Source organism: Nelumbo nucifera, chromosome 4 (assembly GCF_055504915.1).
Source record: "Nelumbo nucifera cultivar China Antique chromosome 4, China Antique-T2T, whole genome shotgun sequence".
In the NCBI taxonomy this organism is placed as follows: domain Eukaryota; kingdom Viridiplantae; phylum Streptophyta; class Magnoliopsida; order Proteales; family Nelumbonaceae; genus Nelumbo; species Nelumbo nucifera.
In genome coordinates this window covers 16274980-16563337 of record NC_142652.1, presented here as the reverse complement: position 1 = coordinate 16563337, position 288358 = coordinate 16274980, and the positions used below count along the sequence as shown (strand labels likewise).

The following is a 288358-nucleotide window of genomic DNA, read 5'->3' as shown; positions in this document are numbered from 1 at the left end:
TCAGTTTCCTCCAAGGAATCGGGCTCCTCCTCCTCCGCTGCGTTCGTCGTCTCCGAAGTTAGGCCCTTCATCGTGATACCATCAAGGCTAAGGCCAGAAAACTTCTTCCAAACCAGGTACCGGCAGAGCTTGAACCCCGAGCGATAGGAGTTTGTGTTGTACTTGACCTGAAGGTCGTGGAACTTTGGGGACTCTTTAAAGCGGTTCACCGCCTTGACCCTTTCTTCCCCCACGGCAGCGTCGAAGGTCCGAGCTCGTTCGTGGAGGGTGGCCTCCAGACTTCGAAGGCGCTCCCTGTCCTCGACCGTCCTTAAGGACTCCTCCCGGTAATGAGTGTTATCCTCGATCAGCCAGGAGATCCACTCTTCCTGGTCTTGAACAAGTAGCCCCTAGGCCTCGCTCCCCTTCTTGGCCTGGAGGACCACACCCCGGACCCGGTCCAGCTCACGATTGAGCCTTCGTACTTCCTTTGGGCATGGGCGTCCCTGGAATGAATGACCGTCTGACAGGCCATGGCATGGAGGGCGGAGTTCAACTGCCAATAGAAAGTCGAGGTAAGTAAAAGAAAAAAAAGAGGGGGAAGGAGAAGAGAAGAAAAAGCCACCATGCAGTGAGTCGTAGCCAGCCAGCCCCAGGAGCCTCCTAGGGTGCATCCCTGACCATTCCGTGATCTCCTCGTTGAAGATCGGATCCCGGATCCTCCGCGGGGCCAAGACATAGTTGGTGATGCTCTCATTTCGCCCCTTAGTGGGGAATGCTGGTATGGCGGAGGGGTCAATTGGCTCGGATGGTGGGTACGACCCTGGAGGAGGGACCCCTTCTTCACCGCCTTCCACGGCTACTCCCTCAGGGGACGTGGGTGGGACCTCCGGCGGTGGAATGAAGGACAGGTCCGCGGCCTCGAACTTGGCGGCCCTGAAAGAAAACGCTTCGTCTTGGCGAAACCTCTTCGGCCTACGCTTGCCCCTTTGAGAGTTTGACAGGAGGCAACGCGCATCCACATCCGACATTATAGCTGCAAAAAACAAAGAGGTGTTATCCCAGCTCGCAAAAACCAAGAAAGGGAGGAAAAACCTAAAGGTAACCTACCGGGGCTCAGGCCGGCCTGCACGAGCATGTCCTCGGCCAAATAGTCCATGCAGACGAAGCTGATCTCTGCCCAGGACTGTAGCATTTCCTGCATCCTCAGATCCAAGCTAACGCTCAGATCCTAAATGGCAGCCTGCCAGTGGGTCGGAAAGGGCCACCCCTCGGGATTACGAACTACAAAATAGCCCCGCTTCCGGGCTGGGATCTTATTGGGCAACTCGAGAACCTTGAAGCCGGGATGGGGGGAAAAATAATAAGAGCGCCTATTTGCAGGAGCTCCAAGGGAAGCATTCTTGATTGACAGGATAGAGGCGAAGGTATCAAGAGAAGAGGAAGACAATACTCATAAAACGAAGAAATGGTCCCCACCAAGTTCCGAATAGAATTCGGGTGCAACTGGTCTATGGTGACATTAAAATGAGTGAGTACCTCTACTATCAAAGGGTGCAAGGGAAGGCGAAGACCAGCTGCGAGCTGCTCCTCGAAGATCACGATTTCGTCATGATCGTTCTCCCAAGGATAATCGCCGGTCGGAAGGCTATAGGTAAGCTCCCTTGGGTGGTTGTATTGGAAGACTAGGGCCCAGAGTCTCTCCATCGACATGGAAGAAGGGCCAAAACTGTCCTTCTCCCGACTTCGGGAGGTGGGATCCAAGTTACTAGAGGCTTCCCGAGCCTTCGGAGACCACCCCTTAGGGAGTCCCTGAGCTCGAGGGGGCTTCGCCTTGACTACCCGCCCGGGAAGGGACACCATCGTACGGATACCCAAACATAGTTGGATAAGGCAGAAAAGACTCACCGAAGAAGACAAGTTGAAAAGAGCGACGCGAACGGGGAGAACTCAAGCAAGCAAGGCGGAGGTGTGATCTCAGAGCCAAAAGCAAGGCTGGTTGGTATAAAAAAAAAGGCATGGGGCCCTCCTATTTATAGCCACTGTGCCCGAAAAACAACGGCCCCAATTAAAGCAATCCAACGGTTCACAGTAAAACCTGCGGCACGTCCTCCGAGACCAAAGGCAGTTTAACGCGTTTTTTGGCGTCCCAAGATCTATAAATCGCGTGACGTCCGTGCATGCACCTCACAATGTCTAACAAGGTAGTTTGAATTATGGGTCAAATCCACCTGTCACTTCATGAACTCCCCACGCTAGGGCAAGACTCCTAGCTCGAGGAGTGAGGGGGCAATTGATGAAGGGTGATTTGGCCCGACCCCCTAACTAGGTGACACGTGTACGTGACTCAACATATATGACAGCTCGGCATAGGCGGACCAGCACGTGGACATGAGTCGACGCTGGTGACAGCTTAGCAAGTATCAGCTCGCCACAGAGCGAGCTCGAGTACACCGATGTCCCGAGCTTCACTCCGATTTAAGTTCATCCCAGTTCGCGAACTAGAACAACAAGTTTGCTCCAGGCCCAAGCAAGTGGGCCACCTCGAAGACAACTCACCTCAAGGCAGAATCACCTCGGCATGCCACCAGTAGTTCGTCACAAAGTAGCTCACTACAAAGTAGCTCGTTACGGGGCGGCTTGGCGTTCTACGGGAATTTTCTCATCTGACAAAGCCGTACCTGCCAGACTGCTCCCGCGTCCCTCGTCTGATGGCGTTGTGCCTGCCATTTCAAAAGGTTGCGCCCCTGTCTCCCACCTAGTGGCGGCGTGCCTGCAGGTTATCTCCCAGCTGGCGGGACCGTACCACGCAACTGTCACTGTAGCCCGCATGCTCTCGGCCCTGACAATAACGGCCAACCACTCCGAGGTATGACCTGATAGCGGATCGCCACAGCAGGGATTCGGGACCAACCCCACCGAACCTGTCAAACGCCAGTATATAAGCACTCCGACCCCTCAGAGACAACGGTATCGCATATTCACCACTCTCTAGCTCTCATACTCATTCTCTTTCTCAGCTCACTACCGAGTTCTAACTTAAGCATCGGAGAGTCCACGCCGGGTGTTCAACCCCGGGTCCCTTCGTCCTTCTTGCAGATATCTCTTGCCCGTCGCCAGCTAGAAGCCTCATCACTTCCCACTAGGAGTGGCTGGATTGCGCATCATCTATTGGCGTCGTCTATGGGAAACGTTTCAAAAGGCTTCTCTACCAATCTTTCACCAGTATCAATGGCGTCTTCTAGCAATGTCGGGCTTAATAACGGAACAAACACCTCTGGGGAGCACCTCCAAACATCAATTGGCATCGTCACCTTGTCTGCTCCCAAGTGGCCGAAGACTCAGAGGCTGAAGTGGAGCTCCCTAGCGTAGCACAGCCCATATGCTCCCTACAGGAACTGACCTGGCTACCAGCAACGACAGGAACTGAACCGACTACTCCCGAGCTGAAGATGATTTGCTCATCTTTGTAGGCGGTGGGAGCTGAGGAACCTGCAAGAACTGAATCAGAGAGCCCGTGGGTGTATACCCGGCGAGGTAACTCCGATGGCTAAGTCAGCACTTAGTAGTGAGCTGATAATGATATTAGAGAATGAGAGAGCTAGAGAGCAGGGGTTACCATCTCATTTTCTCGCCTCCCCTTTGCCCCTAGGGGGTGAGGTCTTTATATACTGAAGTCCTCATGGGTTTGGTGGAGCAGTTCCTGGATTCTCGCTGTGATAGGACCTGCTTTCGTGTTAGGTGGGCATAAAGCCACCAACCGGTAAGGTTGCCGTGTTACAAGTCACAATCCCATAAAACGCGGGGTACGTGGTGAGCTCCTCGGGGTTGTCATGCGGTGGTCAGTCTGACTAGGAGGCGAGCTGCCTGGTGGCAAGCTGCTTGGTGATGAGTTGCCTAGTGGTGAACTGCCTATGCAGTGCCGAGTTGTCTAAGTTGCCAGGCTACATGATGGTGAGCTGTCTGTGGCGAGTTGCCTGTAAGTGCCAGGTGTCATAATGTCATTGGAGGGCCAAATCCGCCCTCATCACTAGGGTTCAGTTCTTGAGAGGGATTAGAAAGAATAGTGAGAGTGAGAGAGAATGAGAATGAGGGAGAATGAAAACTCCCCCCATGTTAGGTTCGGATTTGGGTCTTATGGCCTCTTTTTCTTTGATTTTTTTTAGTTTTCTTTGGTTTTTCTTGGTTCAAAAAAGTGGGAAGGGTCCTAGTTTGGTTTGGGGGGTGGTTTAGTTCCATTAGAACTGAACTGGGTTTAGTTTAGGGTTTGGTTAAACTTGGACCAAATTTGGGGAGTTTGGTTAGGGTTTAAGTGTGAGAGGTTAGGGTTTTGGGCTTGGTTTTCAAAAGAGATGGAAGGCTAGGATGGTTTGATCCTAATCTAAGGAATGATGGTTTCCTAGATTCTCTTTATTAATCTCTTGCCTTTTGACCGAATTTAAGGCAAGGAGACAACTTCCCTTGATTTTCTCCTCGTCTCCTTCCCTTACAGTTCGTTTGGTTTGCGCGACTGAGATGGGAAAATAGGAATATTCTTCCACGTTTGTTTTGAGCGAACTGCTAGGATGTGATGAGAATTGGGTTCTCATTTTTTAGGATGTGGGGTCTCACCAAATAGGTGCGACCCCACTGCGAAAATAAAGAAGTGCAAAAATTTTATTGAAGGGAGGCAACCATCTTCTTCTCAGTCGCTGTCCAACCATCTCCTCACCGACGCGATCTTCGGTGATCTTTCTCGGAGGTAAGCTCATATTTGGGTTCCTCTCATGATTTTCAATTCACTTATGTACCATTTTTACCTATTTTCATGAATGAGCTCCCCACGAGATTTCCCTTCATCTTCTTTTCAGCCGCCGTCCAACCATCTTCTAACCGGCGCCATCTCCGTCCAAATTTATCATCTGGTATCTACACATTTCTAGATCTGTTGTTTTTTCTAGGTCTGTTGTAGATTTGTTCTCAAATACATTCGTGCTCTTCTCAATATGTATTTTGTTTCAGAGTTGTCGTTAGATATGGTAATGCTCGAACTAATCATATTTGTATTTTTTTTCATTTTTTGTTATGTTTCAGGTTACCTTAGGCAACCCAAGGGGTTTCTGTTAGATCTGTCGTGTTTTATAGATCTGTGTTTTTTGTTTTCATTTTTTGTTTCATGCTTTGTATTTATCAGCAGATTCTTGAATCAAGCTTTACATACAAATGGGTCAAGCCCAACTAAAGAACGACAAATGGGTCAAGCTTTGTTGTTAATTTTTTTTAATACTCAAGCTTAGTACATTTCATTGTGGTTAATTTTTTTGATAATAAAGAAAATTTACACTCAAGTTTGTGGTAGAGCAGTAGAAGGGTTAATATAATATGTTAAGATATAAAGCCACTAATTTTTTTCCTATTCAAACCATGGATAAGTGGGGGAATTTGAAATACAAAAATTTGTAAACAAATATAAGGCCATTAATAAGGTTTGATTTTGAGAGATGAATTAAAAAAAAAAAAGGAAAACAAATACAAGTTTAGGAGAACCACATAATGGGCAAATAAGCAAGAGAAAACATGAAGAACATTGAATAAGAAAAGTAATAGAGAAGAAAATATAAACCAAAAAATAGAGTATATCTATGCAGTTGGAGAAATATAAAGCACCAGGCAAAAGAGGATAAGACCATGCCTTCTGCATTACTTTCATTGCCAACTCAACTTCCCATTCTTGTGACCATCTTCGAGGGGGTCTTTTCTTTAGTTCTCTCTCCCATGTCCAACCCCAAGCATCAACAATGGTATACATGTCCTATACATCAAAGATCTTTCTTTCACGCATCACCTTTAGTGCTTCATGAATATCATCGGGAAACCAGTCATCATCATCATCATCATCCTGCATACATATAAAACAAACACTAGCTTTTGTGAACAAAAAGGTGAGCTCAGGTTTTGAAAAAAGCCTGAACAAGAATAGCATGCTTCAAATCAACCTATATATTATAGAGTTTAGATTTGACAAAACAATGATTAGAAACAATCAGTTTAGTTTCTGTGAAACATCAGATCAGTGACTTGGGATAGAATTTCTAGTTGCAATGGAACTTCAATTAGGTTCAGCACTTAGCCATTATTTAGTTGCACTACTCATTACTGAATTGACTAAACATATTTAGGAGGTACTACAGTGTATGTTATTTGCTGATGGCGTAGTATTAATTGAAGAATCTAAAGAAGGATTAAGTGCAAAATAAGATAAATGGACAAATTCCTTAAAAACAACAGGTTTTAAAATAAGTAGGACTAGAACAAGATATATGCAATGTTGATCTAATACTGTTAGATTGGAAATCAATGTATTTTCATGGACACCACAAAGCATTGAGGACCCAAGGAGAATCTCCAAATCCATTTACACAAGAAAGCAGTGTTCTTATCTTTCACCTTTCCTATATCAAGCCCCCCTCCATGTATTTTCTAAACATAGGCTAACTATCACATTAAAATGTATACCTACATCTACTAGTGCTTTTTTTTTAAGAAAAATAAAAAGTAAAACTTTATTAGAGAGAAAGGAAAAGGAAATTACAACAGGGTGATAAGGAATAACCCAACAATAGCAGACCCAAAAGCATCAGACCCGCCCTAACAAAATCTCTAAAAACAAGGAAAAAACCTACATCTACTAGTGCTCTAGTTGATATATTTTTTCTTTCTTTTTTTTTTTGAGAAAAAAGGTGAAGTAATATATTAGACAAAAAGCAATAACCAAATCTGCACAACAAGGAGTTGTTCAATGCTCAACCAGATCACTAAAGCTAGACCTGCTCTCCAAATTACCTTGCCAACTCTGAAGAACTGCTAGCACATTTTATGGGGAAAAAATGAGCTTCAAACAGCCCCAAAAACCTTGTCCAGAGGAGACGATCAACTCTGCAATGGATTAGTAAATGTTCTAAGCCCTCAGATGCTTCCCCACACATAATGCACTTGCTAGGAAACATAGGCATCCTTCTTCTGGCCAAAACCTCAGCTGTCAAACATTTACCCGACACTGCCACCCATAAACAAAATGCAGCTTTTGGAGGGGCTGCAGATTTCCATAGACCAACTTCTGGGAAATCCACCACCTCCACCTTCGTGAGTTTGTTATAGAAGGACCTTACGGTGAAAAATCCTTCTTTATCCCACTTCCAAATTCTCCTCTCTCTGTCTATGGAGCTAGGAGTTATACCAGATAGCTGCTGCATCAACTCCATCCACTGCCCAACCTCCCAATCATTTAAATTCCTTCTGAACATTGGACACCAAATTACAGTATCTCCTACCCAAGCAAAAGCCTCTGCAACCATGCAGTCTTTGTTTTGAGCAATCTCATAAAGATTGGGAAAGCTCTGATAAAGATGTTGATCCCCACACCAAATATCAGTCCATAATTTGATTATTGTGCCACCTCCCACCTTGTATCTGATTCCTTTTCTGAATTCCTCCAACACTTTTTGAATTGCTCTCCATACAACACACCCATAAGACATTCTAGTCTCCGCTGGCTCCCAAGATGACACATCTGCTCCATGCTTAGCTAGAATAATCATTCTCCGTAATGCATCAGGCTGTTCATTCCACATCCACTTGGCAAGATAGGCTAAATTAAGCTTTCTCCAGCTTCCTTACTCCCAATCCCCCCCCCCCACTTTTGTTGGGCTACACACTTTGTTCCACTTTACCAGGTGCAGCTTATATTTCTGCTTCCTATCCTTCCCACAAAAAAGGCCTTTTTCTGTGAAACATCATATCAAAATGTAATCTATCTCTTGTTACCCCTTTTTGGCCAAGGCATCTACCAAACAGTTTGTTGATCTTGTTATCCATTGTATTATCTTGTATATTTTTCTTTTTTCTCTAGTTTTGATTCTTTGATATACTTCTCCCCCAAGTCAGAACTAGCTAAAATAACAGATTTGATAGTGCTTCTTGGTATAAAATTAATGGCAATATTTTTTCAAGATGAATTACTCATTCCAGCAATATAAGTATTCATTCTTTTGCAATATGATAAGTTTCACCTTAAAGTTGAAAAAAAAAAATTAAAGAACTAAGTCCACAATAGAGAAAAAAAAAAACAATAAAGGGGAGTGACCATAAGCACGCAATAAAAAAAGATCTTCATGCCAAAGAATCAAGAAAATAGTTTTGTTTTCTTTTGTTCTATTCTGAAAGAAAGACAATAAAGAAGAAAAAAGAATATGTGAGAAGAGAAGAAAGTGAAGAACCAATGCAATGTTTAGAGAGAGAGAGAGAGAGAGAAGAATGGGTGATCAGCCCTTTTCATTCTAATTTATACTTCATCAAATAAGAGAGGAAAATTACATAAATACTCCTGGACGTCCAGCACATAAAATAGTCATAAATAGCGTATTTTAACAATGTAAAGAACAACATAAATCCCAATTAAATAAATGTCAATAAAAATAAAGAAAATTTACCATACCCAAGGATCCATGATAGGCAAAGAAACACCATTTTTTATCTTTATAAACAACTGTCCATCATAGACCTCCTGCAAAAATGAACTGAAGAGCTTTATAAACAACTGTCCATCATAGGCAAAGAAACCCAAGTGTCTCCCTCACAAATAACCTAAATCAAAATGAACTGCAGGTATCTATAAAGATATCAATTTTTGGGATGATAACTATATTTATTTTAAATATTTATTTGGCTTAGAATTTTCATTATCATGTGTATTCGTCTGCTAATAAAAAGAAATCATCCTTTTCTGATCCCTCCCTTGATTTAAATTGATTTGAGGAATCCAATTTTAACATTTTTTCACACATATTTTGCTTTGACGGATGGACAAAGAACTTCTGATTGTAGTGATCAGTGCTGCAACCACTGCAACTGCATTGACATTGACCATTCTACAAGAATGGATGGACTACGTGGATAGGGAGCCATCTGTCAATCGGGACTTAGAAAGGCAAGATTTATTGGATCGACTATATAGGGGAAACCAATTTATTGTTATAATCAGTTGAAAATGAGAAGTGGGTTAAAATTTGATGGTATTTGAGTTAAAATTTGGTTTCTAGGGTTTTGGCATGTTCTAAAAATATTGGTGATGTCTGATTGGGCATTTGGAGTATGAGAAGTGGGTTAGAAAGGGGATCGAAGAAAATTGGGTGCTTACAAGTGGCCATTCATTCAAACGAGAAAATGTCATTCAATCAAGAACGAGAATGGAATTCCAATTCTACCCAACTAAACAGGTGGAATTAGAATGGCCCATTTTGATTCCAACTCCAAACCCCTATTCTTGTGAACCAAATGGGACCTGAGTTTTATTAGTAGGAACCTAATGGTGTTACTCAGTTCATTATTGTTGGGTTTTGGATTGATTGTCCTATAGATGGCAAATTGCTATATTCTCCTTTATAAGCCCTTATTTTGGTTGTAATGTTTTAGCTAGTGTTTGGAGTTGACGACATCAATGCCATGTTTGAAATCTATTTTTTTAGACTACCTTTGCTATTTGGTCATCTGTTTTTTTTTTTTTTTTGAAAGGTTTTCCCAAATCATACCTTAGAAATTGGAAAAGGTGTGGGAAAACATCATTTTTTTGTTTTGCATTTTTTCATTTTCTATATGCCTATGTGGCATTGAAAATGCCTATGTATGTCACAACACCCAACAATGGCCCTAAGAGGAGAGAGAGAGAGAATGTCATACCAATGCATAACTATTTTCTCATAAAAACATATCTTAGGAAATGACATTGGTTCCAAACATGCCCAGTTTACTATTGTGATGATTAATGGTATTTTCATTCTTTTTTTTTCACCAAAAAAGATTCATCTTTTTTCACCAATCCTAAACATGTATTAATCAAAACAGTACTTTTCAATGGAAGTTTGACTAATCTTTCACCATTTATACCCTCAAATAAATGGTGGATTTGTGATTCAAAGAACAATTGAAACCATATGAGAATGCTTATAAAGACAATATTCTTGCCATACTCTTTTTTTTTCTATCCATTGAGTAATAATATTTTTTCTATTTTTAAGTCAAAATCTAAACTTCATTGATAATTCTAAAATCACAAGAAACAAACTTAACAAAGCACACCAAAAAACAATTATAAAAGACAACAATAACATTAAACTTAGAAAGCAGACAATAATCCACTCAAAGCAGCAACCAATACTAGGTAAGTTGAGCACTAGAGCATTATCAAGCAAGGCATCTTCAAGTGTCGTCAAATAGTAAAATAAATGCCACAATAATGTATAGTGAGAGTGTATCAACCAATACGCCAGTAGAGGCGTATCAAGCAGTATTGGTACCTTCTTCTTTTTTTTTTTCAAATCTGGTTCATGGGGGCTGGTTTAAGGTTCGTCCACCCATTGAACTGGTCAAAATCCCAATACACCCTTTATAGTGCTCCCGATATGATACGTATTGATACTTTGAACTTTGCTATCACTCTCTTGGGAACTGAATTTTTTAGGGAGTCCACATATATTTGAAAAAAAATGAACATGATTATCTTAATCAATGGGAACCAAAATCCTATTGACCGACTCTCCCCCTCTTAAAATATAGAAAAAAATAATATATGTATTCTTTTTCATATTTATATTTTTTTCCAACAACATAATAAATCAACATCATACCATTTTGGGCTGTTTTTAATTTCATCATATATACTATTATAGTAAATTGGATTTGATCCTCACAAGACTATGCTCACACTTTTGGTAGAGTCATTGCAACCTAGCATTAGGAATATTTCTTTATGAAAAAAGGCATAGAAGTATGGAGATGTTCCCAATGGACACCTTTAAAAGAAGCATTGAAGTCCATCTCCTATTCCAATGCTCTTTATATGATACTAGTATTCGTGTATGTGCTTTGCATGATAGTATATAATATGTTTATTTTTTTTGCAATTTGTATATTTCTATATCTATACAAATATTATTCTTTAACACATTTATTATGGTTCATTAATAAAATTAATAATTTTTATAAATTACATTCATCATAATTTTATTTGAAATCTTGTTAACTTTGCAATAATTAACTTTTATATGATAAATCCAACTCTAGCTCCTTCAATAGCTAAAAACCTTATAATGAACAACTATAAAAAATATCACTTACTCTTGTAGATATATTGCCATCCAATGATGTGGGCTTTAAGGTAAAGGAAATGAAAAATTAACCCCCCATATGGTGGGAATAAAGAAGAGAAAACCATTTGATACCTTAATAATCATAACTAAACCAATGAAAATAAGTTAAAAATATTTAAAAAAACAATAAAGTAGTTTAAAGAATAAATTGTTCATCATTTGCAAGTTAGAAATCTCTTCATGGTGGTTAATGTGGCCTGACATTGGCTATTGAGAACATAAGATGTATTTTCAGTTTTTTATTTTTTAATTTAAATAAATAAATGGGTAAATGGCTAAAACCTCCTATGGAATTTTTTATCATTGATGAACCCCCTAAAGTTTGGTAAGTGCAATCACTTCCCATGAACTTTTTGACATAGTTGCAAGTAGACACTCTGGTAGAATCTTCTAACGAAAAACACAAAAATGTCCAAAATACCCATGTAGTTATGTTTGACAAAAACGTTTATTTTTCAAATTTTTCTTCGTAACAATTACTGCCTCAATCCCTTCTGATCTCTTTTTTCATAATTGATGTATTTTCCAAATTTTCCCTTCATATCAATTGCTCAAAGATGAACTTGCAACTTAAACTATATTTTTTGTTGTTCATAAAATTTATGTTGTTTTTTTATGTCTAAACAACCACATTAATAATAATTACATGGGTATTTTGGACATTTTCATGCCCCCTTGTTAGAGGATTTTACAAAGGGGTCTATTTGCAATTGTGTCAAGAAGTTTAGGAGAGGTGATTGTAATTATCAAACTTCATATAGGGTTTGGACAATGGCCAAAAACTTCATGGGAAGTTTGAGCAATTACCATGGTTTGTTTTCCAATTATTGAACAAAAAGATGGATTTTTTTTTGTATATTTTCCCTAACAAGCATTAAATGGGGATATTAAATAACATTTTTGCCATTGACTTGTTTTAAAATTATGAACAAAAAGAATAGAGTTTTGTGTATTTTTACTTTTTTAGTAATAAGCATTAAATTAAGAAGAAGAGTCATTTCATAATAATCATTAAATGAGAAAACAAAATTACATATTTATAATTGCTCCTTCTTTTGTTCAAATCTTATACATGGGGCATTTTAGTCTAACGAAAATTTCATAAGCCAACCACTTTTATTCGTACTTTTTAGATGTGGTTGTCTCAACCACATATTTGCTGTTTTCAAAGAGCCTAACTAAGCATATCAATATTGGGTGAGGTGGTCTCTATTTCCCTCATATTAGCAAAATAAAATGATATTAATGGTTATGCAAGCAACATCCATTGGTTTGTACAAAAAAAAAAAAAGAAAGGGAAATTGTCTAAAACTCACAATGAGTTTTCAGCATTTCTCTTAAATTCACCCAAACTTTTCAAAATGTCTAAAATTCACCATATCTTTAACGTTAAACAGACTAATGGACGTTAATATATTACCATTTTAACCTTCATAGAAAAATATAAAATATATACAAAATAAATGAATGGATGTTAATATATTACCATTTTAATATTTAGACATGAAGAAAGGAAAAAGTTCAAAAAATATTTTCAAATATAAAATACATAAAAACATAGAAATTACAAAAAGCATAAAAAATGCAAAATAAAACCAAGAAAATAAAAAACTGAAAAAGACTATTTTTCCTCTAACTCACCATTAAAGGGTAATGTGGTCATGAAAATTGTTATTTATACTGACATGGACACCTCTATTAAGAAACATTAAGGATGCACTAATGGAAGGTGAGTTTCAAAAAATAAAAACTTACTGACATGATGAATTTTAGACATTTTAAGAAGTTGTGGTAAATTTAAGAAAAATGTTGAAAACTCATAGCGAGTTTTGGACAATTTTCCCCAAAAAAAACCAGCAACCATTGCTTTTATTATTCGGTGTGGAATCTCGTAACGAATTTCGTTGTATTAGGTTGCGAATAATATAATCCAATTTAATGACAAAAATCAGAGTGGCGCAGCGGAAGCGTGGTGGGCCCATAACCCACAGGTCCCAGGATCGAAACCTGGCTCTGATAAAATTCAGATGCTGCTTCCGTAAATGCGTTTTTTTTCCTTTTTTTTCACTTTATTTTTTGATTTCTATATTTAGTACCCGCGTAATTTTAACGCGCGAAAATGGCATTTTAGCAATTTAGCTGTAACATCGCGAGTTCGCAACACTGCCAACACAACCCAGAGTGTTCTCCCAGACTCATAGTCTCCCACTACGTGTTACCCTGGACTAATTACTAACCTATTAGGGTTTCAGTTCTTCCCTGAAAAGTTGTCGCCCGTTTGGGTTTTCTGGGTTCCCGCCTACACAGAGCATTGCAAACGGCTACGGACCACGCATTGCCCGTAAGTTAAAACACTGATTAATAATCTTTTGTTTTTCGAAGAAAGATGTTTTGCTATTGTATTAACTTCCAAAGCAACAATTCCTCGTTTCTTTTTTCTGTTTTGTTAATTTTTTGGGAATACATTTGCAGCATTTTTTTTTTACTTATAATTGGTTTATTATCAATGTTGGAAATTTTCGTATACTAGAAAACATCTCCTGTTTTACTGTAATCTTTTTGACCAGGTTTCCAGGGAAAACAGGAGGTGGTAGCATGCGTGGAGACGACTGTGTTGAGCGCTTTCTGTTTGGCGGTGCGATATCCAGCTTTTTCTCTCTTAGGTTCCAGGTCAATTGTTTTTTCACATACATTTATTTATTTCCGAGTCAAATCCTATCTGGATTTGAACGGAGGCAATGAAATGGTGATTTTTTATTTAATTTTTGATTTGTAGGATGTGAGCAACATCCGAGAAGTTCCCGATCACCAGGTTGGTTTTTGCTTAATATTTGTATTTTGATAATCAGATAATTTTGTATTTAAATGGAACTTTCTATAAAGATGCCGTCGTTTTCTGGGTGGCCTCTAATGTCTTTATTTTCTGAATGTCTGCTTGTTTTTCTTGGTTAAAGGAGGTTTTTGTGGATCCTGCTCGTGACGAGAGCCTCATCTTTGAGCTATTAGAGCTGAAGCACAATGTTGAAGATAATGCAAGTTCTTCCTGGTTTCTTCAAGACCTTGCAGTAGAACAAGATGCTGAAGGAAGCGTGGTACGCCTTATACTCAGTCTCGACTTTCTGATATTTTTCTGCATTTAAGGGTGTTTGATTGTCCCTCCCTCAATATTATCTTTCTCTTGGAAGATTTGTGAGTATATTGCCATCACTTGACCAAACCCCTGGTATAGTCAATAGTTACGTGTGCGTGTGTGCAATGAATAAAACCACAGAGGTGATACTCATCCAAAAATGTATAGAGCTTTGACTCCTCTGCATCACCACATTAAAATTAGCAGGTTTTAAGTTCCAAACTCTGGAATTTCAGTATTGTTTCTAGGTTTTGAGGTGTTCTTGTATTAAAATCTAGTAATCTACATTGGATAAAGTATGCATGAAGCTATGTAAAAACAAGAGGAATAGAGAAGATGTAGGAAAATAAACAAGTCTAGAGGAAGTATGAAAGTAGAGAGATGCAGTTAATGTAAAAGAAGAAAATTAGCTTAATTTTGAACTTTTCTTAGAATTTTGTCTAAGATCTTCAAATCATTGATAAAATTATGGAAAACCTCTATGTAGGACCTTGATGGACATTATTGTCTCATGCATTGTTTACAGACTTGGACCTTTAGTGGCATAGGGCATCGTTGGATGGGTGAAGAGTAAATGATGCAAAATGAAAAACAAGACTGTAGACATGAAAGAAATCATCTTTTTGTTCAGTCAGAAGTTGGGATCTCTAATTTATATGGATTATTTTGCACATGCCTGGGTTACTAGTCCGGTTTTTAAAGCATTGGCTTATACTTGTTTTTTTTCTAGATAATTCACTTTGTCTTTTGCACTTATTGTGTGTCTTTCATGAATAAAAAAAACCACATCGTACCAGTATCTGTCATTAGTGAAACATCAAGATTTATCAAGTAAACCACATCATCCAACCTGAGGAACATTGAGATTTATTCCTCATTATCATGAAGGATTATGCCATGTACTTTAAAATATTAGGTGTCTGTGAGCTTATTAAACATGCATGGTTGCTTAGTTGATTTGTCAGTATCTCAGGTTGGAACCACATTTTTTCTTTCAGTGCTGACCGCTGAACCAGCAAAAAAGGTGTAACGGATTTTGCCCTTCCTCAGTTTCTCCTGAGCTGAATTTGTTAAATATAACAAACAAGTTTCTGTTGAAAAGTAGCGTGTGTCTTCAGCTGCTGTTATTTTCTGTGTTCTTACCATCACTTAGTTTTGCTACATCTGTTTTTTTTTGAACAAAATAACTGTATTAATATATGGAGAGAGTTGAGAGACAGGATACAACCAAAAAAAGCCCTCCCATGAACTTTACACATGCAGAATACTGTCACTATACAAATTTTCCATGTACACCTGCCTTATCCAACCCATTAGCCAACATATTGCGCTCCCTGGGAATCCAAAGTTACCCTAGAATGTGCAGAATGCACAGTGTCCCTTGCTTCATTCAAAAATTGAACCAGCCTCCAGGAACTGCTGTCCTTCCCTAACCAATTGATGGTGTTTGCTGTGTCACCTTTGATGGAAATGGCCAACAAACCTAGCTGCTTTGAGATGCAAAGGCCTGTAAGAGCAGCTAAGACTTCTACTTTTGTTGAGTTAGTGACACCGATTAGCCTGCTAAAGGCTAGGGGTGTCAATGGTATCTGAAAATCCGATTTCAAATTTGAGATTCGATGTAATTGAATCGAATTCGGATGATTCGAATAGTAAAAACGGTCAAATTCAAATATTCATTTCCTACCGATTAATTAATCGAATCGAATTCGAATGTAAGTTGATTCGATTCAATAAATAATCGACTTTGATTATATTATAAATATAATATTATATAATATATTTTTAACATTACCCCCTTTTAATGCTTTATGACATTTAATTACATATCTCTTACAAAATACAAAAACACTTGATTATCATTTGAGTGACAAGACCACTTAGTTCTACTTTTCCATTTACCAATAGCGGTGAGTGGGTAATCCCTCACTATTGTTCATCTCATCTCCCCCATCTTTGCTACTCCATCTCATTTGCCCCGGTTCTCCCCCATTCCCCTCTGTCTCTCTATGATATGAAGGTGGTGGTCGTTCAAATGAGACATCCGGACTTTAGTAGCTGGGAGGCATTGTTGCAGAAAAATCAGCCGAAGGTTTGGGGTTTTCAAGTTCTCTGTTGCATCTTCCCAATGTTCTTCTCCTTTGTTTCTCTTTTGATGAACAACCCCTCTTTCTATCTCTCTTGCTCTCCCTTTATTCTCCCCCTGTTCTTTCTCTCTCTTGCTCTCACTCTGTTCTCTTTATTCATGTTACCGGTGGTAAAGGGATTTGTTATTATGACTAGAGACTTAGTTGCTTGCTTTAGATTTTCTAGGTGTTGTGTTTTTTTTTTTCATTTGTTGTTCTTCGTTTTGCTTTAGTTTTTTTTAGGTGTTTTGTTTTCTTTCTTTTTTCGTTTGTTGTTCTTCGTTTGCCCGAGTCATTCGTTTATGGTGAACAAAGGCTCATTTTTACTCTTCAAGACTTGGGGTTTTTATGTCGATTCGAATAATTAGTCGAATTCGAATAATTAGTCGAATTCGAATATTCAATTAACTAGTCAAATTCAAATTCAGTTGGTAACTTTTTACATCCGCCGTATATTTAATCAAATTCGAATCATCACTTTTACAATTGAATTCGAATTCGAACGTAGTCTGATTCAATTTGAATCCGCTCCGTTTGCAGGGCTACTAAAGGCCCAAAGAATGCTGTTGTCTCTCCTTAAGATCACCCAACCAATGCCTGCCTTGCCAGGATTGCCCAAGAAGTTGCCATCAAAGGTGAGTTTCAGTTTCTTCCACTCTATTAGAGTTCAATTTATGCAGGCGAGGAAGAGGAGAGCTGTGGAGAATCTCCTCAAGGTTCCTCTGGAGGTCGTTCAAGGAGAAACCCTGAAAAGCCTTTGAATTGAGAGCCCAAGAATTACAGAGATGATTCTTATAAAAAAAAAGAATTACAGAGATGATAGATGTGCGCTTCCACCTCTTCAAAAGATCTGCTTTTATTGTCCAAAATTCTTCTGTTTCTCTCTTCCTTCACACCCAACAAAACAACATGATTGATTAAACTCCCACAAATTCTCCCTCTCCTGCCCACTCCATGAGCATGCCACTGCTTCTTCCTTTGCATCAAATCACACATGTTTATATTCCCTAACACACACAAAAATAAAAAAAGGAAAAAACTCTTGGAGGGACAATGGGGTTCCACACCTTTTTTAGCAGGAAACTTGGGATCTTGTGAATCTGAAACAAGGGCCTTAAAGAAGGAATTAGAAGAGAAATTACCAGATGGACAAACAGTCCAAATTCTTTTGTCAAAGGCTTGAGGTGTGCTACATCTTTTGTACCCATGATTAGAAACAAGTTGCTTTAAAATAATTATGATTAATTGAACATATCATTATCATCATTATCCAAGCCTTGTCCCAAGTCCCAACTATATGGGATTGACAGCATTTAAGTAGAACATATGCAATGTAAAATTTAATAACAATAGGAGTGAAAAACAGGGTACAATTAAGATTAGAAACCAAGATACATTTCAATGTGACCTTCTCTATTACATTGGTTCGATGATCCATATCAAGAGAGAAATTGTGGAGGATGTTGCTCATAGAATTAGAGTGGGATGGGTAGAATGGGCAATCTGGGAATCCTATGCAATATGAGGATACTGCTTGGGCTAAAAGGAGAACTTTATAAAATGGTTATAAGGCCAAAAATGTTGTATAGAATAATATTGGGCAGTCAAGAAGCAAAATGTCCAAAAAATGTGAATGTTGAGATGGATGGGTGAGAAAGCTAGAATAAAGAAATTCAAATGGCTGACAAGGAATATGTCTGTAACAGTACAGTGGGTTGAGAGATCACCTAATGTATTTTCTGATGTCTTGGCAAAACAAGGGACAAACAGGGAAACATTGTTCTGGGCGCAACTGTAATTTGTGTTTTTTTAACAGTCATGCACTTTTTGTGTTTTCTGTATGGTGAGGCATCACCTTGTGCCTCTCCAAGGGGATTTTCATGTAACCGATCTTTGAATTAATGGAATATGATTCTTTACTTATAAACAAAAGCTAGAAATAATATGATAAGAAATGGACATATTCCTATTTATCAAAAAAAAAAAGGAAATGAACATATTCCTAGAAACCTAGGAGTAGCCTCAATCAGCAATAAAATGCGGGATATTAGACTAACATGGTTCAGTCACATATGAAGAAGACTTAGGGTCAGGCCAAAAAGGACATGGGTTGAAGTAGTAAGAATGATTTGAATAAATTCAACAATGGATATGGGACTAAACAAAGTAGAATGGCAGAACAGATCCATAATGATTTGCAAACTTTGACATGCAGTATTTATTTTGCAGTGAATATTTTTTTAGAGATCATATAATGCAAACTAACAACATAACATGTGTACATAAAACATGTGTAATAGCTTGAGGTATAACATGTATGTCTTTCAGTTAAAACTCATGTTTTTTATAATTTCTATCAGGTGATTGACCAGTCAGGAGTTGTTGAAGTAGAAAGCTTGCGTTACAGAAACATGCCTGCAATAGTTACAACTGCAGTTGGTCAAATGGTAAATCTTTTGTTTAATTTGAAGCCACACTAATTTCATGTGTAAGCTTTACTATTTGCTTGTTTGACTTATCATTTTTGTTCTTTCGATCAATACTTATCATTTTTATTCTTCTTGTGCTTTCCCCTGGATGAATTGATTTAGTATGTTCAGGAGAAGTACCATGGTTTATGCGGTTTACTGATATAATATAGTATTAATTGATGAAACTAGAGAGGATGAATCCTGTTCCATACAACATTGTTGGCTTTATAGTTGTTTGTGAGACTAGAACTAGGAAGTACCAAAGGGAGTCCTAGATACTTCATTGACCATTGTGAGGCTGAACATCCAAAGACTACCGCATTATCTCTCCATCTACCCCATCAAATTTATTCCTGCAATGCATCTGTTCTTCAAATTGACTTTCAAATTTGAAATTCTTTCAAGCAAGTCTATTAATACCCTAAGGGATAAAAGGGAAATTTCACAAAATGGCTGTAAGGCCGGCAATATTGTATCGAATAGTGTGAACATGTCCAACGAAAATGATTGTAGTAGAAATGTGAATGTTTAGATGGATGAGTGGGGAAGCTAAGAAGGATATGATCAGAAATGAATATATTGATAGGAACCTCGGAGCAGACCCAATAGGTGATGAAGACAATCTATATGGCACTGGTGAGAAGTGATCTGCCACAAGTTGATGGGTTGAGAAGAGCTAGGGGCAGGCCTAAAAGGGCACGGGTAGTAGTGAGAAATGATTTAAAGGCCCATAATTTAACATTGGAAGTCTTCAAATTCGTGGAGAGAATCAATCTCTTCCCAAAATCTTGCTCTGTCCCGAGGGGAGTTGGGCCCATACACTCCTGTCAGAATCCGGTTGAAGCCATTTGATACATTTGTAAACAAGACAGAGATGGAGAACTCTCCAGCATCTATTTCTGTTCCTGAAACCACCTCTTTTCTCCATGGGTTGATGATTTCTCCTGCTGTCCCAATGGCCGGCAAGGTTGCCCATCTCTTCCCTCTTAATCCCCATACAGCTTTTATTAATTTCCTATCCACCAAATCCTTTTTAGTTTCCTGTAGGATGACGGTATCTGGATTTTCCCTCTTTAAGGGTTTCTTTCACTAAGCTTCTTTTCATTCCTTCTCCCAAGCCCCTTAAGTTCCACCTTAGAATCTTCATGGCAGATAATTGATAGTATTTTAGTGGCCAATGATGTGTTGAAGACAGAAGACAAAAAGACAAGTCTGGAGTGGTTATAAAACTCGATTTGGAGAAAGCATATGACAAAGTTGACCGGGACTGTGTGCTCAATATGTTGGAGTTAAGAGGTTTTGGAAGAAGATGGGTGTGTTGGATAAAAGGGTGACTCAATTCTACTCAGTTCTCAATGCTGATAAATGGAGAACCAAAAGGTTATTTTCAGGCAAGTCGGGGTCTTTGGCAAGGCTTCTCCCTTTCCCCCTTTCTGTTTACTCTGGTTGTAGACATTCTCAGTCACTTCATTGAGAAAGCAAAAAGCCTAAACCTATTGAAAAGATTTAAAGTTGGAAGAGACTCAATTCACTTGTCCCATTTGATTTTTGCTGATGTCATTGTTTTTTTTGGAGGCTGATCTGGATTCTATCATTAACTTGAAAAAGGTCCTTGTGTGTTTCGAGAAAGTTACATTCTCCAAGTAAATTTTTCCAAGAGCAACATTGTGGGGATAAACATAAGTGTAAGTTTGGTAAACAGCTTCAAGGTGATCCTAGGTTGTAAAGTGGAGACTTTTCTGATCTCATACTTGGGGTTGCCTCTCGGAGGGAATCCAAGAAGCCAAAGCTTCTGAGAACCAGTAGTGGAAAAGTGTGAAAAAAGACTGGCAACTTGGAAGAAAGGCCATCTTTCAAAAGGAGGAAGGCTTCCCTGGCTAACCTACCTTAGTACCTAATTACTATCTCTCAGTGTTCCAAATCCCGGCCAAGATCAGAAATAAAATTGAAAAGCTGCAGCGTGACTTCTTGTGGGATGGGGGTGGAGAGAAAAAAAAACTACTTAGTCAGTTGGGACTTAGTCTGTAGACCAAAGGAAGCTGGAGGACTTGGAATAGGAAGGATAAGGAAAAAGATGTAGCACTTCTAGAGAAGTGGCTGTGGTGGTTTCCTCTAGAACCAAACGCCCTTTGGACCTCGGTCATAATCAGCAAATGCGGAAAGAATGTCAACGGTTGGGACAGCAAGGTCACCTTGAATCTAACAAAAGCCTCTAACCCTTGGAAAGGTATTTTTTCCATTTATGATATCTTTATTTCCTTTATTAGATATAAAGTAGGGGATGGGGCCAAAATCAAATTCTGGACTGACCTTTGGTGGGGAGAAAACACTCTAGCCAACAGATTTCCTCATCTTTTCAATCTCTCCCAAAACAGAGAAGCTACTTTAGCCTCCTGTATTTCAGACTCAACCCCTGCTTCAAACTGGAACCTAAACCTAAGAAGACACTTGAGGGATGTGGAGAATGAGGATCTTGCCGAACTCCTACATGCCTTAAGAGAGGTCTATGTTTCCCCTTCAAACCAAGACCAACGAATCTGGAAGCTCCATCCAGCTGGTAAATTCACAACTAATTCCTTTTCCAGAGCCTTGGTATTGGGTGACACAAACTATGGGTCCCTTATATAGAAGAGTTTGGATTGTTCACGTACCCTCTAGAATCTCTTTTTTTTGTGTGGGAGGCTTGCTTGGGGAAAATAAACACCTGTGATCTTTTACAGAAAAAGCTCAATGGAAGGCTGTACATTTCTCCCCATGTCTGTATCCTTTGTCTCAGTAATGGTGAGTCGGCAGACCATCTCCTCTTACATTGCTTAGTGACGAGGAAGATATGGCTTTACTTAACCTAGTAGGGTACAGTTGGGTTTTCCTGGAACACAGAAGATTTCTTAAGACAATGGCAAGGAAGTGGACTAGGCAAACGAGGAAGAATATACTGGCATACGGTAGCTCAAGCAGTAATGTGGGGTATTTGGGAAGAACGAAACAATCGCATTTTCGATAATAAAGCTAGATCACTTGGAGACTTAATCTCTCATATAATATACTTGTGCAATCAATGGGTGCAGAATTCGGACAGCTTCAAAGGAATGTCCATGAATATGCTTCAGCAGAATGTAGTGGAAGTATTGTTCTCCTCTCCCAGTCCTTCAAGAGGGAAAAACATCCCCCATCAAAGAGAGGAGAAGGAAGTGACTTTATATTTTGATGGAAGTGCTACAGGAAACCCAGGAATAGCAGGAATTGGTGGAGTATTTAAGAGGAGGGATGGCCATCCTTTATGGGTATTTAGTGGACCAATTGGAGTTGCAGATTCCACAACGGCATACATTTTAGCTGCTTTAATGAGGCTCTGTATCACGAGAGACCTAGGCTTCACTGATCTAACAATCAAAGGAGACTCCAGCAACATGATAAAGTGGTTAGGGGAGAAGGAAGGAGGTCCATGGAGACTGGCCCACTATTTAAATGAGGCTAGAGATCTGTTAAATTCCTTATCTGTAAACCTTTTTGGATTCCTAGGGAATTAAACTCTGTAGCTGATAGTTTGGCTAAAACTGGTACACAGGAATTTTTTGTACAGTGATAGAAATATGCCTTTATAACCTGTGTGTAGCCTGATTGTGCATCCTCTCATGTGCTCTCTGTTTTCTCAATCAAGTTAACCTTTTTTCTCAAAAAAAAAAAAAAACAAAACTGGTACGTGGACTGAGTGAGGGTAACATGAATTTGTTGAGAAGCTTGTTGTGTATACTATTTTCTTTCCTTAATAAAGTTCTGATGAAATTACCAAATAAAAAAGAATACAACACACACACGCACAAAAAGAATATTGCACCTCCCAAAGGAACTTTAAAATCAATCTGCAAAAACATTAGCTGATCCTCACTTAGAAGAGGCAGGGTCTTCAAAGATTGGGCCCAGCCTCTGGCCTCTCTGATGAAGTCCAGATGATCTTGAGGCTATGGTTGAGTTTCCTTTCATTATCTAATTAAGAAGAGAAATAAACTCTTGGGAATTCTACAATCATGAAGGAGTGCATTCTTGGAATATAAATATGATGATGGTAGTTGTAGGAAGAAATAATTATAATTAATGGGTTTTGGTTTTTTATTTGTTGAGCCTCTTTTTCTATTTAATAAGTTTTTGTTTTTTTTTCAACAGAGTTCTGATTTCTTTTTTTTTTTCGAGTCTATAAGTGGTGTCCAGGTTATGGGAACTATTCTTTCATAGGTGCAGGGAATCACAGTTGGAAGCACTTTTCCTATCAAATACATTTGGGGGGGGGGTTAAAAGTGTTCTGTTTGGGGAATTATTCACTTGTGAATGATGTTGTACTGTGATTTTGATTGGAAAAATGTTTTGAGGAATTCCTTGCAATTTATGTGGAATTTTCCAAAATGTGATAAAAAACCGATTCCTCACTGGAAAATGATTTAAATGGGGCAAAAAGAAATTGATAGAAAACAGTCATGGATCTTGGCAGCATAGGAAATCCTTGAAAGAGATGAGAAGCCTGTCTAGAGAATTGAGGATTTCCTTCATTTGGACTCAGAGATCATCTAACAGCATGGCTGATGCACTAGCAAGACAGGTAGTGATCACTGATCAGAAATCAAATGTATTGGGGGGGGGGGGGTCATCAACCAAGACATGTAATTGTAAGGGGTAGAAGTGAGGGGGTGTCAGGTTAGGTAGCCAGTGCTAGCATAAATTTCAGTGGGGGTGCATGAGACACTTTTTTCCTTATACAAATTATTTTTTTTTATAACAATATAAAATTGAAAAGTTGTAATCTCACTGTCTAAGAAAGAGGGATAAACACATAAAAAAAAAAAGAAAGAGGGATAAACATTGCAGAAAGCTTTGTGCTAGTTGTACAGAAAATTTGAAAAAAAAAGAAATATTATATTATTTTGGATAAAGAAAAAGGGAAAACAAGAATACCTACAAGAAAAGGGAAAATCAAGGTAGTAATTAAAAACAACATAAGCTGTGTAGTCTTTAATTAAGAAATGCAAGAACAAAATAAATCTAATTAGACACCATTGGGAATTTCTCTACTTTTAGTCAAGGATTATGATATGCCCTGTATCTGTGCATCCAGATACACATGGATACACCAATGCACACATGTTTTAAAAGCTTTAAAACTTTGGGATGATAGATTCCATCCCTCTAATACTTATAAAAAAAGAAAAAAATGGAGTATTGGTAATATTGATACACACTGATACCCAACTTTGGGTATTGGGCTATCGATATTTGATTCTTGCTTTTAGTTTACTGTAAAAAATGAAATTTGGCAATTTGTATCACTTGCCACCTAGGAACTTGCTTCCTGTATTATAGGAATTTAATTAAATAGATTTAGTTCCCAAGCTAGGCCTTTATTTCTGTACTCTACGGGTGCAGAAGCATCTAGGTCATCAGACAATTCCAGGGGTTCATCTAACTATCTAAGAACTCTGTGCAGTTTACTGGTCAACTGAGACCTCTCAGAGGGTACATGAGCTTCCATAATCCACTTCCATTGAAAGATGACCATTGAAGTGCCAACGAAACAAACAGATTTTATAGAAAACATACCATTGTGAAAAGTACAACTCCAAGGCTGAAAAAAAGGGAACAAGTCTCCCAAATTGCACAGACTGTATTCATAAGCAATGGGTGTTCTGTGGCCTAAAACAGAGGCATTTCTAATAACTGACACATGCCCTTTCTTGTAATGTCTGTATTTTTTGCCATCATATTTCACTATCTGCATGCAATCATGCTTATATATTAACAATACACTGATTGTTAACTTTTCTTATTGCTTGTGTATAGGCCATTTCTAAAGGACGTCAAGGAAGAGAGGCACAAAACATTGTGAGGGTAAGTTCATTTCAAGTCTTGACACATGTGCTAGCAACCAGTTACAAGTTGATAGGTTGAATTGTGGATTGGGGTCTGCAGGTTTATTTGGCAAATTTGCGTCTTAAGGAAGTCAACACTGATGTGCTAATCACTGCATATGAGCCAATCTTAATAAAGTAAGTATCAACCATACTAGTTTGGTAACTTAAACTTGTGCAACCCATCCACTTGAGTTGTACGATGCTCCTTTATAGCCTTTGTCATTCCCACAAAAACCTGTGGTGATGTTGGAACTACGTTGGCCATTCAAGTGAGCCTGGATCTCCTGCAAGCAAAAACTCTATGCACATATCATCCAGTTGTATATTGGGAACTATGTTGTGCAACCCATGCTTGCAGAGTGTGTTCAGAGTTTTCGCTTGCAAAGAATCCCATCACCATTCAAGTCAATCTGGGTTCTAAAAGGTATGCCTAGGTTCATCAGTGAGTCTCATTTTGTCGAGTGCACCTGGCCTGGGCCCAAGTGTGTTTTCATATGGCTGGTTGTTATGTTTTAATAAATTAATCTTGAATTTAATGCTGAATCTGTAAAGTAGGTTGTACTTATGATGTTTAGAGTTTAAACAATTTAGTCCATGTAGGACTTGAACACACAAGGTTACAACTTTCATGTTAATATCACAATTCTCAAACCAATTTGAGCTAATAGGGTTTTGGAAATGTTTTATTTCTTTCAGAATTTAGATTTGCGTATTCTTTTTTTTTTGTATGTTGAGTTTTTCTTTTGCTTTTTTATTTTATTTTATTTTAAGTTGCACCTTACTTCTTTCGGAAATGCACCTTGACTTGCACTTCAGGCCATAGGAACCCCCTTGCACTTTAGTGACACTCCTCACTTTTAAATCTGCACTTGGTAGTTTATTGATAACTAGTTGAGTGGCATGTGCATTCTTACATGCAAGAAGAGAGATGGACAAGTAGAATGGGGGGAGAGGAAAACAAATGGACTAAAATTTTTGGATTGCCATTGTATTGACGTGAGGCCAGTGCAAAACTAGTAGGGGTGTATTGGTTTTAAACTGCACAATGGTATAACAACTTTTCTTTAAGAAGGACAGAGTGGATATAGCGGTGATCAACTGATGGCTTACAAATACGTGTCCACCTCAGCATGCCAAAAGAAAATGGATTTTGGGAACTCTTTCTATTTTATGATACCTGGATACCTGTTAAAGGGGCAATGGGATCTCCTGTATGCGGAGACTGTGCACACACTCTGCAAGAACAGGCATCCCAGCCACACATTGGACACATCTCCCCAAGAATTTAATGTACATGCACTGGAGATATTCCCAATGTATGATTGGATGCCATATGCACACTTGCAGGAGATCCGGGCTCATTACTCATTAGTGGGTGCTACATTATTTTGGATGCTTCAACTTTTAGTGTAAAATTTGTATCTGACACCATGTCCAGCCAAGAGTCCTTGCATATCCAGGTAACATTAGCTCCTATTCAGCCTTTATTTTGACATTCTTTTTTTCAGTAAACAAACTCAGTTCTTAAGGGTTTTTGCCTGAAAACTAGTTAAAAAACTATTCGATATTAGCAAAACTGTTTTACAGCTCTGGGAAAAAAGATTAGAGTTGGCTTTCACAACTTTTTATGAAGTCTTTATTTTGTTTTTCTTTTCAGGGAATTCAAACCACTTCTTGAATGCCAGTTTTACCTAAAAAGTTGTTCCAAAAACAAATTTAGGTTTGATAGTAGCAAAGCAGTTTTCACATCCCTGGGAAGAAATATTGGGAAAAACACTATCTTTTTTTTTTTAAAGTTGGATGTAGCAGATTTTGAATGGTGGGTATTTGGTCATGTTTTCTCCTGTGCGTTTAATTAGGGTTGGCTAATGGCTAAGCTAATGCAGACTAAAGTTTAATGGTAATTAAACCTTAAATCTGTAAGCATTCCTTTGTTTTTCATTTTCAGCCCTTTGAGTGAAAGTGCTAGGACAGTGGGAGCTGGTTTAGCTGTCTCTGCCGCACAATCTGGATGTATGCTAATGGCTGATGTCTTCAAACTTGCTGTCTCAAGCTTCAAGGTCGATGACTGGAACCTTTTTGGTGCGGGGACTTAAGCGTGCCTTTAAAGGTATTCACCCAGGAAAAAATAATGCTTATCTTTATGCTTGGTGCTTTCTTGTCTGAAATGTAAATGACAATGCCAAGTTGAATGTGCACTGGATCATTCTGTATTATAAATCGACTTCTTGGATGTCCTTAACCTCTGTTATGTTATTGCTTGTTTGCGTGTAATCAAATGTCACATCGGCGTACACCTATCGCATAGCTGCTCTCGTGCAATCTCTAAATAATGGTTTTGAGTTTTTTCCCATGATTTCAACTACCAGTCCAGTTTATTCACCTTGACATGCTTGATCACAGAAGAATGAGGAGGTTGGGAATTATTCATGCTAGATGTTGGGAGTTGGGTAACAGTTTACCTTGAAATGAAAAAATATTATTGGTTACCATGATGTAACTTCACATGTTCTTTTCTATATCTCAATATCATATAGTGTTTCTGATTTGTTTTTGTTCGGCAATTATTAAAATAACTCTTCTTTCCTGTTACTGTTGTTACAATTAAAAGTTTCCAAGAGGTCCTCTACAATTATAGCAAGCTGTGTGACATTTTCCAACACTGGATCCCACAAACTCTGGCACTTGAACTGTTCTGACATAAGCGGCCAAATGGCTTCATATTATTGATTCAAGAAAAAACTTGGCATATTCTCCAGAGGATAACCTCAGCATATGGATGTGTGCTGAACGTTTAGCAGGTTATGTCTTTAACGAAGATCGAATTTATTATATAGGTTGGTAATTCCTTGATGGGCCAACTCCAACCGTCCTGCAAGTTACATGATCCCAGCCCTAAGATCAGCTTGAATACATAAAAAAAGGTAGGAATTCAGAAAGAAAGATAGGTTCATTCATTTGATGGTTAAGATTACCTGATCGCTGGAATTTATACTGGTCCCATCAAATATTTCGTAATTGGATTTTGGTTTCATGGGTGTATCATATGCTTGATGCAAAATACAGTTGATCTGTCTCTATTGGAGAAAATATCTCCACTCATTGCTATTTATGATGTTTAATTTTTACCCAGAAAGCAGGGCACTTTTTTAGGGGGGAGGGCATTCTGCATTGGTGTACAAGGAAGATAAGGTTGGAGAAGTGTGATCAGAATTCTTTTTTTTTTTTGTTTTTTAATTGAAAACACCCAATTCCGCGTACATATTAAGAGTGACATCATTTTCAAACCAAATCTTAGCCCCAAAAAGTACACGATAAAGGTGGAGATTTTATGGCTTTCATCCGGGTGCACCCCGTGTATCTTTTGCTTATAAAAGTCATAAAGTACTTCTCGCACTTAGCCGAAAGGACTATTTATTTCAGCAAAAATATGATTAGGCAGAACGTACTTATGCTGATCGAGAGAGAGAGAGAGAGAGATAGAGGAACTTGAGCTTTTATATTAAGACAAAAGTTGTTTCGTGTATGGGTACTGTATGGTTGAGCTTTCGATCATGTTGCATTATTGTATATAACAATACCAATATAATAGCTCATAGAAGCTTCTCTTGATGGTTGATAGTTTGATACCCTTAATCGAGGTGGTGCTTACTGCCTAGAAAGCAGCCAATCACTGAATAAGCTTCGAGTGCCGCAGGAATTTCAACATCCAGCCGTCGTAGGAAACTAGGAATGTTGCTGGCTTTTGCAAGATATTCTAATGAAGCATGTTACACAAAACATGCAAAACAACACCTTCAATAAAAAACTCCAATAAATAAACCTAAGATTGCATGTTTTTTTAATGAAATATCCTGCCACTGGACTATATTCTTCTTGTTGATGCTTTAGGTTCTATTTTTTTTTAGGATTGTGTAATTATCTTTCATTGTATCAAATAAAAAACAAATCCTGCCACTGGGGAATTTCGTATCTGCTAGCTATGTTTTGAGTTCTAATCGCCTTTTTAAACAAAATTTCGAAATATTGTCAGTGACAACCCATTATTTTTCTGTTCTTTGTACTTGGAATGCACCAGAGCTTTAGATGCAGGACCTCTTCTGTGGCGAGTAGTCCAGCTTTCTTTTTATTTGTGTATTATATACGGTTCAGCTTGCTCAAAATGAAGCATTCGAGGCCAGGTTCCTCTCTTTTACCTCGATGCATTTTTACTACGTAGTTTAACCGCTTTGGTTTCTCAAATGTATTTTGTGGAAAGCTGAGGTGGCATCTCACGTGTTTTGAGTGTTTACCACTTCATGGTCGTGATACCACACTTGAAAAAAATTCCGGTTTACAATTGCTTTTAACGGTTGATGATGAATCCTCACCTCCCTTGATGATGAAAAAATTCTGGTTCTTTATATCCACCGTGGGAAAGTGATTGTACCTACAATTTAATAGGAGATAAAGTTCTTCTCTCTATGATACTTGGCAAGTTTCAACCTCACTGTCTAACACGTGGCATTCCTGACCCCCTTTCTTTTACAATTTTTCTTTCATTCTCAAAACGAAATAATTGTAGTTTGTGGAGTAAAAATACATGAAAAGAGCAGGACGCAGACCTGTTATGTACAGAATCTCACAAATAGCCCAGCGAGATAGTGTTTGTCAGAGAGCTGTTTGGATTGGCCATGTCATCCCTCCACAAAGCTGAAAAAGGAGTTTTGGGGATTCCAAGGTCTTTTCTAGATGAACCTTTCACAAATGGTTTTCGTTGGATTACACCTATTACATACAACTTTGACATGATCGATTGAATTCGTTCTTTATATATGATTTGACACGAGTTCATTACATTGTGCTGAACTATTTTAATTAATGTATTCATAAGAAAAAAAGGGTAAAGTACACACTGTGTTAGTGGCACTTAGTCCCCTGAATTTTAATTTGTAGCAAAGACTAACCCTGAATTTTTATATGCTACAGATAAAATGTCCATTTGAAGTTCAATGGCTGAGCAAATAAAATATCGAAATAGAAAAAGTAGTTATGTTAAAGTACGGCGTCTCTTGTTGTATTTTTAGTTTTTTTTTTTTTTTTTGCAAGTTTTAGTGTTTCTTCTTTTGTATTTTCTCTTTTCTTTGTTGCATTTTCTATAGTTTTCTATTTTTCTGTTTTTGTTTTTATTTCCCCCTTTTCTTCATCTTTTGTTGTACTTTCTGTATTATCTATAATTTCCTACTTTTCCTTTTTTTAGCTGTACTTTATCTTTTTCTACTAAGAATTGTACTTCATCATTTTTCTTTTCGCAAAATGGTATGATAAAATAACACAAATAGTTAATTAAACTTGAACGTTATAATCACATGAGCAGTTTTTCTGGCGGAATGTTAAAGGCCGATGAGGGCAAAGTGCTGGAATATTAATGTTGAGAATGGGTATTTGTTGCAAATAAGTTGTAAGTTCAAGGGGTTAAGTGTCACTATCCTAAATACAAGGTGGCAGACTGTATTTAATCCCATTTTTCATTAATGGACCATACTTCCAGTTGCTGGCAACTCTATCCTTGGATTTCAAATCTTATCCTTTGTCGTTATTCCTCAGAGATCTTGGGAGATATCATACACCTTTCACATTCACTAGTGGTTTCAACTTTCAAAATGGTGTTAACTGTTACGTTAGCCTCTTTTCTCAGAAGAAAAAAAAACCTGTTACGTTAGGCTCAGGAACAACTATTTTATTGGTCTACGTCTACAATCAGCGTGTCATCGCTTTAGAGACGTTCTGGTTAGGTCATACTCCAGTGAAGCAAGCTAATTATCTGCCTCGAAAATACAATCTACGACTTGATTGATTGACAAGTTAAGGTTGAGTTGAGTTTGGCATGACTCGTGTGTTCTCGCTTCAGTTCTCACTCACATCTGCGTTCTGCTCCGCGTTGCGTGGAACTCCAACATGGATATCGCTGTTCCGCGTTGTAGATCGGATCAATTCACACCCATGGTGTCGTTTTGCAACTATAGTGTGAATATATATTTTTATTTTATATATGTCATATATATTTTATAGGAGATCTATACAATCGATTATAAATGTTTAATTTTTGCAATTTATATGATAAATAAATTAAAAAAGACATCAGTATGTAGATAATAATTATATTTTTAAATAATTAAAAATAGTATTTAAATATAAAAAATATTTTAAATATAATTTTATTGCTAAAAATATTAAAAAAATTAATATTTAAATAATAAAAAAGGAGTTGAGAAGGAGAATCCTCGGACTTGTGCTAGAATTAACATTAATAATTATTATTTTATTGATAAAATATTAAAAATAAAAAATTTAAAAATTATTAAAAGATTAAATAAAATAAGAGTAATTTGACCAATGCAACACATATGAGTTATACTGAAATCTTCCCACAAACTATCCACACCATACCGTGAACCATCCACGAAATACTATGAACGATAAATTAGGGTGTGGCCTGTCCCCGTCCACACATAACAGAACACCATATCTTACCGTGGACAGAACCAAAATGGTCCCATCCACGATATTTACACACTACCAAACGCCACCTACAATAAGCTAATTGAATGAGGTGTTAAAATCCTACAACTAGGCTGATTTTTGGTCTTCTAAACCTTCTGAATGGATTCCAAATTAGACAACCTTTGGGTTGATAAGAATATGAACAAGAGTCCATTTGAAAGCTGTTTTTATTTAAATCATGATGGTACCAATGTCTACCTAATTATTTTAAGGGATACTGCAATCCACCTCATAAATCTGAATTGCAACCCCCTCCTTGTCTACTAATAGCTCCCCTATAAACTGCATTTTCCATAGGCAAGATTCAGTTCACCACTAGAAATATTATCTCCACCCTAGGGGTGGACTGAACTATAAAAACCCCTTCTTTTAAAGGTTAGAATCATGTATACCTCTTTCTTCGGAAACTTGTTTGATTAGTGTTGTGAAGTCATGAACTTAGTGCAGGTTGACTTAGCAAATGAGTGATTAACTTGGGCCCAGGCTATATATTTTCCATGTGACACTGGGTCTGATTCTTAATTTCTGATGACTATGGCATCGACAACCTCATTTGTGTGATACAAATGAAGAGGGCATTTCCCATGACTATGTATTGTTTTTTTAGGCTATGCCCTAACTACTCCTCCAAGGTAGACTACAAATGAAGGCCATATCATTTCATTAATCAAGGCCTTGAAATTCGCCGAAATCAGAGGAATTTGGGATTGATTTCGAAATTTTTCAAATTTTCCATTTCTTTAGAAATGCTTGTCATGTACATACCACGTTGTCCTTACCCGTAATATGATAGACCAACAGATTTGCATAAAAATTTGAAAAAAGAAGAAAAAAAAAGACAACCTTTTATTCCATTTGAAATGAAAATTCCAACTTGGAAATTGGGGTGCTCCCATTTCGGTTAATCGAATCATGGGTAATATTCTGAAACCGAACCTTTTTTGTATTTCTTCAAATCGAATTGGTTTAATCGTTTGACTGGTTTTGGTTTAATTGAAATCAAACTGGTTCTGAAACCGTTTAATCGTTTGATTAGTTTTGCTTTTTGACCAGTTTGATTCTTCTATTTTTTATATTTATAATTTATATTACAATATATATATATATATAATATTATAAATATAATAAATAATATAATATATTATATATTATAAATATAATATACGCATGATGTTTCTCTCTCTCTCCTGAAAATGAAAGTAGTCCTTTGATTTTTTAGAAATACAGAATTGAAACGGACCAGTTGATTCCATAAACCACATTTTTGAATTTGGTTCTATTTTTAGGTTTTTCGGTTTTTTATGAACATCGCCAACTGAAATTGTTCTTAAAATTTGGATATTTTTTTCTAAGAAAATTCCAAAAATTTTAGCTAAGCATAATATATCTCTATTGTTGTTGTTTTCTTTTGGGTGTTTAAAGAGTGAACGAAATAAATATACAACTTAACTATTAATAGAGATATGAATAGTAGTAGTAACACGGGTCAACTGGTTGTCGAGTACTCTGTAAACATCTCATAAAGTCGTTGGATCAAATGAACAGTCAATAGTGTCCACTATTTGAAATTTAGCAATGGTTAAGGGACCACTGTCCTTGGTATGTGCTATGTTTTCCACATTTTATAATTATTTCCGATCAAGAGCTCTGTTCCTTGATGACTTGATGTTGACTCCTATTTAAATCTTTGGTAGGCAATTCACATCAAATAATTGCCAATTCTAGATAGGAATAAGCAAGCACATTTCAATAGAAAATTCCAGATTTCAATCCGTAATTCCGTATTAATCTTAGTTTCATATCTTCCTCAGTTAAGCTCAGGTCGGCTCCGTAATTTCAGAAAAAGAGAGGTGCAAATGCAGAGAGGACAAGTCCCCAATGGAAATCTTGTTAAAATGTTAATTAGAGGGTAGTGTGAGGGGTTTCTGGCGGCCAGCTTATATGAGTCCGGAATAGCTAGCGGCAGGCAGAGTCTGGAGTGATGTGACCCAACTGCCAGTTTTTAAGTCGTATTCCGTCAGCCCTAGGCCGCATAGTGTTTCATAGCTGGGTCGATGACGTAAGCCCTAGAGAGTGTGGAGTTGGTTGGTTGCTCTCCCAGGCAAGAAGATTCCAACTGTCGAGTTTGACGTGGCGTTGTCAGCCCACCCACCATCTTCGCCAGAGGGAGTCGAGAAGGACATTCCCTTGGCGAGCTGGACCGTGGGTCCCATCCCCTAACTGCTTCTCTGACCCCGAATTTAATGGAACCCAATCCCCACCGGCTTTTATTTCGGTTCAGCTCGGCTCGCCCCTCCCCAGACCCAAGATGCGAGCCTAATTGACGAAAATGCCCTTAGTGAGGGTACTGTTTGGTTATGTTATTTCATTTCCCCTCTTGAATGGATAATTATAATTCCATTATAACCAAGTGTAGCCATACACGTGGCAGACATGAAGGAAGAGGAGAATCCTCAAGTTATGAGATCTACCTACCAGATCCGGTAGGGATGCAGCTAGTCTATAGGTCAACAACTAGGTACCTACTGACCGAGAGAGAAAAAGAGAAAGAGAAAGAGAAAGAGAGAGAATCAAAAGACGTGGTGGAATGTGTAATGAGCTTTTACATAATCCCTTCATCATCATATTCTGGCAGCATAAAAGTTTGAAGTAGATCAGATCATCAGACGGCTACTTTGGATTTTGGGTAGTGAAAGGAATTGGGTTTTCGGCACGTGTACTTTTATCATACCTCTTATAGACCACATTAAGAATATGCAAGAGTGTACTTTTATATTTAATAGATGCTTACTCAGTTGTTCTCTGGTTCTCTCTCTCTCTCCTTAATCTTTATTATTGCTTTGCTGATTCGCTCTTTATCTTTGCCAAGAAAAGACTTAGGCCTTAACTTGTGTAGTTTCTGTTCGAATGTGAATCTCAGCTTTCAATCCTTTCATCTCTCTCTGCCCATGTTCCCTATGACCCCCACATAACACATTACTTTAAACGCTTTATCTTTTATATAATTGTTGTCAAGTCTAGTGACCACATATCCTAAAACTTATCAAGTTGGAGATAGAATAGAAACCCACCTGGCCCCTAGTTAATTTAACGTCGGCAAAATCTTTATCTCTTTGGGATTAACAAACATTATTTTGTACTTTGTCTTTTTCACTTTGATCATTTGTTTCCTAGCCTAGCAAAGTAAGAAAAAAAGTACAGTTACCATTTTACTCTATTTGGCAAATATTGACAGAATTAGACCATTTGGGTTGATTCAAAGAAGCTACAGTAAATGAGTTGGTTGTTAAAGTTTGTAATATCCAGATATCTTTTTTTTTTTTGGGGGGGGGGGGGAGGAGATTGAAGAATTAGGGGGGATGAGTGGGTGTTAATTAGAGGTAGGGCAAGAGATTGTAGTTGAATTACAACCAACATTCCGACAAATTCTGGAATGGGTTAGAGAGAAATCGGTAAGGTAAGCCATCTCAGTCACAGGAAGGCCATTGTTTCAGAATGAGCAGCACGGGCTAATCCATGGGTCCCCTAATAATCCATGGTAGGTGGTTCTCAATGTTGTGGCGTGGGGCAGTGCAGCAAGTAGGGCGACGAATTCGTCGGTAGTACCATTATACAATGATGTTGAAATGCAGCCTAAGACACGAAGTGTGGCATGTGTATCTGCTGCCTCATTTTTCATTAGATTCCATCTAATCTAACCAGAAAAAAATGCATGTACAATTATGTGTGTCGTTCATCCATTAGGCCTGCAGCCTGCTGCTGCTTGTTCTCATTTACAATAATTGTATCTTTCCTATTAGAGTTATGATCGAATTTGATTATGTCGTTGGCTCATTGGACGGTGCTCCGGAACCCAGCTATACCTACCAAAGCAAAGACGGATGAGAGAGAGTTATATCTATACATATATATAGAGAGAGAGAGAGAGGAAAGAGAAAGATACCATTGTGTAAATGCGACAGGTTCGGACAATTACCCTACTATCAGATGGGTGATGAGAAGTACAGATTGATGGCGATGCTAACAAGTTACAAGACTGAGAGGATCATGTGATCAACTTAATGGCACATCATGGACTTAATTGAACCCCAAAAGAGAGAGAGAGAGAGAGAAAGAAGTGAAATGGGCCCCCATTATGATGATCTCGCTAAAGAGCTTAAGTGTTTGTTAGCGACTGTTTACGATATCTAATAATAGTGATTTGGTATTTTGGTTTGTCACAAACTCACACCATCGGTTAGGTAAGTTAGTTATTGAATTGTTTGTAACGGGTGCTCTCTTATTAGAAAGACAAACTCTTGCTGGTTTTACAATGTGATTTGTATTCACCCAAAAGGGGAAAGAAAGGGAAAAAAAAGGAAAATGTTAACAACTTGTGTCTGTGTGGGGAGCCAAGCTCTTAGCAGTCTAAACTCAACTCTCTGATCTGATATTCCGATGGGTTGAGGGATTTGCGAGGACTTGGGGCAGGCATCTCTTCTGTGTTCTGTCCAAGTCCAAGGAGGGGAGACCAAAATAGGTTAAAACGCTGAGCCCTAACCATACTCTAACCTTGGGTCATGGGCGTTTTTATTAATCCCAACCAGGGTTAAGAACAAAGGCAAAGGCCAAAGGCAAAAGGCAATGATTACTTGAATGAGATGGGACCCACTTGATTATCTTTTCTTTTCGGTCTCTCGTTTTTTGACTTGGGATCGGGTCCCACCTCGGCCACCACTGTCTTTATGGATTGAATGATAAAGAGCACCGCACGTGGAGTCTGAGCCAAGGGACTGTCCAACCACAATAAAAGGAAGCAAGATTTAGAAAGGAGAGAAAAAATATTATAAAGACTTTAAAAATACAAAATAATTCTAAATACTAATAATAATAAAGGGGGAAAATAAAGGTTATGGTAAAGCAAAAAAATTTCCCCAAAAATATTGCTTTTTCATGCCCCCCATATAATTTCCACTCATTATATTTGTTGCTTAAAGCTCGCCCTCCTCCCTCTCTCTCTCTCTCTCTCTCTCTCTCTCTCTCTCTCTCTCTCGAGTATAGACCCAGTAGCTAGTCGAGCCCCTCAACTCAAACGAATATGAAAGCTATTGCAGGCTAACGGTAGAGAGACCGTCATCAGCCCATCATCCCCTTTCTCACCACTCTCTCACCACTGACAGACTGTGAAAGAAAGAGAGAGAGAGAGAGAGAGACGCTAAGCTGAGACCCACACACCCAGAAGATATTAAATTAAAGTGGGAACCGTCCATTCTACAGGTGATGTATTATTCTTATTATTTGTATTAGCAAGGGTTGTTAAAATCTTTATGCGATCAATCAAATGGAAGGAGATAACGGGATCCGTAGGCCAAACTTTCCATTGCAATTGCTAGAGAAGAAGGAAGAAGAGGATGTGTGTTCAAGCTCGGGCTACCCATCTCTAGCTATATCTGCCGAGACAAGCACCATCCGATCCAATTCCAGTCTACAAACCATCGAGCCAGCAGCAGCGAAGAAGGCCCCTCCGAAGAGGACTTCCACTAAAGACCGACACACCAAGGTTGATGGTCGGGGACGTCGCATCCGTATGCCAGCGACCTGTGCCGCTAGGGTGTTTCAGCTCACTAGAGAACTAGGCCACAAGTCCGACGGCGAAACCATCGAGTGGTTGCTCCAGCAGGCGGAGCCGGCGGTGATTGCCGCCACCGGTACCGGCACAATTCCTGCCAATTTCACGTCCCTCAACATTTCACTCCGTAGCACGGGGTCTAGTATGTCGGCCCCATCTCAGCTTAGGACCACGTACTTCAATCCAAACTTGGTCTCTACACCACAGTTAAGGATGAGAAGCGAGTGGGAACGCAGCATCATGGACGAGTCTCAACAACGTCGAATTCTATTCCCTGGCGTTGGGTTGTCATCGGAGACTTCCTCCTCCACCTCTGCACTTCTAAATTTTCACCCTAACAATGTAAACCCCATGCTACATGCTAAGCAGGAGCTGCGTGATCCATGCCTAGACATGTCGGACACCGACACTGGCATTGGCAGCAGAAAGCGTCGACCGGAGCAGGATCCGAGTCCTTCGTCGCAACAGCATCAAATGGGGAGTTACTTGTTGCAATCAAGCGCGGGTCAAATTCCGGCGAGCCATGGTCAGATTCCGGCGACCTTTTGGATGGTTACTAACCCTAACAACCAAGTGACGAGTGGTGATTCCATTTGGACATTCCCTTCGGTTAGTAACACTAGCATGTATAGAGGGTCCATGTCCAGCGGATTACATTTCATGAATTTCCCTACTCCCATGGCTCTCTTGCCAAGCCAACAGTTAGGCCCTTCAGGCATCGGTGGTAGCGGAGGCTCGTCCGAGGGACACTTGGGCATGCTTGCCGCCCTTAATGCTTATCGGCCGTTGACAGGCACCGGCGCATCAGACTCTCAGGCGAGTGGGTCCCATCAGCATCACGAGGGGAGTGAACGACATGACACACCTGGTCATCACCATTCGTAGATCGATCATTCATACATGTATGGCTTGATTTTTTTTTTTTTTTTTCTGAAATCCTTTAAAATATATAATTTGCACTTGAAACACGCTCCGTTTGATTTCTCCAAATTTGACGAGTTTATTATTCCTTCTTTTCCCTTTAATTAATGTGTGCTTTGAGTAGTAAGTAGAGAGGATTATAGGGCATGAGAAGACAGAATTTAACATGGGGTATTTGGCTGGTTTTTGCTACAAGTCTCTTGGGGTGTTATCCAGCAATTTCTTATCATTATTGGCTGTTATTCTATTTCTTTAAGGCTACTTGCAGTATTTGCTTTTGGTTCGAGTAAAACATTAACATGCATGCAATGCTCAAGGATCACTGTGACTTGCATCTAGGGTTTTTCATGAATTTAACCCACACAGAACATAAGAGGTAGAAGTACATCACCTCTCTCTCTCTCCTCCTTTGGTTGTGGTGGTGGTGCGGGGGGGGGGGGGGGGGGGTGAAACATTCAGTTCATGAAATTCAACTAGAGGTTGAAACAGAAAGATACAACAGTATTACTGCACTGTAGTATACAGGTACTGCTTTCGTATTTGATTCTCAATATCTCTTCCATGCATCTCACGTTACTGCAACTGTGATTTAGGACCATCAGAGCAGTGGGTCCATCCATTTACTACAGGGTGGTGGGAGCCACATCTTATCAGTTCCAGGTGGTGCTCAGGTGGTGAGCCCCAGTTGCTGGTTATTGTCTAAACCAGTGTACAATGTCACTGACTAACAAGAGGATCATTCCTCCCCTTTTTATAGAGGGTGATTGCTGGCACAATTGATTGGTGCTGGGTGTTCTTGACCCCACACATGGCCCACTAACTGATCAATCAGGACCATTCTTTAGAGGGAACCCCTCTTGGACGGGGACACTACGCATAAAATATGCTAATACACATATCTTTCACAGTTCTAACACTATCATATCAGTTTTGTATTTAACTTCTTCTCTTATATAGTTCATTGAAAAGAGGTGGAAACTGAAGTCTTAATGGGGCTTTTTGTTGCAATCTAAGCGTTTCTTGGTTGAAGTGATAGAAACTACAAGTGTATATCTCCTTCCTTCAGAGGATACAACATTATATTATCTGAAAAAGAAGGTTAATTATATATAACTCTATATATAATGGTACACTGTCCCGAATAGAGTTGTTGCAAACGAATTCTTTTATTATTACTGTTATGGATTGTAGCTAACTAGAAGGAATGAAGGATTATGTACTGCTTTTTTTTTTTTTTTCCTGGAGGGTATTAGAATTGTATAGCTGATCGAGCATAGTAAATAGACTTTGTATTAGTGATGAGTATAATGTTTAATAACTTTGGTTCATGTTATTATTGTTTGATTACATTAATTTCCTTTGAACTAGTTTCAGTTTTAGAGATTGACAGTATTAACATACGTTAAATAATTTCTTTATAGCTTGGCTATTATGTGTGTGGTTGTAGCATTATAGGAATAATTATTAATTGAACATAAAAACCACCACTTATAATCTCATGCTTATCAATCTGCTTAATTATTTGAGTTTAATTAGCTACATATGCAATTAGATTTTTTGGGTAGACAGTCAAGAAACATTACTAGAAACAAATCTAGAAAGAAAATGCATAATAGTCATGCTGGGTCCATCAACTTCTGTTAATTTTGGGTCAGGGGGGAACATTTATGTTGGGTCCATCGACTGGTCGATAGAAATCAATGAGCATGTGCATCTCATATTAAAGAACCTTGCTATTATATATAGGCATAATAATGCTACAGAATTCCATCATTTCCCTCTAGTTTTCTTCTCATATTGTCTATTTTTTTTTTTGCTTCATTTCACAAACAAAATTTCTGAAATAGATTTGAACTTGGTTGATTTTAGTGGTTTAATTGGTCTGCCCAAATAGTGGGCCGAGCTTTTAATGCCATAATTATCATGTTTCTGGTGCTTTTATTTACTTGTTGCTAGTTTTAGAATGTCAACACAATTCTTCTTTTGGTGACAATGGTATCTTGCAGGTCAAGAAAAAAGGCAAGCTTTTAAATGTTAATTAAACTATTGGTAAATCAAGATTAGCTTACAAACCTAATGGAGTTTGTATATCAGAACATGAAAATTTTAATTTGATTTTATTTATACCTAATTAATATGAATTAAATTATGTGCTGCTTTACACAAACCTCCTTTACAAAAAACAAAAAGAAACTTCAATACATTTTCTTGTGTATCGTGTAATAATCTTGCTCTTTAGTAATGAGTTGTAATGATCATAAAATAAAGTAATAGATTATAAATTGGGTTTAATAGCTCGGTGGTTTAAGTTGTTTAATATTGTAACTTTCTTGAAAAAGTTGTGCTGTATTTAGACTTAATGACTGCAAATTACAATGCTTCTTACTTTAGCCTCCATTTTGAAAATAATAAGGAAAAATCACAAGCCAATAGCTATTTTCTGTACGTTGTGTAATCATTGTCCTTTAAAAACATTAATACATCGATATTAGCTGTAATGATACTAAATAAAAGTCATAGACTTATAAATTGGACTTGAGATATTGGTGGGTTAAGCTTGATTCAGTTGTTTAATCTTCTGGATTTTAGCTAAACCCTATAAAATATTGCCAGGTTGGGTATTTCTTGATACATATACCAACCCTAATGCAAACTTATTAAAGAAACCAAGCATTTCAATAATTTCTTCATTACCAGTACTCTTTCCAGTAAGACCACAACTTTGTATTCCCAATTATTTTATTATGGGAGTGATCTAATAGCTACAGTATAAACTTAGAATCTCCAGAGGTCATGAACTCGAAGACTTGTGGAATTCCACCTGTTGTATTTGAACAACGTTGATGTGTTGAGTAATGAAGACTTTAATTTCCCTATATTATGCGTATTGAGGGATCCATGGTTCCAATGCAGAAGCTGAATTTTCTCCCTGCTAGATTGTAGATTATTCTTATTTATCTCTCTGATAATTGAAAGTAAATTCCAACTCCTCTCTTCATTCCAATACAAAGTATTATAACAATTGGATTTATCCACAAATTTACTACTGCTACTACATGAAATTAAAGAGAGTCTCTTTCTCTCTCTCTCTCTCTCTCTCTCTCTTATACACACATATACACTTACACGCATACACATATACACACACAGAAAATGGGTCATCGCCTAATTCTATATCATTCATTTTTTTTTTCTATTTCTTTACCTTACTCTTGTAAAAATGTATTTCAATTGCAGGTGATCAGTTTCTTGTAGTAACAAACAGTATCTATAAAGCAATTGAAAATAATTAACATCCAGTTGTATATCTTATAATTTACCAATGACAATACAACACTCTCTTTATACATACAGTCATTAATTAAACAGCCGGGTTGAGTGAATGTGGATACATGTCTATCAAGTAAGCAGTTTGCTATCTTTCTTTCAAAAGAAAGTACCTTACTCCAGTGAAATGCACAAGAATAAAAAGTTGGGTATAACTTGAAACATCGAAACGAAATACATCTTTTGGATCGCAGTTGCTGAGTGATTTATTTGTGGAATGATAGCTGAGGTGGTAGACAGACATGGGGCCATATGTTTTACTAATCCACCATCTTTCCATGTCGTGACTTTCAGCTAGAATTATACCTTCTGCTACATGGCAAAAGGAGTCTCTTTTCTTCACTCTTTCTAGTGGAAAAATTCAAGAAACTGAAGGGGTATTATTCAAAGTTCCAAAAGCCGTGTGGGTATGTTGCTTACACGACAGATAGAAATTCAAATGATCACTCATTGGATAGATGACTGAAGGCATGAATCTATATATCATTAATACTATTTCAACGCCCAACTGGAAATGGGAGAAAAGAAGGAAAGAGAAATGAAGCAGCAAGTATGGAAGACTACGTAACAGAGTACCTTTTTTTTTTTTTTTACCTTAGTGGACCAAAAATCTCCATGACACCTCAACCCATTACCCACCGACCCTCATTCTGTAGTTTACAGAGTCATCAACATCGTAGATGGGGCATAGCTTGCAGGCTTGCAGCTCGGGACCATTTAAGCAACTCGTCTAGCTATAATGCCATAGATCGCTTTAATTTCTACTAGCTAGCTAGCTCTTTACTTTGTTCTTTTTTTTTTTTCTTTCCTTTACTACTTCTCCGAGTATCTGTCTGTATATTCGACTAACACACCCCAGGTCTTACTTTTGCTAGGGACCATCCAGAAGAAGGAACCCCTAGGGAATGGTCTATGGGTGAGGTGGGGTGGCCCATGCTTATGGCTTAGGCTAGGTTTGGTTGTAAAATAAAGAGAGGCGCTTTTGTATGTCAATACACTCTTTAAATATACCTAGGGGCTGAGGGGTAGCATTTGTATATATCAAACTAATTTTCAACGGTGTATTTATTAACTATATATATTTACCTCTAAAGGTGGAAGCTGAAGAACTTAGGTTCTTGAGGTTGTATGTATAATTTAACGAAAGAAATTCTTGTTGGCCATGGACTCGGGTTATGATAGATCTGCATGTTGCAATGCTGTTTGAATTTATCTCGATCGGTTAATTCAGGGTGATGAAACTTTGTTGGAAATAATGAAGATATTGGACATGATGTTTGTTTATGTTGGGGAGCTTCAGGAAATTCTACTGATGATTTAGTCTTTTTGATAATAGAGACTATAATGCGAGAGAGTTTAAACTTAGGAATTTAATGAACCATTGAAATAAATGTTGCTTTCCTTAAGGTTATGTTTGGTTCGAAGGAAAGTGCATTGAAAGGTGAGGAAACCTTTACAAACCTTGTATGAATTTCTCTGTCTTTCCCTACCTATTCCTTCAAACTAAACATAACCTAAAAGAATCTTAGACAATGTAGCCAATGCCTGATGCTGTGGTGTAGTGGTTATCACGTTAGTCTTACACACTAAAGGTCCCCAGTTCGATCCTGGGCAGCATCATTATGCACATTTTTATGCATATATGTATGCATAATATTCTTTTGCAATATATATATATATTCTTTTGCATGTGCCACTTACTAATGTGATTTAAAGGCACCACCGGCTCTAATATTATACTTAAGGGATAATGGTGCTTTTATCGTTATCATCATTATTGTCATTGTCTTATTATAATTTTTGTGATCATCATCGTCATTGTTTTAATTCTTATTCTTATTATTATATATTTGTTTTTTATATATAAAGATGTACTAGATATAGATATATTTCCATAATTTGGGCATGATATTCTTTTTAAAATTATACAATTTGCAAGTAATGGGCAATTTTAAAACATCAATTTATGCTTTCCATACTTTTCAATTGTTGGGGCTTAAGCTATTGAGAGATTTAATTGGATGTTAGATTAGCATACCCATTCAATAAAGAACCCAATAACATTTATGGTGGCTATGAAAATTGAAAAATGCCCACTTCCCCACCTCCCTTCAATGTATATAAGTTTTAATTCTCCAAGTTAGGTGTTTATTAGAAGCTAACTCTCAAGCAACTGGCTACTCTTCTAAAAGTTCTAAATCCCTTTGGTTAATTACTCCAAGAATAGGTATCCCTTTCGTCCCCCCTATCCCTTCTTCTGATGTATATAAATTTTTTTTTGACACTTGTTCTTTAAAATACTTCCAATTACTCTTGTAAAAGATTAAAAACCATTTTTAACAGTTGTTAAAATATTTACAAGTGTTCATTCAACGTGTTTACTGTATTGTGCTTATTAGATCCAGTCCCATCACTTTCTGCCAGCACCAGAACTGTCGCTATACCAAAGTCCTTTTTCTCTCTCTCTGATCATATTTTGGAGCATTATTTAGGAGAGTGGCAGATGTGGGATCCAGAAGATGGGCACAATTTTGCAGATATATGGTGTTTGATGGACTTGTAATAGGGCCCATCCAACTGACCAAAATGCAGCCTGCAGGTGCATTGTACTCAAGTGGCATGGCAACCACTCTGGTTTCTTTTGTTTAACTTACAGCTCCAGAATTCATCTTTCGTCCCTTTCGAATGTGGTAATTGAATTGGAAAAACTGAAGAGAAGAAAACAAAATCCTGAAAAAGTGGGCTGATGATGTGCCGAAGCGCAGGTGTCGTCGTTTGTTACAGTAATCATCGTACCTGGTTACATGTATGTATGATCTCATATAATATATACTTAGACGCATTCGAGATTTGAATTGGAATGTGGGATTTCTTGGCCATTGGGGATTGTAGTTCGAGACCTAAAATCTGGATAACGCAAGATTCCAATCTAATTGTCAGTGAAAAATGCGAAGAGCAGTGGGTGGTCCAAATCTATCAGATGTATCTAAAGTCTAAACTGGAGATTGTCTGGCTGTGGTTAATGACTAATGAGAGAGACAGACTCCATTACTGCTCTATCAAATATTATTTTAGAGCCAAGGAGATCGAATGACTTTGATTTGACAGTAGTGTTGTTGGATGAAGACGTGGTACGTGGGTTGTGGGTTCGTATGTTTACAGAAAATGTCTTACCATGCAAGCAGGTTTACAGAGAAGTGAATAGACGTAACCTCACGGAGACGGAGTATTGAGTTTGGCAAATCCCTAACATTTGGAAGAGTGAAGGGGATGTTACGCGTTACGCCGATTAACTTTTGCAGATCGGATCTGCTCCTCACTCCTTACATCGACCTCAAAGGCGCATCCCACCGTCATCGGGAACATTTTTCATATTTATATGTTATTATTTAGGGGAAAAATTTTTAATAAACTGTACGTAAGATATGGCTGTAAGGTCAGTGTGAGATGTGTTATGCGAGGAATAAATTTCAGTTCTAACGTAATTTTGGGCCATTAAGGTCTTATTTGGTAACTCTTATTCATAAGAGTGTTTCTATTGTTTTAGTTAAGGCTGGTCATAAATAAATTCAAATCGATTAAACTGATCAATTTGGCCTGATCCAACTTGATTTAGCCGGTTTTTTTTCACCACCATTCGGTTTTGGGTTGTAAAGATGGGTAAACAGGTAATTCGGTTCGGTTTCAGTAACCAAACCGAATCGAACCGAACCGAGTTATCTATAAATATATTCTCACTGAAATATTATATATAATATGTATATTTTTGAAATATATATTTCAGTTTTAAATGTATTTCTAATAAATATATTCTCACTGAAATATCATATATAATATGTATATTTCAGTTTTAAATATATTTCCAGAAAATATATTATGAAATATTATATATAATATGCATATTTTCGATATATATATATATATATATATATATATATATATATATATATTTCGGAAATATATATATTTAAACCAAAACCGACCTGAACCAACCAAGTCGGGTAGGTTGAAAATTGGTTTAGTTCGATTGAAAAAAACTAGTAAACCGATCCAACCCAACCCAACCCGTGAACAGCCCTATTTCCAACATTCTCGCAGAGCAGAACACGTTTGATAGAAATAAATGAAAGAAACAAGCTATTCTTGTATGAGAACAGCATCCAAAGAACTCGTTTTTTGGGAGTGACAAATCGACACTCTCAAAGAACACACGGTTCTCATAATGTTGATGCATATTAACGAACACATGAGTGACATTCCCACATGAAAGAAGTGTTATATTTGGTATTTCACACGGAATGATTAAAACAAGCTCTAAAACAACAATTTTTCATTCATTCGACACTACCTCATTGCTGCTGCACAACCTAGAGAAGGGCCTTGGCTCCTGTTACGTCAACAACCGGTCAGTGAGCGAAGGGAACAAATCTCCGATGACATTTTTTCTGGCCAGATGGTAGGTTGTATTCCTTCTTGTCGTACTTGGTTTTATACTTGTCGTTGCTCTGTTTTATATTCGTCGTTGTTCTGCCCAGATTCACCCAAACTTACATCTCCGACAACAATTCAAACACTATTTTTGTTTCTGTATAATAAAAATCTGTTCTCAAAAATCAATTTACCAAATGCCTCTGTCATTCTAAATGAACAAGAAATACCTCTGTCATTCTAAATGAACAAGAAATAAAGTTCTTGTTCTAGCACAGAAATTTTTAAAAAATTAATAACAAATGAAAACATTGCCAAACTAGCCACGTCCATTATAACCACTATATCTTTACCAAACGGGCTTCTAGTTTTCTTATTATTTTCTGTGGTACGGCTTCTCGCACTGCGAGCTCTGCATATTCCTGTTAATAGCAACAGTTGGTTGGCACCATTCATTCGTAAGCTTTTGTAAAGTGGAAGAACATAAGACAGTGGCCTCGGCCAAAATCCATGAAGCCCATTGGATTCATTTCTGAACAGCTGACGATATTACAGAGGTAAAAGATATCTTCTGAATTTAAATTTCTATCTCATCGTATACTTTATTGGAATCATTTTCTTGGAAAGACTAGGTATTTTGTTACGCTAGTACGTTATAGCCCTATAGCCTCTAGGACAACTCTTGGGAGGGTGCTACAACCCACCCATTTAACTTGCCCATCCATTTAATATGATTGATTTTGTTTTTAATAATAGAACATTGTCAATTCATTAGTGTAAAATGATTCATTGTTCTAAGATTATTTCTAACATTTTACGAATATCTTAAATTAATAAACAAGAAGTAGATTAATGACTTATTTGTTTAAACCGTGATGCTAAACGATCCGAATGACTGGTTTAACCATTCGGATCAATGGTTTTGGAATTTGGACCAAAGTCAATGGATTTTTATGTAGTTCTGATTTTACGATAAAACAGGCACGTCTTTTACTCCAGGACCAGGTGAAGGGTTGAATGGTCCGGCCGCTGGATCAACGATGGGTCACAAACAGTCAAGCATTGTATTACACATTCAGACTAACCACCAAGTAGTGAGGCCCTAAATTGTCCATGTTTACTCTAGTACAAATGAGATTCCAAATTAATTTGCCATCTAAACAACGAATTAGGATTTGTTCCTCACGTATGCTTTCAGCTGTGCATTGAGAATCTCGCCTACTTGATTTTATCATCATTAATGGGAGGATGTTCCCAATGTAGGACTGCTATATATGTGATGCCAGGATGGTTGAGACAGTGGGTTCAGTTTAGAAGTACAAATACAAATTAAGGTGCAAAAACTTGTATTTTGTATTATTTTATTTTATATATTTGTATCATAAATATTTGTATTTGTATTCCTTTTGAATGGACTTTTCCAAGGCTCTGTTTGGAAAAATATAAATACAAAAAATGTATAATATAAATGCATACAAACTAATAGGAGTGAGCAAACGAAATCGAACCGAATAAATTAAACTTTTGGAAACCGAACTAAGAAAAGTGGCAACCAAAACGAAATCAGATTTAGGTTAAACCAAACAAATCGAACCGAAAATTGTTTCGGTTAATTTGGTTTTTTCGATTAAAACCGAAGTGAGATAAAGGTTGAATCTTTAACCAAAAATTATTTCATTCTTTACTCAGTACTTATAGAAAATTGCAGGGAATGAGGGAAGAAGAAAAAGAAAAAAAATAAACAATAAATACCTGAGATTTCACTTGCTGGTTGCCGTCGTCCACTTGTTGTCGCTTGTCAATGCTCGAGTTTGAGACTTGAGAAAGTCAAAAACAATACAGAGGACAGAGGTCAGAGGTCAAAGGGAATGGTCGAATGAGAGAAGAAGAAAAAGAATGGTCGAAGACTCGAAGTCGAATGAGATACTTCAGTTCAGTCGCCGCTGACTTTCTGCTCACCGTCACCGGAGTTTGAGTTCAGTTGTTGCTTCAGAAAGAGGGAAGACGGTCAGACTCAGACGGTCGCCTACCTGGCTACCTCCCCTCGACACTCGACAGTCGTTAATCGATATGGTTTTGGGTTTTGGAATTTTGGCGTGCCTAAAAGATTTATTAGTATAATTACTAATATAACCTTATAATTTTGGTTAACTGAATCTCAAATTATCATACCCAAAATCGAAAACCGAATATTAAATAACCGAAATTTAAAACTGAAACCGAATCATATACCCGATTAAACTGAATCGAATGTATCGAAACTTCGGTTTAAGCCGAATTATGTTCATCCCTACAAAATAATATAAAAAACAAGGTTTTGCATTCTACATATTTCTATTTATACTCCTTTCAAACTATGCCGAATACAAATGTATGGGGTGCTTTTTAATTGTAATGCAATTTTATGTACACTGTACTTTTATTTGCATTAGTTATTGTGCTTTAGGTCTTATATTTTATTTCATTTTTATTGCAACCAATCAAAGTAAGGTAAGATTTGCATCGGTGCAAATTATAGCAAGTCCATGCCCTTTTACATGCAATCCAATAATGACCTTGAAGTTTCTGAGAATTACAGGAAGATAAGACATAAATGCACTCCAATAAAGTTGAAAAGATGTATCAAAGTAAAAAATGAAAACAAAGCACAATACAAATATCATAGTTATCTTCAGTCTTCTCATAGATCAACCATAAATTGAATTAGGCGTAAAACAACAAAAAAATACTATATGTTTAAAGTTTAAACATGTGATAGGATATATCATCAGCATCATCCATGCCTTGTACCTGTTGATGGTAAAAAAAAACAAAAATTGATGTTTAATTTTTTTAGGAGAGGCAGAAAATGGAAAATGTTATATATCATCATCTATCATCATTCATGTCTCATCCCAGTTTAAGGGCATCATTTGATTTGATGACTTTGATAAATTAAACCAGCACCATTCATGGTAAGCCCAAGTTTGGATGTACTGGTGCTACTAAAGTTGCCACTTGCCTCCGTGGGCCTAGATTGAATTTGGATTAAGAAGGTCTTATGAAGCTAGGAGTAGGGGTGTAAACGGATTGAATTCGAATTTGATTAAATATTTGGATATTCAATTCGAATTCGATTAATTAATTATTTTAGATAATTAATAAATATATAAAATAAATATTTTATTGATATAAATATATAAATTATTTATATAATTTAATTATTATATATAAGTTATATAAAATATTTTATATATTATATATATGAATTAAATAACTGGTCAAATTTGGATATTTATCGAATCGAATTATGTCATATCTGAATTCAAATATGATTAACTATTTGGTATGAATAGGATATCCGAATTCGATCAATTAGATATTTGCGTTGTTTGAATTCAATTCGATTATATCAAATATCGAGTATTGAATTCGAAATTGGATTTTCGAATACCGTTTACGCCCCTAGCTAGGAGTTAACCTAACGGGCGTTGTGGTAGGATATGGTTAATTGGTCAAGTTTTAATCGTTTGGACCTGAAAATAGGCTTCAACATGTCTACAAATCAATCCCTAGAATCTAGGTCGGATTTATTGTTGGAAAAGCATCGATGTGGGGGAAATAGGCTATGGCAGCTTGAGGGATGGCAACAGAATGGGTTTGGGGAGTGTTTTGTAAATTCTATAATCTATTCATCTCCTTAAATCTTCTAACCCATACTTGTCCCAAAACTCATATGGGGTTGGATTTTGAGAGTTCAAACCCTCCTCGCACATGAAAATGTAAAACCCTCCCTGACCCTAGCCTCCCCGGCCGCATTCAAGGGTAGGGGCTAATTGGGTTTAAAACCCGCATCTAATTTCCTATTATTTCTTGTCATATATAAGCAATAAATAAGTAAAATAACACAAATAAACAACAAAATTTCCAATTATTTGATTAAGACATGTAGAAAACACATAAATTATCAGTTACCTTTCACATAAATTCTAAATATTATTAAATTCAACATCGAGTTGGGGAGGTTTGGGTTTAACCTAATATCGTACTCTATTCGTGCCCTTACGGGTTGTAGAATCCCAAAACCCATCCTCGCCCCAAAACCCGTCCTTCAATCAAGGAAAAAAACTTGCCTTGTCGGGGAGGGTAGGGGCAGGTATCCACCGGGTAGGGTAGAAATTGCCATTCCTATGAGAACTCAATAACTTGCCACGTGTTGCATTTCAGAGAATTGAAACCCATAGTGAGAATTGGATTGGCTCTGCACAAAGCATGCTCCACATGTGCCCCACCCTACATTCTAACTAAGGTTGTTCATCAAACTGATGAAATTGACCAAACCAACCAACCCGATCCAATTTGACTCGAGTTTGTCAGTTTTCTAGTATTTTCAGTTGACTTCAATTTAGCAATTTCTCATCGGTTTATCTATTTGTAAACTGACCAAAGCTGAACCGACTTGATCATAGATATATTAATATTTATATTTTAAATATAATTTTTAATGTAGAAAAGTGGGAAAATTCCCATATTTACTAGTTTAAAATATTTTATTAATTTATTTTTTTTAATAATATCATTATAATTTTATAAATTTAAATTAATATTTTTTTTAAGTTTAAATCTTTTAAACCAATTGATTAAATTGAAAACTAACCCAAATCAATAAATCCAAGTTGGCCAGTTTTCATTAATGGTTAGTCAATTTTGGGTGACCAACACCCCAACTTGACTTGGTCAGGTCAATTGGCCATACAACCTGCAAGTAAACCAAATTGACCTATGAACACCCCTAATCTCAACTATGCATTGGGAACATCTCCTCAACACATGCTGAGATGTGTTGTGTGGCACATATGGGACACTGTGGGGAGCCAATGCAAATCTCTACAATATATTGTTCTCACTTGAGCTGGGATCTCCTCCCAACAAATAACCATTTTAACACATCCCAACATGATAGGTGTCAGTACATCTGTGCAGAAGACTAGGATCCATCATGTATGAAATGTGTGAACACAAATCATGTTAGAATATGTTGTAACAGTTTTTTCTATTGGAGGAGATCCGGAAAATGTTTGGTTATGATGTTGATTCCTCCAGTGAAATGATTTTTGAGATCATTGATTTTTTAGAAATCAGAGAAATTGTTTGTTTGGTACCATTGCTGCCGTGTCAACCGATTTCTAGAAATCAGTTATGAATTAGTTTGGTAGTGATTATCAACAGTGATTTTTTGTGCTTATGGTAACTATCTCTCCTATCGATGCACATGCCACAACATTAAAAAAAACGGTATCACCCTGAAAAGAGGAAGCATTGAATTTGATGATTTCTTATTTCAGCCCAATTTTAGTAGGTGTTTGGCATCAATGCTGGGAACATCGTATCATTTTCTGAGAAAAACGGTGCTTGACATTTGGAGTTGTAAGCACCATTTTGTTTGGAACCAGTGTTGCCACAGGCATTTTTTTAGAAAACAACACTAGTTTTGCTTGGTATCAATGTTGGTAGCAATGTTTTCAACACTGATTTATATTATCCAATGTCTAAGGTGATGCTACATTGATGCCATGTCATTGCATCGTTGGCAGCAACGCACCGTTTTTCCAAAAAACATTGAATTTGGTGTCGCTCCAAACCATACTTTTCATGATTTCCAAGACGTGGTCTAGAGCAACGATTTTTCTAAAAAAATAGTACCGAACAAGAAAGTATTATTTAAAATACCGTTTTCTCTAATATAACATAATTTTCTCAGAAAATGGCATTGATACCAAATATCACCTTTTTCTGACCGATTTTAAATGACTGATTTATGAGAAATTGGCATAGATCCCAAACATCACCCTCTTCTCACCTAGTTAGTCAATACTTTTAGACAGTGTTCTCAATGTACCATAATTTGTAACTCATAAAATTCCAACGCATCATAACTCAAAAAAAAAAAAAAAAATCGTAACATTTCGTCCACTAATAAGAAAAGGTCCAATGCTGGGGGCGCATGGAGTGGACTATTAGGCAAATTTGAAATTTCAATGGAGAACTCAAATCTCTATAAAGGAACACGTGGAAAATTGAATCTTTTGCTTGATTGGTCTTCTCTTTTGGGTTATTCGTGCAAGTGAAAGAATGCTGGGGCTGGTGTAGACGAGAGACGAGAATCCTTTTGGACTGAAAATGCTGCACACTCTAAAAATAGGGAACCAAGTCGTACATTAGGAGCATCTCATGATTTTTTTTTCTTTTTTTTGCTTTAAGGATGAATTTAAATTTTTTGCTTTAAAGACATCTGGGCTCGTTTGAAACTATGGAGTTCGGATGAACTCTCTACAGAGTGCGTCCGACATGCACGTCTGAGGGTATATCGATAATATTTATTACACTTGTCATGGAAAGATATTCCCAATGCACTGAATGTGTGTGCGCGCTATGTGAGAAGTCGATCTGAACTCGAAACTATGTGGCCCACTAGGGAATATCTGCGACAAAAGTATCATCAAAATCATGCCATTGCCACGGGTGGTAGCCGCCGCCGGTGGGTGCACTCGGGGGAGGGGGCGGTTTCAGGTTTTGATTAGTCAAAGTTCTGGGCAAAGAATTTGTCCCATCCTCAACCTCCACGTGTCATGGATTTATTGGGTATAATATTGCGCTTTTTTACCCACCAATGAAGTGAAGATGGCATTTAACAGGCAACTTCCCCGAGACTGTTCATAAAAAAACCCAATCTGACCAAACCGACCGACCTGGATCGATCCAACCTGAATCGGCCGGGTTTTCTTTAGTATCGGTTGGTTTCGGGTTGTAAAAAATCATAAACCGATGGTTTGGGTTGATTTCCGTTTTCATATGTGAAAACCGAAACCGACCCGACCCGAACCGATTTAGTAGTTAGTAGTTAGTTTCTAGTTAGTATTTACAACCTACTTAGTTCCTACTTAACTAAATTGTCTCTATCCTAGTTAACAACCTAATTTAATTTCTAGTATTCTAGTTAGGAATGATATTAATGGCAAGTATTGTAAAACAACTAGACAATGAATTTTTTTGAAAAAGTTTAAAGAAAAGAATCAAATGATCATACTTTTTATGGTCTTTTACACCAAATAGGCAACCAATTACAATTAGAATTAGATGTCATTTTTTACTTAGATTAGAAGGTTTCTTGAAATATACAAATTTTAGTATTCTTTCTTTAATATAGTTTGACTTTCTATTTTCTTGATAACTTCTATTCTAACTTGATCCACTCCCTACCAATTTCAGTTTTCTTTCTTTAATAGAATTAGGTGTCATTTTTTACATCAAATTTCAGTATTCTTTCTCCAATCTACCAATTTATTACCATGGTTGAACTTAGAGTAGAAATCGACCCAAACCGACCCAACCCGAATCAAATCGACCAGGTCGGTTTTGCTTAACACATGGTTGGTTTCAATTCTAATTTTAGGTAACCCGACCAGATCGGGTCGATTGAAAAAATCTCAGTAAACCGACCCAACCCGACCCATGAACAGCCCTATCTTGAAGCATGAGTATGGAAACTTGGCAAAGGCGATTAGAATTTATTGGATCCATGCAAGAACGAAAGCTATGATTTGTTTTCTCTCCGATCCTGGTGTTCCGAATGGCCATTCTTCCTCATCCAAAAATTATCAATTTACTGATTCGGGTACTCTCTAGATTCTGCTCTCCAGAGTTAAAGTTCCGAATGCTTTCTCTTGAGATTGTGCTCACAAATTATTCCTGCATTTTTAACAGATTCCCCTGTTTTGAATTCCGATCGAAGGTCGAAATTGTACGATAAAATGGCACAGGATTTGGACGAGCAGGGCGCAGGTTTCCTTCAAGGCGGGGAAACTTCTCAGTCATTTTTTCTTACAAGGATGGGACCCTCAATCCAATACAAGGTGATAAAAAGAATAAGTATAGTACACAAATTTGTTGGCCTTCCATTGTTTATCTGCTCCCCCCCCTCAATAGCTTAGTAGTTTATGGTGTTCTTGTTATGATAATTTATGTCAATATTGTGAATTTTTTATTGCTTTGCTTGACACTCAAGCAATATGCTATTTCACTTCTTCTTCTTTGATAGGTACCATTTCACTTTTTTTACTAAAGCACACGTATACATTTTGCTAATATTACATTCTCTTATGGTTAGGTTTTTTAGTTGATCACAACCATATGATGCAAGGATAAATAATCCATTCTTAATTTACATGCATACATTTAGGTATTAGTTCAAGGGATGAAAGATCCATCATATAGATGGCCGAATCCTACAGGAAGGTAGGGTGAAATTTCAAAAATTTCTCTTTCTTCCATGTGAGAATCATATTCCCTATTTTAGAAAACTGCATTTTCAAGGATCAATTTTGAACTAAAACCAGACCAGATTTGAAACTAAAAGGGAGTGGAGGGTTATACCTGATACGAAGTAATAGTAACCTCTAATAAAGGTGTTCACGCCCAAGGATGAATCCAAAGACTACTTCCACCGAAGATGACACGGTGCAGGATGAAGCAGAATCAACAAGATGGCTCTTCAGCAAGAATCTGATGGAGGGCGAGTGAGCACAACTTCAGATCACATTTTCTGGAAAAAGATGATATCAAGAACCCTTTCTTGATGGCTCCTAGAGTGGAGATCGAACTGGTTATGGCGACAATAATATGAGAGAGCAAGAGCAGAAGATAGAGGCAGTCCAACTGTATGCTATCTTCTCTCTTGAATCAGTAGACTGAAGGATGAACTGGAGGTTCACCCTGCTCCTCTATTTATAGCCTGAAAGAGAGGTTCTCCTAATCCCATTAGGAGATTCCTAATCCAAATCTTGTATTTGGATCTGGACTCTCTTTAAGAGATAAGGATAATCCCTTATCTTATCTACAGATAAAGATCAGCCCTCCATCTCTATTTGGATCTGGACTCTCTGAGTGGATAGGGACAATCCCTTATCCTATCTGCTGATCTAAATCCCAGAACCGCCACTCTTTAATTAATCTCATTAAGCCAGTTCGAATTGGGCTTTAGGCCCATTAAGTCTATGTGCTCACTTATCCTTCAAACTACTGCCCAGTTGGATATCCTTGTATTGCATGGGACCCAAACATTGATCTAAACATCAGCCACATGGGTTCAACCTAGCCTTTGTTATAAGGCCTGGCCGAATTCATTGTAAGAGACAGCGAACCCCTGAGCCCATCACCATGGGCTCTTAATGGGCCCAACATTTACACTAAATGGTCCTTGGGTCAAACCACCTTATAAAAACCCAAGGACTGTGGTCAGATGCAAGATTAGCCCATCAGGGATTACCCTCAATGGTCTTACACTTAACCTCTCAGCCCATAATGATCAAACACTGCCCGACAGGAGAGGACCTATCCCTCGGCTGCAAGGTACAGTGCTGCACTCTCTACTCACATGGATCTCGGGAATTAAAACCTTTTGCAAACATTTTGAAACCATAATATATATGTATATCTCTATATAAATATATTTTGCAAAACAAATTTCAACGGTTGAAATCGACTGTCGGCAGTTTTGGTTTCCATCAGAGAGAGTGCATCCCCGACCATTCACTTTGTCCGACAAAGGGGCTGATCCTGTCACTATGATCACCCACTAAGATGAATTCTCGGACTGTCCCAACATACCCAGGTTTTGACCCCCTCTAAGGATCTCACTGATTGGCATATCAAAGACAGCCCAATTCAACACCTAGTGAAGTATCATAATTGAGTCTAAGGGTCAGGTGTAACATTCCAATTTTGCCCATCTATCTCTAAGGTCCAGGGCAATACTGGAATTCTAGTCTGGTTCAGGGTTTCAAGAAAACCCACACTTCATGTACCTCAAGTCTCACCCTGGCAGCTGAGACAAGCCACCCCAACCAACTTGGTGGCACATCAGTGTTAGCCTTTGTAGAATAAATCTCCCTAGATCTATCCAATGGCCGTGAAGTTTCTAAATTAACACGAGTCTCATAAGTGTCCAGTTTAAGGGTATTACACAAAAATACACCATAATAACATGAATCAAATATGTACTTTATTCATTTACATTAAATGTCATAATGTACATCATTCTGATTGGAGCTAAGGGCATACACTGGTTAGGTTTTTTCAGTTGATCACAACCATATGATGCAAGGATAAATAATCCATTCTTAATTTACATGCATACATTTAGGTATTAGTGCACCATTTTTCACGTCCCACCAAACTCAACCATTCGTACTCTTGAGAGACATGAATAGAAAATTCAGTGTAATTACCTATATAGTCATAAGCACAAACATACACATGTATGTGTGTTAAGGATATTGGGAGTCAAGAGTCCATCTCTATAGGTTCTTCCGATGAGAACTCTCCCCGTATAATCCTTTACAAGAAAGAAATCACGATGGAATTCAAGGTAAATATCATTGTCTTTGATAAATTTGTTCATAGAAAGTAGATTAAGTGGAGTTGAGAGCAAATGTATGATTATTATGTGTCAATGATGAAGATCCGAAATGTAAAATTTACAAACATAGTCCATTACCAACAGTAACCTGATCCAAACCCATGTACTTGGACCGATTTTGCAGATTGTCTACATCTGGAGTTAGATGATGAGTGGCGCCTGAATTTGGATACCACGTGGGATCAACCTCATTCCCAACACTTGTGTGATACGCAACACTGTCTGAAGGAGTCTGTTGTTCTCCCTGATATGATGTCATAGCGCCTCCTGTAGATAAGAGCACCATGGCTTGGTTTGTTGTAAACCTGGTAGAAGATTTGGGAAAAATTTCCTTTCCCACGGCCACCACCTTTATTTTTGCTGCCATTATGCTGGTTAGGATAACCTCCACGGTTGCGGCCACCGCTGTGACCTCTACCATTGCCGGGAGCAGAACCACCCCCTCAGTTTGTATTTTTGGAGTTCCAATTATTTTTATTTTTACCATGTGCGACAAAATTTGCAGAAGGGGGGTTATCAGCGGTGGGCTGATTGTGTTGTTCCAACCATGCCTCATGATTTAAGAGACGTCTCAGTATATCATTAATAGTAAGAAAATCAAAATCAGTCTTATTGGTGATCACAGTGACTATGGACTCATACTTGGTCCCCGGTGTAGAAAGAATGCAGAGAATAAGATTTTCTTTGCCTACCAGTTCAGAAATAGTTGCTAAGCTGTCGACAATTACCTTAGCTCTCTTGACATACTCGATTATCGATTCTAACCCTTTCTTGATGCTTTGCAGCTGTCGCTTTAGATGAAGAGCTCTCGACCTTGAGATGGCGGAGTAGGTTGTAGATAGGGCCTTCCAGACTTCAGCTGATGTGGTCAAAATGACCACTTCTATGACCACACTCTCAGTGAGAGAAGAAATGATCCACCCAAGAATAATTTGACCCAGCTGCACCCAGTCATCATATTTTAGGTTCATCACTCTCTGTCCATCAGAACCATCCATGTGAGTTGGAGGAGCTTGCATGGTTGATGAGATCTCAATCATGAACCAGTCCACTGACACCCCTACACTAGAGCTGGATTGTTTACTTATAGTTTTGTACCAGATCATGGAGAAGGAGCCTATTTATGCAACCACAACTCTCAAAGTGGTTCAAGCTATGCAAGATATCAAATTTGCTGCTTTCTATAGTTTCAATTGTATCCATTAGAGACCTAATCCACATCCACATCTTGATTTCGAAGAATACTATCCCCCATAAGTTCAAATAAAACCAAATGAAACCACCTTCCGCCTAACACTTTCATATGTTTAGAAGAGCTAATTGAACAACCTTCTACAACCTCATTATCTCATTAACAGAGGCATAAAAAAGAGGAAGGAACCAAATGAGTAAAGCACTACAAATTTATAATGGATCGTTTGTTTATTTATTTATTTTGTCTTTAATGGATAAAATTCTCTAATTACATTTTATGTCTAAGATGGTAAATTTGATGAATAACTTTAATTAAAAATATTTATTTATTACTTTGGGTCCAGTGATATTTTGGTCCCCAAACATTAAAATGTGATAATTCAGTATCTGAACTTTCACATGTCAGTCCAGTACCTACTGTTAACCAGATGTTAATCAATCTTTAAGTGGCATTTAAAAAGACACAAATGCCCTTCAAGTGTCATCTAATTTTCTTGATCAACCATCCGAACATTGACAAAAATTTAACAATCCCAAATTCTTACTTCTTCTATTCTAGAGAATTGGGGTGACCAGAATGGCCACTAAGACGTGACCCCAACTTTCTTGAATAAAAGAGGCAAAGATTTGGGACTGTTAATTTTTTATTAACATTTGGATGGTTGATAAAGAAAATTAGATGACACTTGAAGGACATTTGTGTCTTTTTCAAATGCCATTTAACGGTTGATTAATAGCTAGTTAACTGCAGGTACTAGATTGACACGATTTAAAAGTTCGCATACTGAATTGTCGCGTTTGAACATTAGATTATCAAAAGTCAGGTTTTATATTATTATTTGCATAAATAATTATAACTATCAGTATAATCTGGTCTATTGGGTCAGACCCGATTATTTATTAGGAGGTTTTGGGTGTATGATTTTTGTCCTAATTTATATTTATTTGCAACCAGTACCCAACCCAGACCTGACCCATTGACAACCCTATATCTTTGTTAATTTAGTTCAAAATGTAAAACTATTCAACCAAATTATGTCCTTAAATAAAATTATTTTCTTTACCTTTCGAAATATATATTTTGGAATTGGCAAAATTGTTCTTATTTATAATTTAATAAATATAATTTTCCTATCTCAAAAATCCCATTATCATGAGAAAATTTGCTCTTTAGGGGGCATTCTCTTGCCCATTGATTTTACTTCTTGTTATAATGATATGACTTGATGGAAAATAAATCATTTGACTCATAAGAAAAAGAATTTGGCCACATTACACCATCATGTATGATAACACCACCAGGGGCACATTACTTGAGTGATTTAATTTGATATGCGTATATTTAAAATGATTTAATTTGACATGGACAGACAACTAGTTATTTAATTTGATATGGCCACACCACATTTGTATATATGCAACCATCAAGAAGACCATTATTATTGGGTAAAAGACTTAAACCTCCCTTCGTATTTGTTTTAAATAACAAAACCTCTCATCTCTTTTCAAAATGGACTTAAGCCTCTCCTACGTGGCGATGTTTTCAAACAAAAACCTCTCCTCCATTAGTCATACGTTAACATTAATTTGTATCATGTGACATCATGTGTAAATGTGTAAGTAAAACATTAAAAATCCAATTTTCCCTCCTTATACCTTAGTTTGTGTATTTTAACTTTTTTCAAAAAAGACCATCCCTTAGACAAGATTCAGATTTTGGTCATCGAAATCCAATTCACTGTTGCATCCCATATCTCATCAATACCTAGAACCCAAGTTACAACTTTGAGAAGTTTGACTTCTCATCACCTAAAAGTCTCTTGGTGAGCATGCTATGAAGAAATCTACTAGTTTATTTGTTCGCCAAAACACTCCATCCACACTGTCATTAGCAATTATCCACACTCCAAATCTAGTTTACATACTACTCTTTTTTCACCTTCTCTTAATATCATCCACACTGTCATTAGTAATTAAAATTTGATCAATAATTTATCTATTCCCTACAAAAACACTTTGTTCACTAAATTAATGGGAATAAACTCTCTTGAAGGACATGCATTACACGTATTTGAAACCAAGGCAATAAAAGTGGATTTCAACCCTAAATTTCTCACCCCTCTCAAAGAATTCATTAAACACCTTTTGGATATCTTGCCTAAGTATTTCCTAATAGTCCTGATAAAATGCCTTTGTAAATCCATACGGACTTAGTGCTTCAGATTCATCTATAGAGATGATTGTTTTCTTTATTTCCTCCAATTCAAACCTCCTTTCAAGGCAATGCTTAAGATTCTTAGATAATTTTGGCCACTCAAAACCTTCCAACCAAACTCTTTCATTCAGGGGTCTCTTGTAGATTGAAGTGCTCCATAAATAACCAACAATTTCATTCTATTAGGTGAGTTTCATGAATCAACCTCCAACTTAGCTATAAAGTTATTCCTTCTCCTACATTAGCCATGGCATGAAATAATTGTAATATTAGAATCCATTTATGTTATGTCTCTCATTAATAACCCCTTTATAATTGTTTATCTATTAATTGCTACATTTAAGTAAATGACCAAACACACCACCATAATTTTTTTATTATTAATGGATTCCCATTAATTAATACTAGAATTTATATAAATAATAAATGATAATAATAATAATATATTGATTTTCTAAAAATGAATACATATTTTCGTTCTTGCATAAATTATCATCAGTTACCCATTGTATCCTTTCATCTCACACTTTATATATAATATGGTTTTATCTATATCCATACATATCCAAACTTATCACAAAAAAAACTCTTAAAATTATCCTTTTAATACAGCTTTGTCTTTGATGCGCAAAACCTTCTACAAGTAACAACTGTATGAATGGGCAAGAAGAATTCACATCTGCAACCCACAAAGCACAGTTCGACTTTGGTCAAGGCAGCACCCATTCGAAACAACCTTTACAGCCATGCATTGGGAATATCTCCGTGCTTATGTACTTTATTTCATGGGGAGATATTCCCCATGCAAGGTTACAAGAGGCTGTTTGCATGGTGTGAGCATGGGCTTGCCTTGACCAAAGCCGATCTCCAGAGCATGGCCCAAAAACGTCCCACAACACATTCTAACCATGTATTGGGAACATCTCCTAATGACAAGTAGGGGAGATGTTCCCAATGCATGCTGAGATGTTCATGTGGGGCAATTTTGGGGCATGCTTTGTGGGGCACAAATGTTAACTTACATAAGATTTGTGATTGTGGATGTGTCACATCACCTTAGAACAATAATTGAAGCTTGAATGTGGAAGGTAAAAAGGATCACTATCATATGCTTTTTCGGGTTTTCCTTGTAAGTTGTAACTCCACTAACTGTATGGGGTGAGCTCAAATCTAGTGAACTTGTCGATTCACAAGAAGAATGGACCCTCCAATAGGAGGCATGCATGTTGACTCCTTCAGACTAACCTCAAAATAGCGGGTTTTTGCCGTTAACTTCAATCCATCCGGTTGAACCAAACACTAAAAGACAGAAAAAATGGAAAACCTCATTATGGATGATTTAGATGCGATCTGCTCCTCATTTTGGAGGATTTAGATGTTCCCAATGTACAACCAAGACATGTCGTGAGATCGGGTCTCATTTCAACTCTCCCCCCCCCCCCTTTCTCTCATATTCGAGCCAAACCATGACGAGTGAGAAGACCATTGGTGATTTCCCTTTGCAATAGACGTTTAATGCCGTAGAATCAATCAGTAGAAAAAAAATCAACAAGTGGTAAGCACCTTTTTTTCTTATTCTTATTCTTCTCCTTCTTCACCTTCTCCTCCTCTCCTTCTTCCCTGGACAATGACTTATTATTACTATTTTTTTTTGGATTTTGAATGCTTTTGAAGCTCGCGGTACCCTGATTGAACTCAACCTATCAAAAGAAGTTCCAAGAATAGACTAGGGATGCAAATGGATATATTCATGGTATGTTCAAATCCAATCCAACATTGTTCATGTCAGATTAGATCCAATCTGAAGACCCAATTGGATTTTATTGGACTCGATTTGAATCTGAATCCTATCGATAAGTCGAATCTTCGGATCTAATATGATCCGACTTGTTTTCTTTAAAAATTAATAAATTATTAAAATAAAAATAAAAAAATATGTATATATATACTAATTTAAATAAATTAAAAATAAAAAAATACAATTATTTTTAATTATTTTCATCATATATACATATTTTTATATAAAAAATAAATAAATAACACATATATGTATATTTATAAATATATAATATATACCGGATCGGATAGGGGATGATCCTAATCTGATCCACTTTCTGGTTGGATCATATTATCCGATCTGAATATCCGAATAGGGGTGAATCGAATTCGACCAAATAAGATCAAATCAGATCATGATCCGATCCATTTGCACCCCTAGTTATCCTACTGCACCATGCAGTCGAATGGCTTAGAAATTTTCCCCTTGAAAATCAGTAAAGATGTCTAAAATCTAATCTAGTTTGGTCCACATGAAGTTATAACAAATAGTTGGGTGTAGATTCTTGAAAATTGGTCAAAAATAGCTAAAATAATATCTAGAGCATGGGTGTAGGTTCTTACAATATGATTGCAAATACAAGGAATGCAAATTTATCTATGATTCATGGTTATGCTCACAGTACTAACAGTTTAGCTAAATACACCATTCATTCTTTATGGATCCAAATTTCTTAATAGTTTTAAACTTGGAAAAGAAATATATCACCTAGATAGACATGTGAAGTTAGATGGCTAAGGAACAAAAAACTACTATATTAATAACTTGCTAGATATTTGATGATTATCAAATTCCTATGGATGCGTGAGGAAAGAATTCAAAGATGATTAAATGTAAAAAAAAAAATGGTTTTTAGTGTTGTTTTTTATTCTTAGATCATGGAGTGTCTGAAGCTTGGAAAAGATATAGATTGGATGCCTTAATTGTTGAATTTTCTAGAGATAATTTTAGCTATCTTTTAACAGTTGTTTTCTGGTTGGCTTAGACTAGTTTGTAAACCTTCCAAAATGCACATTGTTTTCTATGTTGTCTCTTGGTTGCACCTAGGAAAAACCACCAAGATTAGAGCATGGGTTAATCCCTGTAAGTATGGAAACCTTGATAGCAAAGTTTGATTAGTCTGGTAAGAAGATTGAATATGAATCTCTGAATTTGTAATTCACTTTTGGCTTTGATTCTTTGTAAACTTCATGTCTGACCTTTTAATGCTAGACTTATGCAAAAAGTAAGCAAAACCTAGTCTAACAAAGGGTGTTAAAAGACACTAAAAACTGGGGATTGGGGTGATAAAGGTTAAGAAGATGTTTGGGATTTTAATGATAAAGGAATTATGTGGCACGAAATGGACCATTTGTTTCTTTCTGGGTGATGCAAACTTCACCTCTCGGCTTACCTCTTGTTATATAGATATAGATTAGAAATAGTGGAGCCTCAGCAGAACAATACATGAATTTGGCTCAGATTTAGTATGATTTATGTGGTATCGAATCAATCCAAAAGAAAACCCTAATCAATGTCACGCGCAATCACATGTGAACGGAGAAAATTGGGTTTTAAAAAGTTACAACAATCACGTGCCGATGGAATGTGACAATTTTGATACAATTAGTCAATTGTTAGAATGTAAAGGCATTTTAAAGGATTTGGCAAACTGTCGGGTGTATAAGTCCATTTTCTAAAATTTAGGAATAATTTAAGCCCATTTGGTGGAACCAAAGCCTATATTCTATAAACACTGATGGCTAAATATCAGTTCTTTAAAAATGAAAATTGAATAATTAATAGTGGTAAATATCTTAGTTGGTAATGTTCGGATCAGTTCTTTTCAGACTCGAACCTGATACAAAACCAAAATCCCTGTCGGGTCATGTGCCAAATCTTTTGAAAATTATATTCATGTGTGGGCCTGTTTGTTTCTCTTCAACACTCCTCTTAAGAGGAATCTTAAGACATTAAGGAAGTTGAACCCACACCAGTCCTTTCTTGTTATTTGTTAGTTTGCAGTGCGATCCCATTTCCATGTTTGTAAACAAATTGACTACTGAGTGCAAATTCTGGTTTATTTTAGTTTTGAGTTTCAACATGGGTTCGATTGTTTGCAGTATGGATCAAGTAAAATAAAAGATGAAACAAAGTAAAAGACTAAGACAGAAGTAGACCAGATAACACTCAAATGAAACTACAATGAGAACAAATGGTAGACTTGTAAGGGAAGACATGTCATCCTAGCAGCAACATACCGGAGAAAATGTAAGGGAAGAATAATGGTAGACTTCATTGTATATACACACAATCATAGTTTATGATGTTATGTACAACAAGGCAGTGCAAAACTGCAAATATAATTTTTGAAATGTTGGATGAGACTTGATCACTTGACGGTGTAGTGGCTATAAATGATATTATGTACAACAATCAATACAAAGATTATCTTAATCATCAGCCACCGGTTGGATGAGATACTTGAGCAGCGCTCCTTGTGCCCCTTCCACATTTGCTAGTGTGTCATCCATGTTTTCGTCAATCCTGTCAGGTTGAGTTCAAACAGAAGCAAGGTTAGATAGTATTAGGCGTAATAGCATACAAGGGCAACTTTTGGGGTTTAATATCAACAAAAGTAATATATTTAAAAAAAAAATTAAAATGGGTTAACTTTTTTTAAAAATAATATCAATAAAGGGCAAAAACACTGTTCATCACCTTCTTCTAGCCATTTGTTCATCAGAGCCGCCACCCGCCACCATCCGCTTCAAGGAAAGACAGTAAAAACCTCAAGAATCCGTTCAAGGACACTAAACCTCTGTTTGTTTAGGCTTCATGGATATAGCAGGAGAAATTAAACCTGCAAGTGAATATAGAATGAAAATACTAAAAGATATGTATTCTAGTAAGAGAAATGTTGGTAAGCAAGTTTCACCCTAGAGATAAGGTGTGGCCCATGAAAAAACATGTCCAACATTGCCAATGTCAACTCTCCAATCAAGGTTGGAAGCATCAAATATGTATCATACTGTATAGGGTTAAATAATAATAATACAAGGTGTGCATAAATGATGACAATTTGCAGTCATTACATCAGGAGACAAATTCCACATTCCCTCTTTGATTCCCTTCACAATTTTAGAGCACCCAGGAGTTACATTCAACCAGCCTTTTTTTCATTCGTGCAACTAAAACAATCTAGGTCGTAGTAGGAAGGGAAAAGCGTCCTGATTTGTAAGACCAATTAGGACCAAAATAAGCCACAAAACTCTCTTAAAACACATGTCCTACATTGTCATCAAATACATATAAAAAGGGAAATAAGTCACATGTTCATGTCCAAGGGGGTCCCTTAAGCCTCTACAACCATGTCCAAGGGGTCCTTTAATGCTCACTATATATATATAATGACAATTAATAATTGTCTCCATACACAACACAATCCGATATGACAATTGGACCAATGAAAAGTTTTCATCAGGTTTCAACATATTAAACGGGCCATGGGTGTGATTTCTTCTAGAGGATAGTCTATAGGTTTCCAAGGCTGCTACCCAACCTCAAACTAGGAGTTGAACAAGACAGCAGTTCTCTTATCCAAGGTTGAAGTTACAAAACTGGGAATTAAAGGAGATAGTAGCTCTCTCATCCCATCTCTAAGGCTGCCGCCCAACCTCGAGTGTGCTAGACAAAAGGATTTGAAAGTGGAAAATCGATGTTTCTCCTCTCTGCTTTTTTAGAGAACAGTCTTAAAGGCTTAATGCATACAATTGAAACCAAAAGGAGTTGCTTATAATGAGCACCGCTTGAACTCTATATCTCTCCAACACCATAAACACCAAAAATCTCTAAGGATGTCGCTCAACAAGATCAAGAAAGTTGAGCCAAACATATTTGATACTAGAAATTTTGTTGAATTCAAACAACAAATATCCAAAATTGACTTGATGAACTACTAGCTACAAAATCCTAATTTTTTTAAGATGTTCAACAACCTTTGCTTATTAGGACTTTGATAAGCATGTCATTTTCATACTTCTCAATTAATGTAGAATACAAACTACGTTAATACATCTCAATAAGAACATGTTAATTAACATGAAATAAACTTTTTCGATTGGAATAGTGACCCAACCTACATCAACACAAGTTCATCACATATCAATAAGAGCATCAACAACTAAAGCATTTTTCAATATATTCAACGATTTAATATCAAAGCATGTAATAAACTTAACTATCAAATTGCAAATTTATTCGAGTTGTTCACTTGATTAACTGGTCAAGGTTAACCATTTTTCTATTATTAAAATTTGAAATCATAAAAGACTTATAGGTACCTTAATGACCCATTAACCATAGATGAAATTTCATTGGAAGTCTCTGGTTTAAAGCAACATTTCATTTGTGGGAAGATTTTAGTGGGGTGGGAAAGGGAAAATAGGTGGATTTTTTCATGTTCCATTTTTTTGTTGCAAATGGGAAAATAGTGGAAAAATCAACCCTAATAGCAATTTTTAATTAATTTATTAGTAATGTTTTTATTATTATTAATTATTAATGATTAAGGTTTAATAAAATAATTTTAACAGTTAACATTCATAACTATCTAATTAGTTATTCATTAAGAATTAATATTTTAAAATTTATTTTATTAATATTTACTATGAATTAATTAATAATGATATGTTTAGTATTAATTATATTTAATTATTTATTTTTTTAGTATTTAATTTATTGAGTGAATAATTAGGTTAATAATAAATCCTTATTTATTTATTCATTAATTTTTTAGTTAATTCATTAGTAACCATTTTTTGTTAATTATTAACTTGTTCATATTAACATTTGTACTATTCCGTATTAAATTCTTAATTAGATATTAATTATTTAAAATCCATAATTAGTTAGTTTATTATTTCAATCAAATAACGTTTTACATTTTTTTTTGTTTTCAAGTTATTATTAATCTTATAATTTATAAATACCCATGACTTAATTAATAACTTTAATATTTGAATATTATTTATTGATAAATTATTAATTATAAAATAATTATTTAATTATTAAATTTTTATTGATTATTTTTCATTAATATTTTATTTTATGATACTCATTAGTGTTTTATTAAATTATTTTTTTAATATGTTATTAAATAATTAATAATTTATGGGTTATGAATCTAGTATTAATCAATTAATTATTTAATAATTTAGTATTAATTATTTAATAATTTAGTATTAATTAATTATTAAACTAAGGTTGATTTTTCCACTATTTTCCCATTTGCAACAAAAAAAATGGAACATGAAAAAATCCACCTATTCTTCCCACAAATGAAATGTTGCTTTAAACTAGAGACTTCCAATAAAATTTCATATATAGTTAATGGGCCATTAAGGTATTGCACTACATACCTATAAGTCTTTTATGATTTCAAATTTTAATAATAGAACAATTGTTAACCTTGACCCGTTAATCAAGTGAACAACTCGAATAAATTTGCAATTTGATAGTTAAGTTTATTACATGCTTTGATATTAAATCGTTGAATATATTGAAAATGCTTTAGCTGTTGATGCTCTTATTGATATGTATTGAAGTTGTGTTGATGTAGGTTGGGTCACTACTCCAATCGAAAAAATTTATTTCATGTTAATTAACATGTTCTTATTGAGATGTATTAACGGTTAAGTTTGTTTTATGTTCATTAAACTTGATATTAAATTGTTAAGAGAACCATTACAAAATCTTCTAATTATTGTATTCCACATTAATTGAAAAGTATGAAAATGGCATGCTTATCAAAGTCCTAATCAGCAAAGGTTGTTGAACATCTTAAAAAATTAGGATTTTGTAGCTAGTAGTTCATCAAGTCAATTTTGGATATTTGTTGTTTGGATTCAACAAAATTTCTAATATCAAATATGTTTGGCTCAACTTTCTTGATATTGTTGTTAGAGATCTTTGGTGTTTATGGTGTTGGAGAGAGATAGAGTTCAAGCGGTGCTCATTATAAGCAACTCTTTTTGGTTTCAATTGTATGCATTAAGCCTTTAAGACTGTTCTCTAAAAAAGCAGAGAGGAGAAACATCGATTTTCCACTTTCAAATCCTTTTGTCTAGCACTCGAGGTTGGGCGGCAGCCTTGGAGATTGGATGAGAGAGCTACTATCTCTTTCAATTTCCAGTTTTGTAACTTCAACCTTGGATAAGAGAACTGCTGTCTTGTTCAACTCCTAGTTTGAGGTTGGGCAGCAGCTTTGGAAACCTATAGACTATCCTCTAGAAGAAATCACACCCATGGCCCGTTTAATATGTTGAAACCTGATGAAAACTTTTCATTGGTCCATGTGTTGGTGCTCCTAGAGATGTCATATCGGAATGAGTTGTGTATAGTGACAATTATTAATTGTCATTGTATGCCCTTAAATGATTTCTCTATACTTCAACCCATGTCCTTATCCCTAGCTCTTCTAGCCCCTAGAACTTGTAACAAACCACTTATTACTGATTTTGTAGATGGTCTTCTTTGCACATAACAAACCTTCTTATTCTACTTTCCCTCCTTTTATTACCTATTGAAACTACTCCTAGATTCATTGAGAAAAACTCATTTCTAACCTTATATTTTCTAGTTTTCCCACTTATCCATCTCAATGTCTACATTCCCGCCACTCATTTTTGAACACGTTGTCTTGGCTTCCCACTTACAATGATTTATCAATGAACTAATTATGAATTTTTCCATATTTGAAATTGAGTAATTGATCAACTCCACTCACAAACAGTATTAAAGTTCACAACAAACCATGTAGGACTACAAGTTTATGGTAATCAGGAGCCTGGCACACAAGGGATCTCTGATATTCATAGCCAAATAAGAGACAATATAAATATCTCTTAGAACACAACCCCGTATGGATCCTATAGAACTGAAAATTCAGATAAACTAAGTTTTGCGTGAAATGCCAAAAATTTGGGATGAGTTTCTAAAATTTTGGCCAAACAAATTCACCCAATGTATCATGATCCATTGGAAGAATAAAATGTCATCAAACTAACATTTTTTAATTAACTACTAAAAATTCTAGTTATAAAAAGCTATTCAGTACGGTAAATACTTGCAACTTGCAACTTGCAACTTGCAAGAGAACTCAACTTCTAAAATTTACTACTCTAATGTCATCAAAGTGAAATGCACATCATAGACTGCTTGGATTGATATCTATTAAAAAGGGTGAAAAACCACTCGCCTTGATGAGAGCTAACCAATTTTAGAAAGCTGTTAAATAATTCACTATTTTATTTTCTTATATAGGTGTCTAAGAGTGTTTTGGCACCAAATAAAGATACACAGCATTTTTTACTTAGTTATTTGCTAAAATGCAGGAAATGAATAAAAGAAAATCGGTGACTTTTGAAGACATGATAGCTTCTAAGTGGTAGGAAAAACTAGTACTCCCTAGTGTCTGTGTCATCTACCTTCAAGGAATTTAGTAATGCAAATAAAAGAGGTTAATCTCCATGTAGAACTCCATAACAGTGGACAACTTGTGAGCTTATGATTGTGCAACTTTTACATTGCGGTTGGGAATATTTTCAATATAATTCTGTACTTTTTATTATTAACAAAGTATAATTACGGACTTTACCCTTAATAAATTAGACAACTTGCAAAACTTATTAATTCCCCTCATTTATTTTTTATCAATAAGTTCCCCTCATTTATGATTCATTAACCTCATTGAACAGTAAAACAACTATTATGTATATGCATTGCATCAAGACTGCATTTGCTGGGATCACATGCCAAATAAGCACAGGAACACAAATATCATCCCACAAATGTAGGAAAAAACAAATATGCACGATTGCACCATTGTTGCATGGATGTAACTAAATAGATGGCATACCCATGACAGACATGCATCAGAGTCCAATAATCCTTTCTCAATGACGCTTCAACGTAACATTCCATTTTTATTTGACATAAACGAACAGATAATGTTCAAGATTACTATAATTTTTTATATCAAATGTTGCTTAGTAACAAAGTCAACATTTTTTCCAGGCATACAATGTCAGAATTCAGAAAAAAAAAAAAAAAACTATTTTCTTCTGCTTGATTAGTAAAGAAGTGAACTACTTTGATGATATATCATATATGAACTATTTTCGTGAGTCTATGTTTTCTCATCTTGCCAAGCCAGACTCTTGGACAAGCGTTGGATTCTGACTCTAAACACATTCAGTCTCTTGTGGTTTAGAGTCTTAGTATTTTGATACACTTAAATCACACTATGCATATCGGATCAGAGTAGGAAATAGTGAAATGCGTTAAAGATACGTATTCATTAGAAGTGGATTCATCCAGCACTTACAACTGACGTATGCAAACAAGAAAACAGCCTTCTTCAGAGATATAATGATCACAAACATCAATTTTTTCCATTCATATCAGAAATATCAATATTGAATTCAAATCAGTATTGGATATCAAAATCATTTCTAGGAACAACATTTATAGAAGAATAAACAAGTGAACGTCCGTTAACAGCATGAAAAACCACCACATAGATACGGGATAATTACTTGCATTAAAACATACATATCCAAATCAGATATTAGCATTGCATATTGTAAACAGACAAGAATTTGGAGACAAGGCTGAAGAAAAATCTTGACATAAGTTTTTTGAGATCAAAGAGTGACTGTTTGAACAGAAAATGAATCAATAATGTACCCCCATCACAACAGTAATACTGAATTAAACATCGCCCAAAAAGCATATCTCTGGAAGGAAACAGAAAGGTAGAGTTGATCGAACTACACACCTCAACGGGAGCTGAAGTATCCTTTGTTGTGGTTGTGTTGAACCCCAAGCACTAGGCGGAGCTGTTGTTGCATAGTAATCGTCGTCATCATCATCAACATCGGCCCTAGATTTCACCGTCAGAGGCGCCGGCGTCCAGTAAACCTGGGGTTCAGGTTCCTTGGCCCGGTTTTTGGAAGATCCCTTGCTCTTCGACGACCCATGCTCCTTGTCAGATTTCTTCTTTCTCCTAAGGCTTTCGAGAGCAGCGAAAACGTTCGCATTGCTTATCCCCAAGGGCCCATCGCCCATCCTGCTCCCACCTCCAACCATTTCTAGCCCGATCTCAAACAAGCCACAGTTGTGTTATTGTGTATTGGAGCAAAGGCCTCCGAAGACTAGAAGCAGCAGTTCTAATTGCCAGATTGAAACTAAGATAACAAATCTCTAGCCTTGCAAATTAAGGATTCAAGACTAGGGTTACAGAGAAACGTCTAAACCAATTAGATTTTCCTACAGAAAATAAATAGGGCTCAACAAACTGGGGCAAAAAACACCTAAGAAGGACTCGGTAACCTTGTAACCTCACCACACTCGGTGTCGCCAAAAAAAAGAAAAAATACCAGAGTTCTGATGAAGAAATTAGGGTTTCGAAACAAATGAATCAAAAGAAACCGAGAGAAAATTAGAGTTCTCCCCGGAGCTACCAAAGCCGGTAAAGAAAGCTAGAGATTCAGAGGCCGTCTCTAAGAGCGATAGTGTAGATGAGTTTTTTTCCGAGAGAAAATGGAGGACTAGGTAGGATATGGAGTTAGGGTTTCCAGAGCGATAGTGTAGATGAGTTTCTTCCGTCTCTCAGAGGATTTCAGGACCTCTAGATAACGCAGGTGACGAACACGAGTGCCGTCCTTTTTATACCAACAACAGACATGACGAAACCCTCTCCTTCCCTTTCCCTCTCGCGTCTCGCCGAGGATAATTTAATTTTAAGGTGTTTCCAACGTGTGACGATATCATACTACTTACGAACTTCCGAACTCTTCTATCATTAATCTAACGGTAAATAATTAATGATGCCTACAACGGTAAATTACCAGTTTGTAATTTGATGAGTGCCGCTGTAAAATCTGCTGATGCTGATGGCGGTTACAGAATACAGATACGTGGAATTTGAGGACACATGGCTTGGGAAGCAAAGAATTTGGAGACGCGTCTCTAGCAAGGAGTGCTGCCTACCGTCGGATCTGTTGACCAAACGACTCGGTAGAGTTTATTTCACGAGTTTGATACGTGCCACGTGTCCTTTCGACAGGTACTTCTATCAAGCATCATTGCAGCCGAGCTGCCTCGCGAGCACGCTTCAGACAAAGGTGGGTCCAACAGTGCTTTTAAAGGAAAACTATGCATTGGTCATTTATTTTCTTACCTTTTCTTTCAAATCAAACATAACCTTTAAACATTAGAATTCCTCCTAATGCATTTACTTTTGAAATACTTAACACAAATATTACATGTGTCGATGCTTTGAACCAAGCTTCAAAATATTAAAACATATCAATATATATAATATAATATATATATATATATATGTATATGCACCAATAAATAACCCATCTCAAAGGATTGATAGGTTTATCTCTTTTATTTGGTAAATTGACAGGTTTTTTCATGTGACCTCTTTTATTGGTTAAGGCCAATGAAATAGGCTATTTTCATTCCATGCCTATTCTTTGAGGTAGGCTATTTCATTGGCCTTAACCAATAAAAGAGGTCACATGAAAAAACTTATCAATTTATCAAATAAATCGACACTTTAAAATTTGCTTTGGACCATAGTTGAGATGAGCTCAAATCAGCCCCATGAAGATAGTTTCCCACAACGTCCCATAGCATATTTCCGTCGTGTATTAGAAACATTTGTTGATGATAAGTATAAAAATGATGAGATATCATTGGGAGATGTTTCCAATATATGATAGGGATGTGATGTGGAACTAGGGGTGGATTCGAACTGAGCCGAGCCGAATAGCTATTCAAGCTCAGCTCGCCAAGGTAGTATTAGGCTTGAGCTTGAGCTTGATTCGAGTCAAAAGCTCGTAAGTTTGTACTCAACTTGAGAAAAATGTTTTATAAAAATTATATATTAAAAAATTTATTTGATATTCAAAAAATTAAGAATTATAATAATTAATGATTATTATATATAAAAATAAAAATATTATATATAATATTTTTATTATATATTCATTATTATTATTATTATTATTATTATTATTATTGTATGTATGTATGTATGTATGTATGTATGTATGTATGTATGTATGTATGTATGTATGTATGTATGTATGTATGTATATATGTAGATATTCGAGTCGGCTTGTAAGCCTTACGAGCTAAGCTTTATTAGGCTCGAGCTTGGCTTGATTAGTAAACAAGTCTATAAATTGGGTTCGAAGCCTGATTAAAATCAAGCCGAACCGAGCTCAAATAGCTTGTAGAAAGCTCTGCTCGTGACCACCCCTCTATGAGGATATTGTGGGAAACTATCTTGTGGGGGGCTGATTTCAACTTGGTTGAGATAGAATGGAAATGACTAGTCTGAAGAGTACTTAAGCTAGGGAAAAGTTAGGGATTTGCCAAATTATTCCTATACAAGGAAATTAAAAATATCCGATTTGAAAATTTTACACTGACCACGTGCCAGACTAGGTACATTCAAATTTCAACAAATTCCCCCACCTGAGCCCGCCCAAATTGCATTTGCTCCCCTAAATATATAATATATTTATATAATTCCAAATTGATGACAACTCCTCTAGTTATCCTTTTATAGGCATGGAATGTGCCATTCCAATGTTTTAATTTTATAATATTACTAACTTGGTATAGTCATGTCATAAGCTATGCACTAGTATAAGACTTATGGGAATAATAAAGTATATTTATTTACTTTAATGTATTAACTGAAAAAGCACAAAAGAAGATTCCTTGCACAACTTACTTTTACTTTGTTTTAGTGCCATGTAGCTGATTTAATGGTGGAACCTCTGATTGGTTGGCCATTCACTCTCCTAATCCACACATAAGATTCCCACATTGTGTTGGAAAATGGAAATTTACCCCATTGAGGTCACTAATCTATGGTTTGATTTTATTTTAATTTAAGGACATTAAGGTTTTAATATTTCAACTCTAATCAAGCTTATCAACAAAGGTGTATTTTATCAAGGTTACCAAGAACAAGTGGGAATCTAATTAAACACTGCAATTGGCTAGCTATATTGGTAAGGTCTTTGGCTGGTTGTAGCGCAGCAGAGATGGGATCGGTTCCCACCTTCGCTCAGGTTTAAGTATTATGGGTATGAGAGATGGGCTATCCTGTTGTTTAGCCCATGAAATAATATATAAAAGGGTAAAATATAAAAACCTCCCCTAAAGTTTTTGACAATCATAAAAACCTCTCATTTAGTTTTGTTTTAACAAACACCTCCCCCAAACTTTTAAAAAACTTAACAAAAACCTCCCTTCCAAACAAAAAACGTTAAATTGATTTTCAAATACCAATTATACCCTTTTGTAAATTATCCTACTTAAAACTCGAAAAAAAAAACCTCAAACTTTTCGAACGCCTTGACCTCTCCTTTTATGAATCACATTCCCCGCCTTTTGTAAATAATGCGTACATCCGTTTTTGCTCAACATCTTCCAACATTGCGCTAAGGTGTAAATCGAAAAGAATCTGGTTGTAAAAATTGCAAGTGTCATAACAAAGGAAACTATCATCCAAAAACATTTGGAATGAGTTGGCGGGAAGGCAGCTAAGGAGCTTAGTTTGATTCTCGGTGAAGTAGAGGAGGCAGCCAGTCAGGGAGACGTCACTGTGGCATTGAGCTAGTATGGTATCGAGAGGGAGGGTGAGAAGAATGAGAATTTGAAGAAGAAAACCCATATATGAGATGTTGAAGCATTAGGATGAACGAGAAAAATCATAAAAGATAACATGATAGATGCATGGATATCTCAATTGGTATGTTAATATTTTCATGGAACATCTCTCTCTTATTCTTGAAGGATTTATTTTTTCTTGTTCCCCTTTTTTTTCCTATTCCAATTGAAATTTTGTGGTTGCATATAGTTGGTGAGGCAGGGATGGAGGGAAGGTGGGAAATTTTGGTTGTTGGGGTCCCACAGCCTACACGGTTTAGGAGCTTTTTTTTGCGTGATATGAGGAACATGATAAGTGGAGTTGAGAGCAAATGTATGATTATTATGTGTCAATGATGAAGATCCAGAATGTAAAATTTGCAAACATGGTCCATTACCAACAGTAACCTGATCCAAACCCATGTACTTGGACCGGTTCTGCAGATTGTCTACATCTGGAGTTAGATGATGAGTGGCGCCTGAATTTGGATACCACGTGGGATCAACCTCATTCCCAACACTTGTGTGATACACAACAGTGTCTGAAGGAGTCTGTTGTTCTCCCTGATATGATAAGTCATAGCGCCTCCTGTAGATAAGAGCACCATGGCCTGGTTTGTTGCAGACCTGGTAGATGATTTGGGAAAAATTTCCTTTCCCATGGCCACCACCGTTATTTATGTTGCCATTATGCTGGTTAGGATAACCTCCACGGTTGCGGCCACTGCCGCGACCTCTGCCATTGCCGAGAGTAGAACCACCCCCTCGGTTTGTACTTTTGGAGTTCCAATTATTTTTATTTTTACCATGTGCAGCAAAATTTGCAGAAGGGGGGCTGATTGTGTTGTTCCAACCATGCCTCATGATTTAAGAGAAGTCCCAATATATCATTAATAGTAAGAAAATCAAAATCAGTCTTATTGGTGATCACAGTGACTATGGACTCATACTCGGTTCCCAGTCCAGAAAGAATGCAGAGAATAAGATTTTCTTTGCCTGCCGGTTCAAAAATAGCTGCTAAGCTGTCGGCAATTACCTTGGCTCTCTTGACATACTCGATTATCGATTCCGACCCTTTCTTGATGCTCTGTAGTTGTCGCTTTAGATGAAGAGCTCTCAACCTTGAGATGGCGGAGTAGGTTGCAGATAGGGCCTTCCAAACTTCAGCTAATGTGGTCAAACCATCACTTCTGTCACCACACACTTAGTGAGAGAAGGAATGATCCACCCAAGAACAAGTTGATCCAGCTGCACCCAATCATCATATTCTGTGTTCATCACTCTCTGTCCATCAGAACCATCCATGTGAGTTGGAGGAGCTTGTATGGTTCCTTCTATGAGACCAAGCAATTTGTGAGTTTTGAGGACTAGAATCATCTACGCCCTCCAAGGTAAGTAGTTGTGACTCAGCTTGATGGGAAGCGAGTGGGAGATGTTGGAGACGTTGACCACAGAGGTATGGAATGTGGTCAGAATGTGGTAAGCGTGCTGAAGATCAAGGCCCTACATTATTGTTGTCTGCGTTGAGGTGGATGAACAGCAGAAAAGGGTCCTTCTGAACTGGACAAGTTGAGCTGGATGTGCAGTAGCGGGCGAGTTGTGTAGGACGAGCTGTGGTGGATGAAGTGATCTGGACGAGGTGAAAAGAGAGCTTGATGACTTGCAAGAGAGTGAAGTTAAAGGCCCCGAGGTGGGGCGCTCCGATGCTAAGTCAGTAAGGGCGGAGAAGAGGTTGACTTTGACTACGCCAAACTGTTTAAGACTAGTTGGTCTTAGCCAAACAGTATTGAAGAGCAAGAGAGTTGTAGTGTTTTGGGGGGAGTGCAACGGCACTCCTCGCTTGTCGGACCACGTGGCGTTCACAGAGGTGCCCTCCGTCCAAGGTTTCAGGGTGGTTCTGTGTTCTCTATCGTGGGGAATTGCGGAGGGCCAATCCTGCTGCCACGTGCCCCTCATCGTCTGGGCGGCCGTTGATTACCTGCCCCATCAGATCCGAGGTGGCAGGTCAACCAGGCCGGGGTACGGCCCCATCACAATCTAAGAGGTCAATACCACCAACAACAAAAATGAGTAAACTAGATTAGATGACACGAACTGTTTAGTTATTCTCTGATACTTTGGATGGAGGCAGAAACTGTTATTTATTTATTTCTCAAGCAAGCACTGTTTTCTGCCTTTTTTGTATTATAATTTTCCTATTCCTTCCGTTGTAATTGGCTCATTGATTTTTCTCCATCTTCTATTATTATCATAATACTTCTTCTACCTACTTATCTATTGTTTTATAATCATCGCCGCTTTCTAATCCAATATTACATATATAGCTTCTAATATCATACAAACTGCCTGTTGTGGAAGAATTCATTTTTCTCAATATAAAAGCCATGGTTTTCTTGAAGCCTGAAGGTGAATACAGTGCCTCATATCCTCAATCTGGAATATTACAATGGTGCAAGGCCAAAAAGTACTGCAAAAATGAAAGCATAGACATGTGAGGCATTTTCAGAAAAATCCTCCTCCCTGCATTCTCAAGATTGCAGTTTCAATTTCAAGCCATCAACAAGGGGAATTATACTTCTTAATATTATACCTTCAGAAAATAAGATTAGGTCTCATTATTGTCATGTAACAACCGTGGCTGAACAACAATTTCATGATTGACACTCTAGGAGGACATAAAAACAAGTTTAATAAATTCAGATCTCTCAAATATTGGCATGCCACTCAAAATAATGGAAATTGTCATAGGGAAGTTCCGTTTCTGGTGACTGTTAAAGAAAGACTTTATTTGAAATTTATAAACTTAAGTCAATTGGCTTTAAGCATAAGAAAAGATCTGACAGTATGTCTATATGGAAAAATCTATACTACCTATAAAAGAGCAAATGCTCATTCTTTTCTGTAATTTTCATTGGACATTTTCTACCCCTTATCTAAGCAACATACAATGGGAATAAAGAAGGCATATATGTCCTTTACTCTCGCTCTAAAAATTGCCCACTTATAACAGTTAAGAAACTGCCCACTTATAACTGTTCAAAAACTATGGAAAAATCTATACTACCTATAAAAGAGCAAATGCCCATTCTTTTCTGTAATTTTCATTGGACATTTTCTACCCCTTATTTAAGCAACATACAATGGGAATAAAGAAGGCATATATGTCTTTTAATCTCACTCCAAAAATTGCCCACTTATAACAGTTAAGAAACTGCCCACTTATAACTGTTCAAAAACTGCCCATGAATTATAAATAGTTTTGCATTGGAGATACCGTCACGTGCAAGTGCACGTACATGTTTACTAGTATTCTAAATGCACCAATAAGGGTCCAGTTTAATGTTTTTTTTTTCACCTTCTTGGATTTACTATGTAAGCATAGAATTCAATTTGATTGTTTTTTTCTTCTATTTGTTTCCCTTTTCTCTTTAATCTACCAATGTTGAATGTTGCTTGCGCTTTTGTGCATTGAGGAGAGTTGACAAAACTGGAGAGCTCGTATTTGAACAGTCTTACACACAAGATCTAGATATCACCTTTAACCCAAAAGCTTAAGCCATTAGGTTGTGGGCCAATCCTTATATATAAGTCCCTTGCATTTCTCATTTCTTTCCATGCCGGAGTCTTCATTCCATACACTATTCACGTGAATCCCAATAAAGTCATACTTGCATGCTTGGCTTGCTTGGTCAATCTTTTAAGTTAACTTCGGTGTTGTATTTCTTCCTACTTTGACAAAGTTAACATTTCTTTCCGTTTGGTCAATCTTTTAAGTTAACTTCGGTGTTGTATTTTGAGGCTTTTTAAGGTATAGAAGATTCAATTATTACCATTTAAGTACAACACTGGTTTAGATTGTGTTGCAGGTGAGTATTCTGTTAACTACTTGGACATCTATTGTTTGTATTTTTTGTCAGTTTGATTTATAAAATAAAGAATGAGATACAAACACAGAAATTGTGCCAAGCACCCCTTTTCTACCTGTTCCTGCCACAAAATATGTGGTATTTGGGTTTTCTGAGGCATTTTGTATCTGTGTTTGCTTTGCTTATGCATTATCTTCTTCACTGCATTGAAACCTACACCATATTTTGCAAGATTGAAGATGAGGCAAATGCAGTAGTTAAAGCTGTAGCAGAGGATCTTTGCCTACTGATAACATCCTAGATAGAGTGATTTTGTTCAATGGGTGTGCTTCTAGGGTGCTGGCTGGTATCTCCTACTTACATTAATCTCTTTCTTTTGAGTGATTGCTTTCTTCAAAATGCTGTTATTGTGTATGAGACCAAGTTTTAAGGTGGTATATGGCATTTATATCACTGAAGCTACTGGTCTCCTTGCTTTTCTCTTAAAGATTTTTCTCACTAAACCCAGAGGAGATGGCATTTATTATTAAAAGCTTGTGACCCACCTTGTCTTTGTAATTTTCATTAAAGTTCCTGCCTATTGTTTCAAATCATATCTTTGTCCTTTATTTTTGTTTCCTTATTTCATATAAGATCATTTTGGAAGCTTGAATACACATGGAAGATCAATATATAAAATGTGCTTTACTGGTAAACAAGCACTAGTTCATTAAATTTTATAGCTTTGTTATTATCTAGTTCTTAGGCTGACCTAATTAGTGTGTTTTTTGTCCTTCCTCTTGGAGTTACAGATTGGCTTGCTTATTTATGTGGTTTGACCTCCTTTAGGATCTATTAATTTATCTTTCATCTTTTCCCTAGCTGTTGGATATGTTAATGAACTTTTACAGTTCCCTAGATGATTTGGCTACAAGCATCTGATCAAACTGCTCCTTAGATTTTATATTTTTTGACTAATCACTATGAACTGTAGTTATTACATAATATAATGTACAATTCATCAGCTTGAGTAATCATGGCTTATCAAATCCATGGTAATAATTATTCTCCTTTTCTTTTCTCCGTTCATTATGATAATTATACTTGTTTGCATGTTTAAGTGATCTCTGGGACAGACCGTGTAGCCATTCACATATAACTGAGAAATCTTCTCCTACGTGCACCTGAGAAGCAACTTATAAGAGAACAAACTTTTTAATCTCATTGTAAGCCCTAAAGAGCACGAAGCACGTCAATTATCAGGATATACAGATATGACATATGTAGCCTCTGGACTTTTTGGACTCAAACCAAACTTTGCTCTAAGATGACCTGACCTGAGAGAATTGTTCACAATTCTCTGTAGTATTTCTGCATTTTTTGCTGTACAAGAGAATTCTAGATTGTTAAACTGTCTATTATTGGATAGGGTACTCATGTAACATAGTTTGCCAATCCGTGTGGCATAAATAGGTGGGGCATCTAGGGAGATTCCCTAATTGACCTGATTAGAAAAGTTGTTTTTCCCCTATTTTCTTAGGTTGCTTGCTATCATGCTTTATTTGTACATCTTCTGGGGCACACCAAAAACAGCTACTGAAATAGGCATGTTTTTGCTTAGTTATTTGTCCAGCTATAAAGAGCATGATGAAAGGAATATATTTTTATTTGTCTGTCAATGCATTTGCCTGTTTTTTTTTTTTTTAGTATTTTAGGCACTTCTGTTTTATGGTTTGATTTGTTGGCAGGTAGGAGCAACAGAGGCATCCTGATCAACCCCAATTCTTTCATGAGCTGATCACTTGTCTAAACACTAAAGTTAATGGATTTGAGGTAATATTCGGATTTGATATTCTAATATGTGCTAGAACCATGATGTGGGAGGTTGAAGAGGTTATGCTCTCCAGTGCTGTATGTGGATGAATGAATGGAGGTGGTTTGAGATCTCACTAGTTGGATAACCCATATATACTTTGACTGAATCATCTGATCAACCTTTCCATGTATTAAATCTTTCCAGATGGTCAGAAAAATATGCTATACGGTCCGAAGGAAAAGGAAAATACAAGAAAAACCAGACACTGTTTATATTTAGCTTATAAGCTGGGAGAATTTTGTGGAATTTCATGCAGCCTGTTTCTGAGCTCTGGTGTGTGGAGGAGTTCGATGCATTGACGCTTCCCTTGAATGGTAGATTTATGGAACGCCGTTATCATCTTGTCTACTCAAGAACTTGTAATAGAAGTATATCCTATTACTTATTCAGCATGCGAGGAGGGGTTGGGACCTGTGAACCACCATAACAGGTCCGCCCATTGAGATTCCTGACTGAAAGTCATCCGACAAACAGAATTCTTTTGGATTGTGGACTTTATTTTTCTTTTTGTCCTGTATGAATTTTTATCACGAGGATCATCTAATTCTAATGTAGTCAAAATTGTTTTGTCCCGATGTAGATTTTTCTTATAAGAGTGCTTGTGAAGAAAACTAAACCACAGCCGGCGCCAAATGGAATGGGACAAGAATTGGGGGCCATGGCCGCTGGGATTGGAACCAAAGGCCTCTGTGATGTACACCGATGGTGCTGTTAGATGTTGCATTTCCTCTGCTTATTGCTCTTCATTCGTTGATTGCAGAAAAATTCACTGGAAGCGAGTGAACGCGGTTATTCAGCAGTTTGGTTTTTATTTGAGAAGAACTGGGGACCATTAAAATTTGGTTATTCTCTCGCTTGCATATTATCAAAGATGCCATTAATGGATTCACTGCAGCTCCAGTCATTTGAAACAAGATCCTCCCTCTATCACATGCACTAGCACAGCCAAGGTAGTCATCCTTGGGGAATATCCGAATATGGATTGATGGGATAGGCTGAGTTTTTATCTTCCGCTTTACCCATCTGACATACAGAAATTTAAAAGTAGAAGCTGGATGCTACCTCCATTTGCTTTCTCTTGTTACCAGAAAAAAAAAAAAAAAAAGAATCCTAGAGGCTTGGTATGTTTGATATTTTAATGGATTGGTTGACGGGGCTTCCGGCAGGTAGCTTGGGGTGATCCAACCTAAGCCAGACACAACTCAGACTCCAAAGTTTGAACATTTCATTGGGAAATTGAGAAGGTGGAATAAATATTTTACAATTAGTTATGAAAAAAAAAACTGGGTTGTTCTATATTGGAGATGCACGATCCGGGTCAACCCATAAACCATGTGTCTGAGTTCTGAGATCAATGGAATTTCAACTAGGTTGGGATTGGAAAAGTGAGAGCCAAGAAGAAGATAGGCCGCAGCAGCAGAATTGTGGTGTGTGGGGGACTTGACGGACGAGGGAGTGAAGCGTATCTGCCATGCGGTCACCACGCTTCAGTCAATTTCCTGTGCCAGCCTACCATCAACTCTTCCGCTGCCGGTTGCCCGTTGCTTTCTTCCCAAGAATGGGATGTGTTGTGGTAGATATTTAGGTAACGTGGGGTGGGTTCGCATTGGCTCTCTTGACGCGAAATTACAGTTTGCACGTGTCTTATGTTCTCAAGGTCCCCAAAACAACAATGGGTGTGTGTCTGCGTGTGGACACCACACAACACACCGTTCTGTCCCTTCCTTCCTTGGTCTTATCTGGTTGTGCTGATGAAAGTTCAAAGCCCAAAACGGTCCTCATACTAATACTTGGTTGAGTTGTAGTGTCCTAAGGGCTGCAAATGAGTTGAATTTAATGGGATTCGAATCCAAATTTCATTTATGTTGGATTTAGGCATTAGCTCACACAATAATTGGACTGAATCAGGTTTGACAGTGTGATCCATCAAACTCGGATATTAGTTGATACTCTGTTAGAAATTAGATGCAGGTCCATCTTGATTCCTCTTTAAAGCTGTGTTTGGTTTGAAAGAAAAGGTAGGAGTTATTTAGAGTTCAGAGTGGATTTAGGATTTAGATAAGCGTATTTTTGTTTATTTATTAATACATAGTTTCTGATTTTATATTTGATTTTTGAATTTAGATGAACCTTTTTACAGATTTTGAGCTTCAAATTAATTTGATTTTTTTTTTAAACAAAATTAATCAGATCCGTTTGCAGCTTGGGCCTCTGGATGATTCTTAGTTTAGGCCCTCATCCCTCGAATCCAAATACAACGATCATAATTATAGCCCGAACAAAACCAAACACTTTCTCCAAGCATGGTTTGTCAAAAGCTTTCCATTTGGCTAATTTACCCTCACAACCACCAAATATTCCTTACTTATTCTATCATTATTTTAATGTCTATATACCCTTACAACTACCTTTTACCATTTTTATATATTTGTATTTATAGTGGCGTTTCAGAGGGGGTACCCTTTCGGATGTCCAAATGCCACCACACGTCTAAAATACTAAAATAAACAACTGTAAAGCAGAAGAACGAGAGAGAGAGAGAGATTTCTGACAAGGAACGTGGGGTGGTTGTAATTGTGTTGTTTCCTCTTTGTTTCGTCGAGCTTAGGTGGCAGTGGAAGTACCAAGATGGAATGGAAATGATAGAGCTTGACAATTGACCAATGAACCGAAGGGCACTGTTGTCATTTAGCTGTAGGGACAATTTTGTCAATATAAAGTATGTACCATGCGATAGCTCGCGATTTTTTATTCAATGCCTGTAAAGGGCGAGTGCTAAGCACACGCATCGCGTGGAAAGGTAACTCCAGCCACAGTGTCTCTCCCAACCTCGTCGATCTAGACATCCCCAATTTTTAATTTTAATTAATCTATTTGTCATAGTTTCTCACCATTGTTGCCATTTTTTCTTCTTCTTCCTGCTCCTTTTCTTCTCCTGGGATTACTTCCGTATTTCTTTACTTAGTAATTAATCTCCTTTTCTTGCTCTTGCTATTCCTGTTAGATTTTAGTTTTATTTTCGGGCCTTCGGGGTCGAGATCGATTTTGCAGGTGCGTTTTCCCCAATTTTTTTTCATGTCAATCTTTTATTTATTTATTTTTTAATCTTATAATATCCATCTGTTGAATTTTTCTGAGAGTTGTGATTATCTTACCAAATTGATTAAGAAGTGGAAAGATTTGTCTCGGTAGTTGGTTGGGCTTTGATTTTTTTTGTAAGGTTTTAATTTGGTCCTGTGGGTTGTCTTAGAAATTCATCTATTGATTGTAAGAAATTTGGGTATTGTTTTCATTTATCTTGCTTTGGTGCTTTTTGATTGCAACCTGCTTTTGTTTTCTTCTCTATTTCCTCCTTTCTGAATTAACTATATGTTTTTCCTCTTCTATTTTTTTCTGTTAATTTTGGCTAAAATTCGATTCTCTTGGACCTTAAGAGCTCTATAGGTAAAGATCTAGGTATCGAATATTTATATTTTTGGTATTTATGGCGTGTATAGGATGGAATGTGTGTGCACAATAGAATCATTTTGCTGTTACAGTATTCTTTGTCAATACGGGGTTCAGATACTGATGCACTTGAATTGCATTGGTTGAAATGGTTATTTTTTTCCTATTTGATCTGTTTATTGCACCTTCTGAAGTCTTTTCAGTTCATATTTTGTGTTATACCAGGTTTTAAGAATATCCCTGTTGGTGCATCTATTGTGAAGTTGGTGACTTGATATAAAATCGGCTCATAGGCATCTGCTTTGATGGAGAAGGAGGTAAATCCAGTGGCGGAGAAACCAGTTTGCAGGTCAGTGGTTGAAGTGTGAAAGTTTAAGTCTTTGAACAATGAAAAGTGCCATTTTAATTTCTTTTCCATTTTAATATCTTTTCATCTTTTGGAGAAAAAGCTGTAAAAATGCTTTTGTACTTGGTTTCTGTATTGATATATTTGCCTTTCTGTCTAGCCATCGCTTCCTCTGTAATTAGTCCTATAAACAAGAAAAACACGAAATACCAGGGTTAGACATATACTGCAAAGGCAATTCTTCTATTCTACATGCAATAGAAGGCTTTACGGTAGTGTGTTACCTAATTTTTTCAAAGGAAAATAAAAATCATTAAAAGAAAAAAGGATACAAAAGTGGATAAGTAAATATTTATCCATCCCCATGATATTGATAGAATGTAATAATGGAGATTCATGCTCTTATAAGTGGTGAAAAAAGCCACAAAAGTGAATAACTAAATACTTATTAGGCAAACCAAACCAAAATAATTCATCTTGGACAAGCTGCAGAACTACCATGTAGATCATATTCGTGGGAGAAGGAAGCCTTAAATAAATGTCGAAAGCATCAGTTTGGTAAATAGGTTATATTTTTGTACCCTTGTGTGTATGATCTGCAGTCTGTGTGTAATTAAATATGGTTTCTGTAATAATTTATGATTGTATATAGTTCATATGGTGTTAGGTACAAACCTAAATCAGGTGGAATAGGGTATTCTATTTGATGCTGCAGAAATGTACATGAGAATATGTTAAGTATGCACCTTTTGGTATCCATTAATACATACTCAGATAAGAAAAAATAATAGATCTATATATGCCTTTTGCTCTTATGTCATCTTGCTTTAGTGTCCTAAAGCCTTTTTTTTTTGTGCAGCTCATTGCCGAACAAAAAAAGCCATGGGAAAATTCCAAAGAAAATTCACAAAGCTGAGAGGGAGAAACTGAAACGTGACCATTTGAATGAGCTATTTCTTGAGCTAGGAAATGCTCTTGGTAAATTTCCTCCCATTTATTGTTTCTTTTATTTTTTTCATGATTTTTTTATTAATTTGGAGCCTTCTTGAACTAGTATTGATGTGCCTGTTTTCCCCAGAGGACCATTGGGGATTAGCTAGCCCTTTCTCTCCTCATTGTTTAACTTGATTGGTTTTACTTTGAAATTGCAAACTTGATAAATTCATTTGAAAGTGGTATTTAATTACAGAACCAGCTAGGCAGAACAATGGAAAGGCCACTGTTTTAGGTGATGCCACTCGAATATTGCAGGATCTGCTAGCTCAGGTTGAATGTCTCAAAAGGCAAAATGCAGCTCTGTTATCTGAATCACATTATGTAAGCATTTGAAATCCACACTGCTTTCTTCTTGCTTTATATTGTTGTTTCAACCTAACTCATTTCAACCAATTTCTGTTTCTCTCAATCAACCCTCTTTATTCTTGGTGGTTGGGACTTTTGACATTGGCTAGACTAATCCACCATGAATGTTTGATACTGTTCTGAAAACCAAACTAGATTGCAGAACTTAAGACTGGTTATCAGTCCGAAATCATAAAATTTTATTTGTAATGGAGATAATGAAATTGTTTATTGTTCAATACATAAATTCCTACAATTACTAATAAAATGGATTGTAAAAACATAAACAGTATTACTGTTACCTATGAATAAACATATACGAAAGTAAAGAAAAGTTATGGGGAACAAAAGGTATAGATTAATAGCTAATTTAATGCCATCAGCTTGAAGAATTTGGTTTCAGAAGTGCATTTATCACAAATAAGTGAAGTTTGAAACCTTACAGGGTATATAATATAATCAAGCTGACTGCATGCAATAAAGTCATATCTGGTTATCTGGTCTGTATCCAGTCCGCCCCTCCCAAAACCCTGGATAGCTGGGACCAACGTATTCCATAGCCTTTTATACCCAGTTCAATCATGATTAAACATTTCTGAACATATTTTTTTGACAAAGGAATCCTGAGAGAAGAATTGGTTTCTCCTTGTTTGGTGTTCGCTAATCCAAAGCTGGTTAGGGTTCCAATATGATTGAGCCCATCTCAACTTGATCCAACCAATTACTTTCGAACCACCAATTATATTTTATTCTTACTGCTAAGTAACAATCACTTAATGCATGCTCAGTAGGGCTTCCCCCACGACACATGCTTCTTAATGTTAGGGAGATGATTGCCTCTTATTTCTCACCTTTTCCATGTGGTGTAACTTAACCTGTGAGAACAATAAATTTGTCCTCCCACATGTGGTCATATAATTCAATATGTTTATGTGTTCCTCCCAGAATATTTTTGATAAGACTTGTTTTAAGCCTTTTCCCTTTTGGATGGCCGATGGCAGGTGACCATTGAGAAGAGTGAGCTGAGAGAGGAGAATTCTGCCCTAGAAGCTGAAATTGAGAAGCTACAGAGTGAACTACAGGAAAGGGTTCAGTGCAAACCTGCATGGGCTGCAGCTTCAGCCCCATTGCAGAACAAGAGTTCAGGATCACATCTGCCTGAGGATCATCATCTCACATTGCCTGTTTTAGACTCCACTTTGCAGCCAGCCCCTGTTGTTGCACCAGTCTTCGTCATTCCTGTCCATTGTGACCTTCAAGTGTATCCAGAGCCTGAAACTGTACAAACTTGTAAACCTCCCTCACAAGTGAGCAGACCACATGCTCGATATCCCACCCCTTCAGACTCGTGGCCTGCACAATTGCTTGCGGAGCAATCATATGCAGCAAAAGAAGGCTTGCTTAGTAGTAAAAATACCACAGTCGTCAGAGGGGGAGAACAAGTTGCAGGCAGGGTATAAGCTTATCAAGTTCTAGTTGGATCATATTTTTAGATGTGCTCAGAGAGCATCTAAAATTATATAAATGTTTAATCCTCAATTTAACTATAGGCTTCTCAGATGCATATGGGTTAGTGCTGGGTTTTAAGTTTAGCATGTGTAATTGTGTACAATACACAATGACGACAAAGATGATGATGCACCATTGACGAATGACAATGGTTGGATCAAGAGTTTGGTACGTGTGGAGGTTGATAGTCTTACAATCTCTAGTGTTATCTGGTGATAAATTCAAATTAACATTTTTTCTATGAAGTACAAATTTAAATATTACTTGGCTGAATACCCCGTACTAAGTACGGGGAAGTTAATTATATATATATATATATATATATATATATATATGAATAAACATTTTATTACCACTTTTTATTATTGTTTATAAACTGCCATTTTTTAAGACACTCGTACAGTCTACAGGTCCACATAAATTGACCCTTATATGTTAAACCCGTAAAATTATACGGGTCACTAAATTCAACTTGAACCATTTATTACTTTAATTTAACCATTCTTCTTCTTATTATTAATTTATTTTAGTATTTAATTTAAATTTTTTTATATTGTAATAATATTAAATAAATTTGTAATTATTTAAATATTTACTTAAAATATTTTTTCCAGTCGACTATAATTATTATATAATAGATTTGTTAATTCATATTTTGCATTTAAGAATAAATATTAATGATTTGGCTTCACAATTTTAATGACTGTTAATAAACATTGATTCTTATTTAAGGTTTAGTTACTGTATTCGGTAATTATTATGGGGCATGCTTTGAATAAACATTAATGATAATTGATGATTGTTATTTCATTTTCTATTATTTACTTAATTAAGGACTTGGTGATTATTATTATTAATTATTTTTATAATAATTGATTGTTATTATTATTTACTTAATTCAGTAATTTTCAGCAAGTAATTATTTGATTTAATTTGAATTATTTCATTTTTTTATTTATTTATAATAGGCATTTAGGCTAGTCTATTTATTTGTTTTAAGAGACTTACTATGTTTTATCTAGACAATGACCCCATACTAAGTAAGGGGCAACTATAGTATCATTTAATTTGAAATTTACTATTTAACAATAAAAAATCAATGTCCTGTTGAGCAATCCACCCCCAAAAAAGTATCAATAACTTTGAAATCATTAATTTATTTATAAAATAGTAAAATTAGATGGATGTTTACAACAATATCACCAATACTGCTTAATATTTAGGGACATATGAATGGATAAAAAGCATTTAAATAATATCCATTCAAAAAGGCAAAGAAAGAAGACAATCATTCAAAGAGCTGCTAAGAAAAACGATCCATGCCAAACAACATTTGTAGATGCATCTATCATCTGAAATAAGAGATGAAAAATATATGACTATAATCAAATCATCATGTATTACTACAATCAACTGATAATTTAATCAGGAATCCAAAGCCCATCCAATAGAGGAAACATGAAAGAAAGGAGAATAATGGGACTATCCTAAATATGGAAATCACCTCCAAGTTAGGTGGCAATGCTTCTTTTGGTTGATCATGGTTACGGATTTTAAGTCTAAGCTCTCCACAGTGCATGTAGACTGGCTAGAATTTATCTTTAGGAAAAAGGTAGGAAAACATGTACATAACATAATGGTATGTTTGAATTATGGGAATTGGGAGATAGAAATAGGAAATGTAGGTTGGAATTATAAATTTGGGCATGTTGATGTGTCAAATTCAAGTCAATTAGAATACTCATAGATTTTTAGTTCATTCATTTAGTAGCAATTTGAATATTTTTTTATTCCATGTCCTTATTGAGTAATATAGATTAATAATATATTAATAATTATGAAATCAGTAATAATAATAAGTATATTATTATTACTATTATTTACTAATAATATATTCTTATTATGTGTGTATTGATTTTGAAATTAGTAATATTAAATTATTATTATTATTATTATTATTATGAAATAATTAATTTGTTATAATTATGATTTTTATTTAATTTTTGAAATAATAATTACTTTTATATTTCTTTTAGTTTAACAATAATGGATAATTGAAAGTTTATAATTTAACTTTCACCAAATGAAATATTTATTGCAGAATAATAATAGTATTAATTATAATTACTTATAATAATAATAATGTAAATAAGTAACACTAATTACATATTTATAAAATAATTAATATGAATTAATATAAATATAAAATGATTTTATTCCTATTAATAATTGACATTATTAAAATACTTATTAATTATCATTCCGAAGTAATAATTATCATTGCTATAATTAAGGAATTAATTATCAGTAGGTAATTTTAATCAGTAATTAAATTTTATCAGAAATCATTATTATTAGTAATAATTAATTATTAATAATATAAATATATAATTGTATTAATTAATATAAGTATTAATTATAATTACTGATAATAATAATATAATTAATTATTTCATATAAATGTATGAATTATAAATTTTTATAATAATTCTAATATGAATAATTAACATTAAATATTTATTTTCAATATAATTAATATGAGTTAATATAAATATAAAATGATTATTTCGAATTATTAATTACCATTATAAAAATTGTTATTAATTATCATTCCAAATTAATAATGAGAAATATTATCGGTAATTATTTAATATCAATAATTAAGTTTTACCAGTAATTATTATAATAAATTACTATCAATAACTAATTATTATTAGTAATTAAAGCTGAAATTAATTAATTAGAAGTCATTAATTATTATTAGTACTCATATCTTTCAAAAAGTTGACTAATCATCATCGTCATCATCAATGGCAACAACTTGATAAATACATAATTTGATAAAAATAGGTAAATATCATTAATTTATTTTTTTATCTTTTGAAAAACTGAATGAGAGAAAAAATAAAATGGTTAGCATTGCAAATGAAAAAATATTTGGATTTTTGCAAAAAAAATTATTGAACATAAAAAACCAATTATTCAAAAATATGGTCATTAATCAAAGAGTATTTAAAATTATTCAGTAAATAATAATTTTGAGAAATTAAAATTATTAATTAATTACCTACCCGAATTAAAATGGGTAATTTTAGAAAATAAATTTAAGTAATTAAATTTTGTTATTAACATTTTTTAGCAATAATCAATATTATTAATAGATTAATAATATATTAATAATTATGAAATCAGTAATAATAATAAGTATATTATTATTATTATTACTATTATTATTATTATTATTATTATTATTATTATTATTATTAACTAATAATATATTCTTATTATGTGTGTATTGATTTTGAAATCAGAAATATTAAAGTATCATTATTATTACTACTATTATTATTATTATTATTATTTTATTTTTATTTTTATTTTTATTTTTATTTTTATTAAGTAATTAATTTGTTATAAATACGATTTTTAGTTAATTCATAAAATAATGTTTGCTTTTATAATTCTTTAAGTTTAACAATATTGAATAATAGAAAGTTTTATACTTTAAATTTCACTAAATGAAGTATTTATTGGAGGATAATAATAGAATTAATTATAATAATATTATTAATTATAATTACTTGTAATAATAATAATGTAAATAAGTAACACTAATTATATGTTTATAAAATAAATAAGTAACACTAATTATATGTTTAACAATATTGAATAAAATGATTATATCCCAATTAATAATTAGCATTATTAAAATACTTATTAACTATCATTAATTAATTAACATTCCGAAGTAATAATTATCATCATTAGTAGTAGTAGTAGTAGTAGTAGTAGCAGTAGTAGTAGTAATAATAATAATAATAATAATAACAACAACAACAACAACAACAACAATAATAAAAATCATGATGATGATGATGATGACGATGATGATGATGATGATGATGAGTATGAGTATGAGTATGAGTATGTTTGAATTATGGGAATTGGGAGATAGAAATAGGAAATATAGGTTGAAATTATAATTTTGGGCATGTTGATGTGTCAAATTCAAGTCAATTAGAATACTTATAGATTTTTAGTTCATTCATTTAGTAGCAATTTGAATATTTTTTTATTCCATGTCTTTATTGAGTAATATGGATTAATAATATATTAATAATTTTGAAATCAGTAATATTAAATTATTATTATTATTATTATGAATAATTAATTTGTTATAATTATGATTTTTAGTTAATTTCTGAAATAATAATTGCTTTATATTTCTTTTAGTTTAACAATAATGGATAATTGAAAGTTTATAATTTAACTTTAACCAAATGAAATATTTATTGGAGAATAATAACAGTATTAATTATAATTACTTATAATGATAATAATGTAAGTAAGTAACACTAAATATGTATTTATAAAATAAATAATATGAATTAATATAAATACAAAATGATTTTATCCCGATTAATAATTGACATTATTAAAATACTTATTAATTATCATTAATTAATTAACATTCCGAAGTAATAATTATCATTGTTATAATTAAGGAATTAATTATCAGTAACTAATTTTAATCAGTAATTAAATCTTATCAGAAATCATTATTATTAGTAATAATTAATTATAATTATTGATAATAATAATAATAGAAATACATAATTATATTAATTAATATAAGTATTAATTATAATTACTGATAATAATAATATAATTAATTATTTCATATAAATGTATGAATTATAATTTCTGATAATAATTCTAATATAAATAATTAATTTTAAATATTTATTTTCAAAATAATTAATTTGAGTTAATATAAATATAAAATGATTATTTTTGAATTATTAATTACCAATATGAAAATCGTTATTAATTATAATTCCAAATTAATAATGAGAAATATTATTAGTAATTATTTAATATCAATAATTAAGTATTACCAGTAATTATTATAATAAATTATTATCAACAACTAATTATTATCAGTGAGTTATTATTATTAGTAATTAATAGCTGAAATTAATTAATTAGAAGTCATTAATTATTATTAGTACTCCTCTCTTTCAAATAGTTGACTAATCATCATCGTCATCATTAATGACAACAACTTGATAAATACATAATTTGATAAAAATAGGTAAATATCATTAATTTATTTATTTTTAACTTTTGAAACACTGAATAAGAGAAAAATAAAATGGTTAGCATTGCAAATCAAAAATTATTTGGATTTTTGCAAAAGAAATTATTAAACATAAAAAACCAATTATTCAAAAATAAGGTCGTTAATCAAAGAGTAGTTAAAATTATTCAGTAAATAATAATTTTAAGAAATTAAAATTATTAATTAATTATCTATTCGAATTAAAATGGGTAATTTTAGAAAATAATTTTAAGTAGTTAAATTTTGGTATTAACATTTTTTTAACAATAATCTGTATTATTAATAGATTAATAATTTATTAATAATTATGAAATCAGTAATAATAATAAGTATGTTATTATTATTAACTAATATTATATTCTTATTATGTGTGTATTGATTTTGAAATCAGTAATATTAAAGTATTATTATTATTACTACTATTATTGTTATTTTATTTTTACTTTTATTAAGTAATAATTTGTTACAAATACACTTTTTAGTTAATTCATAAAATAATATTTGCTTTTATAATTCTTTAAGTTTAACAATATTGAATAATAGAAAGTTTTATAATTTAACTTTCACTAAATGAATTATTTATTGGAGAATAATAATAGAATTAATTATAATAATAGTATTAATTATAATTACTTGTAATAATGATAATGTAAATAAGTAACACTAATTATATATTTATAAAATAATTAATATGAATTAATATTAATATAAAATGATTATATCCCAATTAATAATTAACATTATTAAAATACTTATTAATTATCATTAATTAATTAACATTCTGAAGTAATAATTATCTTCATTAGTATTAGTAATAACAATTTATAGTAATAATAATAATAATAATAATAATAATAATAATAATAATAATAATAATAATAATAAAATAATAGTAATAATATAATATTATTACTTATAATTACTTATAATAATATAATGAATTATTTCATATAAATGTATGAATTATAATTTCTGATAATAATTATAATATAAGTAAATATTTATTTTTCAAAATAATTAATATGAGTTAATATAAATATAAAATGATTATTTCTGAATTATGAATTACCATTATGAAAATATTTATTAATTATCATTAATTAATCATCATTTCGAATTAATAATGAGCAATATTGTGAGTAATAAATTATCAGTAATTAAGTATTAACAGTAATTATTATAAGAAATAATTTTGAGTAATTAATTATTATCAGTGAGTAATTATTATTAGTAATTAATTAATTAGAATTAGTTAACAGTAATTAATTAGTAATTAATAGTTGTAATTAATTAATTGGAAGTAGTTAACAGTAATTATTATTAGTAATCAATAACTGGAATTAATTAATTAATTTAGTAGTTAACATTAATTAATAACATATTTTCCTTTTTTTAGTAAATGATTGAAAGTGGGAGCTTCCCACTTCTCACAACTCTGCATGGTGGTAGGCTCTACTCTCCATGTTAGTGGGCTCTTTTTTTGAACTACCACTAATCAGAATTTGACACATATTTAGTGGGCTTTGTTCTTGAACTACCACTAATCAGAATTTGACATGTGTCCATTTTGTTTAAATCTTTGGAATGACAGGTGTTTGAATGTAAATGAGCCACATGTCTAACTGTAGGGGCTTTGGCATGAAATCATTACTTTAATATATATATATTTGTGGATAGTGATCTGTGTTTTTGGCCAAAGATCGGATTTGGGGTAAAATGGAACTGATTGCCTGGACGGTTCCTGGGTTGAACGGTCCAACCATTTGGGTCAATGGCGGTTCGAAAACCATGTGTAATACAATACAATTTATGGCAGTGTTTTCAAACTGTCGTTGACCTTGATGGTCGGACCATTTGGTCAGTGACCTGCTGACATCGGTGGTTGAATCATCAAACCTTTTGACCCGTTCAATAGTTTTTAGTCTTTTTTAATTTATTTTTTTATTTTTAAGTTAGAATGAATCATCTATTTGAATAAGATGTTCGAACCATTAACCAAAAAATCAGTGGATAGAATGATTCTAATTTAGGGTCGGTTTTTAAAACCTCGATAAGGTGAAAGACCTGATCGTTGAGAGGGTTCCTCGCAATCTCACATCACTCTCGTAGTGAAGAAACAGGATCAAACCCTTGCACTGCAGGCTCCCTATAACTCACATGCACCCTGCTGTCCCCACTCATGACCCTGACCATCTAACCCAAACATTCAGATAACACTTCCTTCAAAATAATAATAATAATAATCCAATTCATGCGCTATAGCCCAATGGTAGGGTAGGTCCATTTAAGTTCGAGAATTTCAGCCAATCATAAATACCTTATGTATAATAAGGTGCCACCAGAGACTTGGGATAGAATTCCATCTATACCTGAGTTGGGGGACGTTGTATAGCCCCTTCGAAAGATATCAAAAAAACATAAATACCTTCTGTATTTTGGTGTGACGAGCTAATCGCCTAAATATGCATGGATCACCCTTAACCATAAGTGAGCTTTGTATTGAGCAAATGGGTTTTCACATACATTTATGGGAGATACTCCCCGTGTATGGCTGGATGCCATATTCGCATGGCCTTTTTGCTTTCAGGAGGTCCAAGCTTTTTCTGTATAGATTCATAGTTAATAACAGCTTGCTGTTAATAAGATGATGGGGAAGAGGACAACCACATAAGAATGATGCAATAAATTTAATCACCCTTCACATGAAGCCATGAAGGTTCTCCTACATTGACCAATTACTCAATACTGGAATTCACGTCAATTTTAAAACTCATATTGTATTAATATGACTTTCCTATCAAGTACTATTGGCTGTTTACAACTTATAATTTGTAGGGTCATTTACTCAAGGTTTAAAATATCGATACATAGACGGTTGTGCATCTTACAATTCCAATAAGTCTTGTTCGTTTATCTCCACTATTGCTAGTTTTATTCTTTCCAAGAATTTTTACGTCAATTTTAAAACTCATATTGCATTTATGGCATTCCCCTAATCAAGTATTGGCTGTTTAGAAGTTGTAATTTTAGGTCATTTACTCCAGGTTTAAAATATCCACACATATGATAGACAGTTACGTATCTTGCATTTCCAAGAAGCCTTCTTTGTTCATCCCTACTATTACTAGTTTTATTCTTTCCAAAGATTTACATATAGTTTCATATTTCTTGCATTATATATATATATATTTATTTATTTATTTCTTTTGAATGACTATACAATGGGCTTAGCCCATCCCCTAACCCATTACCTCCTAACCTAGGTGTAGGTAGGATTCGATCCAGAGTCTCCGCTATGACCACCATATCAACCAGTTGATTGGCACCATGAAAATACATTGGCCATATCCTTGACCAATTAATCCAATTATTCAGCCGGTCTGTTACCTCCCCAGCTATTAAGTGTTAACTCATTGTACTTACCTAACATGCATATTGATGTAATCGTTTCTGGTCACGTATCAATTTTTGTGATGTATCAATTTTTTGACTAAGTACCTCGTCAGTGATGTCTACTCCCAAGTGGCTTGTAAAGGCTAGAGTGGAGCTCCCTAGTGGTGAGCTGTCTGGTGGCGAACTGCCTTGTGGTGAACTGTCTTGTGGTGAGTTACCTAGTGGCGAGCTGCCTGGTCCACCTGGTGGCGAACTGCCTTGTGGTGAGTTACCTAGTGGCGAGTTGCTTGGTCCACCTGGTGGCGAACTGCCTAGTAGCTCATCAAAGTAGCTCACCACAAGACAATTCGCCACAAGGCAATTCGCCACCAGGTAGCTCACCACCAGGCAATTTGCCACTAAGTAGCTCGCCACTAGGAAACTCCACTCCAGCCTTCACAAGCCACTTGGGAGCAGACGTCACTGACGAGGTACTTAGCCAAAAAATTGATACATCACAAAAAAATTAATACATGACAAAAAATAGTTACATCACATACTACATCTGGACCCCTCCGAACATCCTTGGAGGTAAAGAACGATATTTTATTCTCCAAAATACCCATTTATAATTTTTGAAAAACCCAACCGGCATTGATCTTCTTTCTCCTCCCTCAATCATCTCCGCTGAATCAAGAACCAGAATCATCGCCACCACTAGTAAACATTTTTGTCCCTCTTTTCTCTCTCTACTATTTATATTTTTTCCTCTTCTTCTCTCTCCACACTCTTTCCTCAACTCTCTACTGTTCATTACCATTCTGTATTCACACACAATAGTCCATCCCCATCGCAACCTTGTCACAATAATCCCGTAGTAATCACTAAGGGTCACCCAGTTTCAGTAATTTTTAATTATTTTATTATAATAATTGTAATATTCTAATAATATCTATTTAATAATATAAATGTTTTACATAGTTATTTATTTTTTTAATATTTTATTGCTTTCATAACTTTCTATTATTTTATTGTTTGATATTATTTGTTAGTCTTTTTATTTTTATTATTTTTATAATAGTAATCTTTTAATATTATTTATTTTATTTTTATTTTTTATATTCATCTTTTTTATTATTTTATAATATTTGACATAATATCATAATATATTTAATCATTTCCATTTAGTGTTATTTAAATAACAACTTAAGGGATAAATTTGTAAAAATGCACATTTTTCAGACATCATAACATTCAGATTACCAAACAACTCCACTACATTCAGATGTTTGCAAAAAGCAAATAAAGCAAAATTTTCACTAAATGATTTTAGAGCTTTTTCATAGTTTTTTTTTTCAGACTTCTTCTAGCTGGCACACTGCTACAACTTATAATTGGATCATCTATGAATCCCCGGACTAGATTTGGATTCGGTTCCATTCATGCTTCAATTCTCTAGAATTGAAATGATAGTTCCTTGTCAAATGCTACTAAAACATGAACATCAAAATTAGAAAACAAGTTTGCCTTTTGATGAATTTGTTCACTACCATGAAAATGGAGTAATTAGTTTAGTCATGAAATAAGGATGCTAGTGCTAGTTGTTAGAATTAGAAATCTATTCTTGTGTCCATGTAAGATGGTGTAATTGCTAAGACGCTGCCATTCTTTCTTTCTTTTTTTTTTTATGGCAGACGCTCCTATTCTAAAGAGTGCACTTTTGCTCCTTTTTGAATTTCTCTTTATAACATGGATGAGGCTTTGTTATCCACGTTTAAAGGAGCATTCTCTCCTTTTTATAAGGATTAGAATTTCCTTTCCATCTTAAAAGACACAAACACCTTTGACTTGGACCGATCAATGTGAATTACATCCACAATTGAGCCAACATAGCAGGTTCATGTTCCAAACCTAGAGCTGTCAATCAGTCGGGTCCACCTGATAGAACTGATTATACTGATTCTAGTTTTGAATTTTGTGTCTCAGTTATAATTGGTCAAAGACATTTCTTTCTGTTTCAAACCAATTATATATTTAAGGCTATGTTTGGAAAAAGTGTAAATATAAATGGGTTTAGTAAAAATACAAATATATGATAATACAATGATATTTGATTTTTATATTTGGATTGAACATATTTGTATTTGCTGGAGTCTAATAATATATAAAAGTCTTATGATTTAGTGTAATTTTTGTTATACTTTATATGAAGGGTAATTTTATTATTATAAATACAAAAATTACATTACCAATGCATATTGTGTTTGGTATTTTTTTTTAGAATAATATTATCTTCTAATGCATATCTGATTTATTTATCATAACATTTGGATCCATGAAAGACATGGGCCTTCTTTAGAATGAAATGTTGGATTTTAAACTCATTAAAAATTAAATTTCATGAGTGTTTGATTGATTATTGTAATTTATGAAAACACCTCTTTTGTAATTTAATCTCATTAATTACTCATGAGTGTTTGTAAGAAATTACCTTTTGTGGTTTATGATGAGGAAGTATTGTAATTTAAGATATTAAATTTCATGAGTGTTTGTGGTTTGTGGTTTGCAATACAATCTCTTTTATTTCAAATTTTATTTGTTTTGTTTGTTTGCAGTATAGATGAAAATAAAAGTAAGTGCAACCCAAAGTAATAGCAAACCAAAATACACTCTTCTAATTTGTTACTGGTGCAAATGAGATTGTATTGCAAACAGAATGAAAATATATTATTTCCCCTTTGTTAAAATTGGATGTGCTCCAATCATCATCCTAAAAACAAGAAGCAATTTCTACAATAGAATTTTATAGCTTTACAAAAAATGCCTTGGCAATCAAATCGGTTTTTGGCTCAATTAGAGTTTTTGCAAAAGTTCATAATTGGTGGAAAATATTCCAACGGAACAGTTTACACAATGTTCTGATGTGGCAGTTTGTTAAGAAAAAACCCATACATATATATTGGCCAACGATTCCTGGTTTTCTACATATAACATATTGAGGTGTCACCAATGTTTTCAAACTGCCGTTGTTCGGTTCAGGAACCGTTCAGACAATTGGTTTTGTTTTAACTTAAACTCAGTCTCTAGTAAAAAATTGTTGAAAGACTCAGGTGATTGAACTATCGACTTATTCAATGATTTTTTGTTATTTTATTTTTAATTTTATTTTTATCAGAATAGGCCATTCATTCGAATCATCAATCTAAAAACCGATGGCCAAAACAGTTTCACTTCCAAATCAATTTTTAAAACATTAGGTATCACTAACCAGTAACCACAAGGCGTCAAAGTGTCAGAAGAACCGGACTGATGGGAGCTTGTATTCTTAGCCACAAACTTTTCCCACATCCCTATAACCCTATAGAGGAAACATTATATGTGCACATTGGGAATATCTCTCCCTGTCATTCGTGATAGATATTTTCGATACAAAGACGGTAGTATTTTGCGAGTAGAGACATGGGGATGTGGGAAAATTTTGTGGATAAAGAGATCTAGAATGGACTGATGGCCCCCTCCTACATCTCTGTTTTTATGGTTTGAGAGCTGCATCATGGAAGGCGCGAACTGATAGTCTTTGCCAAGTTGAAATAAGGTCAATGTAGGTGATCGCAAATGTAATCGCTGGATCACTCTCCTGGACCCCAGCCCAGCTTGCCGACAAAGCCTTCCATCCTTCTCTTTTTTATTTATTTTTTCTTTTTTTATAAAAACAAAAGGAACTATAAAAGACGGGGTAGCACGTCTCTAAAACTCATCACTACAAATGTATTCAAGGGGGACAGGGAGATCCTGAAGATTAAAATTTAAACAACTTACCCTAATAACTTGAAAAACTTTTTTGGGCTAATCAGTCTGCAGTCTGATTCGCTTTTCAGTAGACATGTGGTCCTTCGATCATCAATCCGGTTCCTCCGGGATTGCTTCTATTGTTGGGACGCACATAATGGGTAGTTTGTGGATGGTTTTGCTGCTCAGGTCTGGTGTGGCTCGGTTCACATGGTAGAGACTAGAGAGTCTAGAAACCTTAGCAATCAGACTAAACAAGGAATCCGATGGAGGTTCACTAAGAGGCCATATGGCCGATTTCAGGAAGCTAGCCTGTCGTTTTTCTCCGGTCTCTTTTGTTAATACGTATTATGGGCCTAGGCTGGGCTTCTGGGTCGATTTAAACATAGTTACTCTACCTCCACGAATTTGCTCGAGATCATGCAATCTTTTGAAACCGTTTTCTTTTCATAATTAGTGGAATGGCCTATGTGTTGCACTATGTATTTGATTTTGATAATAATGTTTTTATGCTTTTATATTTCGGACATAGATGAAAGTTTATATACCGTTCAAGTCCTAAGATAATTATATATGTACCATTTATAAAAATGAGGATGGTGACAATGTTTCATCGGAAAGCCTGGATTTTACTTTCCTTTTTTACCCTTTATGTTTTTTTTTTCCAATTTTATTTAATTAACAGTTAAACATTTGTAATTGGATAAAGCAAATAAAATAATAATAAAATTGCTGTGGAACCTACTCCTCTCTCCCCTTAGACCTTATCTGATCTTCTTTTGAATTACCTACCTGATGAACCTCTACATTGATTAGAGCCAACACGTGTCAAGTATCGGATGGTCTTCCCAAACCACGAAATCAAATTGAAGGGAGGAATGAATTTTTTTGACCTTTCTGTTTTCATTAGTGAACAATTAATTAGATGATTAAATTAAGCTTTTTTTTTGTTTTCTCCCTATTTTTTTAGGTATTTTTCCCATTTCCCCTCTATTTCGATTGTCTCCGTTAATATAATAAGTTGTATTTGATCGGGAAATGTTTTTAGGTTCATTATATTGATTCATTTTTTAGAAAACAAATGGATTTTTTAGAAAAGGCAAAGTTTTTTTTTTATTTTTTCCAACAACCATCATGCACCCTCATATAGAATTGGGATATGTTGGAATAACAAAAAAAACTAAGAGGTAGAATTAGTATGAAAAATCATGGTCTTTTGACCATACTAACTGAATCATTCTCATTTTTTATATATGGTAGTAGATATAATTTTTTATTTTATTCTACAATTTTTGTTCATTTTTCTATAATTTATGGTTTTTTATTTATTTTTATTGTAATTTGTATTTTTCTTCAATTTTTATGATTTTCTATCTTTTTTGTAAATTTTCTCTGTTTTCCTTTGTTTTTCTGTTTTATATTATTTTCTTCATTTTATGTGTTTTTTCCACAATTGTTTTGCAATGACAAGTTGAAGGTAAAGTTGGAAAGTAAAATCGGAGTCTTTTGACCGAACCAATTGCAACATTCTTATTTTTCAGTATGGTACAGATTTATAATTTATGTTATTTTCTTGAATTTTTATGATTATATATATATTTAAATTTTCTATATATTTATTTTTTTGTAATTTATATTATTTTCTTCATTTTATGTGTTTTTTCATAATTATTTTGCAATGGCATATATAAAATGGGAAAAAATAGAAGGTTGAGGGTAAAGTTGGAAAGTAAAATCAAGGTGTTTCAACCAAGTCAATTGCAACATTCTCATTTTTTTAGTATGGTATAGAAATTTCTATGATTTTCTATATTATTTTCTTTATTTATGTTTTTCATAATTACTTTTCAATGACAATATATACAATGGGAAAAAAAATAGAAAGTTGAGGGTAAAGTTTGAAAGTAGAATTATGATATTTTGACCAAACCAATTGCAACATTCTAATTTTTTTAATATAAAATAAATATGGTATAGAAAAATTTTGTGATTTTCTATATTTTTTGTGTATTTCTTTGTAATTTATATTGTTTTCTTCATTTTGAAGAGAAAGGTGTGTAGAATAAGAGAGATGCCATTTATGCTTCCTCCATCATACTGTCAAGTAGGGGGAATGGATAAAATATAAACTGGGGTTTTAGAATTTATGTATTCACTTCATGTGTGAATGAAGACAATTGGCCTTTTGCCTACTGTTGTTCTGCTCATCAATGGTGGGGTCGTTATTTGCATATCTAACGACTAGCATATGGATATAAATTGATCATGATTCATTTATATTCAGATTCGAATTGAACATCCATCATTTATATAAAAGAGTCCAGATCTCTTACTAACAAAATGCATTCCAAACCCTTATGACTCTACCAAGTACTAAACCCCTATAGTATTACGTTGTAGAGTGTCAAATTAATGGACTGGCTTAATGATCATCGATAAAACATACTCTAGAACAAATCAATATAATGAACCTGAAAGCATTTCTCATTTAATTTCTATCAAATTAAATAAAAAAAAAAGAGGGAATCGGTGTATAATGCTTGGAGGCCAAAGAAATAAAAAATGTTTGTGTGAAGTGGCCCATATACTGAATGGTTTGGATCAATGGCTTCGTCCCTTGAAAAAGGATGAAATAATGTAAGGTTTGTCAGATTGGAATCAACTTATAGGGGGGGCAAATGAGTGGGTTGGGTTGTGCTGAATGAGGGTTTACCCATCACCTACATGACGTAACCTACATTTCTAAGTTTTATCTATATTTTTAAAATGTGCGCGGCACCTAACTCGATCCATTTGAATATTTAAGCCTACGTAAATATATTTTATTAATGATGATGATGCAAATATATACCGATCCCATGTACTTGAGACAAGGTTTAAACGATGATAATGATTACTGTTGAGAAATTTTTTTTATTGAAAAGATTTACAAACCAACTTATTCCATGAAATTACCTATCAAAATACTTCTTTTGCTGATCCAAATGGATAATCATAATCCAACCTAATCTGTGGATAATTGGCCCAATGACCAATGGATTTTTTTTGGTAAATAAATCAAAAAAACCAAAATAAGATCAGAACTAAGTCTCCAACCAATGACGGCCTCTTGCGGCACAGCCATACCAGCCAACTGTGCGAAAACAAACTGCTGCCACTTTGTGAGCTATCCGATTAGCACTCCTGCTAATTCATACGAAATAAAAAGCTTGGAACCGACGAGCTAAGTCTTGAATATCTTTCAGGATTGGACCCACTTCACTTTGAAAACTTTCTCGCTCTTGAGATTGACAATCTGATTCTGCTATATTAAACAAGAAAACCCTGCACTCACCGCTTTTACAAGACCTTTTCTCAAAGCCAAGGCCTTTAAAGTTAACACTGGAGCTGGGTGAGTACGTCTACCTCCTGCTGAAATCAAGGATCCATAAGCAGATCTCAAAACAAAACCTATGGCTACTTGAGAGCGATTTAGCTTCCTAGAAGTGTCTGTATTTAGTTTGATATAACCAGGCGGAGGCTTTTCCCAATGAACTGAAACTGTGTTTAATTGGTTGTCTTTGAGCACCACCGAAAGACTCTTCTTCTATTTGCTCAGAAATTAAAGCTCTAGCTTTTTCTATTACTAAAGTCGAATGATCATTATCCCCTTGAAAGATTAAATTATTCATCAACTTCCAAATAAGCCAACAACTTATGGAAATCACTCTACTCTTCTCCTCACTATTACTTGAAGTATCAGTCAGATGAGATGAGATCCATTGATGAAAAGCAACTTCTACTGTAGAAGAGGATGACACAAAGATATTAAGACCAAACCAGATGGCCCTAGCAAATGGGCAATGAAGCAACATGTGATTTAAAGTTTCAGCATTCTCTCCACATCTTTGACATACATCTTCTTCCACTAGGTGTCTCTCTTTTAACTTAGCAATAGTAGGAAGTATATCTTTGAGGCACCGCTAGATGAAGAATTGGATTTTTGGTTGAACTTTGATAGACCAAACCCTCTTCTACGTTGGAGCAAGGGAGGTAGAATCTTGGAAATTTTCATTTGAGTTTTCAAGCAAAGCCAAGTAATAAGCTGATTTTACGGAGAACACTCAATCCATTTTCCTCCACATCTTAAATTGATGGATTTGGGTGAATTATAAACCGATGGTTGGATGGTTCAACAGGGTTGGGCTAGAAATTAGTTATCAACTCTTTAATCTAAGGTGGCGTTCGATAGCACTGAATGGAGCTACGAACGTTGAATTTTTTGCTTTTTAATGCTTCAGGGTAGGGGTGCAAATGGATCGGATGATGATTCGAGGTCCAATCCTATTTGGTCAAATTCGAATCACCTTTGATCGGATCTTCAGATAAAATCGGATGATAGGATCTGATAAAAAATCAGATCGGATTCAAATCACCCCTTATCTGATACGATATATATTATATATTTAAAAATATAAATATACATAATAGATATATATATATATATATGTTATTTATTTATTTATAAATATATTTTTATAAATTTTTTATATTATTTTTTTATAAAAACATGTATTTATATAATAAAAATAATTAAAAAATATTTCTATTTTTACTTTATTTAAATTAGTATATTTTATTTTTCTTTTAATAATTTATTAATTTTTAAAGAAAACAAGTTGGATCAGGTCATATAAAAAAATCCGACAATGATAGGATTCGAATTCAAATCAATCCTATCAGATTCAATCGGATCTTCGGATTGAATCAATCTAACATGAACAATGTCGGATCGGATTTGAATATATGAATCAGAATATATTCAAATTCGATACTACTTTGAGAACCTTTGAACTGATCATCCAAACACTGAAATTTCCTCTGAATTATTCAAACGTTGAGCTACCTCTAAGTGCATTCGGAGGCAACAAACGAAAATGGTTTTCAACCCATGCCCTTTGATAAAAAATATCCAACTATTCATCTTCTTCATTTTCGAACCATTAAAAAAAATTGGAGGTATATGAACTGTGATCGAAGATTGGAGACTAGCAATCAAAATCACAGATCAGATTGAAAACAATGAGCTTCTAGTGATTGACAACTGACAACTAGCAACAAGAAAAACATAGATTGGAACAAAGAAGATGGGCTTCTGATGACTGGCAACCAAAATCATTGATTATTAGACTGATGACGATGGGCTTCTGATGATTGGTGACTGACGACTAGCAGCAAAAATCATAGATTACTAGACTAAAGATGACGAGCTTCCGGTGACTGGCGACTGGCAACTGGCAACTGGCAACCAAAATCATAGACCAGGTTGAAAACAATGATCTTCTAGTGACTAGCGACCGGTAATTGGCAACCAAAAATACATATTGGATTGAAGACGATGGGCTTCCGATGACTGGACCGACAACTGGCAACCAAAAATGTAGATTAGATTAAAGATAATGGGCTTCCGATGATCGACGACCGATAACTAGCAACCAAATAGACTAATGATGATGGGCTTCTGATGATTGATGACCAACGACTAACAACGAAAATCATAGACGATGGGTATCTCCTTTGTTTCAACCTCTCTGCCACCAACTTTAGCATACCTTGTCTAAAAACCCTACTAGCACCTTATCGGTGTTAGTATTTGTCAATTTCATATATATATATATATATATATATACTTATTAGGTTGACACTTGATACATATAGGTCTATGAGAGTGTTTTGTAAGTTGGAGATAGACTCCTATTTGGAGTGGGGTTTTAAGTGTGATAGGATTGGATTGAGATTAGTTTGATGGGGAACTAATCTCAATCAGTGATAAGAATTGTTAGTCTTGGTCACCTATGGATGGGGGTTATAAAAACCACATAGTGGTTCTGGACCCATCACTATTGGCCTCAAGATTCAGAGAGACCAGTGAATTAAAATAGTTGATAAAAAAAAAGCACAACACAAGCATTCAACAACAATGGCCAGAACATAGAGTAGAATCCAAACAAGTATGACCTTTCGGATATGATTTCTTATTTTGTTTCAATGTTCGTCATTGAATGAGTTTTATAGCTTGCAATGGATGACCAAATTCGTCGTCTTGATTAAAGACAACCTTAACATCAATATCTAAGCACCTCTGTTTCAATTTAAAAGTGTCGAGAGGTTTATTTCATTAATATCATTTTATAATATTTTATATAATATTATAAAATTTCAATTATTTTGGTTTATTATTATTTAAATAACAATATAGTAGATAAATTTGTAAAATAAAACTTTTTATATCACAATATTTAGATAACCGAACAAGTCTACTGTATTCAAAATTTCAAATATCTGCAAAATCACAAAAGTAAATTTTTCATTGAATATTTTTCGAATTTTTTTTTGCCTTTGAGACTTAAAACTTCAGATTTACCGGACACCACCTAAAAGCCTAAAAGCAGACCACTTCAGGAAAAAAAGGAGTCGTTTGTTTGACTTAAGAACCTGCTAGAATATGGTAATTCCGTGGATCACCAAGGGTATTTTTTTTTTCCGACAGAGAAAAAATTAATAAAGAGACCTTAATTCTCTGGGGTTGGGTGCGGTGGTTCACCGAAGCTCTGTAACGCTGCTTTTCAAACACCCTTGCACACTTAAGGCCTAGCGTTACCTTCCCATCAACTTACAAAGAATCTCCTGCTGTTACCCAGATTTTGAAACTAGCCAGAGGAGAAAATAACTTCGGAAAAAAATCACAAATTTAAGATGGGATCTGGGAGTTTTCTCAAGGTGGTGGCCAAGAACTTCGACGTTCTTGCCGGGTACGTATTCTCTGTTTAGAATCTGTGAAGAAAAGAGAGGCGAGAAAATGCATGTTATATGACGGTTTTTCAGCTTAACTCATCGTTATCAAGTTTGTTTATTTTCAACATTTTTTTGCAGAAGTCATGTTTCTTTTTCTTCTTCTTTTATGTTATCGTAGTTCATTCGTTTCTCTCTTTCTTTGCTTCGGTTTGATTTCTTTTCTTAATTTTGTGATTTGGTTGCAGACCTCTGATTACTCTGGTGTATCCTCTGTAAGTGGGGTTTCTATTAATTTTCTTCTCAGAAAATTAAAATTGGCAATTTTGATTTTGAGTGAAAACCCATTTTTGAGTGCTTTTTTTTACAGATACGCCTCAATTAGAGCAATAGAATCCAAGTCCCGTCTCGATGATCAGCAGTGGCTCACTTATTGGATTCTTTATTCTATGATTACTCTCTTTGAGCTTACCTTCGCAAAGGTCATAGAATGGTAACTTTACCCCCAATTAACTATTCTGTATAATATGCTCGCGATTTTGGCGGTCGTTCAGATCCTGTTCTTTTGCTTTAATTTGGATTGGCAGTACTAGTATCGTCAGAAATTAATGGTTAAAAACTCGGATATAGGTGGAGTTTGTGCCCTTGGGTATAAATGCTTTTTGATATTTCTCTCATGGGTTTCTTCTCTAAGGCTATGTTTGGTTTTCTTCTCTAATCCTTTCCCTTCCTTTCCCTGCATTTTCCTTTAAACCAAACATAGCCTAAAAGTTCCCCATCATTGCTGTAAAAAATGTTTATTTATTTATTATTATTATTATTTATTATTATTTTTTTTTGGGGGGGGGATGTTTGTAGTTTTAGAGGAAAATTAAAACCACACCCCCTCTTTCATATAATTTGTAATCTCTGATACTTCTCAACATCTTGAATATTGAAGAGATGAATATGCAACATTGTAAGATACTTTTGCTCCGTCCCCTTTGATGATGCAAATGGGGTGAAAAACAATGTCAACTGAAACTGCACCTTTTATGGTGAAAGCCTTGCTATCTGCCCCCTCTACATTTAAATAAACACAACGGTTGGGTAGAAAAACCGAGGAAAAGATGCTGGTAGACCTCCTTCCTTAATTTTTATGTTCTTCCCATTCCCATGAGACATGCTAGAAATAGGTATTTCGATCACCCATAAGAATATTACTGCATATAAACAACTCCTGGCTTGATCAAATTCCGCATGGCTGTTTTTCATTTCTTTGTTTTATATCATTATTATTTTTTTTCTTTTGAGAATGTAACTTCAGAAACTATCTTAGCAAAAAAAAAAAATGTAACTTCAGAAACTACAATCCTTCACTTGAACTTCCTTATCCTATGGCAGGCTCCCCTTTTGGCCTTATGCAAAACTGATTGTCACCTGCTGGTTGGTCTTGCCATACTTCAGTGGGGCTGCTTATGTTTATGAGCATTTTGTTAGGCCTTTCTTTGTAAACCGGCAGACAGTTAACATCTGGTATATCCCAAGGAAGAAGGATGTCTTCAGTAAGCCAGATGACATTCTTACTGCTGCAGAGAAATACATTGCAGAGAATGGACCAGAAGAATTTGAGAAGTTAATTCACAGGGTATGTATAATGACTTTTAAGTGATTATTTCAGAAATAGTTTTATCTCCTGTTCAGTGGTAATCACAGTGCACTCAATAACCAATTTTTACCTTTCCATTAAATGGGAAAGACTAATGAAACTCTTTTTCTTTTTTTTTGAAAAATGAAAACAAAGTCATGGGTATGGAAGATGAATAGAAAAAAAAAGATGAATATCACAGTTACTAATTTTGATGCAGCAATTTAATTCTTTTTTCTTGTGATACTAGAACTTGTTGGAATATCTTGTAATTAGGAATTCAAGTAGGTGGTGTACTGCCTTGAAATGATAATATCATCTCTTATGTAATCACAGGATTTATTCACTAACTTCGATAATGCATTTGGAGTTGCTCTGGGTGGGTGGGTGTGCATATCATAAATCAATTACAATCCTAGTTATCCAAGTCTGCACAAATCAACCCCAAATACCACATTCTTTTATGCAGAAAATTAATACATGTGCTAGTTAAATATAGGTCCACTAGTTGGATAACAATGTAAGAAATGATCCAGCAACTTGTAAGCTCTAATTTTGTTGGTTAGTATGAGAGAGAATTAACTGATTGAATTTTTGAGAAATGAGGGCTCAATTCCAATACCTTTATTATTTTTTTTATCATCATCATCTAAGCCTTGTCCCAACTATATGGGGTCAGCTACATGAATCCTGTTTAACAAGTCCGATCTGTTCAGTGTCATGTCCATGTCAAACTATGGGTGCTTAAGTAATTTCTTATTGCTTTCACCCAAGTCTTTTTTGGTCTGTCCCTAGCTCTTCTAGACAATGTTGTCAAAATCTTATGATTTGCGATAAAACTCATGATTTGAATCATGAATCCCAAGGGTTTCGATTTGAATCTTATGTCTGAATCCTTTTCTGCAAAAATCTTACAGTTTTGTTTGAATCCTACAATTTGATTCATAAGTCATACGATTTATATGATTTATATGATTCAAATAAATTCAATTAAGAATTAGTTCTCTACTTTGTTTTTTTTTTTGTTTATATTTAGTTTTGCTAGGGGAGACTTTTAAAGCCCTTACTAGAAAATGATTTATTTATGTTATCTAAGACTAGAAATTGAGTTTATTTTCCATCATATGTAGGTCAAAGAAGCATTGTATGTGGATTTCTTTGACTTTCAAGTCAAAGTTGGTTATATCATCTTAGACTTTTATTGTATAAGTGCTAAATTATATTTTTTTAGGTACATATATGCTATATATAGATTAAAAATAGGGTAAATCCACTTTCCTATATGTATTTTAGCCTTTTAATATATCTATGTTTAATTTTTTTGACAAGCTTGTAAAAAATAGAAATGATCTTACGATTTATGATACAATTCACAATTCGATTTGATTCAACTTTCTCTATGATTTACGATACAATTAAAATTTTCAGAACATTGCTTCTAGGCTCTTCTACTTGTAACAGATCATTTTTTTTTTCTAATAGGTGTTGTCAATGGTCTTTTATGCACATCACCAAACCATCTCAATCTACTTTCTCTCATTTTATCACCTGTTGGAGCTACTCATAGGTTCCTTCATATGATTTCATTTTTAACATTGCCCTTCAAGTTTTATCACTCATCCATCTAAGCATTCACATTTCTGTTGCACTCATTTTTTGAACATGTTGTTTCTCAATATCTTTTTTTGATAGTTGATGAATCAATTTTTGGTGATGTATCAATTTTGTGTGCTAAGTACCTCGTCATTTGGTCTGCTTCCAAGTGGTTGATGACTCAGAGGCCGAAGTGAACTTTTGCTGGATGAGGACCTGGATGCCGAGCTGACCAGGCCAAGTTGGGGGAAAATTAGGTGTTGAATTGACTGGGTCGAGCTAGGCAGGTTAGGTGACGAGCTGACTGGGCCGACCTAGGCAGGCTAGGTGATGAGTTGACCAGAGTGCCGAGTTGACCAGAGGGCCGAGCTGCCTATTAGTTGCCGAGCTAACCAGAGGGTCGAGCTGCCTATTAGTTGCCGAGCTGCCCAGAGTGCTGAGCTACCTGGTGGTAAGTTGGATTGAGTGTTGAGCTTCGTAGTTCTTTAGAGACCTTCAAGGAATCAATGCCAGAGGACCCGGGGTGGCTAACCCGGCGAGGTCGCTCCAATGCTTAAGTCAGTACTCTCATAGTAGACTGCAAGCTAAAATTCTCAAAGTATGAGAGCTAGAATTTGCTTACTTGCCCCCCTCATGTCATTGGGGTTGGTGCCTTTATATAGGCATTGTTTGGCGTGGGCTTTACGCACCGCATCCGAGATTTCTGAGAAGTCATCTAAGTGGTCTGTGATTCCCTAAGGTAATCGCCATGCACGTTGACCACCCTCCGGATCGTTCGGCACGTGGGCCAACTTCCAAGGATCGTGGGAGTGTTTGGATATGCATGCCGAATTTGTTGGCGAGCATGTCTCGCAGGTCGCCAGGTTGGCGCCTATGCCAGGCCGCCAGGTGGGACACCATCAACTTGGCTAAGGCAAGTTGTTGCCTAAGTGGTTCCGGGTGTCACCTAGTTGTTCCGAGGTGCCATGTGTCACAATATCATTGGAGGGCCAAATCCGCCCTCATCATTTGCCCCCCACTCCCGAGTTGAAAGTAACTTGGCGAAGGGAGTAGATTGCTTCTTTCGGCCTGAAATGACTAATTCGATGAGCTCGTAAGCGTTGATTCAATTCCTTAGGCTCTGGGAGCGACTCACAGTCCACTCTCCTTACCCTTGATTTTGCCCATGCCGAAGAGGCGACTGGGTCTTATGTGGTGCCGAAGTCTTTGCCAGTTCGGCACTTTAGCCCTTAGGCTCTGGGAGCGATTCGTAGTCTATTCTCCTTGATCTTTGATTTTGCCCATGCCGAAGAGGCGACTGGGTCTTATGTGGTGCCGAGGTCTTTTATCAGCTCGGCACCTTAGAGCTATGGCTGCACTGCATCAGCCTCGTTAGTGGTATCGGTTACCCACTCCTACAAGAAGCTACTAGGAGCTCGACTTACAGGGGCAGCACTACTAACTTTAGGTCACCAGCTCGCACGGGAGCCTTGGAAGGCTTGACCGGCAAGGGCGTCCATGCAGTTCGTTGGTCGCCTACTCCCGCGGAAGCCATGTACCTCGCAAAGAGGACTGATGAGGCTTTATCCGAGTTGAAATAAAGTTGGTAGAGTTGCTTAGTCTATTGGTCATCAACTTCCTGGTCTTTGAGTTCATAAAAAATGGAAACTAGAAAGCGAGAGCTTTTAGTTTCTAAAAGGTGAGAACTTAGCTTTTTGGAAGAGGAGGACACAGCCTTTCAGAGGATGAGAACTTAGCTTTTTGTAGCGATTCCCACAGACGGCGCCAATTGATGGATCAATTTTTTGTGCTAAGTACCTCATCATTTGGTCTGCTTCCAAGTGTCCGGTGACTTGGAGACCAAAGTGAACTTTTGCTGAATGAGGACCTGGATGTCGAGCTGACCAGGCCGAGTTGGGGGCAAATTAGGTGCCAAGTTAAATGGGCCGAGCTGGGCAGGTTAGGTGTCGAACTAACTGGGTCGAGCTAGGCAGGTTAGGTGACGAACTGACTGGGCCGAGCTAGGCAGGTTAGGTGACGAGCTGACCAGAATGTCGAGCTGCCTATTAGGTGTCGAGCTGACCAGAGGGCCAAGTTGCCTATTAGTTGTCAAGCTGGCCAGAGGGCCGAGCTGCCTATTAGTTGTTGAGCTGCCCAGAGTGTTGAAAAGCCTGGTGGCGAGCTGGATTGATTATTGAGCTTCGTAGTTCTTTAGAGACCTGCAAGGAATTAATGTTAGAGGACCCGGGGTGGCTAACCTGACGAGGTCGCTCCGATGCTTAAGTCAGTACTCTCATAGTAGACTACGAGCTAAAAATCACAAAGTATGAGAGCTAGAATATGCTTACTTGCCCCCCTCATGTCATTGGGGTTGGTGCCTTTATATAGGCATTGTTTGGTGTGGGCTTCACGCACCGCATTCAAGATTTTTGAGAAGTCGTCTAAGTGGTCCGAGATTTCCTAAGGTAACCGCCATGCATGTTGACCACCCTCCAGATCGTTCGGCACGTGGGCCATTTCCAAGGATCGTGGGAGTGTTTGGATATGCATGCCGAATTTGTCGACGAGCACGTCTCGCAGGTCGCCAAGTTGGCGCTTGTGCCAGGCTGCTAGTTCGTGCTTGGTTCAGGCCGCCAGGTCGGCGCTTGGGCCAGGTCGCGCTAGGGCCAAGCCGCCAGGTCGCGCCAGGGCCAGGCCGCCAGGTGGGACACCATCAATTTGGCTAAGGCAAGTTGTTGCCTCCGGGTGTCACCTAGTTGTTCTAAGGTGCCATGTGTCACAATATCATTGGAGGGCCAAATCCGCCCTCATCAATAGTAAATATTAAAAAGAAGAAAATTAGGGGAAGGTATAGAAGTGTATAGGCTTTGCAACTCAAGCACCAACAAGAAAACACCATCCGCATCAAAGAGCATTTTTTTATTGATAAATCAAAGAGCCGTATTTCAGAAACCAGAAAGAAAAGATACCTGTCAGCCCTTTAGGTTGTCATTCCTTTAGAGCAATTGACCCCTCCCCTTACTATACCACAAGATGTGTCATCGCTGAATTTGAAGCCTGGCCTGATTGGAAGAACTATGCAATTGTTATTTTTAGGTCTTGAACTATGTATACTTGTATGCTTGTACAGGGGTTCTGTATAGTCTCTGATACTTCAATTTGTAGTGTAAATTTTGTATTCGATACCATATCCAGCTGTGTCTAGGTAACATGGGCCTGTCTATTGTTCAAACTTACAAACCGTGGTCAGGTGCCACACCGTATTTTTTATTCTTTTTATTTGAGTCTGGTCAATGGAACTGAACCCTATGTAACCTTTTAAAACTTGTATGAATTTCTATGACACTTTTAACATGTTAATAACCGAGTCTGGACATTTCCCCTCATTATTTTATCTTTTATGTTCTTGTTATTTTGCTGGAAAAGATGAAACACTTGCATGAAATGAGTGCTCTGTGTGTGTGTTGGTGGGGGAGGGGACAATTCATCGGGGTTTAATTATTATAGACTTTAGGGTGAAGAGAGGATACAAAATCATGGTTTGGTATAATTTCCTATAAGTTAAAATAGTTAGTTGTCTTCTTTAATAATAGGAGATTCAACTTCAGCACTTCCGAGGGAATCTGCCCTTGTAGTATGGGTTAAATGCCAACAAGTATCCTAGCACTAGTGGTGGTGTGAATGCACCCATACTATCACAGTTGCGCACCCAAGAGAATAATCCAATTGATGGCTCAAAATATTGATACTCCGGATACACAAGGCATTTCTTTTAGTTTTTTTTTTCACTTTGATAATTCAAATATGGATATATTAAGACGAATATTAATGTTTAAACCTATTGAAAGGGCATAACTTGCAGTATTTGTGACCCTGAAAACCTGTATGTATCATACTGTATGATATCTATCAATACTTTGAACCTTGATGATGAGTAATTCGGGCATTTAATGGCAGTTCTAAACTCACTAAGAAACCAAGGATCAAAATTTCGTATCATATCGGACTGTATCGACCAATATGTATCGTATCAGAAGTCTCCTGATACACCCCTACATGGAGTGCTTCATGGGATCAGGTTCACAAAAAAAAGGCCCTGAACCTTGTATGAAAATTATACTGACAACATATTGGTTTCATGAATGTTCAATGGACCCTATCCGTTTTGGTTATATAATTCAATTTATTAATTTGATATTGCAGGCTGACAGAGAAACAACATCAAGAAGGAATGACAATTACATGATCTTTGACGATGACAACAGGTATTGAGCATTGTAATTTCGTATACACTGTCTTCATGAAGAGTAACTAAAGGTGAGACAAAATACACCTCTAGTCTCTAGCTGAGTTGCGTCTCTGGTCGATGGCCATCGTTGTTCAATATTGTTTATATTGAAAGATAACTCCTGTTTATATGATACACATGTAATTATGTGGTTTGCTACTCTTTACCTTTCAGAGATGAAGATTAATTTTTATTTTCTTTTTATTTTGATGGCGATGGGATTCTTTAAAATGTTATTTATAACATCTCCAAAGTATTGGTATCGTGTATCTTATTGGTCAGTTTAGACGTTTAGATACACAGGTGCGATGGAAAGATATGGATACCCTTAAAACTTTTACAAATCCCATAATACATTAATAGCACTAAGTCAAAGTTTGAAATAATTATAAATAAGGCATACACATAAAAAATGCATCCTTTAATGGTTTATACGAAGAAATAAATTAATATCATCTGGTGCAAGGGCACATGTTATGATGTGCAGGTGTACCAGTATTAACCACATGACATGGTATTTGGATTTAAATTTTATGACCTGCATGGTAGTGTGCAAGTATTAACCACATTATGTGGTGTTTGGATTTAAATTTTATGACCTGCATGGAACTCAAGGCAAATATCCAATTTTGTATAGCATTGATATAGCAAGACACAGATAATATAATTAATAATGCATCATCAATCAACGATCTTAAACAAATACTATAGTTTTTTACAAATTATTACATGCATGAAGTCATTAATATGTTATTATTTAGGGAAAATCTATGATACAAGAAGAGATTTGATTAATTAAAGCAACCCCATGAGTTTGATGAATAACACCTGATTGGTCACTTCTTTTATGAAACTGGTTGATTGATTGTAAGTTTTTTTTTTGGTATCATAGTTGAACAATATTATTTATTTAAGTTAAACTATTAATTAATAATTACATAAATGTGTAATTAATCTAGAAAATATTTGGATTCACAAGAATGTAAAAGATCCAAGACATAAATCATATGTAACTATTATATTTTGATTACTAAATTAATTGTTTTTTATTTTATTATTTTTATTGCCATATATTAACAGAAATAAGTCAACTTAATCTTAAATTTTAAATATTTTGAAAATACTTTTATTTTTATAAATAATATGTTGTTATTCATTGGAAATTACAATATTAATAAATATATCCATTAGAATTTTTAAGATACATATCATATGCAAATTCATAAATTTTAATTAATAAAATTTGGTTCTAGTACTAAAAATAGTTTTTATGGTTTAGTATTTTGATAGATCATCATCATCATCTAAGCCTTGTCCCAACTACATGGAGTCAGCTACAAGAATCCTGTTTTGTCATGTAAAACAACATACACACATTGTATCATACCATTTGGTCACCAATACGACATATATGTTAACTGGTTAGTGGATTTAGATGTTATAAAACGTTAAGGTTATGTTTGGTTGCAATGCAATTTTATTTGTACTGATGCAAAGTTATGGTAGTGCAAATGATTTCAATGAAAATCATGATTTATTTTTATTTTAAAATTTATCCTGTTTCGTTTAATTATAATACAAATGAAGTAAAATAAGACCTCAAACAGAATAAGGTAAAACCTAAAACAAAATTAAACCAGAATTTGCATTATTTTCATTTGCACTCTCAAGCATTTGTACTAGTGCAAATAAAGTTGCATTGCAACCAAATACAACCTAAAAAACGATGTCACAAAACCCTATCAAAAGGTAGGCCAAAAAGAAAAAAAAAATAGTCGTTTATAATTTTAAAATACACGAATTTGCATATTAAGTATTGGTACTTTGAACTATGACTTCTATTGATGGCATAATCAATGGTGTAATTAATGTACAAATGTAATTTAAAAAAACTTATGGAAAATTTCAGATTAGTACCCTATACTTTGAGTTTAGTGTCATTTTGGTCTCTGGACTTTAAAATGTGTTAATTCAATACCTGAACTTTTAAAATGTGATAATCTAGTATTTGCTAGTGGACTGTTCATGTGATGTTATGTACAAATTAAATATTTTGAAAATGAAAAAATTACACTTCAAAACACTATTTATCAGCTACTTTCATGGAAACATGACACTGTTCATGTGTGTTGCATCCTGCTCATCATGAGCTGCAACTGCTTCCTCAAAACGATCCCGTTAGTAGCAGCCTCGGGGTTGTTCTTCACGTCCTCCACTACCCGATCCTCCCAACCTGATTGAGGTGAATCTGAATCCAATACTTAAACAGAAGCAGATATCAGGATCTGATCCTTCCAATGCCCAACATCATGGTTTCGGCAAAAATGCAGTCAATCTGAAGTCTCTAGCCCGAACAACATGCAAGTGATTTTAATTTCTATTTTAATTTAAAATTCCTCATATCAGGATCCTTCCAATGCCCAACATCATGGTTTGGCAGAAATGCATCAATCTGAAGTCTCTAGCCCGAACAACATGCAAGTGATTTTGTTTTCATGTTGTCAGGGGACCAACGTCACGTCCGCGAGAATTTTAAATTAAAAAAAAATTAAAAATTGGCCAGCACACTTCAAGACTGCAGCAACACAGTTTGATCCAAACAGACTCCTCAAGTTCCAGATTTAGAAGAGGATCCATAGAAATAAAGATGTGTTTTTTTTCCTCTGTGATTCTCTGCTTTTCTCGAATACCTTAAGGGTTGAGAATTCTCCACTCAAACTTTCACCTTGGTTTGAGAGCTCTTCGGGGTTGAAAACCACCAATGTAGGTGGATCAGTTTTCAGGGAGGTGGGTCTGAGAGCTCTCAATCTCTCTTCCATTATAATAGAGAGATGTTTCTTTTCCTCACAACCCATATAACCATCATCACTTCCTTCAAACCAACAAGGACAAAGGTGGGTATCCAAACCAGGGGACAACAACCTCGTCGTCTATTGCTTTCTTCCATTTCTTCTCATGCAAGCATGGCTTCCTTCCTCTTCTTCCATTGTTTCATCTGAGTAATATTAAAATTTAATTCTCATTTCTTTATTAAATGATTAAATCTAATGCTTTCAAAAATTTCAACTCCATGTTCTCTTTGTTTATTACCGAATCCCTACTTCTCGACAAGATTTCTTACGATTATACTCACAAAAATCTTCCTCTTCCCCACTTAATTTCCATTAATTAAGCTTCCACCCCGAGAATCAATGCCCGGATTTCCACTTTCTTTCCTTCCCAGAAGCCAGCCTGCTTTCTCAACTCTGGTCCAAGACCAAAAATGGAAAATAAGAATATTTATTAAAATTTACTCTGGAATTCCGAGAACAACAATGGCGCCCATGCATTATTTCCTCAAAAGGATTAGACCAAGATAGAATCCTTATCAATACTTAATCTGGCTCTCTGCAGCAATGGTATAGTTTGTGTAAGTGGGAAAATGTAGTGCAGGTTGTGGTAGCATAGGAGGTGGAGGATAGTAGTAAATGCTGCATGGTGGTTGGTACTGATAGCCTGTAACTGGGTAAAATGGAACAACCATTGCCTCTCCCTCTTCTCCAGTTCTGACTCTCTTTTAAGAGATTTTAGCTGATAATTGATAAAGAAAATTAGATGACACCCAAAGAGCATTTGTGTTCTTTCATATGCCATTTAACGTATGATTAACGGTAAATACTAAATTGACACCTTTTGAAAGTTTAGATACTGGCTTGACACATTTTAAAATTTGAGGACCAAAATACAGGGTACTAATATGAAAATTTTCCAAAAACTTAAGACTTGTGTCAATTGATATGAAACAATAAGGATTGAGATATACCTATGTATCAATCCATAGGGACTGATATGAAAGGAATGTACAATATCAGATCAAACCATCCACCTATGTGTTGTATCCATCCCTCAATATTTGAGTTCCCAAGTTCCTTCCATTTAGTGGCATTATCATAAGATGGGGATAAGTTTGGCTGTTTGAAAAAAAAAAGAAAAAAAAAAACAGTCAGTACTATTTTGAAGTTTTGTGTGTATAACACGTTAGTATGGGTGTGTGATAAAAGAGTAATTTCAAGAGTATGAGTCCCTCAATAATCTATGTCTGCACATCTCATGGTGGGTCTCAAACTTATGATGAGATGTGCAGAAACCAATCATGTTGGGATCAATATTCTTTCAATCAAAAAGACAAATACATAATTTAGTGGGGTAACATCTGTTTTTGTATTTGCAATCTTCTCAAAATAAACCAAACAATTTAGAATAGCTAGCTAACATGGAAATTCTTGATTTGGCCACATGGCCAAAGTTTTAAAAAACCGGACCGGAGGCTAAACCATTTTTGCCTCTAGGTTGCAAGTCATCAATTTGCCCAGTCGGATCAAATGGTTTAGACCATGCCATAAATATGTTTTAGATATGTTATATGTATTTTTATATTTAATTTATATTTTTAACTCAACTTTTAATTCTTTATTTATAAAAATATTAAAAATTGCAATTTGATGCCAAAAAAGGGGTTTTTTAGCGAAGTTAGCAGAGCAAGGTGCTTATTGCGCCTTAGGACGCATAGATCTTGAAAAGTTATCCAAAAAAAAAAACACCCCTATTAGACATCGAAGTGCAAAGTTATGGCCTCTGGAAGTTTTGCATGCATTGAGTGTGCAACCTACAACTTGGTCACCACGTCAAGCGGGTCAATGGTCGAATTGTTCTTGACCAAGTCAACGGTTTTTGATCATTTGACGGGTCTTGATTGAACCAAACCTAGAATCTTGGTCGGGTGATAGTTCGAATGATTCAACCAACCGGGTCAACGATGGATTGAACTAGCCGAGTCTTGATTGAACTGGTCGGGTTAGTTAGTGTCCAATTTTGAATTTCCTCAAGCAAATTAAATATTTTCCTTGTTCTTTTTCTAACTAAAAAATGGGAACTTCATTAACATCACTAAGGTCCATTACATAGAGGGGGATATAATTCACCGAGTTCAGACTTCAAAGAGTCCTATCAAATGAATGAATCCAAATTCCTCTTATGGATTTGAGTTGAACTCTTGCCTATTCATTTGCTCTGAAGTTTGACATCTGAAAGTGCAATAATTACAATAAGATGTATATTGGTATTGGTGAACTTTTCTTTCCTCTGAACTATGAAAGCAAAGAATGTTGTTCTGAACTCTGAATTCTAAATTCCGAAAATCATCAAATATCTATTTTGAACCCATATATTAGAGTTTTTGTTTGTCCTTTTGGGATATCATTAGAAAACAAAAAGTTGTATGATTGCACTTTAAGAGATAAGAGATAAGAAGAAGCGAACAACCAATTTTCTCTTAAAATTTAAAAATTCCTCTTAAAAGATAAGAAAGAAAAAACAAACAGGTCCTAAGGACTTGACTCACGCCAAAGCAATGGGGCCCACTCAATTAGATCTCAGCTACTTCCATCACTTGACGTCGAACCTGAGTCATACTGTCAACTTCCACTTCAGCCTCAACCTCGGAAGTGGGGATATGTCATATAGCCAAAGTTGTCCAACCAAACAGTTATAGACACTTGTCACACCTTGGGGTGCATTCTTGTCACTTTACAAGCCTCGGGGGTATTCCAGGCATTGCAACCTTGGGGCTTGTGAAGTGATGATGAGGTTCCCAAGGTGTAACGTGCCTGCAGCAGTTTAGTTGGGCAAATTTGGCTATATCAATGATCAATCCGAACCTCTTTGTGAATTTTGACAAATACCCATAGTATTTGTTAGCTATTCTATGATATTGGCTGATTATCAATTTTTTAGTTATCATACTTTTTTGGTAATAAAAAGGGAGGCAAGAGTCTTTCTCACCTCAATGGTCGCATGGACCTTCTTCAATTTCCTTTTCTTATATATATTTATTTATATGAAAAAAGTCACCCATGAATGGTTAAAATGGGTCACTGATCTGACAGGTTTTGATGAACCCAGCAGTTTGACCCGTTGGATTAATAATGAATTGAAAACACTGAGTTGCATTGGGTTACATGGGAGTGTTGGAAAAATGTGATAAAATTGTTTATATTTGTATTTGAGAGGGGTTCCTTTTATTGCAGTTGGGGTTCAAGGTATTGATAAGTATGGATACATGTATCATATGATACATATTTGTATTTTAGGCTCACGGGTACTAAGGGTTAATTTATTCTGTTTGTTTTAAATGTTATTAAATGATAAGATACATCTATTGACAAAGTATTAGACCATTTTTTAAGGAAGAGTTTTGACCGAATAAAACCCTATCAAGAATATTAATACTTTGAATCTTGATTCTCCAATGCGATGCCTAATGATGTATATGTATTTGAATTTATGACAAATTACTAATGATGTATATACATTTGAATTTATGACAAATTATTATGAACATAGCACAATATTGATAATATTTAAAAATAAAAGCATAAATTAGAAACAACTCTAACTTTGTAATTTGGCCAATGCTAGTATGCTACAGTAAAATTGCTGCATTGTGGCACTATTACATTGCTCCAATTAAGTTACATGAGAAAGGAAGGAATAGAAGGCCACGTAAAGCAAGCTGGATGAGAAATACCATACTTAGCCTGTTAGCCAATATATGTGCTGCTTGATTGCAATAACATGGTATATTTTGCCAAGAACGAACATTGAAAGCAGTAGTTAGGGGTGTCAATTGGATTGGATTTGGTCCAATTCAATCCAGTCCAAAGTTCAATGTGAGCCCATTACAAATGGATCAGGTCTAATTCAATCCAATGAATATTTTGGACCATTTTGGATCCATCCAAATCAATGAATAGATTTTTCAATCTGTTCAAATTTATTTTAATTTAGATTGATTTCAACCCAAACCTGGTTCATTGACACCTATATTCTTATCTTATATCAATGGATTAGATATTAGTTTAATTCAACCCAATTCAATATAAATTTCTTATGAACCAATCAGGTCTAATTCAATCTAATAATTTTTTTTGGACTGGATTGGTCCAACCCAATATGTCTTGTTGGTCTGTTCAATCCGTCCAAATTGATTTTGGACTGGACGACCGGTCCATTGACACCCTTAACAGTAGCTAGTCACTTGCTCTCAGCTACTAACCACGTAGCCTCCAGGCCTTCTCAAATGAGAAATGACTCTACCTGGTTAATAGATCCAACATTTGATGATCTCGTGCCAATGCCAATACCCGAATGGCTTGCAAAGCTACCTCTGAATTTGGTCGTGTAGATGACTCCAACATTGTAGCTCTTTGTATTTCATTGCATTGTGTAGTTGGGAGTGTGACTAGTGTAGGAAATCAGACCAGACTGGCTGATTGATTGAATTGTGATGGAGGCTTTAGCTGATTTGGTCACATCCCAAGTAGGGCTGTTCACGGGTCAGGTTGGATCGGTTTACTAGCGTTTTTCCAACCGACCCGACCTGGTCGGTTTACCTAGAAATGAAACCGAAACCAATCCAGTACTAAATAAAACCGACCTAGTCGATTTGAATCGGTTTGGCTCGGTTTTGTGAATGATTCTCTCGGTGTGAACGGTAAAGGATTCAAGTCTAAGAAAGCAAAGGTTGGATGCCTGGAAATTAAAAATGATTTGATGGATTAAAACTGTTTTTTTATATATCAGAAATTTTATATATAATATGTATATTTCTGAAATATATATATATAGACCACAAATATATGTCTGAAATATAATATATATTAAAACTGAAATATATATATATATATATATCTGAAATATTATATATATATATATATATATATAAAATATATCTAAGTCGGTTCGGGTCGGTTTGGTTTCGTTTTTCACACATGAAAACCGAAACCAAACTGAACCATCGATTTATGTTTTTTGTAACCCGAAACTGACCAGTACTGAAGAAAAACCGGCCAATTCGGATTGGATCGGACCAGGTTAGTCGATTTGATCGGTTTGAGTCTTGTTATGAACAACCCTAATACCAAGAACTAGAATTGTTAAAATTTTGGTGAAAACCGGTTGACTAGCTGGTTTAATTATAAAACTGGTGGACTGATCCCAGTTTCGTGGAATTGCCTGGATCATTAAATAATTGAAATTTGAAAACGCATGTAACAAGAATTTAACCATGACCTTTTACTTTTAGGGTAATTTTTTTAAAATACCTTTATGGTTTGATTAATTGACTAAATGTATTCTTATTATTTAGAAATTAATTAATACTGTTTCTATTATTTCTGACAATTGATTAAATCTACCATTACAGTTAAGATTCATTAATATTCCATCAAAACTCATTTGCACGTGATATATATTTTTAAAACATAATTTTACCCTCCACCTCCCCCCTCTTTATCTCTCCCTTCTTTTTCCTGTTGGGTCAGTCCTCTCCCTCCCTCTTTCTCTACTGTGCGCTGCTCTGGTTAGATCGCCACCGACAACCTCTTTCCTCTCGCCGTCAAAAACCTTGTTGCAGGGTAGTGGTATTCCTAAGCTTAGAACACTTCTAGTGTTCAGCCGCAAAATATTTGGGAAGGAGATTGCTCGAGAATTTGTGGGAATCCCAAAAAATGAAGCTATTACGAGCTTTGCTCGAGAAGACAATTGAGTCGGTTGCTAGGTCCTTGACCATATCATAGGTCTTCTTCAAGAACAAAGGAGGACCTGTGTCATGCAAACCCTCCATGGGTTGCAGCGGCAAGACTGATGAAGATTTTTTAGAAAACGATGATGAAGGCAATACCCCGTTTTGCATTCCTCTTCAAGTCAGATGATGAAAATTTTTGAGAAATCTTTTTATTTTTATTTTTTGAGAATCTGAGATTTCCAAAAGCCCTAGATCAACAAATCTGAGATTTCCACCTTTGCGTTTTCCAGCAATCTGAATTGCCTAAAAAACTTGTCGCTGCTCCTCTCCACCCGGTGCCATTTGTCGTTTTCTTCATGCTCCCTACTCCTCTCTCCACTAATCTGCAAGACCCTTCCCTCCTCTACTTCCACCTTCACTTCTTCCTTCTTCAGCCCTGGAAGATCAGCCTTGAATATGTGTGCTTCTGGGTTTCCTTCCAATTGATGCGGGCATTGACGAAGGCAAAGGTTTCTCAAGCCAAATTGGGCACAGAGCTGAGGGTTGTGCTGAAAGGGAAGCCCTCGAAGGGGTCCCAAATATCCAGAGAAAATGGGTCAAAGATGTTGCTTCATTGTTCGCCGAAGATGCTAGGAATGAGCAACATTCTTCTTTGGTGTTGTTGTCTTTAGCTTAGAAATGTTGGACTTAACAGAAACTTGGATGCTGATTATAGAATATGAAACCAAGACTGGAATATTGATGAGAAAGCTTTTGAGATTGGTAATTGACAATGAATTTAGTAGAGAATGTATTCCATATTTATAGGCATGGAGAAGGTAGGTCTCAAATGTTCAGTGTCTTTCTCACCATTTCTAGATATCCGATCGATCTGTATTCTTTTAGCTCCAAAGAAAAAGCCCAATAGAGGTTACCAAATTCCGAAGAAGAAAAGGAGCCAAAGCGGTGGCTGAGTTCTCCATCATCATCCTATCCTATCTATCTGGTTCTGGTCTGAATGTCTGATTCTTCTTCCTCCGCCGGTATCATTTCTGAACTACATTATTTAGTAAATTTATGTATCTGTGTAAATATGGGTTAGACCGCCATCGACAGACTCTTTCCCCTCGCCGGCAGAAACGGTAGCGGTGTTCATAAGTTCAGAACACTTGTAGTGTTTAGCCGCAGAAACCCTTCCTGCCCAAGTCTTTAAAGTCTCTAAGCGATGTTATTCTTTTCCCTTTTCCTTGTTTTATTTTAAAAATTTGAAAAAGAATAAAGGGTAAAATCATCTTTTTTATCTTTCTATTAACGGGCACTAACGGTAAGGAAAATATTAATCAATTGTCAGAAACAGTGTGGGTAGTGTTAGTCAATTTTTAGACAGTAAGTGTACACTTAGTCAATTAGCTAAACCATAAGAATAGTTTAAGAAATTTACCCTTATTTTTATGTATTATCTAATTATCATTAATTAGTTTATTTTTAATCATGTTAATTAATGACTCTTTATTACATTAATGACTCTCTATTATATACATTACTTTCTTAATCATGTTAATTATCATTACTTTATTACTTTATTACTTTATTACTTGAACCAACCAGTGGTCATTTGCTTTAAAAATTAAGGAACTTGTCATTCATGCACCACATTTTAATATAATTAAAATTGTAAAATATTATATAATATTTATATGATTCATAGTATATATACATATATGTTCACCAAAAAAATAGTACATATGTGTATATGCCACATCATCATGGTTTGACCTCTAATTTGATCCCGATTGAACTTTTGACCCATAAGTTTCTCTCTTTTCCTATTTTATGCATGGTTTGGTTCTTTGAACATTAAGTGTGATAACTCTCTATGGGTTGAACTCGTTGTAGCCAAAAACCACTCTATTGCACTCCTTCCAAATATACCAAAATAAAATAACCACTTTGTTGAGTCTAGATCTCTTGCAAGCAAAAATCCTGCTCACATAGTGTCCTATCACACATTGAAAATATATTCCAAATATTTATGTTAAATTCATGGGAATATATTCCTAATATACGACGGGATCCCATGCTTTCACAATGTATAGATTTTTTGCTTAGAGAGAATATTCCTAATATATGGTGGAATGATCCCATGCTTTCACAATGTGTATAGAATTTCTGTATACACATACAAAAAACCCATGCCAAAGCTAGACTAGTTGAATTGCTCTGCTTTGAAAAAATAAGCATATAAGAGATTCATTCATCTTCTTGTTCATACAATGGGTAGGATGAGTTGCCCATCTTTTGCCAATTCCGCTTTCATCAAATACACTAGTAAAAGTGCATGCACTTTGCTGTGGAAAAATTTGATGATGGTGATGATGATAGTTTTCAAAATTTTCTACATTTTTTTCTATAACTTTTTTATATTTTTGTATGTAAATATAATTCTAATATGCCACACTTACTTTTTGTTTAATATGATAAATATATGATATTAAACATGTGTATAAATGTTTTTTTTGCAAAATTTATGTGTTTTTATATTTCATTAACTTTTATTATTTATGACATTAAAGGTTAACATGTTTGACCAAAAATTTGAACTATTGATGAATTGATCTTTGCAAAATAGTAAAATAATTTTATTTTTGGTCAATTCTAAATTATGTATTTCATTTTCATTACCATTAAAAATAATTCATGTTTATTACACTTTTTTCATTTGATTAATATAAATATCATAGATGTGTCTAATTTTTTCTATATTTTTTTAAGTTTCTATATTTATTTCTATTTTAAAAAATTTTATTATCTAACTATGAATTTGTAGGTTGATCAATTTGATTTGGATGGTTGAATTACTAAGTCACCACTTAGATTAAAAATGGTTTTGTTTTTGAGTTAGTTTTAAAATATATGGGTTTATGTTGTTAAAAATATTGATAAAAATGGTTTTGTTTTTGAGTTAGTTTTAAAATATATGGGTTTATGTTGTTAAAAATATTGATACATATATAATTTAATAAGAGAAAATGGGAGTTAATAATATAAGACTTAATGAGAGAGGATTAAATGACGTGGGAAATAATAATTGAAGTTACATTTTCAACCTTACCATTAGAGATGGACTAAATACACAATTATGGGCATTTTAGTAGCCATTAAAATAGGCATTGAAGCTGTAATAAAATGACTTATACCCTTTCTCAAGCAAAAAAGTAGAGGGTAGTTTTAGTCCAAAAAAATTTCATATTGCATTCACACTTTTATATATAGTATAGATTTTTTATACTTTTGTGTGCTTTATCTTTTTAATTATTATTATTATTATTTAATTATGACATCAATGATTCACACATTTGAACCCAAAAAGGTCGAATTGTTGATTCACCACCAAATAGGAAAATAACTCTATATTTTTTTGGTTTTAAATTTGTATTATTCTATTATCATTAAAGATAAGTATTCTTTATTATTATTATTATTATTATTATTATTTAATTATGATATAAAGGGTTCATGTATTTGACCAAAAAAGATTGAATTGTTGACTTGCTACCAAATAGGAAAACAAGGGTTCATCTATTTCTTATTGGTTTTACATATGTATTTTATTTTTATCATTATTAAAAATGATTATTGTTTGTTACACTTATTTTTCTTTACTAATTAATATAGGATCCAATGAATGTTAGTGGAAGTTAATACCTTAAAATAATGCTTAATGAGAGGATTTGAATTAAGAGAAAAGTGATTATTCAAATTACATTTCTATCCTCACAATTAGATAGGAACCAAATTCAAAATTGTAGGTATTTTAGTGAAACAAAATTTCCACTCTCATTCCATTCATACTCTTAATTTAAATAGTAATCATGCATGTGCTTTGCACTTGGCAATTCTAGATGATGATAATGATAGAAATAATGTATCAAAAATTTTATATAAATATATATTTTTAATTTTTTTGTTGCATATTCAGATGCAAATTGCAAAAAACAAACCTAATTACATAAACACCTCATCCAAATATGTGATAATCGAATCGAGTTTTGAAGTTTCAAGTATCATTGACAGGACTACCTACTCGGCTAGATTCTTTTTTTTTTTGTAATGTTTTTATCTTTTGGTGTATCCTTTTTTTTGTTCATTTATCAAATAAATGTAATCTCTAAATAGAAGGAATTAAATGAGATGAAAAGTAGTAGCTCAATTTACAATTTAAACCTCACAATTAAATAAGGATTAAATTAAAAAAAAGAGTATTTTAGTCAAAAGAAAGTTCCATAATATTATTCATATTTTTTATGGTAGTATAAATATTGAATTATAGATGTATTCAATTTTTCTACAATTTTTTGTTGTATTTTTGTGTGTAAAAATGAATATGATATGCCACACTTACTTTTTGTTTAACATGATAATTATATAATATTATACATGTGCCTAAATGTTTTTTTTTTTGCAAAATTTATGTATTTTTTATTTTTATGTTTTGTTATTTTTTATTGTTTATTTATGATATTAAATATTAACACATTTGACTCAATTGAATTATTGATCTTTGCCAAAGAGTAAAATATTTTCTTTTTTGGTCAGTTCTAAATTATATATTTCATTTTCATTATCAATAAAAACAATTATTATTTATTACATTTATTTTTTTTTAATTTGTTTAAAAAAATATCACAAGTGTGTCTAATTTTTTCTATATTTTTGTAAATTTTAATTTATTTATATTTTAAAAATTTCGTTACCTAACCATGATTTCATAGGTTGATCAATTTTATTTGGATGGTTGAATTGCTTAGCCACCACTTGAGGATAAAGAATGATTTTGTTTTTGAGTCAATTTTAAAATATATAAATTTATATTGTTAAAATTATTAATATAGATTTAATTAATAATATTTATTAGTGAAAAATAACTTAAATATAAAATTTAATAAGAAAAAATAAAAATTAATTAGTTAAATATATATATATATATATATATTAATAAGTTAAATATATATATATATATATATATATATATATATATATATATATATATATATATATAGAAAATAGTATTCATTGTTGAAATTAAATGGACTGACTTTGGATACTATAAATTATATAAAACACGTCAGTGATCCGTATCTATTGTCAAAATTGACAAATGTACTTTCAACTGACGTGTTTATTTCTTATTCGGTGTTTCTAAATTTCAATTCCATTTCCACGTCTGGTAGAATGGGGTGGGCACAGATTTGCCCTGATGGAAGCCGGTCGTACCAGGTCCCAGGAGATCCGGAGTGTTCGTTATTCGCTTTTCGGGTGGGTAACATGTTTGTCATTTCCTTGAATCGAAAAGGACAAATCAGCCATTGCGTCAATTTTAAATCGATTACTGGAGCAAAAGTGCAAAAGTATTCATCTGCTGACGTGGCGGAAAACGGGAGAAATGGAATCGAAAAGAAAAAAAACAGTTAAAATATGGGGCAACCGGAGGGAGCGCGGTGCACGTTAAGGCGCGAGGGATTAGTCCTCGTAAACCTTCGATTTTCTTCGTTTTTCGAAGCTTTGATTGATAAGTAGAGACTATTCAGATTATGTAATATCTTAACTTATCTGAAACGAAACTGGTAGTTCTCCTTTCCATTGTTCTTTCTGATTGGGGAGCTAAACGATTTCAGATTCGTAAAATATGGCTGACTATGGCGGATATCTCAATGCTTTTTTTCTTCTTTTTTGGCATTGAAGGTATAAATCTTCCGCATTGCCACAATTTTCAGTTTTTAAGGTTTCAAATGAACATTTCAAGTTTAAATTGCGAGACTTGAAGGAATCCCAGCAGGTTTTAGACGAAATGCATAAGATGTCAGGGTTCGATCGAAGGGATTCAAGCTATTTTAGAGCTAAGAAGTGTATTTACATATAAATTTCTGAAGAATTGAAGGAGGTTGATAGAGGTGATGATGAAGTGATCCTCTTTCCGTTCCATTTCTCCATTTGATGTACACTTGAGATTAGAATGCAAATATTTGTGTTTTGAATAATTTCATATATTCTACCTAGTTGCTGGCTCTCAAGCAAATCTATTGGCGCCACTCGGATGAGCGCGAAATGTCACTGCTAGAGGTATTCTATCGGATGTTTGTACGCGCTGAGATTATTGACGAAACTAATGATTCATTGTTGTTATGGAATAAATGAAGAGCTCGGTTTTCAAATTTTAAGCACAAAAGCGCTCGGGAGGTTCTTTTATGGGGCGGATTTGCACATTGTTGTCTTTTTACCTTCCAGATTGCTCTTCAAATGGGTTCTATTGTGCGAGGGAACTTTTTCTGAGATTGCAACGTGAATGGCTGATTTCCAGAGGGGTTTCGCTGCTGGGAGGGATGTCGAGCAGGTGATGTGTTTCTTAATTGCTCGTTTAGCTCCCTTTATTCTTCTTTTCTTGGAACTTACGATTTTATGAGACTATTTTTTTTTTTCTTTTAAGTAAGCTTAATGTTGGGAAGTCATGAAATTTTTAAAGAATACGACAGTGCATTTGATTGTCACACTGATCAAGACTGGAAAATATTACGAGTTCCAAAAACAGTACGGATTATATGTACTCCAATTTTTTGTTATATGCTCTGCCGTCTGAACTTTGTTAAAAAGCATAGTTTGCTTTGGCACTTTTTTTTTTTTAAATAATAAAATAGACAATATCAATAAATGATTTTTTTAAATGTTCATAACAGACAGCTTGTTTTAGTGTTAAAATTTATATCTGTAGGGTATATGTCTCTCACTCTGTTCTAAAACTCATAAATAGAAACACCAGAATTTTTTGCTGGTCCAGCAGCTGGAACTTCTGATTTGGTTGGGACTTCCAGATTCAACCTTTTCTTATCCTAACAACATAAAAAATTCATGCTAACCATCTCATAAAGGACATTTCAAAGGAGGAGCCACATTGGTATTCAACACTTCAATTTTAAGTAGAAAACCCAACATCTGAGTTGCATATTTCCTCTATTACAAATAAAGGTTGCTGAGAAGAATCTTAGTTTTATCATGTGCTAGTAAGGGCCTGGACCTCTTGGCTATGTTTTTATTGGAAATTCCAAAGTCAATTCTTTAAAGTCAGAGCTGGTAAGTCAATGTAGAAAACTATTAGTTGTAGATTACTATCATGGTTATTCAATAACTGAATTGAGTTATTGATACTTAAATTTGTAGTAAGCTTTTCCTATATCTACATTTATACTACTGAAATGAAAATGTATTCTGCTGATTATCTTGCCTGCAATCAAATTTGTATTCATTCTTAAGCATGGATGGTGAAACCATGATTTTTGGGTTTTTGCTTCCTAACCTTTTGGTAGAGAACAAAGTCCTATAGAGATTGTGATGTAGGATAATGAAAAGGAGTGTGTGGTCCCTGCAATTTAATGGGGACAAAACTTAAAGAAATTCAAGCGAAACTGCATAAAATGAATCAGGATTGGGGTTTCTAGTAGGTATACTCTAGGCATCTAGGGGATGCAATTGTAATTTAATGGTAATAGATGGATACAACTTGATTAATGTCTAGGACCGCATTGTAATTTAATGGTAATAGTAGATTAGCTTGTTCTCATCAAATAGTGTCTACAATACTCTTAAGAGTTTTACATGCAATAAGTAGAAGAAGAGAAAATAGCAATCTGATTTGATAACTGTGAAAAAAGAAGAAAGAAAGAAAGAGTTTGTGATGAGAAGAGAAGAGGAGAAAGAGAAGAAGAGATGGGGAGAAGCCAATAATGGTCTAGCCGCCCCACTTATGCCCTTCATAGGGCGGCTACTGCTGATAACACAAAAACAGTCCCAAAGGACAATATAAACTAATGGGCCTTGGGCCCAATAAAACTAACTAATGACCTAACAACACTAACTACTGATTATGAACAAGAAAAAAAAGCAAAAACACCATTGAATCTCAACACTCAACACTCCCCCTCAAGTTGGGAGTAGATGTCACACATTCTCCACATATGTAGATCATGTTCAGGCTTGTTTCTTGCAACTCCTTTTGTATCAGCTAGCTATAAGTTAGATGCAATATATGGTAGACACACTTTTCCAAATATCATCCTTTCTCTCATGAAATGTCCTGTCCACCTCTATATGGTTTGGTTTGTCATGCTAAATTGGGTTATGAGCAATGTTAGTTGCTGCTTGATTATCACAATACAACATCATAGGTTCTTCTGTATTAACTCAAATATTTCCTAACAAGGACCAAACCTAGAGAAGCTCTGAAACACCATGTGCCATAGCTCTATATTCAGCTTCATCACTTGACTTGGCTACAACTGATTGCTTATTACTCTTCTATGAAATTAGATTGCCTCCAACAAGAGTGCACACTCCTGATGTAGATCTCCTATCATCTGGTTGTGTCATGCACAAGTATAACAACTAGTCCACCAATCTCTGATACCTCCCAACATCCTTTACTAGTTCACCATCTGAAGCATTAGTTTTGTGATTCTGGTCAATGGGTGTATCAATAGGAACTGAAACATTAGAGGGAGCAAAAGGCATACCTAGGTCTGTGTTAGCTGAATCGATAGAAGTGACGTGGGTTCTTTTGGTGTGGAATCAACCTCTTTGCGTTGTTGTAGGTAAAGGAGCTAGAACAGGAAGTGGTGTAGGCTCCTCATTTCCTCCCCCAAAACACTCCCTCTAAGAAAGATTCCTAGAAAAGAAGGGTGTAGACTCAAACAGTGACATTCATGGTAACATACTACCTCCCTGGCACAGGATCATAATTACTATACCACTTTTGATTCCCTGCATACTTGAGGAATACACACTTCTTTGCCTTAGGATCCAACTTAGAGAAATGAGGACCAAGGACATGGACAAAGCATACACATCTAAACACCCTCAATGGAATATGGAATTTCTCGGCCTCAGGAAAAAGAAGACTAAACAGAACAATGTATCCAAGAACACAAAAAGGTACCTGATTAATCAAGAAGACTGCTGTGAGAACTACATCACCCCAAAACTGAATTGGAACCGTAGAGCTCACCATAATACTTCTTGGCACTTCCACAATATATTTGTTCATCCTTTCTGCTACGTCATTCTATTGTAGAGTATATGTACAACTACTTTGATGGACTACACCATGCTTTAATAAATATGGTGCTAGGTTTTTCTCAAAATATTCCCTAGCATTTTCCAATCTGAACACCTTAACTCATACTTTAAACCGCATCAACATCATATGATGAAACGGAAAGGAATGCAAGAATATTCAAGGACAGGGTTTGCATCTTAACTAGGGCCATTCATTGGCTGAGAACTATGGACCTGTTTCATACTTTTTCCTTTGATGATTTTTGGAGAAATTGGTTAGTGGTGGCTAGCAGCCATACAAGGGCAGGGTTTCTGCAGTGTGGACCCCTCTGCCTGAAGGATGGGTAAAGCTGAATTTTGATGGCAGCAGCCAAGGAAACCCAGGCCCATTGGGAATAGGAGGGGTGCTAAGAGATACGAAGAGCAATATATTAGCCTTGTTTTCAGGTCCTGTGGGATTAGGAGACTAATAGAGCTGAGATTTTGGCGGCGGTACAAGGTATTCAGATTGCAGAACAATTAGGAGTTCAGCATTTGGTAGTTGAAGGAGACTCTCAAATTGTTGTGGGATGGCTGACAGATCCAACTTCAGCCATGTGGCGACACAAAGATTTATTAAGGAAAGTCAACTGGTTTACAAGAAATATGACAGTTACCTTTTGTTGGGAGGGAAGATCAGCAAACACCTTAGCGGATAGATTAGCTAAGCAGGGGGCTACTAGGGAACATTTATTTTGGGTTGCTTTGTAATTGTATTTATGACTAATTCTGTTTTTTATTTGATGTAATACTGCCCTGAAGAGGTAACAGCTCGTGCCTCTTTTGAGTTCCCTGTACTGCCTTTTCTGAATTAATAAATTATATTCATTCATCAAAAAACATCATCTGATGAAACTATTGTACCAAGGAAAGCACCTCATCATGAGATCTAGGGGTGAGCAAGAAAAACCGAAAAATTGAATCGACTGAAACCGAACTGAAAGTTCAGTTAACCAAACCGGTTGGTTTGGTTTCGCTTAACAAAAATAGAAAACCGGCAGTTAACCGAACCGACCGGTATACATATATTTATATATATTATATATATTTTATATTTCTATACATTATAAATTAATAAATATGCATTATATAAATATATATATATATATATAATATAATATACTATTTATTATTTAAAATATAATAATATATATTTCTAGTGTTTTATTATATATAAATATAATATGTATTGAAAATAATAGAAAACCGATGAACCAAACCAGTCAACATGTTAATTGATCGGCTTCGATTTGGTTTCGGTTACCGGTAACCCCGGTTCGGTTTGAAAAATAAGCCCACGGTTTGGTTAACCGAACCGTGAGCACCCGTAACGAGATCTCATCAAATATACCCAAGAATACCGTGAATAATCATCCACAAGTAGAAGAAAATAATGGTAGCCACCTAGAGAAGGAACATGATATGGTCCCTAAACATCAATATGAACAATATCAAAAGCTAGAGAACATCTTTTATTACTTGCCTTAAAAGAATGTCTACAATGTTTTCTAAGTTGACAACCTTCACACTCCAAATTGGACAACTTAACATACTTAAACAGTTTTGGAAACAAAAAACACAAAGAACCAAAAGACAAATGCCCTAATCGATTATGCCAAAGCATAACTTGATCCACTGACTTTGAGTCATTATTCCTACTGCTGACATGATGACTGGGAAGCACATCGAGAAGGTAGACTCCATTCACCTTACGACCACTTCCAATTGTCCTCTTTGACTCCAGATCCTGCAAACACAATGACCATGGGAAAAAAATTACTGAACAATTCAAATTTTTTGTCAAACTGCTCACAGATAAAAGATTAGTACTCAATCTAGGAACATGTAGTACAGAAGACAGGGTAATGGTATCAATTATTTTAACAACCCCTTCCCAACAATGGAAACATGGAAGCCATTAGTTGTGGAAACTTTATCTTTACTGGAGTAGAGGTGGTATGGGGAGAAAATGGTTAAAACATTGGTTATATGTCGTTCCAAGGTGTGGAAACATCTGTTTGGAGAAGATTTTACCCTTGAGCCTGCGAACTCTTTGGAGCTATGAAGAGCTTGGGAATGGGAGGAGGTACCTCGAGGGAGGTGAACGTCTTGACCAAATTCAGAGAAGAACCTGTTCCACATCCAGATCAAGGTCAAGGTGTCAATAGTTCGAGTTTGTTCTCTCCCAAGTCAAATGGCAAAGAAATAGGCAATCCCTGCTCCCCTGTTAGTGCAACACAGGTTGATCTTGAGGAGCCCTCTCCTAGCAAACTCCCTCAGAACCTAGGCAGAACTGGTGACATGTCAGGTTTTGTTGTTTCTAGTTTTTGTCTTGATTCTTGTATTCCTTGAGTTTTTGATACTAATCTGCCCCCTTCCCCAGTTGTTGTTTTATCTCAGCCCGTAGGTGAAGTTGACAGTCATTCAAAGGTTGCCTATCCTAGTGACACTCTTCCAAAAGTTGACTGTCCTAGTGACTCAATTGAAGTAACAGAGATGTTAGAGGATGTGGAGGCTTTGAAGGATATTGTGGATGAAGAGGAAAGGATTTGGGGATTAATTTTGCAGACCTTTAGACTCTTGGTAGAGGAGGAATTAGGGGAGAATTTTGAAAAGGAACAAGAGGGTGACACTCCAGTTCCTAGTTCCCAAGTAAGGGGAAGAGAGGGAGAAAGGGTAAAATTGGGCCAAAAAACAACAAAGAGAAGAATTGGGAAGAAAAGTCAAAAAAAAGAAAAGAGTGAAAGAACAAGATATTTTGAAGAAAAAGCTTGGAGGTGGGACACCTAAAAGGAGGAAGAAGAAATTGAGTGAAGTGGAGAGATTGGGGTGTGAAGTGGACTATGACAAGCGGTGTTCTAGGAGAAAAGGAAGGTAGTCAGGTTAGAAAAAGGTGGTTTTTAGGGTTGCTCATAAGTTAGGTTCTCAATGAAGTTTATTAGTTGGAATGTAAGGGGATTGGGGAGTTCCAGGGAAGAGAAGAGTGATAAAGGAAATGCTCAGAAAAGAAAAGCCATATATTGTGTTGATTCAGGAATCAAAACTGTCAAATTGGTAACTATACGGTTATAATGAAATTCAGAAGAAGAATTGATGGATTGGAATGGGCTTTAATAAATGTTTATGGGCCAAATTCGTATAGAGAAAGGGAGGAGTTTTGGGAGGAATTAGCAGATATAAGGGGATTGTGGGAGGGCCCTTAGTGCTTGTAAGGGGATTTTAATGTCATCAGGTTTATAACTGAAACAAATAACCCCAACCATAGGATCACTTCAAGTATGAGGAAGTTCAACTGTTTTGTGGATTCTTTTGAATTGAGGGAGCTACCGTTGGTGCAAGCTGATTTTACCTGGTCTAATTTTCAGGAAGAACCACTTTGTTGTAAATTAAACAGATTTTTATTCTCTTCAAACTGGGAGGAAGTATGGGGTGGTTTAGTGATGGGGGCACTACCTAGACCTACGTTGGATCATTGTCCAGTTAGACTATCTCAAGAAAGACTAGGAGGAGGACCTTGCCCCTTAAGATTTGAAAACATGTGGTTGTTACATCCAGACTTTCAAAAGAAAGTGAAAGAATGGTTGGAAGAGGATCAGGTGGAGTTTCGGTGGAAGGGATATAGGTTTTATAAGAAGCTACAAAAACTAAAAACCAGGATCAAAGCTTGGAACAAAGAAGAGTTTGGTAGAATTGAAGATAGAAAGGAGGCTATTAGTAAAAGGATTCAAGAACTTGATGTTGCTGAGGCAGAGAGAGGATTGAGGCATGAAGAAAGGGAAGAGAGATGGAAGTTGAAACAAGAGTTGGAGGAAATTCTTAGAAAAGAAGAGATAAGTTGGAGACAAAAATCAAGATGCAAGTGGTTGAAGGAAGGAGATGGTAATACAAGATTTTTCTATAGCTTGGCAAGTGGAAGAAAGAGGAAGAACATAGTGGAAAGTTTGGGATGCCATGGGGCAATGCTGACAAGAGAGGAAGAGATTGCAAAAGCTTTTGTGGAGCGTTTTAAATCCATTTATGACAGCCCCAGTAGAGCAAGATAGACTCTAACCGACTTTGAGTGGCATGTTGGAGAAAGGGAATTGTTGGAACCCCTGGAAAAACTTTTTGAGGTTCAAGAAATAAAGGAGGCAGTTTTGTCTATGGAAAGACCAAAAGCCCCGGGCTCGGATGGATTCACTATGGATTTTTATCAAGACTGTTGGGATATCTTAGATGATGACCTAGTGGAGGTCTTCTTGGAATTCTTTGAAAGAGGAAAAATAAATGCGGGTGCAAATTCTACTTTCATAGCTTTGATCCCTAAGAAGGTGCCTACATATCAGCCCAAGGATTTTAAACCGATCAGTCTGATTGGGAGTCTGTATAAGATCATTTCTAAAGTTCTTGCACTAAGACTTAAGAAAGTCCTTCCTTCCTTAATCTCACCGAATCAAGGGGCCTTTGTGAAAGGGAGACAAATTATTGATCAAATTTTAATAGCCAATGAATGTGTGGATTACAAAAAAAGAAAAGGAGGAAAGGGTCTGATCTGTAAACTTGACTTAGGAAAGGCTTATGATTTGGTGGATTGGGATTTCTTGCTAGAAGTGTTGAGGAATAGAGGTTTTGGGGAGAGATTGTGTAAGTGGATGAAGGGTTGTATTACCTCTTGTTACTTCTCAATCTTAGTGAATGGAGTAGCTAGGGACTTCTTTCTTGCAAAGAGGGGCCTTAGACAAGGAGACCCTTTGTCACCTTTCTTATTCACCTTAGTAGTGGATGTCCTAAGTGTCTTGATTTCTAGGGCTGATTCAAGAAATCTACTGAAATTGAGGAGATGGATAATTTGAGATTGGTGGTGATGCATTTTGAGAGAGTCTCTAATTTGAAAATCAATTGGAACAAGAGTTGTGTAGCGGGGGTGAATTTACGGGATGATGAAGTGCGGTTGGTGGCTAGGGCTTTAGGTTGTGAGGTAAGTGGTTGGCCTCTGGTATATTTGGGTCTGCCCCTGGGGGCAAATCCTAGAACAGAAAATTTTTGGTACCTTGTTTTAGAAAGATTCACTAAGAAGGTAGCAGGGTGGAAGAGAAATTATATCTCACTAGGGGGTAGAATCACTTTAATCAAGCCCACTTTGGCCAACATTCTGGTGTATTTTCTATCTACCTTTAAGCTTCCTGCCAAGGTTGCCAATAAGTTAGAAAAGCTCATGAGAGATTTTCTGTGGGAACCGGGTGACTCAAAAAAGGACCATTTAGTGAAGTGGGAAGTAGTTTCTAGGAAAAAGGAAGTGGGAGGTCTAGGCATTACAATATCAGATTAAGAAATGTAGCTTTGTTAGGAAAGTGGTTGTGGAGATTTCCTTTGGAGTAGGACAGTTTGTGGCACTTGGTGGTGGAAATTATTCATGGGATGGCAGCTAATGGGTGGGATGTTGGTATCAACCCTAGGGAAGAGAAAATATACAACCCATTGCATTTCACACCATCTTTCCTACAGTGCCTTATCACCCTCCTACTGAGCTTTCCTTTCTTCCCTAGATTTTGTGTCTATACCCAGGAATGTTACTGGGGCTTTCTCCAAACCTGAGTGGAAAACAACCATGCAAGAAGAGATGGAAACCTTGGTTAAAAACCAAACTTGGGAAATAGTTGGTCTCCCTTCAAACAAGGAGACAGTCGGATGTAGATGGGTATTCACTGTAAAGTACAGGGCCGATGGCAAGATAGAGAGGTACAAGGCAAGGTTGGTAGCAAAAGGGTATACTTTGATCTATGGTGTTGATTATCTGGAAACCTTTGTACCGGTAGCTAAGATGAGTTCAATTCGTATTCTTTTATCTTTAGCAGTCACCTATTCATGGCCCTTGTTTCAGCTTGATGTTAAAAATGCTTTCCTCAACGGTGATTTATAGGAGGTATATATGAACATTCCAGCAGGTTTTTGTGAAAATGTTGGTAAAGGAAAGGTGTGCAAACTCAGAAAATCATTGTATGGCCTGAAACAGTCGCCTATGGCTTGGTTTGACAGGTTTGGAGGGGCACTTATCTGTTTTGGGTACACTCAAACCCAGTCTGATCACACCCTCTTTGTAAAGAGGAGAGGTGCTCTGGTGTCAATTATGATCGTGTATGTGGATGATATAGTGGTTATAGGAAATGATCTGGAGGAGATTGATGATCTCAAAAAATCATTGCGGCAAGAATTTGAGATCAAAGATCTTGGTGAGCTCAAGTACTTCCCGGGGATTGAAGTTGCAAGATCCAAGCATGGGATCTTCATCTCTCAGAGAAAGTATGTACTTGACCTACTGCGGGAGATTGGGAAGCTGGGGACCAAACCAGCAGACACTCCTATTGATCCAAATCATAGAATTAATGCTGTGGATGGTGAGCTGGTAAAAGATGTAGGGAGATATCAAAGAATGGTGGGCCGACTGCTATATTTGTGTATGACACGACCATATATTTCCTATGCTGTCAGTGTTGTGAGTCAGTACATGCATGCACCTCGGGTTCAACACTGGGAAGCTATTGAGAGAATACTTGCATATCTAAAAAAGCACCCTGGCAGAGGGATTCTTTTATCAAATCATGAAAATCTGAAGCTAGAATCCTATATAGATGCAGATTGGGTAGGGTGCTTAGATGACAGGAGGTCTACATCAGGGGGTGTGTACCTTTGTAGGTCGAAACTTGATCTCCTGGAAGAGTAAGAAGCAAGCGGTTGTGGCAAGGTCAAGTGCAGAGGCTGAGTATAGATCCATGGCTCATGGTGTCTCAGAACTTCTTTGGGTTAGATCTCTTTTGAGTGAGATTGGGGTGAAAGCAGAGGAACGTATGATGCTGTACTGTGACAATCAGGCTGCAATCAATATTGCCCACAATCCAATTCAGCATGACAGGACAAAACACATTGAAGTTGACAGACACATCATAAGAGAAAGGGTAACAACCGGAGAAGTTTGCTTGCCTTATGTCTGTTCAGAGTTGCAGTTAGCTGATGTCCTCACTAAAGGGGTGGCAAAGAACAAGCTTGAACATGATCTACGCAAGTTGGGAATGTGTGACATTTACTCCCAACTTGAGGGGGAGTGTTGAAGATTAATCAGTTTTGTGTTAATTTATGAGTAGATGTTTTATGTTAGTTGTTAGATAGGTGGTGGGGACCACAATAGTTATGTGAGTCGAAATTTTATTATGTTTTTGAGCCTTATATATGCTGTTTTATGTTATGCTACCCTGTAAGGGCATAGTTGTCTTTGTACTGCTCTTATATTTTTAGTATAAATAATAAGTGAAGGGGGGGCGGCCAGATGATTGCTCTCTTTTCTTTTCAAGATCTCTTCTTCTCTTCTTCTTTTTGTCTCTTCCTTCTCTCTTCAAGAAACTACTTTTTTTGTTCATATTTTTGAATTTAGCAGATTTCTACTTTGGGTACCACCGCCTCAGTTCAAGGTGAAGCTAAACTTTGATGGAAGCTCCTTGGGTAATCTAGGTCCGTTGGGAGTTGGGGGTGTGTACAGAAACGAGGAAGGAAAAGTCTTGGCCCTTTACTCGGGTCCAATTGGGGTGGGAGATTCATTAAGGCAAAAGTAATGGCCTTACTTCAAGGTTTGAAATTGGCAAAACAATGGGGCATGCATCAATTAGAAGTGGAAGGAGACTCCAAGCTGGTAATAGGGTGGATGCAAACTGGAAACCTGGGAGTGTGGTCTCTTAGACAGCCTCTAAAAAAGATTATTAGCTTAGCAAGGGAGATTGGGGTGCACTTTAATTGGGTAAGAAGGTCAGAAAATGGAATGGCTGACACTTTAGCTAAACAAGGAGTTACTAGGGAGGCTTTGTTTTGTGCCTGTTTGTAAGTTTTTGATTTTCTTTTTCCATCCTTTTTGTGGGTGGTAAGCCTATAATCTTTTTAATTATCTACTGAAAGTTACCGTTTCCTATAAAAAAAAAACATTGGTCATATGTTCTAAGGCTCCTGAGTCTATAATCTAGAGAGGTCCCCCCTACCTGTAGTGAAGGCATGATTTGCGATGGCATATGAACTACCTATATGTACAAATGAAGTAGAATGACTAGCTCATGAGCCACTTGCACCTTTTTGTCCACTCAGTGAAGAACTGGAACTAGTTGTATCTCTCAAACTTAGAAACTGTCCATATCTCTCTAACTCATCCCTAACTGCAACTACTGCAACTAACTCTAAAGAAGTTGTGGTAGGTGGTCCAAATAAGTCAAGTAGAAGATCAAGACTGTAATTAGTATTGAATCCTAATAGGTTTTAGGTTTACAAAATAGAAGAAAAGTGAGAGAAAGAAGAGAGAATAGAAGAGGAATAGGAGAACACAAGTGGTTGAAAGGAGGAACAGATTCTAACTAATCTGCCGCCGCCACTTTCTTATTATTTATAGGTTATGTTTAGTACACAATGGAAATGACACATCTGCCCTTAGTACTTACATAATAAAATAAAGTAAATAAAGCTGAAATTAATAACAACTGAATTAACAAACTGACTCAAACTGACACTACTATAACTGAAACAAATAACTACACATGCTGTCCTACGAACACAGTGGGGACCACTGCAGTGGGGCCCACATCAATGTTCTCTACACTCCCCCTCAAGTTGGGAGTAGATATCTATCATTCCCAACTTGGATAGGTCTGTCTCTAACTTCTTCCTTGGTACAGCCTTGGTGAGGATATCCGCGAGCTGCATATTAGATGTGATGTACGGAAGACACTTCTTGTGATGTGACCCTTTCTCGCACAAAATGTCGATCAACTTCGATGTGTTTAGTTCTGTCATGCTGCACTGGGTTGTGGGCTATATTAATAGCTGCCTAATTATCACAATACAGCATTAAGGGCTTTTCATAGTCAATACCCAACTCTTCAAGTAGTGACCTCAGCCATAAGATTTCAGCCACTCCATTAGCCATTGACCTGTATTCTGCTTCAGCACTGGAGCGGGAAACAACACTCTGCTTCTTACTCCTCCAAGAGACAAGGTTACCTCCCACAAGGGCACAATATCCAGAGGTAGACCTTCTGTCATCAACACTCCCAGCCCAATCGGCATCTGTATAGACTTCCACCCTCATGTGATTATTGTTCTTGAGCAGTATACCTCTACCCGGGCATTTCTTCAAGTATGCTAATATTCTCTCTGCCGCAAGAAGATGAGAAGTTCTAGGGGAGTGCATGTACTGGCTAACAACACTAACTGCATAGCTGATATCCAGCCGAGTGAGGCAGAGATATAGGAGCTTTCCAACCAACCGTTGGAACATAACTTTGTCTTCGAGAGGCTCCCCGCCCTCTGCACTAATCTTGTGATTTTGTTCGATGGGTGTATCAGCCGGCTTAACCCTCAACTTTCCAGTTTCCGCCAACAGATCTAGAACATATTTTCTCTGAGAGATAAAAATCCCCTGCTTGGATCTAGCAACCTCAATACCCAAAAAGTACCATAGTGCACCAAGATCTTTCATCTCAAACTCTTGATGAAGGAGCTGTTTGAGGGACTCAATCTCATGATTGTCATTTCCTGTCACCACAATATCATCAACATATACTGCAAGTAGTGTTAGAGAGGGCTCTACCCTCTTGATGTATAGTGTATGATCTGACTGAGCCTGTACATAACCAAACTTTCCAAGGGCTAATCTGAACCTATCAAACCAGGCTCTAGGTGACTGCTTCAAACCATACAATGCCTTGTTTAATCGGCAAACCTTCTTACCTGTCTCAGTATCATAGAATCCAGGAGGCAACTGCATGTAAACCTCTTCCTGTAAGTCTCCATTCAGAAAGGCATTTTTAACATCCATCTGAAACAAGGGCCAAGAATGATTTGCTGCAAGGGATAACAGAACTCGAATGGTGGTCATCTTGGCTACTGGGGCAAAGGTCCCCAAGTAGTCTATACCATAAGTCTGAGTGAACCCCTTTGCAACCAGCCGGGCTTTGTACCCTTCAATAGAGCCATCAGCATTATGCTTCACAGTGAACACCCATCTGCATCCCATCGGTTTCTTTCCTTTTGGTGGGTCAACCAGTGCCCAAGTATTATTCTTCAACGGGGCATCCATTTCAACTTGCATTGCATCTTTCCATTCTGGAACTGATAAGGCTTCTTGCACTGTTCTTGGAATAGGGACATCGGCAATGGAAGTAAGATAGGACCGGTAAGATGGAGACAGACGATCATAGGATAAGAACTGTGAGATGCTGTGAGCTGTAGAAGTGGTGCAATGTCGTTTCCCTTTGCGAATGGCAATAGGGAGATCAAGGTCATCCACAAGAGAGGAGGTGGCAATAGTAAGGGGTATCTCAGTAGGCTCTGGATCTGGAGCCGCAGAAGGTACTGGAGCTGGCCGGGACTGCCGATGACTGGGACCAACCTGCCTGCATCGCCTGTGATAGACTCTCAACTCCGTCTCCCTCTGACCACCCTCACACCACTACAACCTTCATCATCCAGTGGAATAGGTAAAGGCACAACCCCACTCAAAACAGCCCCACTTCTACTAGCCCCACTTCCACTCTCACTGCTCTCCCCCTGAGGAGAAACCCTAGGATAATAGGGTGTCTCCTCAAAGAAGGTGACATCCATGGAGACAAACCGTTTCCTTGAAACCAGATCATAGCAGCAATAACCCTTTTGAGTTTGTGCATAATCAAGGAAAATGCATTTGGAGGCCTTAGGTTTAAACTTGGAATGATGAGGCCCGAGAAGCTGAACGAAACAGGTACAACCAAAGGTTTTAAGGGGAACAATGAACAACTCCTCGTCTGGGTATAGAAGGGAAAAGGGGGTTCTCATATCAAGAACCCGGGAAGGAACTCGATTAATGAGATAAACTGCCGTGAGGATAGCATCACCCCAGAAGCGAATAGGTACATTGGAGGTAAACATAATGCTTCTAGCCACCTCCAAGATATGCCTATTCTTCCTTTCAGCAACGTCGTTCTGCTGTGGTGTATAAGGGCAAGTGCTCTGGTGAATAACCCCATGGCTAAGAAGGTAGGAGGTCAATGGCTGAGCAAAGTATTCCTTTGCATTATCAGATCTAAGGACTTTGATTTTGGTCCCAAACTGAGTGAGAACCATCTGATGGAAGTTTTGGGTCAAAGCAGGAACCTCATCCCGAGAGCGCATAAGATAGACCCAAGAAAACTGGGTATAGTCATCAACAAACAGTAGAAAATATCTGTACCCACCCATCGAAGAGATATGATATGGCCCCCAAATATCAGTATGCACAATATCAAAAGAGGAATTACTCCTTTTATTACTTAAAGAATAAGAGGTTCTACAATGTTTGGCAAACTCACAACTCTCACACCTCAACTTTGATAACTCAACAGACTCAAATAAAGCAGGAAACAGACTTTTCAAAGACTTAAAAGACAAATGACCTAATCGGTTATGCCAAAGCATAACCGAACTCACAGACTGGGAAACAAAAGACTTCTTATCCACTGACTCCTCCCGACGAGAACTCTCTCCAAGCAGATAGATCCCGTTCATCTCACAGCCAGTCCCAATCACCTTCCCCGTCTCCAAATCCTAAAAAACACATCGGTCAAGGAAAAAGGTTACTGAACAGTTCATGTGTTTGGTAATACTACTAACTGAAAGCAGGTTAGTATCAAGTTTAGGAACATGCAATACAGAAGATAAAGAGATAGTATCCGACAACTTGATGTCCCCCTTGCCCGAAATGGGAACAAGAGAGCCATCAGCAATGGACACTCTATCTCGGCCAGAGGACAAGTGATAAGAAGTGAACAAAGATGGCAAGCTAGTCATATGGTCAGATGCACCTGAATTTATTACCCAGCAGTGGTTAGTATTACCTGGAGCTGAAGCATGGTAAGCTGAGGCTCGAGTACCTGAATGTGCAAATGCAGATGTGGCAGGAGCTGATGGTGACTGAGATGGCTGAGCTGAACTCCCAACTTCCTTTTCCAACTGTATGAGGGCAGCCCGAATAGCAGCTAAAGTCTCTAGAGATGTGCTTGATGAGGATGCTGAATCAGTGTTCACGACCACATGAGCATTACCCTTCTTATTTCTTAGTTTTGCTGGGACCAAGTGAGGATGTAGCTTCCAACAAGTATCTTTTGTGTGCTTGGGTTTCTTGCAATGTTCACATACCAGATCCTGTTTATCTTCCTTCTTCTGGTCCCTTTCTGAGTCACCCCCTGGCCTAGGTTTAATAGCTGTCAAGGCTGAGAAAGAGGGCTGAGGCTGCATCATGACTTTCCTCCTGGTCTCTTTACTATGCACCAAGGAGTATGCTTGAGAAAGGGTCACACTATCTCTTGTCAATATCTGTTGTCGCACAATGTCATAATCTAAATTCAAACCAGCCAGAAACTCAAATACCCTATTCGTCTCGACTTGCTTTCTGTGAGTCTGTGCATCTTTGGGACTCTCCCACTCAAGGGTCTCTAGATGGTCAATCTCATGCCACAAGGATTTCAAGGTAGAGAAGTAGACAGAAACTGGCTTTTCTCCTTGTTTAAGGTTGTTCACCTCACACTTCAGTTTATAGGCTCTGGCAATATTAAGGGGTTGGGATTAGGTTTCTTTCACAACATCCCATATCTCTTTGGCTGTCTTTGCCCACAAGAAATTTCGGCTGATATGTGGCTATATAGAATTACACAGCCATGCCATAACCAAATAGTTCTCTTGAACCCACTTGGTGTATGTTGGGTCCTCCTTGGAAGGTTCTTTCACATCTCCCAAGAGGTACCCCAGTTTTCCCCTTCCTCCAATAGCCATCATGGCTGATTGAGCCCACTCCAAGTAATTTGACCCATCAAATCTCATAGTTGTAATCTGAAACCCGGTTTCAGATACACCACCAAAACTGTTGTTTCCAAAACTACTTTCTCCCTAACCCTAAAACTCCATCTTTGATCAAGAATCAGTGGCTACAAACTGTTAGAGCCACTACTGCTGTACCAGGAAACAGAGTAAAACAAGCAGGTCTGAAATCTGATCTGAAACCAACACAAAACTGATCTGAAATCTGATCTGAAAACAATCGCCTATCACAGTATATGCAAGAAATTAACTCAAATCTGATCTGAAATCAATCGGCATGCACAGTACCAAGCAGCCTGTCAATCTGAGATGCTATTTTCTGAAATCACTACTGTGGGGCCCACTGCTGCGAGAGCAAAATTAGGGTTTCAACTGTAGGTCTGAAATAAGTGCGCAGCTGCACTCTCCAAACAGTCCACACAAGTGGGACTTATCGTAGGGCAATATGAAACCCTAAAACTAATCACCTCTGAGAGGGGGGGGTTCGGTCCAACAGTCAAACCCTAGAAACGAACTTAAACACAGTTCGACAAGTCAAACCCTAGAAACAAACTGGAACACAGTTCGGCCCCTCCTTCTAGACAGGTTTAACCTATCTCGACTGATTGCAGTCTCTGAAACTCAATAAAAAAAAACTTACTTATGTACTTTCGGTTTACTGTCTTCTAGGGTTACCTGAACCCTAACCTTCGCTGCTTCTTCCTGATTACCAACTCTCTGCAAGCCGCGGCAAGTCTTCAACTGCTGCGAACCTCTTCTGGTAATTTCCAAGATTCAGCCACCGAATACTTCTTCAAAGCTTCCAGCCCTAGCTAGTTCTCATGTGGTCGGCTGAACTAGACACACATGAGAAGCCCTAGATAGGCTCTGATACCAAGTAGAAGATCAAGACTGTAATCAGTCTTGAATCCTAATAGGTTTTAGGTTTACAAAATAGAAGAAAAGTGAGAGAAAGAAGAGAGAATAGAAGAGGAACAGGAGAACACAAGTGATTGAAAGGAGGAACAGATTCTAACTAATCGCCGCCACTTTCTTATTATTTATAGGTTATGTTTAGTACACAATGGAAAGGACACATCTGCCCTTAGTACTTACATAATAAAATAAAGTAAATAAAGCTGAAATAAATAACAACTGAATTAACAAACTGACTCAAACTGACACTACTATAACTGAAACAAATAACTACACATGCTGTCCTAGGAACACAGTGGGGACCACTGCAGTGGGGCCCACATCAGTGTTCTCTACAAGTCACTAGTCACTGCCATATTAGCATTCCCTTTCTTGTTTCTAAGCCGGCTTGGTATAAGATGTGGATGAAGCTTCTAACATGTATCTTTGGTATGCTTAGGCTTATTGCAGTAGTCACAGATCAAATCCTTTTTGTCCTCCTTCTTACTATCATTACCACCCTTATCACCACCGGGCTTAGGTTTCATTGTGCTAACCATAGCAGATAGCTCAAGGTTTAAGTTCCTTATCGTCACATTCTTCTTACTATCTTCTCCAGACACAAAGGCATATGTCTGAGAGAGAGGTATACTATCACGGGAATGAACATGTTATCATGATCAAACTCTAGGTTGAGTCCTACTAGAAGCTCAAACCCTATGTATACTATCTTCTCTACCAACTTTTGTTAAGTAGTTGCATCTTTATTACTCACCCAAACCACAACCTCCAAATGATCTATCTCCTGTCATAAGGTTTTGGAGGCTGAAAAATAAGTTGCAACAGATTTATCTCCCTGCCTAGTAGCAATTGGTAGGCCCTAGCAACATTCTCACTCTATGAGTAAGTCTCTGCAGCTCCATCCCAAACCTCCTTAGCTATGTTAGCCCATAAAAAGTTCTTGCTTATATGGGGTAACATAGAAATGCACAGCCAGGTCATCACCATGTAATTCTCATGTACCCACTAAGAAGAGTTAATCTCAGGTTTCTTCTCTTCACCGGTGGCATACCCCAATTTTCCACAAGCACTGATAGCCATTTTGGCTGATTGTGTTCACTCCAAATATTTTGTACCATCAAGCTTAGCTGTAGTGATGGCCCCTGCCCCAAATGGGTCACTAGCACCTCCTCTACCTAGTCCCATTTCGTTGGTAGACTTGTACTCAACTCCACTGCCCTCCATAATTCCCATAATAGTTTAGAAAATCAGCTGCAGATGAGAAAAAATAGATTTATCTCCTTTAGAGGCATCAACCAACCTTCTAGTACCCAGAAACCTCCACCCACAAAGATTCCTATCTCCGTGGGAGCTGGTAGAAACAGGAGTAAAGGCTGTCGCTCCCTCCAAAGACCTTAGAAAACTGCAGAATTTGAACCACTCCCTTCAGAAAACACCAAGAAGTCTAAAAAATCCTGAGCATCCCTTCCTAGGTAAAAAATAGAGTCCTGCAATTAGGACTTTTCTTCCTCCAGTTCTTCCTGATTTCAAGAATGGATTCTAGGTCCACCAAAAAATCCAAGAACTGGGCACCATGCAGTTGACTGATCTAGGTTTGCATGATGGTGAACTCAAAAAAAAAAAACCCAAAAGTTGCTTTGATACCAAATAGAAGAAGAGAAAATAGCAACCTGATTTGACAACAGTGAAAAAGAAGAAAGAAAGAGAGAGTTCTTCGTGAGAAGAGAAGAGGAGAAAGAGAAGAAGAGATGGGGAGAAGCCAATAATGATATGGTTGCCCCACTCAATGTCTTGTATACTCATAAAATATAATTGATTACAAAGACTAATATGCCCTTAATAGGCAGCTACTGCTAATAGCATAAAAACAGTCCCAAAAGACAATATAAACTAATGGGCCTTGGGCCCAATAACACTAACTAATGACCCAACAACACTCACTACTGATTATGAATGAGAAAAAAACATAAAAAACACTGCAGAATCTCAACACAATAGAATATAGAAGAAATGATATTGGGTAGGTACTCCAGTACTCCTAGATGTGTAACTGTCAACCAACTCTTCTAGGAGTGTATTTTTCTTGATACAAATTGCACATCCTCTAAAATTGACATTCCTATCTTTAACTCCCTCTAGTGGGAACACTTCAAATCTGATTCCTCTCACTGCTCTTCTACTTCTCATCAAATATTTTTGACTTTCAGAAGCTACGCAGGTGACCTATTAATAACTATTTCCTTTTCTATCGTGTACTGAAGTGCTAGGAAGTATTGATGCAATAATTATGTGTGTGGAGAGTCATGTAATTTATATGTTTCATTTTGCAATCAATATGTCAATTGTCAGACATCTAATAATCAGGATGATGCTATGCCAACTAAAACTGTAAAACCATAATAGCTACCGAGCCATGTCAAATCTTAAAAGGAGCCAAGCTACAAAGAGAATATGTTTTGGATATATCATCCATTGAAGAACCAATGGAGAAGGCTAAAAGTTTTAGTATTGCCAGAAGGATAAAGGGGAATAAGAATCATCAGCTAGTTCATATTATCAAAGTCTTCTCTAGACTAAAGTGCAGATTATGCAGAGCTGTTACCCTCAAAAAATTTAAGAAAGTATACACTATACAACAGAAGGGATTTTTTTTGAAGCCAAAAGAAGGGGAATCAGGGATAATTTCCATTCCTATGATCAGTTATCAGGGCAGCAGAATGCAGATCAAAATGAATTCATTCTTGGACAGTTTGACCACAATTGGATGATACAATTGTTGAAGCTACAAGGATCAAGAAGTGATTGTAACAAAGTCAAGGAATTTTTTGATAGTAAAGAAAAAAAGTCTATTCGAAGGTACCAACTAGCCTGCTCATATTAGAAAGAATATATGCAATCAAAAGAAAATATGTAAGTTGGCTATAAAATGAAATGAATTGTGTGTCTATATACATATATGTACATACATTGTACTTATATACATAAAAATAAAAAAATTATATTTATACTTTGACACTTGTGCCTCAAACCGCTTCGAGGCTTACGCCTCACCTCTTTGCCACCCAACCACCTCGCCCCTGCCTTTAGCCTTTTAAAACCTTGTGACATAGTCATTAAGAGTTTTGAGTGTTGGTGGTGGCTGATGCCTCTTCCTCTCAACTCCTTTGTCCTCTTTGTATCCTTTTGGTGATGCTATTAAGCTGAAATTCATTGTATGCTTGTTCCATAATCTAGTTCCTTGAGGTCTTGATTGACCTAAATCTTCTTCTGGATAGTTGGCAGTCATCCAAGTTCTATCTTTTACCACTATGAATAATTTGATTCATTATAGCACCAACAATTTATCTTGCCTTCATTCTTTTGAGGTTCCTTTCTGTTTTTGTATTATTTTTGGATAATTATGCATTTCTACAACATATTCTACAAGTAGGCAATAATGCCCCTTTAGAAACATATTTCTCTTGAAGGACAAAAAGTTGTTCCCTTTTTATCCAAAAGTTTTTGTGAGAGTAAGACATGTTACTAAATAATTTTATAAGTTCGTATTTGCTTTCCTATATAGAGTGTGCACCAAATGTTCCTTTTTATATGCATCTATTTCATGTTATAGATTTCCCCTTTTCTCTTTCCCCTTTATGAGTGCAGGCTATTACAGCCCTTAAGAAAGGAGCATATCTCTTAAAATATGGAAGGAGAGGGAAACCAAAGTTCTGTCCTTTTCGGCTTGCTAATGTAAGTTTCTAATTGCTAACATATGATTAACTGTTGTGTTTCCTATCTCATGATGTTTTCCTCAACATTGTGGTAGTGACTCATGGTTTCTAAATTGCAGTTTTCAACTGTTAACAGTGCTTGTTATGTATTCCATAACATGTAATATAGAAACCAGATTTGTTTTGTTGGCTACTGCACCTTTGGTTGTCTTCATGAAAGGAGAAAGAAATATAAACAGCCATTTGCTTCCCTTCACAACATTCTTGTCTTGTAACCTATATAGAAATTTTCCAATAGGGGAATATTAATTAAGCCTGCTTCAATTCTTGAATTTCAAGACCTAAGCATCTGATTTCCTGGAAGTAATGATGTACATATTTTGGGAAAATGAGATTTTGTGACAATGTACATTTTAATGGCATGTTGGATGACCTAACAAGTGGCATTTTACTTTCCCAATGCACTAATTGGAATTTCTCAATAAGGTGTTAGCAGAGTTAAAAACTGTTGTGGACCTGTTTCTCATATAAAATTAAATGGTGGGAAAACATGGAATAAGATGAACCCAAATCTTGAATATCATCACCTTTGGGTGTAATTGAACAAACATGCACTTAGAATGTAAAGCTTACATAGATTTGCGAGTAAAATTTAAGTATCGTAGATACAGAAAGCTTCAATTATCAAAAAAAAAAAGAGATACATGCTGCTTTGAGCAAAGTGTTCATGGTGCAGTGTAGTTTGTCCTTGAACTATGAGTGAAGCTAAAACTCTAGTGGCAAGACTCCAGGTTATGAGTTAGTTTTCTGTGGTTTCAATTATCAAAAAAAAAAAGAGATACATGCTGCTTTGAGCAAAGTGTTCATGGTGCAGTGTAGTTTGTCCTTGAACTATGAGTGAAGCTAAAACTCTAGTGGCAAGACTCCAGGTTATGAGTTAGTTTTCTGTGGTTGGTTTCAGCTCTCTCAATTGTTTCAACAATTTTTGTTATTTGAGTAGGATGATTTTTTTGACATCTTCCATTTTCTTGGTTTCGTGTGTTCACTTTTCAGGACGAGTCTTTATTGATATGGTACTCTGGAAAAGAGGAGAAGCATCTTAAACTAAGTCATGTTTCAAGAATAATACCTGGACAGCGTACTGTAAGTTTGCATAATAGTGTTCTTTTTTTAAATTTAGAATCTTCTACATGGAAGGCTTAATGGAGGGGTGATTACTGGAACCTGATGTTGTTTCTTCTTCTTGCAATGAAACACTATATGACCAATTTCCTTGCATTCATGGTATCTTGTTTTTGAGAAATACCATAACCTTGTCTTCCCTTTTTGGATTTCCCAATAAAAAATTACAGTCTAAAATATCTTTCTTCCCTACAATATCTAAGCTTTCAAGTAAACCCTAGTGGAATTGATAGGAAGAAAAGAGAGGAAGAGAGAACTCTGGAGTGTCAGTTCATGAGAAAGTGAAAGATCAAGGAAAGTGACAGAGGCTCAGATCTGTTAGGGTTGATCAATCTGATTGAACCAACCCAGAAAAGAGATATTTATATTAATCTTATGTAAATGGACAAGATTGTCCTTACAAAGAGAATAAAAGAACTGTACACTAAAGTACATGCCTATTACAGTACAAGAAAGAAAGATAGTACAGTAGAATTACAAAACTACCCTTCAGTAGTTCTTCTACACTCCCCCTCAAACTGATGCTGGGGTATATGCATCAGTTTGTCAACAAGGAAATTATGTTGGGCTTGGTCATGGCTTTGGTGAAGAGATCCACAACCTTTAGACCTGATGAAACATGTGGGAGAGAGATGTGACCCGCATGAAGAAGGTCACGAATGAAGTGACAATCCACCTCAATATGTTTAGTGCACTCATGAAATACAGGATTGGTTGCAATCTTGATTGCACTCATGTTGTCAGCAAACAAAGGAATAGCAGATGAGTGATCAATATTCATGTCATGAAGAAGTGCCTTAAGCCAGATGATCTCACTGCATACTGAAGACATGGCTCTGTACTTGGCTTCAGTAGATGATTTGGAAACCGTTTGTTGTTTCTTGCATTTCCAAGAAATCAGAGAATCACCAAGGAATATACACCAACTAGTAGTAGAGTGACGAGTGTCAAGACAAAATGCCCAGTTAGCATCTACATAAGCTCGGAGCTGTGTGGATGAAGAGGATGAGAAAAATAAGCCATGTGATAGTGTACCCTGTACATAACGAATAATTCGGAGAACTGTAGAATAGTAAGGTTGATGTGGAACAGAAACAAACTGATTCACAATCTGAACTGCATAGGAAATGTCAGGTCTAGTCATGGTTAGGTATATAAGACTACCTACAAGTTGTCGATACAAGGTAGCATTAGGAAGAAGACCATCATCATCTTTACTTAACTTACAATTAAGCTCCAAAGGTGTATCAACATGTTTAGAGTTAGTCAAGCGAGCAAGAGACACCAAATCAGAAACATATTTCAGTTGGTTGACAAAGTAACCCCGATGACATCTTTGAATTTTGAGTCCAAGAAAGTATGTTACTGGCCCAAGATTCATTTTGAAGGAGTTACTAAGTAGAAGTTTGAGTTTGTTAATACCATCCACATCATCTCCAGTAATAAGGATGTCATCAACATAGACCAGAAGAAGAGTCAATCCCTAAGCCCGCTTGAGAGTGAAGAGAGAGTAGTCTGAATCACTCTGCTGAAAACCAGCCTCCAACACTATTGTACAGAAGTGATCAGACCAAGTCCATGGAGCTTGTTTAAGGCCATATAGAGATTTCTTCAGTTTACACACCAACTGAGGATTGTCACAGTAGCTGGGAGGTGGTTTCATATAAACTGTCTCCTGTAACTCTCCATGGAGGAAGGCATTCTTGACATCCATATGGTGAACTGTCCACTGTTTGAGAGCAGTAATGGCTAGTAGCAAACAAATTGTTGTCATTTTGGCCACAGGTGCAAAAGTTTCATCATAATCAATTCCATACTTTTGCTTATAGCCTTGAGCAATCAGACGGGCCTTGTATCTGTCCAGAGTACCATCAGATTTGAGTTTTATGGTCTAAACCCACCGACTACCAATTATGGAGGCATTTGGGGGAGGAGAGACAAGACCCCATGTATCATTCTCCAATAAAGCTTGAACCTCTGAATCCATAGCTTCTTTCCAATGCTCAACTACTACGACCTAGTTGCAAGACTTAGGAGTATCTGTGGATGACAAGACAGCTGAGAAGGAGCTATGACTTGAAAAGAAGCCATAGCGATCAGGTGGACGAGAAATACAAGATGATTGACGCAAAGGAATAGATGAATGTTGTTGAGAATGTAAGGGCATTTATGTCCTTTCGTCCTTTTTTGTATTTGGGCACCTATTCAAGGGCCCATTTGTAATTTTCTTAAAAATGTTAAGAAGGCTCTTCAGGAGTGAACAGTAATACATCAGTTTTCTTCGACAAACTCCTCTTCTCCTCCTCTTCTTATTCTCGGATCTCAAGTACTTTAACTTGGTATCAAAGCATCGGAAGAGTAGAAATCTGCTGAATTAAAAAATATGAAAGAAAGTAGTTTCTTGAAGAGAGAAGGAGAAGAAGAGAAGAAGAGAAGAAGAGAAGTTGAAAGAAAAGAGAACGATAATCTGGCTGCCCCCTTCACTTATTATTTATACTAAAATAATAGAACAGTACAAAGACAACTATGCCCTTATAGGGCGACAAAACATAAAACAACATATATAACACTCAAAAAACATAATAAAATTTGGACTCACATAACTACTGTGGTCCCCACCTCCTATCTAACAACTAACATAAAACATCTACTCAGAAAAACATCATAAAACTAATTAATCTTCAACACTCCCCCTCAAGTTGGGAGTAAATGTCACACATTCCCAACTTGTGTAGATCATGTTCAAGCTTGTTCCTTGCCACCCCTTTAGTGAGAACATCGGCCAGTTGCAACTTTGAAGAGACATAAGGCAAACAAGCTTCTTCGGTTGTTACCCTTTCTCTTATAAAGTGTCTATAAACTTTGTTAGAGTGCTCGAGTCAGGGTATTTTGGTCATTCTGGTTTATCTTCTTGGAAGTGAAAGGTCTATTGTATCTGAGTTTAAGTTATGTGTCCCATCTTATATGAGGGACAAAACTGTCTTTCTTGTAACTCCAAGTTTTATGAATAAAATCCAGGTGGGTCAGCTAGGAGAGTGATTTTTTCAGATTCTCTCTTCTAGTCTGGCCGAATATTCTTCTCCTTCTTTCTCTTTTCTTTCTTCTTCCTTCTTCTCTACTTTGACCTAGAATCAACTAGGGTTTATTCACATGGTATCAGAGCTGTAAGGTCGTATCCTTATTTCTTTCTTGTTGCTGTTCTCTTTCTGGGTTCGCCGCCAGCTTTCACAGTCGTCTTCTTCTTTTTCGATTGACCCGAGTGGAGGTTTGATAAGGGGCTGAAAAGGAGCTGTTGTTTTGTGGGTCTGGAGGTGAGAATGCCTCCAGTCGTTGCTGTGGTGGTCGTTGAAGTGGTTTACTAAACCCTCTATTCAGTATCGAAGAGGGCTGAATGTGGACAGGTATGAACACTACTGTTGTTTGTCCAAGTAAGGGACTGTGAATGTTTTCTTGTTGCTTCAAAAGTTGGTTGTGGTGATGCTCGGTGTGACTGATATGCATTTCAGTCGTATTCCTCTGCATTTCTCTTCATATGTATGCTGAAAGAAGAGTTGTCGACTGCTGAAGTTCACAACAACAGTAGATTGGTGGTGGTTGTGTCGTGGTGATTGGTGGTGGTGGTGGTTGTGTCCTAGACCTTGTGTGTAATCAGTTCTGCAATGTGCAGCCCAAGTGTTTGATGTGAAGACTGAGTGATTTCAGTCTTAGTGTGTGGTGGTGAATGGTTTTGCAGTGTGCAGCCCAGGTGTTTGATGTGAAGACTGAGTGATTTCAGCCTTAGTGTGTGGTGTGTAATGTGTATTTAAAGCTGGGTTGGTGGTGCTATAAGTGAGATAAGCCGTGTGAAAGAGTGTGTGTTGTGTTGTATACTTGAAGGTGAAATAATGGAGATGGCTTCTTCCGTAGATAGGAATGACAACAAAACCAGCATCATGCTTTCTTCAGATTATATAAGTGTTCAAATGACATCCATCAAGTTGAATGGTGAGAACTATGTACCGTGGGCAAAATCTGTGGAGGTGTTCTTGAAGGCCAAGAGGAAAGTAAAACATGTGAGGGAGGAGAAACCTTCCTCTAATTCTCCTGGGTTCAGTGATTGGGAACAAGATGATGCACAGATAATGACATGGCTTTGGAACAGCATGGAACCAAAGATTAGTGTGAACTTCATGTTCCTAGATATAGCCAAAGAGATCTGGGATCATGCAAAAAAGTTGTACTCTGGACAAGACAACACAACTAGGGTGTATCAGTTATACCAAGAGTACTTCAATTTGAAGCAAGGAAGTCAAAGCTTAGAGGAGTATTATGCAAGTTTGAGGAACATCCGCAATGAGCTAAATGTGTATCACCCTCTAACATCAGATATCCAGATCCAACAAAAGCAACGTGAACAACTTGATGTGACTAGGTTTCTTGTGGGCTTGAAGGCTGAGTATGAGCCTATTAGAGCACAGATATTGGGGGGATCAGCTCTCCCTTCACTTGAAGAAGTTTTTGCCCGTCTTAAAAGGACATCCATTGAGCCGGTGGAACATTCTTCCTTCTCTGATAGATCTGGTTTGGTAGTGACTAAAGGGAGTGGCCGTGGAAGTAAAAGTGGTGGTGGCAGCAGTGGCCCTCCAAGCAACCGTGGTGGACACATGTTTAACCGGGCTAGTGGCCGGACTGGAGGCCGAGAGTCAGGGGGAGGCCGTGGAAGAGGAAGGAGTAATGCTCAGAGAAAATGTACACATTGTGTCTTAGAGGGGCACACAGTTAATTTCTGCTATGATTTGCGTGGTGCACCCAACACTTGGGCTAACCATGCTACATCTAAGAGTAGTAGCACAATTACTGAAAGCCAGCAAACTGCCCCAACCCCCTCCACACCCGCTTGTGCTTCCGGGCAAGAAATGGTGAGTGTACCCCGGGCAGTATATGAGCAGTTCCTTCAAACATCTCAGCAAAACACAACTACACTTGCCCATTCAGGTATGGCTTGCTTAGCTTCCAAAGCCTCACCCTGGATCATTGATTCCGGAGCCTCGGACCATATGTCTGGGACTCTTGATGTATTTTCTTCCCTTTCTCGCTCCTCCACATCTCAGTCAGTTACTCTTGCTAATGGTTCTACATCTCCTTAAAGTTGTGTCATACAATGGGTTTAAGTACTTTGTAATCTTTGTTCATGACTTTTCAAGGATGACATGGATCTACCTTATGAAAGACCGTAGTGAATTGTTCTCTATTTTTCAGAAATTTCATGCTGAAATACAAACTCAATTTGGTGTTCATATGAAAATACTTCGCTCCGATAATGCCAAAGAATACATCTCCTCACCATTTCAGCAATACCTAGAACATAATGGAATAATTCATCAAACTTCTTGTGCCTACACCCTGCAACAAAACGGTGTAGCTGAACGGAAAAATAAACATCTTCTTGAAACTGCTTGGTCCTTGATGATCAATATGCATGTCCCAAAACATTTTTGGAGCGATGCTGTTCTTACATCCTGTTTTTTGATAAATCGGATGCCCATGTCAATCCTTGGAAGTCAATCCCTTTTCTCCGTGTTGTTTCCCACTTTGTCTCCATTTCCTCTCACCCCAAGAGTCTTTGGTTGTGTTTGTTTTGTTCAACACTTGGGGCCTGGAGTAGACAAGCTAGATGCTCGAGCTACGAAGTGTATTTTTCTTGGCTACTCGAGGACTCAGAAAAGGTATAAGTGTTATAACCCAAAATTTCATAAATCGTTTGTGTGCTCTGATGTCACCTTCTTTGAATCAGTTCCTTTTTTCTCAGATGTCGAGGTCTCTTCTTCTCCCTCTGTGGTTCCTCTTCCTGTACCGGTTATGGACCCTCTCCCCGTAGCTTCCATTCCTACTGCAGATGTACATCATATGCCTGTTACTACAGAGAGGCCGCCAATTACTCAAGTGTATACCCGCAGAAGTGCTTCGGCCCCTCCTCCACTTCAGCACCTGTCGACAGATCCTGCTACTGCTCCTCCCTCAGATCTTGATCTTCCTATTGCTTTGCAGAAAGGTAAACGTACTTGTACTTCTCATCCCATTTCAGACTATGTTTCCACTACTCACCTTTCTGCTTCTCATCGCAAGTTTATATCCTTACTCTCATCGGTTCCCATTCCCAAGACTGTACAGGAAGCCCTTACCTCCCCAGGGTGGAGGCAAGCCATGGAAGAAGAACTCTCTGCTCTACAACATAATCACACGTGGGAACTCACCACCCTTCCTCCTGGTAAGCACACTGTTGGGTGTAAATGGGTCTATACAGTGAAGCATCTTCCTGATGGCAATGTGGAACGATTGAAGGCACGGTTAGTGGCCAAGGGCTATTCTCAGTTATACGGTGTGGACTATATGGAGACATTCTCTCCTGTGGCTAAAATTGGTTCAGTTCGGGTGTTAATCTCATTATCTGCTATGTATGATTGGCCTCTTGTGCAACTTGACATCAAAAATGCCTTCCTACATGGTGATCTTGTTGAGGAGGTGTATATGAAGCAACCACCAGGGTTTGTTGCTCAGGGGGAGGCTGGTAAGGTGTGCAGGCTCAAAAAGGCAATCTATTGACTGAAACAATCTCCACGTGCATGGTTTGGCAGGTTCAATGAAGTGGTGAAGGCCTTTGGGATGAAACAGTGTCAGGTTGATCATTCTGTGTTCAGCTATAACTCAAAGGATGGGACAATCTTGCTAGTCGTGTATGTAGATGATATTGCCATAACTAGAAGTGACAACAATGGCATTGACAAGCTAAAAAAATTCTTACAGGACCACTTCAATACGAAAGATCTGGGGAAGCTAAAGTATTTCCTAGGGATTGAGGTTGCGAGGTCAAAACAGGGGATCAACCTATGTCAGAGAAAATATGTTCTTGATCTACTTGAAGAAACAGGGTTATTAGGTACTAAACCAGCAGAGACTCCTATGGAACTCAATGCCAAGTTAAGTGTGGATGCCGGTGAAGAATTTGATGATCCTGGAAGATACAGAAGGTTGGTGGGAAAGTTGAACTATCTGACCATTACCCGACTAGATATATCATTTGTTGTGAGTGTGGTGAGTCAGTTTACGCAACATCCCTGGGTTCCTCATTGGGAAGCTGTTCTGAGAATTGTTAGGTACCTAAAGGGTGCTCCAGGTCGTGGTTTGTTATACCAAAAGGGGGGAACTCTTGAGATAATAGGATACACAAATGCTGACTGGGCTGGCTCTATATCAGACAGGAGGTCAACCACTGGGTATTGTACCTTCCTGGGTGGCAATCTTGTAACTTGGAAGAGCAAGAAGCAAACAGTGGTGGCAAGTAGTGCAGAAGCGAAGTACAGGGCTATGGCCCATACCACATGTGAACTAGTATGGCTGAAGAACTTACTACAGGAGATGGGGTTCTTAATTGACAAACCCATGAAACTATACTGTGATAACCAAGTTGCTGTTCACATCTCATCCAATCCTGTCTTCCATGAAAGAACTAAACATATTAAGGTGGATTGTCACTTTGTGAGAGAGAAAGTGATAAGTGGGGTAATTACTACATCTCATGTAAGCTCAGGAAATCAGTGGGCAGATCTCTTCACAAAGGGATTGTCTCGGGGAAGAATAGATTACATTTGTAACAAGCTGGGACTATATGATATATACTCTCCAGCTTGAGGGGGAGTGTTAGAGTGCTCGAGCTAGGGGTATTTTGGTCATTCTGGTTTATCTTCTTGGAAGTGAAAGGTCTATTGTATCTGAGTTTAAGTTATGTGTCCCATCTTATATGAGGGACAAAACTGTCTTTCTTGTAACTCCAATTTTTATTTATAAAATCCAAGTGGGTCGGCTAGGAGAGTGATTTTTTTAGATTCTCTTCTCCTCCTCTTCTTATTCTCGGATCTCAAGTACTTTAACTTGGTATCAAAGCATCGGAAGAGTAGAAATCTGCTGAATTAAAAAATATGAAAGAAAGTAGTTTCTTGAAGAGAGAAGGAGAAGAAGAGAAGAAGAGAAGAAGAGAAGAAGAGAAGAAGAGAAGTTGAAAGAAAAGAGAACGATAATCTGGCTGCCCCCTTCACTTATTATTTATACTAAAATAATAGAACAGTACAAAGACAACTATGCCCTTATAGAGCGACAAAACATAAAACAACATATATAACACTCAAAAAACATAATAAAATTTGGACTCACATAACTACTGTGGTCCCCACCTCCTATCTAACAACTAACATAAAACATCTACTCAGAAAAACATCATAAAACTAATTAATCTTCAACACTCCCCCTCAAATTGGGAGTAAATGTCACACATTCCCAACTTGTGTAGATCATGTTCAAGCTTGTTCCTTGCCACCCCTTTAGTGAGAACATTGGCCAGTTGCAACTTTGAAGAGACATAAGGCAAACAAGCTTCTTCGGTTGTTACCCTTTCTCTTATAAAGTGTCTATAAACTTTGTTAGAGTGCTCGAGTCAGGGTATTTTGGTCATTCTGGTTTATCTTCTTGGAAGTGAAAGGTCTATTGTATCTGAGTTTAAGTTATGTGTCCCATCTTATATGAGGGACAAAACTGTCTTTCTTGTAACTCCAATTTTTATTTATAAAATCCAAGTGGGTCGGCTAGGAGAGTGATTTTTTTAGATTCTCTCTTCTAGTCTGGCCGAATATTCTTCTCCTTCTTTCTCTTTTCTTTCTTCTTCCTTCTTCTCTACTTTGACCTAGAATCAACTAGGGTTTATTCACAAACTTCAATGTGTTTTGTCCTATCATTCTGAATTGGATTGTGGGCAATATTGATTGCAGCCTGATTGTCACAGTATAACATCATAGGTTCCTCTGCTTTCACCCCAATCTCACTCAAAAGAGATCTAACCCAAAGAAGTTCTGAGACACCATGAGCCATGGTTTTATACTCAGCCTCTGCACTTGACCTTGCCACAACCGCTTGCTTCTTACTCTTCCAGGAGATCAAGTTTCCACCTACAAAGGTACACACTCCTGATGTAGACCTCCTGACATCTAAGCAACCTGCCCAGTCTGCATCTGTATAGGATTCTAGCTTCAAATTCTCTTGATTTGAGAAAAGAATGCCTCTGCCAAGGTGCTTTTTCAGATATGCAAGTATTCTCTCAATAGTTTCCCAGTGTTGAACCCGAGGTGCATGCATGTACTGACTCACAACACTGACAACATAGGAAATATCTGGTTGTATCATACACAAATATAGCAGTCGGCCCACCATTCTTTGATATCTCCCCACATCTTTTACCAGCTCACCATCCACACCATTAATTCTGTGATTTGGATCAATAGGAGTGTCTGCTGGTTTGGTCCCCAGCTTCCCAGTCTCTCGCAGTAGGTCAAGTACATACTTTCTCTACGAAATGAAGATCCCATGCTTGGATCTTGCAACTTCAATCCCTAAGAAGTATTTGAGCTCACCAAGATCCTTGATCTCAAATTCTTGCTGCAATGATTTATTGAGATCATCAATCTCCTCCAGATCATTTCTTGTCACCACTATATCATCCACATACACAATCAGAATTGACACCAAAGCATCTCTCCTCTTCACAAAGAGGGTGTGATCAGACTGTGTCTATATGTATCCAAAACAGATGAGTGCCCCTTTGAACCTGTCAAACCAAGCCCTAGGTGACTGTTTCAGTCCATACAGAGATTTTCTGAGTCTGCACACCTTTCCTTTACCAACATTTTCATAAAAGTCTGCTGGAATGTTCATATATACCTCCTCCTGTAAGTTACCATTGAGGAAAGCATTTTTGACATCAAACTGGAACTAGGGCCATGAATAGGTGGCTGCTAGAGATAAAAGGATACGAACTGAACTCATCTTAGCTACTGGTGCAAAGGTTTCCAGATAATCAACACCATAGGTCTGAGTATACCCTTTTGCTACCAACCTTGCCTTGTACCTCTCTATCTTGCCATCGGCCTTATACTTCACTGTGAATACCCATCGGCATCCGACTATCTCCTTGTCTGGGGGGAGATCAACTATTTCCCAAGTTTGGTTTTTGACCAAAGCATCCATCTCATCTTGCATAGTTGTTTTCCACTCAGGTTTGGAGAGAGAGTCAGTAACATTTCTGGGTATAGACACAATCCAGGGAAGAAAGAAAAGCACGGTAGGATGGTGATAAGGCATTGTAGGAAAGATAGTGTGAAATGCAGTGGGCTGTACACTTTCTCTTCCCCTTACGAAGTGCAATGGGAAGATCAAGGTCAGTGGGATCAGCTGCAACAATGATGTTAGGGACAAAAACATTATCATAAGAAAACATAACATACTCAGGCTCAAGAGGAATACCTGGAACTGTATCTGTCGAATCTGGAGTTTTAGAAGGACTGACAGAGAGTGGTGTGGGTCGAGGATGTGTGGAGTCAACCATCATCTGTCAGCGCTGATATTGCTGTGAGGCTGACCGTAGTGGCTCAGGTAATGAAACTGGAGATGCAGGTGTTGGCTGAACTGATGCTGGCTGAACTGATGGTGCAGGTGGTGGCTGAACTGATGGAGGCACCATAGAAACGGGAAGAGGAACAGATTGTGAGTTCTCCTCAAAACTCTCCCCCTGAGGAGAACCACTCGAGAAGAAGAATGTGGATTCAAAAAAGGTAACATCCATAGTGACAAATCTGCTCCTCGACACTGGGTCATAACAGCAATACCCGTTTTGGTTCTGAGCATACCCAAGAAAAACACATTTCTTGGCCTTAGGATCCAATTTCTTGCGATGAGGGCCAAGAATATGAACAAAGAAACACAACCAAAAACCCTCAAAGGTATATGAAATATCTCTCCATCTGGAAAAAGGAGGCTAAATGGCACCTTAAACCCCAAAGTCCGTGAGGGAACACGGTTAATCACATGTACGGCTGTAAGAACTACATCTCCCCAGAACTGCACAGGAGCCTCATCACGTGAACTACATCTCCCCAGAACACGGTGTATATGCACAACTACTCTGATGAACTACACCATGTTCTAAGAGATACGTGGGTTAGGTCCTTCTCAAAGTACTCTCTGGCATTATCTGATCTAAAAGCCTTAGTTCTCACTCCAAATTGTGTGAGAACCATCTGGTGGAATTGTCGTACTAAGTTAGGAATCTCATCACGTGATCTTATCAAATATATCCAAGAATATCGTGTATAATCATCCACAAACAAGAGAAAGTAACGGAATCTTCCCATGCAAGGGATTTGATATGGCCCCCATACATCAGTGTGAATGATATTAAAAGCAGAAATACTTCTTTTATTACTCGGTTTAAAAGACTGTCTACAATGCTTTCCTAACTGACAACTCTCACACTCCAAAGTAGATAATTGAACAGACTCAAACAACTTTGGGAAAAAACATTTCAAAGAACTAAAAGAAAGATGTCCCAAGCGATTGTGCCAAAGCATAATCTGGTTTACTGACTCTGACCCACTACTACTACTGCTGCTAACATGATGGCCCTGATGTCTCAGAATCTCATCCAGAAGGTAGACTCCATTCACCTCACGACCACTCCCAATCATCTTCTTTGACTCCAGATCCTGCAAAACACAATTACCAGGAAGAAAGGTCACAGAACAATTCAAAAATTTTTGTCAAAGAACTAACAGACAGTAGGTTGGTATGAAGTCTAGGGACATGTAAAACAGAGGACAGAGTTATATCATTGGTCACTCTAGCTGTCCCCTTCCCAACAATGGGCATATGTGAACCATCTGCTGTAGAGACTCTGCCTCTATCAGAGCACAACTGATAGGAACTGAAAATGGTAGGGGCATTAGTCATATGCTCAGATGCTCCTGAGTCTATAATCTAGGGAGGTCCCTCCTTACCTGAAGTGGATGCAAGATTCACAGTTGCATATGAACTACCTGTATGTGCAAAGGAAGTGGTGTAGTTGGCTCCTGCATTCTGCTGTCCATCTGGAAGGCTAGAGCTGGGTGAATCTTTCTTACTCATAAGCTGCCCAAACCTCTCCAATTCTGTTCTCACTACTGCTACTGCAATGGATTCCCAATCAGTTTGGGAGAGAGGGGCTGAAGAGTCTCCTGTAGTGGCTACATTTGCATTTCCCTTCTTGTTTCTTATCCGAGCAGGCATAAGATTTGGATGAAGCTGCAGCAAGTGTTCCTGGTATGCTTAGGCTTCTTGCAATAATCACACACCAAGTCCTTCTTATCTTCCCTTCTAGTCTCACTACTCCCCCTGTCTCCATTCGGCTTAGGTTTTGTTGTACCAACCATAGCCGATTGGTCAATCCCAGGCTGTCTTAGCATTACATTCCTCCTACTCTCCTCTCCAGAGACAAAAGCATAGGCCTAAGAGAGTGTTACACCTTCCCTAGAAAGAATATGCTGCCTAGAAATGTCAAATTCAGGGTTCAGCCCTGCCAAGAACTCAAAAACCCTATTCCTCTCTACCAGTTTGTGATAAGTTGCTGCATCATTTACACTTTCCCATACCACAGTTTCTAAGTGATCTATTTCCTACCATAGGGTTTTCAGCATGGAGAAATACACAGCAAGAGGTTTTTCTCCCTGTTTCGTACTTATCACCTGATTTCTTAACTGATAGGCTCTGACTTCATTTTGCTTCTGAGAGTAGGTTTCAGTCACTCCATCCCAAATCTCCTTAGCAGTATTAGCCCATAGGAATTTTTTTTGCAATATGAGGTAACATAGAATTACACAGCCAAGACATTACCATGTATCTCTTGCACCCATCGGGAAGAGTCTATATCAGGTTTCTTCTCCTCCCCAGTGAGATACCCTAATTTTCCACAAGCACCAATAGCCATCTTAGCTAATTGTGCCCACTCCAAATAATTTGTACTATTAAGTTTTATTGTAGTAATGATCCCAGACCCAAAAATATCTCCAACACCTAGTCTCACAGTACTGGTAGATTTCATCTCGGTATTCCAACTCTCCATTTTACTTAAAACAGTTCAACAGTAAGAAAAAATAGATTGAAGACCTTCAAAAAATAATTTAGTACCATACACATAGAAACCAACCCTTCCGGAAGAAGAAAACCCTAGCTGGAGGGAAATCTCTCTCCTCTCCATGCCTCCCAATAGAGAGAAAAGTGAATCGATCACTCCGGGAGGCCTAGAAAATTTCAGAAACCAAACCACCCTCTTCAGAAAATCAAAAGAAAACTAACAATACCTGGACGCCCAAGATCAGATCAAAAACAAAGAGTCCAACTTTTCTGGGACTCTTCTCCGTACTCCAGTTCTTTCTGATTTTGATGCCAAATAGTAGATCACCTTCCTGATGTCTAGATCCCACCAAAAACTCCAAGAATTGGGCAATCTATAGCAAATCGATAAGCCCTTTAGTACTTTGTAGAAGTTCAAAACTGCTATCAGCCTTGAACCCTAATAGATTTCAGGTTCGAAAACAGAAGGAAAATGTAGAGAAGAGAAGAGGAAGAGAAGAGAAAACTGTAGAACACAAAGGGTTGAAAGGAGGGACAGAATCTGAATGTTCTGCCGCCGCCACTTCTATTTAGTATTTATAGGTTATGCTCATTACATGGAAAGGACAGATCTGCCCTTAGTATTTACATAACAAATAGAACAAAATAAAACTGAAATAAATAACAACTGAAATAATCGACTGACCACCAGCTAACCCTAGGATGACTAGAACACATTCTACCCTACGAGCACAGTGGGACCATAGCTGTGGGGCCCACATCAGTGTTCTCTACACTCCCCCTCAAGTTGGGAATAAATGTTTATCATTCCCAACTTGGATAGATCCGCCTCTTGCTTCTTCCTTGGTACAACTTTGGTGAGGATATCTGCTAGCTGCATGTTGGATGTGATGTACGGGAGACACACTTCTTGTGATGAGACCCTCTCTAGTACAAAATGTCGATCAATTTCAATATGTTTAGTTCTGTCATGCTGCACCGGATTGTGCGCTATATTAATAGCCGCTTGATTATCACAATACAGCATTAGGGGCTTCTCATACTCAATACCCAACTCAAGTAATGATCCCAACCATAGAATTTCAGCCACTCCATTAGCCATTGACCTGTATTCAGCTTCAGCACTAGATCGGGAGACAACACTCTGTTTTTTACTCCTCCAAGAGACAAGGTTACCTCCCACAAGGGCACAATATCCAGAGGTAGACCTTCTGTCATCAACACCCCCAGCCCAATCGGCATCCGTATAGACCTCCACCTTCATGTGGTCATTGTTCTTGAGCAGTATACCTCTACTCGGACATCTCTTCAAGTATGCTAATATTCTTTCTGCTGCAAGAAGATGCGTGGTTCTAGGAGAATGCATGTACTGGCTGGCAACACTAACTGCATAACTGATATCTGGCCGAGTGAGGCAGAGATATAGGAGCTTTCCCACTAATCACTGGAGCATAACTTTGTCTTCAAGAGGCTCCCCACTCTCTGCACTAATCCTGTGGTTCTGTTCAATGGGTGTATCCGCAGGCTTGACACCTAACTTTCCAGTTTCCGCCAACAGATCTAGAACACATTTCCTCTGAGAGACAAAGATTCCCTGTTTAGATCTAGCAACCTCAATACCCAAAAAATACCGTAGTGCACCAAGATCTTTCACCTCAAACTCTTGATGAAGGAGCTGTTTAAAGGACTCAATCTCATGGCTATCATTTCCTGTCACCACAATATCATCAACATATACTGCAAGTAGTGTCACAGAGGACTCCACCCTCTTGATGAACAGTGTATGATCTGACTGGGCCTGTACATAACCGAACTTCCCAAGGGCTAGTCTGAATCTATCAAACCAAGCTCTAGGTGACTGCTTCAAACCATACAATGCCTTGTTGAGCCAGCAGACCTTCTTACCTGTCTCTGTATCATAGAATCCAGGAGGCAACCGCATGTAAACCTCTTCCTGCAGGTCTCCATTCAGAAAAGCATTTTTAACGTCCATTTGGTACAAAGGCCAAGTGTGGCTTGCTGCAAGAGATAATAGAACTCAAATGGTGGTCATCTTGGCTACCGGGGCAAAGGTCTCCAAGTAATCTATACCATAAGTTTGGGTGAACCCTTTTGCAACTAGCCGAGCTTTGTACCTCTCAATGGAACCATCCGCATTGTGCTTCACAGTAAATACCCATCTGCATCCAACTGGTTTCTTTCCTTTGGGTAGATCAACTAGCTCTCATGTATTATTTTTCAACAGGACATCCATTTCAACTTGCATTGCATCTTTCCACTCTGGGACTGATAGGGCTTCTTGCATTGTTCTTAGAATAGGGACATTGGCAACGAAAGTAAGATAGGACCTGTAGGAGGGAGATAGGCGACCATAGGATAAAAATTGGGAAATGCAGTGGGCTGTAGATGTGGTACAATGCCGTTTCCCTTTACGGACGACAATGGGAAGGTCAAGGTCGTCTGCAGGAGGTGAAGTGGCAACAGTGGAAGGAGTCTCTGTGGGCCTTGGGACTGTAATACCTGGACTTGGAGCCGCAGAAGAGGTTGGAGCTGGCCTGGACTGCTGATGACCGGGATCAGCCTGCTTGCACCGCCTGTGATAGACTCTTAACTCCTGATCCCTCTGACCACCCTCACTATTGCAGTCCTCATCACCCAATGGAATAGGTAAGGGAACAGCCCCAAAAATATTAACCCTACCCTCACTGCGCTCCCCCTGAAGAAAAGGACCCAAATCCCATTGCTCTCCCCCTGAAGAAAAGGACCCAAATCCCCACTCTCACTGCTCTCCCCCTGAAGAGAAACCCGAGAATAATAGGGTGTCTCCTCAAAGAAAGTGACATCCATGGAGACAAACTTCTTCCCTGATACATGATCATAGCAGCAATAACCCTTTTGAGTTTGTGCATAACCAAGAAAGATGCATTTGGAGGCCTTTGGTTCGAATTTGGAGTGATGAGATCCGAGAAGCTGAACAAAACAGGTACAACCAAATGTTTTAAGGGGAACAGTAAACAACTCCTCATTTGGGTATAGAAGGGAAAAAGGAGATTTCATATCAAGAACTCGGGAAGGAACCTGATTAATAAGATATACCGCCATGAGGATAACATCACCCCAGAAGTGAATAGGGACATTGGAGGTAAACATAATACTTCTAGCCACCTCCAAGATGTGCCTATTCTTCCTTTCTACAACCCCATTCTGTTGAGGTGTATGAGGGCAAGTGCTCTGGTGGATAACCCAATGATTAAGAAGGTAAGATGCCAATGGCTTAGCAAAGTATTCCTTTGCATTATCAGATCTAAGAACTTTGATCTTGGCATCAAACTAGGTTAGGATCATTTGGTGGAAGTTTTGGGTCAGGGCGGGAACCTCATCTCGTGAACGCATAAGATAAACCCAAGAAAACCAAGTATGGTCATCAACAAATAACAAAAAATATTTGTACCCACCCATAGAAGGGATGTGATATGGCCCCCAAACATCAGTATGCACAATATCAAAAGAACTATTACTCCTTTTATTACTCAATGAATAAGATTTTCTACAATGTTTAGCAAACTCACAACTTTCACATTTCAACTGTGACAACTCAACAGACTCAAACAAAGTAGGAAACAGACTCTTTAAGGATCGAAAAGACAAATGACCCAATCGGTTATACCGGACTCACAATCTGAGAAACAAGTGACTTCTTATCCACTGACTCTTCCCGACGAGAACTCTCCCCGAGCAGATAGATCCCATTCGTCTCACGGTCAGTCCCAATCACCTCCTTTGTCTCCAAGTCCTGGAAAACACATTGGTCAGGGAAGAAAGTTACTGAGCAATTCATATGTTTGGTAATACTACTAACTGAAAGAAGGTTAGTATCAAGCTTAGGAACATGCAAGACAGAAGACAAGGAGATAGTATCCGATAGTTTGATGTCACCTTTGCCAGAAATGGGGACAAGAGAACCATTAGCAATAGATACTTTATCCCTACCAGAAGACAAATGATAAGTGGTAAACAATGAAGGCAAGCTAGTCATATGGTCGGATGCACCTGAATCTATTACCCAACAGGGTTCAGTAGTACCTGGAGCTGAGGCATGGTAGGCTGAGGTTCGAGTACCTGAATGTGCGAAAGCAGATATGGCAGGGGCTGATGGTGACTGCGGTGGCTGAGCTGAGTTCCCAACTTCCTTTTCCAATTGTATTAAAGTAGCTCAAACTGCAGCTAAGTTCTCTAAAGGTGTGCCTCTTGTTCCAGACGAGGATGCTGAATTAGTGTTCACGGCCACATGAGCATTACCCTTCTTGCTTCTCAACATTGTCGGGACCAAATGAGGATGCAATTTCCAGCATGTTTCTTTTGTGTTTGGGTTTCTTACAATGCTCACATACCACATCTCTTTTATCTTCCTTCTTCCTGTCCCTTTTTGAATCACCTCCTGATTTGGGTTTAACAACTACAAGGGCTGGTGTAAGAGGCTAAGGTTGCATCATGACTTTCCTCCTGGTCTCTTCACTATGCACTAAGGAGTATGCCTGGGAGAGAGTCACACTATCTCTGGTCAATATTTGTTGCCGCACAATATCATACTCTGAATTCAGACCTACCAGAAACTCAAACACCCTGTTTGTCTCGACTTGCTTTCTATGGGTCTGTGCATCTTTGGGACTCTCCCACTCAAGAATCTCAAAGTGATCAATCTCATGCCACAGGGACTTCAAGGTAGAGAAGTAGACCGAAACTGGTTTCTCTCCTTGTTTAAGAGTGTTCACTTCACATTTCAATTCATAAGCTCTAGCAACATTAAGGGGTTGGGAATAAGTTTCTTTCATAACATCCCATATCTCCTTGGCTGTCTTTGCCCACAATTAATTTCGGCTGATATGAGGCTGCATAGAATTACACAGCCATGTCATAACCAAGTAGTTTTCTTGGACCCACTTGGTATACATGGGGTCTCCCTTGGAAGGTTCTTTCACATCTCCCAAGAGATACCCTAATTTACCCCTTCCCCCAATAGCCATCATGGCTGATTGGGCTCATTCCAAATAGTTTGATCCATCAAATCTTACAGTTGTAATCTGAAAACCTGTCTCAGAAACACTACCATAACTGCTGTTCTTAGAACTGCCTTCTGCCTGATTTTTGAACTCCATTTCGTTTAAGAACCAGTAGTCTGAAAATTAGGGTTACTATAGTCGAAGAACAGCACTTGGACTATCAATCACAATAAAAAATCAGTATAGAACTAATCTGTATTCACGGTATATGTGCATGAAACCAGTATAAGTCTGATCTGAAACCAATTAGCAAACACAACAGCAACAGTCTGTACAGTTTTCACTCCTTAAAAGAGTTCGAAACCCCAAAAAGATCTGAATACAATTTGGAGAATGATCTGATATGCTGAAGCAGAATTAGGGTTTTAATCAGTCCTTAAAAAAATTCTCAGCCGCACATTCCAAGCAGTACCATACAGATAAGACTTGTAGTAGGGTTAATATGAAACCCTAAAACCGATTAATGCTGAAAAAAACTTAAGAAGAGCTTCACAGGTAGATCACAAGGCTCGGCCCAGCAGCAGGGTTTGCAGCAAGATTAGTAGGGTTTTCCGTAGGGTTAAGACCAAACCCTAGAGAATAGAAAGAAGAAAACCCTAGATGGTTCGGCCGCCCTTTCTAGATAGGTCCAACCTATCTTCTCTGATAGTACTTCTCTTAGAAAATAAAATAACTTACAAGAGAATGTTGTTCGCTGCCTTCCAAGGTTACCCGAACCCTAGTCTTCTCTGATTCTTCCTGATCACCAACACTTTGCAATCGTGGCAAGTCTTCAACAGTTGCTAAACCCTCTGGTGATCTCCAAGAATCAGTCAACGAACTCTACTTTCTCAGCTTCCAGCCCTAGATGGTTCTCATGTGGTCGGTTGGACTAGACTCACATGAGAAACCCTAACCTTGCTCTGATACCATGTAGAAGTTCAAGACTGCTATCAGCCTTGAACCCTAATAGATTTCAGGTTCGAAAATAGAAGGAAAATGTAGAGAAGAGAAGAGGAAGAGAAGAGAGAACTGTAGAACACAAAGGGTTGAAAGGAGGGACAGAATCTGAATGTTCTGCCGCCGCCACTTCTATTTAGTATTTATAGGTTATGCTCATTACATGGAAAGGACAGATCTGCCCTTAGTATTTACATAACAAATAGAACAAAATAAAACTGAAATAACCGACTGACCACCAGCTAACCCTAGGATGACTAGAACACATTCTGCCCTACGAACACAGTGGGACCATAGCTGTGGGGCCCACATCAGTGTTCTCTACATACTTCATGTAGTCGGCTGATCTAGGGCTGCATAAGAATGCTTCAAGAAACCCTAACCTCGCTCTGATACCAAGTAGAAATCTGTTGAATTAAAAAATATGAAAGAAAGTAGTTTCTTGAAGAGAGGAGAAGAAGAGAAGTTGAAAGAAAAGGGAGCGGTAATCTGGCCGCCCCCTTCACTTATTATTTATACTAAAATAATAGAACAGTACAAAGACAACTATGCCCTTATAGGACGGCAAAACATAAAACAACATATATAACACTCAAAAAACATAATAAAATTTGGACTCACATAACTACTGTGGTCCCCACCTCCTATCTAACAACTAACATAAAACATCTACTCAGAAAAACATCATAAAACTAATTAATCTTCAACAGGAAGATCAAGGAGAGCATCCGCCGCTGGTTGTGACTAACAGATGTTCTTGCTGGCGTTAGCACGCCGTCGGTTGACGTCAGCAGTCCGTACAGTTGGCGGCGTTCATTTGCGGTTTTGACACCCCTTGATGCGCCTCATTTTTAGAGGAATTTTGATATACATATCATGGAGGTTTGAAGCTCTTTTACATTTTTCTTTTTAGATGAAATTGGTGAATATTACAGATTTGGAGTTTAGGGTTTGCATGCTCGCATGGTGGGCTGGTTGCAGTTAAACCCACTTGCGTTTGAAGTGTGGTGATTTTTTGAGATTACAAGAAGTAGTCTCAGATTTTTTGGAGCCTTAAAATTATTTTTGGGAATTTTTTCTTCCCCTATTTTGCCGTCAGCACCTTCTTTTCCTCTGTTTATTGTTGTCGCCCGTGTTTAACCTTCAAGGAAAGGTGTTTGGGTGTTCAGCTAGTGTTGGGAGATTGTGGTGTTGGTGAGAAAAGTGTTTTTAGAGGGGTGGTGATCAATGGATTCACACAAGGATGTGTACGTAACTACCTATCCTCCCGGGAAGTAATGACAATGCTGGAGGGCAAATTACTACTGTAAAACTTGATGGTATAAATTTTCTTGAATGGTCTCAATCAGCTAAGCTCACAATTGGAGGAAGAGGTAAGCTTGGGTTTATTACTGCCAAGGAAGCTAAGTTGAAGCTTGAAAATCCAAATTATTCCAAATGGGAGCAGGATAATTTGCTGGTTATAGCATGGCTAGTATGCTCTATGCAGCCTCACATTGCCCGCAACTATATGTTCCTTCCAACAGCTAAGGACATTTGGGATAGGTTAACTTCAACTTATTCTCAAGCGAAGAACATGGCTAGAATCTATCAGTCGCGAAGAGAAGCATGTAATATGCAATAGGGGGAGAAATCGGTGGCCATGTATTTCTCTTTCTTACAATTAGTTTGGGAAGAAATGGACCATTTAGAAGCTTTGGAGTGGAAGGATCCTATTGATGCTAAACAATACAGGAAGTGCATTGAGAAAAACCGAGTCTTTGATTTTCTTGTTGGACTAAATGCCGATTATGATTTCACTAGGCAACACATCCTTAGTGCTGATATTTTGTCACTCTCCCACTCTCCACAGCATATTCTTTGGTGCAGAATGAAAAGAGTAGGAGGATTGCCATGATGCAAGTTCTTGTCAGTGAGCACATAGCTCTTGTGTCTACAAAACCCAAACGGAGTTCTGGTAAACCTGAAGATATAGTTTGTGAATTTTGCAGGAAGCCAAGGCACACCAAGGATAGGTGTTGGAAACTAAACCCCCACCTAAAGCCTGAGAAGTTTAAAATCGGAAAGAAGGTAAATGCTCATGTTGCTACAGCTAGTCATGATTCTCAGACTCACATGCTTGAGGGGAATTCTTCTACTCAAGCATCTACTCATGACACCTCTGATGTGATTGAAAAATTGAGAGGCGTCTTGCTCCATCTTGAAAAGAGTGGGTTGCCTACATCTGCTGGTTCACATACACCTTACAGTGCCTTTGCAAAATCAAGTATTGCACTTGCGTGTCATGCTTCATCCTCTGGCTCTTAGATAATTGACACAGGAGCCAGTGATCATATGATTGGTATGCCTTCCTACTTTACCACGTATAATTTTTTTTTAGGGAAAGGTAAGATTACTCTTGCTGATGTATCTTAGACCCCAGTCTCGGGTTTGGGTGAAGTTAAACTTACCAACAACCTTTCTCTAAAATTAGTTCTCCATGTTCCACAACTACATAGAAATCTCTTATCTGTTAGCTCTCTTACAAAGTCTCATAATTGTTCTGTAACATTCTTTCCATCTTATTATGTCTTCCGGAACCTGAGTATGGGGAAGACGATTGGCAGTGGACATGAAGCCGATGGAGTTTATCTTATTGATTAGTGTCCAAAGTTTGGGTTAATGTGTCAGTCTGAGTCCTATCATGATGAAAAACTAAGTCAATTGAAATTGTGACATCATCGTCTTGGGCATGTGTCTTTTGGTTCATTGAAGTTTTTATTTCCTTGTCTGTTTGAGTCCTTGTCTAGTTCTGGTCTACAATATGAAGTCTGTCAACTATCAAAGCAATGTAAAACCACATATTTTGCAAGTAACAAGAGAAGTAATGTTGCTTTCCATTTAATACATACTGATGCTTGGGGACCTTATTCTATTCCATGTATGGGTGGTTATAAATATTTTATTCTATTTGTTGATGACTACTCGTGATATACCTGGCTGTATTTGATGAAGAGCCGAGATGAAGTTCCTTCAATTATAAAAGGCTTTTTTAATATGGTGGAGACACAATTTGAAAAGAAGATTATGATTATTAGATCTGACAATGCCAAGGAATACTTTGAGAAGCACTTACAAACTTTCCTTGAAGAGAGAGGAACAATTCACCAAAGTTCATGTCCTCCCCAACAAAATGGGGCATCAGAGAGGAAAAACAGACATGTGGTCGAAGTTGCAAGGGGATTGTTATTCCAGGCGCATGTCCCAACTCGGTTTTGGGGGGATGCTGTACAAACAGCTGTATATCCTATTAACAGACTTCCTTCGTGGACCCTTCATCTCTAGTCTCCTCATCAACTCCTTTTTCCTTATGAGAATACCTTTCATCTTCCTCCTAAGGTCTTTAGGTGCATTTGTTTCGTCCATGACATGAGTCCTTCTAGGTTGAAATTTGATCCAAAGTCTGTTAAGCGTGTCTTCTTGGGATATTCTTCAGTCCAAAAAGGGTACCGTTGTTATGACCCTCACTCTGGAAAAAGGTATGTGTTCAAAGATGTTACATTCTTTGAGTCTACTCCCTTCTTTTCCTGTTCTCGTCCTTCTCCTCAGGGGGAGAATGCTAGTGAAGATTGGACTCTTTTTGTATGTTGATTCTTGCTCCAACAGTAACTAGTATAGTCGATCCTTCTCCTTCTCCTTCTCCTCTTCCTCCTTGTAGTGGTAGTAATACTCCTGTTGTGCCTCCTCCTCTACCTCCTCTTCCTCGGTCTTGGCACCAGTGGTTCGTTAGACGAAAAAAAATAGGATGACTCCAGAGATTGAATGTCCATTACAATCTGACTTCCCGGACTCAGATAATCTGGATTCTGAACCTCTTCTTGTTTCTGATACTTGCGGTGAACCTGTTACTGAGCTTGTGGTTTCTGACCTTAACCTTCCTATTGCGGTTCGTAAAGCAAAAAGAACATGTGCTAAATATCCCATCTCAAATTATGTCTCTTATAATACCTTATCTCTCTCTTATTGTGCCTATATCTCTTCCATTGACTGTTATTTATAGATTTCTAATGATAAGTACAATGACACTTATGCCCATGATTAAGGTTTTTCTTTTTGATTGGAAATGGTAGCTTCATTCCATAATAATAAAGTTTTAAAATACAACTTTCATACACCCAAAGGGTGTTCACTCTTCCCTAGTAACCCATTGTTTAGCTAGGTTGTCAGCCAACCCATCTAATGCATACACCAATCTCTTGTGAAAAACACCTTGCCTCCCTCTCAATCTGTCTATGTGTCGAGCTCCCTAAATCATTTGCTTGCATCCATCCTGTTACCAGCTTGGAGTCCCCTTCCACTTCAATTTGTTGAATTCCTAATTGTTTAGCCAGTCTCAAGCCATGGAGTAGAGCCATCACTTCAGCTCTTAAGGCTCAGTTTGGAAAGAGTACAAATACAAATATGTATAGTACAAATACATACAAAATACAAGGTTTTACACTCTACATATTTGTATTTTTGTACTCCTTCCAAATTGAGCCTAAGGAATTTCCTACCCCTATTGGTCCCAAGTAAAGAACCAATACTCTTCCTTCTCCATCTCTAGGAGCTCCTCCTATGCCTGACAGACCTAGATTACTAATTAAATTTCCCTCAAAATTTAGTTTAATCTTCTGTTGTGCCAATGTGGACCACTCTTCCAGAACCACAGACCTTGACCTTAGATAACCAACCAACATTCCAACCTCTAAGTATATTATCCATTGAGAATTCCTTGAACAAATTAAGAGTCTTCAACCAATATACTACCTTGATAGGGATACTATCGATCAGTACTTCCTTAGACTTCTCTAGCCCTTGTGTAGTGTCTCAATGGCCTATGACATTTTTGGAGCTATCTTTGGGTTTGGGTGATAACCCAAGAAATACTAGATTTTGGAACCCACTGGTTGAGAGATTCACTAAAATGTTGGCCTCCTAGAAGAAAAACTACCTGTCATTGGGGAGGGGGGGTAGGATTACATTGATTAGGTCAACATTGACCAACTTACCCGTGTACTATTTGTCAGTGTTCAGAATTCTAGGAGTGAGTAGAAGACTGGAAAAATTGATAAAGGATTTTTTATGGGAACCAGGAGAGAAGAGGGATCATAGAGTTTGTTGGAAGATGGTGAGTAGAAGCAAGGAATTTGATGGCCTGGATGTAAGGAATATCCAAAAAAGGAATACAACTTTATTGGATGAGTGGTTATGGAGATTACTAACAGAAAATGATAGATTGTGGGCAAAGGTGATAATAAGCATTCATGTGTTTGTGGTTGATGGATGGGATGCTAGACTTTGGACTAGAGAAACAAGAGCTTCACCCTAGAAATCTATCCATGATGTTCTACCTACTTTCTTTCCTTTTATCAGATATAACTTGTGCTCTAGAAACCTGGTTAAATTTTGGGAGCATGTATGGATTAGTGATTCACCACTGAGGGAACAATTTTCCATATCTTTATAATATGTTTGACCTTAAGGATGAGCTTGTGTCTTCTTTCTTGATGCCTTCTATCTAGGGATGTAATCGAACCAAGTTGAGTCGAACTTTGACATGTCTTGGCTTGGCTTGACTAAAATACTATTAGGTTCGAGCTTGAGTTTGAGTTTGATTTGAACTTTATTTTTAGTTCGAGCTTGATTCGATTAAATATTTGATGAGCTCGATTTCGGCTCAAAAGTTCGAAAATGAACATATTTTTATATTTTAAAAACTTATATAATATATTTTTATAATATAGTATATTCTTATATTACATATAAAATATAAAAGTATTTTTTCATAATATATATTATAAAATGTATATATATATATATAAATATTTGTGTGTGTGTGTATTAATTGAGCTAGGCTCACAAGTTTTCGAGCCGAACCTTTTATTGGTCAATCTCGGGTTCGAATAACTAATCAAGCTTTCCCTGAGATTCGAGCTCAATTCAAATCCGATTAGAATTGAACTCGAGCTATGCCTAATTAAACTCAAGCCTAAATTATTCAATTAGAGCTCGATTTGATTGCACCCGTACTTCTAGCTCTACTTCTGGCTTTGCTTGGAATTTGGGGTTTAGGAGGGGGCTTAGTGTTGTAGAAGTAAATAATGTCTTGAAATTACTTCATTGTTTGGAAGGGGTGTTCTTGAACCCCTTAGAGTCGGATGGTTTTGTGTCTTGCATCCTCTATTTTTTTTCTCCCGTGCCTCCTCAGCAGGGGTGTCAACGGTATTCGAAAATCTGATTTCAAATTTGAGATTCGGTGTAACCGAATTGAATTCAGATAATTCGAATATTTAATCGGTCGAATTTGGATATCCTATTCATACCGAATAGCTAATCAGATTCGAATTCAGATATGACCTGATTTGATTCGATAAATATCTGAATTCGACCGATTATTTAATTCTTATATATAATATATAGAATATTTAAATGTCTTATATAATTTATATATAATAATTTATATATTTCTATACTTTATATAAATAAAATATTTATTTTATCCGAATATTTAGTTAGTCGAATTAGAATTCAAATCGAATATTCGAATATTTAATCGGATTCAAATTCGGATATTGCCTGATCCAATTTACACCCCTACTCCTTGGCCTTGACCCAACCCCCAAATAGCTCCATGGTGCCTTTTCTTGTTAAGGAGGTCTAGAACAAGCCTATTCCTCCTAGGGTTAGTGATTTTTGTTGGGAAGCTTTCTTGGAAAGAATCAATACTTCTGATCTCATTCAAAGAAAAAGACAAGAGATTCCTTTCTCCTAATTGGTGTATCCTTTCTAAGAATTCACATTTCCCCCCCACAGAAAGCGCCCCAAAAACGTCCCACAACACATCCCAACTGTGTATTGGGTATGGGAGATGTTCTCAATGCACGCTGAGATGTGCATGTGGGGCGTTTTTGGGGCGTGTTCTGTGGGGGGCAGATGTGAACTCCCTTTCTAAGGCCAATGCTGAGATTTTCTATCACTTATTAATCTCTTGTTCTTTTGTTTATGATATTTGGGTATGGTTTGGAACCCTCCGCCAAATGTACAAGGCTTGTTTGATTCTACCTTTGTCAATTGGAGAAAGAGAAGGGGGGGGGATCTTGTGAGGTGTACAAGAGCAGCTGTTTGCTAGACAGTTTTGAAGGGATTTCTATTGATGACCTGTTTAGAAAGTGGAAGGGTGTGGCTAATTCTTCTCTATCTAAAGCTGTCATCAGGCCGACATGGTCCTCTCCCACTTCTGGGTTTATCAAGCTGAATTTTGATGGTAGTAGTGAAGGGAACCTGGGTCCTTCAGGCATAGGAGGTGTCTTTTGGAATGAGGAGGGAAGAGTTATTGCTTTCTACTCAGGTCCAATAGGTATGGTTAATTCATTGAGGGCTGAAATCATGTCAGTGATGGAAGTAGTTCAAAAAGCAGAGTTGAACATCAGAAGATTGATCATTAAAGGAGATTCAAAGCTAGTAGTGAGCCGGCTACAAAAGGAGGAGGTTGGTTGGTGGACCTATGTGATTGAAAGAAGGAAATTCAAGTGGGTAACACAAAGCATAGAAGTTAAGCTACAGTGGGTAAAAAAGATGTGCCAATTCTTTTGCTGATACCTTGGCAAAGCAAGGGGTGGGAAGGGATCAACTTTTCTAGTCTGTTGTAATTGTGTAATCAGCTGTCATTCCAGAGAGAATTACGAGAGTTTATCTCTCTCCGTGGTGCTCCATTCTACTCATTTTCTTATCAATGAATTTATTCTTGTTGATAAAAAAATCTGTTATTTCTTTCCCCCCATACTGACCACAACATTGCTTCTCTTGTTGCTCTCCACATTATCTTTCCTCTCTTCTTCAGTTGTTTAAAGAAGCTAGCATAAAAAAAGCCTGCCACATCAGAGGGAGGGTTCCACCTGCAACTAAAGAGAGGAAAACCATTCCCAAATAAAAGAACCAAAAAGCCAGGAGATTAGCAAGTGTGGAACCGTCTTGCCACTACCATAGCAAATGATGCAAATGTGAGGGGAGGTGCAAAAAGAGCGCAAGGGGTAGGGCTGTTCAAAAAATATTATAAACTGACCAAACTGGACCAACTCGACCCGAGATGGTTGATTTTCAAGAAAAATTGGCCATTCTCGGTTTCAAAAATGCAAAATCTGATTCTTTGGCTTGGTTGTGGTTTATTATGTTGTAAACCAAAACCGAACCGAAATTTAAATGCATCTTAGTGGGATGACATCATCACATTATTTCATTTCTCACAGTATTACACTGGGTCCCACTGGACCCTATTATCACTCAATCCCCTCTATGGATTGGTATAGGTTTTCCAATGTCAATTATGACATTGGGTCCCACTAGGTCCCACCAAGCCTTTATAAGAAAAGAACTTTGACAGTTTCACTTGACTAATCAAGCTGTCCTATCTCCCTATGCATTGGCATGCTACTATTATGGGTCCCACTGGCTATTAAGTTCTGATACAGCAGCAACATTGATTGTTGAACATACATTTGTTTAACTGATTAAACTGACCGAACCGACAACAAACATTTAAATTCGGTTGAACAGTTTTACAAATTGCTCAGTGGGTTTCAGTTAATTAAATAGATAACCTGATAGGATCGGTTCAGTTGGTCCAAGTACATAAAACCAAACAGAACCAACCTGTGTACAGCCCTAGCAAGGGGCATTTTGCGCTCGAGGCATGAGGTGCATGCCTTTTCAAAGCAAGGCACAAAAATTTAAAAAAAAAAGCCAAAAATTTCAAAAAACAACAATTCAAAAATTTAAAAATATTAAGCATAATATTAATTAAAAATATAAACTTTAGTTTTAAAAAACTTATTATCTCGAATTAAAATACATAAACTTAACTTGTAAAACATGTTTAAAATGAAAATTTAAAAATAAGAGCATGCATAACATAAAAAACACATTCAAACATGTAAAACTCTCAATCTCTTTATTTTCCCCCCATTGCATTACTCCAAATAGCTAATGTGATGTTAAACATTATGCATTCTTGATTTTACAAGCCGCCTTTGTACCAAACCCGTAGCCATTCGGTTACTAGAGAGATCTGTTTTTTGAACAGATCTAGGACTGAGTAGACGGTCCTACTTTTGTGTTGGAACCAAAGTGTTGGTGTAGCCAATTGAAGTATAACAGTTCAGGTGGTCTGAGTACTATAGCTAGTTTTTGTGACTGGGAGTGCTCTTGTGGATCTCGTACCTGTGTCTCAGTAGTATACAGGTTGTTCTTTGTGTTGGGGCTGCTCTTTGTGAGCTGATAAGTGGGAAAAATGTCATTGATTTCAGGTGAAGTGTCTTCTTATAAGGACAACCAACTTGCTGGGAGAACTTCCAACCTTGATAATCCAAATTTGCACAACTTACAGATAACCAGTGTGTTTCTAGATGAGTACAATTTCAGGGAATGGTCAGTCTCAGCCAAGTTGTTTATTACTTCCCAAAGTCTCATGGAGTATGTTAATGGAAAGAAAAAGGAACCTAAGGAGGAAGATGCTGAATACTCAACCTGGTGCAGAGAAAATGCGACTGTTATGTTTTGGTTCCTTGCTTTCATGACTGCAAGAGTTGCAAGGACTGTCCAGCACATCCCTACCGCCTTCAAGATTTGGGAGAAGGTCTCTAAGACCTATGGACAGCGAAAGAACAATGCTAGAATATACAGATTAACACAAGATATTGCTTCCCTAAAGCAAGGAGACATGTTTGTAGCTACATACATTGGAAGGGTTGTGGAAGGAATTGGATCATCACCTGATAATTGACTGGGACAGCACAAAGGACAAGGAGAAACATGATAAATAAACTGAAGGAAGGGCATTTAAATTCCTCACTGGGTTGGACCCCATATATGAAGGTATAAAGTTCAAGATATTGGGAAGGGATGAACTTCTAGATTTACAGAATTCTTTTTACCTTGTGAGGAATGAGGAGGTAAGAAGAAAGGAGATGCAAATTGATACATAGCTGCAGCCATCTGTTGAACATTCAGCCCTTGTTTCTTCTGGCCCAAAGAGAGGAAAGGGTTTTGACAAGAAGAATCTCAAATGTACTCATTGTGGGGGTGAGAGGCACACCAAGGAAATGTGTTGGATATTATATCCTCATTTGAATCCAGCAGCCTTAAGGAAGGATAAGAAGCCACAAAAGGGTCAAACACCAAGTGGGAATGTTGCCATGTGTAACAGTGCAGAAGGTCAAAAGATGATATCCGTAGTTGCTTTTTCACTAATAAGACAGACCACTAGTTCCTTTAGCCCATCATTTTTCCTAGATTTCACAGCTGATGAGGTCGAAATCCTTAGGTGAGCTATGGCTCGGTTGAGGAATAATCTCCTTGCATCCTCCTCTCTCGCTAAGTCAAGTACTGTCTCTGCTCATAGTGTTACTAGCGATATTAACCCTAGCTCTTTGATCATCGATTTAGGAGCCATTGACCATATGACACATATGTCCTTGCTCTTTACCCCCTATCATCTGATGTCTAGTCAAGATAAGGTGAGAGTAGCAGGTGGTTCCCTCTCCACTATTTTTGGAGGGGGGGGGGGGTAAACCTCAACAATGTTCTTCATGTTCCTAGTTTTGCTTCAAATTTGCTAGTTGTGTCCAAACTTACTAAGAATTTAAATTGTTGTATAACTTTTTCTCCTACTCATTGTGTTTTCTAGGACAAATTGACAAGGAGAATGATTGGGAGCGGTCATGAGTCTGGAGGCCTTTATTATTTTGATGAAGACATCAATTCAAAATTACAGTTGAGTCAAAGTTTGGTTTGTTAAGTGTGTTAGACGCCAAAGCAATGTAGAAACATTTATCCAATTTCAAGTAATGAAATTCTAGTTCCTTTTGATCTAGTCTATTCTGATGTTTGGGGCCCTTCACCTCTTGTTTCTATAGATGGCTTGTAACATTTTATTTGCTTTATAGATCATTATTCTAGATGCACTTGGATTTACTTATTAAAAGGTCATGATGAAGTAGCATGAATTACTATTATTTTTTACAAAATGGTTGAGACATGGTTCGACAAGAAGATTAAGCAACTTTATTCTAATAATGCAGTTGAGTATTTTGAAAGCTCTTTGAATGTGTTCCTGGAGGATTCAGGTGTTTTGCATCAATCATCTTGTGCTAGTACTCAAGAAAATGGAGTTATTGAGTACAAAAACAAAGACTTACTAGAAACAACTCGTACCTTACTATTTCAACACAAGGTGCCCAAGAATTATTGGTCTCAGGCAGTTCTTACAACTTTATATCTGATGAATGGGATGCCACCTAGGGTGTCGGGCATGAGAACTCCCTTATCCGTTCTATGTCCTACCCATGATGATTTCCCTCTTCCTCGAGTTTTTAGTTGTGTATGTTTCATTCATGTCAAGGATCTGAAGAAAACAAAGTTAGATCTAAAGGCTATTCGGGGTGTTTTCCTAGGGTATTCTCCTACACAAAAGGGCTATAAGTGTTATGATCTAGTTACCAAGAAAAAGTATGTCACCAAGGATGTGGTTTTCTTTGAGTTTCTGTCCTTTCAAACTCCTAGGTATCCTTTTCAAGGGGAAACTAGTAGGGTGGAAGAGGATTCATTCTCTCCATCTCCTTTTGTGCCTTTCTCCACCTATTGATGAGAGCCACCTATCTTTCATATTCATCTTGTGAGACACAAATTATACCTTTTGCTAACAATTTCTGAAGTTGAGGGAGTTAGATTACTAGCTACCCATTGATGAGAGCCACCTATCTCCTCATTACTAGTCACAACATGATTGGCCTAAGTGGATAGTGGGCCATGTAAGCCATAATAGTAATTAATTGAATGACCATCTAAACCATAATAGGTGTGTGAGCTCCATGAAATGGCCAACTCAAAACAAAGAGTGGCTACCATTTTTTAGAAGAAATGAACCCTCATCTTAGTATTGAAATTTTGATTTTATTTCCATCAAAAAGACACTCAACCAGGGGTGTCAATGGACCTGGTTTAGGTTGGACCACATCCGAATCAAAACCAATTTGAACGGGTTGGACAATCCAATAAGACATTGAATTGGACCAATCCAAGATTAATGGTCCAAAGTGTTGAAAGGACTATAGATTACCCAAAAGGTCAAACCTTGCTGGGGTTTCTATGGTGAAATTCAATACTTTTAACAGACCAAGAAATACAGAACCGAAATTCTCATTGGAAATTCCAATTTCTCCTAGGATTGATCTACCCTTAGATGACCCAATTTGATTTCCAAAAGTGAATAGGTTTGCACCTGATATGTAGACCACAAATTGCAGCTCCCAAAGTGGTTGTTCACACCCAAAATTCAATCCCAAATTGTGCTCCAAGATGAAGATGGAGCACTATACCTTGATATTTGGCCTTGTGATGGTTAGATAAATCAGCTTCCCAACTAATCTCCAATATCGTCCAAGATCAACTAGGGGCTCCCCCTCACTATCGGTCATCTTCACATTTGGATCTATAGGTGTATCCACTGGTTTTGCCCCTAATAGACCTGTTTCTTCAAGTCAAGCATATACTTTCTTTATGAGAGGGAAATTCCCCACTTTGACCTTGCTACCTCTATGCCCATAAAATATTTCAAGTGCCCCAAGTCCTTAGTCTAGAACTGGCTTTGTAGGAACTGTTTGAGTTCTTCAATGCCATGCCCATCACTCCTTGTGATAATAATGTCATCGACATAGACTGCCAACACAATTTTCCCAGAAGTAGTATCTCTACTAAACATCGAGTGATCATCCCTACATTGTGTCATCCTAAACTTATGTACCATAGTACTAAATCTCCCAAATCAGGCCCTCGGAGATTGTTTCAATCCATATATTGCTTTATTTAATCGACACACCTTTCCTTCCTCCCCTTGAGCAACATACCCTGGAGGTTGCTCCATATACACCTCTTCTAGGTCACCATGGAGAGAAAAAAACATATTTGATATCCACCTGAAACAACGGCCAATCAAAGTGTGCAGCTAGGGAAATAAGCACACGGACAGAACCCATTTTAGCTATGGGTGAAAAAGTATCAGTATAATCAACTCCATAGGTTTGTGTATACCCTTTGGCTACCAAGCGTGCTTTATATTTTTCCACACTACCATCAACATGATGCTTAATTGTATAAACCCACCGACAACCAACTGCTTTCTTCCTAGAAGGAAGAGAGGTAAGGTCCCAAGTGTGGTTAGATTGAAGAGCATGAAATTCATCATCCATCGCCCTCTTCCATTCCGGTGAGAGGAGAGCATCATGAAGAACTTTGTGTTGGATTTCTTTGGGAGAAATTGTGCCTAAAAAGCTTAGTGATATTTCAGTAGGTTGGTTGGAGAGTAGGGGTGTAAATGGATCGAATTCGAATCGGATCAGGCAATATCCGAATTCGAATTCGATTAGAAAATCCGATATCCGACAGATATTGAAAATTAATATCCAAATTCGAATCCGATTAAATATTCGAATATTCGATTCGATTCAAATTCGATTAATTAATTATTTTAGATAATTAATAAATATATAAAATAAATATTTTATTGATATAAAGTATATAAAGTATATAAATTTATAAATTATTTATATAACTTAATTATTATATATTATATAAAATATTTTATATATTATATATAAGAATTAAATAATTGGTCGAATTCGGATATTTATCGAATCAAATCAGGTCATATCCAAATTCGAATCCGATTAACTATTCGGTAAGAATAGGATATCCGAATTCGATCGATTAGATATTCAAATTATCCGAATTCGATTTGATTATGTCGAATATCAAATTCGAAATCGGATTTTCGAATACCGCTGACACCCCTATTAGAGAGGGAGATTGAGGTAGCCGAGGTGAAGGAGGCATTAAAAAGGATTAGTGGAGATAAAGCTCTGGGACCTAATGGCTTTAATTTTAATTTTATAAAACATTGTTGGCATTTCTTGGAGGAAGACTTCATGTTGATGATCAAGGATTTCTATGAGAACAAGTGTCTGGAAAGAAGAGCTAATGTAGCATTCATTTCTTTAATTTAGAAGAAAAGTGGAGCTGTGAATATCAGAGATTTCAGGCCAATTAGTCTAATAAGTAGTCCTTATAAATTATTAGCCCAAGTCTTGTCCTGAGGTTGAAAAAGGTGCTTCATGAAGTGGTGGGAGATTCTCAGATAGCCTTTGTAGAAGGTAGGAAAATACTGGATGGAGTTATGGTGGCTAGTGAGTGCACTGATTCAAGGTTAAGAAGTGGGAAACCTGGTCTAGTGTGCAAGCTTGATATAGAGAAGGCCTATGACCATGTGGAGTGGGGTTTCTTGGAAGGAATTCAGAATTTGATGGGTGGATGTTCGGGTGTATATCAATTGTCTCTTTTTCACTACTGCTAAATGGAGTGTCCTTGGAATTTTTCCAAGCCTCTAGGGGGCTGAGACTGTTAGACAGTTGTATGCCCTTAGCTTCAATCAGAAATATGTACATTATGAATTTATTGTAAATGAATAAAGTACACATTTGATTCATGTTCCTGTGGTGTGTTTCTGTGTAATACCCTTAAACTGGACACTTAATGAGACTTGTGTTAGTTTAGAATGTTCACAGCCATTGGGTAAGTCTGGGGAGATTTATCCTGCCAAGGCTGACACTGGTGTGCTGCCAACTGTTGGGGTGGCTTGTCTCAGCTACCAGGGTGAGACCCGAAGCACATGCAGTGTAGGATTAATAGAACCTTTGAACCGGACCCGATTTCCAGTATTGCCCTGGACCTTGGAGATAGATGGGCAAAACTGGAAAGTTACACCTAACCCCTAGACTCGATTATGATACTACACTAGGTGTCGGATTGGGTTGTCTTTGATGTACCAATCAGTGAAATCCTTAGCGGGGATCAAAACTTGGGTATGTTGGGACAGTCCGAGAATTCATCTGAGTGGGAGATCATAGTGACAGGATCAGCCCCTTTGTCGGACAAAGGTAATGATCGGGGATGCACTCTCTCTGATGGAAACCAAGACTGCCGGCAGCCGATTTCAATTGTTGAGATTTTGTTTTGCAAAATATATTTATATAAAGATATATATATATGTTATGGTTTCGAAATGATTTGCAAAAGGTTTTAATTCCCGGGATCCATGTAAGCAGAGAGTGCAACACTGTTCCTTGCAGTCGAGGGAGAGGTCCTCCCTTGTCGGGCAGTGTTTGATCATTATGGGCTGAGAGGTTAAGTGTAAGACCATTGAGGATAATACCTGATGGGCTAATCTTGCATCTGCCCACAGTCCCTGGGTGTTACAAGGTGGCTTGGCCCAGGGACCACTTAGGGTAAGTGTTGGGCCCATAGAGCCCATAAGATGGGTTTCAGGGAATGCACTGTCCATAACAGTGTATTCGGCCAAGCCTTGTAACAAAGGCTGGGTTGAACCCATGTGGCTGATGTGTAGATCAATGTTTGGGTCCCACGCCATACAAGGAAGCCCAACTGGGCAGCAGTTTGGAAGGCCAAGTGAGTACATAACCTTAAATGGGCCTTAAGCCCATTTCGAACTGGGCTGATTTGATCAGTCAATTAAAAGGGGGCGAATTCTGAGATGGATCAGCTGATAGGATTGGGCCTAGACCCTATCCACTTAGAGAGTCCAAGATCTAAATGAGATTTAGATCTGGAAGCCTCCTAATTGGATTAGGAGATGGCTGATCTGATCTGCAGATAAGATAAGGGTTCTCCCTTATCACTTAAAGGGACTTCTAATCCAAATATGATTTGGATCAGCAATTCCTAATGGGATTAGGAGCTGATCCCTTTAAGATTATGAAAGGAAAAAGGGGCGGCAGCTTGTACAGATTGATGTTCAATTCTCTTCAGAGCTGAAATCACAAGAAGAGAGAATTCTGCACCTTGCGAATACTCTCTTGCCGCCTCCTTATTGCCACCACCATTACCTTCAGTTCGATCTCCAGTTCTTGGGAGAAATCAAGATCTGATCTTGATGCCAATCTTTTGGGAAAAGATTGATTGGAGCTGTACTCACAAGCCATCCAGTTGATTCTTGCGAAGGGTCAAGTTCTTTTGGAAGAACATTGCTGATTCTGCTCCATCCTGCACTGCGCCATCTTCAGTGGGAGCAGATTTTGGATCCTTCCTTGGGTGTGAACACCTCCATTGGGAGATACTGTTTCTCCGTATCAGGTACATCCTCCCTCCTACTCCTTTTGGTTCAGATCTGGTTTGGTTCATGGTTCAAGATTGATTCCCTGCAAAGATGGGAGAAATTTTTGAAATTCGCCCAGTCCATTCCGCAAGACTTGGGCGTCCATGTGATGGATATCCCATCCCTTCAGAGACAAGGGGATTCGATTTCCCCTCTCCTGTTTGTGCTGGTTATGGAGGTGCTGAACTTGCTGCTACTGAAAGGGGTTCAACAAGGTTGGTTTGAAGGTTTCAAGGTGGGGAGGGAAGGCCCATGCATTTCCCATTTACAATACACAGATGACACACTGATATTTCTTGATGGTGATGTGGAGTAGGTGTTGAACTTAAGAGCTATATTAGCCAACTTTGAGCTGTTTTTAGGGCTGAAAGTGAATTTGGAAAAGAGCCATATAATTGGAGTTGGAAATTTAGGTCAATCAGATTTGGATAGGTTTGCAGCAGCCTTGGGCTGTCAGATTAGGACATTGTGGAGTGTGTGTGGAGTAGGGAAATATGGAGGTTTGGGTTAGAAAGGGAAAGGGGTTCTCTTTGGAGGTGGGTGGTAGTAGGGAAATATGGAGTGGCAAGGTTGGGTTGGGAGCCAAGAGAGGTATCAAGTTCTTATGGAGTGTGTATGGAAGGGCATTATGTGATTTAACCAGGAATTCAGGAGTTTAGTGAGCGTTAGGGTGGGAGTGGGGGCTAGGGTGAGGTTTTGGGACTTAGGAGGATGATTGGGGTGGGGTTGGGAAGCTGTGTGATATCTGTCCAAGACTCTACAGACTAGCAGAACATCAGGTGGTGATTGCACAACGTTATGAGATGAGAGGTGATCAGTTGGTCTGGTGTCCCAACCTCAAAAGACCTTTGCTGGATCAAGAAGTGGAGGAGTGCATGTTGTTGTTGGATAAGTTAGAACAGTCCAAGCTATCTCTGTCTTCTATGATGGGTTGTGGTGGAAGGAATGCAGGATGGGAGGTTTTTGGTGAAATCCTTCTATCTCTGATCAAGGAGGAATTAATTGCGAATTAAGTAGATGGAGTATGGGGGAACCCTGTCCCACCAAGAGTGGAAGCCTTTGCTTGGCTGGTAGCACTAGACAGTATACTAACAACAGAACATCTGAAGAGAAGGGGTTTCTCTATAGACAATTACTGCTACCTGTGCAGAAAAGAGGAGAAATCATTATGACACTTGTTCTTCTCTTGTGAAGTGGCAAATTTCATCTGGAAATTCTATTCCTTCCTTTTCAACATGTCAATGTTCTAGCCTTGCTCACCTGTAGAGATATTCTCAGCCTGGCCAAGGTTTAAAGGAAGCAATAAAGCAAAAATATTGTGGAGTTGCATCCCTTTTGCAGTGTGCTGGACTTTATGGAAGGAAAGAAACAAATGGTTGTTCGAAGACAAGTCCAAAAGCATTGAAGCTGTGGTGGCCTCAGTAGGAAAGCTTGTTTCAAGCTGGGTCTTGATTCTACCAGAATTTGAGCAATTTAATAGTGCAGACCTAGAAGACAATCTCTGGGGTGTTCTTGATATTCCAACTTGCAATGTAAACATGTTTTCATTGCTTCAGTTGTTCGGGTGCTACCTTGTCACCTACTAAAGTTGTATCTTTCTTTTTAATTTAATAAATTTTCTTCTTTACTCTTCAAAAAAAAAAGGAGAGAAAAATATCAAAAACTTCGGTACGAGATTTCATTAAATAAATCTAAGTCATTCTTGAAAAATCATCAACAAAGGAAACAAAATACTTAAAAACTATTAAAAGACTCAATCGGAACACGGTCCCCAAACATCTGAATGAACAAGTTCAAAAAGACTCGAGACTTTATTACACTCCCTTGGAGCAAAAGAAACACAGTGATGTTTACTAAGTTGACAGATTTCACACTACAACTCACGAACAGACACGACATCTGGAACAAGACTCCTGAGAGCCAAAAGAGATGGTTGACCCAATCAACAATACCACTGCAATGGTTAATGGAAAAATGAAGAGATTTTTGCGAACCACCACCATCTAGATAGTACAATCCTCTAGCTCCATGCCTGCCACCAATCGCCTTCCCCATCTTAAGATTCTAAAAAATACAATAGGATGGGAAAAATTCAAAGATTTCGTCAACTTGCTAACAAACATAAGACTAAAAGGAAATATAGGAACATATAGCACAAAAGGCAAAATCAAATCAGAATGTAAAGTTACATCACCGGTACCAAAAAAAACAGAGGCAGTACCATCAGCAAGTGTAACCGACTGGGCAGTGGAGGGAGGGGATAAAGACACAAACAAGTCTGAGGACCCAGTATGTGATCTAAGGACCTAGAGTCGATAGTCCATGGCTTAAAAGAGGAAACAAGGCAGGTTGCACCTGATTTTGCAAGGGTTGCAGTATTACCAAGGGAAGGGGAAGATAGACGAAGCTTTTCATACTCTTCTCGGGTTATAGAGACCATTTCCTTCTCTTTCCAGTGCCTAAAGCAATAGACTCATCACCTATAGCACCACCATTCTTTCCTAGAGCAGCATGATTGGCCCATGTAGATGGCGGGCCACGTAAATCATAACAGAAGTTCACAGTATGTCCTTCCCGTCTACAATGACTACACTCCCTAACCATACTCCGACCACCAACACTAACACCAAGACCTCTAATGCTCCCATCTCTACCACTACCACGGCCTCCTCTCACTCCACGGTTACCTATTGTTTTAAAAGGCTTAAGCCCTGAGGCGAGGTGCTCAGATTTTGCCTCAAGGCTTAAGCCTCACAACTTTGGTTTGAGGCTTAAGCCTTTATCAGAATGAGGCATAAGCCTCAAGCCTCAAGGCGTGAGGCGTAAAAAGGCATAAGCCACAAATAATAACATTATTTAGTGGTTTCCATAGTTGTCAAGGCAGGCGCTCACACATATATATGCTCTACTGTTTTTTTGAATGTACATATATATTATATCATTTTTATTGGTTTGTTTTATCTTGTTACAATACACCCTGTTGTATATTATCTTTTTTTATTAAAGTAATTCTCTTTTACTTTAATAAAAGAGAATAGTAAACGAGAGCTGAGAAGAGAATACAATGACGGGAATACCTCCTGGTATGTTCTTCTTCTTCTTTTGGAATGAAACAGGGGCTCCTCCTCCTCCTCCTCCTCCTCCTTCTTCTTCCTCTTCTTCTTCTTCTTTTTCTTTTGGGATGAAACAGGGCTCCGCCTCCTGCTCCTTCTTCTTCTTTTGGGATGAAACAAGGGCTCCGCCTCCTCCCCCTTCTTCTTCTTAACAATCCTCCTCCATTTTTTTTTTAGCCTGAAACAGGGTCTCCACCCCCTTGAACACAGTCCACATCGTCCTCATGGACAACTTACATTGTGAACGAAACAGGGGCTCCGCCCCCTTATTTTTCGCTCTTTTCTTATCTGCAATCCCCCATTTTTTTTGGCCTGGATGCTAGCTATGGCATTTTATGTTTTATTCGAATGATTTTATTGCTAATAGCTAGCATACAGGTATGTTTGTTAGTATAAAAAACCAATAACGTAGCTTAAGAGGAGTAGGGATATATATTTTATACTTGTAAATTCCATCGCCTAGGCGCCATGACAACTATGGTGGTTTCATGCAAAAAATACATATTTTTAACCAATTGTAGACTATGGGGCTAGTGCTCATATGACTGGTATCGAGGTTTAAAATGTCGATGTCGATGGAAATGTCGCTTACCAAAATATAGGACATATGTCGGAAATGTCGGAAATGTCGGAAATGTCGAGGGGAAATATTGTAAAAATTAGAGACATTGTGGAAATATTATGAAATATGTGGAAATATGCAAAGATATTTTGTAAAATGATAAAAGAAGCATTAATACATCTTTCTAGACTATTATCTTATTCCCAACCATTATATAAAGCTAAGAAACTAAGATCAATAACAAATTAGTAAATGACGATTTACTGATTTATTATGCATTTTGATGTTTTTACAAGGTTATCTGATATTTTCTTTTCTTATTTTTAATTCTGATTTATTATAAATTATAATATATTTATTTCACACTAGTAAATAGAAATACATTTATTCTGATTTTTTAAATATTAAAGTTATAATACATTATGTTTTATTATAAATTTAATAAATTGATTCTCTTTTTTGTAGTATTAAGATTATGATAAATTCTGATTTCTTATAAAACTTAATGAATTTATTATGATTTTTAACACTAAATTTATAATAAATTATGATTTTAGTATAAAATTTATTAAATTTATTCTGATTTTTTATATTAAATGTAGAATATGGTTTATTATAAAATTTAATAAACATTTTCTGATTTTAATAAATATTTTAAAAAATACTAACTAGTTAATATTTTATTACTTGAAAAATATTTTATGTTTTATATTATAAAGTAATTAGTTCATTCTTTTATTTTTATATTGTGTTAATTCTTTTTATAAATATTTTATTTGAAATATTAAATAGAAATTATTAATGGAATAATCTATATTAATATACTGTACTATATTAATATAATATACTAATATATTATATTTTTAATGTACATTAGTCAACATAATAGGAAAAACTGTATTTTTTTTTGTTATTTGGACCGATTTGGTCGACATTTCCGAAGTATAGGAAATGTCGACCGACAATGTAATTTTTATATTACCGTCCACTTTCATGTCAGTGAGCCTCGACATCAACATATGTCGGGCGACATTAGCGACATTTGGCGACATTTGAAACCATGACTGGTATGCCTTCACATTTTACCTCATGTAAGTTAACCACGGGGAAGGGCAATGTCCAAGCATGGGATCTTCATCTCACAAAGGAAGTATGTTCTAGATCTACTATAGGAAACAGGAAAGCTTAGGGCAAAGGCAGCTGATACACCTATTGATCAGAACCACAGGATAAATGCTTCAAAGTGTGAACTAGTGAAGGATGTTGGAAGATATCAGAGGTTAGTTAGGTGGTTGCTATACTTATGTATGACATGACCCAACATCTCTTATGTAGTGAGTGTGGTGAGTCAATACATGCATGTCCCATGAGTTCAACATTGGGAGGTTGTTGACAGGATACTTTCCTATTTGAAGGGACACCCAGGTAGAAGCACATTGTTTGCTAACCATGGACAATTGAAGTTAGGGACTTACACAAATGTTGATTGGGCAGGGTGCCTAGATGACAGGAGATCTACATCAGGAGTTTGTACTCTTGTTGGAGATAATTTAGTTTCATGGAAGAGTAAGAAACAAACAGTTGTGGCAAGGTCAAGTGCAGAAGCTGAATACAAAGCCATGGCATATGGTGTTTTCGAGCTCTAGATCCGTTTCTTGTTAGGGGAGATTGGAGTTGAGGCCAAAGAACCTATGATGCTATATTGTGACAATCAGGCAGCAATTAACATTGTCCACAACCCAGTTCGGCATGATAGGACGAAGCATATAGAAGTGGATAGACACTTTATAAGGGAAAGGGTGACATCCGAAGAAGTTTGCTTGCCATATGTTGCATCTGACCTGCAGCTTGCTGATGTTCTTACAAAAGGAGTTGCAAGAAACAAGTTGGAGCATGATCTACGTAAGTTTGGAATGTGTGACATTTATTCCCAACTTGAGGGGGAGTGTTGAGTTTTTAGCTGATATAACATGTTTTTTATTTACATAGCATAGCTAGGGAGTTATTGGGCCTTAGGCCCATTAGTTTATGTTTTAAGTTAAGAGTGTTTTTAAGTTCTCACAAGTAGTCGACTTACTAAGGGCATATTTGTCTTTGTACTCTCTTTTATTTATGAGTATATAATCCAATGTCGGGTTCCACATTGGGATGTAGTTTTAAGGATTGTAAGGTATTTAAAGTGAGCTCCTGGTCGTGGCTTGATATACAAGAGTGGAGGAAATCTTGAAATAGAGGGACACACCGATGCTGATTGGGCTAGTTCTGCATCTGATAGAAGGTCCACTACAAGTTATTATACTTTCCTTAGGTGTAATTTGGTGACATGGAAAAGTAAGAAGCAGTGCAGAAGCTGAATACAGAGCCATGGCACATACCACTTGTGAATTAGTGTGGTTGAAAAATCTTCTACAAGAGATGGGATATTCAATTGACACTCCAATGAAGCTTTATTGTGACAACCAAGTTGTAGTTCACATCTCTTCTAATCCAATGTTTCATGAGAAAACAAAGCATATGGAAGTTGACTGCCACTTTGTGAGAGAGAAGGTGCTTAGTGGAGTAATAGATATTGTATATGTTAACACAAGAAGTCAATGGGCAGACTTGTTCACCAAAGGGTTGAGTTGGGGAAGAGTGGACTACATATGTAATAAGTTGGAACTATATGATATATACTCACCAGCTTGAGGGGGACTGTTAGTGTCGACTATATAGGGGTAGTTTAGTCCTTCTATTTTATGTTCAAGCTGATGTGTAATGTTTATGTTAAGTAATGTGTCCCATACTTAAGTAGGGACATAATAGTCTTTTGCTTTATTGAATAGAAACATATAAATATAACATGGCCGACTAGAGAGTGATTTTTCTCTCTAGCCTTTTCCTTCTCTTTTCTCTTCTTCTTTTCTTCTTCTCCTATTCTCTCTTGTAACTCTCTCTAATACTAATTCTAACACGATTCTAGTGCAAATCAGAACTTTATCAAGGTCTTCCATTCCTGCTCCTCCCCTTCCTCCTGCTAGTCCTTCAATTTGTACCACTCAACCTATTCTCTTAGGTGGTACCAGCAGCAAAGGCTAAGGCAAACACAAGTTGATCCCACACCTCCAGTTAAGCCTTGGGCACTTCCAATTACTGAAGAAAGGAAATGTCCATCACCTCCTCCACCAACACCCTTGTTTCCAAACCTTGACCTACCCATTGCTTTGAGAAAAGGTAAGAGGATGTACAACTCATTGTATTTCCAAACACCTTTCCTACGACTTGTTGTCCCCATCCTACTATGCCTCTCTAGCCTCCATTTCCTCTCAACCCATCCCAAAGTCTATTTTCAGAAGCCTTAGCCACACTAGAATGGAGGGATGCTATGAGGACTAAAATAGAAGGCCTTCATAAAAACAATGCCTAGGATATTGTTGACTTGCTAGCTGAGAAGGAACCTGTTGGGTGCAAGTGGGTTTTCACTGTCAAGTATTGTGCAAATGGGTCAATTGAGAGGTATTAGGCTCATCTTGTTGCTAAGGAATATATCCAGGTATATTGGATAGATTACATTGAGACTTTTTCTCCAGTTGCTAAAATGACTTCAGTGAAAGTTCTTTTATCCTTAGCAGTGAGCTATGATTGGCCTCTGTATCAGTTTGATGTTAAGAATGCATTCTTGAATGGTGATCTCACTGAAGAGGCATATATGTCCCGTCCTCCTGGTATATACGGAAAGGAGATGTAAGGTAAGGTGTGCAAATTGAATAAATCACTTTATGGCCTAAAACAATCTCCACATGCTTGGTTTGATAGGTTTAGGGTTGCTCTTGTTCAATTCAGCTACACTCAGACTCAATCAGATCACACCCTCATTGTTAAGGAAAGAAGCATCCTAGTGACATTCCTTATTGTTTATGTAGATTATATTGTGGTTACTGGCAGTGATACAAAAGAAATTAGTGCTCTCAAGAAGTTTCTCAGTTCTGAATTTGAGATCAAAGACTTAGGGGAGTTGTGGTATTTTCTTGGCATTCAGGTTGTTAGGTCCAAGGAAGGTATCTTTATTTCTCATCAAGTCCATCTTGACTTTCATGGCACCTACCCACTTCAAGGAGTCTATGTCTAACATAACCTCTGCATAAGTCATGGGATCTTTCTCACTGTTCGTAGCTTCCATCAAGTAACTTTCTTGATCATAGTCGTAAAGAATTGGAGGTCTAGAAACCCGGGCAGATCTTCTAAGCTGGATATTATTATCTGGAATCTATAGGTTATCTCCTACTACTCCTGAGCTCTCTTCATCAAGAACAACTTCCTAATGATGATTGTTCAGGATGTAGTCCTCCTCCAAGAAGTAGGCATTTCGATTAACAAACACTTTTGTTCTCGTGGATCATAGAAAAGAATCCTTACGAAGTCCTTAGGGCAACCTACAAATAGGCAGCGATTGATTTTGGACTCCAATTTGTCTACACTTGTCTTTTTGACATGTGTTGGACAACCCCATATTTTCAAATGTCTTACACTTGGTTTCTTGCTGGTCCATAGCTCATAAGGAGTCTTAAGAACCGACTTGGTTGGAACCCGGTTCAGCACGTAAATTACAGTCTCCAATGCATGCCTCCAAAAGGATACAGGTAACTCTGAAATATTCACCTCCTGACACACCGTTTAATTGTGCTATAGCAGGAGGAGATAATTGTGATATAATCCCATTGTCCTTTAAGCAGTCAATTAATTCGTCAAAGAAATATTCACCTCCTCGATCTGATCGAAGGGTTTTGATCTGTCTCCCTAACTTTTTCTCGACTTTTTGTCTAAACTCCTTAAACATTTCAAAGGATTCAAACTTATGTCTCATTAGGTACACGTAACCATACCGAGAATAATCATCGGTGAAAGTTATGAAGTAACAGTGTTGGTTCCGTGTCCTAATATTCATGGGACCACATACATTAGTATGTATAAGGTCAAGTGTGCCCGTACTTCTTTGAGGCTTACCTGTAAATGACCTTTTTTCCATCTTGCCTTGGAGGCAAGTCTCACAAGTTGGTAAATCTTCTACAGTGAGAAAATCTAGAGGACCATCATTCACCAATCTTGTGATGCGTTCTATATTAATATAGCCAAATCGATAATGCCATAGACACGTGGGATTAATTGTATCACATATTCTTTTCTTGGGGATGTGTTCCAATACAATTTCAGTCACATTTGTTCCTAGAGAAGGATGGAGAACATAAATACCATTCTCATGTTCTCCGTGAATAAGGAATTTGTTATTCAATTTAATTGTAATCTTATTACTAAACAAAATAGGATAACCATCATTACACAACTTAGAAATTGAAATCATATTTCTTCTAAATAAAAGTACATAAAGACAATCTTTTAATGTAACAATTCCTTCTCTAAAAATTAAATCTACTATTCATATAGCAGTAGCTGCAACGGTTGCAGTCATCCCCAAGTAAAGCACAACCACGTCATCATTTAGCCTTCTACTTTCCTTGAACCCCTGCAATGTATTACATGCATGAATTAATACACCAGGATACAGAAGTGACCAACATATTGGTCTCTATGACAAGAGATTCGAAATTACCATCTTTGTGCTTGCAAGACTCCAGATACTGAGGACAATTCCTCTTCCAGTGCCTAATCTGCTTGTAGAAGTGACATTCATCAAATGACTTATCTCCCTTTTGCCTTTTCGATTTGCCTCCCTTTTTCTAAGGCCTCTTCTTACCCTTCCTTTTCCCTGCCAGATTTTCCACCTTCAACAAGCACGACTGCCAGCTTGTCCTTCTTAATCAATTGTTCAGCTCTTTGCAACATATTGTTGAGCTCCTGCAAGCTAACTTTTAACTTGTTCATGTTGTAGTTCATGACAAACTAATTGAAGGATGAGGGTAGAGAATTCAGGACGACATCAGTCTTAGTGTCATCGTCAAGTTAGGAGCCAAGAGCCTCTAATTCATTTATATAACCTATCATCCGCATGACATGGTCATGAACTAGTTGGCTTTCGGTCATCCTCGTGGTCATCAACATTTTGAGGACCTTTTGTCTTGCAGAACGATTCTGCTCTTCATACATGGTTTTTAGACTATCCAAGATATCTTTGCATATATTGATTTTGTCAAATTGTCTCTGGATAGAATTATCCAAGGAGGCTATGATATAACACCGGGCAAGAGAATTTTTTTTTTCTTCCCATTCTTGATATTGCCTCCTTCTTGCCTCAGAAGCCCTATCACCTGGACGTTCCGGTGTTGGGTTTTTGGCAACCTTGTCTAATTTCTCTGGCATGAGCACTAAGTTCAGGTTACGAAACCGGTCTGCATAGTTGGGTCCTTTCAATTTGTTGTCATCTAACAATTTAGCGAACTGTCCATGTGCCATTTATGATAAAAGGCACGATTAATTAGTTCACGACCATAATATTGTTTCATGTTATCTTTCATAGAATGGACTTTTATCTATGTTCCATCTCCATTTGTTCATCTCTGATATTTCCCTCCTATCTTAGTGACGAGGACACAGTTCATGTCCTTGGAAATGTGGGAAATCACATAGGTGCATGGGGCCAACTATTTAAGTTGCATAACCCCATCACTTTCTGTGAAGGATCACATATCCACCCATCCAATGAGTTTTCCCTTTAGCCTCCATCAAACAAGGTTCATTGCCATTTTAGATTAAACCTTTATGTCTGGTAAGTGCAGACCCATCATATCGGGAGCCCCAAGGTACTATGGAAGAGGCTTCCATTTTAGGATAGGCCCCTCCCACTAGTCTATGACCCCACTGACTTTCATAAAGTCAAATTCAAATGGACCCTTAATGGGCTAGGGTTCCTGCGAGGTTCCTCTTGGGGAACAAGCTATTGAGGGGCCCCATTAGAAAAAAGAGATCATGTAATGATCCATGGGCATCATGGCAATGATGTGCATTCAACCATGATGTTCGTAGAGAGCCACATAAGTCAATACATGGGCCAAGCACTTATGGCCCATGAAACGAATCACATCCATTTAGCACATCACATACACATACATAATTTATCCATATTAATTTAAAACTTGTAAAACCCATATCCATTTAGATTAACACATGATCAACCCATCAATGGACCAAATTATCTAAAATTTTATCTTGGTATATGGGCTAAATTGCAAATAGCAGTTCAGCCCATATAGCATTCCATGCTGAAATGGGCTAGTCTTGGTTTAATCTAACATAAAAGGGTTTTTCAAGTATGGGCCAAATTAGTCCATGAAATGGGCCATCAAACCCTTAGCCTAAAATAATTTTGGGTCACTTAAACCGTGATCCAAGGGGTTGTGATCAAACCCCAAAGAACCATAGGTTCAGCCTAACAAGATTGGACCAAAACTAGGTCATATCGGCCTAGGGTTTGGTGTCCAAAACATGCATCAATTCACATAGGTAATGATCTGAAATTCTCAATTATGATTTACAATCATATTAGCAAATAGTTAGAAATAAATGGCTAGGGCTGATAGTGTGATGGTTTGAATCCAATCCGGACAAAAACAACATCCCTGTGAAGCTGCCATCTGCAGATCGATCTCCATATGCAATCTCTGTCTTCTCTGTAAGCTTCAGCGATTTCTCCGATGTGAAAAAAAAAAAGAAAAATCCTATCTTCTATTGCTCACATCAGAAAAACCTAATACATTCTTTCTAAAAAAGAAAAATAATTAATTACAGACCAAATAACCAAATTAATAAATTCAATGTGCATAAATCTTGCCACCATCAAAAGTTTGATCTCCATCACATTTTCTGCCCAAGATTTCAAGAATCCATAATAGAAAAATTCTATAATATATCAATAAAAATTTCAGATCATGGCCCACTCTAAGAACCGAATTCTCAGAGATTTCTTCTAACTGCTCAAATCAGCTAGACTAGTTCTTGCCAATTTGAGTTTTGGTTCAAATCCAGTTTAGTTCAGTCCAAGGGCTGAACCTAGTGCTCTGATACCATTGTTGGAAGGGTTAGGATCCATCATATGAATGGCCGAACCATGCTAGATGGCTGGGCAAATTTTCAAAAATTTCCTAATCCTTCTGGGAATCAAATTCCCTATGTTTTGAAAAACTACATTTTTCAGGGTCGGTCTTGCATTGGACCGGACTAGATTTGAAACCAATCAAAGAGGGAGATTTATACCTGATACAGATACCACAAATGTCGATCCCAAGGTGGGAAGTTCACACCCAAATTAGTCCTAAAACCAGCCTCCACTGAAAGTGGCGTAGTGTGTAGGTGAAGTTGATTCAGCAATTTTCAGAAAAACTGCAACCCAACTGCTTGGATCGAACTGGAGAAGGTGAGCCAGAAGTTCCTCTAAATTTTTCTTGCAAAAATCAAAAGAAAACCAATCTTTATCAGTCCTTGAAAGCCTAGGTTGTGATAGGGTTTCTTGGAAGACAAAAGAGAAGAAGAGAAAACAAGAAAGAGTGGTGTTCTAGTCTGGTTCGCCCTCTTCTTCTTTCATCTCTTTATGGAGCACTTCTCCTAATCAAATTAGGAGATTATCCAAATCTAATTTGGATCTGGACTCTATTAAGAGATAAGCCTTATCCTCTTAAGATGATGGGTTCTCCATACCCATTTCCAAACCCAGATTCGACCCAGAGCACATGACATGACAGCTTACTTAATCTTATTAGTTATGGGCCTTAGGCCCATTTGCTTCAAAGTCTCATGACCCAAGATGTTGCATGGCCAACTTAGGCCTGATTTGTATGGCGTGGAACCCCACAATGACCTCACATAAGTCTACATGGGTTCGACCCAGCCTCTGTGAAAAGACTTGGTCGAATTCACTACTAAACACAGTGAACCCCTGAGCACATTACTATGGGCTCAATATGGGCCCAACATTTACACTTAAATGACCCTTGAATTCAGCCATCCTATGAAGGCCCAAGGATAATGGACTTAAGTAAGATAAAGCTCATCAGGTAATCAACCCTTAATGGTCTCTTACACTTAACCTCTCGGCCCATAATGATCACAACAATGCCCGACAGGGAAGGACCTCTCCCCTGGCTACAAGGTACAGTGTCACACTCTCTGCCCGGATGGATCCCGGGAATTAAAACCTTTTGCAAACATTTTTCATAAAACATTAATATATATCTATCATATAAATATATTTTGCAAAACCAAATCTCAAATACAGTTGAAATCCATTGCTAGCGGTTTAGGTTTCCATCAGAGAGAGTGTAAGCCCTATCATTCACTTTGTCCAACAAAGGGGCCGATCCTATCACTATGATCATCCACGTAAATGAATTCTCAGACTACCCCAACATACCCATGTTTTGACCCTCAATTGATCTCAATGATTGGCATGTCAAAGATAGCCCAATCCAACTCCTAGTGCAGTACCATAACCAAGTCTAGGGGTTATGTGTAACTTTCCAGTTTTGCCCATCAATCTCCAAGGTCTAGGGCATAATTGGAAAATGGTTCGGGTTCAATGTTTCATCCAAACACACAATGCATGTGCTTTGGGTCTAACCCTAGCAGCTGAGACAAGCTGTCCCAACTTCTTTGGCAGCACATCAATGTCAGCCTTGGCAGGATAAACTCCCCAAGTCTATCCAACGACTGAGAACATTCTAAACTAACACGAGTCTCATAAGTATCCAGTTTAAGGGGTTATTTCACAGATGCATACCAATATCAACATAAAACAATAATGTACTTTTTATTCATTTAAATAAATGTATCTATACATCAATCTAGTTGGAGCTAAGGGCATACACTATCTAACAAAGGGGACCCCCAGGAAGGGTATATTGTTTGCTAAACATGGACACATGAAGGTAGAAGCATATATTAATGCTGATTGGGCAGGAAATGTGGATGACAAGAGATCCACATTAGGTTATTGTGCTATGATAGCAAGAAATATTGTTTCCTGGAGAAGTAAAAAGCAGTCAATGGTTGCTAGATCTTCAGTTGAGGCAGAATATAGGGCTATGGCCCATGGGGTTTGTTATGGACACACCACCGGGTAGCGCATTGTGGTGTAGTCATAGGCAGTAGCACGCACAGCGGGTCGCCCAGCAGCACGCACCGCTCGGCAGCACGCACCGCCAGCAGCGCACCGCACGCACCGCGCACACACCCGGCACCGCACGGCAGCGGCACCATGAGCCGCGCGCACGCACTGCGTGGCAGTGGCACCGCGCGGCGGCAGCACCATGAGCCGCGCGCATGCACCCAGCAGCAGCAGTAGAGCGGGGCCCACACGACAGCTCATAGGGGTGGGCCCACCCTTATCTGGACACGTCAAGAGAACTCGCCGCCAGCTTATCCCTTATCTTATCTTATCCTTATCTTTATCTTATCTTAAGTAAGAGTGTGTTACCAATAGGAGTAGGTAATTAGGAGTTTGAGTTCAAGTTGGAGTTTGAGTTTAATTAGGAATTTCCATCTGTAATCTCCTATTTAAGGAGCTACGAATTGAAATAAAGGAGGGAGTTTTTTCGCAGTCAAGAAAGAGAGTGAGGAGAGTTCGGGTGATCTCTTGGACAAATCACCCATTAGGAGAGTTCGGGTGATCTCTTGGACAAATCACCCACGCGATTGCCACCATAGGGTCTGTACGCAAGGGCAAGGGCAAGGGCAAGGGAAGACAGGAGTCTCTCCCGGTGGACCGACCCGTGACGAGATCCTACGCGCGGGCCCATAACAATTTGGTATCAGAGCCAAACGTCATGGGCGATATGGAGCAGCTGTCTTCCAAGGTCCACGAACTGGAACACCAACTTGCAGAGACCAGCATGGAGGTACGTGAGGTCAAGGATGATGTCCGGGAGCTTCGACGCTTGCTGGAGACATTCTTAGCCAATAGGGAAAGAAACTCAGAAGGAATCGCCACCAACAACAGCCGCAGACTGGACGGGGTAGAAACGCCTGGCGAACATCAGACGGCCACCCCGACTGCTGCTGTTATCCCCAAATACAATCGGCTAGAATTTTCGTCCTACAACGGCGCGGGAGACCCACTGGGATGGTTGCACCGCTGCGAACAGTTCTTCCGCAACCAGCGCACCGATGACAGAGACAAGGTCAGCCTGGCCGCGTTCCACTTGACCGAAGAAGCGCAGCTCTGGTTCTACCGAGTGGAGCAGGAGGAACTAGGCCTTAGTTGGGGGCAGTTCAAGTCGTACTGCCTCCTTCGGTTCGGACTCCCACTAACAAACAACCCCTTGGGGGAACTCATTAATCTCAAGCAGACCGGTACCGTAGCAGAGTATCAGCGGCAGTTCCAGACCCTTCTCACCAGGGCCTCGTCAGTACGTCCAGACCAGCAGGTGGATATGTTCACAGCTAGTCTAGCCGAACCCCTGAGAGTTGATGTAGAGATGCAGAGCCCGCCTAACCTGGTCACGGCAATGAATTTGGCCCGGGCCTTCGAGCGCAAACTACAGATTAGCCGAGGGTCGTTCAGCATGGGATGCCCAGCAGCGGCTTGGACAAACCCGAAGCCTACTAGAGGAGGGTCTTCACAGGCAGCCAACAGGGAACCACTCGGAATGGCTCCATATCTAGCAGCCAGCCCAGAACGGAAGCCACAGACGAGCACCAATTCCAGACCAGCATCCAATGTGGGGAGCAGCGGCAGTACACCCCCTATTAAGCACTTGTCCAGGGCTGAGATGGCAGAACGCAGGGCGAGGGGGCAATGTTTTAATTGCGATGAACTCTACTCAGCAGGGCACAGGTGCAAGAGACTTTTCTGCCTCCTGGTAGAACAAGAGGAAGATGAGGATGAACCCCCTCCATAGGAACCCGACCCAGGAGGGCAAAGCCACCCAGGATTCTTTTGAGGGTGTCTTCGACACCCAATTCGAGCTTGAGGACAAGCTCGTAGTCCGGGAGGGGTGTGATGTTATGGACACACCACCGGGCAGCGCACTGGGGTGCAGTCATAGGCAGCAGCACGCACAGCGGGCCGCCCAGCAGCACGCACCGCCCGGCAGCGCCGCACGCACCGCCTGGCAGCGCGCAGCACGCACCGCTCGACAGCGCACACAGCAACACGCACCACCGGCAGCGCGCCGCATGCACCGCACGGTAGCACGCACCACGCACACGCCCGGCACCGCACGGCAGCGGCACCATGAGCCGCGCGCACGCACCGCGCGGCGGCGGCACCATGAGCCGCGCGCACGCACCCGGCAGCAGCAGCAGAGCGGGGCCCACACGACAGCTCATAGGGGTGGGCCCACCCTTATATGGACACGTCAAGAGAACTCGCCGCCAGCCTTATCCCTTATCCTCATCCTTATCTTATCTTATCCTTATCTTTATCTTATCTTAAGTAAGAGTGTGTTACCAATAGGAGTAGGTAATTAGGAGTTTGAGTTCAAGTTGGAGTTTGAGTTTAATTAGGAATTTCCATCTGTAATCTCCTATTTAAGGAGCTACGAATTGAAATAGAGGGAGTTTTTTCGCAGTCAAGAAAGAGAGTGAGGAGAGTTCGGGTGATCTCTTGGACAAATCACCCATTAGGAGAGTTCGGGTGATCTCTTGGACAAATCACCCACGCGATTGCCACCATAGGGTCTGTACACAAGGACAAGGGCAAGGGCAAGGGCAAGGGAAGACAGGAGTCTCTCCCGGTGGACCGACCCGTGACGAGATCCTACACGCGGGCCCATAACAGGGTTTCTGAGTTATGGCTTAGATCTCTCCTTGATGAGATGGATGTTTCATGTGACGAGCCACAGATGTTGTATTGTAATAACCAGTCTACTATTAACATTGCTCACAATCCGGTTCAGCATGATAGAACTAAGCACATTGAGGTAGATTGACACTTTATATGGGAGAGAGTGGCTTTGGGAGAGGTGTGCCTTCCTTTCATTGCATCAGAAGAGCAACTAGCAGATTTTCTAACTAAGGGAGTTCCAAAGCCAAAAGCTTCAACATTATGTAAGCAAGCTTGGGGGAGTGTAGTGAGAATGGGCTGAATGGGCCTTAGTGCTTTTTATTTCTTTTAAGTAGTATTTAAGGTTATGTTTGTTGGTTATGGGCCTTAGTTATGGATTTTTTTTTTTTTGTTTCTTTAATTATTTCTTTAGTGCCGACTGCCCCATTAAGGGCATCCTGGTAATAATTGTACTTAATTTTAGAATTAAGTTAATAAAAGAGATCAAAGGGGCTTGAGAGAGAGGTTCAAACTCTTCTTTTCCCTCTTCCCTTCTCTTCTTCTTCCACAACCTACTACTGAAACCACTTTCTTCTCCTTTCTCTTCCCTTCTTTCTTCCTTTTCCTATATTTTCTGAATTACTACAGGTGTATTTCTCAACTGCACAGCATGAGAAACAGCAGAGAACTAACCAATAATATCACACAGAATACTGCTCTCTTGGTAACAACCAAATAGAGGGTCAATCTACACTACTACACAACCACCAATCCTGTCACACAGGGTGACAGCAAGAAAGGAAAGAAAAAGTAGGTGTATGAAAACTCCCTACCTGTTCTGCCTTCACAGCCTCCTGATGTGTTTTCAGAGCTCTGATACTATGATATAATATCTGAGCTTTCAAATAAACCCTACTGGAGTCGGTAGGAAAAAAAGAGAAGGGAGATAGAAAAGAGAGTAAGAGAGAAAGATAAAAGAAGACTGGAGGGCTGAACAAAACAAGCTAGCCCATCTCACCAGTCAACTGTTATTTATAGATTTCTAAAGATAAGTAAAATGACACTTACACCCCTGATTAAGTATGAACTGCGTAACTTAGTTAGAACATGACTGTTCATTTACATAGAATTAGAACATGATGAAATGACTGAAACACCCCTGATTAGTTGACTTCTAATGACTATCATACTAGCTTGTGTATAAATTTTTAGGTAGAACAATTATAAACTTCTATTTCCCATTACTTAAATCTTTTTATGTTGATTATATCTATTTTTCACTTTATGATAGAGAATACAATTTATTTCATTGTATTTCAGGCAATATTTAAGCGCTATCCACGCCCCGAGAAAGAATATCAATCATTTTCTCTTATATACAGTGACAGATCATTGGATTTGGTGAGTGTTTCTGCTTTGTTGCTCTTGCCTGCATACAAACATTGCTGCATTAAAAAATACAAAGAGATTTAAAATAAAAGTTGTGCTATGGCAGTGAAGAAGTATGGTACCCAACAGATCCATAACCAATCAATTGGTATTTTCATTTAAATTCACGTGTATTTTCCTTAAAATAATTAGTTCTTCAGACTAAGCTTTGAAGGTTAATATACAATTGTACCATCCTACTCATTTAACTGTCTTGGTTTAAAACATTATGAACTATGACAGATATGTAAGGATAAAGACGAAGCTGAGGTATGGTTTGTTGGTCTGAAGGCATTGATTTCACGCGGTAGCTACCCCAACTGGAGAAATGAATCAAGGATTGATAGAATTTCATCAGATAGTCCATGTGGCAGTACTCAAAGAAACTCCCACAATTTTTTTACCTGTGGCAGTAGTGATACCTTTCATAAGGTTTTCTTGCTATGATGATCATGTAACTCTATTTATTTATTGAATACCTTTTCAATTCAATTTTCATGTCAATTTTGTTTCCCAACTTACAGGATCCTGGAGTTACCGAACGAATTCAGATTCCTCATGAGAGTTCTCCACGTAGTGGTCTGAGAAAGGCATTCTCTGATGTGATATCATATACTGCAGTTGCCAAGGGTTCTACTCAATCAGAAGCAGTTGCCAACTCTCTTGGTTCATTCTCATCTTCTACTGCTGATGATTCAAATGGCCGGGCTTCTACAGTTGATAATTTTCGAGTTAGTCTATCTAGTGCAGTAAGCCCATCAAGCCAGGGATCTTGTCATGATGATCTTGATGCACTGGGTGATGTTTTTATCTGGGGAGAAGGCATTGGTGAAGGGGTCCTGGGTGGTGGTATGCTCAGAATTGGAAGTTCATCTGCCCCCAAGATGGATGCACTTCTTCCAAAGGCACTTGACTCTACAGTGGTGCTTGATGTCCAAAATATTGCTTGTGGTGGTCGACATGCTGTGTTGGTCACTAGGCAAGGGGAGATTTTTAGTTGGGGAGAAGAGTCAGGAGGCAGGCTTGGTCATGGAATAGAAAAAGATATTTCCCACCCAAAGCTCATTAATGCTCTCAGTGGAATGAATATTGAATTAGCAGCATGTGGTGAATATCACACGTGCGCTGTTACACTATCTGGTGATCTTTATACATGGGGAGATGGTACTCACAATACTGGTCTTCTTGGGAATGGAAGTGAGGTTAGCCACTGGATCCCTAAAAGATTAAGTGGCCAAATGGAAGGTACACATGTGGTATCAATCTCTTGTGGACCTTGGCATACAGCTGCCATAACATCTTCAGGCCAATTGTTTACATTTGGTGAAGGTACTTTTGGTGCCCTAGGCCATGGAGATTGTAGCAGCACAAGAATTCCAAGAGAAGTAGAATCCCTCAAGGGATTGCACACAGTGAAAGTAGCCTGTGGTGTTTGGCATACTGCTGCTGTGGTGGAAATTGTGGTTGAGGCCTCTGGTTCTGATATCTCTTTATCTCGAAAGCTATTCACCTGGGGTGATGGGGATAAAGGCCGACTTGGGCATGGTGACAGGGATTCTAGACTAATCCCTGAATGTGTAACTGCTTTGAATGACACTGATCTTTGCCAAGTAGCATGTGGGCATGACATCACAATTGCTCTTACAACCTCAGGAAGAGTATATACAATGGGAAGTACTGTTTATGGGCAGTTGGGCTGTCCTAGATCTGATGGAAAGCTTCCCACTTGCATTGGAGGTAAGATCAACAACTGCTTTGTCCAGGAGATAGCATGTGGTTCTTATCATGTAGCAATTTTGACTTCAAAAGCCGAGGTTTATACATGGGGAAAGGGGGCAAATGGCCAATTAGGACATGGAGATAATGATGACAGAAATGCTCCTACACTTGTTGAAGCTTTGAAAGATAAACAAGCTAGGAGTGTTGTGTGTGGTTCAAATTTTACTGCTGTCATCTGTCTCCATAAATGGGTTACTGGTGCTGATCATTCCATTTGCTCCAGTTGTCACAATGCATTTAATTTCAGAAGAAAGCGTCACAATTGTTATAATTGTGGGCTTGTATTTTGCAAAGCATGCAGCACTAAGAAATCTCTAAAAGCTTCATTGGCTCCAAACACCAACAAGCCTTATCGTGTGTGTGATGATTGCTTTACTAAAATTAAAAACTCAATGGATTCTGGATTAATTTCTCGATTATCTAGGACTCAAAGTGGAAGTATAAGTCATGTTTCCAGTGACTTAGCAGAAAAAGATCAGTTGGATTCTAGATTACATGGGCAACTTTCAAGATTCTCCTCTGAACCACTGAGGCTGGTTGAGAGCAGGCAGCCCAAGGGCAACAGAAAAGTAGAAAAAAGGTTCTGCACTAGCTCTTCTCTTCGGGAGGGAATTTCATCATGGGGAGGTTTTTCCTCATCAAAAACATTAGCCTCCTTGATTGGAAATTCAAAGAAAGTGTTTTCTGCTTCTGTTCCTGCCTCAAGGACAGGTTCTCGTTCAACATCTCCTGCATCAAAAAAGCCAAGTCCACTTCACTCAGCAATCTCTGCACCACATATTCCTTTTCGCACCTCTCGAGTCAGTTTTGATGATTCAAAACACACAAATGACAACCTCATACAAGAAATTATTGGATTGAAGGCACAGGTAATTATTTCTCTGATGCATGTATATGGCAGTAAACATGGTTGTAGTAACCCATGTTTGAGAGTGCTTATTTATAAATAAGTGCAATAGGTGAAAAAGCACCTATTTCAAACAGGGGTAGTATAGGGTATTTTCAAAATGATGTGGTGGGCCAAGATGGGCCAGAAAGGAAATAAGAACTTACTGAATAAGCACTTAAAAATAAGCTCAAAATTTGGGCTTCTTGAATAAGTGCTTATTTGCAAGAATAAGCACTTATTTGGGCTTATTTCCCAAATGCAAATAAGTGTTCATTGATGTGGTCCTGGCCCAAAATAAGTTCTTATTTGATAAGCACTTAAAAATAAGCACTCCCGAACTTATCCGTAGTAAGAAATGATTGAATTGCACATAATTTAACAATGGATAAGGCACTAAACATAATGGAATGGCGAAACAGGAATCATGTAGCCAACCCCATATGGTTGGGATAAGGCTTATGATAATGATGATGTGCACACACAAAAATAATAAAAGAGATGGGACTTTAACTTTTTTCAGATTACATTCTTCCATTACTTTATTAATTTTTCATTGTTTATATCTGCTTCACAACATTAAGATATTAGAATAGGAACTCCAACTGAAAATCCATAAGGGCAATTGCTAGTTATGACTTACACAGAAGTGAACAAGACCAAATAGAGAGAAATAAAGAGAAGAGGAAATTGGTGGGAGAAAAGAACTTATACCGTGAGACAACACTAAAGAGACAAAAAAATATAAGGAAAAAGACATAAATAACCCTAACTAACTCAACTCAACTCAAACTCTTTGAAAACAAATTAGCTCACTAATTTTCAAATCTCACACAGGAAAAAGACAACTCCATTGAGTACTCTCTCTCACTCACTCATAAAGTGTAGTCAATCTCTATGTGCTTATTCCTTTCATGAGAAATTGGATTTAATGTGATGTGGACACCAACTTGATTGTCATAACACAACATAGGAGTCAACAAAGAGTATCTAATCTTTTCAAGTTTTGTAGCTAGACTAGTTCACCATAACCCTATACTCTCAGCTTTAGCACTACTATTGGCAACTATACTTCACTTGACAAGATTACCTCCTAGGAATGTGGAATCTCAAGTAGTAGATCCTGTCAAATGTGGACCCATCCCAATAAATGTTTGTATATCCTTTAATTTCTAAATGACCATTTGGAAGAGCTTTTTTAGATACAAGTCTAGTGCACAATTTTGTTCAATGCATCCCAATATGGAACTTGAGGATTCTGTAGTAGACCCTGTCAAACGTGGACCCATCCTAATAAATATTTGTATATCCTTTAATTTCTAAATGACCATTGAGAGGAGCTTTTTAGATAGCAGTCTAGTGCACAATTTTGTTCAATGCATCTCAATATGAAATTTGAGGATTCTGTATAAATTGACCCACAACACTAACTGCAAAGGAAATATTTGGTCACATAATCAAGTAGTTTTCCAATAAACCTATTCTACCTTTGTTTGGCCTAAGAGAAGGGGAAGGATATGTGGAGAAGTGTAAGAATATCTGTAATTTGGACTCTTTGGGAAGAAAGAAATGCTAGAATCTTCTCAGAGATGGAGAGAAGGAAGCAGTAAGAGATCGTGTTATGGTGAGGGTGATGCACTAGATTAGAACATTGGACTCTTTATCACCATTTTCTTTTGATGACATATGGAGAAGTTGGGAGGTGGTGACCAGAAGCTCATCAAGAAAGGAAAGAGCAAATTTAATGTGGAAGCTTCTAGCTGAAGATTTTGTGAAACTAAACTTTGATGGGAGTAGTCAAGGCAACCCCAGGGCCCAGGCCCCTTAGACATAGGAGGGGTGTTGAGAGACAAAGAAGGAAATGTCATTGCTTTGTTCTCAGGTCCAGTAGGAGTAGGAGATTCCATTAGGGAGGAGTTGATTGCTGCATTGAAAGGGGTACAAATTGTGAGTTAAGTTTGATAAATGTGGAGATTAAAGGGGTTCAAAATTGGTGGTAGGCTGGCTGAAGGAACCAGTCTATAATTTGGTGCTTTAGGGATGAGATGAAGAAATTTAGATGGCTTACTAGAAGTATGAATGTGAGGATGCATTGGGTTAGGAGATCAACTAATCTGATGGTGGATGTACTAGCTAAGCAAGGGGTAAATAGGGATGACTTGTATTGGGCTCAGCTGTGCTTGACAATTTGTAATATGTTTTTAATCTGTGAGAAGTAGCAGTTCGTGCCTCTCTGCGGGGATGCTTGTATTGCCTATGTTTACTACTCATTAATAAAATTTCACTTATCAAGAAAAACAAAAACCTCGTATACCTCCCCAGATCATCAAATAGTTCACCTTGATTAGTAGTGCCCAACTTAAAGTTGGGATCCATTGGGGACTCTACTAGTTTTTTACCAAAAAAATCATAATCTTCAAGTAAATTTAGGACATGCCTCCTTTGAGATAAATTGATGCCACTTTTTGATCTAGCCACTTCAATACACAAGCAAATGCTATTTTCATTGCCTTAGTGCCCAAAAAGAAGCGAAAACCCCAAGGGACTTCAGGCCTGTAAGTCTGGTGGGAAGCCTTTACAAAATAATAGTTAAGTGCAAAAGTATTAACTGGCAGGCCAAAAAACGTTTTACCCTCTGACCTCACAGTTTCAAGGTGTCTTTGTTGAGGGTAGACAAATTGTTGATCAGAGAAGGCTTATGATTATGTGGACTGATCTTTCCTTCTTGAGATTATGGAGAAGTTTGAGTTGGGGGAAAGGTGGAGAATATGGATTAAGGGGTGCTTGAGCTCAATGCATAGATATCCTTCACTACTACCATCCATTTGTTCTCCGTAAATAAATTTGGGGAAAACCTGTGTTGTAAGGGGTGCTTTTGTGAATGTTTCAGGCACAGGGGGTTTCTTGTAATTTTTCTTTCTTCCAAGGACCACTTTGTAATTATTTATCTTATTAATATATTAGGGTGAAGTGGGAGCTGCCACTTACCCATTCAATTTTTCCCTCATTTTGTTCATTGTCTTCTTCCTTTTTCCTCTCTCCCTTCCTCTTCTCTCCTAGAATATGTTGTGACTGATTACATGGTATCAAAGCAATAATCTGTCACAAAATATTCTAGGTTTCCCTTCTCTTCTTCAACACATTAGTTCATTTCTCAAGAGGATATAGTTCATGATTGCCCTGTGATCTGATCGCCTCATCAAGTTTTTCATTCCCCATTCCTTGGTCATAGGACGAAGTTGTGTTTTCTTGTTTCTGGGCTGACCGTCAAGTGACCGAAGCATGTAAGAGGACCACAGAAGTTATATAAGGAATTTTTTTTTTTTTTTTGCTGGGTTTCTGGTTTGGACTGTGTTTGAAGGTTGGTTGAAGGCTGTTATGTCCAAGACAGGTGCTGGTAGTTAACCGTAAGGTGTGTTTGGTTTAAGGGAAGTTATTTTTTGGTGATCAGCTTTATGTCCAAGTGGTTGCAGTCCTCGAGTAAGTGTTTCTAGGCTTCAGTTTACCCTTCCTAGATCAGTTCTTGTGCTGTTATCTTGGACTGCTGCAGTCATGTGACTGAGTGTGCCAGAAAAAACCCTAGTCTTTGGAGTTTGGATTCTAAAATAGTGTGTTTCAGTTATGTCCTTAGAGAGTTCTGTCACTTCAAACCCTTCTGGGGGACTAGTTAGTTCTGGTAGTGGGATGGACAGTGTTGGCTTCCTTGTATCTATTGTCCTTATTGATGGACTGAATTGTTTGGAATGGTCCAAAAGTATGAAGATGTTTGTTGGAGCCAAAGGAAATTTAGGGTACCTTACCAGGAAAACTAAGAAGCCTACTAATGAAGGGGCTGAATATGAGAAGTGGGAGCAAGAGAACTACCTTATTATGTCTTGGCTTACATCTTCCATCCAGCCTGCACTTAGAAAGAATTTTATGTGGGCTGAAATAGCCAAGGAAATTTGGGACCAAGCAAAGGCCACATTCTCTGAACAAAGGCATTTTACTCGGATCTACTAACTTCAAGTGGAGTCAGTTGCGTTGAAACAAGGAGAGAAGTCTCTTGCAGCCTATTATTCTTCCCTCACTTCCATCTGGAAAGAGCTAGACCACTACAAGTCTATAGATTGGAAGAGTGAAGAGGATGCTTCTGCTTGCAAGAAATTGATCTCTCAAGAAAGGGTGTTTGCTTTCATAGCAGGCCTGAATTTTGTTTATGAACCTATTAGAGTTCAGATTTTGGGTGGTAAGGGGCTTCCAAGACTTGAGGAAGTGTTTTCTTTGGTACAATCTGAGGAAACTATGAGGGCTGATATGAATCCTCCTGAAGGAGAGCAAGTGGCTTTATTGTCTAAGGGGGACAGCAAGAAGAGTGAGGTATAAAAGAAGGGAGGAAGTGACAAAGACAAGTTTTAGTGTACTCATTGTAAGAGATCTAGACACACAAAGGAGTTTTGTTGGGATTTGGTTGGTAAACCTAAGAAGTTTCAAGGGAAGCAGAACAAAGGACCTAATGCAGCTAATGTTGCTTCTTCCACTACTAGCCATGATAGTCAGCAGTCTAGTCAGAGCAACACTGCTCCTGTGCAGCAAATTCAAGTAACCAAGCCAATGCTTTCAATGTTTCCCCAGTTCCTTCTCAGTCTTCCCAGATCATTAATTCAGGTGCTACAAACCATATGACCGGTAAGTCTTCACTTTTCTCTTCTTATCATATTTTGTCTGGAAAAGATAAAGTTAAACTTGCTGATGGCTCTTGTTATTCTATTACTGGACAGGGAGTTGTCTCTCTTCTAGTTGGCCTAACCCTTTGTGATGTTTACCATGTTCCAAAGATTCCTATTAATCTCTTATCTATTAATTGCATTACTAAACCTTTAAATTGCTCTATAACCTTCTTCCCTAACTCTTGTGTATTTCCAGATTTGACTTTGATGAGAATGATTGGTAGAGATTGCATGACAGATGGGCTCTACATTTTGGATTTAGCAATCTCTGATTCTTCTAAGAGCACCAGTTTGTGGAGTGACTTGAGTCAGTCTAGCTTGCATAAGAGTCAATGTAATAAAGACTAAATTTATCTCTGGCATTGTCGTTTGGGTCATTTGTCCTTTGTTCAAGTCAGTGTCTTTGTCGTCATTAGAATGTGCTACTTGTCAGTTAAGCAAACACTATAGGAGCTCATATCCTCCTATTAATAAAAGAGTTGATTTTCCATTCCATATTGTGCATTCTGATGTATGGGGCCCTTGTTCTATTGTAGCTAAAGGTGGGTGTCGGTATTTTATCAGTTTTATTGATGATTACTGACGCTAATGTGATCTAGTGATGAAGTTCCTAACATTATAAAGCATTTTCATCATATGGTGTATACTCAGTTTCATGTTCGTACTCAAATTATTCACTCAGACAATGCCAAAGAATACTTTTATAAGGATATCAATGCCTATGTTTTGGATAATGGTATACTATATCATGGCTCTTGCCAAAAAACACAACGACAAAATGGTGTTGTTGAAAGAAAGAACAAGCATTTGTTTGAAGTGGCTTATGGTTTGTTAATCCATATGAATGTTCCAAAGCGATTTTGGGTTGATGTAGTTGTCACTGTGGCTTACCTAATTAATTGCATGCCGTCGAGATTATTACACTCGCGGGCTCCGCATCAGTTACTTTCCCCTTCATCTCCTCTGTTTTCCATCCCCTCTGCATGTTTGGGTGTTAATGTTTTGTCCAAAACCTTTCTCCCTCATCCAGTAAGTTGGACCCCCATGCAATTCCTTGCGTGTTTCTTGGTTACCCTTCTACTTACAAGGGATATAAGTGCTTTGACCCTGTGTCTCACTAGGTATACATCTCCATGGATGTTTCTTTCTTTGAGTCACATCCTTTCTTTGTTGCCTCACCTCAAGGGAGAGTGGTGGTGAGGTGAGACGTTCTTTCTTTTCCTTCCCGTGCTCCTACTCCCTTGCAGTCCCAATCCCAGCCTTCCCCATGTCAACAGCAGTCTCCAATGCCTCCGCTGCCTTGTCATACTTTTTCTCCTTATACTTGGCAGCATTACAAAGGTCTGTCATTGGATCAGCCACTGAATTCAAGTGTAAAATCAGCTAGCAGCTGTTGTCTTCAGACTCTCATGAGGCAAATCTCATGTTTGTGATCCTTCAGGTATCTCTCAACCTTCTCCTTGTGATGTTGACCTTCCCATTGCCCTTCATAAGAGTGTGAGGGCTTGTATCAAGCATACTATTGCCTGCTTTATTACCGTGCCTTCATTTCTGTTGTTTGTAGTGTCTATCCCTAAGTGTGTGTTACATAGGCCTTGCAATTACCTGAATGGGGAAATGCTATGTGTGAGGAAATTCATGCCCTCCATAAAAACCACACATGGGACCTTGTTGATCTTCCAAAGGGAAAGAAGTATGTTGGTTGTAAGTGGGCGTTTACAGTAAAGCATCGTGTTGATGGGTCTATTGAAAGGTATAAGGCAAGGCTGGTGGCAAAGGGTTATTCACAGACACATGGTGTGGACTATAATGAAACCTTTGCTCCAATTACCAAGATGAACTCTATCAAGTGCTCTTATCCTTGGCTATCAATTTCTCTTGGCATCTTCATCAATTGGATGTAAAGAATGTGTTTTTGAATGGTGATCTCAATGAGGAAGTATATATGGTTCAGCCTCCTGGATTTTAGGCGCAAGGTAGTGAGGATAAAGTTTGTCATTTGAAGAAATCCTTATATGGCCTAAAGCAATCCCCCAAGCATGGTTTGAGAGGTTCAATAGTATTGTCCAACAAATTGACTTTGTCCAGTGCCAAGTTGATCATACATTGTTTATGAAAAGAAGAGGTGAGTTGGTTGCTATTTTGATTGTTTATGTGGATGATATTGTGATAACAGGAAATTGGGGGAAGAAATTCAAGAGCAAAGAAATTTTTGGCTTCACAATTTGAAGTTAAAGATCTTGGACCTCTGAAATATTTCCTTGGTATTGAAGTTGCTCGGTCTGACAAGGGTATCTTTATCTCCCAAAGGAAGTATATTCTTGATCCATTAAAAGATATGGGGAAGCTAGGTGTAAACTAGCCGATTCTCCTATGGATTCAAGTCATAAACTTGGAAATTGTGAGGGTGAGATAGGTTCAGATGTTCATCAGTATCAAAGACTCATTGGGAGGTTGTTATACCTTTCTATGACTTGGCCAGATATTGCCTTTGCAGTGAGTGTTCTAAGCCAGTATATGCACTCACCTAAACCCACTCACTTCAAGGCTGCTAAGAGGGTTCTAGCTTACTTGAAGAAGCATCCAAGTAGGTGTCTCCTCTTTACCAAGCATGGTCACACAAAGGTAAAAGGTTATATTGACGCTGACTAGGCAGGTTCTTGATGCTAGGAGGTCTACTACTGGTTATTGTACTTTTGTAGGAGGGAATTTAGTCACTTGGAGAAGTAAAAAACAGTCCATGGTAGCAAAGTCAAGTGTTGAAGCTAAGTATAGAGTTATGTCTCGAGTTGCAGAAATGTTGTGGTTGAAAAACCTTCTTACTGAGTTGGGTATATGGAATTCAGATCCTATGTCATTGTATTGTGATAACAAGGCTGCTATCAGTATTGCTCACAATCCAGTTCTCCATGAGTGGACCAAACACATTGAGATTGACAAGCACTTCATTCATGAAAGAGTAGAAAGGAGTGAAATTTGTAATTCTATATACCTTTTTTTTTAATCAAAGGAACAATTGGCCAATGCCCTTAAAAAAGGATTGAATGCATGTGCCATGAAGAGTTATGTATCAAGTTGGATACGCATGATTTCTACAACCCAATTTAAGAGGGAGTGCTGTAAGGGGTGTTTTTGTGAATGTTTTAGGCATAGGGGGTTTCTTGTAATTTTTCTTTCTTCCAAGGTCCACTCTGCAATTATTTATCTTGTTAATATATTAGGGTGAAGTGGGTGCTGCCACTAACCCATTCAATTGTTCCCTCACTCTGTCCATTGCCTTCTTCCTTTCTCCTCTCTCCTAGAATATGGTGTGACTAATTACAACTTGTTCATTCATGCACTCTTCTGAAGGACCCGGATTTCCTTCACCACTACGACCAAAGTTCGGCTTAATGAAACCACTGAAAGGAGGGGACCAAGCCTTGTAGCAACCTTCAAAGGAGCAAAATCAGCCACTTCCAACTTCTCATCAAATCAACAGTTGAAACATCCTCAAATAATCTTAGGGTTTTCACCCAATGTAACACTCTAATGGCGATGGCTTCAATAAGGGCATTCCTACTCCTTTCTTTTTTTCTTCTGCAATTGTTCTCAGCTTCCTCTCTTCCCAAATAGTCCAACAGACTTCTGCTCTCATGTATCTCCACAAAAGTTTTCCCCTCTTCGTCCTCTAGCTAACAAAGGTTGGACTAAAAAAGCTTTTACATTTGGCAGAGAGTTCCACCTACACCCAAACAGGGAGAAAAAACATTCCCAAATTGATGATGCAGAGGGCAAGCGATCAATAAGTGATGGGAAGATTCACTATTAGCCTTACAGATGGGATACTAGTGAGGGGATAAGTAACCAATTAGGTCTTTTCTTTTAAAGCAAATAAGTATTAATTCTTTCCAGAAACGCTTACTAGCAAAAGCCTCTAATCCTAAGTTTAATTGTCTTACTCCATACCTCTTTTACTAGAAAAGATATGCCCAAACTGTCACTTGGTTGGGTTAAGGACACAAAGAAAGAGGCACACGTGAATGAACCCAACGGGAAAAGAATCCAATTTCAACAACCACATCTTAAAGGGTTTTAAAACACCCCTTCAAGACTTTGGATCAAAGAAAAAGTGTCGTCCAATTCGCAATCACACAAACCTCTTCTAAACCTCAAACTCCAATCAAGCTCTGAGTTAGAATTGGAAGGAGCCACAAAAGAAGCAATTCATTCTTCCAATTGGAAATTGCATAAAGGGAAGGGAATTGTTCTTTTAATAGTGAGGTGCCCAACCAAACATGTTCCAAAAACTCTACAAGATTACCAAAACAAAGATTATACCTGATATGTGGCAAGAAGAGAGGAAGGATTGCATGGATAGACTTCCAGGGAGAAGAGCTCTTATAGCCCTTGCCGAAACTCTAGCATCCCAACCATCAGCTGCAAGCCCATGGATACTTAGAATTACCTTTACCCACAACTTATCCCTATCAACTGACAACCTCCAAAGCCATTTAGCTAGCAAAGCCACATTCCTTTCCTGAATACTCCCCAAACCTAACCCTCCAAACCTTTTGCTTCTTACTACATCCCATCTGACTCTATGGTCCCTCTCCTCCTCCCTTGGATCCCACAAAATATCCTTCATCATTTTTCCTAACCTCTTAATAACCCCCACTGGAATCCTGAAAACTGAAAGAAAGTACACCGACAAATTTGCTAGTGTGGATTTGATTAGGGTGATTCTACCCCCCAAGGACAAATACTTCTTTTCCATGTGGCCAATTTTTTAGTAAACCTCTCAATTACCGAATACCAGAAATTGTTGCCTCTTGGATACACCAACAAAATTGCTAGTGTGGAACTGATTAGGGTGAGAAATGGTTGCCTCTTGGATTATCCCCCAAAGGCAAACCCAATAGTTCATCAACCATTGAGCAACCTTACACCCCAAAGTTTTGGCCCTTTCTGCAATTTCTCTCTCCATATTGATGCCCACAAAACTTTTATTCCAATTAATTTTCAGGTTTGACATCTTTTCAAGGATAAGTACAACCATCCTCAAATTCTGCACCCATCTAGGATTACCACCATCACAAAAAACAATGGTATCATCAACAAATTGCAAGTGGGTAATTGGAACCTCCTCTCTACCTACCATCCAACCCTTCAACAAGTTTCTAGAATCAGCCCAAGAAATCAATCTTCTAAGCACATCTGCTATTAATGTGAATAAGGAGGAAGGGAGTCCCCTTGTCTTAATCCCCTAAATACCTAGAAATGATCCACCATAGTTCCATTAACCAAAATAATGAAAAGTCCTGACACATCTTGGTATCCATTTACACCATCTATCACCAAATCCAAAGTTTTCTAGAACCTCCAACATAAAAACCCAATCTACCAAGTCATAAGTCTTTTCCAAGTCCAATTTACACACCAAACCTTTTCTCCCAGATCTCTTCAAATCTTCATTAGCTTCATTGGCAATCAAGATTTGGTAAACAATTTGCTTGCCTTCAAGGCTTCAACAAAAGCCCCTTGGCAAGGAGAAATTAAGGAAGGGAGAACAACTTTGATCCTTCTTGAAAGCACCTTAGCAATTATTTTACACAAAAATTTGATCAAACTAATCAGCCTAAAATATTTTGGATGAAAGGCTTCAGATTTTTTGGGATTAAAGCTATAAAGGTAGAATTGAGCCCCGGGTTAATCACTCCTCTCTCAAAGAATTCACTAAGAAACTTTCAGCAAATCCCAACAACCCTGATAGAAAGCCATCGTAAAACCACCGGACCATGTGCTTCGGATCTAACCATTGAGAACACTGCTTCCTTGATTTCTTCCAAATCAAACTCTCTTTTCAACCAACTTTTGGAAGCCTCCGAAAAGTTTGCCCAATCCAAACCATCAATCCACATTCCTTTCAGCCAAGGGACTCCTAAATATTGATTTAAAGAAATGCACAAAATCCATGACAATCTGACTATGTTGGTTTAAAGTAACTCCCTCCACTACCCATTTTGAGACAAATTTTTTTCTCCCCCTCTCATCCATCCATGGAAGTAATGAGTGAAGGACCCCAGACATCTGAATGAATTAAATCAAAAGGAGCATTGACTACATTACTAGAACTTGAATAGTTTGTTTTACAATGTTTAGACATTTGACACAAATTACAATGAAGGACCTCAATCTGGCATGTCAAGGATAGAACAAAGTACTAGACTCCTTGCATTCACTAATATTAGTAGACAATGCCTCGAGAGCTGAACTTATTTCTTCATTGAGATAGTAGAAACCTCCAAACTCACGACCACTCCCAATCATTTGTTTTGCCAACTGGTCCTGGAAAACACAATGAGTGGAATAGGTGACAATACAATCCAAAGTTTTTGTTATTCTAGAAACCAAAAGAAAGTTGGCAGCAAAATTAGGAACATGCAAGGTAGAGTTGAGAGAAAGAGCTTTTCCAAGTTGGATATCCCCTTTCCCATGAACAATAGAGAGACATCGGCAACCCTTACTTTGTTTTGTTCAAAAACTAGATGATAAATGAAAATAAAGAATAATTGTTGGACACGTGTTCAGAAGTTCATGAGTCAATGACCCATGAGTTTAGGGAACAAGACTGAATAGCACCAAGTGCAGAGGCAATATCTGTCTTGGCAAAATAGGAGGAAGCAATAGAGGATTTTTTCAACTGAGCCATAGCTTGATTGAGGTTGTCTACCTATTTATCTATGAACTTGGGGAAGCTATTTGAAGTAGTAGTGGTTTGTCCCGTATCAGATGAAACACTAGTGGTTCCAATTTTATGCATTCCATCCACCATATTTGAGCTTGCTACATGCCCAAGGACTCTCGGCCCTTCACTTGGCTTCCTATCCTTCTGTAGAGCTGCTGGTTTTAGATGGGGGTGCAGAATCCAACATGTATCCTCAGTGTGTTTCTCCCACCATAGTGAGAACACTTCAATTTTTTCTTGTCTCCATCATATGAAGTCTAATCTGACAAGAAATTTAAACACCCTTCCTTCAATTTGTTTTTGATACATTTCCTATCTTCAGAATTTTTTCAATCAATGATGAGATGATGATCAAGTTCTTCCCAGAGCCTTTTGAGGGTAGCAAAGTAAGTAGCAACTGATAAATTTCCTTGATTCAAAACTGCAATGTCTTGTGTCAACCTATAAACCCTTCCATTATTCTTTCATTGTCCATAAGTATTAGATAGCCTCTCCCAAATTTGATGGGTTGTAGGATAGTGCTGAACTATCCTAGCAATCATTGAAGTCATAGAAGACAGCAGCTATGACATAACTAAGGCATTTTTCTCAGTCCAACTCCCATAGGTAGGGTCTTCCATCTTCAGTTCCTTAACCTGTCCATTGATGAATCCCATAGTAGAAACTGCAAAACTCCAATCTGATTTGTAACCTATGAAAGAAAAGTAAGAGAAAAGAAAAATCTGCAGAGAAGAGAAGAAGAGAGAAATAGAAAAGAATGTGAGAAAAGCCAAAATCAGATCTGGCCACCCCTTTCATTAGCTTATATACTCATCTAAAAAAAGGAATACAATGACAAGTATACCGTTAGTAAGTCGGCTACGACTAAAAGCACATAAAAAACACCCTTAACAAAACATAAACTAATGGGCTGTGGGCCAATAACTCTAACTAAACATTATGAACAAGAAATAAGTGTTATCAGCCCAATCTCAACAGTTCTCCATCAAGTTGGAATAGATGTCACACATTCCAAACTTGCATGGATCATGCTCAAGCTTGTTTCTTGCAACACCTTTTGTGAGAACATCAACTAGCTGTAAGTCAGATGCAACATATGGTAGGCACACTTCATCCTATCATGCAAACTTGGGTTATGGGATATGCTAATTGCAGTTTGATTATCATAGTAAATCATCATAGGTTCTTTTGCCTTTATTCCAATATCTCCTAACATGGACTAGACCCAGAGGAGCTTTGAAACGCCATGTACCATAGCTCTGTATTCAGCTTTTGCACTTGACCTTGCTACAACTGACTGTTTCTTAAGCTCAGTTTGGTTGTAGTACAAATACAAATATGTACAGTGCAAATACATACAAAATAATACAAAATACAAGGTTTTACACTCTACAAATTTGTATTTGTACTCCCAAACTGAGCATTACTCTTCCATGAAACCAGATTACCTCCAACAAGAGTGCAAACTCTTGATGTAGATCTCCAACCAGATTACCTCCATCTGAATTCAGTCCAGCAAGAAATTCAAACACCCTGTTTCTTTCAACCAACTTCCTATATGTTGCTGCATCCTTTTGGCTTTCCCATTCAATGGTCTCCAAATGATCAATCTCATGCTAGAGAGATTTCGAGGTAGAGAAGTAAACCAATACAGGTTTCTCCCCCTATTTAAAGTTATTCACTTCACTTTTCAGATCATATGCCCTAGTAACATTCAGGGGCTGTGAGTAGGTTTCCTTAGCAGTCGTCACCCATAAGTAATTTCTACTGATGTGTGGCTGCATAGAGTTGCACAGCCAAGTCATCACTAGATAGTTTTCCTGAACCCATTTAGCATAAGTTGGGTCTTCCTTTGCTGGTTGCTTAATGTCTCCAATTACATATCCAAGCTTCTCCCTTCCTCCAATAGCCATCATAGCCGATTGGGCCCATTCCAAGTAATTTGTGCCATCAAATTTAATGGTAGTAATCTGAAAGGTGTTATCTTACATACTCCCAGACCCCATAGATCCTTCTCCAAAGGATTTTGGTTCCTTCCCAACTGTCTCAGTTGAAAATAGTTCACTTGATGTATGGAACTGTTTGAGATTAGATGCAAAACAGAAACTAAACAAACAAGAGAGGAAGAAAAGAGAGAGAGCTGGCGGCAATGAGTGTTAGAGAGTGAGAGTTTCGAACTTTAACCTCACTCTAACACTCTAAACATTTTATTAAGGTGTTAATCTTTGATAAATTACAGAGAGGCCCTTGAGTGGGCAGAAAAATACAAAAAACAGAACATTACAGAGTATGGGCCCAGAATAAGGCCCATAACAAAGAGAAACATAACATAACATGAAATGACAGTCTATGGGCCATTCGGCCCATCTCCTCTACACTCCCCCTCAAGCTGAGCATAGATGTTTATCATGCCCAGCTTGTCAGTGTCATGTTGAAGCCTTGCCTTGGAAATGCCCTTGGTGAGAAAATCTGCCAATTGTCCTTTAGAATTAATGAATGGAAGACACACTTCACCGGAGGAGACTCTTTCTCAAATAAAGTGTCGATCAACCTCAATATGTTTGGTTCGATCATGTTGTACCGGGTTGTGAGCAATGTTGATGGCAGCCTGATTATCACAGTACAACATCATGGGTTTGTCATGATCAATCCCAAGTTCTTCCATTAAGGACCTTAGCCACAACAATTCCGAGACTCCATGTGCCATGGCTCTATACTCTGCTTCTGCGGAGGATCGGGCCACAACAGATTGTTTCTTACTCCTCCAAGAGACAACATTACCAGCCACCAAACTGCAATACCCTGAAGTAGATCTTCTATCATCAATATTTCTAGCCCAATCAGCATCAGTATAGGCTTCAAGTTTCAGATGACCATGCTTGGTAAATAGAATTCCTTTTCCTGGAGAGCCTTTCAGATAGCACAAAATCTGTTCTACTGCTACCATATGAGTATCTCTAGGAGCATGCATGAACTGGCTAATGCAACTGACAGCATACGCAATATCTGGCCTAGTCATGCACAGATACAGAAGCTTCCCAAGAAGTCTCTGAAAGACCCCTTTGTCTTCCAACAAAGTTCCATCCGAAGCTGAAAGTTTGTGACTCATATCAATGGGAGTTGCAGCTGGTCTTGCACCCAGTTTTCCAGTTTCAGACAACAAATCAAGGACATATTTCCTTTGGGAAATAAGAATCCCATCCTTGGATCTGGCAACTTCTATGCCAAGGAAGTATCTCAACTCCCCCAGATCCTTAATCTCAAATTCTGTACGGAAGAAAGACTTAAGAGCCAGAATGCCTGAGGCATCATCACCAGTCACTATAATGTCATCAACATACACAATGAGATACACTGCTAGAGATCCACTTTTCTTTACAAACAGAGTATGATCTGACTGTGTCTGAACATAGCCGAATTTAACAAGTGCAGCTCTAAATCTCTCAAACCAGGCTCTAGGAGATTGTTTGAGACCATAAAGTGATTTCTTCAATTTACATACCTTTCCTTGCATATCTTTCCCATACATTCCTGGAGGAAGACACATGTAGACCTCCTCATGTAAGTCACCATTCAGAAATGCATTATTTACATCTAACTGATAGAGAGGAAAATCAAAGTGAACTGCCAGAGATAAAAGAACCCTCACAGATGTCATCTTGGCAACAGGGGCAAAAGTCTCCAGGTAGTCAATCCCATATGTCTGTGTGTAGCCTTTTGCAACAAGTCTGGCCTTGTACCTCTCAATAGTTCCATCAGCCCTGTATTTAATGGTAAAGACCCACTTGCACCCAACTGGACCCTTCCCTTCAGGAAAATCCACCACCTCCAAGTACCATTTGCATGTAGAGCATCCATTTCAGTCTTCATGGCATCTCTCCATTCTAGAATCCCAAGAGCTTCTGAGACAGACCTAGGAATGGGGTTAGAAGCAACAGAAGAGAGGTAGGCAAAGTATGAAGGAGAAAGCGGGTCATAAGAAAGGTGTTTGGAAATGCAGTGTGCAGTACACTTCCGCTTCCCTTTCCTAATAGCAATGGGGACATCAAGGTCTGGGAAGGACGATTCCAAAGGAGCTGAAGCAGTACCTGTTATCTCATCTATGATTGGAAATGTATGAGCCTCATCTGTTGTAAGGGAAACTACTTGCTCATTCCTGGATCTCTGCCTTTGATACACTTTGGGATTATGGATAGGACGAGGAGGTAAAGAAATAGGGGCACTAGGACAAGAGGTATGAAGTGATTGATCCTCCTTTGATTCATTTGGTGAGGATACAGGTTTGTCAAGAGGCTCAACTGGGACAGGAAGAGGAAGAGCAAAAACTTGTGACAGACTCTCCCCCTGTGGACAATGTCCTTCCTGAGAGGAACCATAAAAAGAAGAAAGTTCATCAAAGGTAACATCCATAGAAACATGTCGGGTGCCAGTCTTTGGATCAAAACAACAATAACCCTTTTGTGTGGGGGAGTAACCAAGGAAGATACATTTGTGGGCTTTCGGTTCAAACTTATGTCTCTGCACACTTGGAATGTGAACATAGCAGGTACAGCCAAACACACGAAGAGGAATTGGGAAGAGATCCTTGTCTGGATGAAGAAGACAGAAGGGGGATTTAAACCCTAAAACCCTGGATGGCATATGGTTTATGAGATAGGTAGCAGTAAGTACAGCATCACCCCAAAATCTTGTGGGAACATGTGAGGCAAACAAAAGGCTCCTTGCAACTTCAACAATATGTCTATTTTTCCTCTTAGCAACTCCATTTTGTTCAGGGGTTCTAACACAGGAGCTTTGATGAATAACCCCCATGTCAAAGAGATACAAGGATAAACTCTTCTCAAAATACTCTTTTGCATTGTCAGATCTGAAAACCTTAACTCTGGTATCAAATTGAGTTAAAACAAGCTCATGAAATTGCCTCACAAGTCTTGGGACTTCATCCCGGGATTTCATTAAGTATATCCAAGTGAATCTAGAAAAGTCATCAATAAACAGGATAAAATATCTATAACCCCCCATAGAGGATAAGTGGTAAGGCCCCCACACATCAGAGTGCACAATATGAAAAGGAAAAGAGGATCTTTTATTGCTCAAAGGATAATTTTTTCTACAATGCTTTGACAACTGACAGGACTCACAATTGAGACTGGACACACCGACTCCCTTAAACAGTTTGGGAAACAAATGACTTAAAGCAGAAAAAGGTAAATGACCCAACCGACAATGACAACATAATTTGACTGACAGACTCTGGAAAAGTAGAACCAAAAGCAACATTCTTGGGATGATCAAAGCATTGGCCAGGGGTGTCGAGCAAGTATATTCCATTCGCTTCATGGCCACTCCCAATCACCTTCTGAGACTTCAGGTCCTGAAACACATAGTGAGAAGGGAAAAAGGTTACACAACAATTCAATGACTTGGTCAAGCTACTTACAGATAATAAGTTGGTATTTAATTTAGGTACATGAAGAGTAGAAGATAAGAGTAAGGAGTCTGTAGCCTTGACAGTTCCCTTGCCAGAAATAAGGGCAAGAGAACCATCAGCTAAGGTGATTTTGTCACGACCAGGAAGTAAATCATATGAAACAAACAAAGTGGAAAGGTTGGTCATGTGATCAGAAGCACCTGAGTCTATGATCCATGGGGTTTTGAGATTACCTGAGGTGGATGCATGGTTAGCAGAAGCCCTTATACCTGAGTGAGCAAATGCGGTAGTGGCTGGACTTCCAGAAGGGTTGGATGATGAAGTTACACCTTCAAGCTGGCTGATCATCTTTCCAAACTTCTCATATTCAGCTTTCATGGCTGCCAACTGTGCACTGGTAGACTCAACCTCTGTATCTGTGCTTGTGGCTGCATGTGCACTTCCTGTCTTTCTACTATCATTCTTCTTCTGGAATCTGATAGGAACAAGATTGGGATGCAATTTCCAGCACTTGTCCTTTGTGTGTTTCGGCTTCTTACAATATTCACACACCAGCTCCTTCTTTCCTGTGCCACTGTGAGTTCCTGTAACCCCTTAGGGTTTTCTCAAAATATTCTTTTGCATTGTTAGATCTGAAAATTTTGATTCTGGTATCAAATTGGGTTAGAACAAATTCATGGAACTACCTCACAAGTCTGGGAACTTCATCACGGGACTTCATCAAAAATATCCAAGTATATCGTGAAAAATCATCAATGAACAAGATAAAATATTTGTAGCCACCAATAGAGGGTAAGTGGTAAGGCCCTCACACATCAGAGTGCACAATATGGAATAGAGAAGAAGATCTTTTATTACTCAAAGGGTAACTACTTCTACAATGTTTTGACAACTCACAAGACTCACAATGAAGACTTGACAAACTAATTCCCTTAAATAGTTCTGGGAATAAATGACTCAATGAAGTAAAAGAAAGATGACCCAAATGAAAATGACATAACATGACACGACTGACAAACTCTGAAGATGTAGATCCAAAGGCAGCTTTCCCAGGTTATCCTTGGCCCAGTCCAAGAGTGTCCAGCATATATATTCCATTCGCCTCATGGCCACTCCTAATCACTTTTTGAGACTTCAGATCCTGAAAAACACAGTAGGAAGGAAAAAAGATTATACAGGAGTTCAAAGAATTAGTTAAGCTGCTTACAGATAACAAATTTGTATTTAGTTTGGGTACATGAAGAGCAGAAGGAAGTACCAAAGAGTCCGTAGCTTTGATGGTTCCCTTGCTAGAGATAGGAGCAAGAGAGCCATTGGCTAGGGTGATTTTATCACGGCCAGGAAGCACCAGAATCAATAATCCAAGGGATCCTACGATTACCTGAGATAGTTGCATGGTTGGCAGAAGCCCGTATACCTGAATGAGCAAATGCAGAAGAGGTTGAATTTCCTAGAGGATTGGAAGAAGAGGCCGCACCCTCTAGGTGACTGATCATCCTTCCAAACTTCTCATACTCTGCCTTTATAACTGCTAATTGTTCACTAGCAGTCCTCTCTTCAGTTAGGCATCTGTCACTATCTGGACCAGCAGCAATATTGGCACTTCTTGCCTTCAAAACGAAGGGGAAGAAACTCCGGATGCAGTTTCCAACACTTGTCTTTTGTGTGTTTTGGTTTCTTATAGTACTCACAAATAACTTCTTTCTTCCCTGAGCCAACTGGGTTTCTTATAATTCCCTTAGGTTTCACCCCCATGTTAGCAAAGTGATCATTTAGACTAGCCCCTTGAACCTGGACTAGTCTCTTGCTTTCTTCACTGCTTACCAAGGCATAGGCTTGAGACAACGAAACACTATCCTTGGATAAGATGTTCTGCTTTGTGATGTCATACTCGGGATTCAGTCCCGTCAAAAACTCAAACACCATGTTTCTCTCAACTAGTTCCTTGTAGGTTTCAGCATCATTAGTGCTTTCTCAGGCTACAGTTTCCATCAAGTCAATTTCTTGCCAAAGAGATTTCAGTATTGAGAAATAAACAGCCAAAGGTTTCTCCCTTTGCCTTAAATTTTTCACATCACCCCTCAGCTTGTATGCTCTGGCTACATTTAATTTCTGGGAATAGGTTTTAGCAACACTGTCCCATATTTCCTTTGCTGAATTCATCCACAAATAGTGTTGACTAATTTGAGGTTGCATTGGGTTAGATCCTATTACAATATAATTTTCTTGCATCCATTTTTCATAGGATGGATCATCTTTCGAGGAAGCCTTCTTGCTCCCGGAGATATAACCCCATTTGCCTCTACTACAGATATGAATTTTTACTGATTGTGACCATGCCAAATAATTAGTTCCATCTAACTTGACTATGGTCACAGCCAGTAAAGAGTCAACAAAGGCTCCTGGAACCTGTCTGGATTCAGCAACATGCTTGTTTTCAACTTCCGAAGGGTCCATCTTCTAAAACACTTCAAAAATAACTTCTAATAACTTCAAATAACAATCAATGAAGACAAAAAATATTGTGTTGTGAATCAACCTCTATGCAGCCGTACCTATTAACTGCATCACACCCGAAACCCAGGAGAAACAGAAAAAACTCAGTTGCACCTTGTAGACTTCACAGAACACCGAGCAACTTGAATCGATCTTCAAGATGAAGAACAAGAAGTCTTTCAGTCACTGAGCGCCAAGGTCAAACTCCCTGTGGGGCCTACAAGCAGATTTCTCCAGTTAATTAGGGTTTTGGGCAACACACTTGATACTGTCAAGGGGACGACAAAGATAGCCTCCTCTCCAAAAACCACTAACAACTAGGCTGAAAAATATTTCTTTGACTATTCATCCAATTCAGTTCTCCATACACACTGTGTATGGGAAGAAAGAGGAGAAAAGAGAAAAAGAACAGCCCGCTCTGGTACCAAGAAGAAAAACAACCTTCTGAAATGAACGGAGTGTTCAAAAAGATGCAGAAAAGTGATTGAGAATAGCAGAAATCAGGATTCAAGAAGAGAGAAGAGGAAGAAGAAGGTGGCGGCAATAAGGGTTCAGAGAGAGATTTTTTAACATAATCTCCTCTTACACCCCTAATCCTATTTCATTAACTTAATTTCAGTAATTTACAGAGAGGCCCTTAGTTGGGCAAATAATTAAAAAGTACATAACATAAGAGAAAAGGCCCAAGTTGAGGCCCATTACAGCAAAGAACATAAAGAAACAAAATAAGAAAACAGCCTATGGGCCATTCGGCCCATCTTCTCTACAAAGGTTTAGCCCCTAAACCTTAATCTGATCCAAAGAACTCTGATTCTTCCTGGTTATTGGTGATCTCCAAAATTGCAGATCTTGGGCAGAAAGAATTTCTCCAACAAACCTCCAAGAATCAGGAAAAACAGGCTGAAATATCCAGCCCTAGTATATCCTCATGTATCCAGCTGGAACAAACCTACATTTTTTTTTCTTTTGAAAAAAGGTAAGGTAAATTTATTAGAACAGAACAAGAGATTACAGAGGGGGCCCACTGAAGGAGCAACAGACCGGGTCCAAGACCCTAAACTAAATTACAGCTCAAACAGACTTCTAGACCCCATCTGGGCTCCAAGCACCCTGGTCTGAAGACCTTTAGCAGCTGCTGTCCAAGAAACTAACTTGCCAAAAGAAATTAGACAATCTACATCCTTGGAACTGTTTCGGAAAATTCTTCTATTTCTTTCCGCCCAGATGGTACTAATCACTGCTGCAGGAACAGGCATCCACACACTTTTTGCAGGCCCTGGAGCTCCCAGCACCATAGCAGATCCATCACAGGATTTGGCATAACCCAAGATAATCCCCAAGGAGGAGAGAAAATGCCCCCAAATTTCTGCAAAAACAGGGCAATGAAGGAACATATGGTTGTTCTCCTCTTCTCCTTGGCCATACTGCACAGACAGCAGATCTTGGATCTGTATACCTCTTCTAATCAGGTTCCTTATAGATAGACTTCTATCCAAAACTACAGCCCAAACCAAAGCATTTACTTTAGAGGGGGGTGTCGGATTCCAGATTTTGTCAGCAGGAACATCAGCTCTATCTCCAGTTGTTAAGTTTCCGGAAATGGATTTAACTGAAAAAAGCCCATCTGCAGTCCAGTTCCAAATCCAAGTGTCTTCTTCCAACTGATTGGACAGAAACTGAAACAGCTCAACCACTTGGTCAATTTCCCAATCTTGGAACTGTCTTCTGAAATAAGGGCTCCAGGAAATGCTGTTGTCCCTCACTTCATAGCAGTCAGCCACCATTGCCTCCTGATTCTCTGCAAGCTGGTATAACTGGGGAAATAACTCGGCTAAAGGCCTGCTATTGCACTAAATGTCCTTCCAGAATCTCAGTCTGTGACCAGATCCAAGCCTTAGAGATAATCCTCTCTTTAGAAGTGGAGAAACTTCCATAGTTTTTTTTCTTTTTTTTTTTTGAAAGAAGTTAATTGATTTCATTAAAAGGAGAGAAGGGTACACAAGAAGGTGTACAAATACATGACAGGGGTCAGACCCCTGAGAATTACACAGGAGGAGTTTTGTCACAATACAAGGACTCCAGAGTGGCACCTAATTTTGCTAATCCATCTGCAAGGGCGTTTAGCTCCCTTGAATCCAGTACAGAGAAACATTTGTAAGAGCCAATAGATCTCTTGCCTCTGTTAAGAAGTGACTAAGTCTCCACAATCCAGCTTCCTGTTGTCCTAACCTTTTTATAGTGTTTGCTGAGTCACCTTCGATGGAGAAGTTCTGAATACCCTGTTTGCCGACTAGGCGAATCCCTGTAAGAGCTGCTAACACTTCTGCCTTTGTAGAGTCAGCTATTCCAATCAGTCCACTGTATACCCAGCAGATGAGCCCATTTTCATCTCTTAGGGTTCCCCCTATGCCGGCAACTCCAGGGTTACCCAAGACACTTCCATCAAAGCTTAGAGTCCAAGTTCCTTCCCTTCTTATTGAGGGGACTCTGGGGGTGTATGGAATAGAGGGGGAGGAGTGCAGAAAGTAATACACATTCCTGTTGAGGTCATTAACATTGAATCCTTTGAACTCTTCTGAGCTGGAAGCCCACAGATTGCAGTGATAAGCAATGTGATTGAGCAGCTGACCCTTAGATTGAGCATTTCACTCTTCTGAGCTGGAAACTTCCATAGTTTTCTTCCATAATGAACACCCTGAAGAGGAGAAGTTTGATACAATTACCCAATCACCTGTCTGTATCATACTTTGCCACTAGTAATTTCCTCCACCAGCTTTCCCTCAACTGGAACAAGCCTACATGGGAACCCTATCAGGCCCTAAACCCTGCTCTGCTATCATGAAGGCTGGTGCTGTTCAGAGTCAGCCAGTATTCTGGTGCAGTTTCAGCAAGAAAACCAAGAAAAAATAAAGAGAAAACCAGAAGAAAGAAGAGAGGAAGAGAAGAGAAGAGAAGAGAAGAGAGGAAGAATGAGAAGAGAAAGAGAGCAGATCTAATCTATTTCTGCCACCCAGATTTATTATTTATATGTTTCTATCATAAAAATAACTACAATGACATCTATGCCCCTGCCAACCAAACCACTACTTAACAGACAATAACAGCAACAATAACAGTAGCTAAAAAGGCCCAGAAAGACTACTAACAACCAAATGAAAAATAGTAACTAATATGGCAGGGACCACACTAATTTACCGGACTGTTTCTCCACATTACCTATACCGATATCTTACCCTATGGCCATTAGTATTCTTGCCATGTGCAGGTATCTAGTTATCAAACCTTGTATATCACTAGACCCATAAAATAACTACTTGATTGTGTATTAGTTTTTTAAACTGATTGCAAGACCACTAAGCAAGATTTTACCTGGATTCTATAGGTGGAAAATCTGACCTACAAATCCCAAGTCCTGGAAGCTAAGTTAGAAAGTACATCAAAGCAACTAAAGGAAGCCACTGCTCTAGCAAGGGATGAAGCTGAAAAATGCAAGGCTGCAAAGGAAGTAATCAAATGTTTAACCATACAGGTGAGGTTAAGACATGCTAAACTTTCATGTTGTTTAACAACAACAACAACTACTACTACTACTACCACTACTACATCCATAGTGATGTTGATAGTAATAAGGCCAATAACAATGTAATAATCCTTATAATGCATTACCTTTTCTCCAAATATATATATATATATATATATATATATCACTTGAGTATCACTCCCTGTAAATATCATCAATATAAACCACCAATATAATCTTCCTATACACATTGCCATAGCTGAATACTAAGTGATCAACCCAGCATTGTTTCATACCAAACTCCACAAATTAACTAAACCACTCAAACCAAGCCATTATCTATTGCTTTAGGTGATATATTTCTCTTTGTAACCTACATACTTTATCCTCCATCCAAGCAACAAATCCAATGAGATTGTTCCATGAACACTTCTTCTTGTAAGTCTCTATGTAGAAAAGCATTTTTAATATTGAGTTAAAGCAATGCCCAATTGAAATTAGTTGGGAGAGTTAATGACTTGAACAAACCCAACCTTAGCTATGGAAAAGAATGTCACAAAGTAGTTTATCCCATATTTTTAGGTATACCTTTTTGCTACCAGCAAAGCCTTTGCTATGGAAAAGAATGTCACAAAGTAGTTTATCCCATATTTTTAGGTATACCTTTTTGCTACCAGCAAAGCCTTTGATCACTCAATAGTCCTGTTGGGCAGGGACTTTATAGCATATACCCAACAATAGCTAACAACATGTTTACCAAGAGGAAGAGGAGGCGACCTTGTACAAGTGTGAGAAAATGGTTCAAGTCTGAGAGTCCATTTTGTCTGAAAAAATGCCAAATGTTAGGATCATACACAGTTTACCCCTCCCAAGACCCCAGATAGTTGGGACCAACATTGGGTAATGGTCTTTTTTTATAAAGGATAACAAGATAGAACTGTTTATGGGAATGAGATAAATGATCAAATATTCAAGGGAAAAAATACAACATTAGGGGAGAGGATTATGCTAGGAAGAAATTCAAAGAATCGGAAGAGAAATATCCATTGCATCTGAGGATGACTGATGCTGATCCAGAAGAAAGCTTTTCAAATTCTGTTGACAGTCACAGTAGACACAGTTTAGAAGTGCAGGAGCTATCAATGAAAGGAATGAAGATGTGGTTGTAGGAGTTATTAATGAAAAGAGTGAAGTTTTAGTAGCTGATCAGATAATTGAGCTTATAAGGACTAAAACAAGAGTATATGACATGTAAGTTTAGTACTAGTAGAAGTGCATAGGGATACACTTGAGATTGGAGACCAAGAGATAACTCAATGTGATCATTTCCGATACCTTGGTTCAATAATTCGTAACAAGAGAGAGATTAAGGAGGATGTCACCCAAAGAATTAGAGCAGGATGGGCAAAACGGATGGGTTCATCTGGAGTTTTATGTGATAGGTAAATACCACTTAGACTAAAAGGAAAATTCTATAAAACAACTGTAAGGCCAGCTATGTTGTATGGAGCAGAGTGTTGAGCAGTCAAGTAACATGTCCAAAAAATGAGTGTGGCAGAAATGTGAATGCTAAAATGGATGAGCATAAAACTAGAAAGGATAGGATCGAGAATGCAGTCATCCATAGGAACCTAGGAGTAGCCCCAGAAGGTGATAAAATGAGAAAGTAGTCTAAGATGGTTTGGTCACATGCATAGAAGACCATCAACAGCACCAATTAGAAGAAGTGATTTGTCACAAGTTAAAGGGGCTAGAAGGGCAAGGGGTAGACCAAAAAGGACGTGGGTAGAAGTAGTAAGAAATGATTTAAACACACTGGATATGGATTTAAGTAGAACGGATTGATCATGTAGCCGACCCCCTATAGTTGGGATAAGGCATGGTGGTGGTTCTGGAACTGGAAAGGATTAATGATGAGTTTAGGGATATCTTGGAGGTCAGGAAGGCTAATCTTGCAGTTAAAAAAGTTCATGAGTCAAAAAAAAGAAACAAGAATTTGGTCCAAATGCTTTCACAGTGGATATGGCTTGAAATAGAACGGATTGGCAAAACAGAATTAGTGTAGATGATGATGGTGGTGGTGGTTATGGAACTGGAAAGGATTAATGATAAGCTTAAGGATATCTTGGATGTCGGGAAGGCTAATCTTGCATTAGAAGGTTCAAGAATCAAAAACAAATATGTCTTTTAGGGCTTGGACCAAATAAGAAAGTGATGAAATTCAAGAAATTATCAAAGGAGTGGAGAGTTCCCCCCCCCCCCCCCTTGTTGGATGTTAGGCTTGTGAAAGGGTAGTATTTGTATGGTTGGGGTGGTTTTTTAGGCTTTTTTTGTTGGAGTGTTGGGTTTCTGGTGTGTTTCTTTTGTTGGGTGGTTGTTTGCCCTGGAAATGTTTGGAGGGTCAGAATTTTTTTTCTTGGGTGACTACTGGTCACCTTCTTTGTATTTGTCTTTTTCTTTTAATAAATTTTTATTTTATTATAAAAAAATGACTTCTAGGGATGATCACAGGCCACTAGAAAATCTGATTCCATATTATAACTACTGTTATATTATAGAGAAGACAAAATAGAGAGGGCAAGAGAAATTGAAAGAATGGTGGAATAAAGAAAAGTAATCTCTCCACCAGGTGGCTGATGTTTATATAGCCTCTCAAGTACAACTGAAATGCAAGTTTTGCCCTTATGAAGTGGGACCAAACTCAAGTAATAAAAACAGAACTTAAAGTAATAACAAGAATGACAAAAACTGGTGAACTCAGGCTCCTAGCGTAACCTGAAATACATTAGGGCAGAAATGGAATCCAAATCCAAATTAGAAAAAAAAAAGAGAGAAAGAACATTGCATATCATGAAATGAAGATTATACCTGCATATTGTTGATAGCCATATTCTATCTATATTCGTTGGGAATAATATGACATCTTTATTCAATTTTATGGCCATTTAACTGGGCCACTATATGTAACACCTCATAATGTTATCTAGCTCAGACTCACTTGTTTTTATTTTTACATTGTGCTCTTGAGCTTATTGGGAGCAAATTTTCCTTGACAAACATATCCTATATTAACCAAGTTCTTAAGTAGTTCTTGTTTTGATAATAACAATACTGTGTTTTGCATGATACCCCTACAGTATGTTCTTTTTATGCATAAAAATGTACCCAGGACCTACCCATATTGAAAATCAAAAGAGAATATGAAGGGATCCAAATTTTTGTTCCAACATGGAAAATGATGAGAGGACTGGGAACTCATCATCATCATCCCATGAATCAGTTGTTTTCCCATTTGTCTCCTACAGTTCCCACGTGTTACTACTACATGCATCACTTGGCATTCTAGTGCTAATATATGGTCAATGTTCTACCAGTTGAAAGACATGGCTGAAAGGGTGCCTGGTGGATTTACTATCAACAGCGAATCAGGTTCAGTTGCTGGACAAACATCCAATGCTCTAAGCCTTGTTTCTACTGAGAACCACTTGAACAGCCTTACTTCTCTTGAACAAGGTTCCACTGACATCCAGGCGAATCCATACTTATGCAATAGAAACCAGGCACAAACTGAACCAACAGATTGGGTTGTACAAGATGAACCAGGAGTCTACATAACTCTTTCCTCCTTGCCAGGTGGTGGCAATGACCTCAAACGCATACGCTTCAGGTATGAGAACAATACCATCTACTTTGTTCCTAGTTGGTGGTCAAAAGGAATTTTCCAGATTCCAACTTATTTGCAAAGGGCAAAATAGAGAAGCAGTACCTTGGTTCTGGCCCAGTCTACATCCTTCCTAGAGTAAACCTTGAAATAGAGATTCATGTATGTATAAAAGGATTAAGCCCTGCTCTATCTTATTGAATATGTGGTTGGGATCAGAACCTTAAATTGGATGTCATATTTTGGTTGATCATGATCTGAGATAGAGCTAGACTGTATTTACTTGATACTTGACATTGTTAGTGTACATTATTTCATAGTGCATATTGGTATTCGAGCTATATTTGATTTACAAGTCAGATAAGATGCAGGTTCTCCACAAAAAAAAAGGAATCTTCACTATGGGCTCGTTGAAATTGATTGCAGGCAACATCTGCAAAGTAAAACCAAATCCAGTATAATCCAGATCCACCTGGACCTAGTTCATTTATGCCCTAATATTTGGTTTTTAGGCTGTGCTTGGTAAGAATACAAGTGCTGAACCAAAGTAAATTTGCACTTTGGTTTAGTTTTGTATGCATTTGGTAAGAATGCATTTTTGTGTTGAAAATGAAAGTAATTTTTTTGACATTTTTGCATTCAAAATGGGAGCAATGTTTGCTTCCACAAAATTTTGCACTCAATGTTGGTCAATGTAGAAAAGGTAGATCACGGTCTTGAAATTCATGTTTGTACTTTATACAACCACAACCAAATAAAGTTGGTAAGAATACAAAGTTTACCAATGCAAAACCAAACCAAGTTTGCATTTTCATAAACCAAACATATTTGCATTTGCACTCTTACCAAAAGAAGCATTACTAAAATCTCCATGTGTGCCTTAGAAGTATCATTTATGGGCCAAATGGCACAAGCTCTCAGATAGAGTACAAGACAAATTATTACCAATTGCACAGATCTAACCAATGGCTTTGGTAACTTATTTTTAGCCAGTCAAGTTTTTCACTCTTGATGAGATGGTTAAAACCATCATCTCTTCTTCTTAGGGTTCTAAATGATCAAACTGAGACTACATCCGTGCTATGATATTATATTAAATAAAAGAGTATAAACCATCAGTCCATCAAGCATGCCATCACATTGTCCTTGTATAATAAAGATGCAATTCCCTGATACCCAGAAAGTCTGGCATTTCTATGAAGGTTTTCCTTGCATATCCCAGTCTTTGCCATTGTATTTCCAATTTTATTTACTAACGTTGTTTATCTACATACATAAATATGCATGCATGAATGTTCATTCTTTGGATAAAGGATCTACTGCATTCATATCTCAGTCAACCATTATTTGAATTTTGAAGGCACCTTATAGGAAGCTTGTTTCTGGTTTCACAACCTCTCTTTTCAACTGCTCTCTCCTGGGAAGATTTTTGTTTTTGTTTGATACCGAGCATTTTCTGCATCTCTTTTGAACTAAGGCCTGTGAACCAACTAAAAGCTTAAATGCCTCAGTTCCAATGCCCTGGACTATGGAGGGTATAAAGCAAGAGGGAAAAAAAGAACCTTACCCAGTGATGATCTTAGCTATCAGAGGTCTTGGAAGAGATAGACTGGATACAGACCTAACCCCTGGCAATTTTTGCATTAAGTGGTGGCTCTTAGATTTGAACCATGTTGTCACACTTGTCAGCCCAAGATTTTTCCCTTCATACCAAGCAATAACCCCCAACTGTACAGCAAGAAATACCTATAAAAGAAAATTGATATTACATAGTAAGAAATGCATACGACAATCATAGTAGTAATATTGTTGATCACCAGTACATCTTTTAGTTAGAACTTGTCAATGGGTCGGGTCTGATTTGGGACAGGGTGTACCAATCCCAAACTGATTATTAATCAGTCCCATATGATAGACCCAACCGTCCCAGTTATTAATTGGGACAATCGGATCTGACCCAATTATACTTGAGATCTATAATAACCTATGATAATAGCAATTTAAAACTTTATTTTTGATGATATAATGTTAATAAAAATGATGGTAAAATAGTAACTGTTTATATGTTGATAAAAAAGTGTGTAATCTTTTTTTTTTATTGAATAAGCAGTTTTTAATCAAAATTATCTTAGATACTACATATGAAATTTACCCTTTTGGACATAAAATATAACAAAAATTACAAGAAAACCAAGAAGCCTTTATATATTATTAACTATGTAAACAGTTCGAGTCTGAATTGGTTTGGAATGGCACGAACCAGTCCCAACCCAATTATTAATTGGGACAAAGCCACAGAACCAGAACCAACATTATTGGTTCGGTCCGTTTGGTTCTGTTGGGTATAGTGGCCCTTATAGAAGGCACAAACATAAATGCCCTTTCACTAAACCAATTGGAAGGGTGTTTCAATCATCCATGTAGTCATTTTTTTATCAGTAACCCCTCTGTAGTCACTGATAATGCATGTTGTGTCAATAATCTGTACTTATTCAATTCCTCTTCACTTTTCTGCAGTCGGAAACATTTCAGTGAGAAACAAGCAGAGAAATGGTGGGCTGAAAACAGGATAAAGATCTTCCAGCGGCACAACATCCTTGGTACAGAGAAATCCATAGGCATTTCATCAGCAGCACCAGGAGAGAAAGCAGCCTAAATAATTGATACTAATGATATACATAACCCTCCCCACTAACGGTAATTGTAAATTCTTTTTGCACCGCTTATGTGGGGCTTGCTATGTTAGAAGGATCCATGGGTTAGATTGCAGGTAGTCGGAAAAGAATTGAAGCATTCAAGCAAATAAGAAAACATATATCAAGGAATCTGGATATTCTGCTGCCTGTGTTGAATTTATGCAGTTGTGTCACTCTCAAGTTTACTGGATGGATTTCATGTATTTCCAGTTGAGGTACTTGTTAGTTTTTCACAGCATAATTTTTGTTTTTCGGCCCTTGTTCTCTGGGTTTCCATTAACTTGTATTAGACTAGATTAGATTTTCTTGAAAGAAACCAAAGAAAATGCTAGCTTATTTCACAGAGGATAGCATTGAAAAGCTTGTGGATGCATGAAACTTAATTGATATTTCCACAGTATACTAATTGTACAGAGAGACATGGTACTTAAATCACTAATTTATCTAGTTCAACTGATACATTATTCTATCAGGTAGTTTTGGAGTCAGGAGTTTGGACCATCAAATTGATTGCTTCACTTCCGGATGCTTATCACAACCCAAATTAATCTTCCCGGGTCCTGGATATTGTTGAAAGAAAAGCATATTAGCAGGAAATTCCTTCTTATCTTTGAACCGAGTATGTACGGAAGAGCAACTGATTTTGAGTCACCAAAATCACTTCATTACCTTTTTCAGGGACCCATCTTTTGCTAATTTTCGGACTTATCCCTTCCATGTTGCAATAAATAACTGTGAATTGTTTCCATTTAATGCCCATTTGGCCAGTTTGAGCCTTCTTATTAAAGCAGTGCACATCCCAAGCCCAGAGCTCAAAACCCATTTGAGATCCTCACTGCAGCACTTCGGGGGAAGAGGCAGTTTAGTTACTTCAGTATATACTTGATTGACAGCTAAAAACAAAAGTAAGATTTGAACGATTGGTTATCAAGTTTTTCCCTTCAAGTTGAACGCTTCATATGTTAGCGGCAAAACTGAAAGCTTCCTACACTGATTTTTTACCCACTGATTTTTCAAGTGTCCATCCAATGGTACGAGACCTAATCACTCCTCTGTCCTCTCGCAAAGATCTACATCCAATAGTCTTGCCTTTTAATACTTCGCAGGGATATGGAAATACGTAAAAAGAATATGAAAAATTAATGGCATACGTGGAGGAATTGTATACAATTTATTTTTGCTGGAAAGGGCGACAATTATTTTAGTTCACCAATGGCATACGTGCAGTTGTTTCCGTTTTAGAAAACAAAAACATTTACATTGGCAAACACCCCCTTATTGTATTGTCAAAGATTTAAGGCAAAATCATCATGCTGATAGCCTTGGTGGTTGGGAGAAGAGGCCTAGTTCAAAAACTTAGCAAAATTCAGCCACTCTTTTTGGTAAATTATTTACCAGATAAGTATTTCTCAATAAACACTTACCTAAGTAGGTGCATTTAATTAAGGTCCAAAGTATCGATATGATACGCCCCGTATTGTATTGGGCGTATGGTATCGTATCTTTTAGTCTCGATACACCTATTTACAGGTGTTTTGGGACCTTGGTTTATTTCAATAAAAAAAAACATTAAAAACGTCTTTGTAAATCATATTTTGAAAAAAAAAATTAAAAAAAAAACATTGAACGTGTGTTTTTAAGTCCCGATATGCCCCTGGCGATACACAAGGGCATATCGATACTTTGAACCATGTATTTACCCTACCCATGTTCTTTTATTTCCCAAGTAAATAAGACAATGAACATTTTAATTATAAAAAGCATTATTAAAAAGGCAACTCTATCACATCCAAGTATTGGCAATTTCCCTAATGGAAAAGTTACTTACCCGAGAGATGGTAAGGGAAAATAAATTTTCCATGGATCTCACATAAATCTGAAAAAAGAACATGGGCTTCTTGGTCAATGGGAACCAAAATCCCATTGACCAACTTTCCCCCTCAAAATCCAAAAATAAATTCTCAAACATGACTAAAAATCCTTTTTTGTTTAAAATCTATACTATATATAAAGTGCAAATGCAGAGAAAGTTTTTTGGACTAAAATTACCCTATATTTTCTTGTTTGATAAAGGGTATAAAAGTTATTTTATTACAGCTTTATGTCAACCTTAGTGGCAACTAAAATATTCATATTTATCTATTAAATTCATCTCTAATTGTAAGGGTTGAAAATGTAACTTCAACTATTAATTTCCATCTCATTTAATCCCCTCGCATTAAGGCTTGCACTTGAGGTATTAACTCTCATTTCTCTTATTAAATCTTATATTTAAGTTATTTTTTGCTAATAAATGCTACTAATTAGATCTATATTAATATTTTTAACAATTTAAATCCATATATTTTAAAACTAAACTCAATTATCTAAGTGGTGGCTAAGCAATTCAACCATCCAAATTAAATTGATCAACCTATGAAGTCATAGTTATGTAATAATTTTTTTTAAAATAGAAATAAATATAGAAAAATTCACATTTATGATATTTGTATTAATCAAATTAAAAAATAAGTGTAATAAACAAGAATTATTTTTATTGATAATGAAAATGAAATACATAATTTAGAACCGACAAAAAATGAAATTATTTTACTATTTGGCAAAAGTTAATAATTCAACTTTTAGGTCAAACGTGTTAACATTTAATGTCATAAATAAATAACAAAAAATACTAAAATATAAATATACAAAAAAGAAAAATTATGTAAGTTTTACCAAAAAAAAAACATTCAAGCACATGTATATCATATAATTACCATATTAAACAAAAAAGTAAGTGTGACATGTCATAATTATTTTTATACATAAATACAAAAAATTATAAAAAACTGAATGCATCTATAATTGTATATTTACACTACTATTAAAAACATGAATAAGATGATTGTGAAACTTTTCGATTGTAATACTCATTTTTTAATTTAGTCCCTATGTAATTACGAAGTTTAAATTATAAATTAAACTACTACTTTTTACCTCATTAAATTCCCTCTATTTAAATCTTACATTTCTTTAATAAATGAATAAACAAAATACACAAAAAAAAATAAAATATTGCAAAAAAAAAGAATCTAACAAAACAAGTATACCTATAAATGATACTTGAAACTTTACAACTCAATCCGATTATCACATATTTGGATAAGGTGCTTATCTATCAGATTTGGATTTTGCAATTTGCATCCGATTAATAATTAAAACAAAAAAAATTGATACGTTATTACTATCATTATCATCATCTAAAATTGTCACGTGTAAAGCACGTGCACACTTACTAGTTTAAATAAACAAATGAAACAGTTCAATAAGTAGGGGTGTTAACGGTATTCAAAAATCCGATTTTGAATTCGATATTCGACATAATCGAATCGAATTCAGATAATTCGAATATCTAATCAGTCAAATTCCGATATCCTATTATTATCGAATAATTAATCAAATTCAAATTCTGATATGACCTGATTCGATTCGATAAATATCTGAATTCGATCGATTATTTAATTCTTATACATAATATATAAAATATTTTATACAATTCATATATAATAATTAAGTTATATAAATAATTTATATATTTATATACTTTATATCAATAAAATATTTATTTTATATATTTATTATCTAAAATAATTAATTAATTGAATTCGAATCGAATCGAATATTCGAATGTTTAATCAGATTGGAATTTGGATATTAATTTCAATATCCGTCGAATATCAAATCGAATTCGGATATTGGATTTTCTATTCGAATTCGAATATTACCTGATCCAATTCGAATTCGATCTGTTTACACCCCTATCAATAGGTTCTTTTTTTTTTCAAATTTACAAGCTATGTATAATGCTATCATGTGAATTACAAGAGAACACAAAAACATTAAAAAACACATTAAAAACCATATTCCATTTTTCATCTAAAGGAAAAAAAGGGTAACTGGTATTCTTTTCTAACTCATGGTTCTAGTTGATCGGTTCTCTGAATAGAAGTGTAGTAATGAGATTCAAGTTCTTTTAAGCTAGCAGCTGCCTCCTCTCCAATTTGGGCCAACAAGCGGTCTGTTTTTTCTGCCTGTTGGTTAAACTCAGTAATCCGTTGCTCAACATGCTCATTAAGGGATGCAAATCCTGAAAATATGGCTGTCTGTTTGAGCTCCGATACCAGCTTAAGAAGCGAATCTGCTGCCTGAACCTGTTTTTGGATTGAGTTAGAAAAGACAAAGGTATTTTTAAAGTCAGCATATCAGTTGTTCCATAACAGATAAGTTGGTCTTTGAAACTAAGAGAATAGAAAAGCATATCATCAATGTAGACATTAGAAAACTACCCTCAATTAAAACCTTGTCTTTTCAAAGACTAAAGATACAAATCTAAAAAATACCTAATTGGTTAAAACCCATATTACCCCATTCCTTGTATTTATCTAAAGTACCCATTTTGACACCTAGGACACTAGAACATAAATATGAGTCTGAGGAGGTCAGGTGGATCGGACTCATTAACATGTACCCACATCCAAACTTATGTAACATGGGTTAAAATTATGCAAAGAATATTACATAACACCCCAATTGCTTAAGCAATATAGTATTCTGACAATTGGTAAAGACTAATTCAACCTAAAAGGCTAAAATCCAAGCTTTTTATTGAGAGATGATGTACTTAAAAGATTAATACTTGTGAGAAGTTAATGAAGGTTGCTAATAGATTGGAGAAGTTAATGAGAGATTTCCTGTGGGAACCGGGAGAGGAAAAGAGGGATCATAGAGTGAGCTGGGAGATAGTTTGTAGGAGTAAGACTTGTGGTGGCTTGGGGCTTGGGAATATTAGGAGAAGGAATATGACTCTGTTGGGAAAGTGGTTGTGGAGATTCCCATTGGAGAAGGAGAAGCTTTGGGCTAGAATAGTGGCAAGTATTCATGGGCTGGAGCATAATGGATGGGACGTTGGAATCAGAGCTAGGACCACAAGCAATTCTCCTTGGAAAGCCATTCATGACCTACTACCAGTTTTCTCCCCCAATGTCAAGTATGATTTGAATTCTGGTAACTCCATAAAATTTTGAGAACAAACCTGGGTGGGGAGTGCCCCTCTAAAGGATCAGTTTCCTTTTTTGTTTGCTCTTTCTGATTTGAAAAATGAGCCAATCTCATCTTTTACCACCCCATCCTCTTCCATTTCTGGGATTGGGTGGAACTTGGGTCTAAGAAGGGATTTGAGGGACTCAGACTTTGATATTATTTTGAGCCTTATTGCAATTCTTGATAACGTTGTCTTAGACCCCACTAGGGCGAACTCTAGAATTTGGACACCTTCTCCCAATGGCATTTTTATTTGTGCTTCTTTCTTCAAAGTCTTAATTCAGTCCACCAGTCCTACCTCCCCTCCTTTTCCTGTTGACGAGGTTTGGTGCAGAGCAATACTTCCTAGGGTTAGTAGTTTTTGTTGGGAAGCCTATCTGGAAAGAATCAACACTGGTGCTTTACTCCAAAAAAAGAGACCCAATACTTGTTTGTCACCTCAGTGGTGTGTTCTTTGTAAAGCGGATGGGAAGACTGGTTTTCACCTACTGGTGTCTTGCCATTTTGCGAGGTCAATTTGGGAATGGGCTTTGTCCCTATTTGGTTGTTGTTGGAACCCCCCATCAGACTTGCAAGGCCTTTTTTCCCCTTCTTTTTTCAGGTGGCGAATAAAAAGGGGAAGGACAATGTGGAGAGGACTAAGGGTTGCGGTATATTGGACACTTTGGGAAAAAAGAAATTCCAAGATATTCTCAGAAGCTCAAAGAGGAGCAACAGATCTGAGGGCTATCATTCATATTAGGGCGGTACAGTGGCTGAAATCTTTGGAGCTTTTCACAGATTACACTGTGGATGACATGTTGAGGAAGTGGGGTGAAATTGCAAGTTGCACACAAACTAAGTTGGTAATGAGTGTGGCTTGGACCCCTCCACCTAGTGGATTCGTGAAATTAAACTTTGATGGGTGTAGCAGGGGAAATCCGAGACAATCGGGGATTGGGGGTGTTTTTAGGGATGAAAATGGGGTCATTTCTACCATGCTCTCAGGCCCAATTGGAGTGGGTGACTCTCTTAGAGTTGAGATCTTTGCAGTTATGGAAAGAGTCCAAAAAGCCAAGGAGTTGAACATCAGGAAACTCTTATTTGAAGGGGATTCAGAGGTGGTGATAGGGTGGCTGCTTAAAGATCACAATGGCTTGTGGAAGTACAATAATGAGATGAGGAAATTCAAGTGGCCGGTGCGGGAGATGGAGGTTAAGATACATTGGGTTAAAAGATCAGCTAATTCCCTAGCTGACGGTTTAGCTAAACAAGGGGCAGAAAGGGATTCACTTTTTTGGGCCAAGCAGTAACTTTAGTGTGTTTTCTTTCTTTTCTCTTTCTTTTTTCCTTTTCTTGAGATTCTTTGTTGCTCTTTGGAAGATAAACGTGTTTGTCTTCCTTTTGTAAATCTTCTTTGATGAATTAATGAAAGTGTTATTGATCAAAAAAAAAAGACATTGCAAAAGATAAGAACTAATTGGCTTTTGTCACCAAACATTTGTTACTGTATTCAATTCACTAAACTCTTGTATTTGGTGTTTGGCAAATTTCTTCTATCTTTTGATTGTAGATAATATCTTCCATGGAGTTGGAAACAACTGGTCCATTGCTAAAAGTTTGAAAATTTTTTCTCCCTTTTGGATCAAGATTAGTATAGGATGGTAAAGCTTTTTTATGGGAAAAAGTAATCTTTATTAAATCAAACAAGCTAGCTGATGCTTTATCTAAGCAAGGGGTTAATAGAAAACCAAACGTGTTGGGATAGATTATGCTTGTTGTTGTTAAGTTTTGGGCTAATATAACATTTTTTTATTTACATAGCATAGTTAGTGAGTTATTGGGCCTTAGGCCCATTAGTTTATGTTTTAAGTTAAAAGTGTTTTTAAGTTCTCAAAAATAACCGACTTACTAAGGGCATACTTGTCTTTGTATCTCTTTTATTTATAATTGTATAATCTAATGAAAGGGGTGGCCAGACCTAATTCCAAGATTCTCCCATTCTCTTTATCTCTCTTCTCTCTTTATTAGCTGAAACCTTTTCTTCTCTTTCTTTTCTTCTTTCTTTTACAGTTTTTATATCAAAACAGGTTGTCCAAACTTTTCTACTTGGTATCAAAGCAATTTTAAAGATTTCTTTTTGGATTTTTTTGGTGGAATTGCAATCCCTTATAGATGGTCTAGGGTTTTACACCAAAATCAGGAAGAACTGAAGAAAGGGGAGAATCTTGTTTTAGTAGGGTTTCTTGAGGTTTTCTAAAGGGGTGGTTCAAGTCCCAACCTTTTTGGAGGTCAGCCTTTTCTCCCGCTACCACGGAAAAAAGAATCTTTAGGGGAAGGAAGGGGCTTCTAGGGTTCTAGGAGGGTGTTTGAGGTTTCTAAAGGAGATAAATACTTTTCTTTTCATCTCAAATTGATTTCCTAATCTATTCTAAGAGTTATGGAGGGTTGTGGAGTTGGAAACAAATTTAAAGAAGAACTAGGATCTAGGAAGAGGTGTTGAAGACCTCTTTGAGGTCAGAACCATCACTACAGTCAAGTTTGATGGTACAAACTACTTAAAATGGTCACAATCTGCAAAGATGGTCATTGGTGTTCGTGGGAAATTGGGGTATATTACTAGTGAGGAAAAGAAACCTAAAACTAACCATTCCCGGTGGGTATAGGAGAACTACACAGTAATGACTTGGCTGTGTAATTCCGTGTTGCCCCATATAAGTAAAAACTTTTTATAGGCTAACACAGCTAAGGAGATTTAGGATGGAGTAGCAGAAACCTATTCACAGAATGAAAATGTTGCTAGAACTTATCAGTTGAGAAACCAAGTGATTGCAAATAGGCCAGGAGATAAGTCTATTGCTATTTATTTTTCAACCCTCAAAACCTTATGGCAAGAGATAGATCATTTGGAAACTGATTTGGGGAAGTAGCAAAGATGCAACAATTTATCAGATGTTGGTAGAGAAAAATAGGGTTTTTGAACTTTTAGTTGGATTTAACCCTGAGTATGATATTGCACGACAACATATTCTTTCCTGAAACAGTATAACTCTCTCGCATGCATATGCCTTTATGTCTGGAGAGAAGAGTATGAGGAATGTGATGATGAGGAACCCAGGCCTTGAGCAGTCAGCTATGATTAGCATAGTGAAGCCTAAGCCGAATGGGGACAAGGGTGGAAATGAACCAATGAAGGACAAAAGGGATCTGATCTATGACTACTGTAAGAAACCCAAACATACCAGAAATACTTGTTAGAAGCTTTACCCACACCTTGTACCGAGCCGGCTCAGAAATAAGAAGGGAAATGTGAATATTGCAGTGACTACTGATTTATCAAGGCCACCTACTACAACCCCTCTAGAGTCTGTTGCAGCAATTGCAATGAGGGCCGAACTAAAGAGTTATGGGCAATTTCTAAATCAGAAGGATACAGCCAGTTCCAACTCATTATCAAGTGGCCAACAAGGTGCAGGTGGATTAGGAGGTAGTCATTCTACCTCGTTTGCATACACAGGTAGTTCACATGCCACTGCAAATTATGTATCCACTACAGGTAAGGGGGGATCTCCCCGGATTATAGACTCAGAAACCTCAAAACATATGACCAACATTTCCACCATTTTCACCCCATACCACCCCTGCTCTGGCAGAGATAAGAGTTTCCACTACTAATGGATCACATGTTCCTATTACTAGGAAAGGGTCAGTCAGGATAACTGATACCATTATCCTACCTTTTGTCCTTCATGTTCTTAGACTATACACTAATCTTTTATCTGTTAGAAGCTTGACAAAGAATTTGAATTGTTCTATAATTTTTTCCCTTGGCCATTGTGTTTTGCAGGATCTAGAATCAAATAAGACGATTGGAAGTGGTCGTGAGGTGAATGGAATATATCTTCTTGATGCACTTACTAGTTATCAGAGTCATCATGTTAGCAGGAGTATTGAGTCAGAATCAATGGGTCAAATTATGCTTTGGCATAATCAGTTAAGACATTTATCTTTTGCTTCTTTGCGTTTTTTGTTTTCCAAATTGTTTGAGTCTGTCAATTTGTCCAATTTGGAGTGTGAGGGTTATCAATTTGAAAGCATTGTAGACATTCCTTTAAAGCAAGTAATAAAAGATGTTCTTCTATTTTTTATAATGTGCATACTGATGTGGGGGGGGCATACCATGTTTCCCCTATAGATGGCTATCGATATTTTCTTTTGTTTGTAGATGATTATTCTCGGTACTCTTGGATATATTTGATGAGATCCCGTGATGAGGTATCGTCTTTGGTCCAACAATTCCATCAGATGGTGCTAACATAGTTTAGGGTACGAGTGAAAGTGTTTAGATCAGACAATGCTAGTGAATACTTTGAACCAAAAAAAAAAAAAAAAAACTATCACACCCATTGGAGCATGGAGTTATCCATTAGAGCAGTTGTACATACACTCCTCAACATAATGGTGTAGCAGAAAGGAAGAACAGACATTGCAGAAGTAGCAAGAAGCATGATGTTGAGCTCTATAGTTACAAATCGTTTTTGGGGTGATGCATTTCTTATAGCAGTGTTCTTGATTAATCGGGTGCCTTTTCGTGCTCTTGGATATAGCACTCCATTCAGCCTTCTTTTTCCTAAGAGGGAGGCATTCCATATTCCTCTAAGGGTGTTTGTATGTGTATGCTTTGTCTATGTCATTAGTCCTCACAACTCAAAGCTGGATCCTAAGGCGAAGAAGTGTGTCTTCCTTGGGTATGCAGGAAATCATAAGGGGTATTTTTGTTATGATCCAGTCTCTGGGAGTCAATATGTTACTATAGATGTCACATTTTTGAATTCACACCATTTTTCTCAGAGGGGTTCTTCTCAGGGGGGAGTGTTTTGGAGAAGGAAGTGAGCAATCTATACCATTTCCTATTCCAACTCCTTTGTCTACTCCAGTGTTTGACCTACCTATCTCACCCACTTTGCAACCTCCATTACATCCTGTCTTTCAGTGTTTTACACAACAGTGCCTATGACAGCAAAGGGAGGTTGATTCCACAGTAGAGGAACCCACATCACTCCCTATCAGCTCATCGGAGATTCCAAGTTCGACTGACACAAACACAGATATGCCTCTTGCTCCACCTAATGGTATGCCCTCTCAAGTTTCAATGGTGTTAAGCCTCCTCAAAGCCCAAATCCAACACCGCCTTATTCTCTTCAAATGGCATGAGAATGATCGTCCACTTCAGTCCCAGTTTGTTTGACACTTCTTCAAGCACCGACTTCCAGTCGTTCACCCTGTTTTTCACATTGAGCACTACTTTTTTCTTCCAATCTTCACTTTTCCCTTCTACCAGTATTTTGGGTGTCATAGTTGATAGAGCCACCGAAAAGGCATCTAACTCTTCCTCTGTCCCCAACTTTTCTAATCTTTTTTTCTATTGGAAACGGTAACTTCATTAAATAACTTTCCAGATTTAAATACAGCTGTCAACCCCTAAGTAGGTGTTGAGCCCCAGTTATCTTTCTTACAAAATTGCCCAAAACATACTCTCCCTCACAGTCCCTTGTTTAGCCAACGTGTCAGCTAAACCATTAGCTGATCTCCTTGTCCATTTGAAGCACCAATCTCCCTTGTTGTATTGTGGATTTCCCTTATGGGCAGTCTATAAATCCAGGCTCCCAACTTACCAGATTGCAGCCACTCGATCAACAATTTAGAGTCTCCCTCAATCTCAATTTGGTGTAGCCCCAACTATTTTGCATATCTTACACCTTGAAGCAAGGCCATCACCTCCGCTCTCAATGAGTCCCCCACTCCTATTGGTCCTGAAAACAAAGCCACAATTCTGCCATTTTCATCTCTGAAAACTCCTCCTATACCTGAAGGGCCCGGGTTACCTCTTGAACTCCCATCACAATTCAATTTCACTCTTTGTTGTGTTGGTGGGGACCACAATCCTGCACAATAGGTTTCATGGAAGTTGTAAAAGCCACCACTTCCCAATTCCTGTAAATATCTTCAGCTGAGAAGTCTTTAAACAAATCCAAAGTTTTCAACCAATGAATAGTCATAATAATTATCCTATCTACAATTGCCTCCTTGGACTTCTCCACGCCTTTAAAGATTCAATTATTCCTTCCTTCCCAAACTGGCCAGCTTTTCTAATCTCTTTCTTCTCTCCATCTCCTCCTTCAAGACCACCTTGTTTTGCTTCAATCTTTCTTCAACTCGTTTCTGAACCTCCTGTTGTTTCTGCTTCTCGTCGTCCAGATCTTGGTTACTATTTGATACAATTCATTGGCTATCCCAATCCACCCTTCTAATTTTTTACCTTCTGGTATAATAATTACCTGTTTTCTCCCTTTCTCAAACCTCTCTTCCAATGTTACGAACCATCCTTTTGAGCTTCTTCTTCTATTTGCCATGTAAGTTTTATTTGGTAGTCTTAGGGTGCCCTTCCATTCTGCTAGCCAACTTACATTCGCTGCTCCATCAAGAAAGCCTTGAAACCAAGCGATCGCTGCCCCTATAAGATAAACTGTTCCTTTTCTACCTTCCCTGATCTTCACTGTTATCTTTTTTTGGTGGAATACCTCTTCCATCAGTAGTTCTTCCGACTCCACCTTGATGAATCTTCTCCATCTACCGACCTCTGGGAAATCCCCCAACTCTTTGTGTATCGTCCTCTATTCCATCTCTAAGATTTGTCGTTGTTCGTCGTTGTCACGGTTGTCACCATTCCTATTTCTTGCCACCTAGAAATCCTCAGACCCACATCGGTATGAGTTTGTGCTTCGTTGGGAGGATTTCAGCACTAATTGAGTCACATTGACTGAATCACTTCAAGCTCGGGGAAGATACCAGAAACAACTTCTACCAGGCCTTCCTTTCCTCCCTTGACTCTGTGTCTATACCCAGAAGTGTTAGTGAAGCTCTCTCCAAACCTAAGTGGAAGACAGCTATGCAGGAGGAAATGAAAGCATTGATTAAAAATCAAGCATAGGAGATTGTGGATTTGCCTGATGGCAAGGAGACAATTGGATGTAAATGGGTCTATACAGTGAAGTACAAGGTTGATGGAAGTATAGAAAGGTACAAGGCGAGACTGTTACAAAAGGGTATACTCAGTCTTATGGCATAGATTACTTGAAAACTTTGTGGCAAAGATGAGCTCAATTTGGATTCTTCTATCACTAGCAGCTACATGCTCTTGGCCACTCTTCCAAATGCCTTTCTCAATGGGGACTTGTAGGAAGTGTATATGGACTTTCTAGGTGGCTTCTACAATAATGTGGAAAAAGGAAATGTATGCAGGTTAAAGAAGTCTATATATGTTTTAAAGTAATCGCCTAAAGCTTGGTTTGATAGATTTAGAAGTGCATTGGTTGTATTTGGCTATACTCAAACTCAATCTTATCATACTCTTTTTTGTGAAGAGGAGGGGGTCACTAGTGTCAATTTTGATAGTATATGTGGATGACATTGTAGTCACGGGAAATGATTAGAGTGAGATTGATACCCTGAAAAAGAATCTGCACAAAGAGTTTGAGATTAAGGATCTTGAGGAGCTGAAGTACTTTCTGGGCATTGAAGTGGCAAGGTCCAAGCATTGGATCTTCATCTCACAAAGGAAATATGTTCTAGATCTACTACAGGAAACAAGAAAACTTAGGGCAAGGGCAGCCAAAAGACCTATTGATCAGACCATAGGATAAATGCTTCAAAGGGTGAACTAGTGAAGGATGTTGGAAGATATCAAAGGTTAGCGAGGCGGTTGCTATACTTATGTATGACATGACCAGACATCTCTTATGCAGTGAGTGTGGTAGTCAATACATGCATGCCCCATGAGTTCAACATTGGGAGGCTATGGATAAGATACTTTCCTATTTGAAGGGACACCCAGGTAGAGGCATATTGTTTGCTGACCATGGACAGTTAATGTTAGAGACTTGCATAAATGCTGATTGGGCAAGGTGCCTAAATGAGAAGAGATCTACATCGGGAGTTTGTACTCTTGTTGGAGGTAATTTAGTTTCATGGAAAAATAAGAAACAGATAGTTGTGGCAGGGTCAAGTGTAGAAGCCGAATACAGAGTCATGGCACATGGTGTTTCAGAGCTCCTCTGGATCCGTTCCTTGTTAGGGGAGATTGGAGTTGAGGCTGAAGAACCTATGATGCTTTATTGTGACAATCAAACAGCAATTAACATTGCCCACAACCCAGTTCAGTATGATAGGACGAAGCATATAGGAGTGGATAGACACTTTATAAGGGAAAGGGTGACATCTAGAGAAGTTTGTTTGCCATATGTTGCATCTGACTTGCAGCTTGCTGATGTTCTTACAAAAAGAGTTGCAAGATACAAGCTAGAGCATGGTCTACGCAAGTTGGGAATGTGTGACATTTATTTACAACTTGAGGGGGAGTGATGAGTTTTTGGCTGATATAACATGTTTTTTATTTACATAGCATAGTTATGGAGTTATTAGTCGACTTACTAAGGGCATACTTGTCTTTGTACTCTCTTTTATTTATTAGTATATAATCTAATGAAAGGGGCGGCCAAACCTAACTCTAAGCTTCTCTCTTTCTCAGCTGAAACCTTTTCTTCTCTTTCTTTTCTTCTTTCTTTTACAGTTTTTATATCAAAACAGGTTGTCCAAACTTTTCTACTGTTGTAATACTATTTGAGGTAGGGCAGTAATTGCTACCGTACCAAAGGAATGCTTGTACTTCTTACCTTACTTTCATTAATAAATGGACTCAGCTGCTTATTCCCCCCCCCCCCCCAAAAAAAAAAAAAACATGATCTTTTACCCAATGTACCACTTTCACTGCAATACTCTGAATGATGTCTTCTTTGCTTTGTGCCTTCTCCTTGAACATTTTTGCGTTCCTTTCTTCCCAAATTGTCCAAATCACTCTAGCCTTGTGCATCTCTACATAAACTTGCCCCTTCTCCTAGGTATAGTGATGAACATCATGTTCCTTTCTTCCCAAAAATAGTACGCAGAAATTTGTTCTCTTTTCTTTTTCTTTCTTTCTTTTCTTCCTCTTTCTTTCTTTTTCTTTTGGGGAGGCAGTAGTCCACTGATTGTATACCTACAGAAAAAACAGTAGCACCTAAATAGACTCATCCCACTGACACTTTAGATCAAACAATTCTCTCCTTGAAAAGTCAAGAGGGGAAAACAGATATGGGAAAGATCAAATGAATATCACATGAAAATGGTTAGGATTTTTTATGGTCTATTTACATGTTTTACATCCAAGTGTGAGGTTTGCAAATTGAAATGACTGAAAACCTACCTAGAACATTGTTGCAAGAAATTCCTCATGTCAAATCTATGAAAAGGTGGGTAGGAACCCATCATGTTAAAGCCTTCTAGTGCACCTAAGACCTTAGACTCCCTCCAAAATGTACATATAAAAGGAAAAGAGAGAACATCAGAAATCCAATTAAAATATTTCTTTTTCATGGACCTTTCAAGGCTCTGCAAATTATATCAGTGAAAAATAATAAATTCAATTACAACATTTTTTTTCTCCATGGACCTTTTAAGGCTCCATAAGATATATTAATTGAAAATATAGAAGTTAGTAGATAAGGCTATATATTTAGAACAATTTCTAGATAAATATCTGCTTCTAAGACAAGCTAGTGAAATATCAATAAGAGAATAGATGCCCCTACCATTCTGGCTGCACGCATCTCCATCATGAATGCTTCTTGAGAATTCTTGACTGGTGGATCATTGACCTATAAGAAGTAATAACCTCTTGAGGAAAATACTTGTGTTTGCATCAACGATGTTAACTTGAATTTTGAATCAGGGCCCAAACCATTAGGCTTTAGAACTATACATTTCCTTTGAAATTTAAAAAGGAAATACAATGCACCATAAAATTAAATATATAGAAAAATATAATACATTGAATTCTTCTATGATACATCAGTTAATAACAGCATTTCATCAATAGACCAAAAATGCATTAACATAGAGGAAATTAGCTAGCCTAGAAAGGATATATTTTAGTTAGAAACAAAACAATTCCAAATTCAAGTCCCTCATGCCAAATTCCAAATGCATAAAGTTATCATATTTCAATGTGATGTTTTCTTCTATGAGTGCTTCCACAGAAATTCTTGTTTGATCTAAATATTTCAATGTGATGTTTTCTTCACCCTTGGAGTCACTATTGATTAAAGTATATCACATTTGAGTACACTCACTATGATGCAAACCATAACCTTCCTTTGTCATAGCTAGGCATATGGGCCATGCTCAATGAAATCCTTGGTACTTGCCTCCTGCCCAATAAGAGGCAAATCTGTTGCTTCTATTTTTTTCCTTTTTTTTTATGTACTGGTAGATGAGGTGGCTTCTCAATCATTGTATGTTAGCTTGATCAGGACCCCTCCCCTGTGCCCCAGAGAGAGAGAGAGAGAGAGAGAGATCTTAATAAAAAGGTCAGTTTGTTGACTAGCCTGTAGAAATCCTGAAGGCCTGGTGATTATGACATCTTATATCTGTAAGGCTTTATTGAGATAAACAGATTTTAAAGATGTGTCATATGCTGCTTTCCTAAATTATTTTTGAATAGACAGTACTGGTAACTTCATATGCTTGCCTTTTTGGGCCCACATTGAGTCCTAATGTACAATTTCTTGTATACATGGGGACTGTATCCAGACTCATAGTTTTTTGATTGAAATGCACCATACTGTCACCAAGAGAATCCTGAAGGTGCTAGTACAATACAAACTGAAATTGTAAGGATTGGTTTTCCGTGTTTACAATATAAATAAATAAAATCATTTAAAATTTTAAAAAATACTTTACTTTTTTTGAAAAAGGTAAGGTATATCTCATTAAATCAAAAGGTGTATAGAAAAATGAATATATAAAATCACTTAAGAAGAGATGGTCTACTTAGCATCATTCCACTTGATAGGGATGCCATTCCATGGTAATAGTGAATAGGAAGGAAAATAGCATGATGAATTTTACAGAGGCCTTAACTCATCAAAAAAAAAAAAAAAACAAGGACTTATTCATATGGTTTGGCTTATATGAGATGAGCATGAGAAATCCTTTTTATAAGTAAATTTGAATCAATTGTATAAATAATATATATATATAAGAAAGGCTTTAATAAAAAAAAAAAGAGGAAAAAAAAAAAACTCTACAAAGGATCGTAGGGGAGAATTGCTGAGACTGCAGCAATCAGTGACAGTGCATGGGTATCAAACTTAATTGGAGACTTTGGCACCCATTCCAGCTCAGAGAAGATGGATTCCTAAATAGATGAATCGAGTACCTGATAGATTAACAAATCAAGGTAGAAAGAACCTTCTTGTATAACTACAGCTCATTGCCTTATTAGTTTTTGTGCACGGGAAGGATCTCTCCATGGTTTCTGTTATTATACACATGTAGATATTCCTTTTTTTTTTTGAAAGATGGAATAAGATTTCATTAAAATATAAAATAAAGAAGGCAAGAGATTCTTTCTATTGGGAAATCTTCCTTGGCAAGGTAAATACTTGCGATATGCTACAGAGAATAAGGCCTTATGTATGCCTTTCTCCTCACATGCGCTCCCCCTTTGTATGGAAAGTAGTGAGTCCCTGGCACACCTATTATTATCTTGCTCCTTTGTGCATCACATTTGGGAATTTTTTGTACTCTCTTTGGTTGCAGGTGGGTTTCCCCTCAAGATGTGGCAGGACTCTTCAACCAGGACTTTTTGAGTCAACCAAAGAAAAGAGGGAAGGTTATGTGGAAAGCTACAAAGGCAGCTATTTGCTGGGTGATTTGGGAAGAAAGGAACAACAGAATATTTATGGACAGAAGTAGAACAATGGAGGAGGTAATTGACACCATCAAAGTTAAAGTAGCTCACTAGGTAAGATCTATGCATATCTTCCAAGATTTCTCAATCATAGACATTATCAGATCTTGGACAGAAGTAGCACAATCCTCAAGAGTAAAAGAGAAAGTAAGGATGGAATGGAAACCTCCAGAAGGTAACAGGTTTAAACTGAATTTTGGCGGAAGCTCTTTTGGAAATCCATGACTGTCAGGTATTGGGGGAGTAATCAGAAATTCTGGAAGGAGAATATTAGATTTGTTCTCTGGACCGATTGACATGGGCAACTCTCTAAAAGCAGAGGTAATGGCATTGCTACAAGGGCTGAAGATAGCTAAGCAACAGGGAATGAGGCACATTGAGCTTGAATTCAAATGGATTAGAAGGAGTGCAAATGGGCTAGCTGATTATCTTGCTAAACAAGGGGCTTTGAGGCAACAATTGTTTTAGGCTGCAATGTAAAGTGGGACAGAAACTTGTAATAGTGTGGGAGCTTTAATCCCATACACAAAGCTGTAAAACCTTATTTTAACCCTAGTTTCAAATAAAATTCTCTTTTGCTGATCAAAAAAAAAAAACAAAAAAGAAGAGATTCCCCCACATAATTACAACTGACTCAGCAAAAACAAGAAAAATATTTCTGATTACAAATTAATCATCCCAAATACCCTTTGCCACTGAGAACTACAAAGAGAGAAACTCAAGCCTAAGAATTCAGTTTTTTCGTACCAAATAAAAAAGAAATTTTTTTGAGAAAAAGAAAGAGAGATACAAGGAGGTGATACGACATCACTCACAAATAGAGTATACTCTCTGATTCCTCTCCAACCAAATCTACCAGCAGATGACTATAGGGACCAGATTCCAAAAAATAGAACCCTCTTGCTAACAAATGGGATTTCCTACCCACTCTCTACCCGCCGTGAGGCTGCAATTCACAGCAGGTAGAGAGTGGGTAGGAAAAGTGAGTAGCAAATCTGGGTTCCTTGCTAAAGAGTAAAGACTTTGGGTGGCCAAGCTGCAACTACATCTGCAGATGTTCTTTTGTACCAAGCACTTTTTAAATGGTGTTACTCCAAAAGAAAATCCAGATCTGGATTCTTTTTTGTAATTGAGTGGCAGTGGCTGGGATTGTTTACCATTGTACCAAGCACTTTTGTACCAACCCTTTTTGCCTTTACTCCAAAAAAGGGAAAAAATCAAATATGAGATTCTAGTTGGGTTAAGGTTACATGAACCAACTATATGACTCAGCCTTTTGGAAAATTCAAGGATTAAATGTTGTTACAATGGTAAACAATCCCAGCCACTGCCGCTCAATTACAAAAAAGAACCCAGATCTAAAACATACAAACCAAGATGGATCCTAGTCCTCAAAACAAATAAATAAAGCACTTAAAGATGAAAGAATCTTAATTGGTTGTGATTATCCAAAGCAACTGTGGCACATCCTTTGAACATAGAATATAAAGTCATTTGTTTCATTGTTTATTATTCAATTTTAAAAGTCAATACAGGACTATAAATACTTTGGGTAGTACCCTTTTTTGTTTGAGTAACTATTTTTTATAATAACGGAAACAATATTATTAATTAAAAAGAGAATAAGCACAATAGAAGAGAAAGAAGGAGAGACTTCTATTGTGCAAAGCCTTTTCTCTCCTTCTTACTTTACTTGTCCATTAAAAAGAGGGAGAATTATGCACAGATGTATTAGGGCAGCAGTCTGTTGGTTTATTTGGGAAGAAAGAAACTTACGTATCTTCTTAGAAAAGGAGGATACCATTGAGAATGTAATGGACTTGATACACTTAAATAGGGGTGGCCACGAGTCAAGCTTCTCACAAGCTATTTGAGCTCGGCTCGGTTTAAACCGAGCTTCAAGCCAAACTCAAGCCTGATATATAGGCTCATTTGCTAATCAAGCCGAGCACAAGCCCAGTAAAGCTCGGTTTGTAAGCCTACTCGAGCCTAGTATAATAAATAAATATTTTTTTATTATATACATGCATACATACATATAAATAAACATATAGGGCCCATTTGGTGCGTCTTTTTGGGAAGATCTTCTGGTAGCTCTGACAGTCAAAAGACGCATTGAGCTTTTGCATGAAGATCTGAGCAGCCTGAAGCACGTTTGGCAGACACGCGTCTTTCCGCGCGAGAATAAAACACAAAAGACACGAGAATCTTCATTTGGAGCTTCCCGAAATCAGCCAAAAATGGGCTTTTCACGTCTTTTCGGCATTCCGTCTTTTGGCGACTAGATCTTCCACACGCCAAACAAAAATAGACCGAAAATCGGTCTTCCTGACTTGTAAACAACCAAAAGACTGCACGGAAAGACACGCCAAATGGGTTCATAATAAATCATTTTTATTATATTTATATATAATATTTTTATGTTTTATGCATAATAATAAATAGTTTTTATAATCCTTATTTTTTGTATGTAAAATAAAAATACTCTTATATGTATATTTTTTATTTTTTATATGTATAATAATAAATCATTTTTATAATTCTTATTTTTTATATATAAATAAAAAATATTTTTATATGTATAGTTTTTATTTTTTAGAAAAAAAATTGAATTGCAGTCGAGCTCGAACTTGTGAGCTTTGAACCGAGCCAAGCTCGAGCTTGAGCCTAACACAATTTCAGCGAGCCGAGCTCAAATAGCCAAGTATTCGGCTCGGCTCGGCTCGGCTCGGCTCGGCTCGGCTCGAATCCACCCCTACACTTAAGGGTGGCTCACTGGCTGAAATCCTTGAACCTATTCACAGTTTTCTCCTTGGATGACTTGTTGAGAATTTGGTTAGAGATAGCTAATTCTGCCCGGGTTAATAAGGTTTCTAATCCTTCTTGGACCTCTCCCCCCTCTGGATTCATAAAGCTGAACTTTGATGGTAGTAGCTTAAGGAACCCGAGGTTCTCTGGTATAGGGGGAGTCTTTAGGAATGAGGAAGGGCTTATTATAGCCATGTTCTCAAGCCCTATTGTAGAAGGAGACTCTCTTAGGGCTGAGATCCTTGCGGCTCTATAAGGTGCCCAATGAGAAAAGGAGTTGAACCTAAGAAAATCGGTAATTGAAGGTGACTCAGAGGTGGTGGTGAGATGGCTAAAGGAAGACAACTCTGGTATATGGAACTACAGCAATGAAAGGAAAAGGTTTAAGTGGATAGGGACATTGAAGTGAAATACAGTTGGGTAATGGGTTAGTCAAGAATAGGCATAGAGCATCTAATCATTGAAGGGGATTCCCAAGTGATAGTGGGCTGGCTAAAGGATCCGGACACTGTGATTTGGGGTTTTAGAGATCTTCTCAAAAAGGTTAAATGATTAACAAGGAATATGACAATCAGAGTTCAGTGGGTAGGCAGATCAGCAAACTCAATGGCTGATTCACTTGCAAAACAAGGGGTTCTCCAGGATACTTTATTTTGGGCTTATGTGTAATTTCTTTTGTATTTATAACTCTGTAACTAACTTTAAAGGAAATGTCGCATTTCATGCCTTTCTATGGGTTGCATGTAACTCTTATTTGCTGGTTTAATAAAATTTTACTCATTTATCAAAAAAAAGGGGTTAGCCAAGCAAGGGGTGAATAGGGATTCCTTTTTTGGGCTTATTTCTAATTTTGTATCCTTTGTTTTGTGCCGTTGGGGGAGTTAAGAAAGTTTACTTCCCTCCTCTCTTGTAATTAAAGTTTCATAATCTTAATATTTGCCAATACTGATCAAGAGAGAGAGAAGGGGGGAAGGAATAAACTCTCTTGGCCCCTCCCCGATTGAAATTACATCATAGCCAAAATAAACTGTTCCTTCCCACCCTATCCCTTGTAACAAGTCAACAGCTTTCCTCTTCTCACATATATAGAACCACCATCCAGCCTCCTCTTTTATCTATGCATAATGTGTAGCGAATGATTTCAGAACAATGAAAAGGTAGACTTTTCTGTGTAATTTAGCTCCCTCTAGGAGCTCAATGCTATTGTCAATTTATCATAGCTATCTAATAAGTGAAATGTATTCCTAACCTGTAATTCCCTCTCAACTTCTCTACTTCCCATTGGACAAAATGCAATTCATCAATATTGAGATCTCAAACAGCTAAAGAAAAATGCCATAACTCATAACTATCAAAATGCTATTTTTAATTGAGAAAAAAGATAGCTTCTGATCATTAGTATACATGGACTCTCAACATCAAAACTCGAATTGGTAGGCAAAGTTTCAAAAACTCGGTACAAGTAATTACCAAAACATGAAGCAATGTAAAAACAAAAAAAAAGGATCCTGAACACACAATTAACTACACAACAATGCGAAGCAGATCTATTAATAAAAAACAGAACACAGATATAGATTAGTGCTTACCCGAGCAACATTAACCAAGTGACTAAAATTATCAACAATGTTGGTAATGTCAGTGTCAACCCTCTGCAACAAAGTCTTCTGCTTCTGAGCTGCAGCTGCTGCAGCTGCTGCAGTCGGTCCACTGCCAGCACCTCCAAGACCAACTCCCACACCCCCTCCTACTCCGACTCCAACTCCTTTGTTCATTTTTTATTCCTGGATGAGACATAATACAGGTATTTCTAACTTTTCCCAAAAAAAAATAATACAGGTATTTCTAACAACTGCAAAGTAATAATAAAGCCCTAGCAAGCAAAAAAGGTAAAAACAAGGGTAAAACGAAATAAAATAATGTCTCTTAACTCTCCAAAAAGAGATGTGAAGAGGCATTTCATTGCATGGTTTGGAATTTGGAAATTTACAGTGACCCTGATTGACCCCTAGGAGAGTTTGTGATGCACACATGAATCGTATCATCTTCTGTGGAAAAACAAACGAACAGCAATAATATGTATACCTTAAACTCTCCTCTTTTCATTAAAATTGGGAGGCATACCTGTTTATCAATGATGAAGGATTGCTCCACAGAGAGGGGAGGAGACCGCCTCAAAACACTCAAGATTTAGGAAATTTGTTTTTCTTTTCTTTTTCCCTTTTTTTCTAAGAAGATGTAAGGTAATTTTTCATTCAGTATGGATGGGGTTCAAAAGACCCCCAGGAAAATTGTTTTGATTTTCTCTCTCAACATAAATGTCCAAACTCTTCTTTTTCATTTTAAGAATTTGAAACTCAAAACAGGCGAGAGAAAAGGTTGATGACAAATGGTTCTTGTAAAGCAAACTAAATCGGAAATACAAATATCCAACTAGCTAAACATTTAATTGATGAATGAAGAATCCATAATAAACAATGCCATCTTTGTCATAAATAAAAATAAAACAAAAAGGCAAACAAGACAATACCTGATTTATCTATAATAACATAGAAACACAAGAAAAAACGTTTATGGATCAATAATGTTAACTATGTTGTAATGTTTCAGAAATATGGAAAAGTAGTATATACAAAAGCTGGTACCTGTAAGTAGGGGTATGTGAGCATCGGAAAACCAGGCTCACTTGCCACCTGGGCAGACACGGAGTCGCCACCCATCAGATTAGGAAATGGAGGTGATGGGACCTCCGAGATCAACATCAGAAAGCATGTTTGGTTTAATAGCGACTCCAAAGCCTAGGCACTGGCTAAACCAGTCCGGGTTAGACTCGGATGGGTTAGGCACCTCTCTCCCAAGTCCAAAGGCGGGGCCCACTTGGAATGCTAAAAATTAGTATGTACAGACTAAGGAAACTGATGACCCGGATTACATGAATACCTGAAACATATTATTAAACAAAAACAAACTTAATGAGAGACATAGCCTATTGCCACCACAGTGAGCACACATCTTAACAATTATTTTACTTACTGCACCAGCTAGAACAAACCATTTAACATGATCCAAGAAAACCGTATAATATGAAGATAAAAAACAAAAAGAGAAGATATAAAAATAAAAACAAAACAAAACGAAAATAAGGTGAAAGAAAACCATAAGCTAGAACACTAATCTACTATTCAGCAGAAATTAAAACACTCATACTAACTAAGCTTGTCATTCGGCAAGAACTAAAATCTTCTTGAAGCCAAACTGAATTGGAAAGAGCTTGATCAAACGCACCCGAAACCGATCAAACTTGTTACGGCAGTGGGTAAAACAAAATATAAAGATGTAACAGAAAATGAACGGCAACATTCAAGGACCGGAAACACCCATGCGGTTTGATAAGAGATAACAGAGAAGAATAGGTAAAAATGAAACGCAGCAAAAAAGTGGTGAAACAGCAAGGACAAAGGAATATCAAAGACCTGATAAAACATGTTAGCGAAAATTCAGAGAGAAAGATTAACGTGGAACCGGAGGTACAAATTTAATACTGGGAACCTTATGTAACAATAAACAGATTCGAAAAGTTCCATGCAGACTAAAACAATAATAAGAAAACAGAATAAGAAAGATAAAATTAACGAACAAGAAACTATCAGCAACTATCGGAAACAGACGAGAGAGACAGAAGCTATCAGAAATAAGAAACTATTAGAAAAGAGAGGTTAACAGAGGACAGATGAACCAAATTAAAGCTGACAGAGGATCGGTTTCTTCCTTTTCTCATTCTTCGATCATGCACAAATAAGTAGATAGAATGAGAAAATGGAAGAGTGAGGGCACTGAAACGGGTTGAAGGAAGATTACCTACTCGCACTTGCTCCCAAAACGTGGTCGGAGAACGAAGTAGCTGAATACCTCGGCGGGGATGGAGAACGATCTACTTCTGGGCTTCAGTGAAACCCAATTTGTCTAGCGAAGTTGGAATCGGTGCTGCACGGGTGCTCTGTCCGAACAAAACTTGCTCTGTAATTTTTAGAGCGAGAAGGAGCAATCGGAGGGGGGTTCGTTCGCTGCCGCTGTTCAACGGAAGACGATGAATAATGACGATAAACAGTGCTTTCGAAACAGATAAAAACAGAAGAAGAAAGAAGGGGAGATTTGATGGTGGGAAGGATTCCTTATCACCGCCGCTGTGCTTCTGGGCCTGGCGGAGGAAGGAAATGCACAGGGTCGTCGTCTCCAAGAATAGGTTCGGTGGAAGATGAAGAAGAAGAAGGGGAAGAGGAGGAAGACTGAGAGAGAGGGAGAAAAAGAGAGAGAAAGGTGAAACCGAGGGAGGAAGGAGATCTTCGCTACTCCGCCGCTGGTTCAAGCGGAGAAGATAATGAACAGTGCCTCTCCCGTCATTTCTTCCGGATTAGGTTAAACTAGCAGGGAAGCCCCCTGCGAACAAAATAGAAAAAATGAAAGTTTAGGGTACCTATCTGTCATTACTCAAAAGTACAGGATATCTATCTGTAATTTATTTTAATAAATTATATTATTATTTTCGTTAAATAAAATAATTATAACTATATTATTTAAGAATAATAAATAACTATAATGGTGAAGCCTAATCTGATCTATGTGTTTGGGTCTAGGTAGGACTAATTTCAAAATGAACAAAATTATAAACCCAATTATATTGAAAACAATAGTTGTTTTATTCAAATAATAACTTAAATTTTAAATTTTGATAATATAATTTTAATAAAAATAATAAAAAATACTAAATTAATTGTATGTTAATAAGTCAAAGGTGTATTCTTGTGTATCTTAAATTTTCTTTTTACCTATACATATCCAAAGTTCAAATACATTTTTGATATTTTAAACTTTGCACCCGAGTTTATATTACATAATTAAAATGTGATGCCATATAGATAGATAGATAAATAGACATATAAATAAATAGATGGATTTATATTCGGGGCATGAGGAGTGGGCACCCGCGTTAAGTGTAATTGGATTTGCCTTTAAACCAAACACAACCTTAGAGAATTGATTCAAGGTTTTGCCTTGAAACCCAACCAAATTAACCCATACTCACCCCTAGATCTAACCCTTAAACCATCCAGTTTGGTCCGTGACAATATTTATGGAGGGTCTCTCTAGGGTCAAATTACAACCATCCCAAAATCATTTTTAAAGAAAAAAATGTTTCATCCAATTATGTTTTCTCTGTTTGACCAAAAAATTACCGAAGTAGGAAAAGAAAGCCTCGATTTTAAGAGCACGATGGTAGTCTCCCTAGGAGGAGGGAGGACTTCTTCAACAGCCAAAGTTTTTCTTGGGAGTATGTACACGTCATATACAATCCTATGTCCTCTTCTAACATGAGCCACCTATATTCATAAACCCCTTAACCTATCCATCTTCTCCGATTAACTTAATTAGAAGAGGTCGGAAGGGTCTAATCGGGTGAAACACCTCTCTCTCTCTCTCTCTCTCTAGGTTGTCCTCTTCGATTCAAGCTGTCTCTCTCCTAGCCATCAACAGAATGACAGAAGGAGCAGTAGCGGGGGTCTTTTATACCCGGTTAGTTAATAAATAGTTCCTCCTCTCTCCCCATTTTAGAGTCTGGATCTCCTGCCCACATTAATTATAGCCACACATGGAGAACATCTCATCATCTACATAGTATTATACAGGGGGAGATGTTCCCAATTCACGGGGGTAGTGTGTTGTGGGTAGACGTGGGCAGGAGATCCAGACTGCCCATTTCACCCTTAATTCCTATCTTCAATTTTACTCTACACTGTTGGTTTTCAGCCTCATTAGATCTAAACCTAACTACCAATTTCTAATTCTCACCGGTTACGACAATTTCAAAAGATGATTTCATGGGGAGATCTCTACACGGTCTTAGCCACCATGGTTCCTTTCTACGTGGCTATGATCTTAGCCTATCAGCATATGGCTCAGTTCGGTGGTGGAAGATTTTCTCGTCGGACCAGTGCTCCGACATCAAACACTTCGTTGCTATATTCGCCATTCTGCTTCTCTCCTAGTTCATCTCTACCAACAACCCTTACAAGATGAACTTCCATTTCATCGCCACTGATACATTACAAAAGATAATTATGATCGTCATTCTCGGCATCTGGGCAAACTTTACCAGGAACGGAAGCCTTGAATGGTTAATCACAATCTTCTCTATCGATCTTCCATGTTGCCCAACACCTTGGTTATAGGGATCCCTCTCTTGGTAGACATGTATAATCCGAAGGCAGGCAGTCTCATGGTTCAGGTCGTCGTGTTGTAGTGTATCACCTGGTATACACTGCTTCTGTTCCTTTTCGACTACCATGGCATGAAAATGTTGATCATGGAGCAGTTCCCTGATACCACAAGATCTGCTATGAGTAATTATCTCCGTAGCCATAACCTTCTATATATCAGTACATGCTTTCCAATTGCATCCAACCGATTTGGATTACTCTCACGTGGGTCCATTTCCGGCACGAAGAGACCATCCTTATTGTATTAATATATATAAAAGATAATATGAGAGTCATCATTTTGTTTTTATAATGGGCTGGGAGTGTTTTGTAATTTTGAGGAAACATTGGTGTTTTTGATAATTTTTTGCAAGTTGGGTTAAACCGGGTTCTTGGTTCAATGATGGGTGGTCCCGGGTCAAAAAATTGGCGGGTTGAGGTGGGTCTGATGGTTGAGAAGGGGTTTGATGAGTGAGTTAATAGGATTAGCCGAAATAGAATATTTTTAGATGAAAGGGTTAACTAGGGAAATTTTGTAGAGTGGGGTTTCCGAACATTCTAGGTTGATTGGCAGGGTTTGATTGGCCTGACTGGGCCTGGATTGGGCATATCTTGAAAGGGTTCGATTCGGTTAATCTAGGGGTTCGAAATGGAATCTGTGTGATGAAGGGTAAATGAAGGTGTTTTGGGCTGGAATTTCATAGGGGTAGGATTGTTGGGTAATCTAAGGTGATTTGTAAGGTTAGATAAAGTCAACTAGGCCCAGATCAAACAGATTTGGAATCTGGTCAATCTAGAACCTCGAAATAAAATCTTTATAGGGTCGAGGGTAAACGAAGGTGTTTTGGGCTAGAATTTCATGGGATAGGATTTTTGGGATGTCTGAGGTGATTTTTAAAGCTAGATTAAGCCAATAGGGCTTGGATCGGGTAGATTTGGAGTCTCGTCAATCTAAAGCCTCAAAATATAATCTTTATGGGGTTGAGGGTAAATAAAGGTGTTTTGGGCTGGAATTTCATATGTAGGGGTTTTTTGTTATTCTGGGGTGATTATAAAACTTTGATTAGTTTATAAGTGTTCGGATCAAGTGGATATAAGTTGTGGGTGCGAGAATGGTCGAAATAGAATCTTTGTTTGATGGACGGGTGAATGAAGGAATCTTGAGTTCAAATTTCATGGGTAGGTGTTCCGAGATGTTCTGGGTCTAATGGTTGTGTATGATCTAATGGTCGAGGTGTAAGTGAGGGTCGATCGAGGCCATTGGATAGGTATTGAGCAGGTTTAACGGTGAATTTGAGGGCTCTCGGGGTGAAATTTGGGTTTTCTGAGTTATTGGGTGTTTCAAAGAGGTCGAAAGGGTCTAATCAGGTGTTTGGGGTGAATTGGAGGCTCAGGCGGTGGATCGAGCAAAAATCGGGTGCTGACAGTTGCCCCTCTTTGTTGTGAGGTGGGAAACTACGAAACAACAAAGACAAAAGAAGCACACAGAGATTTTTGCGATGGATAAGCTTGGAAGAAGGGCAAGACGAGGAAGGAGAATTACGGTAAGGGAAGGAAAAGAATAAGGGGAATTCCCGTGCAACATCCTTTCATTACGTTTCGACCATTTTATTCTTGGCAAAGCAACCTTTCCAAGGTATCAAGAACCTTTAGAATCAGGGTACATTTGCCTTGAAAGAAAATGATTGATAATAGGAAAACTATTTGGAGAAAAGACCCCTCCTTGTGTAATCAAGGATACATCTGTGAAAACTAGGTTTGGGTGAACCTATAAGAAACTGTATATGAATAAATCAGTGAAAACTGGATTAAAGTAAATTTGTGAAATCTGGATCTGGGATAAAACTGTGAGAACTGGACTAAAGTAAAACTGGATTTTGGAAATATCTGGATCAAAATACATATGGATTTATGAAAATTTGATTAAAATAAATCTGTGAAATTTGGATATGGGATAAATCTACAAAAATTGGATTAAAGTAGATATGCGAAATCTGAATATGGGAAATCTGTGAAAATTTGGATTAAAATAAATATGGGAAAACTATGAAAAATTGGATCATAGTAAATCTAGAAAATATGGATTTGGGAAAACAACTACAAAAAAATAGATTAAAGTAAATTTGGGAAAGCTGGATTAAAGTAAATATGTGAAATCTGGATGTAGGATAAAATGGTGAAAACTGGACAAAAAGTACATATGTGAAACCACATATGGGAGAATCTGCGAAAAACTGGATTAAAGTAGATATGCGAAACCTGGATTTGGGAAATCTGTGAAAACTGGCTTAAAGTAAATATGGGAAATTTGGATCTGGAAAATCTGTTAAACACTGGATTAGAGTAAATCTGGGAAATTTGGATATGGCAATACAGCTGCGAAAAAACTGGATTAAAGTAAATATGGGAAATCTAAATCTGGGATAAAACTGGACAAAGTAAATATGGATTTGGGAAAAATCTGGATTAAAGTACATTTGGATATGTGAAAACTGGATTAAAGTAAATATGTGAAATCTGGATTTGGGATAAATATGCAAAAATTGGATTAAAGTAAATCCGCGAAATCTGGATATGGGAAATCAGTGAAAAACTAGATTAAAGTATCTAGGAAATTTGGATCTGAAAAATCTGTGCAAATTTGGATCAGAGTAAATATGGGAAATCTGGATTTGAGAAAAAAACTGCGAAAAAATGGATTAAAGTAAAAATGGGAAAAGTGGATATGGGGTAAAACTGTGAAAACTAAACAAAGTAATTCTGGTTTTGAGAAAAATATAGATTAAAGTACATATGGATCCATGAAAACTGAATTAAAGTAAACATGTGAAATCTAGATCTGGGATAAATGTGCGAAAACTGGATATGGGAAATCTACGAAAATTAGATATGGGAAAAATTGGATTAAAGTACATTTGGATGTGCAAAAACATGACGAATGTAAATCTATCACTAAGAAAAACATGTTAGAGAAAGCAAACCACTCACAAAACACCAACAAATATTTTTTAGTCTTTTTCTTTCTTTTTTTTATAACATTTTAAAAGATTTGACAGAGTTTCAGATAATATTCTTCTCTATCTTTTTTTTTATTTTTTTGGTTTGTTTTTTATTACTTATGTCATCTCTATTTACTCAATTAAAACTAGTACTGGTCAAAGAATGGAGATTTACAAACAGGACTTGTAACACGGGTCAAGGCATAAAGGTTGACATGACCGATGGATTTTCTGGATAAGCGAAAGAATATGATGTGATGGTAAAGCCAAGATAAAAGTAGAGTACGCACTGAAAAGGTCTAGCATCTCAAATTGTTGCATAAGTAAGAATTTAATTATTGAGTAGTGCACACAAACATGAAATATGGGAATGGTAATAAGGAAAATTTTCAAAAATTCAAGAGCAAAAGTGCCTTCAACCCCAACTCATATGAGAGTAGTTATGTCCAAATGGGTTGTATCCGGTTTACATCAAATGCATGTGTATCCGATCGATACTTAAAACTCATTGAATTAAAAAAATGCATGATGGAACTGTAAATTGTTGAACAAGAGATTTGTTGTAAGAAAAGCCTTATCATAGGGTGTCTGCTCCATTTTTTTTTTGCTGAACAAAAAAGGTGGGCTATGAAGTTCATATTTAAATAGAGCGAGTTACAATTATGATTCTTCATCGCCGGCCAAATAGGTTTGTTTATTGCTGATCTGTCGATTTTTTCAAAGATCAAGGAGGTCTTGCTCATTAGGACGAAACATGGTACGAGAAGGAGGTTACAAACGATGGGTTAAAAGGCCCAAATAACAATTGATATGAGGCATCAAATACCTGGATCACCTCTTGGGAAATCATCATATTTTCATCGTCATTTTATTTTGCATTTTTTGTTCAAGGCTTTTCTTCTTATCCGTATGGATGGAGATTGCTCTTCATATTCTTCACCAACATGAATCGTGCTTTCTTATTGATTATGGAGGACTTTATTCCGGGACGAAATGTAAGTAGGTAGGGAAAATCAAAACTAAATGTGGATGTCATCATGAAAGATCTCATAACAATAAAACCATCTTAACTGCCCAATTTCTTATAATTGTTTCTTGATTCTCCATTTGCCCATTCACTTTTGCATTGATCTTACGTGATAATTGCCCTGTTTTCATTATTAGCGGAGTTACCAAAAGTTGATTCCCTTTTTTTTCCTATCTTCCTTTTTTTTGTTATTGCTTAATTTCCTTAATCGCTTTCTGTTTGTTTTGACACCTACTTGTTGTAAGGTGTTTATTGCGAAGAAAAGGCTGATAGAAAGGCTCAAAGGGCCAACTAGGGGATTTTAATATATATTATCATGATGGAATGCACAAGGTCAAACAAGCGGTCAAGGATGTCCTCCCTTCACATTATTGACTACATGTTGCATATTGAAGAAGCATATGTTGAGCATAGTATATATCCAGCAAAACTCCCTTGGGCATTTTCCTTCATCCTCTCTTTTTTTTGTTTTTATCTCTTCTCTCTTTTTTCTCTTTTTTTTTTATTTTTTGTTTTGTTTTTTTAGCCCTTTGATGATTCTTGAGGTGCATTCTGTGGGTTTGGCTAATTTGCCGAAAAAAAAAGTCTAATGTATAAGCTCAATTGGTTAACTAGCAACTTTTGTGAATTCAAAGAATCAATGAGGAAAGAGGAACAATTGAGGATGGCCTCCAGTCCTTTCTTTGATTGATCAACAAAGCACTAGGTTAGGGTGATGCCTTTGTTCTGTGCCGGCTTAGGCGATATTCAAGGGGAATGGACTATGTTTTGGCAGCTATAACTCTACCCTAGTTTGGATAAGAAGGATGGCTTGATTACGGGGTTAGGAGGTTGACAATAAGTTCAACTATAGAGCTCTTGATCAACAACCAACATTCCTCAAGCTTGCTTTTGGGACTTTGAGAGGGAATAACACTGCCTTCTTCTACGGGCAAATAACCCTGAAACAATCGGATTTACAAGCTGAGAAGTGATGGAAAGAATTTTGTGCGATGACTCGATAACTAACCTAGCAATATATGTCGGGGTATGGGTCTAGGTCAAAGCATTCTTACACCTTTCCTTTTGAATTTTGGATTTTATTTTTTCCTTCTCTATTTTCTCTTTTTTTTCCTGGTTTTTTTATCTTTTTTTTTCACATTGACTGTTTTTGCACCATAATAACCAGGAATCACTATATTAGTATCCAAACTAGGCATATCTCTATAAGCCCATGCAAAAATATCACTATTTCCACCAAGCCCGCTCTTTGCTCATGGGACAAGTCTGCTCCAATCGATTATTCCTCTGGCTCACCCTCGGTACCCAAATTTATGGCCTCAGATTTGACTTTCGAATTATTCTCTCCAAATCGCTTTATTTGATCAACAAGTTCCTTCGGAATTTCCTCACCAGGGTCTTCTTGTTCAATGCCCATGAAGGTGAAGTCTAACTCAATATCAAAATCGTACAGCTCAAGTGTGAATTCCTAGAACAAGAGAGTAATGAGGGGAAATAAGAAATACTTACGATAGGGGTCAGACCCGTGATATGGGCTGCGCTACGTGCCCTTGTGAAAGGGATCAGGCCGGACGTAGTTCCGCTAGTGTCATGGAATGACATAAAACATTATTGTATTTTGACTATTTACATTAGAAACTCTCAATATGAAAAGAAGTGGGATAGAGAGCATTGACTCCCCATTTTGGCATTACAATTCAAACCTGAGAAAATGATTTAATCTCAGTGTTAGCTCCCAACACTATGGGATAGGCGCTCCAACCGGTAACCTCTCCTGGGCAGATTAGATGCACTGGATCGACATGATCATCTTGGTCCATCTCGCAAACACTACCATTATAAAGCTTTGTGCCAAGCCGGTGATGAAATTCTTCTTCTCCCTCTTTCGGATTAACAAAAATCTCCATTCCACACTCTATGAAGTTAATTGACAAACTGGAACCAGCTCCGTGATTAGGAAGAGGGTTTTGTGTTATGCCTATACCTGGTTGTGGTGGGGGGTCTGATACTGGATTGAAGGTAATCAGGTTCTTGTCAATCAAATCCTGGATAGCAAACTTCAATATTATGCAATGATTTGTGGTGTGGTCGGGCCCCTAGTGAAATACACAATATGCATTCTCGTCATAATGCTTGGGTTTGAGCTCTTGAGGCGGCTTCCACTTCAATAGTTTCAAGTATCCTTCTTGGACCAAGGTAGGCAATAACTGAGAATGGGGATATGGGATCTAGGCGAGTTCTCTCCATTCCATGCGGGGACGAGGAGGAGCCATTGGGGGTAGATATGAGGCATGTTGTTGTACCTGGAAGGGGGATGTTGGGGGTTTACTGTAAGTGCAGGTTGATAGGGCATCATTGGGTTTGGTGGTTGCGGTCTAAGTGGAGGGTTCATTACCAAAGGTGGTCTGGCAGGTGCAGGTTGAGCCTGAACGGTGGTTACAAAGCTAGTTTGTGGAAGGGGATAGGATATGATGGGATTCATGCGCCCGTGACGCATAGACTCTTCCATCTTCACAACACTATTCACAACATCGATGAAGTCCTTCAATGGTTGGGCCACTAACAATGTATGGTAGGGATCCTTCAAGGTCCTAATGAAGGTCCTAACCATTTCCTCTTTAGGAAAGAGACGACAGAGCTTGGCCACCACCTCACGCCAACAGTAAGCATAGTCCAGGAATGATTCCCCTGACTTTTGACTCACCAACTCCAAATCGGCTTGGTCCAATACAACTCCATATTATAGGAAAAGTGGTTAAGGAATGCTTTCGAGACATTTTTCCATGACCTCTTCTTGTCCTCCTCCAGGTTAGCGAACCATGTTCTTGCACCGCCAGTCAAACTCTTTTGAAACATTTGAATCAACAATTTCTCATCGGACCCATACTGGAACATATCTCCGCAAAAGATTTTCAAATGAGTTTGAGGGCAACTCTTACCATCATATTTTTCAAAATCTGGAATCTTAAACTTCTCAGGAAGCTTAGTGTCAGGGTAAAGACATAACTGTTTTTAAAGTTCGTGACCCCTGAATTATGCACAACTTTCACTTGTCTCATCTCCTCCTTCTACTTTTCTACATCATCCTTCAGAGGGGTTTGAAACAGGGGAGGTGGCATAGAGAATTTGGGTTCCTCCTCCCCAAAAAGAGTTGGGGAGAGTTAGGTATAAGCTTGTCCTGGGAAGCTAAAGGAAGGCTGTCGTGGGGGTTGATGGTAAGATTGTTCAGTAAAAGATGGCTGAGAAAAAATCCTGATGATACGTTTGCTCTGCGGAGCTAAATATGAGTGGGGGTGGAGGTGCAAAGTTGAAGGATGATTGGGGCGAGGATTGTTGAGACGAAGCTGTGAAGGTAAAGGAAGGTGGTGTAAAAGTGTTGTTAGTAGTTGATGTAATGGGAGGCATGCTTGCGGGTGTGGTTCCTGATATTGGGGGCTGAGGATTTGGACTTGTGGAGGAGGGAGGAAGTGGCATTGATTAACTATGTTCTTTGCGAAAAGCTGCAAAATGAGTTATTACATCTTCCAACTGTTCTTGAAGTTTGAGATATTCAGTGTATGGGACCGAGGCTGGTATCCTCGAGTCTAACGGAGTAGCTGAACCTGAGGAGGAAGGGGGTATGGTGCTATCACTCTGAAGCGATTCTTGTGCCATTGCTCTCGCAACAGACCTTGTGATTATACTTCAAGCTGAGGGTATAGGATTCCCAATGGTGCTCTAACAACCACCAAAACTTAATTTAGTGATGTGTTGTTCGCCCCTTTTTTGTTTCATCATTTCATTCATTCATTTTCATCACCATTTTTGTCTTATTTAATTATTAATTATTATTATTATTATTTTCTCTTTTTTTGTTTAATTTTTTTCTCTTTCTTTCTCTCCTTTTTTTGTTTTGTTTGCTTGTTTGTTTGTTTTTTATTTATTATTATTTGATTTATTTTTTATCACTTTTATAATTATTATACATTTTATTATTTTTTATTTTATATATATGTATCATTCTCTCTTTTTTTTCCATATTTGTATGTTTCTATTTTATTTTGTTTATTTTATATATATATATATATATATATATATATTTTTTTTTTTATTTAACTCCTCATACAATAACCATACTGTAATCGACATCTTAAAACGGGGCCATAGAGAAGACAACTCAACGAAAAGAGTCAAGATTGTGAGGCTCAAGAAACAACAAGGAATATACACGTATATGCAAACTGCCTCGTCACATGTACATATGAAAAAGAAAGCTATTGTCATGCCCCATGTCAGAAAGTATAATATCAAAAGATAGGTGACATCAAATGAGTCAAAACAACGACTCCTTTTTTTTCGCTCTTCCTCATTCCCTTCACCAACACTACATCACTCACTGGGTCTGTGGATCCTCTTTGCTTGCAGCTTGGACACCTCATATGGATCAACATCACCGGGGGCCCGCTTAGGTGGGATTCGGGGTGGACTGGGTCCTGATGTGGCTTAAGGTAGCTCCGTGGGAAGGCTACCGGAAAGACTTTTTGTCTGCTGTAGCCATGAGTAATAAGTTGGATTGCTGGACGGCTGCTCGCTATGCTCCAACACAGGTATGGTTCTTTTACTTGTTTCCCATTGCCGCCTGAAGAACCTTACCAATCTTGAATCTGGCTCCGAAAACTGAATGAAATCTTTTTTTACGCAACCGAGAACAGGCACCATCTGCTTAAACCCAAACTGCCTAAGCACTCTCATTGGGATATACGGAACTGATGATGAGATGCCTACTAGCACAATGCTCTGTCTATGCTCAACGGCTAGACGTGGTTGATCACATCCCTCCTGAAACCTCTGATCTATTTGCCAGACGGTTGAATCGCCGGTGGCTTCCAGAAGTACTTGATAACAATCCTGCCAAGTTGTATGTAGAAACTTTTAGCGAATGGAAAGTATTTCCACGACCCGAAAAGGAATTCGGTGCTGTATGCATGTCCTACTGGGTGCTGTCAAGAAGGGAAGATGGTGACAGAGCCACAACTGCAACACCTGAAGGGATCCTTGAAAAGGCCATTTCCTTACATTTCGTAGCAAGGTCAAACCCGCCAGAATTTCAGCCAATATCATGGGTAGAAGCGTGGCCTTTGTTTCATTGGAGGGAATCGTAAAAGGGTCTATGTGTGGCTACACCGTAACCAAAGCTCGCATGAACCTTGTCTCGATCTAAAGGGAACAACAGATGACTCACCATGGCCAACAAGAAGGCACGTTTCTGACCAATCTTCTCGCACTCTTCATCATGCTGCTTGAGTTGGGTAACACTCCTCCAGAGCAGATAGCCAATAGAGAGCACGTGATCATTCAACATTTTTTCCTGACTTACTTTGCACTGAAGGTACTGGGCCACCTCTTTCTTGTACCCAGGTTTTTTAACAGGAATTATCACCTCATCCTTGATCCACATACATAGTAGATAGGCTATTTCTTCAAGAGTCTGGACACAACTGATTATTGCCAAAACGGAAGACCATCTTATCAGGGGATCAGCATTCAAAGGCTGCTTTGAGCAGAGGCCAGTTCAGTTCAACACGAGCCAGGTGAATGACATTTGCCCACGTAATGGAGCCAAGGAGGCCGACGACATCAGATATGCCACTTCGGATTCTATTCATCAAATCTGGGTCACAACCGGAATATTCGGAGAACTCAAAATCCATGCCTGATCATGCAAAAAGACGTTGAGTATGAAGCAACTTGCCATTGTATAGAGGAGTTCTCTTCCTTTTTTTTTTTTTTTTGTTTTGTTTTGTTTGCTTTGCTTTATTACATCATGGCTTGTTTATATATTTGATTATCAACTCCTTTTTGTCTTTTTTTCCTTTTTGTCTTGTTTTAATCTTTTTTTCCTTTTTGTCTTTTTTTAATCTTTTTTTCCTTTTTGCTTCCCCTTTTTATTTTATTATTACAAATTTTTTCTCTCCTTTTTTTTTATTTTGTTTGTTTGTTAGTTTTTTTGCATCTTATTTTATCTTACATTTTCTCTTTTTCTATTTTTAAAAGCATATTGTCATCCCCCAAGGATCTCACTGAGAACTCTAAACGTGAACCACGGTTGATCAAGCTAAACGGACCTACATACTCAATAGGAAGGATCCCAATCCTCAACATGAGATGGTAAAGACACTAATTTCAACAAGATCTTGCTTTTCTTTTTATTTTCTTTAGAAGAGAAAACCATCTTTAAGCTCCCACTCGCAACGGAAATTGCTACATTTAAGACCGCATCCTAACTGCTCATGGGACCTGAGCTGGCCTTCTTCCTATTGAACCTGAACACGGTCCTCCTATGCCGAGGGGAAAACTGGCACCGGAGGACCTTGCAAAACCAGGCTGACCCGAATCTCATGCTCACTTAACATAACTGGGTATTGTGCCGACATTGACATAGACAAGGCTGAACTTCACACGCTATGGCGAAGACCAACCAAGGGGTTTGGCTTTAATGATGCTAGGTGGACACTGCAAATTGGAAAACCAGACTGAAATTGAGCATGACAGTGATTTTGGAACAAAGGCACTGAGTAAGCTGGATTTGGCTTCTATAAGAACCGGTGGAACTTGGGCAATGACGAGGCCTCAAGATTGAATCTGGGGACCTAGGACTTGATGTTGCTGGGTGTACATTCCTCCATTTGGACGTCCTTCAAAGACAAGCTTTCTTAGAGAGAACATGTATCATTACTAGTGCTGAAAGCACCAAGCTCTCTCACATCTCCTAATGCAAGTGGGATTTCTTATTTTGAAGTAAGAATTTCTAGCTTCATTAGTCAATCTTCTTATGTCCAATAACCGGATCTACGTAGGGAACAGAGGAGTAGATGCTGCGCCCCAGGTTTCGCTAAACCTCTAATTTCCTAAAAGACGCAAACAAAGATCAACCTGCAGCTTTGGACAGAAGTTGAACAAGGACCCCTAGGCTGAACGGTTTTCTCCTGAGTAGAAAAAAAGAACGGACCTTAGCACATATACTGGCTTTCTAGGGTGACAAGCTCTGGTGAAAAGAGACACCTGGAAAGTGCTTTCATGAGGGAAGGCTCGTCCCAAAAACTTCAGCTAAGGTTCTTTTAAGCACCTTCAAGTCGGGAAATATGAACTAAAAAGATCTCAGACGAGTCGTTGTCCCTTGAGTTTACAAATCTCAACCTATCCAAACCCCACAGATTCGCCCAAATGAAGCTACTGGGAAACACTCACTAGGGAATAAAGACCTTCGGGGTGACTACATTCCAATAAGGAAGATTCAAGGATAACTACAACAGGTCCAAACTGGGCAATACAAACTATTACTGTCATATACATGCTGCGCCAGACCAACCAAGTAGTGGGATTGTAGAGTTAAGATCTTGCTAAAGACTGAGAATCACGAAGGGACCTCATTTTAAACCAGATGGGAAGGAAACTCAACAGGTTTGGGTTTTGTTCGGCCAGGACCAATAGCTCCCATAGTCTTATTGATGACTCAAAGGAAACCCACAACTCCCGAAAAGCCAAAACATCTAAATGAATGGAGCAAACGAGCTGATGACTAGGACCCACCTTGACTTGAGAGATCAGAATGGAGATACTCTGCTGAGCTAACTTAGCCACACATAGACCTGTTCATGGGCCGGGTGGCCCGACGGGCCGGGCCGGCCCGACTCCCGAACGGGCTTGAATAGGATTTTTGGCCCGCGGGTTTAACCTCGGGCCAAAAAGCCCAGCCCGCATAAAATTCGAGCCGGGCTCGGGCTTTGCTAAAATAGCCCGGCCTGAGCCCGACTTATAGTTAAACTTAAGTAAATCCGGCCCGACCTATAGTTAAACCTAAGTAAAAACCCTATGTGATGTCTATTTGAATAAATTTTTTGATTTGAGGTCATTGATTCACTTGTAGATCCATTGTTCATTTAAATAGGGGAAAAATATTTAAATTAAAATAGAAAATTTTGAATTTCTTTTATTAGGTCGGGCTTCGGGCTTTTCATCAGGGCCGGGCTCGGGCCCAAATTGTAGGCCCGTTGGTCGGGCCGGGCTCAGGCTCGGGCCTAACAATTTTCTGTTAATAAAGAGTCAAAGCCCAGCCCGGCCCATGAACAGGTCTGGCCACACATACTTACAACACACTACTTTCTTTTACTTCCCCAAGAAATCCCCCTTTTTTTTCCTTACCATTTTCCTTTTTTATTTTAATTTATTACCACCATTTCATCGCTTGTTTATTTGCCATCATTCTATTCCTTATTGTTTTTTTTTTCTTTTTTGTATTATATTTTTTACTTTTTAATGATTTTTAATTCTTCATAATTTTGATTATTTTTATTTTTTATTTTTTTAAAGGGTCTTTATAATTTCTCCTTTTCTCTTTTTTTAAACTTTTTTTTGAAATTTTGATTAATATATTTTTTTGCTTTGATTTTTTTCTTTTTTTTTTAAACTTGCCCCTTATGCTTATTTTTTTCTCTATATTTTTTATATATATATTTTTAATATTGATCATATATATTTTTTTACTTTTTATTTGATTTTTATTATTAATATATTTTTTGCTTTTTACTTTTTACTTTTTATTATTGCCCCTCAACTGCAGTGACCAATCTGGCTACAGTTGATCCTCTGCCTATAACAGATCCATAGAGAGGGAAAGGCAGGAAAAGGACAGAAAAATAAAGAAAAGTAACGGGAGTTCAGTAAGAAGAAGAATAGCCGTTCGTTTGGTTCGTGTTCATGATCGGAATTTGAACCAAAATCGGAATCGCCTATTCCCAATGCCTACTTGGTTCAGATGGGAACTGGAATCGGATTCCAATTACTGTTGCTTGGTTCAACTGGAAGCCATAATCATAATCAACCAAAATTTCCAGTTTTTCCCATATTAAAAGAACTTCAAAAGGAACCCATTTATTATATTTTTGCAATAGGTGATAAGAGGGGTGGGAATCTTGGAGATAAGAGGTGCACATATTCACCAAACCATTTGCACCACTGGTTCTAGATCATATGCCTAAGAAACCTCAGGCCAAGCAATCTGTCTTTATAGCGGTAGGTTCTATAAAGTGTTTGTTATATTTTCAATGAACTAGTTGAGGAAATAAAAAGCTTTAATTGGGTAACAAACAAACAAATATGCAGATCAGGAGTAACTTTTTTTTTGTTCTTTGGAAATTAATGAGTTGTACATTTCCATATTAAACAACTGTAATACTTTGTGTACAAGTTAAAAATAAATAAATTATTGTCTAACCAAAATGATATTTCATCAGAGTATTGTTGGGGAGGGGATAATTACCAACCAAAAATCTGGGACTCTAGTGCGAACACAACATTCAAACCTATGACTCTAGGGAAAACACAGCAGTAAAACCAATCAACAAATGTTGAAAACTGTAACGATCAGTTAAAAACGTTCTATACATTGCTGTAAACAAGGCAAATGATTTTTGCTCAAAATATCAGTCTGAATATTGCTGTCAAGAATACCTTCTCGGAGCTGCAACAGATTGTTAATGATTGCAAATCGAAAGGGTGGTCAGTTAAGAATAAAAATAAAGAAGAAGAAGAAGGGATCGGAAGAAGAGAGCAGGATGAAGACCGACGACCAGCGGTTGGCCATTGTCTCGGTGCTGCTCTGTTCGGCTGATTTAACAGTGGCAGCGGCAGAGAGTTGGGACGATAGGAGGAGAAAGAAGAGGGATAGAACGATAACCAACCGCCGGCGGGTTTAGCAGCGGGGCGACATATGGGAGGAAGAAGAGAGAGAGATAGATAGAGAGAGAGAGAGATAACAGGGGAATAATAAAAGAAGAAGAAACTGAAGAAGGGAGGAGACTGGTCTTACCTCGCCGGAGATGATTGTCGTTGACGTTAGGGGTGCCGGCAGTTTTGGAGATAATGGATTGGAGTCGGGTAGGGTAATGAACGTATGATGGTTTTTTCGGCAAAATATTTTGGAAAAGGAAAATTACATTTACTACCTTTAACTTTAAGGTAGTGCCTACTAGACCTGTTCATGGACCGGGCCGGGTCGGGTTCGGGTCGGGCTTTTACTGTGTATTAACAAATTTTTTTAAGGCCCGAGCCCGGCCCGACCATCGGGCCTACAACTTGGGCCCGAAGCCCGAGCCTGGGCCCGGGCCCGAAATTTAGCCTATACTATTATTATTATTAATGTTGAAGCAGTTGAATAGGGAGAGAGAGAGATAGATTGAAATTATAAAGAAAAGAATAATATATATATATATATTAAATTATAAATATTATATTATTTATATATTTTATATAATATATAAAATACATATTATATATTTTATAAAATATATAATACTGAGTCGGGCCGGGCCGGGCTTGGGCCAAGCTTTTTTGACAAATCTCGAGCCCGGTCTGAAACACAGTCAGGCTTACTGTGTTAAGCCCGAGGCCAGGCCCGCGGGCCTAATTATATGACCAAGCCCGGCCGGGGTGCGGGCCGGGCCGTCGGGCTACCCAGCCCATGAACAGGTCTAGTGCCTACTGCCAAGTTGATCTCTACCATGAACAGGTTAGTACAATGTACTTAAACTTTCAAAAAAAGTGTCATTTTGATCTCTACCATTAATAAAAGTCAAGTATTTGTTGAAAATGTCAAAACTACCCTTCAAAAAAAGACATTATTCATTGCCTTCTATCTTAGAGACCGAATCCCTTGAGATGTTTGAGATTCTAAACTAATGAAGTCATTGTCTTCTACATTTAGATATGAAATGCATTATTATCTATATCATTGCTTTCATTATTGTTTCCCTCTATCATATTTCACGTTTTATCTCTCTTTTTCTTTGAATATTACCACTTCTCTAGATAGTAGACAATAAACAATGTCTTCTTTTGAATGGTAGCTTTGACATTTCCAATAGATAACCAATGGTTGGTTAATGATAGGGACCAACTTAATACTTTTTGAAAGTTTAAGTACTGCAATGAGACATTTGAAAATCTAGGTACTAACTTGACACTGCCCCCAAAGTTTAGGGTACTAAAGTGGAATTTTCCCTTTAAAAAAAATTATAAGAGGTCTATAATGGGAACTCGGGCTAGAATGCCCATTCGGGATAACCATTTCAGCTCGGTTTAGCTCGACCCGTATAAGCCCAACCAAGAAATTCTAGACATTAGGCCCACAAATTTTTTTGTCGGGCCTAGGCCTAATTATTAAAGTTAATTGAATAATACATACATACATACATACATATATATAGATAGAGAGAGAGAGAGAGAGTTAGAGAGAAGTTAATATTATATATTCAAATTTAATTTATATCACCTACACTTAATCCAAGACAAATATCCACTATATATTGTAATAAATATTATAATAAGACACCCATATAGTATATATTAAAATAGCATTTTATACTATATAATGTATAAAGTAAAAATTATATATATATATATATATATATATATATATATATTAAAACAAGGCAGTGAATAAATTTTTTTCTTCTTTGAATTTTTTATTTTTTTATTCCATGTCATTTTTGAAACAACCAATGAAATGCACTTTCATATAACCGACATAATCTCTTCTCCTAAAATTTATGCTAAACTACCTCCTCCACTTTCTCCAAAATTATCTCTAATTCTTATTTATCTTATAAAGTATCTTTAATTCCTATTTATCCTCTCCCCTACTTTTTATCTACATCTATCTAAAAAATGTTTGGATTAAAAAAATAATAATTATTTAAATATTCTAAAATTATATAATAACTTCTAAATATTTATTAAAAACAGAAAAAATAATTTTATATTTTTAAAAAATATATCACAAAATTATGTACTAACAATTTAAATTATGTTTTTTTGGATTATCAATTACAAAGTTTTTTCAAATATTTAATAGATTTAAATAAATAAAATTAAAACAACAAAAACTTTAAATATCTTATAGATTATTAAAATATTTATATAATTAAAAATTTATCACAACTATATTTTAAATAGCTAAAATAACAAAATTACGTAATAAAAATCTTAGAAGTAGACAAATAATTACAACAAAACATTGAAATTAATAGTAATTTAATATATTACAAAATTAATAATGAACTTATGTAATAATAGTATAAATTATGCTTTTATGGATACTTAAAGTCAATAAATTATGAATATTTAAAAACTTAAATATTTTACTTATTATTTAAGTATTTAAATAACTAAATGTTTTAAATAACAAAATATTTAACATAACTATATTTAAAATATTTAAAATAAATAAATTAAAAAAAATCTGAAAAGTAGAAAAATAATTATAACAAAATATTGAAATTAATAAGAATTTAATATTTTTACATAATATTGTAAATAACTAATTTCACTTATATCAAGTAATAAGTCGAGAAAAATAACTTTCAAAAAAATATTTATTAATAATAATTTTAAACACTTAATCTCTGTTTATTATATAATTATATATACTAAAATTAATATTTATTGTATTTTAATAATTATTTATTTTTTCTGATAAATGTATTTTCAATGATTATGTATAAATTTATTTTGTTTTGTTATTTAACAGAAAGCTTTCAATAACTATTGAAGATTAAACAACTATTATTGAATTTTTTAAATTTAATGTATTGTATTTTTGTTATAACATATTGATTAATTAATATTTATTAGAGATTAAACTATTATTTGAGATTATACTATTTATTGATTGAGTTAATATATTTTTAGTACTTATTGTATTTTTTTAATTATTATAATTATTGTATTTTTTTCATTATCAATATATTTCAATAATTACGGTTTTTCACTATAAATTTTCAATAATTATTGAAGATTAAACTATTGTTATTTATCAGATATGAGAGTATTAAGTTAGCTGAAATTATGAGTGTTAATGAGTTGGTTCAGTTTGGTCGTAGGCTATTTGGCCAACCAAATTGATTTGGTCAGGTTAACGAGTTGGTCAACTAAAACCGACTAAACTTTTGTGAACATTGACCTACTCAAGTTGTATCAATTTGGATTGATTGTTTGGTTTGGCCAGTTGGTTCAAAAGTTTTAAACATAAAAAATATATTCAATCTTAAAAATTATAGTGCAATTCTTACAAAATAAACTTAAAAATTAGATTTATGATATAAAACATTTTAGACTAAGAAATTGTTCCATGTCAGCATTTTACATATGTTTAATTAATTGTTCCATGTCAGCATTTTAGACTAAGAAACGTTTTTTCCTCCGAGTCGTGGGTCAGCACGACCATCCGTGTCTAACAGGTCAAATTGTTCCATGTCAGCATTTTACATATTTAATTATATGTTTAATTAATTGTTTATTTTCAATTATTATTAATTAATCTATTTTAGTTTTTCATCTTTTATATATAAAAAATCTAAAAATTACATTTTGGGGAAAAAAAGGGTTTTCTTGGTAAAATGGGTGAGCCAAGGTGCCTTTGGTCCATGGAGCACATAGATTTATTAATTGATTAAATAATTACTTTATTATTAATTAATTAATAATTACTATACTATTAGTTTATTAATAATTTGTTTATGAAATTAAATAATTCAGTTTAATTGTCAATATTATTTTTCAATGATAATTAACCATTATTGATTTATTTAAATTATTATTTTGTTTAAATAATTAAATTATTTTTTATGATTAGTTTTACTTAATTAAACAATAGTCAATATTTATTTGTTTATATTTTAGAAATTATTATCTTTTTATTAATGTACATATGAAATTATTAATAATTTAGTTGATAATTTAATTATTATTAAATAGCATTCATTAATAATTATTGTTATTCAATAGTAACGAACTAATAATTTGTTAATTATTGATTATTAATCATATTTATAAATTTTAATAACTTTTGTAAATATTTACTTGTTTATTAATTTTTATCTATTTATTAAATATTTATTAGTTTATTAATTCTTAATATATTTATTGTTTTATAATATTTTCTAATCAATTTATAGCCACGGATAACTATTATCCATGGCTATAGTTATAAGTAGCTTTTACCCACAGATAAAGAGCTCTTTAATTACGAACACAACGACCGTAGCTATAGGTCTACTTCTACTTTTGTAATTTATAATTACGGATACTTTAAAATTGTGGCTATAATTATAAGTATCTTTTAGCCACGAGCAAACAGCTTTTAACAACAGGCAAATTGTTCGTAGCTACATTTCATCTTTTTGCCACGGACATGAGCTTGTCCGTGGCTATATCCTATGTTTTAGCTATGGTTTTACGACCGTACTAAAGTGCAATAGCTATAACCCCATTTTCTTGTAGTGCTCAAATAGTGAGACTGATTGAACAAAGGGTAAAAAGCCTTCCATGTCTCAATATTCCTCTCCCCAATATCCCAAAAATCGTAGAAACATATGCTAGCAAGTTAAGGTATGGGGGAATCCTGAAACAAAAAAGAGAGGAAAAGATGAAATTATTCAATTCACCTCTCGAACCTAGAATGATACCTATAAAAAATATTCTACATATTATACTGTCAAAAAAGAAATGCTCGGCATAGTCCTCTGCATCATTAAATTTCAAAGTGATTTGATAAATCAGCATTTTACTTTATAAATTGATTGCAAATCGGCTAGAGAGATTTTAGAAATTGATGTTAAAAACTTTGTTTCAAAATAGATTTTTGCTAGATGGCAAGCTATTTTATCAGTATTTGATTTCGAAATAAAATATATTAAAGGACCTGATAATGCTCTACCAAACTTTTTAACCAGGGAATTTTTGCAAGGTTATCTAAATCAAGATGACCGACAAAAGGCCATGTCCTCCAATAAGTCATAATTCAAGGTAATCAAAGAGATCTAATGAGATCAATCCAATATCTAATCAGATCGGATCTAGTTCAAAGACTAATCAACCCCCTTTATTAGTTCCCTTAAATAGGGATCCATCGCCTAACATGGAAGAGGCTAATTCTAGCCAATATATCTATAATTCAATTGAGTTCGTGGTTACTATTTCCCGATAAGAAGCTTATCATGTCTCGACTCATGTCAATCAAGAAGGAGCTCTTCAGAGTCTAGCTTTGACTGTTCTCGACGGTTATCACTTCACGGTTTGTGGTCTAAATAAAGACCATAAATACTATGAAGAAATCCTTATGCATATAGGATCGGCAAGAATTCAGCATTATTTCCATGACCCCAATAAAACTAAGCTAGCTTATTCTAAGCTAGTAATTGTAAAATTGATGACAAAAGCAGCATGGGGCGACTTTAGCAAACCCAGGTTTATAACTAAGCCTATTGATAGAAGACCCATAATGTTCAACTACTGGGATTATCAAGATGCCTAGTGATGTGGCGTAATATGGCTACTCCCTGCTGAATGTTATCTGGCTACCAGCAACGATGAGAACTGGGTTCCTGAAAGAGATGAGTCAAAGATCCCAGGGTGGCTCACCCGACGAGAATACTCCAATGGCTAAGTTAGAGCACAGTGGTAGTAGAGAGCTTGAAGATGATAACAGTGAGAAAGCTAAAGAGCGAAGATTACACACACAACAATAAGAATATAACGTACCTCGCCCCTGGGGGGGCAGAGTCTTTATATACTGGGGTCCATGCGGGTTGGTGGAATAGTTATCGGATCTCAGTTGTGACGGGACTTGCTTGCGTGTTAGGTGGGCGAAATGCCGTCAAACGGTAATACTGTTACACGTTGTCAAACGGTAATACTGTCCCTTCCTGTCATAACTGGGGAGTTAGTGAACTAATGTGACCATTACGAGGTACGACTCTGTAGGATACAGAGTACTATGGTGTGCTCCCCGAGGTTGCCATTCGGAGGTCTGCATAGTAGGCAAGTTGCCTGTAGGATATCGAGCCGATTGGTAACGAGCTCCTCGAGCTTGTGCTCCTTAGGTATGCCCTGACACAAATGCCGAAGTGCCCTTGGACCAAGGTGATCCTTCGGTCCGGGCACGATCTGTAACGAACTTGGTTTCGTTTGTCGTGATTTGGTACCGAGACGATCTCAGCTCGAAGTGACTTTAGTTCGGGGTACCAGCTTACCCAAGCTTGCTTTGTAGCGAGTTGATTTATGCTGAGCTGTTACTCATGTTGAGTCATGTCCACATGCCGATCTTATCACATCGAGTTGTCGCTTATGCGGGGTCACGTCCACGTGTCTCCCTGTCACGAGGTCGAGCCAAATTCTCCTTCATCACCTAGCATAAAGTCTTCCTGCTACAAAACTCCGTTTTCAGACATTCGTGATTTATCAGATTCTTTGAAAATTTTCAATGACCTTACCCTAATTGGGCCTATGTCTGGTGGACCTCGTGGGGAGCCTCAGATGATATTTTCCCTTGTCAAGAATTAGCTGACAAGTATAAAAATTTTGGAAAAGAGAGAAGTTGTTTGGACTTCGACCATGTCAAACCATTTGAATTCTTAAAGACCTTCTGTCTCCCATAGATCTTAAAATTGAGCTATCAGTTGGATGTTTCCTGAATGCCTCCATCCATTGATCAAGTAATAGAGATAAAGTGGTGGGATAAATTTGATATCACATAAACCTTAAAGCCTTCTTTTGACAAATACAACATTTTTCAATCTTTCTTCGAGTCATACGTGGATAAGCTCTACAACAAATTCACTTACCTGGATTCCATTGGGCTTGAGAACCCGTCTCTCCGTATGGTGAAAGGGTGAAAGAAAAAAGTAAAGGCATCTCAAAAGACAGCGAGACGGAAAGTATCCGCTCACTCAGCCCGCACTAAGGTCAACATCACTATTGAGAAATTCATTCCTATCCTAACAGTAAAAAGCTTCTATAGCTAGCCTAATAGGACAGAAGATAATAAAGCATCTCAATTATTTAGATGCTCGCCAAAAATATCCAAAAGGAATCTTAATCATAGAACCCTAGTAGATAAGTTCGAATAAAGCAGTTCCTTTCAAGAAGTTGCAACAACCTCTATATAAGGAGCTTCGGCCCCGATTGAAGAGTGTGCAAAAAATTTCCAAAGTGCAGAAGTCTCCAAGTTTTTAGTACTTTGTAATAGTTTTTATTTTCGAGTGATCTTAGAAGGGTGTTATTTGTGAGCTTTGTAATTTTCGAAGAGACTGTGTGCTGTTCAATCATCGCTAAGAATCTATCTGTCTGATCTATTTCTCTATAAGTCAATATTAAGAAATATTTAAATCTCTACTTTCATTATATTAAGAAATGTTTTCAATCGTTGTTATCGTTATGTTTTCTGCATAACATATTCATCTTCGTGTTGTTATCTCCATCGGCTCCATATCCATCCTAACCCTCTTATCCTTTCGTCATATGTGTCATATTGTTCACTGTTCTCCATATTGTTCATCTAACTTTGGTATTAGAGCAATTGATCCCAAACCCCTACATCCTTCTTTGATAGACCGAATTTCTTACAGATTTAACCTATTTCTACCCCATCCAAATATTTGTCTACTAATAAGCATCCTTGAACCTTTGGCTATAACCCAAAGACTGTAACTTATTCGGAGATATCATTAGGTTAGAACCCCAACTGGACAGACTAGACATCTACCAACTTTACCAAGGCTAGAACCCTTGAGCCAAGGTTGAAGTCGCATTGTAGGCCAAAGTGTTGAAGGTCGTCTTAGTTGACTGACCGTATTTGGTGAAGTAAAAGGATAAGATGAAAAAGTTATTTAGGACTCCCTCTAGCTCAAGCAATGATTATGAAGAACGTAATGGTAGTTCATCATTGACCAAATCACTGCCGATAAAAAACGTAGAAGTAAATTATAATAATATAGAAAAATCTCTACACAATTGGACTATTCCAAAAATTGCACCATTTGAGATCTATAAGAAATGAATATTTAGTCTAAGAACAGACTTAAATGTAGGACTGTAGAGAGGACTATAGCACTAGGAAATGAATCATAAACGTTTTCTCTCATAGACAAGAAGGTGATAGAAGTCTACAAGAAGAGATCTGACTGCAATTTTATACATTTTGGCCTAATACAAATAGCCATAAAACCATTAACCAAATTGGAACTACAAATAGTTGCTTTAGCTTGTTTGACAGAATCCATACATAATAAATTCAATGACTCCTTGTTAGGAGTCATAGAAGGAAGTCTTCACTAATGACCTATATACTTCAATGCTTTCCTAAACTTTTTTGTATCACTAACAGATCCAGGAATACATGAAGCCTTATCCCTTAGGCTTCAAACCCAAGGTTTCAACATAAAAACAGGATCGGAGAATATAGCATTATTCTATAGGGTCTGCTTTAAAACCATGAATACTATTTGTCATAATACTAGAATAACAATAACCAGGGGAATGACTACCATGTTCCAAACCAACGCTAGGAATAATGTTACAATTCCTAAGCAAATTATTTGGAAATAAGTAAAGTTGTATAATTAAGGTTTAGGAGGGCCTCAACCTCTTTCGAGGCCTCTGTACTCCGAACCAGTGGATGTAAGATCTTATTCTAGGAGGTCGATAGATTTAACAAAATCTGCACGTCCTCCCCCAGGCATCATTTATGCCACCTATGAGACTCCAATTTTGGACTAGACCTGTTCATGGGCCGGGCCGGGCCGGGCTTTTGGTCTTCATTAACGGAAAAATGATAGGCCCGAGCCCGAGCCTGGCCCGACCAACGGACCTAGAACTTGGGCCCGAGCCCGGCTCTGACAAAAAGCCGGAAGCCCGGGCCCGAGCCCGAAGCCCGACGTTTATGAGTCTCCTGACGTTTCTGCTTCAAGCACTAACAAGTTCTCAGTTCTCACCCCATCCCTCTTTTATGGCTTACAGTTACAACATTTCTCTTATTTTGTTGTTTAATATTATTTTGATTATTTATGTATATTAATTGTTCCTATACAGAGAGAAGAAACAAGCCACTTATGCGGTTCTACCTTGTTCTTTTCAGCAGGACCAACAGTTATAAAAACAGTAAACATTAAAGATTGTTATATAATAAAATGGTAAAGAGGACTCATCGCCGCCGCCAGTGATTGTATTCGCCGGAGAGTTCGCGGTGAATCGATGACTGTGGTCTGTGAGCTGCGAGCTTGACCTACGATTTTGACAATGATCACTTGATCAGTTCGCGTATGAGAAAGAGAGAGAGAGAGAGAGCTCACCACCGCCGCCGGAGTTGTTGCGCCGGTGAACGCTCGCCACCTTGCCGGTTGTGGGTGCCTGAGAGTGTGAGGATGAGAACTGTGCAGTGTGGAGGATGTGGAGAACTGGAGATTGGGGATGAAGGGTCGGCTGAAAAAAAGAATGGGAAGAGACATAGATGTCTCGACTAGGGGTCTTATTTAGGTTTAAGTATAGGTCGGGTCGGGCCGGGCTCGGGCTCGGCTATTTTGGCAAATCCCGAGCCCGGCTCGAATTTATTGCAGGCCAGGCTTTTTGGCCCGAGATTAAGCCCGCGGGCCCATATACTTGTTCAAGAGGTCTATTTCGGACTATCATACAGCTCATAAATAAGGTCAATCAGTAAAATATTATGAGTCCACAGAGGCAAATTTTGAAATAAATATGATGGAATTAGAATAAGAGTTCCAAATTGATAAAGACCTTATCAAGTTAGACTTTAGTGCACAGCCAATAAAGAAAAAAATGGTTTTTTAAATCATTCTCTAAAATCGAGAAAGATCGTACCAGGGAATTATGGTACGAGGAGATGGTAGAATTAAAGGAAAACACCCCATTTTGTGATTGGTTTTCAAAAAAAAACAATTAAAAAATATAAAACCTCCAACGGTAGAATTTGAACTATGCGTTGCAGAAAATCTATCTAAAGCTTTGAAGACAACGACAACAGGGAAATTTGTGGAATCAATTTACCCACCATTATAAGCAATAAAAATAGGAAAGGACGAGCTAATAGCCAGTCCAATAAAAAATTCCACCACAATAAAAGAATCCGAAAATTTTATTCTAGAACATTGTTCTCAAATTATAGAACAAAATAATTATTACCAATGTATGCCTTAATGTTCTAGGCAAACAAACCAATAGAATAGAAATATTAAAACGGAATGTGTCTTAATAAATCGTTTCTACATATTAAAATGGAATATGCCAATATGGCATTTTTATGCTTTATAGTTTCTTTTCAAAGTCACTTTTATTTCAAAGTCACCATCTACTATCTCTCTTATCCTCATTAATTATGCCATTAACCATCTCCATTACTCCATTAAATTTCACAAGAATCATTAGCTTTATCTATACTCTAACAATCAACTCTATATTTCAAATTATAAAAACCTCACCATGTCATCAGAGGCTTATGTGACTGTTGCCAACACAAGACTCCTAATTCATGTTGGACATAACAAAAACACTTATACCAAAATTTCCCTTCAATGCTGGGTGATTGGAAAATAAAAAAGGGTTTTTAGTTTCTCTCTCTCTCTCTCTCTCTCTCCCCACTCTCTCATTCTCACAATCGTCTCTCTTTGCTCAATGATTGTGTGATTTGAAATAAATACAAATGGTTTTTGGTTTATGTATTTACGTTATCCCTATCAATTTCTATCATTTTCGCTCTCTCTACCTATCGTTTTCCCTCAATCTCTCTCTTTCTCTTTCTTGGTCAATTTGTCATTCTCCCTTAATTTTTATTGTTCTCCCTCTATTTCTCTACTTCTCGTTCTTTTTTTTTTCTTATACACTCATATGGTATTAAACAGATCGTATACAAATACATGAGACCAACTTGGTATGATTCAAAAATCATTACACCAATTTGATAAAAATTCACAATAAACTCTTGGCTATAAAATTTACACCAATTTGATAGAAATTTATAACTTGAGTGTATAAGTGGTTGGTTACTTTATTTTTTTGGTAATGGTTTGATTAATACTGTATAAGTTTGTAAGGAAAAAAAAAAGAGCGAGAGAGAAAGTGGGAGAAAGACTAAGGGAACGATAGAGATTGAGGGAGAAAGAGCTATTGACCGAGATGAAGAGTGGTGGATAATAATGAAAGAGATTGAGATTGAGACTGAGATAGAGTGAGTGAAAGAGAGGGAGAAAGTATGTGTGTGTGAGAGAGAGAGAGAGAGAGGGAGGTTTCACTTTGGTTACAAAACGAAGCTGGGAGACTGGGAGAGACAAGCGAGATATTGAAAGATGACTATAAGAATGAGAGAGAAGGGAGGGAGATTGGGAGACAGATAGAGCGGGGGAGAAACTGAAAACATATTTTTGGTATAGGCTTTTTGTTGTCCAACATGGATTAAGAGTCTCATTTTGGCAACAATCACATAAGCCTCCAATGACATGGCAGAGGCTTTTATAATTTGAAATATAGAGCCAATTGTCAGAGTTTTGTTGGTTTCTATACCAAGTTGCAACATAATTTTAAATGTATGACTTTGACTATAATTTTCCATTTAAATTATATATTTCATTTACATTATATAACATAATTTTTGCTTATCACACTTAATTTTTGTTTGTCTATGATATGATTTGACCAAAACCACTATCCCACCACCAAAAAAGAAAAATAGTTTGATTGCTAGGTTGACATTAATTTTTATATTACATTTATATAATTGACAAAATTATTTATTATGTATAACACTTATTTTTGTTCAATATAACGCATGCATAATATTAGAAATGTACCCAATATTTTATTTTTTATAAATATATAACATTAGTTATGTGCCCAAATTTTGCTCTATCTTTTTATTTTTATTTTTTTGTGATTCTTTGTATTTTCTATTTTTAAATTTGTTACTATTTGACTATGACATCGTTTCACCTATTGGTAGATTTTAAATTTGGCATTCCGTTTTCATCATCAATCAAAATACTTATTAAATTTAATACTTACCCACCACTGGGAGGGAAGAAAATGGTTTGTTTTCAAAATATTTATTTTTATGCTATTAAAATTAATATTGTCGATTTAATTACAAAAATTTAATAACGATAAAAATATATCTTAGATATAGGATTTAATGATAGATAAGAGAAAAATATTTTTATTTCCAATTGGTTTAAAATTTGACATTCAATTTCCATCATTAATTAAAACATTCTTATTTATCATACTTATTATTGTTTAATATATATGTTAAAAATGTTCCCAATTTATTTTATTTTCTAATTTTTTCATTTTATTATTTGACTGTGGCAACATAGATTGGCTCATTTGACTAGGGGTGAGCATTGGGTTTATTCGGTTAAAAGCAAACCGAATAAACCAAAATTTCTAAAACTGGAATTAAAAAAAATGAAAGCCAAACCGAAAACCAAATTATAATAAAACCGAAATAACCGAACCAAAATTTTTGGTTCAGTTTTTAGTTATTTTGATTAAAACCAAGTTTAATTAATATATACATAATATTATATATTATAACCTATAATATATATTATGAAATTTAATTTCATTATAATATATTATATATTATGTATTATATAATAATTTTTTGTTAATTCTGGTTTTTTGGTTAATCGAATTACCGAAAAAACCGAAACCAAAATTTTTGGTTTTAATCGAATAATGCTCACCCCTACATTTGACCCATAATGGTTTAATTTTTTACTACCACATAGATGAAAACACTATTTTTTTAGGTAAATTTTAAAAGTATAAGCTTTTTATGTTATTGGAATTATTCATTTATTAAGTATGAATTTAATATATATAACTTAATGATGAGAATAAATAAAGATGACTTAAATATATGATTCAATGAACATGAATGCAAGTTAATAACTTAAATATTGGATTTAATGAGAGGGAGTTTAATGCATTGGATATCTTAAAAATTACATCTTTTCAACTCATTTAATATCAATAACCTATTACCCTACTTGCCCTCGTCTTTTATAAATAGATCTCAATATAGAGGGTAAATTTTATCTTAAACAAATTCATAAATATGCTTGAGGCCATTCGTGGTTTTTAAAGTATTATAGATCTATATTCATTTCATTGAACTATATTTTTTTGGGGGGAAATTCCTGATTAATACACTATACTTTGGACCTATTGCCACTTTGATCCTTGAACTTTAAAATTCAACAATTCAATACCCGAAATTTTAAAATGTGTCAATCCAATACAAGCCGTTAAGTGGTATTTGGAAATATACAAATGCTCTTTGAGCGTCATCTATTTCTCTTTATCAACCATCCAAATGTCGATAAAAAATGAGCAGTCTCAAATCATTGTCTCTTTTATTCAATAAAGTTTGGGTCAGGTATCGAAGGACATTTGTGTCTTTTTAATTTCCACTTAATGGATGGTTAACGAACTGGTTAGCGTAAAAGTACTGGATTGACACGTTTTGAAAGTTTAGGTATTGAATTGTCACGCTTTAAATTTTGGGGATCAAAGTGGCACTAGGCCCATAGTGTAAGGTACTAATCGGGAATTTTCCATAATTTTTTATATGTTAGATATATTTACATTAAATTGTAATTGTTAATAAAGATTATTTATATTGAAATCGAGATATTCAATGACATATTATTACACTAAATAATCTAATTCTATTTAAAATTATAATCCATTTATATTCCATTTGAAAATAATAAAATTATATATTAACCATAATAAAAATAATGTAGCAAGTTACTCAAATCAAATAATTATGAATTATTGTTATTGATAAAAATATTTTTATCAATATAATAAAATACTAAAATAGATTAAAAATAATATCAATTTAAAATTAATATAAAACTAATACAAAATTATCTAATAATTATTAGTATATAATTAATTTTTACTAATTTAAAACCAACTTAAGTTATACTAAAAAATAAAAACTTAATATAGTTATTTAAATTGTATAAGGAATTTAAATTTAATAAAACTTAATATACTTAATTTAATTTAACTTTTACCAATTTAAAAAATTAATATAAAATAGTAATTTTAAATATAGTTTAATTATAAAAACCTCATTGGGTTTTCTAACAATCATATGAAACTCCATAGTGTTTTGACCTTAACAAAAACCTAGCTTATTATTTTGAAAAAGAAGGTGCAAATACCTTTCTTTCGTCATCATTCCAAATAAAAAATGTTGATGTAATCAGTTAATTTTACTTCATTTCATCATCTTTGCTTTATTTTGTCCAAGAAAAATAATGAGAATTATTCTTTAAAAATTACTAGCAAAATA

The 288358-nt window shown here is 37.2% G+C and overlaps 7 protein-coding genes and 2 non-coding genes across 27 annotated transcripts; 7 read left to right on the top strand and 2 right to left on the bottom strand.

Moving 5' to 3' along the window:
- Window positions 1–13109: 13109 nt before the first annotated feature.
- On the top strand, window positions 13110–13181 carry TRNAM-CAU (transfer RNA methionine (anticodon CAU)). Its single transcript has one exon. It is a non-coding gene; the product is annotated as a tRNA-Met (tRNA).
- Window positions 13182–13306: 125 nt separating this feature from the next.
- On the top strand, window positions 13307–27096 carry LOC104598157 (ran guanine nucleotide release factor, putative (Mog1/PsbP/DUF1795-like photosystem II reaction center PsbP family protein)). The gene is made up of 8 exons (XM_010260089.2): window positions 13307–13503; window positions 13730–13832; window positions 13939–13974; window positions 14117–14254; window positions 18779–18865; window positions 24719–24766; window positions 24848–24924; window positions 26738–27096. The coding sequence occupies exons 2-8, from the start codon at window positions 13758–13760 to the stop codon at window positions 26883–26885; spliced, it is 609 nt and encodes a 202-aa protein (XP_010258391.1). The 5' UTR covers window positions 13307–13503; window positions 13730–13757; the 3' UTR covers window positions 26886–27096.
- Window positions 27097–36293: 9197 nt separating this feature from the next.
- LOC104598158 (transcription factor TCP15) lies at window positions 36294–38053 on the top strand. Its single transcript, XM_010260090.3, has one exon. The coding sequence runs from the start codon at window positions 36653–36655 to the stop codon at window positions 37823–37825; it is 1173 nt and encodes a 390-aa protein (XP_010258392.1). The 5' UTR covers window positions 36294–36652; the 3' UTR covers window positions 37826–38053.
- A 4682-nt stretch (window positions 38054–42735) lies between these two features.
- On the top strand, window positions 42736–42808 carry TRNAV-UAC (transfer RNA valine (anticodon UAC)). Its single transcript has one exon. It is a non-coding gene; the product is annotated as a tRNA-Val (tRNA).
- Window positions 42809–63483: 20675 nt separating this feature from the next.
- Window positions 63484–71078, bottom strand: LOC104598159 (uncharacterized). 2 transcript variants are annotated; one of them, XR_735319.3, is made up of 3 exons: window positions 70137–71072; window positions 64019–64160; window positions 63484–63844 (listed from the first exon to the last, which is right to left on the bottom strand). XR_735319.3 is itself a non-coding variant. In XM_088902419.1 (2 exons), exons 1-2 carry the CDS (start codon window positions 70445–70447, stop codon window positions 63751–63753), a joined length of 405 nt encoding a protein of 134 aa, XP_088758545.1. In that variant the 5' UTR covers window positions 70448–71078; the 3' UTR covers window positions 63484–63750. The 2 variants fall into 2 exon arrangements, 1 of the variants encoding a protein (XP_088758545.1); XM_088902419.1 differs by lacking the exon at window positions 64019–64160 and having other exon boundaries at window positions 70137–71078.
- Window positions 71079–82415: 11337 nt separating this feature from the next.
- On the top strand, window positions 82416–86665 carry LOC104598160 (transcription factor BHLH062-like). Of its 4 annotated transcripts, XM_088886443.1 has the most exons (6): window positions 82497–82559; window positions 82764–82810; window positions 83432–83555; window positions 84412–84530; window positions 84742–84869; window positions 85895–86665. In XM_088886443.1, exons 3-6 carry the CDS (start codon window positions 83512–83514, stop codon window positions 86351–86353), a joined length of 750 nt encoding a protein of 249 aa, XP_088742569.1. In that variant the 5' UTR covers window positions 82497–82559; window positions 82764–82810; window positions 83432–83511; the 3' UTR covers window positions 86354–86665. The 4 variants fall into 4 exon arrangements, with proteins under 4 accessions (XP_010258394.1, XP_088742569.1, XP_010258393.1 ...); XM_010260092.3 differs by lacking the exon at window positions 82764–82810 and having other exon boundaries at window positions 82416–82559; XM_010260091.3 differs by lacking the exon at window positions 82497–82559 and having other exon boundaries at window positions 82566–82810.
- Window positions 86666–105257: 18592 nt separating this feature from the next.
- Window positions 105258–113147, top strand: LOC104598162 (HVA22-like protein a). The gene is made up of 5 exons (XM_010260093.3): window positions 105258–105476; window positions 105705–105731; window positions 105827–105949; window positions 106840–107083; window positions 112859–113147. The coding sequence occupies exons 1-5, from the start codon at window positions 105421–105423 to the stop codon at window positions 112925–112927; spliced, it is 519 nt and encodes a 172-aa protein (XP_010258395.1). The 5' UTR covers window positions 105258–105420; the 3' UTR covers window positions 112928–113147.
- An 8136-nt stretch (window positions 113148–121283) lies between these two features.
- Window positions 121284–234961, top strand: LOC104586793 (PH, RCC1 and FYVE domains-containing protein 1-like). Of its 11 annotated transcripts, XM_088904100.1 has the most exons (13): window positions 121284–122528; window positions 126717–127436; window positions 127543–127605; window positions 127683–127876; window positions 148024–148110; window positions 149145–149234; window positions 202162–202242; window positions 202513–202701; window positions 202794–204917; window positions 227680–227826; window positions 231192–231484; window positions 231905–232000; window positions 233996–234517. In XM_088904100.1, the coding sequence occupies exons 4-13, from the start codon at window positions 127829–127831 to the stop codon at window positions 234132–234134; spliced, it is 3294 nt and encodes a 1097-aa protein (XP_088760226.1). In that variant the 5' UTR covers window positions 121284–122528; window positions 126717–127436; window positions 127543–127605; window positions 127683–127828; the 3' UTR covers window positions 234135–234517. The 11 variants fall into 11 exon arrangements, 9 of the variants coding, with proteins under 9 accessions (XP_088760226.1, XP_088760225.1, XP_088760230.1 ...); XR_016085794.1 differs by adding an exon at window positions 234648–234961 and having other exon boundaries at window positions 126717–127876; window positions 233996–234389; XM_088904099.1 differs by having other exon boundaries at window positions 121284–122268; window positions 122392–122528; window positions 126717–127876.
- Window positions 234962–237962: 3001 nt separating this feature from the next.
- On the bottom strand, window positions 237963–258327 carry LOC104586783 (mediator of RNA polymerase II transcription subunit 22a-like). 5 transcript variants are annotated; one of them, XR_016085780.1, is made up of 5 exons: window positions 257747–258306; window positions 255478–255672; window positions 248919–248984; window positions 248042–248326; window positions 237963–238364 (listed from the first exon to the last, which is right to left on the bottom strand). XR_016085780.1 is itself a non-coding variant. In XM_010244134.3 (5 exons), the coding sequence occupies exons 3-5, from the start codon at window positions 255661–255663 to the stop codon at window positions 238128–238130; spliced, it is 489 nt and encodes a 162-aa protein (XP_010242436.1). In that variant the 5' UTR covers window positions 255664–255672; window positions 256534–256828; window positions 257747–258327; the 3' UTR covers window positions 237963–238127. The 5 variants fall into 5 exon arrangements, 4 of the variants coding, with proteins under 4 accessions (XP_010242436.1, XP_010242437.1, XP_010242435.1 ...); XM_010244134.3 differs by lacking the exon at window positions 248042–248326 and adding an exon at window positions 256534–256828 and having other exon boundaries at window positions 257747–258327; XM_010244135.3 differs by lacking the exon at window positions 248042–248326 and adding an exon at window positions 256534–256828 and having other exon boundaries at window positions 257751–258284.
- Window positions 258328–288358: the final 30031 nt, after the last annotated feature.

Coding starts and splice junctions, on each gene's coding strand:
- LOC104598157 (XM_010260089.2), top strand. CDS start 13,758: ATGCGTGGAGACGACTGTGTTGAGCGCTTTCTGTTTGGCGGTGCGATA. Junction 13,975..14,116: donor GAGAAGTTCCCGATCACCAG/GTTGGTTTTTGC, acceptor TCTTGGTTAAAG/GAGGTTTTTGTGGATCCTGC. Junction 24,925..26,737: donor TATGAGCCAATCTTAATAAA/GTAAGTATCAAC, acceptor TTTCATTTTCAG/CCCTTTGAGTGAAAGTGCTA.
- LOC104586783 (XM_010244134.3), bottom strand. CDS start 255,663: ATGAACAAAGGAGTTGGAGTCGGAGTAGGAGGGGGTGTGGGAGTTGGT. Junction 248,985..255,477: donor ACTTGGTTAATGTTGCTCGG/GTAAGCACTAAT, acceptor TACTTCTTATAG/GTCAATGATCCACCAGTCAA. Junction 238,365..248,918: donor AGATGCGTGCAGCCAGAATG/GTAGGGGCATCT, acceptor ATCCAAAAACAG/GTTCAGGCAGCAGATTCGCT.
- LOC104598160 (XM_010260092.3), top strand. CDS start 83,512: ATGGAGAAGGAGGTAAATCCAGTGGCGGAGAAACCAGTTTGCAG. Junction 83,556..84,411: donor GCGGAGAAACCAGTTTGCAG/GTCAGTGGTTGA, acceptor TTTTTTGTGCAG/CTCATTGCCGAACAAAAAAA. Junction 84,531..84,741: donor TGAGCTAGGAAATGCTCTTG/GTAAATTTCCTC, acceptor ATTTAATTACAG/AACCAGCTAGGCAGAACAAT.
- LOC104598159 (XM_088902419.1), bottom strand. CDS start 70,447: ATGGTTGGAGGTGGGAGCAGGATGGGCGATGGGCCCTTGGGGATAAGC. Junction 63,845..70,136: donor ATACTTCAGCTCCCGTTGAG/GTGTGTAGTTCG, acceptor TCAACCTGACAG/GATTGACGAAAACATGGATG.
- LOC104598158 (XM_010260090.3), top strand. CDS start 36,653: ATGGAAGGAGATAACGGGATCCGTAGGCCAAACTTTCCATTGCAATTG.
- LOC104598162 (XM_010260093.3), top strand. CDS start 105,421: ATGGGATCTGGGAGTTTTCTCAAGGTGGTGGCCAAGAACTTCGACGTT. Junction 105,732..105,826: donor ATTACTCTGGTGTATCCTCT/GTAAGTGGGGTT, acceptor TTTTTTTTACAG/ATACGCCTCAATTAGAGCAA. Junction 105,950..106,839: donor TTCGCAAAGGTCATAGAATG/GTAACTTTACCC, acceptor ATCCTATGGCAG/GCTCCCCTTTTGGCCTTATG.
- LOC104586793 (XM_088904099.1), top strand. CDS start 127,829: ATGGCTGATTTCCAGAGGGGTTTCGCTGCTGGGAGGGATGTCGAGCAG. Junction 202,702..202,793: donor GTAGTGATACCTTTCATAAG/GTTTTCTTGCTA, acceptor CCCAACTTACAG/GATCCTGGAGTTACCGAACG. Junction 227,827..231,191: donor TCAAATGTTTAACCATACAG/GTGAGGTTAAGA, acceptor ATGTTCTACCAG/TTGAAAGACATGGCTGAAAG.